The following is a 288,358-nucleotide window of genomic DNA, read 5'->3' as shown; positions in this document are numbered from 1 at the left end:
ATGCAAACCATGTGAGAAACGTCACACACAAGTCTCGAAATGTGGCTTATAGAAAGCATTCGCCATTCTTTAAATTGCTCGCTTTGATTGGTCAAAGTAATGAGCAAAGTGAAGATTAGTCAGTGATTTAGGTATTAATAGAAGGTTTCTGATGGATGATGGGAGGGTGGATGAAACCAAGTGGTTTTAAACTCAATGCTAAAATTTAGCTGACGAAACATAACTAAACTTCATTAAAAGTAAACAACTTAAATAGGTAACATTATATTTGAAGAGGTGTGCATAAGACTGACATAATGCTGTCATAAACATGATATAACACCTCTTATGAGCATGAAGGAGTCTTCATGAATGCTTATGACTTTCATTGGGTAAATAATGACACTTTTAATACAAAGTTGACACTTTTGATTGACTTTTAATGGAAGTTTTAATGGAACTTTACATTAAAAGTTTCATTATTTACCAACAAGTCATAAGCATTTCTGAACAGTCATTCATGTTCATGACAGGCGTTATGTCGTGTTTATGACAGTCTCATGTCAGTCTTATGCACACACTGTCAAATAAAGTGTTAACAAATTAATTTTAATTATCTTAGAAAATGATATCAACTGACTTCACACACATTATTCCTGAACAAATCCAACATGTTTCAAACTCAAATTATCTACATTTACAGTATAGACACAACAATTCTCCATAAATTTAATGAACACATTTCTATCAAGGTCAGAGATGCAGATTGGAGAAACAGATGAAGTAATAGATAGATAAATAGGGAGAGATGAATGGATAAACAAATGAGGAGCAATAAAATCTGAAAATATAAAATACTTTTCCATGCTTGTTCAGATCTGGGAAAGACTTAAAGGACTCTCATTTTTATAACGATACCATCTGGGCATTGAAAAGGGAACTACTGTAAGTGCCAAAACAGGTAAACCCTCCTTTCATCCAAATCCAGCATAAAGTTTTTCTCATTCAAAAGCTTTTCTATGGATCTAAAAGAAATTATGAAATAGTGTCCAACGTTTTTTCCCCAGGTTTTATTAATACTGTACACTTTTAAACAGTCTACTCTTTTTTTTTTTCACTTTCACTCTGTAAAATTTCACCCTGGATGCAAAGTAACTCCTATATTTGCGTAAAAAATGCAATTTTCTTGCTTTGACTGTTTATGCTCCTGTTTTCTGAACATGCGTGTGTATGTTTTTGTTTAGTCTCTAAAAACATTCCTGTCCTTTTCTGCATTCTGCACTTTCTTAAACTGCTCTGACAAAAGTGCAAGCCTTGTCTCAGCTATGTGAGAATCTAGAGTACTGTTTTATTTTACCAAACATCCTGCGAGAGCCGGCAGTGGCGAGCATAACACTTTCTTCCTTTTGGAGAGGTTTTCTCTCGCTGCGCTCGGCTATCCCTGGCCAACACGCCAATGGAAAGAACGAGGTGGATGAACTCTTGAGATTATCAGTGACTGTCAGCGCAAAAGGAAAAACATGCTGTTTTCTGTGTCTGTTTTAACATGGGTCCACTTACTGTCAGGAGAATTTTCTCTCTCTGTTTGATGAATTCAATGAGAACTGGTGAGTTTATTCTCAGGGATGGAGGCAGGCGCCTTACTGCTGCTACCTAAAGAGTTTTACTCACCCAGGGTGGAGTAGGCCACTATAATGACATTACAGCAGACTCAGACAGTACTCATCATTAACAATTTAGCAAATTGTAATGTTTAAGGACTTCGGCACTTAAATCTTGGTTTTCCTTTCCCTCTGGGCATAAAAAAATAATAATCTGCAAGCCTTAACTTAAACAATTAACCTTAAGCAAATGAACACACTTTGCAAAATACTTCTCCTTAACAGTCATTTCTTTGCAGTTGAATAAAACACATAACATAGCTTCACAAAGTGAGGAGGAAAACCAATCTGTTCCACAGTTTAACCTGGTGTCATGCCTTCAAGACAATACGCAGGGCAAACCTAACCCACCTCTACTGGTTTCCCGCCTGTCAGTCAAAGAGAAGGGCGAATTAACCCACGAGAGCGGCGGAGTGAAACGAGACTCTTTTTAAAAAACAAAACAAAACGTAAAAAACTGTTTATAAATCACATTATGACTCTTTCTCTAACATCCGCACAGCTTAGCAACATTTTTAGGGGACATTTATGAGTGTTTGTTTCCGAGATACACTTCTGTAAATTTGTTATTATTTCATACCCAGATTTGGACAGATTTTGAAATTGTTCAGGTTGCCCAGCGACACCCATGGACTTTATTTTGTCAGTCGGAAACAGCGAGATGAACTTTTATAACACTTAAAGGAAATGACCCACAAAAAAAAGATTTAAAATCTGTTAATGTCTTGTGTGCTTTCTGACCAAAACCAAAACCTGACGCTGACTGGAACCAGCTAGCGTGTTAGCATGCTGGAACCTTCAGATTTGAACGTTCGCCGAACGTGCGCGATGACGTCAAAATAAAAATCCAGTAAAAGTCTTTCAGTTGAACGTTCACTGTAGTCAAAATAAAATGCTGTATATGGTTCTGCCAGGCCTGTAGAAATGCTAATATGGCAGCAATTTTCATTGGAATGCAAAGTTTTCATGCAACAAATTGGAAAATTTATTACAACTACTTAAAACACTTGGCAAAGAATTTACTAATTTCTCAGTATTAACACTAAAGACTACCAAGACAAAATATGACAAAGTAAAGAGCCAGTTGTTAAATAAAAGAGATATTTACACCAGAAATGCACCAAATTAAGTTTTTTGGTTGAAGTCTCAGGGTTTAAATAGGATCGGCGTTTATGTTTGTTTCCAAATGTGCAAGTTCGGTTCATACCAGCATTTTATTTATTTAATGTAAATAAATGCAATTCTATAACTAGAATATCCTTTAAAAGAGATAAATATTCAAAATTGATTGATATCCTTGAAGAATAAAGGTATAAATTTTCATATTTCAGGTTATACAAAACAAAATGGAGCTTTGTATGTGATCAAATACAGGAAATGATTTGGCACCAGCCGTCCAGTGCAGCCCACAAACATGGACTTTACCCCCTGATGCTTCTGAGAAACCCTCAGTCATCATCCCAGCTTTATCTCCTGCTGCTTGGTTTAGATGTTGGGTGTGTGTCGCATGATAGATTTTAAGTTTGGTAGATTTCAGTGTGAAACTGCACAAACAGGAAAAGTTGGTTTCCTTCCAGATGGAGACGACAGGCACAGGAAGTCGTCGTTCACACTCTGACAGACGCTGTTTGTACATATTTGGTTTCTCAATTCAGCGTTTGATAAAAATAAAAAAAACTATTGTGCAGCCAAGAGAAAAACTGTAGAAAAACTGAAGGATCCTCCTTTGTTGTGGTCGGACTGTCGGCTCGTCGGCCTTCATGAGTGTGTGAAGTTAAACACTCCTTAATGTGGGAATCAAAATAGTGAAAACACTCTCATTGAAACTCAATTAGGGACAAAGTGTTGGGTTCAGATGTTCTGGAAATGAAGATTCAGTTGTGGTATTTTAGATAAATTAAGAGGAACTGAGTGATTATCATTAAACACTGATGGTTGACTAAACAAAAGTCTTGATGATAAAGGAGGAATGTTTGGGTTTTGTGCATGTTTATTACCAGATTCACACAGTTTATTGTGACGTCCAGTAGATTGGCTTCCTTTTCTTTTTATCTAAAATCTGCCAACTTAAGTATTGATTAAAATATGGATTATTTTGACTGCCTTACTGTTTTAAAATGACATTAGAAGTTTCATATCAATCGATAACAGATGTGTGCCTCCTTGGATAGAAAACAAAGCTCACTCATGACACATACTGCAGCTATTTTATGTGCGAATTTGTTTTATCACTTACCTGTGAACCTTTCCCCTCCAGCACCAGCCTATCCAAAATTAGGTTTAAGCCCACTTAACATCACAACACAATGTAATGTCTATATTAGTCTATGTCTATATTAGGAGGCAGGCAGCCAGTTTCAGCAGGTCCAGAAAACGGAGTGACAGCAGTAAATCCTAAAATAAAGATATTGTGTGATACTTTGCCACATTTTGCCAGCTGCTGAAAACCTGCCAGATGTAAGCTGACCAACCCAAAGCTGCTTTATAACTGGTTAAGACTTGAGCAAATGCCATATAAACTGCATTCATGGCTAATGAGAGCTTTCCATTTTCTAGGGTTCAAGCTTTTTGCAAACCCAAAGTGAGGCTGAAGTTTTCTGTGTTGATTTGTTGTGCAACAAATTTAACATTTAGGGGATGTGCTATCGACTGCCAGATGTAGATTGATCACAGGATAAATATTCTATAGTCTTCTTTGTTTCACCAAGAAGACAAAAAAAAAAAAGTATATGCTTTGAATTTGGTTTGAATTAAGGCTTGTGAAAGTACACTGTGTTTCTCAAGCCTTTAATAAGGTCATTAAAATATTAATGCTGCTTATAGATTACAGGAAGCATGTGCTAAGACGCTTCAAAGGCCCACGTGTGTTTCTAGCGAATCACCATTTAGCTCACCACACAACAATGAGACTTACCTTTTAGGTTTTTCTTTGGACATGTCAGTAATCAGTGCTGATGTGATAATTGTAAATAATTAGGATCTTAACATTGGAGGTTCTCACATTGGAACAAAAACCCTCCGTTACAAAACATGGGAGTTTGGAAAGCAGCAGCCAGGACAAGCGCCAGCAGGAACAATAGTTGCTGTGTTTCTTTCTTGGCTTTGAAAGCATCACTGGGTTTCTATGGTCGCCGTCTTGTTTGTGAGACATTCCTCGCATACTGCAAGTCTATAATTTACACGGTGGAAACTGATATTATGGACGTTTATTTTTTATTTAACTTTAAAACAACCAGCGGAAAGGTATAAGTGTTAAACGCTAACATTTTGATTTGGACTTTAAGGATTTCACCCAATTCTAAATTTAACTAGACAACTGCTGAAACCAAGAGAGGACAGTGCACTGTAAAACATTTGAACCACATTTAGTTGTGTCTGCTAGCAGCAGTGTCAAACTCATTTTTATTTTTTATTCAAATCCAAATCCTGAATGCTCTTAAAGGGCCGGTTGTGCCAGAATGCATTGATAAAACCTGTTCACAAACTGTTAAAATATCAATGAATAATTAAAATTAAACATTACAGAAAATTTTTTCAGTTCCTCCAGAATTTCATGGTTCTTTTTGTGATTTTTTGCAATAGAAATCAAAGTGTTTGTGGTACTAATCTGGAAATATTTGCGCTTATTTATGACGGTAAACGTGTCTTTTTATTCCTCGCTGTGTAGATCATGGACTATAGTCTGACGTTAATTAAAGCTGAGGCAGCTGTTTAGCACAAGTACAAAAGATTTTGACAATTTTTGAGAAAAATTTGCAATAAACTCCCAGTTTTGCATTAGTGGAGAAAAGTGCAGGGATTTGTTGATTTCCACAATAATTCTAAAGAAAACTTTGACACATCTGCTTTAGGTCAAATACATTTAGCCAGTTTTAGATTTCGAACCTAAATGTGTGAGTTTGTGAAAGATAAACTTAAAGCAGCAAGTTGTGTTAACTTTTTATTAATTGTTGAAGAAACTAGATTTTAGGTTCGCACTTATGAGTGGGAACCATTTCCCAGAATGCTTAGCGGTGTGTTTTTGTCTCCTGAGGTAGAATTGTGTTACGTTGATCTGACTCTTGTGTTTTATGGGTTTGAGGATAATGTTCTGTTCACACTAAATGTTTTTGAGCTGAATTTAATAAAATTCATTATCAGATCAGAAATTTTGTTCTTGCAATTTGAAACAAGAATTAAAATCATTCTAAAGGAAAATAAATAGTTATTTTAACTTGATAATGTGAGTGTAAGTAGAGAAATGTGGCTCTTTAACCAGGTGAGAGCGGTTTTGTTCTTTTTATTGTGAAATAATTATTTGGTTTAAATTGCACTGTTAAGTTAAAACTCACATTTCAAGATTAATAAATGTAAAACCAATGTTTAGACAACTTGTCTCTGTTGTTGAATCAACTTCATAAACTTTAATTTCTGAGTTAAAACCAAAACAATTTTCTTGTTGACTTTAATTGCATTTGAAAGCAGCTGGTGGACTTTTATTTTCAACTTAAACCAACTTCAGCTGTTTTACAGTGTAGTGTTTTTTTTTTTTTTTTTTTTTTTTTTTTTTTTTTTTTTTATTAGCAGTGACTTTCTATTGGATCTGAAACGGCGTGATTCAGAGAAAGGAAACAACCTCGTTTGACCTTCTGCAGGCACTATTAATGATCCTTTCTAAGCTTTTCCCCTCAATTAGAACTCAGAGTTCCAGGCTGTAAAACTCTTAACTCTGAATTATTTTGAGCCTGTTAAGTTCAACATTTAATCACCGTAAATTGAATTGTGAGACTTCAGTTTCGTAGGATTAGCCTGTTTTTAGATCTTTATGATCTGTATTCTGGTTCTCTCACTTTGGTTGTTGTTTTCATCAATTAGGAAAGGCAAATATATCAATCAGTGCATTCCATATCTGATCAATATCACATCTGAATATAGTTTGGATGCATATTTGATTGTTTTTAATCATTCTGAACGCTCATGTTTCATTTTATGAGTTTTATGTCACTGATGTGAAACATGCATCACCGTTTTTCACCACAGGAAACCAGATGCAGTAAATCTGGACGTAAACTAAAATTTAGAATTATAAAAATTCTGAACTTTCTGAAAAATATCTGTGTCTCTGAACCGCCACTCTTGGCTCTGACTGCATCCTAATAGACTTCCCTACTGAAGATGCAGTCGATGTTCCAGAAAATACCCTCGCTGTTAGTGTGCTTTCTTTTTATTAGCTTCCTTCGTGTTGTTATGAACTTGTGAAAATCATATCGGCTGCCATTGCTCAACGACTCCATCATTACGTCCGTAAACAATGTGCTGCTTTGAAGCCTTTGTTCCCCTGCACATGCAGGTCGCTTTGACATTGTAAACTGTTCACACAGAAATCTGATTGCGGTCACATTTAACAAGTTGTTTGAATAAACTTTGGGATTTTAGCAAAAAATAAAAAATCTAAACTGAGCAATAATAGCTGCTGTTTTGCTCTTTTTTCATTTGGTTTGGACTCTTACTTTTGTGCTTTTCAATTCCTAATGTATTGTTTCCAACATAATAAGGGCTGATCAGCACAAAAAGGAATAAGAATCGCTAACAGAAAAGTGACCATAAAGTGCAATGAGTCCTTCTCATTTATCAAAACACTGAATAAGCTGCAAAATAAAAATCACTAGCCTGATAAAGCTAAGTGAGGTCTAAATTTGACATATTTTTGTCTAAATGAGGAATCCAACTAAGTGAAACGGCTCAGTTTCTCTGTTGGATTCCTAATGAAACCACATGGTTGCTAAACGGCATTAAGAGAAGTGCTGACATGTTTGTTAGATAAGCAATGGAGCGTTTGTGCCTCTGACAGCTTCGTGTTTTTCATGCAGCTGTTGTGATATGGGGACATTATGCGTCATATCTGCAGGAAAATAAGAAGTTTGATACGTCGTTCTTATTTAAATGGACATTATCAGCATATCTGTGTGGAGGAAGGATATAATTTCTGTCTGTAACGTGACTGATGTCCGTATCTGGGCTCTGGCAGCTCTTAATTTGACAACGACGGTCTTCCAACAAACAAAACAAACTAAATATCTGAAAACCTTCATGTCTATATAAGGACAGAGCCAGTTGTTTTTTTTTTTTTTTAAAGTTTTTTCCCATGAATGTCTTTCAGCTGAGAGTGTTTGGCCTCATGGAAAGTATTAAGACATAAGTTACGATTTGCACAAGGATCTGAATTAGTTTATTGACAAATAATTGAATGATAAATTGTAAAAAGTGCAGCGAAAGCTCAGCCAATTAATCCAAGTTGTTGATTTTGCAGTAATCCAGACTCCTGAGCAAGCATGTGGGGACAGTAGAGAAGAACAACTCGCTTTTAACAAGAATCTGCAGATCGAGATATAAATACTTAAATACAAAAACAAGTGAAGCACTGAAGAACTGAGTCACGTCGTGCGGTAAATAAAAAACCTTTTTTGCTTTAGAAAAATTGTGATTTAAAAAATAATTTTGAGGAACAAGGATCTCTACAAGGATTTTTTTCCAACTTAAAAACAAAACATTCATTCATATAGACAAAGCTTATATTGAAGTAGTGTAACAAATGAATTTTTTATGAGTTTTTTAAAAGAAAACTAACTTTGTTTTATTCCAAAATGATATTTTGTTGATCCCTCCCAAGGCTAAACCGGCATAGTTAATACTTCCTTTATGTATTTATTATTTATTCTACACTAATCATATTGCATGCAGGACATACAGGACTTACTTCTGTTTAATAAATTAGATTATCACAACATACAGCTGCACTGAACCTCCTGGTTTTTCCACTAGATATTAATTTCTTAACTCTTCCTGAGTTAAAATATTAGTATTGTTGTTTCTGAATTAACATGAACTTGTTTTCTTTGCGTTATTCTGCATCTTTTTTGTTACTTTGACCATTTCTCATATTTTTGCAAATACATACTACATTTTTGCTTGTAATTTCAGAGACATGTTGTCAGTAGTTTACAGAATAAAAGAACAAAGTTAATTTTACTAAAACATAAACCTATGAAAACTAAAATGAGAGAAATGGATCATTTTAATTTCGTAATTTTGTTTGCAGTGTGCTTTCAGGTCGATTGGTTTCTGCTGAACCTGCGAGTGAAAATTCACCTTAGATAAAATTTAACCAAAGTGAGAAAACCTGTTTTCAGAGGAACCCCACACAGCGCTGACCCGTTTCTGCTCCTGCAGGGGATTACATTCCTAACAGATGATTCGGACGTAAAAATTTAATTCGTCATATTCACCGGCCGTATAACCAGCCCAGAAACGGTTACACTGATCGTTTGGGTTTCCATCTTTGCACACATGAATCACCTTGAGCAGCCGGTAAGCTACTTGATTCATGCTGGCATTTACACCAGTATCTGTGCAAACAAACGAGAGGCGTTTGATGCCTCGCCAAATCCAAAATAAATTTATGAAAGCCTAATTTTGAAGCTCATTTAATCGTGTTTATTTTTATTATATTGTGCCGATGTTTGAGCTGATTAGACATTAATCCCTATGAATTTCCCAGAATGGTGCTTTAATGAATTACTTTGAAGAGTTCACCTCATGATTTATCGTCGCCCTCAATAGAATAAATAATTAATAACTAGTTCAGCATGTTATTAGGAAGGCGTCAAATACATTCACAGAGTTTCTTTACAGACTGACACAGTATGGCAGGGGTGTCCAAAGTGCGGCACGGGGGCCATTTGTGGACCTTGGACTGATTTTGTGCGGCCCCAGACTAAAATTTAAAAAATGATAGAAATTTGGCCTTTAGATGCAGATGGAGACTTTTAATTTGTAATCAAGGTAAAAATTGTTGCCAACAGAATTTTGTTTGTGTTTTTGTAATCAAGCTTATCCAGAGACTTTTACTGAAAATCTAACGTTGCTGCTCCCAATACATTTTTGCCAAAAAGACTCATCTTAGAAAATTTATAGAAAAAAAACAGGGAAATTTATTAGGAAAAAAAAACAATCTAAGTGTTAGATTAATGTCTGAAATGTTCTATAAAAAAGTGGAAATTTCTGAATTTTGAATGTCAAAATTTTCTATTTGAAATTTGTCTAGAAAATGTACAAGTTTTCTAGACAAATTTCTGAGATTAATCGCAAAATTTCTGAGTTTTTGGAGGAAATTTACTCCTTTTTTTCTATCTACAACGGCCCTAATACATTGTCATAAAAAATCCCTTTCAAGTTTTGGATCTACAATAAATATCGAGCTGCTTTATTTCTCTTGATTTTGGGTTTGGTTTTCATGGCCCACGGCAACTTTGGAGTTTGAAGTTTACAATTTTGGCCCGTTTGGCAAAAGGTTTGGACACCCCTATCATATGGGATTTCAGAAAAGTATTTTCAGGAAAAAGAAGTCTTTGGGAAACAATAAAAAAAATCCTCTTATCTATTTTTAATCATCCATTCCTCTCTTTATTTCTTCTTCATTGGTTTTCATAGGTCATGTATTCAAAGTCTTACCATTTTGGCCGTATTTTTCCTTAAATTTCATAAAATTGATTATACTTTTTCTAGAAACCAACTGAATTTTAAACTGGAGAAGAATTGAGTTTTTACAAGATAATGTTTTGGAAGCATGTAATAGTCTTTCCCAGCTGTATTCACATCCAATCTCTGATTTAAAAGAATAGATCGACACCATTTCCAGTTGATTGTTGAATGATAAGAACAATTATATCGGCAGTTTAACAACACACAGCCGGGATCTGGAACCATCACATTTGTCAGTAACAATTTGCTCAAATGCAGCAACTGAGGGTAAAAAATGGATGAAAAAAAGCAAATAGGAAAACTGTGATGACCTCACTTTTACAAGTTGGTTCGTAAAATTCACAATTTCGCTACGGCTGCAACCAGAATCCTCTTTGTTTGCCCCAGAGGAAAAAGCCTTCAGAGGAAGATGAATATAAGATTTAAAATATTTTTTACTTGTAAAAAAAAAACAAAACCAAAAAAACTTGGAAATACTTAGCGGATCCTCCACTGAGTTTAGGTCAGTAAAATATGAGGATGATGCTCTTGTGAACGTCATGAACTCTTGGGAGTAGAAATATTTTTATGTTAATAAGCATACTTTGTTTAGACAAAGTTCAGAAAAAGTTTTCACATGAACCTTCTGCCAGGTGAAACCTAACCTAACCTATTTGACAAATGCCATGAGAACCACTAAATTTGTTCATTTTCATGCCAAGCTAATGACTTAATGGGACTTTTTGTGCTGCATATGATTGGCCAGTTGGCGACACTGAACTCCTCTCTTTAGGCAGTGAAAGAATAGTCACCAAAAATGTTTTCCTTAAAGATCTCATAGATGAATCAGGAAACTCCAATCAGTTCTTGCAGAAAAACTAGTGCAAGAAGGAGACTAGAAAACAAAGATCTCCAGTCATTTCTTTGTTTTTCTCAAAGAAAGCTCTTATAGATGGTTTATCTATGAGAGTTTTCTGTCTCCTTGCACTCTCACTTTTGAGGAAACAGATTTGAGGGCAAAAAGACAGAAAACTCTCCTAGATGAATCAGGAATCTGTTTAACGCCAATCAGTTCTTGTAGTAAGACTAGTCTTCCTGCAAGAAGTCTAGGAAACAAAAATTTGTTTTCTTTGAATGACTCAACTATGAGTGTTTTCTTGCACTCAGATCTTTGAGGAATAAAAAAATCTGAGTCCATGTTTTTGTTTTCCACAAAGATCTGAGTGCAGGGAGACAGAAAACCCTCGTAGATTAATTGGTTGTTTAACTCCAATCGGAGACTAGCCTTCCTGCAAAAAGAAAACTAGAAAACAAAGATCTGCGCTCTGATCTTTGTTTTCCTCAAAGAAACCTCTCATAAATGATGGATCTATGAGAGTTTTATGGCTCCTTGGACTCTCATTTTTGAGGAAAACAAAGCTCTGAGTGCAGATCTTTGTTTTCTCCTAGATAAATCATGAAACTCCAATTTGCAGGAAGACTAGGCTTCCTGCAAGAAGAAGAGTAGAAAACAAAGATCTGGACTCATTTCATTGTTTTCCTCTATGAGAGTTTTCTGTCTCCTTGCACTCAGATCTTTGTTTTCCTCAAAGATCTAAGTGCAAGGAGACAGAAAACTCTCCTAGATGAATCATGAAACTCCAATCGGTTCTTGGAGGAAGACCAGTCTTCTTGCAGAAGAAGACTAGAAAACAAAGATCTGTGCTCTGATCTTTGTTTTTCTCAAAGATCTGAGTGCAAGGAGACAGAAAACTCTCCTAGATGAATCATGAAACCCCAATCGGTTCTCGCAGTAAGACTAGTCTTCCTCCACGTCTTCCAAGGGCTCCAGCCTGATCCACTGTTGATGAGACAGTTGTGATGACACCCACTCATCCTCCTGCTGTTGTTTGATAGTAAAGTAAGGGCTTTCCTGGAGAATATCCCCAGGGACATCGCTCTGTCCTCGTCTTTGAACATGCAGCGGGTTTACATTAGGAAGACGTGAGAACAAAGGAGTCCAGGGGACGGTCCGCTCCGCTTTCTGAGGCCCACTTCTCGTGGTTTTGTTTTAAAATGAGGAGGGAAACAGCAAGGTGTTATTCAGGAGAGGCAGAAATAAAACAGATGCAGAAAATTCCTGAAGACTGGAGAAGTTTAGACTCCAACACGTGGGGAAGGATTTCATAAGTTTCTCTTTTCATTTCCTTTTTTCTTTGATTTTTTTTTTTTTTTTTTTTGTATTATAAAACATAAAGTCAACATTAGCGACTATTGGTTGGTCCTGAGCTGAACATTATTAGTACTGGAAGCTAAATTAGGAAGTGAAAACCTTAAAGTTTTTGTAAGTACATTTATTTTTCTGCTGCCATGAAATTCACACAGATTATGAACAACAAATACAATAAATAAAACAACAAATTGATCCCCCCAAAAATCGTTATGGGTAAAAGACTGGAATGGTACGGATCCCCCAAGGGGACATGGGGAAAAATGTTTCTTTTGCGTTTCCTTGCAGTAAGGAAATACACGCTGGTCTATTTTGTCTGCAGTCACGAATGTCAATCAAAAATTTCAAATATATACACATTTAAAAAACCTCAGTGAAGTGCAAAAAACTGACTGAAAATTTGTTCACTGCATGTCTGTTTGTGTAAGGTTGACCATTAGTAACCATTCAGACGACCAACACAAAAAGACAATCAAAACTGTCCGATGACTTTATTATCCTGTGAAAATAACTCAGAAATAGTCCAAATAGTTTGGATGTAATTGTTCTCTCTTTCTTTCCTTCTCACAGAAAGTTTCTGTTTATATAAGAAGTGATGGGAAGAGATGGAAAGCCCATGTTTGGCCTGTTTTGCTTTTGTGTTTTGCACATAGGCTTGTTGTGCATTTTTATCCTCAAGAAAATCATATAAAACTTCAGATATTTCATAAACGAGATGGAAAAAACTTACAGAAACCTAATATTATAGCAGAAAGTACAGTAGCCACCATAAGAAAGACTTTCAGTGTTTAATTATGCCGCATGAACTGATCACTACATTATTGCGAAAAATCACAACAGAAAAATAAATCCTCCGTTCCCTTAGGGGGCTCCATAGAAAGGCACGTGGGATACAAGATGATAAATATACATTTACCAAATCTTTTGTGGAAAAGCCTTATTTTTGGTGTTTTTCTAATCAAAAGAATGTTTTGGTTTCCTCTGACTAAACTTTATTCTCCCTGTATTTCACCGGCTTTTCCAAATCCTCTGAAGGGAACTTTAAACAGGCTTAAATATCAATTTTTCTTCATCAGTGGAGTCTTGTGCAGTGATTTTCTTGCCATTTTTATATCTTTGTGAAACTGTCTTATGGTGTATTCATGTTCTTTCTTCTTCTTTCTCACTGGAATTCCAGAAATACTGCTGTAACCATATGATGTTAGTAGGTTTTACTGCGGTTGTGCTTTGGTAATGAGAAACCCTCTTCATAGACCATCAGTTAATATTAAACCAGCTGATATTTATTTTAACAGCAGGGAAGCTTTCTAAACACAAACAGATTTACGGTTTAAAGGGTTTTTTTCCACACGCTTTTATTCAAATGTATTCCCTGTACCGTTCCAATTTATTACGCAATACGTGACACAGAGCTGATTTGTTTGATTAAATGCTTTAGGTCATAGTAGGAGTATTCACTTCCAAGTCCAAAGTCAAGAAACTTGCAGCAAAAGGTTGACAAGGAGTTACGGCGGTACGTATGGATAAGTAAACCTTTAATCAATTCATAAGTGTTTTCTTTAAACTAGAGATTATTCAAGAAAGGAAGCTTGTTTTCTGAACCAGGGGAAGACAAGAAATATAGTAGACAATCAGTAACATAGAGCTCTAACAGTGTGGCACCTTATAAAGATTAAAAAGCTTCAATACCAATTCAAAAAACAAAGATGGATGATCGGATGCAACGTTTTGGACAAATAAGAAAATAAATGGATTCTGAAAACACATATTTTTCCTTTTTCCACACTTATTTCCACCTCTATAATACTTAAATACTTAAATAATAACCATTAAAGTAGTTGTCTTATACAAAACCTTTTCTCCCAAAGGTTTTGTGTTTGGGAGAAACACAAAGGTTTTGTGTTTCTTTGATGGATGCAAAGAAACACTGCTGTCTGTCTGATATACAGACAGATATATGTCTACAGACATTCTCCTTCATTTGGCTCAGACATTGTGGAAAAAAGAAGCTAATTATCCTGAGTAAAAAGATGTAGAGGAAAAAATGATAAAATTACTGTGCTTTGACACAACTCCATAACAAAATAAAACAGATCTAAACACTCTAAGAATCTTTTATTAATTTAGAAATAAACCCAAATATCTTTTGTTTGCAGAGGACAGAGTTTTCCTCCTGCTTTTGCATTCTGCGTTTTTCATTAGCAGGTCTCCCAAGTGAAGATGCAGAAAGCTCTCCTGGACAGAAACCGCCTTCAGGACGACCACTCATACCAAAACACTGAGTGTGAGAATAAAAACAACTGCGAAGGCTGGCTTCACATGACAGAAGTTATCCACTGTTACTCTCACAGCAGCAATTGCCATCAATATGAAGCTCATAAATAGCATCCAGATGTTGAATTAAACATTCCCAGCCTTCCTTCTGAATTGCTTTCACATTCAACTTTTGCAACTGTTCAGCGTTCGCTTCTCACAGTCGTCTCTCAATAGCAACATCGTGTTCCTGCTTAGTCATAGCAGAAGATTGCATGATGTCACATGAAGGAGGCTGATAACAGATGTAGACTGAAGTCACTTTTAGATATCTGTCTACTGGTGCTTCTTGTAAAAGTGAGACAATCCTGTTTGTCCAGGTGAAACTTGTGTTCTGACACATCGATTTTTGTTTGCTTTTCTAATATTTTCAACTTCATATCCCAAACTGTCTGACCCAAATAACAAAACTGCAAGAAAAATCGTACAACATTTTTTCAGTGGCGTTGAGAGAGTCGGTCCTCGTTAACACTACACTGTAAAACATTTGAAAATTAAAGTCCACCTGCTGCCATGAAAATGCAATTTAAGTCAACAAAATTGTTTTGGTTTTAACTGAAACTAAAGTTCGTGAAGTTGATTTAACAAGAGACAAATTGTCTAAACGTTGTTTTTAAGTTTATTAATCTCGAATTGTGAGGATTAACTTAAACCAAATGATTATTTCACAATATGCAAGATAAAAAAAACTGTCCTCACTCGGTTAAAGAGCCACATTTCTCCATTATTTTCACTCACATTTTCAAGTTGAAATAATTTCTTATTTTACTTTAGAATGATTTAAATTCTTGTTTCAAATTGAATGAACAAAATTTCTGATCTGACAATGAAGTTTATCACCAGATTATTTGCGAACTAGAATTGCATTAGAATAAATATTTATTTAAAATAAAACACAAGAGTCAGGTCAATGTGTCACACTTACATCTCAGGATACAAAAAACAAGCCGCTAAGCATTCTGGGAAATAGTTCCCACTCCTGTCTTTTTCTTCCTTCAGTTAAGTGCTAACCTAAAAACTCCAGTTTATTCAACAAATAATAAAAAGTTAACACAAGTTACTGCTGTACGTTTATCTTTCACAAACTCACACATTTAGGTTCAAAATCTAAAACTGGATAAATTTATTTGACTTAAAGGGTAGAAGACGGTAAACACAACTGAATGTGGCTCAAATGTTTTACAGTGTACAGCTGTGATTGTGAGCGGCTGAGGGAAGTTGATGTTAGTTTATTTTGAATACTGTGATTATTTTATAGTGCTTTATATTAACAGAAAGGGGTTTTTGTTTGTTTTAGATGCGATACAAACAGCAGGGAGGTGTCAAAGTTGTCTTGAGTTTTTAAAAGGAATCCCTGTATTTTCTTCATAGTGCTAACCTAAAAACTCTAGTTTATTCAACTTTTGAAGGCTTGGCAAAATTAATAAAAAGTTAACACAACTTACTGCTGTGGGAGAGAGAACGTGAGATATTTCCCAGTCCTTCCCCCTCCAAGCTCCACCTCTACGGTTCCTGGTAATTTTGAAAGCATTACTCAGGTAATCTGTTTTTACCCTGGTAGATTCACTGAATCAGAGGTTTAATAATAGCTCAAGAAAACTACCCTGCTTCCTGAAAATACTTCCTGAAGTAAAAAAGCGGCCAGCGGCTCTATTCCACTCTAGGAAACACTTATATGTGCCTGTTTTAGTCAGCATTAGCACCATCTGCTTATCCGTTCCTTTTCCATACTTGCACAAAGCCAGAGGAACGCATAAATAAAATCTTTAACATAATATGTGTGCTTAAATATTATAGTGTCAATCAAATGAAAAGCATTTTGCAATTCCATGATCATGGAACATAAACGCTTTTTTACGATAATGCTTAAATTGTGAGTTTATTGCAAATTTTCCACCAACATGGTCAGAAACATTGTGTTTTATGTGATGCAGACTCCCGCCTGCAGGTGGCAGTATTTCTAACTTCTACTGCACTTCTTCAGCTTTACTTGTCAAGCAATCATCGAATAAATTTACCATCATATATATGTGCAAATATTGCAAAATATTTTCCAGGTATTTCTAAGTTAGCTCCACAAATCGGTGATTTTGATTGCAAAAAAAAAATTTAAAATTACTAACTGAGCAGAGGGATTGATCAGTTTCAAAACATGTCCAATATTATTTCATTTTGAGAAGTTCTTATCGGGTGCAGACACAGCTTTTTATTAATATTTCAACAATTTAAAGGGTTTTTAACAGTACATTCTGGTCCTTTAAGAACATCCACGATATTGATGAGGCCCAAAATTATCTGTGGCATCAAGTGACCGAAAGATCCTAAAGATGGTGAAGAACCACCGACTCCAATTAGTGTCCAGGTTTACATTTACAGTAAGCTCTGAAGGAGCTATGGTGCTTTATGGATCTGCGCTGCTGAGTCATCCATTTACAGTTTACTTGTGCAACCGCGAACGTTGATTTATTGCAATTTACTGGACTCTGAAGCGTTCAGTTTCATATTTAGCATCCTGCCGATAAAGACAAGCTGGTCACTGTGAGATGTGAACCCTGTTTTATGTTCCTGGCTGAAAATAAATGTTGACTTAAAGCTGCAGAAGGTTAGTTAAATACTTTCTCTGAGCATCAAAGGGGAAACCCTGTGAATCCAAGATGGAGTAAGTCTGGGAATTTGGGCTGTGTGGGATGATAACAGGATTATAGAGCATGAATAAACCCGCTGCTGAGTTATATCTTACAAATATCTCCATCCTGTCTTAAATCCTAATATGCAACAAGGTTTTTACTGTATGTACATTCCTGAATGCTCTATTTATTCCTGGTAAATGGGAATATTTGCTTTTTAAGTACTTCAATGAATGAATATTACATCTAGTTTATCTGGCGCAGAGTGACACCAGAGATTACCTTCTATAAATAGTCTGAAAAATGCACAGAGTGAATCACTTTTTCAAAAATAATGCGTGCTGTGAGACATTTTGAATGTGGAAAACAAACTTTCTTTTCTTCCAGAAGATTATCCTTAATATAAAAGGAGAAGCTGGCAACATAATGTTAGGCAAAAACCCTAAACATAATGGTTTGGAGCTAAAATGGTCAACACAAAGCGAAGTCATGTGCTGCTAGGATGGTCCAGTCAAAGCCCAGACCTAAATAACACTGAAGACCAACTTGAAAATAACTGTTCCTGATCCAGTCTTTTGAAGCATGCATGTAGTTTATGTTGTATATCCCGGGACTAATAACACTTTATACAAAGTCTATGAGCGCCACCAAGTGGTGAAATAAATATTAGGTGAATTATTCAGAAAAAAGGCCTGACAACAACAAGCGTTTGCCATGATGAGGTGAGTGAACGTTCTGGAATACACTTAAATATTTTTGTTCCATAATAAATTAACCAATATGCTTGATTGTTTTCGCTTTTCTCAAAACACAAAAACAGTTTCCAAACATGCCTTAAAACGTTGTGTGTGTGTTTGCCGAGATGCTACTGCAAACACTTATAAATTGGTAGCTTATGGTCTTTAAATTGAGGCACATTTCAGGGAAAACTATTTAAATTTATGGGAGTTCAAGGTTTGGTGTCAGGATGAAAGTAAAACATGAACAGGTCATAAAAGAACCATAAAGGAAGATACATTATGTCCGCTGTCTGTCCAGATCGTAGATTCCTTTTTGTGTCTGCCAACCCCAGTATTTTAAACTTTACAGTTAATAAAACTTTCGTTCTCTTTCACACACACAGACATGCTTGTTAGGATCAATCGGTGCCATTTCCCTCTCTGTGTCCAGTAAAAGGCCAGTTTCTCTGTGATATTAAACACAACCTTTCCGTGTTCTGGTATTTTTTGTGGGTTTTTTTGGCTTGGCGGTACCAGCTCTGTGCCCACTTCCTGTTGGATCTTTCTGCTGCCAGTACACCGGCACATCATATGTGCTGTAGGTCCAGACCTCAAGTTTGGACATGGAAACTTCACGATGTCAACTGTGAGCCAGGAAGGTTTCAAACATGGCCTTAAATCACCCAGAACTGAATCAGAACATGTTTAAATGTGAGATTTCTAACAGTGGAGGAATTAAAACTTATCACAGATGATTTTGTTCAGCACTGAATGCATTGAAAGAATATTGCTAGAGATTTGAAAGATCAGAAATACATAATTTTCCTAATATCCTATAAAATAAAAATGTGAAAAGTGTGCTGTGTATTTGTGTTGAGGGCCCTGAATTAATACAGTTAAAACCATAAATTTACTTGCATCAAATTTACCTTTTTTCCTTCTCCCTAGAGTTAAATCCTAACAAACTTCTCTTGTATAGAATTACCCAAATTATTTCTATTTGCAAAGTGTCACAACAATGAAATTAATTTATAAATGTCAAATCAAATCAAAATCAAATCAAATGTGTTCTCTAGATCTGGCTGAGACATTAGTCCTTTAATCCTGGAAATGTTCTTCAGGTGATAGAAGGCCGTCTTTGTGACTGTCTTTACGTGGCTCTGAATGTCATCAAAACCAGAAGATTTAGTGCCTTTGTTCTGTTTAAATCAGGTCAAATTCTTTGAAATCTTATCACAATATCTTGCTGGAGTTCTCTGAAAGTGAAAGTGGGTTAATGCAGTGCATTGTGGGATTAGTAGTTCCTATACCCATCTATTTCTTTCCTGTATGAAGTTCAATCCTTAACGCCTGGAGGCAAAACATGAAATGATGGAATATGTATTGTGGGATTTTGTAATCTTTAAATCAAATTAAAGTAATTTTAAAACCTGATTAAGATTAGATGGTGTTTCAATGTTAAAGTTGACAAAGGATGGACTTTAAAACTACTTTTATAGAAGACATCTAAATCAAAAATAAGGGGAAATTAAATTTTGTCCAGTTCAGTGTCAATCATTTGGGTTTATATTTGGAGAAAAATAACTTTATAAATTACATTTTCAAACAGCCTGCATGTGTTTAAATACCAAAAGTAATTTACAATCAGTATAAGTTCAAATATCATCCATCCATCCATTTTCTGTTTATCCTTTGTCCCTAATGGAGTCGGGAGGGTTGCTGGTTCCTCTCCAGCTACGTTCCGGGCGAGAGGCGGGGTTCACCCTGGACAGGTCACCAGTCTGTCGCAGGGCAACACAAAGACATACAAGACAAACAACACACTCACACACACACTCACACCTATGGAGAATTTAGAGAAACCAATTAACCTGACAGTCATGTTTTTGGACTGTGGGAGGAAGCCGGAGAACCCGGAGAGAACCCACCATGCACAGGGAGAACATGCAAACTCCATGCAGAAAGACCCCGGGCCGGGAATCGAACCCAGGACCTTCTTGCTGCAAGGCAACAACTCTACCAACTGCGCCACTGTGCAGCCCAAGTTCAAATATATGGCATTAAATCTCAAAACATAACTGAGATGTAAAAATTTGAGCCAATTGATGTATTTTCGGGTGGTTTTGCAACAAAGCCCACCAACATGAAGCTCCTGTTTCAGTACAACATAAAAATCCCTCCCAGAATACAAAGTCTTACAGCTTTTACTACACGTTTGATGAATCTACGATAGCAATCAACAATCCTATAAATTTTCATCTTCTCACATTGGCTTATGAAGTTCTGAAACTATGTTCTCCTTCAAACAATGCAGACTATCGGTCTTGAGATCACAGAAACCCAAGGGTGATAAAAAACAGAAGTTAATCTCTTTGAGATGTGCAGCTAAAATACAAAATAAAGATAAATTATTAACCAGGAAAAAAGAAATGACCTCATGCAACTGTAATGTTGATGAAGACGCATTGATCTCTGGGGAAAGATTTGAGGAGTGCCGAGAGTTTAGTAGACAGGTCTAATTTGTCTCGGTCTGTGTGATAAATTTAAAATGTCATCACTGTTAAAAAAAAAAAAAGAAAGCCTTAATTCACTGTTGGCACTCAGCAAAACGGGTCCCATGAAATAAAAAGTAGACAGTAGTATGTCTCAGTGACTAACAAACAGAGGTGGCCTCTGCTAGCCTGCTCATTTTTTGGCTAAGGTATAAATTATAGTATCTTACCTGGCAAAATGGATGCTAATCCGCTATCTGGTTCTTTTTTTCTGAGTTGAGCCCTGATGTAGCCAAACTCCGTCAAGTGCTTGTTTTTTGAAATGCCGTATCAGATTTGTTGTGTCGATGCATTTTGACGTGCTTCACCCCCGAGGTAATTTTCCATCGCAACACCAAACGTCCCCGATTCACTCTCAGCGCTGCTATAGCTTCACACGACAGGGTTTGTTGCCGCGCAGTGTGAAGGAAAGAGGAGATCAGTTCCACATTCAGGCTGCGAAGTGAGATAAATCTGATCGGTTTCGGTGATCGGCGATCACCGATCATACACGTTTTCACGGAAATCGGCCGATTATAATCGGTGGCTGATTGATCAGCTCACCTCTAATATTTTTATTTATTTCCATATTATTGGATGCCTGTTGCTTGGTGTGGTGCATACTTTTGCATTGTGTGTATTGTTAAAGACCCACATTGTAGATGACGTCTACTGAAGGCCCTGACTGGAACCCCACCTCACTGCTCTCAAATATGAGACTGCCCCTTTCGTGAACTATTCAAACAGTGCCACTTTACTGCATATTGTCTAACAAAAAACAGCTTCTTTGCACAGTAGGTCTCCCTGCATTACTTGAAGAACAGTGTCTCCTCCTGCAGGTGTGTATCAGCCTCATAAAGAGATGTCTGTCTGCGTCATGTTTGCCCTCTGCCCATATCATCATTAATGAAGTGGGATGAGAAAATAAGCGCTGAGGGGGGAAAAGCAACCAGGAGCCGGCCGTCTCAGCTTACCAATTTATGAAGCAGCTTTCATGAACACACAGGGGCCCCTGCTGCAGTCCCCGCCGAACACACGGCTTTCTGTTTGCGAAGGGAGCTCTCGCGGTCTGCCTCTTCTGGCATGCAGCCCTGCATCCGTGCACTCCTCCTTTGCAAACCCTCGTACATACCACCAACTGCACTTTCCACCTTTTAACCATTCATACCTCTCCACAGCCCTGCAGCCTCTTTGATTCCCCCTCATTCTTAATCCGTTGCTTGGCTTCGCCCTCGCCTGGAATGTTTTTTCCACAGAGGAAAAAAATATACCGCCATGCATCAACACCAGACACCGAAAATCTCCTCGATTTAGAGTGTGCCAGAGGTGAACAAGAGAGGCAAGTGCACAGAGGTTTACATGCAGTTGTAAGTCGATCCGCCTTGGAAATGTTTACCTGAAAATCCCGTGTCATTTTTTCCTTCAGGGCTGCTGTTCCTCTTTCAGTCTCTGCAGAATGGGCCTTTGTAAGCGAGAGGTCAGCGCCTTCCTGGATACTCCGCTACTTTCTATAGCAAGTGCCTCATCAAATCACCTCCACAACTGGAATGGCTCTTACCTGCAGGCCCTCTAAAATCCAAACGAAGGCCACCGTTCCCATATTAATGTGTCACACACACACTGTAAAACATTTGAAGGTGGTTTAAGTTGAAAATGAAAGTCCACCTGCTGCCTTAAAAATGCAATTAAAGTCAACAAGAAAATTATTTTGGTTTGAACTCAGAAATTAAAGTTTATGAAGTTGATTTGACAAGAAGAGACAAGTTGTCTAAACTTTATTAATCTTGAATTGTGAGTTTTAACTTAATGCTGCGATTTAAAACAAATAATTATTTCAAAATATGCAAGAAAACAAAAGCTGTCCTCACCTGGTTAAAGAACCACATTTCACTATTATTTCACTCATATTATCAAGTTAAAATAACTATTTTAGAATAATTTAAATTCTTGTTTCAAATTGCAAGAACAACATTTCTGATCTTATAATGAATTTTATTACCAGATTATTTAATTTGCAAACTGAGAATTGCTTTAAAATAAATATTTACCTTAATAAAACACAGGAGTCAGGTCAATGTAACGCACTTCCATCTCAGGATATAAAAACACACCGCCAAGCATTCTGGGAAATACTTCCCACTCCTGTATTTTAATTCCTTCAGTTGTTTTAAGTGCAAACCTAAAAACTCGTTTATTCAACCCTTACAAAAAAATCCCACGAAAATCACATGTGATCACATGTGGATCACACAAATTTTACATGTGAATCATGTGAATCACATGTGAAAGCACATGAATACGTGTGATTTTGTAACGTTTCGTGGTAAAATCACATGTGGAAATGTGTGATTCACATGTGATCACGTGTGATTTTCGTGGGATTTTTTTGTAAGGGAACTCTTGGAGGTTTGACAAAACTAATAAAACGTTAACACAACTTACTGCTGTAAGTTTATCTTTCACAAACTCACACATTTAGATGTGTGTTAGGTGTGATAAAGCTCATGAGAGCATTGACTGCCTGAGCCGGTCTGCGTCCTGAGGGACTTTTAGTGGTACAGACTGTCCCCAGGACCAGGGGCAGGTTAGGTAAGTTTACCACGCAGCAGCACTGCTAGAGCCCATCAGATAAAATGTCCCAGGACATTTCTGAGTGCCCAGCCGGAGCAGGAATTCCCGCAGAAAGCAGGAATGGACTGGACTGATCCACCGGAGGATTATGTTAAAGCTGGTGTAGCCGAACCAGACGGAAAGGAAACACTGCAGCTAATATCTGCGAGATTAATTATCCTCATCTGCATTAACATACCATAAAATGTTCTGTGTTGTTTATTTCAAAAGATCGGACTTGGAGATTCGACAGACATGATCCAATTAACCTTATATAACTATATATTATACAAATCTGAGAAAAGAGTAGAATATTTTTTACTTTTGTGTAATAATCTAGTAATCTTCAACTGTCAAGTACAAGATACAGCTTAAACCACGTGTCAAACTCAAGGCCCAGGGGCCAAATCTGGCCCGCCGAACCTTTTTATGTGGTCCTCTCGACTCCAAATTACGTCAATAAGTTTCTCCAGTTTTTCACAAATCTACATAATTCACACAAAATCAACAAATCTCCATATTTTTTTATGATTTATATCGCAGATTTCTTTCAAAATTGGTCAAAAGCATTGAGTTTAAGTGATTACTGCCTAACTTGATGTCAAGTTATAGTCTGTAATTGATACGATGAGTAATAAAAAGTCACATTTAACATCATTCATCAGTGCAAATATTGTAAAAATGTCTTACAAATATTTATAAATTTAGATTCCAAAAAAACCCACACAATCACAAAATCCTGGAGGAACAGTTATTTATCAATATTGGTTTAATTGGTTTTAGCAATACAACCGGCCCCTTGAGAACTTTTGGGGTTTTTGATTAAATGAATTTGATACCCCTGGTTTAAAGAACTGGATGACATTGATAACTCGGTTAACTGGCAAACTTCTCATCATTAAAATTGTCAAACTAAAACCTTGCTATAGGAATGGTGGGATTGTGTTGTGATGCGCTTCAGTGGAGCAAACTTCCTTCATAATTTGCGATTAGAATTTTTTTCAGCCATTGTTTATGTCCTGCAGGATAACGATGCTGGTCAATGATGTTTTGTAATGACTTGTTGCATGAACAAACTTATTTATGAGTGATTTTAATTACATTTCTTGTTTAACTGAAACACCGCAATTGAAAAATTGTGGGTTTTTTGACAATAATGGATTATTGACAAAGTTTTGCACACAGACAGCGATAACCAACACCATCACTTCAGCGATGGCTAGCCTTGAGAACTCGTGTGGTGTCCATCCAATCCCCTTTCTTTTATTTTTATTTTTTTAGCTGCATTCCTCTTTCAAGCTGCTCTCAGAAACACTTTTAGGTGAAGGAAAGAATGAATATGATCTGCTGTCTTTAAAACGTTCAGACGGAGACCAGAGAAAGTGCCAAAAATCTGAACTGCCAAAATACTTGAACAGTGTCATCAGCCATTCATATGTTAGAGTGTGAAACTTCACTTCTAAGAAATGCTAATAAATATTTTAAAATCAAACTCTTCCCACAACGCTCTGCAAGGAAATGGGCAAGCAGTTATGGATAGCAAGCAATTACTTTTATGGGACATTTTTCACATTGATGCGAACGATACAGAGAGCTTGTACTTAAAACTTGAAGGAAGTTTTGCAGATGGCACCAAAAGTAGAATATTAACATCAGTACCTGCAGCCTCTACTTTGATATTTTATCTAAAAAAACATCAATTTGTAAAAGAAAACAGAACTCTTCCTTCTCTTCAGCGTGCGCCAGCAGCGCTTGGTCCTCAAGCATCAACAGCACCATTGTTTGTGAGTCATGTAGCTGAACTGCCTTTTTGATTTGGACTGTATCCTTTGCAGTTGCTCCTGCGCCACAGCTAGAGTAAACATAGTTGGTGTGAGGTAGTTTTAGCAGGGCCTCAGTGTATTCTGCTGAAGGTCAAAGTGTCTGTGAACAAGCCGTTCCCACTGTGAGACAGCAGTGGTTCGTGGCGTTGTGACAAGGCAGGATTTGGGTCTGAACCTCGAACAGAAGACAGCAGAAACTCTCCTATTTGTGTATTTGGCAGCTAAGCTCACTGCTGATTTATCTCAACTTGGGCTACAATTACCAGTCAATAAACTATAAATTCATATGAAAATTGAACCTAAATTTGACCCATTTAATTGATTTTCATGTCTCAACAAATAAAAGTTGTAGATCAATACATAAACTGAATATAAAGTGAAGTAAAACCACTGCTTGTACAAATTTGATTATTTTCCCCCCAGTTTTGATTTTGTTATTTTCTATATTCTGTTTGAATTTTTTATAATTGGTATTACAAACCAAGCACGATATTTAACCCTAAAAAGGACCTCATCACAGGGTAACTGTAGATAATTTAACTAATAAATAAAAAATAAGCTGAATGTTTTTGGGACTGTGCAGCACCTATTTATTAGGAAGTAATGTTTCTAGAACAACATAAAATATCAAACTATAACCGTAACATGATTCATGCTCATGATGTCTTGTACCTTGATGGGCCTGATTGAAAAAATGTTCTTGTTTTTATTTTGTATTTCTTGAATTGACGTTTTGTTCAGTCTGGATCAGAACCGGGCTTTGAGAAACCCTAATATGGACGTTCTTTATTCAAATGTAATCATGTGTTTGTAGTTTGACTTTAACACACCTTGTTGTGGTAATTGTCTGCCCTCTAAGTTGCTATTCTACTAAAATCTTTTAATTTCCAAATAATGTCAGTTATAGTTGATGGTCAAATATTGGTAATTCATCGTCCTTTACAAAAAAATCCCATGAAAATCACATGTGATCACATGTGGATCACACAAATTTTACATGTGAATCATGTGAATCACATGTGAAAGCACATGTGAAAGCACATGAATACGTGTGATTTTGGAACGTTTTGTGGTAAAATCACATGTGATTCACATGTGAATCACACATTTCACACATGTGATTTTCACACGTGATTTTCACATGTGAAAATCACACCAAAAAATCACAGGTGATCACATGATTTTCATGTGGAAATGTGTGATTGTGTGTGGGATTTTTTTGTAAGGGGTGTTACAACAAGTTTGACTGAAACTTGAATTCAACAGTTACAGTTTTTTGATGCTACATAACAAAAAAAAAAATTCTTCTTCTTTGAGTCAGCTTCTATCTGTATGTTTTCCATCGATTTAATCAACAGAATTTGGTAACATTACCATGATTGTTAACGTTTGCTCAACAAGGCCTTCGTGGTTACAGTTAAACATGACAGCTACTGAAGCAATTTCTATTAAATGACTCTCATCTGGATGCAGACATTATACACTAATATGATTAGTCAACAGATGTGCAGAAACGGCCACACGTGTCATGTTCTATAACCAAAGATGGCCGCCCTGATTAAAGGCTGACCCACACCAAGGCTGCTGAAATCAAAATGAATACAGTGTGTTCTTCGGTTGAAGGGATTGTTATTGTTATAATCAGTGAAATACAGTCATTTTTTTTTATCTCCTTGCCAAACTGAAGACCCTCATTTAGCTTGATTTCTGTCGGGTTTGAACAGACAGTCACATGTTCGTGGTGTGGCTTCACCCCCAGTTCCGCCTACATCTGCTTCCTGTGGATGGTGTGAACAGAATATGAATTAGATTCTTCTACTTGTGAGGAATTCTGTTTGAGATTTGGTTCAGCAGCGACTGTACTGCAGCTCATGTCACTTCAACAAATTTGCTTTCTGGTGCAGAGCCAGGACATCCACCCACAATGCACTCCTGTTCTGCAGTCTCCACCTCCATGTTTGCAATACCAATACGACAGTCTCAGATGCATGGGAAGTTTCTAACAGTACATATTTTGTTGGTATTTTATGTAAAACAAAAAAGACTGCACATAATCATAAGGGGCATCTGAATTATTTTAATAAGGAAAAATGTGAAACGGTGGTCTGTATTTTGCATTCATCTTTGGTAAAACTAAGCCTGAAGATTTGGTGTCTGATTTGTTTCTTCTCTGCAAAGTAGCTCAAGCTCAGTTAGATTGCTGTAAACATAACATTTACACATCTTACTAAATATTATAAATTGTATTTACTTCTTTTTTCTTTTCTTTTTTTTTAACTTAATGTGTAGGTGTCAGGATCTTTCGCTGTTCATGTTTGTTTTGGTTTATGCTTATTCCTTATTAGCCTTGGTTTCTGTCTTTACATTCGGTCACTTTTTTTAGTAGTTGTTGTTTATTTAGGTTAGATCTGTTGTTCATTCCCTGTGTTTAGGTATTCTTTGTTGTTGTTAGATTTATGTTTTCCCAGCCACTACTCGTCTCTCTCTCTCTCAGTCTGCCTTCTTCTCCACCCTCACAGCTGCACTCAGTTAGTAATTAGTCTTCATCCATCGTTCCATCAATCTCACTTCCAGCATTTAACCACCTCTCCTCACCGTTTCCTTACATTTGCTTCATGTTTCCTTACATTGAATGACAAATTAAGATGGACAGCCATATGTTGGTAGGTTCCCAGCTGTTCCATACTCTCTCTGTTTTAGATAATGACTTGAAAATTAATTTAAGATATTTTTGGATAACCTAGCCCTATTTAAAACTTCTCCAGCCTATCTGTGTCAATATTGCTTTTCATTCTCTAACAAACCAATCCAGCCATGACAGAACCATTTTATTTAGAGGTGTCTGTGTAAACGTGGATCACATTGCAAAATTTCATTTGTAAAAAATCAATCCCCTTTTGTTGGTCTGTCACATAAAATCCCACTACAGTTTGTTTATTGTAGTTAGAATATGATAAAATAAACTGAAAAGGTTTAAGTGGTGAGGATTTTTTCAAAGTTCTGCATGACACAAAAATTAAGAAATATTTTTTTTTTTTTAGGAAGTCTGTTTTGCTGACCACTTAAAGCAATTTCTAATGTTTTTTAGTGTGGCAGAAGAATCTAATTATTTGAACAATGTGGTAAAACAGGCTTCAATAAAACAGACAGGTTTATTTTCACCAACTTATTGAGTAAATAAAAATGCCAACTTCATAAACCACTAATAAAAACCACAAGGAAAGCATCTGCAATGGTTATATCACCCATTCACAGATCCATTTATTTTCTCACTTCCTTGCTAGAGTTGCTGGGCAAATGTTCCTCTGCTGGGTGACAACCACAGGTCTGTCTCACAGCTTCACCTACTGACTTCCTCCGCCTCCTTCCCCTCAACGCATTGAGTTTTCCTTCTTCTGGATTGGAATAAAAGAGACCAAGCAGCCTCCAAAAGCTTCAGTGTGGCGGGTTAAAGGCTGGCCTCTGTTCCCTGAACCTTCACCTCTTGTACCAGGAAGTGATGGAGTTTCATTTAAAATAAATTTATGGTATTGAAATGAGTGAAGCAAATGCTGTAACTGTAAAAGGACAGCTTTTTCCATTAGATTTATGAGTTATAGCTTATTTTAAACTAATATTTGTGGTCATTACAATGTGACTCCTTTTATTCCAACAGCTAATTAAGCAGAACTACAGTGATAAAATGAAACTGGTTTAAATACATGCATCATGAGGATCAATGTCATTGATTTGAGGCATTAATGATTGATCCAAGTTTGAGTTTACATTTAATTTTCTTTATTACATGGGGTGCAGCTGCTATCCATTGCCCTCGTATCTTTCCTCATGAAAAGTTACAAAATAAAATTACAAGTTTGTCTGTTTGTGCAGCATCCTATGACCATTTCTAAAGGGAAATTAATTAAATAGAAGCAATATTAGGTTACAGATGTCTCTTTTTAGACTAGCTTCATAGGAGTACATTAGTTTTGACATCCGTCATGGCCGAGTGGGCAGGGTTCTGGATAGTGTGACGTCAAAGGGTCAATAGGTCTGTTGTGGAGACAACAATGTGTTCTGCCATCATCTGTTAAGGTAGCAGTGGCAGCTAACATTTCTGAACAGAATTATCTTTGTATCTTCATACAACTGTACACAACTCTGGATAGGCCAAAACGGTAAACTCTCATGCTGGTTGCCACATATGCTTGCAATAATATGCCACTTTATTGGTGTTCTGGGATGTCTTTGCTGAGCTTACCAAAGAGTTTCTCAAATTCACAGAGGCAGGTGTGCCAATGCTAGTACACTCCTCATTCATCTTCTGCACAGCACTGCTCTGTCTGAGGTCCCCAAACCGCAGCTTTATTAACGGTTACATAACAGCTCAACAGATGCTCAGTGTGACGGTCCTTTGACCGAGCACTGACGCCTCTGTAATAGACACTGATGTATGACCCTGAAACAGCCAGGCCCCAAAATCGTTTTCCATCAAGCACATGTGGGAAATTTGTCCAAGACTGCATCAGCGTCTCCAAGAAAATAGAGCCTTACTCGTACAGTTTCAATAACTTCAAGCTGTACTTAAAGCAACATTATGGACTAAAAATACACAGAACTCTTGGTAGCGTTGCTGTGTCATGACCTGACCACTGCTGCATTTTCGAACATTAAAGGCGTTTGATAAAAGACGGCGGGAGCAGCCGCTCTATTTGCTGCACTATGATTTAGAGGTGACTTACGTTTTCTCGTCATTTTTAATTGAATAAACATAACCACATATAATAAACACATATAATAATGACCTTTACAGATGGTAATAAACATTTCCACATATCATCTCTGATGTTCACCGAACTCTCAGTTGCCATGTCAACTGTTTGGGATTCCCCTCGGTTCTTACGTCACCGCGCTTTCTGATTGGCTACCTGTCACATTCCACAGGCTGAGACAATCGGGCCAAGACCATGTTGAATATACCTAATTTTAGATCTGGCATATTCAACACACCACCATGTAACACACCACACACTAGAGGACGTTGTAAGATTGTCGTAAAGAGAAAATCAGGGGCTGGGGCTTTAGCAGGAACACCAACATGCAGAAGTATTATCTTCTGCATGTTGATTCTAACAGCTAATTAGAATAAACATGCAGGGTAGGCTTGGTAGGCTCACCACCTCCTTACTGTCATATGGTATTCAGCACAGCCGTAGACTGAGATCTCCATGCATGTGGCTATGTATTGTAGCAGTGTTCAAAAACTAATGTTCTGAATCTCACCCTGAGAAACTTTCCACCGGCATCTTCGAGCTTGTCTGACTGCCACACACAGTAGAATACAGGTTAATAATGTTCCTTCTTGGAAGGATGTTCCAAAGTAACAAAATGTATTTGTTTTGCTACAAAACAAACGTTACAAAACATTTGTTACAAATGTAACAAATGTTACAAAACATTTGTTGCAAATGTTACAAATGTTTTGTTAACATTTGTAACATTTGTAACATTTGTTACATTTGTAACATAGGAAAGCAGACTTTAGGGAAGCAGACATAGGAAAGCAGGCTTTCCTGTCTGTTTCCCAAACATAGGAAAGGTAGATTTGATCACAAGGTCATCAGACGGAGTTAAGCTTGGAAGGTAAAATATGTTGAATCCTGGGCCTCTCTGTTTCTATAGCCTCAGGGCGTATCTGAAGAGTTATGCGAGCAATATCAAACCTTGCCAAGCAGCCCAGACAGAGAGGATCATTGTAAAACTACCTGACTCAAGTCCTAAAGGGTCACAGCATCCGACACCCTCCAGGATCACCATGTTCTACTGTAGCCCAACCAAGATAACCCTTAATTCACTATTCAGTAAACTGAAAAATGAGGCTTTGCTTAAAGCATATTTGGTTTTTGTTTGTCTCCCTTTATTCTCTTTGAGCCCTTGTCAGTTACTCTAAAAGTATCCATGATAACAATATCCTTTATTTGAGAAATATTTATTTTAGACGTAAAAACAATACAGTATTAATGCTGTAATTTGTTTAGTTTTTATAAATTTTAATAAGATATTGTCACACGAACGTTGCCATGTTGTTTATGCCGCAATGCATTCTGGGTAAATGATGTCTAAAGGTCCGACTGCTCTATCTCCGTCCTCTGTTAGCATTTAAAGAGCTTCCAGTGCGGTCTGCCTGTTTTTCCTCCCAGGGTTTTTCACTGTGGCGGCAGCGGGGTTTAGGTGCTTTGTGGATAAAAACTGGTACGCCATTTATTTCTAGCTTGTTAATGAAACTATCACCTGTTGGAGCCTTCATCAGTTTTGCTCGTACAAATGGCTCAAAGTCTACTGGAGAGAAATGTTGAGATCACAAATGTAGGTCCTTTGCAAATTGTGTTCGGCTCTTGCTCTCTCCCACTGTTCTGTTTGTTTTTTCCTGTCACAAAGAGCTATTTTTTTTAGTTAATGGGAAAATTACAACACAACCTCAAATAAGCCACTTTTTTCTCAAAACACTGATCTGACTTTGCGGTACTGATAAAACTGTAAGCGATCACTTTCATTTGAAATGAAAGAAGGTGAAAGAGAGTTGGTCATAGCTTAATGTGACTCAGAAAGCCGGTGTCAGGATGAACTTTGACCCATGGAAATAAAACGTAATGAACTTCTGCAGTCTGTTTCACGGCTCCTGCTTGCAGATTTTATGTACAGAAGCTGCACCTCCAAATGATGCAAAAGGGTGACTGCAAGCCATCGACAAAACGCTCTGGCTGATCTCTAACAGATTGCCTCACATCACCCGAGAATCTGTGAAGCAGCTTGTGATTTTCAGGGAATCAAAAATAGGCTAGTAAAAATTTCATTGCAGAAGCTCTGACGCATGAGGTCGGCCTTCTTGGTATCAATCATTTGATTCCACCATGTGTTGAATTTATCACATAAATTTGGCTTTTTGATGTCTGTTTCCAACTAAATATTTGCTTCTGGAAGTCTTCATAAAAAAGGACAAAAGAGAAATTCAAACTGGAAAACAATTAATCTAATCTATTCACATCTGCATCAAATTAAAATACATCCTTTCTAACATTTAATGCAAATCACTTCCTCATTACCGAGGTAGGAGCAGAGTTGTATAGTAACTTTACTTGAGTAACTTTTAAAAAAATTACTTTTAGCAGTACTTTTACTACGCTTTACTCTTTACTTTTAATTGAGTAATTTTATTGTAAAGTTTCTTTATAATTTTATTATAAAGTATAATACTTTATTGCAAAGTATTATAAAGTTATTATAAAGTGTAAAAGTTCTGGATTTTCTAACCACTGAATAAAAAAACAAATATATTTTAACCAAAAATGTACCAGACAGACACACACCTGCAGTTTTGTTAAAGTTCCATAAGATTTTTATTTTAAAAAATTGATTTGGAAAATTTTTCTTTTGCCTGATTTTAATTTTTTGTTACTTATATGAATTGTTGTCATTTTGGTTCTTAAAATACAGAAATTTCCACTTAACTTTATAATCTGGTCCATCTGTTTATGTAATTTTTAATATTAACTTATTTGGTAAACTTTTGTAATGTATTTGTAATGTAATGTATTTGGTAAACTACCAAATACATTTTGTTAAATAAATTAATTATTATTTATATTATTTATTTATACTTTTTACTTGAGTAAAAATGTGTTGAAGTAGTGCTGCTCTTACTTGAGTACTATTTTTGTTTACGCCGCCGACCTCTGCCTAGAAGAGAAATTTTAGTTTCAACCTACGTAACAGGTATTAACTATAATACAAAGTTTTTTTCTCAGCTAGCTTTGTTAAAGTTTACAAAAGCCAAAACAGATGATGTTGATCTGTGGGGTTGTGGTAGATGCATTTAACGGGAAAATAGGCTGTCGTAAAGTTTTCTTCAGGATTTTCTTTTCACTTATTATCTCACCTGAGCATTTTTAAACTACTTGAGCATCTGCAAGCTTCATTGTAAAAATAGTAGCAAGATCTAAAGCAATAAGCTTTTTTTGTATCCAGTTTGTTTTGCCTGTTTCAGTAAGTTTCGCCCCTAATTTCTTCCATACTTTGTGCCTAAATTGAGATTTCTTTCTGGTTGGACATGCTTGTAATACCTCATCTGGAAGCTGTCTGCATGGAATCTCAACAATCTTAATTGCGTCAGACAGAAACAAGCAGCAGCTCTGCAGCCATGTCTGCTCCTCACTACATCTCAAAGGGTTAGGCCAGACACCCTTGAGAAAAGGCTCATTTTAATGGGTCTTATCTGCAAAATTGTTTTTTCAGTTGCAGCCTACAGTTTGTCACCAATGACTGGCAAAAAAAAAATATTTGTTATCCTTATAGTAGCAACTTTATAGTTTTTTGTAAGTTTTAGATTAACACCAATTTAGAGTCTCAGAAAGTGAACACCTTATTTGTTTAGCATTTAAATTTATTTTACACAACAATCCTCCCTTGTTATTTGACCTGGATGTTTTAGAGCACTGGCTCTCAAACACGTAGCAACTCAATAAATCTGTTTTTACATGTACCATTATTCTGATCCGCAGTTAAAATTGTTGTGCAAAAGAACTTGGACTTTCCCAAGCTTCTTATGTAGAGTGGTAAAGGAAGTGCTCTTCTTATGTAGAAAAATAAAAAACTGGTCAATGAAAACCTCATTGTATAAAAAAGACAAAAAAGAGTTTACTCACTAATTTTCATGTTTTCCTTAAAATATCAACACCTGTGCCTCAATCTTATTCAATTTTCTAGTGAGTCCTACTAATTCATGGTGTCATCATCAGAAATTTCCCAAGTTTAAAGGGAACGTAATGTTAGTTTGTCCACTTTTGACCTGGAAGAAAGTATAGAAAAATCCTGATTATTTTGGCATTAAGCAAATAAAAATGTTAGTTATCCTGTCTGACCTACAGGAAAATCTTAGTCTCATTTAACGTCAGAACATGAGGAATAAAGTCTTTTCATACAGTGTACGTAAATGTCTGGGTTCAACTTTGTACGTATGTATTGAAACCTACATATGTACAGTAGGACTGATTGCAAGTCAGTTCATGTTTGTCTTCCTAGTTGTGCCTAAGCTAACATGGCAACAAAAAAAGTGTGCCGCTTTCAGTACATCCTTCTTTAACCTTATGAATGAACACAGTCAGTGCAGAGTCACGCAAACCACTGAAGAAGAATGTTTACACAAGAAAAAAACATTTTAAAAAACTGTCAGGTCTGTTTGATCATCTCGCAGTTTTAGGTGATTCTTTGATGAGCGGGTTGTGCAGGTTTTTGCTGAAGCATGCTGAATCTCCACTGTAAAGTACACAGCCTGAACTGGGACATAAGCGAAGCTTTGAGTCGATTCAGGAGCAGACAGTGAAGATTAGACGTGCAGACAGATGAGGGTGAGGCAGGGAGGTCTTTTCAAAGTGGTTCCCTCATGGGAAAGGAGACACAATATTGTGCAGGTACACTGTAAAAAAAATTCCGTTGTTTTTACAATAAAAAACTGGCAGCTGTGGTTGCCAGAATAATTCAGTAAAAAACACAGTGAACATGTAAACTGTTTTACTGACCAAACAGTAATTACTACAGTTTTAAATTGTGAAATAAACAGATTGTCCCACAGTTTTGCACAAATTTTAACTGTGATTTGAACAGGGTTATTTTGTTAATAAAACAGTTTTATCAAGTAATTTTAACCAACTTTTTCTGATGAATTATCATAATAATGCTGTTATTTTAAAAAAATTTTCCAGTAAGATTTACCCAGTTTTTGTTTGTTGTACAAAAAACTTCAGTTAGTCCTACTGATAAAATACCTTTGAATAACAGATTAAAACTGTTAAAATGTCAATTTAAAACATTTTTTATTACTTTCTGAAAAACTGAAATTTGCTTTAATTTTTTTTTCTTTTTACTAATAATTATATTTTTAAATATCCATAAGCATCACATTTCAACAAACATTTCCCACTTAAAGGAAACTTTAAAACACAAGGAAGCCCAATATAAATTGTATCTATGATAATCTTAAAAAAATAAACATACACTTGCATGCCTTTGAAATATTTATTTTCAATGAAGTTCTGAACATCTTTTCTGAACATCATGAAGCACATGAAGCAAATGCACCTGCTGAATAGATATAAATTTCTTCAACCTTTTTAATTTTATCAGAAACAGTATGAGAACCAACTTTCACCCCGTTTTTTGGAGGGGGGGGCTTGAAGATTATAACATACAATAAATTTCTATTTCCAGTATACATTTCAATAATAATGTTTGTTTGCTTCAAAAGTTTTTCTTATTTTAGAAACAATTCTATTTTCAAATATCTATAAACATCAAATTTCAACAAACATTTACCAGTTAAATGCAAATTAAAAACACAAGGAAGCCCAATATAAACTGTATCTATAATAATAATTCAATTTTTTTTTAAACAAATAAACATTTTAATTGAAAACATATTTTCAATGAAATTATCATTTGTCCTTTCTGACATGGAGCAAAATTCAGCCACTGAACAAATATAAATATGTCTTTTCAACCTTTTTAACTTCACCAGACACGGTGTGAGATGCAACATACATTTACAAATCTATTCAGCTCTGTTAAGATTAAACACTGTCCTGATAACTCACTGACTTTAGTCCTTTCTCAAACATCACGCCACTCATAATCCGAAAGTTCCTGGATCAAGGTGAGTACACGGGGGTTCACATGCAGTCTGGGTTTACGGGTTTCTTCCACCTTACTGCCCTTGTCTGGGTTGATTGAGAAGAAACACCTTAAGATAAAGAGGACAAACAAAACTACATCAAAATGTGCCTCACACAGAAATAAACATTTTATTCAAGATATAAAAGTGGTCAAAAGTCAAATTTAACTCCCTCCAATTTATAAAAAAGAACAAACAAAAATAAAACTCATACCTCTGCAGAAACTCCAGTGTAGACGCCAGCCCCGATGGATAATGTATGTTAAAACAATAATAGCTCCCAAACATCATGCAGAGGGCAGAAATAAAACAGGAGATGTTGTTGTTTCCAATCTGTTGATCCACACTCAGCATGAATCGTTTAGCATGGAAGCAGGATTGACCTAAGGAGAAAGAACAAATAAATTTAGACTCCTGATACAACAAAACAATGACATTTATATAAAACATAACAAATCAAGTGAAAAGTATGAAAAAAAATTAGTATAGTAGAAGGATAAGAAAAGAATTGAAAAAAAACCCCAATATTAAACAAAATGCCAGATGGACAAAAGGGCAAAGAAAGGGGACAAGACAACAAAAAAGACAACAGTTCAAAGAAACTGGAAAACAAAAATGAACTCACCACACACAATGATAGTGGGAGTCAAGGAGACATTCTCCATCTGTACTTCTTCAGCTAGGCATGTGTCCTCCACACAGAAGAACATTGCTTCTTCATTTTCATTGAAGTAGCAGAGAAGTAGGAGCATCAGCTCTTTAACATTTTCAGAGTAACCGTCCAGTTCTCCCTTTAACATCGTCAACTTTGTCTGAGCCTGGAAAAACCTTTTGTTTTTGTTCACACAAACAGTGTTCATGTAGTTCAGCAGTCTTTTCCCCTTCATATCCATGTTCCTCATGAAGGTTTCCTTCAATCCAAGTCCAGTAAGTTCCTTGTAGTGTACAGCCATCCCAATGTCATGAAATAAAACAGGCCAGGCTTCCAAAACATCTTGAATGCTTTTCCCCTGGTTAATATCTTTGCGCTGTGAGTAGAAAGTTGTCCTCAGTAATTGTTTCATCTCCTCAGGATTGGCCTCCTTCTGCAGAGACATCATCTTGAGCTTGTCCTTCTTCTGTTGCTGACTTTCAGCAGTTTCTCCAAGAGGAAGGAATTTTACATTCCAGTTGATACACCCATAGGTGTCCTGAATTGCAGCTCTCTGTTCCTGAGGAATTTCATCTGTGTCAGAGTTTTCAGAGCAGCGCTTTCGCGTTCTTATTTTAGGCATTGTAGATCGCTTCACGTTCTCAATTCGATATTGAAGTTGTTTGACGAGTGAATGATAGCCAGGGCCAATGACATCTCCATCGATAACATCTTGTAGAGATTTTGGATATTTTGCCACCATCTTCTTTGCAACCTCTGTAGAACACCTTTTACCCAAGTAAGAACTTTTTCGCATCATTTCAGACACCACAATCCTGACCATCTCCTTCCTCATTTTTGGACTTGGCCGTTTACCTCTCTCTAATGCCTGCATCAGTTCTTCTGAGAACTTTTCCCATGGTATCTCAAAGGTGTCCACCCAGTCTGCTGCAGATGACTGGTTGCTGCTGGAGGAGTTTGATGACACACTTAGTGGGGACAAAGACGGCTGTGATGGAGGAGTATCTGGTGACGCATTACTTGAGGACCTGCTGGTTTCAGGGGTCCGGCCTTCAAAAATACAAAAAAACAAATAAGTTATCAGAACAGAATATGAATATTAGTGTTTAATGATTGATTTTTGCTTTTCTAGAATTTTACTTACATCTGAATTTCCAAGCAGCAAGTGCCTTTCTGGCTTGAATTGGTCTTAATGCTGACAGCAAGTCTTCCTCAACAATGAACTGGAAGTCATCATACGTTTCTACTCCAATTGACTGTAAAGTCTCCTCAAGAATGTCTTTTGAAGCCTCTGTAAGATCGGGCAACACTTCACTGATAGCGTAAAAATGTTTGCTCAGCCATTTCTGGAATAAAATCAGACAAAATAAGGGTAAAATAACTAGATCTCCAAAAGATAACATGGATGCTACTATGTACAAATTAAAGAGACTCATACTTAGTGTCAAACAAAATATTGTGCCCAATTCACACTTTTTAGTCATGTACTTCCTTAAATTTCTAGTCAAACTTCTCTCCCTGTTTTTTCTTTATTATTTTTGTTCACATCAACCTATCTGTTTTAAGTGGACTTTCCATCATGGTATATAAAGACATTTTTATTTTGAAAACGAACAACTTGTTGTCCATTTACCTGATAAGAGGTCAAAGGGTAAAAGTCAACCAAGTCATTTATGTTAATACACAAAGTGCTTGAAGTCTGTTTTGTCACTGAATACAGATGGTAATCAGGATGATAGACAGCTGTTTGTACATCCATAACACAATACACATCAGTTTCATTTTGAATCAGAATTAAAACCAGCTCTCCAAACTCCATATACTCATCATTCTTTGAAACCAAGAAATGCCCCTTTTTATACACTGTTCCCTTATATTGTATCTCTGTGGAAATACTTGTGTCTTTTTCAGAAAATCCCAGGTATTTTACTGCATGTTTTATTTCATCACTGTAGAGGCTTGAGTAAAAAACACAACTGTCCTTGACCAGCAGCAGTTGATTGCATCTAGGGCCAGCTGAGATGTAAGCCTGAAACATCTGGTGTCTTTCTGATAGTGTCAAGCATATGTTTAAAATTTTTGAAATGCCTTGCACATCTTTTAAAGTAGACATGTTTACTCTCAAAACGCATTGTCCACAACCTAATCAAAGGTCCAAATTTCAAAATTAGGGCTGGATAGTGCCGCAAGAAATGATGTTTTGGTTTAAGTGAAGTTTCAGGAAATAAAGATTTTCTTGATTCCAAATATTCTTGGATTATTATTTCAAGAAAGGCAACCTGTGGCAAAGAAATTTGTTGTGCACAAATCAAATCCACAATGTCTTTGAGCTGGTGCCCACACAATGAAATGGTGCATTTCAATTTAACAACAATGGCTTTGGCTGATTCGGGTTGTGAAGACACGTTGTGAACTCGGTAAAAAATGAGTTTTAAACGCTGCATATGTACAAAATGTCCGCTTACATTCTGTGCTGAGGCATTTGAATACACAACTGGGCTCGTTTCTGTGCACTCTGCAATGCAACACATAGCCCCTCAATGATTCTAGTGTTTTACAGCAAAACCTACATGTAATCATGTTTAAACAATTTCAACCTACCCAACAAGTTACACGTGTTGCAGGTGTAGCAAAAAATGATTCTACTGCATATTGTTCCAAGAAGCAATATGACGCCTTAAAAACAAAATTTAATCTCCCGAGAAACACAAATTACCGTGCCTTTTACGTTTGAAGAAAATAAAGTTTAACTTACATTTGCTGAAAGCTGACGAGGTCCAAACAGCGTTCTTTTCTTTGTCGAGGTTTGAGCACAATTCAGCTTCTTCTGAGATGAGAACCGTTGTACGAACTTGTTCAAATTTCCGGCGCCAGGTAAGCGGACCAATTAGAGAGCAGAACAGAAGCTCATGAGAAAGGGAGAACTTGAGCACAAAGCGGTGATCTCTGTCTTTCTTGCAATAGCCGAACTTTGAGCTTATAATGGCAACGGTGAAGGTAAAAAATCCAGTGTTAGCAAAAATAAATAAATAAAAATAAAATACATGTACCAATAAGCAAGTACGGTATATGACTTCCTTGTTGATTCAGGTGTTTCCTCCACGTTAGTCGTGAAATATGAAGAAATGATCCAATCAAAATTGACAAAGAAAAGTAAATGAATTAAAGAGGAAATGACGATCTAAAGAAGTGGGAAAACACAAGTGAATATAAATAGATAACTAGTAAACAAAATTGGAAGTAAACAATGTGGAATCATAATTACTTAATTCCACATTAATTTCCAAATCTATTAATTTATTCATTTATTTCATTGTCCATCCATCCATCTTACTTATCTGAAGTTGGGTCACAGGGACAAACAGGGAAGCCCAAACTTACTTCTCCCTAGCAAAAAAAGGGTAAGCTAGCTTCCAATTCATTTGGATTTAATAATCACAGAATGCAAATGTTAGTTTTACACTGCTGAAATGTTAAAATGTTGTGAAGGGTGCAACTTTTTCCATTAAAAATACAAAATGTGTATTTTCCACAACAAAATACAGTATTATTTGCAATTTTATATTTTAAAATTTACAATAATTTTCGGTTCTACATTATACGACATAATACTGGTTAATTAACAAAATATCATTGTGTTTTGCTTTACAAAATTTTTCTGTCATGATTTAACAGAATTTTACTGTTTATTTTACAAACTTTTTTTACAGTGTAGCCTTAAAACAACCCAAGTTGTACTTCTTTTTTTTTTCAATACCACATTTAGCTAAAATTTAAAGAAGTTACATCAGATGACAAGATAAAACTTCAAATATACAATTGAAAGAAGAAATGTAAATACACTGTCTAAAATTATTTTTTCCCGCTGTCTGAAGTCAAATCTGACCAAATATTTCTTGTTTTAGTTTACCATGTTTTCCAGATTATAGAGCTCACCTTACTATGAGCTGCATTTACAAACTTTCTTTAAAAAACTGGAAACGTACATATATAAGCCACGCTGGGCTATATATATATATATATATATATATATATATATATATATATATATATATATATATATATATATATATATATATATATATATATATATATATATATATATATATATATATATATATATATATATACGCTGATATCTCCGGCGCTCTTGGTTTTTCACATCAACACCGAACCATGGATTCGTTCACTCCGAGCTTACATGCAGCGGTTATCGGTCTGTACTGCCAGATCGATCGTCTACAATTTAAAAGATGCATCATATGAACTTCTTCGTGTTGTTTCCATGATGAGGGAGTTTGAAAACATTTCTTCATCGTGCCTGCTGCTAGCATGTGCTTTTTCTACGCGAAAATTTGCGCTTTCTTCTTTGATTTCCAATTCTGACTTCCAATAATTCATTTCCTGTTAAAGAGCCTCGTGGTGGTTGAAGAAAAATCCACATAAAAGTTGCACCAGGCTACAAGCCGCACGGTTCAAAGCGTGGGGAAAAAAGTAGCAGCTTATAATTCGAAAAATACGGTAGTTAGAATTACTAAAATTATTTCTATTTGCAAAATGCCAGAGTACCTAGTGAGAACATATGTAGAGATCTTTTTTTTTAACTTTCTTTTAATTCAGAAGTTTACACATTCAGTCAATATCAGGGATAATTGTGTTTCAAATTGTATGACTTGGGTCAAACCATTTGGGTTAGTTTCCTTCAGTTTGCTGGAGTTCTGGCCCATTCCTCCTGACAGAATTGGTATAACTGAGTCCTTTCTTTCCGTTTCTACCCTCTACTACTCTGTACTGGTTATTGCTATCTTCAAGATTCAAAAGTCTTTAAGAAATTAATTAAAATGCAGGAAAACCAAAACAAGTGAGAACCAATAAACCTGACTGATAATCTGAAGATGAGTTAAACTGAGGAACCATATCTGCACTGAGCAGTTCAAACTGAAAATATAAAAGAAATTGGTTGGTGCTGATATATCAAACAGCAAAAAAAAACAAAAAAACTGGGAAAAAAAAATCAAAAAACTCCTCCATACAACCTCTGAAGACTAAGAAAAAACAAAACTTTCAAATGTCTGTATTTTACTGCTGGACATAAACCATAATCCAAAGAAAATTTCAGTGTTTGTGTTGTCTCTGTAAAAGGGAAGAGAAAATTACTTATCACAATATTTGGAATTATGTATCAATTTCAATGATTTTAAATCTTTATTTTTAGGTCTTTTCAGCATCTGATCATCTATGAAGTTCTGTATGGACTTAAAATGTGATAGAAAACAAACATTGTCCCTCCTTTTGGACGACGTTCAACAATATGGCCATTTTAACTGAATATTCCTGAAAATCAGAAAAGGTTGGCACAATACTATGTTTTATCCATCCATTGATTCATTAATTGATCCATTCATTATTTTTCTTTTAATCTAATATTGAATGGAGACATCCCAGAGGAGGAAGCAGACTTACTTTTCCCAACAACCATCCTCAAATGGTTCTGGTGTCCCAGTCCTGAAGGCACTTTGTCTTTTTGGTGGGATGTACCTGAAAAATATCTGAAATGAAATAATCTGATTCCTATTTAAATAATAGTAGCAGACTAAACTATACTCATAAAGTTTGCTTCTGTAACTTTGACTTTTTATTGAATTTCTTTTGAAATCAAATTAATCAGGAGCTGCCATTGCTCGTTTCACCAACATTTTCTGTCTTCTCTTGAATCCGGCAGCTGGATTTGATATCTGAAAAGCACTTTTGAAATGCAGTTGATGCAACTTATGAGACACTTTGTGTTTATTCAATTTCTAATAGTGCCTGTGATTTGCGCATGCCACCAGACTTTGTTGATGTTTGTTCAGTTTTGTAGCTGGAATTACTAGATGTTGGTGAGAAATATTTGTCTGTTTTTGTTTTTGCTATCAAGCGTGCACATGTGAGTCCATAATTTTACAAAATCCTCCAAGAATGTGATTTTCTGTCCTTTGTATTCAGTAAGCTAAACATCGGGCTCATACTGGCTGATTGTTGTTAAGATTTCAGGCTTATTTCACTTTGTTGTGCCCTAACCAGTGGTATTTGATGTGGAAGGCTGTTGACCAAAGTTCTTGTGTTTCCTCTTGATCAAAGAAGCATCCAGAAACTATTTGGGTTTATTTATCCTGAAAGTCAACAAGGAGCTACTTCTACATCTGTGTTGATCCCATGTTTGCATGTTGCTGTGTTCATACCAAGAGTTTCATGTTGAGAAACACTTTCCTGTGAAGATGGAATGTCACGTTAGAACGCAGTAGTTTAGTTTTCCCAGATTTGTGCTTCATCACGTTGTCTCCAGAGAGGAGCTGTTATCAGTTTCATCGTGTTTATACCTCAAAAAAGGTCAGCCTCTCAACAGGTTCTGGTAGTGAGCTGATAACATGTACAGTATACGCCACATTCCTCCTGGCCTGACGTGGGTAATGTGATCTTCTATGAATGTCATTGATTAAGAGTTTTTTGCAGCTTAAAATGCCCAGATTTGGTGAAAGTAATATGAGATCTGCCTTTCTGAAAACTACTAAAGGAATACTTTGATGTTTTATTTGTAGGTTGTTGCGTTTCAAAACTAAATTTTATCCCATACTGTCATGTTCTGCAGTGTAAATGTGCTGGTATTTTCCGTCTACTTCTTCATTGACTGGTGTGGAGCAGTAATGCTGCTGCTCAGGTTCTCACTAAAACCAGGAAGATGAAGCTCATCACCTCAGTTCTACAGTCTTCAATCCAGCACCCTGTAACTCAGAGAATAGACTTTACCCTGTGTTACCTTAAAAATCACTGAAAAACACTAAAAACACTAAATCTTACCAAGTATTGTTGTCCTTGTTTCTAGTCCAAATATTTTAGGAGACTTGAAATAAGACAAAACTAACTTTCAAATAACTTTTTAGCAAGAAACATGGGCTTGTTTTAAGTGTGTAAATCCATAATATTGGTGAACAAATACAAATTCCATTGGCAGATTATTTCACTGTATCATGGGGAAAATATCTTGTTATAAGTGAATTTATCTGCCAATGGAACAGGTATATTTTTCACCAATATTAAGGAATTTTTGATTGAATATAAGCTCTTATATTTCCTCAAAAAGTTACTTGTAAGTTAGTTTTGTCGTACTTCAAGTGTGCCAACATATTTGGACTAGAAACTAAATAAGATATACTTGGTAGGATTTCTAGCTTAATAGGATTTTGTTTTGTTTTTTAACTTTCCAAACCTCTCAGGTCTTCTGGTTCTGCTCTGCATCCCCAGAACCAGAACCAAACATATAGAAGCAGCAATCTGGAACGAACTTCCATAAAACTACCAAACAGCCGAAACACTGAGTTCCTTTCAATCAAGGCTAAAACCCCCACATGTTTAGCAATGCCTTTGATTTAAAAACATAGAACATTAATTAATGTATTCATTCAGTATTTGATTAATATTCTTGATGAGTTTGATGGTGGCGTTTGACAAAATATAATGTTTATTGCGCTTTTGGTTACAGTATCATGTATTTATCATGTGAACTGCTTTGTTGCTGAAATGTGCTTTAAAAATAAACCTGCCTTTATCTGATAACGATCTAATCTTCTGTCTGAGTTCATAAGATCGACCTTACTGGTAGAAATCAAAGCCATTACTCATTTCTCTCCTTCGAGTCTTGCGAGATCAGTCCAGGTGACCTTGCAATCCCTGGATCCTCGAGTTCAGTGGAACAACATAGTGCAATTTGGGGACCACTAAAAGCATAAAATCCTAGATGAAGTGAAGATTTTCATGAAAAGAGAGATTCATTTTTGATCTAAGGTTTGCATTTCAGTTGAAACAAAACTACAACCCCTTAGACAGAAAAAATATATATATTAAATGTTTCTATATTATGAAACCACTAATTCATAGGTTGGTTATGAAGTATTTATGGATTTCTCTGCTAAATGAATTCACAGATAGTTTAAGCAACCACACAGCATCCACCCTGCTCTATCAAGGTTTGAGCTGCATATAATTTAATAACAGGCTGGGAACCACTGAACGGTAACTGCAGCCTTTCGACAAGCCCACGTCTGGACACCCATTCTTGTCATGCCTGGAATCGCTCAGTAACTCACACTATTAACAGACAAAACCTGGCAAGCAGGACGTCGGGGTCCAGATGCCAGGCATTTGCTGGTGTTAAAGTCTTATGACCTCAGATACTCCAGGAATAAAACATTGACAAGCTTTGAGAGCAATCACAGCCGGCAAGTGGTGTGTGTGCTGTTAATCTGTTCTTAAAAGTTTGCAAAATACTGTTTGACTTTGCTACTTTGGCCTGTTTGGGATTGGTATCATTTTGAGATTTCGTAAGTCTTTTCTCACCTCTGATTTTTGTTTTCGTGCCAATAAAACAGTCAGGTATTTAGTTAAATTAGTTATGCTTACTTGCAGATAAGCTATTGACTTCTTACAGGCTCTTCCTAGAACCACATTTGAACAAATCTGAAACTTCAAAATCTGGCTTTCCAAAATATGTAATTCTTAATGCTGTGCATTCTAACAACACTCCCTGAACCTTTGAAACAGAAATGAGCCCGCAGCATCACCATCTCTCCACACCTGAGTGAAGTTGGTCCCCCGCCTTCTTCAAATTAGACAAAATTGGTGTGGCATGTTTGTGCTGCGTTCGTGCAGCAAAATATTTTGTTTGCGCTGCTATCATTTTAAGAAATGTGTCCAGAGGTCATGAAAGGTCAACCGTCCCTCCCTCCTTTTTCAAACCAGATAAAATTGGTGTCAATCATTTTGACTGCATCTGTGCAGCAAAATTTTTGGTTTGTGCTGCATTGGCTTTAAAGATATTAATGAAAGTTTCAAGGTTATTTAGATTTAGTAAAAGTGTGGGGCTGGTTGACCTTTTGACCTTTAAACTTTCATTAAGACCAGAACAAACTTAGCCGAGTTGATTGACATCCCTTTTTTGTCTGATTTGTACAATGTGAAGGGGCTGGTTGACCTTTCATGACTTTTGGAAACATTTCTTATAATGTTTAAAATGACAGCAGCACAACTGAAGATTTTTGCTGCACAAACGTAGCACAAACATTTGATTTGTCTGATTTGAACAGCAACTTCACTCAGGTGCTCTTCCACCATACTTTTTCTTTTTAATGCCTTCCTGTAGTTTAAAAAAAAGAAAACAAAAAACAAAAACACTCAGTAGAAACTTTTAAAACACTTTAATAGAAATCGTTAGAAGTGTAATTTTTTCTACAACAGTATGTGAGTAGTTGTTTTAATAGCTGTGATATTATTCACACAATAAAAACATACCTATTATTTCTCTGATTTCCTTTTTCTGTCTTGAGTGACTTTGGATGTTTATTATTTCATGCTTGGTCACAAGTTGCGTGACAGCCCGCCCTGGAACATGATGCAGACTTCAACGTTATGTACATAATGTTGTTGTTTTTTTCCACTGGGTCATTAATTTTCTGTTTGTGATTTTTAGTTCTTTAACTTTCTCACCAGCCTGCATACATTTCCTGTGGAAAATCGGCAATATAATCGATTTTCCATTTATGTTATGGCAGTTTGTTTGCCGTCGTAATTCTTATTTTAAATGTTTCGAAGTAAGAGCACAAGTTCAAACGTGCAGCTGAAAAACTGGGTCTGAAAAAGTGAAAAGAAAAGAAAGTCTGAGTGTGGTGTTTTTGTAGCAGGACTGAACCTTCTTGTTTAGACTCTATTCTAAAGACAAATACTCGTGCAAACACATTTAATAACCTTTAGTCTTTTTTCTTCAGCTTTTAATACACAAATGACAGCTTTGACCTCCAACCTTTTTCTTGTATTCCTCAAAACTGAGACTGTGCCTCCTCTTATGTCAATCAGATGAAGATTTAAAGGAGAAAAATAAAAGTATTTTCATAGTTTCTAAACTCACAAGAGTTATCAGCTGATTTGACCACAAACCCAACATAAACTTTACATTGCATTCATAGAAAGATAAAATAACCCCAGTGGGTTGAGTTGGTGGTCTTGTCTGCTGGATGGACACATGCTTTTCTTTCAAACACTCTAATGGTTCAACACATCCTCAGGCTCAAGGCTCATTGACAGAGGTGTTTACCTCTCCATGGATTGTGGAGGAGAATGTGTCCCCTCAGTTCCTTTTAGCTCTGCATATTTGATCCAAAGAGTGGTTGGATATTTTTTTGGTGAAGTGATCCGTGATACATGCCAGGTGTGCCTCATTACTACTCAAGTGGGAATTGAAGGGTGAGTGAGGGAGCAGTTGGGGCAGGATGGTGCACTTTTGAGCACCTGTGTGGAAAAAGAACTGGAAGAAATAGAAATCACTGAGATAAGGACATGTTGACGAACCTAGTACATTCACCCTCCAGGTTTATCTGCAGCTCAGGGAAAGATGTATAGCAAAAAAAAAAACCATAAGAAATGACAAATTCTCATTAGTTAATGTAGCACCCTCAAGGAATCATGCACAATATAGAATCAAAAAAACAGGGTGTAGACAACCCGTGAGAACTGTTCTCGAAAGAAAACAACGAACGAAACGATAACATATCAAAACTGATTCTTATACTTTGTATCTAAGGGTTAGCAATAATTAATTACAGAAATAAACATATAAATTGAACAAACCTCGTAAGCTAAAAAATAATTAATAGTCGTGTTCTCTTGTCTTCTATTGCTTCTCTTGTGTATTTCTAATATCTATCTTCAGTTTTTACATTTCTTTTTTTCTGAGTGCCATCTCACTGCTGGCATATAAACAAAATTAGCTTCTATAATTTACTACTAGGTGGTGCGAAAGTTGGGATGGAACATTAAAAGTAAAAATACTGTTACAGGTTATCATATTTTGTCTGAAACCGAATAACTTATTTACCAATTAGCATATTGATAATGTTAGCACCAAGCACAAGAGATTTTTATTTTTTTTCTCGCCCACCAGGGGGTCTTTTTGTGGGCTCTAGTGTCCCTTATATGACAGTAGGCTGACAGGAAAGGGGGGAAAACATGTGGCAAATGTCGCCGGGTGTGGGAATCGAACCCGCGACGGCCGCGTCAAGGACCCAAGGCCTCCAAATGTGGGTTGCGCTATCCCCTACGCCACCACAGCACGGCCCAGCACAAGACATTTTTGGCAGGAAACTTGTCTGAAGACACAACATGACATTTCAAAAAGAGAATCATCAAGTTTCAAGAATGTATTTGTTTTAAGTTAAAAATAAAGAACCACTGTTTTATACCTAATGCTACGTTTTAGAACCAGACATTTCTTACAAAAAGTGAATTGTGATGTTTTACAGTCCCAACACTCAAACAAGTCTATTTCTGGCCACATCAAGACTTTTTATTGACTTCCAGTTAGTTTAGTTTCTAATTTCTTCTGGGTAAATCTAATGTTTGACCATTAAAATCAGCTTTAGAATCCCAACTTTAACCTGGAGCTTATTAAAATCATAGCCTTAACTCCCAACTCCAACAAATGAGAATTTGCCACATTGGATTTATTGCTGGGATTCCAGCCTTACCTGTTACTCTCATTCATCCATCCACATCCTGTTGATGTCCGGATTCCAAAATTAAAGATTATTTTTTGTTGTCAGCGATGCAAATCCTAAAAGTTTATTCATCTGTACCTACACTCTACTGTTTACTGACTTCATTCCTGGATGCTGGAAATGGCACAATGAGCATCCTGTGCTGGGTCACTCTTGCATGTCTTCTTTTGGCTTCTTTCAGGCAAGCATCCTTGATTTCTGCGCTTACCAAAACACAGCAGGAAAGAAGCAAAAAAAAAAGTCTTGAGGTGGAAAATAAATGTTCTTGTCTGTCATCAAAGAATCTAAAGGGGTTGGTTCTTTTTTGATGAAAGGAAGTTTCTTATTTGGACGGGTCGTGTGAGTGGGGCAGTGTGGTTACAGCTTTAACAGGGTGGACTGTGTCTTACCTGGAAAATGCTGCTCCTGTGATGAATAAATCCAGCTTTTTAGGTCCTCTGAATGTGTGAAACTCTTGTTTTCTAATATTTCTAACATTATGACTGCCTTCTGTATCCTCATTTGTTGGTTGAGCTTCTACCAATATTGTGCTCAAAAACAGAAACTCCAAAGCAAAGGCAATTAGGATAATCAAATCTGTTTCTCAAATTATTCTTTTTTTATTTTTTGTGAAACATAAAACTTCCTTCTTTATCTCATGATAATTTATTTTGTTGTGATATTGCTCTTTGTAGGTCACTATCCCAGACTAAGAAATATTTTTTGGAGATAACAGATACACGTTTTTTGTTTTTTTTGTTTTGATTTTTTTACCTAGAGATGGCAAAAACTAATTTAAATTTGGCAATCAAGTGAAAAAATATTCACTCATGCAACTGGTTCAAACTGATTTTTTTTTTTTTTTTTTTTCATTTATCAACTATAATAAAGAGCTGTTGCCTTGCAGCAAGAAGGTCCTGGGTTCGATTCCCGGCCCGGGGTCTTTCTGCATGGAGTTTGCATGTTCTCCCTGTGCATGGTGGGTTCTCTCCGGGTTCTCCGGCTTCCTCCCACAGTCCAAAAACATGACTGTCAGGTTAATTGGTTTCTCTAAATTCTCCCTAGGTGTGAGTGTGTGTGTGTGAATGGTTGTTTGTCTTGTATGTCTCTGTGTTGCCCTGCGACAGACTGGCGACCTGTCCAGGGTGAACCCGCCTCTCGCCCGGGACGCAGCTGGAGAGGAACCAGCAACCCTCCCGACCCCATTTAGGGAAGAAGGGTGTAAAGAAAATGGATGGATGGATGAATGGATGGATGAACTATAATAAATTTTGCTGTGTTATATGAATTTTACCAACAATGCTGGCTTGTTTTGATCAGTTTCAGCTGTAAATCAGCATAAACACTCTGAACCTTATCTGCTCAGAGTCTAAATGCCCTGCTTGCACATTAAAAACACAAGGTTTTCCCAGGTCATGTGTGTCAAACTCAAGGCCCATGGGCCAAATCTGGCCCGCCAAAACTTCTGTGTGTTTAAATATTATGTTATCAATCAAATCAATGCAATTTTTATCTCTTTACTGCCAAATTACATCAATCAGTCCTTTCAGTTTCTTGAGAATTATAATGGAAATTCACACAAAATCAACAAATCTCTGCAATTTGTTGCGCTAATAATTGGGAGTTTATTGCAGATTTTTCTCAAAAATTTTCAAAACAGCTGCCTCAGCTGTAATTGATATTAGATTATAGTCCATGATCTAAACAGCGAAGACTAAAAAGTCGCATTTATTGTCATAAATAAATGCAAATATTTCCAAATTAGTACAACAAACATTATTGCAAAAAATCACAAAAACAATCATGAAATTCTGGAAGGACTGAAAAGAGAATTCAATGATATTTTAACAGTTTGTGAACAGGTTTTAGCGATATATTCTGGCACAACTGGCCCTTTTAGAGCATTCATAATCTTGATTTGGCCCAAAAGTTAACAGGCCTATGTGACCTGTTAACTTGTAAAACCTCTGAGAGAAACAAGCCCAAATCTAAGGGTGCATTCAGACCGGATTAAAAAAAATTAAAAATTAAAAAAATTAAAGGAGGTCTGAACAGCTGGATCTACCAGCTTTAATCAGTTGCAGACAAACGCTGCCATCTAGTGCTGGAATGTGCATTTAACAATCTCTCAGTGTCTATTATTCTCATCTGTTTGCTGTGATGGGCCACCTACTGTGAGATTCATCTCATCAGACTGTCAAAAGGAGATTCTGTGCTCCATTTTGATGGTCTGAAAAAGCTTAAACGTTGATACAGAAGGTTCAAATATTCTTGAACTTTGTGTTTTCTCTTTTTGTCAAGTTATAACCTGTATTTTATTTAGATTTGACATGGTTAAATAGCTTTCCAATATGAGATCAAAGAAAATGACACATGGTGATGGTATAAAAATTAGCCATGTTACTCTGATGCCCCGAAATTAAATTACAGAAGTCTCTAGTTCGTAAATATGCCAAGCATTTCATATTTTTATTTGTAAAATTTACGATTTTCTCTCCATTTTTGTGTCAGACACAAAAACACAATAAAATATACTGAAGTTTTAGGTTAGTTACATGTCAAAATTTTAAAAACGGTGAAAAGATTCAAGGGGTGTGAATAGTTTTATTAACTCTTGTTGTTGTGTTATTTATCTACAGATTGTAAAAGGCTTCCCTATACAGAAAAAAATAATTATTCTAATTTAAACCTCATAATTTTGACTTTAATCTCAGAATTCTGACTTTTTTGTCATAATTCTAATTTAATCCAAAAGTTCTGACTTTAATCTCAGAATTCTGACTTTTCCTCAGAATTCAATATTTTTTTGTCAGAATTCTAACTTTAATCCAAGATTAGAATAATACAAATTTTTAAAATTATAATTATTATTTTCTCAGAATGCTGACTTTAATATTCGGAAATCAAAAGTTTGAATTTTTTGTTTTTTTCCAGTGGCCCTAATCCTCTTCCATATTCTTTTAGAATTATGGCACTTATTATTCCCACTCAAAGGCATAGTTAAAGTCCAGTCCTGTTTTTTTTAGTTATAGTTACACACAGAGCCTGGTTCTGTTTAGGAGAAAAATCTGAGATACAGATTAACTTTCTGAACAGTGTAAATATTCCCACGCTGACTCATCCAGCTGGTGGCTTTTATTTCAGGGAAATTGCATCAGTGTGTCTCCTGCTGGCTTTCTGATGATGCTCTCTAGCTGCCAGATGAGAAGAAGAGCTCCACCAAACACAGGATCTGTGGGGAATAATGGAAATATATACTTCAACTGAGGTTGGGCTAAGAGGGAATTTTATGTTTTTGGAGCATCTACATGAGCACCAACGCTCTTTGTCTGCTTTGAGATATTCACCCAGGAATGTTGAAATCTACCTCTGCTGCTCTCTTGATGTCTTTGTCATCTTTTTCATTTAATGTGGTTTTGCACTTTGCAAACAAGAAGCCTTTTGTTTCTGCACTGAGCTGACTGGACAACAGAGACGCTGTTGTTTCAAAAAATATTTCCAAATTATGTCAGTGCAATTATTTACTGTATATGAAGCTCTGGATGCAAGGACAGCAGATCAAAAAACATTTCTAATCCCAGAAGAGACATTGTGACATGGAAAATGTCATGCAGGCGATGTTTCTTTTTATTTAACAATATATAAAAAAACAAATAAGAGAAATACGAAAGAGGATTAGGGCCACTGACTTTAATCTCAGTCAGTAGCCCTGACTTTAATCAGACTTTTTCCTCATAATTCTGAGATTAAATTTGAAATTCAAATTTTTTTCAGTATTGACTGTTTTGAGAATTCTGAAATTAAAGTCAGAATTCTGACTTTAATTTCAGAATTCTGAGAAAAACGTCGGAATTCAGAGAATAAAGTCAGAATTCTATTTTTATCCAGTGGCCCCAACACCAAGCACTCTGTAGTAATCTGCAGATTGAGAGTTTTTTCTTCTTCCTTTTTTGATGAAAGAAATCTGATCTGCATCATTTCAAGATTTTCCACTTTTAGACCTGAAATGTCCTCCTGTTTCATGAATCTTTGACAAAAATGTCATGTTTTCTCTGCTTATTGTAATATTCTTACCTGTGAAAGCAAAACACAAAGCAGGAAAGGTAATCACTTAGATTTCCAGAGGTTTTGTCAAATAAACGGGTCAATTTTAGTTAATTATTACATAAGTGCTACAGAATTATTGGTCATGTTTTTCAGAAAGTTGTAGTTGATTTCTTTGAGCATCGTTTAAATAACAGTTTCTTTCACTCAGAGCCGGAAGAGATTTTTTCTGCTCTCGCAAACGTCCTGCTTAGCAGTAAGCACATCCTGCTAAAAGAGACTAAACACCCTTTCACAAGTATGGAGGGGATTTTCTGCACCTCAGCCAAGTTCCAGCTTAAATTTCAAACAGCCACAGACTCCAGCAAACACTTTGCTTTTATCTGGGTGAAACCTTGTAATGCAAATCCTTCCTTGCTGATGTAAATCTGATAATGCTCTCAGTCTCTTTGTGGGTGGTTGTTTTTATCTGAGAAGATCAGACATTGAAATCTTTCCAAGTTATTACTTAAAATGTTCCCAATAAGACTAAAGGGAGTTGGAATAAACAAGGTTTGTTGTGATATAATTAATTTCAGAACTGCAAAAGAATGGCCAGAAAATGTTGAAAGATTTTTTTACAACCTTATAAAATTATTGATTTAGGTTCTACTTTTTTATTTGAGCCCATTCACAACCTGCTTTTACCTAATCTCATCAAAAGTCATCAGTAAAAATGCCTGAAATCTTGAAAAAGCTCCAGTTACCCTTTCAGATCCCGTCACTGTCATCTGCAGGACCCTCTGGTTTGCTATTTTTCAGTGTAATCAATAACTTTTGATGTTTTGCTGTTATTTGTTACAAAACTCCCACTGAAATAAAACAAGCACCTCTTATTCTAAATAACTTACAGTTAAAAATGTCACTAAAAATGCTTAGAGAAGTAGAGTTGTTCTAAATATCTTCCATTATTGGTCTCAGACAAAATGGAAATCAAACGACTTGGACTCTTAGTGCACCACAGATTAAGCTAAGAAAAACTATAATCAAATATAGACATTTGTTTTGGAATATTGATCAGTTTGTCTCAAAAGAGAAACTCATAATTTGGTGTTTTTGTGTCTGTATATGCAGCTGGATGCTGATCACGATCAGCTACAGATTACCAGAAATGTTCATTTTTGTGGTTGTCTGGAGACAGAAACGTCCGCATTTTAAATGTGCAAGTTTCTCCAAAACAAAGCCTTGTCTGTGTGCGTTGCTTTATTTTCAATTCTTCCAGTATATGTTGGCTGGACTTTACATGTGTTACCATAATTAATGAACCGTTAAACCTTCCAAAGAAAATTAGGTCACTGGTTTGTTATTGTTCCTATTGTCTTTGAATTAAGAGAATCAAAATGTCTGGCATCCAGATCATGAATAAAATAAGAATATGATCTATTCTGGGGAGAATTTCAGATATTTCTATGCTAATACTTAGAAGGAGGAGCAAGGAGCTTCTTTGTAGGACATTGAAGGTAAGTATCTTTAGCTTATAGAGTTATGTTTTGAAGATACCCATTAGTTTAATAGAAAATGCATAAGTTATCTAAGGTAACATTAGTTGCTGAAAGATTATTATATAACGTTTCATAGTCTAATTTTTCATGGCCCTCGGTCTAGCTTACATCCTTTTATATCAGCATTAATAATAAAACAATAAAAATAAATACACAAAATGTGTTGGAAGACTGTTTGGCGGCTGACTGAGAACATGAGAAAGTTGGAGAAGGACTGATTCTCTGTCATTACAAACAAAACAGAAAACTGTAAGAAGAAACCCACACAAGACCAGGTTTATTTATTTTTTTATTTTAGAATTTTGTAACTATTGTTTTATCAACAGCTGTCGATTAAACTGAAAGTTACAACTTTGACATTATCATGAGTCGTTTTATTTAGAAATCGCTCTACCTTTACGAAGCTGCAGTGCAGACTACCTACCACATGATGGCGCCATAGCGTGGCGTTACAAATGCTTGTTTGTCAACGTCCACCAGTTGTCGCTAAAACTACCCAAACTCCATTCCTTTCTTTGCCAAAATCAATCCCACAATCCCGCACACCGGTGGTGTATTCATTTGAATGGTTAAACCGTGAGGCGTTAACATCGAGGTGGAGTTTTCGGTCTGAGTTTAACCAGTTTTTCACTTTTATTTTTGGATTTGCGCATCTGAGGAGCCCTTACTACACTCTACAAAATGAGTTGGTTGGTATTCAATCCCCCGATGTAAATGGTGAAAACAGTAGCTTGTCGGAATTACCATTTGTTTTTATGTGAAGCCATATGTTCCCTGAAGGTGGCGAGGCTAACCTGTTAGCTAGCTAGCTCGTAGCAGCGGCCCAGCTCGTCACTTTTAACGTCTCCGTGTTTTCTTCGCAGTTGAGCTAAATGCTAAAAGTTAAAGCCACTTGTAACGTCAGTTGGGTAGTATTAAATTGCCGTTTTATCAGTTAATGTTCACTTCCTTACATGGCCTGTTTTCATGTATATGAAAGCTAGAAATGTATTCTGAACTTTAATTTCGACTTTTGTTGCAGCTTAACGAGTCTATATCGGGAAACGCCTATTTAATTAAAACATTTACACTTGGATTTATCTTTTAAAACATTCTTAGTTGATGCTGTGTTAAAAGATAGCCTTAATGTTGGTTGCCAGCTCCGGATATACGAGTTTATACTACCAATGATTATGTTTGTTCAACAGTGTCCCTTATTATGGCAGCTGGCAACCATTGTAAGCATCGGGAAGTCTTTAAGGTCATCTGCAATAAATCCAATGGCTTTCTGCGGTCCTGCCTGTATGTTTCTACTGAAAAGAACATGAAGCAGGTATGAATACCAAGAACTCTGGTTTAATGCATGAAATACAGTAAATTTGTGTGTTAAGTCCTGGTGAAGTGAAGTGTAGATCAGTGGTTTCTAGTAGTGGTAGTGCCCTCATCCCCTATCCTTTTGTTTTAGGTGGATTTTATTAATAAGGAAGAATTAGATAAGGACAGGTGAGTCTCTAATTTCACATCCGTGGGGTTTATCCAAATATAATCATTCTCTCACCATCCCACAGATTAGTCCCTCTTCGCCCTGGAATATTACAGGTAGACCTCAAGAAATTAGAATATCATCAAATTTTTAAGTGATTGAAATAAAAAAATGTAGCATTCATATGTTTCATAATCTTTAAATGTGGAATTGAATAGTTCAAGATAATTTCTATTATTGATTTCACCTTATCAAAACACAACATTCAGTATTTAAAAAATTTGGTGTACATTTTTGATTTGCTATATCCAAGTCTATTCATTCAAATTATGTGGAAGGAAATTGGTAGAAAAAGATGTAGAAGCAACAGGGACCGCTAGAAATTTGAGAATATTTTTGAAGTTAAGTCCATTCAAATGGGTAGATTCATAAGACATGGATTGTGACTGACTTGAGTCCATTGTAAACATAAACTCTAGATAAAAATCCATTCGGTTACTGGAAAATAATTACATGTATTTTGATCCAAACAACACAGTTTTGTGGAAAAGTTACAACTGGATCCATTTGAAGTTTAGGAAAAGAAATAACTTCAATGTAATCTTTTAATGAGTTTACAAGAGTAACATTTTTTGAGACAATCTCAACACGCATCAACACATATATTACTGACAAAGTACTGAATACTAGGGTTTTCCTACTGAATTATAAGCCTGGCGGGCCACCAGGCCCCCACCAGGCGTAGCATTGTTAATTTATATTAGGTTTTTTACATTTTTTGCCTTTTTTAAGACTTTATAGTTGGTGTCTAGGTATGAATCTTCCAGTTGTCCAAAAATGCACAACTATCAATTAATAGTTTCAAATTTCCTGTCAACTTTAAATATTTTTTAACTCAAAAACATGACGGCCAGCTGGACAGCTGCCCTAGCGCCCTGAGCACCGGGCTAAGTAAGTTTTCTGGGGGAAAACCTGTACAGGCATACATTTGAAAAGGCTGACATTTCTGTATATATTAAAAAAAAAATTTTCTTTTTCTGCAACCTTTTGTTAAATAAAACCCATTTAGAACCATCAATTTTATGGGCTTTTAAATTTTGAGAACCAATTTCCTGTAGTAGATATTTGTCATTTTTAAACAGTCCCCATTTTATTTCTGTTTCTAGACTCCAACATAAGGACAAACATTAAACTTTTGCCAAAAACTAATGGGTAAAAATTTCTTCTTTGGAAATGATAAAATATACCTCAAAATCTTGAACTCACAAGAAAAATAGATCCCCATAAAAATATGCGAACAAACATGAAAAAAATTCCACGAACAAACAGCTAAAACTTAATATTTAAATCTTTATTTTAAAAAGATTCACATATTAAGTCTTAATAATGGTTTGGCCATTTTTAGTCAAAGTTCTTAAGAAGGTCTGAATTGCAGCAGATTGAAGATTCCTGGTTTTGGGTGGGCTAATAAAGCTGAATTTTGTGTTTTCATTAGTCATTGGTCATAATCTAGAATTAATATAGTTAATTTTCAGTGATATTCTAATTGATTGAGATGCACCTGTAAGTCATCTTCCCATTCCATCAACACAAAATGTTTGTGGCTTTGAATCTCACTTCCTGATTGAACCACCGCTGCTTTGGCCCATCTTGGTGTTTCTCCCCTCAGATTCCAGGTGCATCACAGAGTGCAGAGTCCAGGCAAAACACAGCGCCCGTTGCCTTGCAAGAGGAGGAGTTGTTCATCGGTGGAGGTGGGCGCAAAGCTGCTCCGAAGGTCATCAAATGTAGGCCGTCTCCGTGGCCCCGGCATGGCCAACAAGGAAAATGAGGTGACATGCTCCGATGACGTGCGGGGCGTTCACTCCGGGCCGCCGCTGAACCCTACTGAAGCTTCCAAGATGGCAGGGGCCAGCTCCAAGTACGCGGACTTTACCGAGGTGAGAAACAGACTTTTAAAAGAACGTTCACAGTCTTGGTTTTTCTCTTACACGCAATTGTTTTTTATCTTTCACAAGTTATCAAAGGACCATGAGGCTATGACCCACATTCTCTTTGGAAGAGATCTCCGACTTAAAGTAGCTCTGACACTATGGCGAAGAAATGCCAGCGAGCTGGTGTCCTACCTTATAAGGTAAATTATATCGTATTATTTGGTGTTTTGGGCTTTTTCTCAAACCATGTGACTCATTTTTAGTTGTTTTTGCTCCTCAGAATACAAGACACAGGAGTGCTGCTTGACTGCTTGCCTGTTTTAACTAACAAGTGAGTTACATTTCATTTTTATTGCCCAGCTGTTAAATTTGTAAGTTTTTTTGTTTTTGTTTTTTTCGCAACTGGTGGTTTTAAAACGTAACATGTCAGTGATAGGATTATACAGCTGAAGCCATAAGTTTACATACAGAAAATAAAGATGCATACACAATTTTTTTCTCACTTTCTGAAGCTAAATTAGACCAAATTTTTTTCTGGTTTTGTCAGTCAGAATTGCTAAAATAATTTCTATTTGGTAAATGTTAGAAAACTTATTGAGATTTCTTTTGTGTGACTATTTTTGAATATATTACATATCAGGGAAATTTCTTTTAAACTTCTGGTTTCAACTGTACCTTGTCAGTATATATTATAACTATGTTAATACAAATAAAAACATGTAAATATCAATAAATACCACTATAAGTGACAAAAATCAATGTAATTTTTAGTGATCTCAACTTTTTTTTCTTTATTTTATTTAAATATCAGTTGTATTGTATTATTTTATGGCTGAACTGAATGTATAATGTAAATAGTTGCTGAAGAGAGTCTACTTCTTTACTGAAATAAAGTATTTTACTTTTCTGCCTCTCCTACAGAAAATTAAAGTGTACAATCATTAATTCCCCTTCAGTCAACTGTGAATCATTATCCATCATCCATCCATTCATTATTTATGCTTCTTTTTTTCTGATTTTTATTAGCCTTCAAACTGAAGCACCATGTTTGTCACTTGGCTGCTGTGTTGACCTGCTGCCCCAAGTCAAAGTCATTCTTTCCAGCAAATATGAAGAGTAAGTTCCTCTGATATCGTCATTATTGTATCACCACATCCATCCAAGAAGTTTTAGTAGTTGTGATTTCTACCCTTGCTTCTCCCTCCTAACCATGTTGCAATAGAAATACTAGTTTTTGTGAAAAGGAGGAAGGTGACAATCTTGGACATATTTGGTCACTTTATTTTGTATCTTGGAGCATAAACTGAGAAAAATATTTTAATATAAGGGTGAAAATTTCTTAAGGACTTCAGAGACTGTTTTTCCTTCCATATCTGAGGAAACGCTGAAGCAGAAATTCCTTTCATTATAGTTTTTCAGTTCCACTTAAGAGAGTATGACAACATAAACTGCTGTATTAAAACACTTATTCAGTGTTTTTAATACACCAACTCATTATGCATAGAATATGATGTTGTGCGCAAGTAAAAATATAAAACTGATGTCTTTTTAATGTTGCCAAAAATGATGACAGGCAGAGGATGACTAAAGTAAAGGAGTCATACTTTCTGTTCACCACAATGCTACCTGCTCTTTTCTAATTTGGTCCAGGAAAAAACTTAGTCCCTCCAGTGAAAACGCCACAATTATTTCCCTGAAAAATTTGTTTTTAGATCTGCCTTGAGCTAATTCTGCTTGCCGTTACAGAACCAGAGGGGGCGCTCTTCTTCTTACATTATACAAACCTGTTGTTTACATCCCAGTCATTCAAAAACCAGTCAGGCCTAACTACTGCAGTTATCTTTTCTTTTTCTTTTTTTTGACAGACACATAACAGTGGCTTTACGCTGGGTTCAGTCCGTCATCAGGAAATGGTGGCCTGAACTTTCCAAAGCCGAGAAGAGACTGCGGGACAGTTGTTCAGAGGACAGGTTGGTGTTGCATGCTGATTACCATCTTAAAGAATCTCCAAAGTTGAACCTTTGATCGTCTTGTGACGCTCATATTTCAGAATGAGCGAGGATTTCTTGTGGCCTTTAAGGTGGTTGGCTTTAATGTTGTTACCGATTAATGTTCAACTTAATATCTCAGATTTATCACAACTAAATCTACATTTAGCTTTGTTGACGACAGCAGCTGAGTGTAGAATAAAATGAAATGTGTTCAGCTGAAATTAGTGCTTTCCTTAGTCCATACTAAAAGACAGGGTCAAGACTTTGCTGTGTGCACTTTAAAAAAAAAAACTATCCAGATGTTTTTGGCAATACGTTTTTTTTGGTGTCTAGAAAATTTGTTGTTTCAAAAACCTCTGGAATGTATCGTCACATAAAGATTAACACCTGTCTTAACAACAAGCACTGCCCCTCACCTGGCAACCGCAGGAAAGCCCATCCTGTCGCCTAGCAACCAGAGCTGAGCTTCAGGATGTTTGGTCAGCAGATTAAACCACTGTACAATGGCTGCTGGAAAAGACAAGTGTTTTGTTGTTGACTTACCATCCCAAAATCACTGACTAAATTTTTGTTGGTGGTGCAGAAGGCTCTACTAATGCTTTTCAAAGATGTAGGATCGTATAACTGTGCATCTGTTTGCAGCCATTTTCACGTGTGAGTGTAAATGCTGATTTTTAGAGCAACGTACTTGGATTTAAAGTGATAAGAGGCCCAAAAACAGCTAATTCTGAAAGAAGCTTAATAGTATATGGAAATCTGATTGTCTAAGAATTATTCTGTGTAAAAAAATTATTAAACATGTTTTGCAGGCCTATTCTAACCCTATTAAAGGAGGCATAATGGGTCGTCTTCCAAGGTTTCTCTCAGAAAACTTGCTAAGCCTGGTGGTTGAGCTCTAGGGCAGTCATTCACCCAGCAGCTTGTTGTGTTTTTGAGTTAAAAAATGTTTAAAGTAAATGGGAAATTTGTAAATATCACTTGATAATTATGTATTATTAAAAGTGGAAGATTATTACCTGTCTTAAAAAATGCAAACATTTTAAAAAGACTTTAAAAAAGCAATGCTTAGCCTGGTGGGGGCGCAAGTAAAGCCTGGTGGCCTGCCAGACTTATAATACATCAGGGAAAACCATGCCTTTAAGTTTGTAAGTTCTGGTAGTTTTCCAAGTCCTAGTTAAAGTATTGGTTGGTGTTGGCAGTTGTCAGCCTGTATGAACCACTAGATAACGCTTTAGTGTTTGTTTCAGGAATGTCGATGTCATGAAGCAGCGACTAAAGGACTTGTGGAAGGAAGGATCTCGATTATGTTTGGTTTCAGGATCAGTGGGAGAGCTGGCGAACGTAAGTTTCTTCAACTGCCGTCTCTGGATATTTTTATTCAGTTTTAATATTGTTTAATGATTTTTTTTTTTAAATAGAGTTTAATTAATTATCATACTCTCTCTCATTTGTATTCCAGACCATAGACTCTCATCTCTCTCAACTGCCCTGACAGTTAATAAATGTAGCACTCTGAAGCATGTGACCACTACTGCTGATCATGGCTCTATTTTGAACTGACAATGTTTGCTAGAGAAATGGACTGGTTCACTCTGCGGACACTCCAACCTCTTAATTGGGACTGAACTTGATCATTCAGACAAATCTCCTCAGCTAGAGCTGGGGACTCCTCTGGAGGAGGGCAGCAAGCCTGCACAGAAAATGACTGCTTCACATTGAAGTGGATCGTCTTGTGAAGGGGCATGTTTAGTGGACCTCATAAGACCTGCTGTTAAGATGCTCTATGAAGTGCCAATGTCTTTGTCTCTCACTAAACCACTTGTCTTTTAAATGCCCTGTTTTCTTCTTCTTCTGTGTGCCTGGTTTCTTTGGAATCAGGAACTTGAATCTCCAAGAGTCTTTAAGTTATTAGTTGTCTTGCCTCTTCATGTTTTGTTTGACCAACAAATGTCCAAATAAGTGATTCTTTTAATTTTCTTTTAAATAAATTTCCTAAAAAAATACAGTATTGCTTTTCTTCTCACAATGGTTTGTCTACTCATTTTTGTTGAACCAGTCTTCTGTGACATTCAACAGCAGTTTTCATCATATTGGATATCTCCTCTCTTGTCAAGTATGATTGTAACGCTAGAAAAAAACTGATTGGTCCGCCTTGAGAAAAAGAAAACGTGCAGTTTGTGGTGACAGTTTTGGACAAATCAGCAAAAATATTCTCAAAGACAAGTTATAGACAGAGTAAATGCAATTTTAAATCTCTAAACTTAAACTAGAACAATTATTACGGAATGTTTACACTTTAGTAGGTGGAAGTGCAATGAAAGGATATTATATTGTCTCCACCAATCCTGGGCAATTAGACACATTTTACATGTCTAACATAACAATCATCAATGATGGATTAATAAAAAATAATAATTCTGAAATTCTTGCTTTTTTTCTTCAGTCAGGGGCTACCCCTAGCCGCTTAATCCTGACCGCTACAGGAGATCTTTCTTGCCAACAGCATTTACCACTCTAAGGGAAATTATTTAATGTGAGTTACAATACAACTTGAATTTATCTCTGTGATTATAAAATTATTTTTTAATTGAATGTAGTTATTATAGTAAGGGCAATAAATAAAACGGTGATTTAAAAAAAAAAAAAAAGCATTGGTACCAAAATTTGCATATCGCTTTTCCGGATGTGACGTCACTTCCCCGCAGAGACAGCTGATGTTAAAATAATCGCTTCTCCCACAACCTGCCATCATATACATGTCACTGCGAAGTTTATTTGAGTTCGCTTTAGTTTAACAACAACGGACAGCATGTCGCAGAGGGGAAGCATGCCGCTGTTGTGGATTTTCATTCAGGCCAGCCTCGTCCTGGTTAGCTGTTTCACCGACATGGAAACGGGGCCTGGTGCAGGCGTATCGACGCAACCGAACGGAGATAAGTTCAAAATCGAGGGAAGAGCGATTGTTCCTGGCGTGAAAACGCAAGACTGGGTCTCTACGGCCAGAGTCTTGGTAGAGGGCGAGGAGTATGTGGGGTTTTTAAGGTAAGAAATCACCAAAGACGCTCCAGCGGTTAGCTTGTTTGCTAAGTGTTTAGCGTTAGCATTGCTGGTTAGCATCTCAAGATCAGCTGATCGCACGGTTGATGCCGAACACAAATAATGGCTTAAAACTGGTAGAGTACTTACAGATTAATACACCTGGATGTAGCTATATTAACCATGTACAAGAATTTGGTTAATTTCGACATAAAGTGCACCTAAGGGCCGTATGCTAAATGCTAAGTGTGGGCCTCTTGAGAGTCGAGTCTGTTAACATAGTAACAGTTCAGCAATGTTTTATACAAAACATGACGGGTAATGGCTTCTTATTATACAAAAAAATTCTCTGAAAAGTTGTTTTCAAATATTGGAGTTAATGAGAATAACATGTTCACAGTTCATAACAATACAGTCCTTTCAATTTCTTTTTTTTATGGATATAAACCAAACACTCGTTTCCAGGTGTAGTTCTGTTTAGATTACTGCAGTTTCTCCTCATCCCATGGGAAGGAACACTGATTTTTCTAAAAATAATTTTCCCATATGTCACAACTCAAAATGACGTTATAGTCAGTTATAATTGAACACAACTATTAAATGTGCAATTAAATATTTACTGTCATACGTGCATGTCACCCCAGATACTACAACTGTCACTCTTGTACAGGCGGTTGGTGTCTTTCAGAAAGGTGTGTGTTCACACTACCCTTCAGTGTTATTTCACTCAACTATTTAGCATGTCTCCAACAAAAACACAATTTTGATGCTATATCTTTTTATTGCTTTAATATTGAGGATAAGCTGTGTTGTGGTTGCAGAATGTGTGATTTAAATCTGTTTTCAATAATATAGAAATCTTAAAAAATTACTGTATTACTTGCAAAAATGTTGCCCTTTTGTTCTTACAGAACTGATGGGAGTTTTGCAGTGAATGACATCCCTTCAGGATCTTATGTTGTGGAGGTTGTTACCCCTACATATAGATTTGAACCGGTTCGTGTTGATATCACTTCCAAGGGGAAAATGAGGTAAGGATTTACCATAATTTAAGCTAAGAAATACATTATTTACAACTGTAACCCATACTGAGGCCATGTCTCCTCCACAGGGCACGTCTTGTGAACTACATTAAGACTTCAGAGGTGATTCGTCAGCCTTACCCACTTCAGATCAGAGCCAGTGGTCCTCACAGTTACTTCATGAAGAGAGAAACTTGGGGCTGGACAGATTTCCTCATGAACCCGATGGTAATAAAACTAATTAGTGGCTCACTTAGAAATCTCAATATCTGGAAAGCAATACTAGATCTCAGGGCACATAAAAGGAATATTAAACTTGTTTACATTTCCTGTAAAATGAATTGTCACTACTTGTGATTTAGATCTTGTCATCTGCAGTTTACATATGAACCTGTTTAGACTTTCGTCAACACTGAATTGAGCTCCAGGTGAATTCCTCATTTAAATGTTTGTTGCTTATGCAGGTGATGATGATGGTTTTACCTCTGCTCATAATTGTTCTGCTGCCCAAAGTTGTCAACACCAACGACCCAGAGATGAGGAAGGTAAGGAACACTTTCAGGTCTCCGGTAGGGTGTTTATAATAAACAGCCTTTCTAACTGGTGTAAAAGGCATTGTGATGTTTAAATGTCGACCACATTATACTGAGTTGTAATGGAATAACTTTCTCTTAGAGAACTTTAAGGAATAAAATCCAGAAAAGATTGCAGGGTTTTTGAGTTTTTTATCTGATTCAGGTCAACAGTCAATTTCTTGTTTAACATTTATTTATTTTGCTTTGGAGGATAGGAGGAAGGCGTGATAACAGCAAAGAGAGAAAAGGGAAAGCAACAGTGCAGAACTGGCAGTAGGGACTTTGAATGTTAAAACCAGGACGGGTAAAGTTAGAGAGTTGGGCATGAAGCAGAGAAGAAGGGTGGCATAAGATCTGTCAGGAGACCAAATAGAAAGGTAGCAAGGCTAGAAGATGAGGAGCAGAGCTCTCATGGTTCTGCTTCAGTGTAGATGAAATGAGGAGTTTATTCAGAACTTTCTGGTTGTGAAAAGAGTTTCAGATAGACTGATGAACCTGAAGCTCAAAATTTTAAATAATCATGATCAGTATTCAGAGCACCTTATTTGACTTATTTTGCATAAATCTGACATGTGACTGACATAACACCTGCTATGAACTTGAATGACTCTTCATAAATGTTTACAACTGTTGTCATGAAGTGTCATTCAGTAAATAATGACCCATTTAATGCAAAGGTTCACTAAAACTGTGCATTGTTCACTAAATGACACTTTTAATGCAAAGTTAAATTAAAACCTGGATTAAAAGTAAATTAAAAGTGTCATTACAACACTTCATGACTTCAGTCATAAGTGCTCATGAAGACTCCTTCATGTTCATAACAGGTGTTTTGTTTATGACAGTCTTGTACACACGCCTTCAAACAAACGTTACCTCAGTGGGAAGCTACAGACGACTGAAGGATGTTAGTCTGTAGTTTCTTAAATCCCTTCCATGTTTGCAGGAAATGGAGCAGTCCATGAACATGCTGAACCCCAACCCTGAGCTTCCAGACGTCTCTGAGCTCATGACCAAGCTCTTCTCCGGCTCCAAGGGCTCCAGCAAGGCCGGCGGCAGCAGCGGCGGCAGCAAGGGCAGCAGGCCCGCAGCCAAACGGAGGTAGTACCGGACCAACCTGCTGGAACTGACTCACTACGTCAAACCAAGATTTTTCCAAGTGTCATTTCTCCCCTCCCCATTCACCTGGGTCTGTTGTACAGTTTTCTCCATCTGTAAATGTTCTGAGCACACCGTGGTTTCCAATATACTGTCTGAAACGGAGTTAAGTGTTTTTGGTTTCAAGCTGCACTGTGGAAAATGTTTGCTATAGCTATTATTCCTACTTCCTGTTTGTCTGTCCTACTTGTGTTGTTTTCCCACTGCTGCTAAATTCATCTAAAAAAAAAAAAGAGCCTATATACATATTCAGAGTTTTTCTTTTCCTGGAAAGTTTTGGTAATCCGACTGTGAATGAAATTGAAATTTAAGATGAGTTCTTATTTAAAATTATAGATAAATAAATTAAAATGCTATATAACCTTTTTATTTGAGAAGATCTGACTTGTTTGGGAGTAAACACATGACCTCATTCTATGAATTATTATAGTGCACTGTATGCTTACATACTGTACATGATGTGCCTGAGGTGTATAAATTAAAGCGACGGTGGTTGACAGGTTAGAGAGTAAAGGAGCTGTGGCTGGTTTTCCAGATCTGCAGAGTGTTGCTGGTTTTGCTTTTTAATAAAGTGGGAAGTAAAGTCAATATTAAAATCATTAACTCAGTCGTTTGTGTAAAATGTCCTTATTTCCTTTCTTCATATTTAAGATTTTCACATCATAATCTGATGTGAAAATCAGATATGATTTCTACTGAGGCGTAACCCACGTAACTTAATTTTGAAACATTCAATTCCTTTTTTTTAAAATCAGAAACTAAACATCGTGTTGCCCAAAATGCAACAGCATAGCATTTCTTTAACATACACTTGATTATTTGTAGCAAAACATGCATCTGCTGCTTTAAAAAATACTTTCAATACTGTGTTTAATTGATTAATAATTGAATAGCAATTACAGAATTTGAACCAAGTGAAGCAAACACTTTTACTTGAGGAGTACTAGGTAAAATATATTCACAAAGGTTCTTTTTTTATTTATTAAAAATGCAAAACCTATATCATTGTTTTATTTAAGTACAAAAAACATAGTTGGTGGTTAAATGTCTCATACACAAGTGGCTAGGGCTAGGCAATATGGCTGAAAAATGTATCACAATATTGGCATTCCTATCAGTCGACATTGATAATTATTGATTAGATTTTTGTATCAAATATCCAAAATACTGCTAAACTAGTGATGTGACCTTTCCTCTTTTATCTGCAATTTCTTCATGAGTTCTCATTTTCTCCATTCACCCCCATTTGCTTTATTTTTAAGCAGTTATGGGTATTTTGGGTATTTTAAACACAAACTAATCAGTAATTTTTTATATGAACTGAAATAAAATACACCCTGTCTCCCCTGTTTTTGTCTGTTTATTGTCTTCTCGGTATGGGGTGTACTGAAATAAATTTTGTTGTGATTTGGTACATTATCAAAAAAGCATTCATTAATTTTATCTTGATAAATTTTTTGGGTCATATTGCCCAGCCTTAGAGAAGATTATAAATATTTTTGACATTCTATTTCAATTAAAAATGTAATTAATAGAACATTGTTTTTCAAAAATTTTACTATTTTATCCTATATTTTTAATGATGCCCGACTTATTTAGTTATTGGTTGAATAAAACTGACTTGAAATCTAAATCTGCCTGGGTACAAATAATTTTGCCCCCAACCGTAATATTTTCCTACCTGGAAAAAAAAATTGCAGAAATAATGAACATGACATTCACGCTGTTGGGTCTTTATGAACGTCTGTCTGACTTTGTTTCTTTCTGCATTTATTTGGATTGTAAATGAAAAAGATCAGAGCAGCACAGATTCAGTCACAAATATATAAACGACAAAAAGCACAGAGTTTATAACTGCAAATTCAACAGTGACAGATTTACAGTTGGAGCAGTATCGACCCTTTGAGTGTGACGTCACTGCGTTCAGAACTCTTCCAGCTCCGCCATGATGGACGTCAAAACCACCAATGCGCTCCTTCAAAGCCGATCAAAAAAGCGCACATCTGGTAGCCTGATATCACTTTTATTAAGTCGATTTCGCAGTAAAAATGGTCACGGGTTGCTCCGCATTCGGCTGCACAAACAGACAAGGGTGAAAACCAAACTTGTCTTTTTATTTTGTAACTTTTAATGAGGAAAGATGCAGCGGCGATGAACAGCAGCCGTTAACCATAATGACTGTCAGCCCTCGGTGTAACCGCGGATTTGTAGTGAACACTATTTACAAGGTAAGCAGATTAACTTTTACAAACTTCACATGTAAGTATGATTAGAAAGATGATTATTATGTACGTGTGACCATTGGTAACCATGGAGACAGTGCCGCACCATCATGTAGCCTAGCAAGTATGGAAATAAGTGGTTAGCATCTAGTCTTTTCTACCTTTTTAAGGCTTCCTCTGTGTAAAGGGGAATCGTCGTTTATGACATAATCACATAAATTATGTGGTGTGAATCCAGGCAAAGTCGGTAATTTGATCAACACGTCAGGATGGAGGAGATATGTGTCGGTTTCTAAGCTAGCTGCTTCCAACTTTTGTAAATACCTCCGTCTATGATCCCCAACAAGACGTGTTACATTCACAGATAAATTATCTGAACTTGAACAAGTAGAAGCCATGAATAAACTGGCAAAAACAACTTTGGAAAACAATTTCAGTAGCTCTGTTTAACACTCCCGTCCCTCACTTCCGCCGTCCATCATGGCGCCTTGAACGATTTAGTGACGTAGTTGCAAAGGGTCAATATAAAATCACCATTCAAACAAATAAAGTCTTTTTTACATGATGGATACTAGTAGGGCTGTTATCATTAAATAATCTCACATGTACATTACTGTTCAACTACTGCTTTTTAAAATTAACAAAATGCACAAGTTAGCCCTTAAACATAAGATAAGTTCTCAAAAGCCAGAAACAGAACAGAAGAAAACATCACCAAACCCAGTGTACAAAATTTACATTTAATATTCACCGGTGTGAAACTTAAAATATTCTGGTAAATATAATCTTTATACATAATAAATCAGATTAATTGTTATTTACTGTATTTTCGGTTGAGGAATGGAGCAATTCTCTAAAACTTAGCAACAGTCATTTTGAATGCATATGAAAAGTTTAACATTAAAACCAATGTGCATCTGTACAAAAACCTTACAGAACAGTATAAAATAAAACTTCAGATTGGGAAATTTAAACATTTAAGTATATAAATTATAAATAAACAGTAACAATGGCTATTTTTCAAATTCAGTCTCCCTGTTTTAACAATCTAATTGATGAAACTGCAGAATAAACAAACACTACTGCCATCTATAGTTTGTACATTTATAAACACAAGTCCATATTGCTGCTCACTAAAGTCAAATTGTTACAGATCACTGTTTTTATATTCTAATTTTAATTCAAAGACATTCTTGATCTTGATGTGGCCTGAAATGAAAATGAGACTCATATAATGAGTCTAATAATTCATCACTCTGAGAAAGTTTTCTTAGTCATCCAGAATATTCTCCAAAATTACTTAAAAGACAAGAAACAGTGAAGAAGCTGAATGAATTTCTGTCTTCTTTATTCTCTACATCAGGAGTGTCGAACTCATTTTGGTTTTGGGCCAAATCCAGATCATGAATGCTCTTAAAGGGCCGGTTGAGCCAGAATGTATTTATAAAACATGTTAACAAACTGTTAAAATATCCGTGAATCCTTAAAATTAAATATTATTATTGAACATCTTTTCAATCCCTCCAGGATTTTCTGATTCTTTTTGTGATTTTTTGCAATAAAAAAATCAAATTGTTTGTGGTACTAATTTGGAAATATTTGAAATATTATATTTATTTATGATGGTAAATGCGACTTTTTATAACTCGCTGTATACATCATGGACTATAATCTGACATCAGTTAATGCTGAGGCAACTGTTTAGAAGAAGTAAAAAAGGTTTTGACAATTTTTGGAGAAAAATCTGCAATAAACTCCCAATTATTAGTGCAAAAAAAGTGCAGGGATTTGTTGACTTTATGTGAATTTCCATAATAATTCTCAAGAAACTGGAGGAACTGATTGATATAATTTGGCAGTAAACAGATACAAACTGCATTGATTTGATTGATAACATTATATTTAAGCATGATGGGCCGGATTTGGCCCACAGGCCTCGAGTTTGACACCTGTGCTCTACATGTCTGGATTTATGAATAGGATTCCATGGTAAAATCTTTTTTATTTTAAAGACACATCCAGGCTTGAATAAAATCTCCTAAAACTAGATGGAAGAATGTTTTCTGGTCTGATGAAACCAGAAAATAAACACCTGGGCCACAAATTGAAAAGGTACACAAATTAGGAACAAAACAGACACAGTGAAGCATGGTGGTGGCAGCGTCATGCTCTGGGGTTGCCTTTATTAATACTTAAAAAAATGTTTTGTTGTGCATAAAATTAACAGCTGGAATAAGAGTTTTTTTAGGATCAGTGGATGCCACTTTCATTTTTTAAATATTAAGTTACTTTAAAGTTAAATTGTACAGAATTTTTTAAATATAAAATAAAGTCAAAAAAGCTTTATTTTGGTTTCATATCACAAAAACCTGGCTGGTTTTTGCACACCTTTGAGAACTATAGTGTAATTATTTGCAATTTTTGACATTTAAATACACAAAGTTTATTTTCTTCTATCTTAATTTGAGAAAAAGTGACTGAACTCCTTTTTTTTTTAAAGTCACAGTCACAGATACCTCACATCCCCCTTGTTGATAAAGTCATATTTAGAATTTTATTCAGAAGACATAACTAACAGCTGAGTTGTCAGTCTCAAAACAAAATACTTTTCCAGATAAAACACATCAAGAACCAGCAAGAAAAGAAATACTGGAAATGCAAGTAGCATTAGCAGCAATAAGCAAGTGAATGAAGGGTAATCTCGTAATAAGAAAGCACAAATTAATGTGGCCGGATGAAGAATAAGGAAATTTTTCAGATGCGTCACAATAAAAATTACATCTTCTCAAATCAACCTGTGTATCTGAATCTGCATGGGAAAAGATCAGTACAATGCAACAAATACAATGACATTAACAGCTGTCATAAACTAGCACTTCAAGCTTTTTGCACTTTTGTAGCTTTTGCTGGACCCAGAAACACAGATTGAAAACAACACCTAGAAAAGATACACTGAATTATTTTAATTTAATCAGCTTTTCTTGCTGTGAATAGTGGCGGCATCATTAACCACCATGGTACACAAATGACAAATTCTTCATTCTGAGATTTGGAGGCATCATCATCTGAAGCCATATGTTTCAAGAAACATTTTGGTTCCTTGATGCGTTCACATCGGCTCTTTTATACAAAAGTGTTTGAAAATCCGAGGTATGTTCATTCAGGGTAACTTTTGTAAAGCCTTTAACTCCTTCTAAATACACACATATACTGGAAAAAAATGTGCAAAAAGCCTTAAAATAAATCCATCTTTTACTGCAGTAGTATACTCACACAATTAAAAATTGAGAAGGAGAAGAAATGTATAGGTCTGGAAAAAATGCACTGACCCCCATTGAAAACCTCCTGGTTATTCCTCCAAATATGAATTTCTAAACTCTTTCTGAGTTAAAACATTAGTATTGTTGTTTCTAAATTAATATGAGCTTGTTTTTATTTTATTATTTGAGGTCTGAAAGCACTGTGTATTTTTCATTATTTTGACCATTTCTCATATTCTGCAAATAAATACTAAATTTTTGCTTGAATTTCTGAAACATTTTGTTAGTGGTAGGACTAAATCAGATGTGCTATACTTGTAAGCACTCCAACAATTTAAAGTGGCGGAGGCTTGTTTCTCTTATACCTTGATGCAAGGCAGGCCATCTTGACATATTTGAAATTACCAGATTTTTTAAAGCTAAAACATGTAGTCTCTATCAGAAAAAAAATTTAAATAGTTTAGAAGCAGATTAATAATCGAAATCATCCATGGCAGAATTGGTGGAAAAAAAAGTTCATGAGACACAAAATCAACCTCAACCTCCAGACCTAAATTAAGAGACTAAACTGATTAGATTTTCCTCTTTTTCCTCTTGAACTTTGTGAAATTCTCAATGCAAATTCTCAGTGTTTGCTACTGCTATAAAAGATAGTTTTTTTTACACATCTTTCTCTTTGTAGGGTGCTTATCTACTTTAATATGCTGAGTAAACTTTCCTTCCGGTCATTTTGACTTTTTCTCATTTACTACCAACATATATTAAATACAAAGACCACCACACTGCAAATGAATACTAGCAAATATCAACACTCCGTCATGTGGGGATAAAAAGCATTAACCACCACATCAGTTCATTTTGTTGTTGCCTCGCCTCCTCTTCCTCCACTGGCAGAGCAGGAGCATGCGGAAGGTCTTCTGGAAGGTCTTGTTGCACAGAGCGTAGCACATCGGGTTGACGGTGCTGTTGACGTAGCACAGCCAGTAGCCCAAGTGCCAAAGGGACGTAGGGATGCACTTGGAGCAGAACGCGGAGATGAGAACCATGATGTTGTACGGCGTCCATGTGAGAATGAAGGCCAGGAGGATGGCGCTGAGGGTTTGGGCTGCCTTCTTCTCCTTCACAAGCACCATCCTCTTTCTCTTGGTGATCCTGTTCTTCATGGCGGAGTCTATGGGCTTAGAAGCCATGGAGGATGAAGAGATAGACGGCTTTTTGACCGGCTGCTCTGGGTCTGGAGGGCACGGTTTTGGACTTGGTGGATTGTAATTTTTACCCTTTGAGCAACCTTTGAACTTGTAAGAAATTAAGCTTTTATGTCTCTTCTTCTGAGGAGTGGAACAACACTCTTCCTCTGGATTATCTGGAACCTCCCCGTTCTTGTTACTCTGTCCCGTCTGCTGCTCTTTGAATGATCCTTGTGGGGTTTCCATTGAAACCCGATGCTCCTCCTCTGATGATGATGTATAGCTGTTGAAAGAAGTGATCTGATCTGCTTTCACCCATGCTTCATCTGACCTACTGGTCATTTTAGTTACGTTACTTTGAGTAGACGAAGACCAGGAGGCCTGACTCTGGTCTCTTCTCTCTCTGGGGAAATGAAAACAAGACCGAATCATTGTCTTCTGTGGTTTATTCGCCTCTGGGACATTCCCAGTTGTGAGTCCTTGAAGCTCTGCAAGGTCTTTTGTCCGTTTTTGCGTCTCCTTGTAGATCCTCCAGTAGAGGATGGTCATAATTGACACTGGGATGTAGAAAGCAGCAATTGCCGTTCCAAACGTGATCACGGGCTCGGTTAAAAACTGGATTTCGCACTCGTCATGAGGAACAGTTCTCCTTCCTACAAAGTACTGCCAGCATAGAATGGGTGGCGCCCAAAGGACAAAAGAGACCAGCCAAGCTAGCCCAATCATAATGGCGGCTCTCTTCGGTGTCCTCTTTGCCCTGTAAGTCAGTGGCCTTGTGATGGAGAAGTATCTGTCAAAGCTGATCACTAGCAAGTTCATGACTGAGGCATTGCTGGCCACATAATCCACTGCCAGCCAGAGGTCACAGGCAATGTTCCCCAAGGGCCATTTGTCCATCAGTATGTACATGGTGTACAAGTTCATGGACAGCACTCCTATGATGAGGTCAGCAAAGGCCAAACTAAGCAGGTAGTAGTTGTTCACGGTCTTAAGCTGGCTATTTACTTTGAATGAGAGCAACACCAGTATGTTTCCGACTATAGTTATCAGACTGACGATGGCTGACACTGTAGCGATGGCTATGACCTCCAAGAGGCTGTAGGGAACTGTGTTATTGCTTGAAGTGCTGTTATGGACATCCATTGTCTTCTGTTATTAGTTTTTCCTTAATAGTAGTCAGTCTTCTCTTTGTGTCCCCATCAAGACGAGGTGGCAGCCTAAAATAAAACAAAAACAACAATGTTGAGACATTAACATAGAAATATATGATAAAACGCTTAATTAATCATCAAGAACTTTTTTTAAAATTACTTTTTAGTGATTTTAGAGATAAAAGTAGCTCATTTTTAAACCGATTCAGATTTTTAAACTGTGTTTTTGTGTTCAGAAAAGTCTAGTTGGGGTTGCATTTAAGGTGGAAAGCGTTCAACCGCAGTCTTACTCTGACTATCCTCAAGCCATAAAAGTACTAGTATTGTGATTTTTCATGTGCGAAATCAATTAACATATTGAACACATTACCAACTTTTGTTGTTTTCAAAGTTGCTATAATAAAAACACTTTACTTTTTTAAAAACAATTTTATAGTTTGTTTTCGCAATATCCATTTTATTTTTACTTCTTAATAAGCTTCTTATTAAACTTTATATATATATATATTTATGTATTTAACTCTGAAGAGAATATTCATTGCAATAATAATAATTAAAAAAAAACCTCAACCGGAGACATTTTTACGGGACATATTTTGCGGCAGTACCTCTTAGGCGGTGCCACCCGCTAAAGTGTCCGACACTCGGTAAACAACAACTGTTATGGAAGGTAGAGTCATGCGAGGCAGGGGATGCGGCTGGAGGAGAGGCGGCCGGGGTGGACACGACGGCGACGGCCATAACAGTGAGCACAGAGGCCGGGGGAGAGGCGGCCAACACCGCGGCAGAGGCAGGCGAGACCACCGGGGACGCGGGCGCGGCGGACGCTACCACGCTGCAGCAGACTTTCCCCAGGAGGTGAGAACCGCTACACCAAACTTCGTTGAAAAATATTAAAACTCTTATTTTTTGTCAATGAGCCAACAAACTCTGTCCTAGATAACAGTTTAAGCTTAAAAATAAGGTTGTCTTCAATTCGGCATAGATTGGAGTTTAGTTGCTTAAGTCCTGCATGTTTTAGATGTTCCCTTGTTCAACACACATGAATTGAATGAATGTTTCATTACGAGGCCACTGCACAAGTTCAAACATGTCGAACTTGCTGTTCAGACAGCTGTATTGGAGCATGGACACATCTAAAATATGCAGGACACGGACTTTTGAGAACTGTTGCCTTTAAATAATTTTAATGTTAATGTGCGACACTGTAAACACTTTTACTGCCTTTTACAAGGAACGTGCAGAACCTTAGCCTTTGAAATTACACCTAACTTCCTCCAAGATGTTGAGTCATGTGACGTTTCTAACAGAATTAGAGGAGACACAATAGGGGCCCCTTGATTGCAATCATAGAAATAAGTTTTGTTACTTGGGGCTTCTTGATTGCAATCATAAAAATCTCCCTGGTGCATCCATGCCTGCCGTGTGGTGTTTAATGACATGGCTGGGGGCGAGAATGGGCATCCTTTAGCTTGACTTAAAAGAAAGAAGGAAAATTGACTTTCACTTGTTTCCAGAGAATCATTAGTGGAATAACTCTGCAGACGAACAGGAAGAGTCCTGACTCCAACAAATTTAATGAGTCCACTGTTGACATTGCATGCTGTTCATCTTTTAACAGTAAGCATTGCTTACAGTTGTGAATTACAGGAAGTACTTGCAGTCAAAAGTGTGGTTTATTATAAAAGAATGATTTGAACAGATAAAATTTGATTAGTATCTTAATTTCTGTCTTAAAACCATAAACATTTCTCATTTGATTAAACGAAAAAAATGTTCAAAAATATAATCGGTTCAAGTTTCATGATTGTTTTGAAGGAACACTACAATAATAATTCCTTTTTTTTCCATTTGTCTTTTATTTTAGGTATTTTTTCCATATGATCTCACTTCTGATTTGTTTTCCGTTAGCACCAAGACGAGGGGGAGAACCTTGACGATGAAAACAACAGGACGGCGGTGTTCTCCAGAAGAAAACTGGAGTCCAACTGGGACCGTTACGAGGCGTCGGAGAGGATGGAGGAAGACGACGGCACGCCGTCTCAGAGAGGAACCGACTTCCATGTGCTGCTGGAGTCAGCGGGTAAGAGCAGATCCACTTTTGTTTTACTTTCTACTCTTTCTGCTCCAATATCTCAGACTGTTCACTGATGTTGCCGCTGATTACTTTGAGAAAATCTGTTGTTGAATATCCCTGATAGTCTTTGTTTTCTAATTGGCTATGTTGTGTTGCTCTGTGTGGGTTCTCGTGTCGGCTATGCTGCCTAGACGACTGCTTTGTTTTGTTTGGACCCCCTGGACTCTTTGATTTTGTTAATTATTTACTGCAAATGATAAAAAAAAAATGTACAGTGCTTGTTCATTGAAATCGAGCTAACAATGGTGGTGCCATTATTCTTACAGTGGGAGGAAATAATTACTATATTTGTTTTTGATTTTGTTGCAGAAATTCTCTAAATCTGTCATGTTGCCACTTGAAATGTCAAAGCTTCAGCTTCCTTCACAGATTTTCTCTGCAGGCTGGTTGGATCACTCCACAAACTAAATGTGTTTTTTAAAAATACTTTTAAAAATGAATTAAGTAAAGGGCCATATTAAATATATAAAACAAATATTTGAAAATCTCTTGTCTGTACAGTTGGTACAGAAAGTATTCAGATCTCTTTAAAATTTTCACAGTTTGTTTCATTGTAGCCATTTGCTAAAACAAAAAAAGTTCAGATTATTTTTCATGAACGTACATTCAGCATCCCACCTCGACAGAAAAATACAGAAATGTAGAAATTTTAGCAAATTTATAAAAAGAGAAACACTGAAATATCACACCTACAATGTCAAATAACTCTCAGGTCAATCAGAGCCCTAAAGCGTAAAAGGAAAAGCCAAATCTAACAAGTCATAACATCTAGGTAAAATATAGTACCATAAATCACTAGTTACTGGTATTTAAGTGAGTTTATCAGTTTATCTTCTGAAATTTGTTCATATTATCTATACAACTAGATCTATACAACTAGATAAATAAATTTCTGTGTTTTTGGACCCACTGATACTGGGGTCCAAGGAAAACACTAACTTTTTACCTTCTTCACTCAGTAATGCCATCCACACTCAAGATGTTTGTTAGTAGTTTGACCTAGTTGTGCTCTCACTGATGGGGGGGAAAAACTGCCTATTTTTCCACCTGCAACCAAATCAAGCAAATTCCTGCTTCTTCAGATCAGCTGCTTGAAAAGGAAACTTTTAATTAAAACTGTTTTTCTATTAATTTGTTTTAGAATTAATCTGCTAATTAAAACAGTTGTTTAATTGTGTCCTAGATTAATATTATCTTTATTTAGATTAAAATGAAAGTATCATAAAAACTGGAGACTGTTATTTTAATCAGCAGGTAATTATTAATGATTATCCATAATCCATGTGTCAAACTCAAGGCCCGAGGGCCGAATCAGGCCCGCCATAGCTTTTTATGTGGTCCTCTACATTCTAGACTAAACACTAAGTGAGCTTAAATGTTATGTTATCAATCACATCAGTGCAGTTTTCATCTGTTTACTGTTAAATTATGTAAATCGGCATCTCCAGTGTCTTGAGAATTATTGTGGAAATTCATGCAAAATCAACAAATCTCTGCCCTTTTTTGCACTAATTTGGAGTTTATTGCAGATTTTTCTCAAAAATTGTCAAAAACTTTTTACTTGTACTAAACAGCTGCCTCAGCTTGAATTGATGTCAGATTGTAGTCCATGATCTGGACAGACACTTGCCATCATAAATAAGGACAAACATGGCAAATATTTCCCAATTAGTACCGCAAACATTTTTGTAAGAAAATTATAAAAAGAATCACAAAATCCTGGAGGGACTGAAAAGATGTTCAATAATATTATTTAATTTAAAGAAGTCATTGATGTTTTAACAGTTTAACAGGTTTTTATCGATACATTCTGGCACAACCAGCCCTTTAAGAACATTCATGATCTGGATTTGGCCCAAAACCAAGATGAGTTTGGTATCCCTCCCATCGTCCTTCCATATCTGAGTCACGTTTATCTTGTAGAAAATTCCAGAATCAGTATAGAAGGACCGATTACTTCTCTTCTTCTTGGTCTGCACGCTAGGTTGAAGGCCGTGACCTTCAACCTCTGCCTGCTTTCATACTTTCATTTTGTGCTTCTCATTTTCACGGATGCAATTTTGTTGCATTTTTCTGATGTTTTGCACTTGGAAGCCCGAAACGGTTTTCTCGCTTTCAGGCTGGATCTTTACTGTTTGTGTCATCTCCGACAGAACTACTGACGATTTCTCTGCCTCAGAAATCCCAATCAGTGGGGCCTGTGGGAGCTGCCATCGGTTTGCTCGAGTTGTTTGTGTTTTCTCTTTGGCATGTGGAAGATTTTTTTTGACTGCTAAAAGTCTAATCATTTAATTTTTAGTAATGCTGGTTGACTTATTTTGCAGCGTTTCCAGTCAAATCTTACAGTGAGATGAAAGATTTAAATGCATCAGAAGTTGATGCTAAATAGTGATTTTTAGTAATTGCAAGGGGGGAAAAAACACTTTTTAAGCATTTCAACAGAAACTCAAAATTGTGAATTAAATCTAAACAATTCATTTGTCTAAAATATCATCATATGATGTCCCTACCAAGCTTTTGTTTTTTCTTTCCAACAGCCGAATAATTTTTCATGATGGATTAAAATTAAACAGCCTGTTTCATAATCCATTTAGCCTTCTTGTTGTCTCGCTCTCCAAGCAGCCAACGGCTTCTCTTATGAGTAATTCTGATATTTGCAAAACAATTTCCACACCTCTGTTTGCTTAGCACACATCTTTATGTGCTGCAGTCTTTCTTTTCTCTCTGTCAACATCAAAATATCTCCAGAGGACACAGAGAGCTAACAGACTGCCTGCCTGTCTGTTCTGGCAACTGGCTCACTTCATAAAAATGAGATGAAACAATTTGCAGCAAACACTTTTTGAAGTACAGACTTCTAAACATAATTAACTTACTTGTGCTGGTTTCTTTAAACAGCAGTTTAATAAGAGGCTTCTGATCTTACAGCATTGGATTATATTTATATCTGCTTCTTAAAATGAATTGGAAAAACTTCTCATGGTGTTTCCTGCAACATGCAGCATTATAATAAATGTCCAAAAGACCTTAAAGACCAATTTGCGTAAGATTAAACCTTTCAGAATGAAATGCTTTGACAAATAAAAGTCTATAGGCACTTTAGGTAAATAAACTAACCATCCAATTGGTAGTTTAAAGCATTGGTGTATCAGCATCTTTCTGGCTGTTGCAATGTAAATGTAAAGTTGCTCTTTTAAGTTTTTTTGACTCATCTTCCTTGCCTCTGTGTTTTGTTGGATTAGTCATGGCACATACAGCAAGAGGCTGCTGCTCTCTAGAGGAGACATAATTGTACGTGGGCGGTAATGCTTTCACAAGTTGTTTTCTTTTATTTCGCCATATGATATGACCAAAAATAACCAAAAAAAACAAAAACTGGAATCTACAAAACACCTTTCCACTGTCACCTATTGGCTGGAGCTACTATAGATTACATATTATGCTTCTACTTTCTGCTGTAAAGTAAAATCTGGCGAGAATGTAACAGAAGTATTTGGAGACTTTCTGTATTTCGGGAGAGGAATGGCCTGCGGGAATGTTTCTCACCATTTTGTAATATATCTCATAAGGCTTGCGAATTTTAAAAATCTCAGGGCAGAAAGGTTGAAAGCAGAGCTCTGCTGACGGCGATGGTGGAGGCGTTGGAAAGGAGTTTCATTATAGGAAGCTTTTTCAACATTTTAATCAACAAGCTGAAGTATTTTATCGTTTGTTGCTCAGCAGAATGCCAAATTCTGCAAAATGAGAGCTTTAGAGATTCAGTTGAAATTCAGTTTTTTTGACAAGAGTCTTACACCTAACTCATATTTCTAGGATCAGTTTATTACATTTTATCAACTCTGAACGGAATACATAAGGACCGGATGTCGCCATTCCTCTTTTCAGATGACTCTTATGCAACCCGTTCTTGAGGTTTGCTGTTGCTGAATATTTAAATCTTTGATAACGTATCAAGATCAGCACTCCCTGCCTGTTTTTAAAGACATTATTAATGCAAATTAGCCACAAGGTATTCCAGGTTATGCAAAAGTAGCAACAGTGTATTACAGGTCTCCCTTGTGAAAAAGGTAAAATATCTCAATGGGACTAACCTGATTAAATAAATAAAATATAATTTTGATTTCATAAAAAAATTATGGCAGTTTTAAGTTGGACATATGGAGTTTTAATATGTTGCATATGAACAATGTGGCTCCTGGAAACTATTGTGGTCATATTTTAAGAACGATTCTTTTGTTTTATTGGAAGGACACAAAGTCATGTTGACTCCACAGAGATGTTCAGTCGCCGTTTTTATTCTCAGTCAAGTTTTTTATTCCAAGTCTGAGCCAATCATCCACTTTGAAAATATAACTGTTCACATTATTGAAACATAAACAGACTGATAAATGAGATTTTGGTTCAATTTTACTTTTCATGCTTCTGTTAGACAACATGATGGGTAAAAGAGTCCAAAAAGTGTCACAAAATTTCCCAGTCTATAGAACACGTCTGTCAAACTCGAGGTCCGTGGGCCAAATTTGGCCCGCTACAGCTTTTTATGTGGCCCTCCAGAGTCTAGACTAAACACTAAGTGAGCTTAAATATTATGCTATCAATGAACTCAATGCAGTTTTTATCTGTTTACTACCAAATTATATCAATCAGTTCCTCCAGTTTCTTGAGAAAATCAACAAATCCCCGCACTTTTTGCGTTAATACATAATTGGGAGTTTATTGCAGATTATTCTCAAAAATTGTCAAGAACTTACTTGTACTAAACAGGTGCCTCAGCTTTTATTGATGTCAGATTATAGTCCATGATCTATTCAGCGAGTAATAAAAAGTCTTTGATTTCTGTTGCAAAAGAATCACAAGATCCTGAAGTGTCTGAAAAGATGTTCAGTAATATTATTTAATTTTAAGGATTCATTGATATCTTAACAGTTTTTGAACAGGTTTTATCTACACATTCTGGCAAAACCAGCCCTTTAAGAGCATTCATGATCTGGATTTGGCCCAAAATGAAAATTATTTTAACACCGCTGCTATAGAAATTGAGCTCATGTTGGAGTAGCTCTGCTTCGTTACTTTTAATTTGTTCTTTTTAAATACTTTTGATTCTTGTTTTTGTTTTGTTTTTTTGTTCAAGCGTTGTTTTTTCTTCTGGTTTGGATGCTGTGCAGCTGAAAGGATTTTACTTTCAGGCAGTTGTTAAGATGTGTAACCATGGCAACAATGCGTTTTTTCCTACTCTTTTTTTTTTTTTTTTTTTTTTTTTTTATACAAGTGAGAGCTTCTGATTAGCATCTCAAAAATTCAAATGACACCTGAACTAGAACCTCAATTCCCTGAGGAGTTGAAACTGGAGCTTCATGAATGTAGAGCAGGGAGAGAAAGAGGAAGTTCAAACCATCTTATGGAGGTGGGTTAGCAGTGCTTTCCAACTACTGATGATGTCAGAGGCTTCTTCAGAATTGTTGTGACACTGACTGCTACTGGAGAGCCTCCTTTAATGAATTACGACAACTTTTAATCTCCATTTTCTAATATATAAAGTAGTTTTGAATTTGATTGAATTAAAACAAAGCTATTAACATTTATTAGTCGGCAAAAGGTTACAAAGCCAGTTAAGGTTCATGATTCCACAATAAATAAGAGACTCTACAAAAACTGCATCTGTGAGAGTTTGAAGGAAAAAATTAAAATTAAAAATACATTTTCAGAGAAGTAAAAGCTTAAAGCTTCTCATGTATTGAGTCTGTTATAGCTGATCTTAGCAGTTTAAAACAACTTGTACTTTTTCAGTCGACTAGGATAATTATACTTCCTGTTAGTCAAGTCTACAATCTTACCTTTGTTAATTTGGCACAATTTTTTTCAGCCGTACATCTGTACGTTTGTGTAGATCTACTATTTATCTAAAAAGATTACGAGAGCTAGGAGATCTAGAAAATAGGGGAACATAATGTCTTTGATACTAATTGTTGCGCAATTGACGCAAGGTTCAAATGTTCACTTTTGCTCGAAGTTACTCCAAATAAAAACCTAATGATCGGCTGAAAAAACAGAACCAATCACAACTGTTTTGTGAAATTAAGACACCTCCCAGTGTGGTCTTTCCCTTTTATATGAGCATTTGAGGTTAGCTATTAGCATTTACCACTCACTACATTTTCAAAGAGCTTTGTGCTGTCACCTGTAACTTCTGTCAACAGCCAAAACATTTTCTGGGGGTTTTCAACAGTTTTAGGGCAATTTTGACGTGCTGAATCCAAAAATCATGTTGGTTTTGCTCCATCAGGTCAAAACTTTCTGAACTATGGAGCAACATGAGCATCAAAATGATTGACTGGTTCTCACATATGGATCGGTGTCCTGAGAATCTGGGATCAATGTTCAGGAATTATTTACTTAGAATAAGCATCTATATATTACTAAAAGTTAATTTTAAGTTAGCATTGTCTTATTTCAGGTTTACTTAGATATTTGCACTAGAAACTAGACCAAAAATACTTGTTAAGATCTTTTTGCACTGAAGCTACATATTATAGTTCCAGTATTTTTCTAACCACTATTACCGTAAAATCTGCATTTTACTGTGTGGCATTGGGAAAAATGACATAAAATTATGTAAGCAAACTGTTTGCTTTAAATTCAAGGTCAGGTGCATTTCAGATTTTAAGACCTCATTGAATGCTTTCATGCATCATCGATGTGTTTTTTAAAACCCATCCCGGCTGGATTTAGTGAACGTTTTGTGTCCTCCGTGGAACAAGGCAAAGGATATTTTTCAAGGTTGAAAACTTGATTAAATATTTCCAGGAAGATTTTCATCACCTGGTTAATTTTGGTTTGCACCGTTTTTTTTATTTTTTATTCATGACGTTCTGTTTGTTTGTCATCAGTGTTCCTGCGATGCTGGGGGTTGATTGTGTCGTCGCTGAAATCGGTGCACATGGTGCCATCCCGATATTATGAGTCTGTAAGACTTGGGGAAATTGCTGCCCAGTTATTTTCATCCTGACGCTGTAATCCATCCGCACACATTAACTCGAGGATCAATTCTCCTCCCCCGCAGCCGTAGTTTACCGAGGCCGCTAATGGGCACCTATCAAGGCTCAATCATAATGAAACAAAAGGAAATCGCATTACGGCGTCACTGATTTGGCCAACTGGATCGTCAAACACAAGGACGATTTCCTAACTGAGACAAATATTCCCAATCATGTTGTTAATTAAGGTTTTCCAGTTTGGTTAAGGATACGACTGAACAGGTTGGGCTCAAAGCGGAGGAATGATTGCAGTCGTTCAATTAGAGGTTGGACGAAAATAGGAAGTGAATCATTGCAGGTGTTTGGTCCGTTTGTCTCCAAGTACTGACATGTGGAACAACCCGCTGAACAATCTGTGGAGTTGTTTAAAAATAGTCACCATTTTGAGAGGAAGTCATTTTTTTTACAAAACCCAGAAAAAATCCAAACCTGATTTGAATTCATAGCTGTTGCCTTTAGATCAGCGATGTCCTGAATGCTCTTAACGGGCCGGTTGTGCCAGAATGTATCAATAAAACCTGTTCACAAACTGTTAAAATATCAATGAATAATTGAAATGAAATATTATTGAACATCTTTTCAGTTCCTCCAGGATTTTGTGATTCGTTTAGTGATTTTTTTGGAATAAAAATCACTAAAAGTGTTTCTGGCAGTAATTTGAAAATATTTGCAATATTTGCACTTATTTATGACTGTAAATGTGACTTTTTATTACTCGCTGTACAGATCATGGATTATAATCTGACACCAATTAAAGATGAGGCAGCTGCTTAGTACAAGTAAAAAAGATTTTGACAATTTTTGACAAAAATCTGCAATAAACTCAAGATTGTTAGCTCAAGTTGTTGATTTTGCATGAATTTTCATGATAATTCTCAAGAATCTGGAGGGACTGATTGATATAATTTGGCAGTAAATTGATAAAAACTACATTGGTTTGATTGCTAAAATAATATTTAAGCACACTTAGTATTTAGTCTAGAATCTAGAGGACCACATAAAAAATTTGGCGGGCCGGATTTGGCCCACGGGCCTCGAGTTTGACACCTGTGCTTTGAATGTTTTTGATTGAGAAAGTGTAGCAGAAAAAAGTAGTAGTAGTGAAAGTTAATGTTTGATCTTACTATTAGTTCTATAGTAAATCTTGTGGATTTATTAGTTTTAAATATGATAGTTAACAATTAGCTTGTATAAATCTAGTATTTTTAACAGATTTCCTGTTTAAAGGGAGTTGTTTCTCTCCACTGTTTCCATATGCACAACAAGATGAAGTTGATTTCACCAGGATTGTTTTATGTGTTTAAGGTGGATTTGTTAGTTTTGTTGGTAATTATACATATATTTAATAAAAAATATAAATCAAGGTCAAAGCCACCTACTCTGATTAGGATCCTATAATTCTTTTATTTTTTTGTATTTAAAAGTCATCCCTCTATTAAAGAAGAGGGATGGCATTTTTTTCCTCTTAGACATTTACAAAAAAATAAAATATTGGTATGTTGGAGCAAGAAAAACCGGAGCTGTCATTAGTCTGCAAAAACTGTATCGGTTCATTTACAAAACTATCAGGGTAAATATTAGATCTTTAAAAATATATATATGCAGATTTTGAACAGTTTCTAAGAGCTGAAGGGAATCTTTAGGTTTTGTATGTTGAGTCAGAAAAGCAGCTCATTTTTAATTTTAAATCCAAGTGTAAAGTGAGCTGCGAATTTTATTAAAAATAATCAGTTTAAGGAAATCTGGGTTTCTTCAGGAGTATAATTTTATTCATTTATTCACAAAACGTACTGCAATTTAGAAAAATTATCTAGTATCATAATTTGATATAAATTTTTATTTTTGTGCAACAACATTTCATAATGAGCAGAATATTTTTTCCTCTTCCTTTCCCCTGAAAGTCTAATTTTGGGGGTCTTAAACATGTTCTGCTTTTAGTTTAAGGAACTGTTCATTCTTGAATTATCTCAAATTTATTCTGTACGTAATATTATTCAGCAGTTTGGGTAAGTTAAGCATTGATTAAATAACCTTTTGTTGCATGAGAAAATGCAGTTTCCCTTCCAAGTTGAATGAAAGTTCACATATTTTATATGCATTTACGATACAGCAATTAAAAGTGAATGCTGTTGGAAGTCTGCTCCTTCAGACGCTGCTCTCATATTCATCACTTCAAATAGAACATGTACTCACCACGGCGCTCCAGAACAAAATGGGCGTTTGACCAAGTCTTAATTTTCTTTCCCTCCCTCCTCCTTCTGTCTGGCAGCGATCACTCAGTCTCTTCTCCCCGCGGTGCGAGTCATTTCTCCTCTCAAAGCGTTCGCCTCGTACCTTTCCTGGCTGACTCTCCCCTCCCCTGCTCACTCCTGCACACTTTTTCCCTCTGCGCTCTCCTCTCCAACGAGGTGAAAAACACACTTATCAAATACAGGTAGGTCGCCACGCCATCTCTCATCCTCACCAGTTGCTAAGAACAGAGCACTTTAATGCAAACAAGTTTGTCAGGATCGTACGAGTTCTGCATCCTGTAGCTTTTTTTTTTTTTCCTCTTTAAGTCGAGGTGGCAGAAGCAACAGCTGTTGAGTATCTGCGTGACAAAACCAGCCGTGGTTTTTCGAAGCCCCTGCCCAGATCTCGCGCCCGAAAACGCAAATTACCAAGAAGGACTTCTGGTTCCTGGGAGCAATAGTCACAGTTCACCGACCGAGCCCTCTCCAGATCTGCGTTTTGGAGAATCGGCCGTAGTTTGCGTAAAGTTTCTCCAGCTGGAATTAAAGTGAAGACAAAGTGTTAATCCTCAAGGCTGCACAGGATGAATCGCTTTTTGTCACCTCACTGCTGCTTGGATGCCGATTCAGCCGTGAGCTGCTGTTGCATGACATTCCCTTGTAGATGGACCTCTCATGCTGCTTCAGAGCCCCGAGCAACACGCGAAAGAGGAGGAGGTGGTGGAGGAGTAGGATGAAACGGAGAGGGGAGGAGCTGATGTGGGTGTCTGTCGTGCTTCAGGAAAATCTGAATGTTGATGCAATGAAGGAGCAGCAATTCTTTATGCTCTCATATGCTCTCCTTCAATTTAACTTTCTTTAGAAGGATGGCAGTTATTGTTTTATGTTAAAACCATAATTATTTAAAATGATTCCTTAGAAAGTTTTGGTGCGGTTTGGACAAGAACGTTAAATTTATTTTACCTTCCTGATGAAGCTAGCAGTTAAATTAACTAAAATGTAAGCTGTTTTATAAAAAATAACCTAAAATCTGCAATTATTTGTGCTTTAACAAACACTGTGTAACAAAATACAAAATTTATGACACTATAAAACATAAGAAACTCAGGCTGCAACTAACAATTATTTTAGTAAAAGATTATTCTGCAATGCAAAAACACATAAAAATAATTTACTTATTTTAAGTAAATAATTTCTTAATATTGATTAAGAAGTTCTTGTTCCATTGGCAGATTATTTTACTTGTAACAAGGTATTTTTTCCATGTTATAGGTTAATTTCTCTGCCAATGGAACAAGTACTTTATTAATAAAAAAATTATTTACTGAAACAAGTGCGTTTATCTTGCTGAAAAGTTTTATGTTCACTGGTTCACAAAGATTTTCTGGCCCTATGGACCACCATAAAATCCCCCCTAAAAACACACAAAAAAATCAACTGGGTACCCACATCGTTCAACCAGACATAAAGCTAAACACATATTTTGTTTTCAAACTCCACTGAAGTTTATTACACACTTCAGGTTGCAACAAAACAAATTACAAACCATCTTTACAGTGAAAAACACTTTTGTATAACTGGTTTTATTTTATTTTTATTTTTCATTCACTCCCCAAACCCCTGCGCCCCACACTTTGGGAACCACTGCATTACAGGGATGTTTCTTCATCCCTGTAAGAAACACAGCAAGTGATTTATTGTGTTGCAGACAGAATATCATATTTTGAGCGTTTGTCTTTTAATCGTCTGCGTCTCTGAAGCGAACATGTTCCCACATAAATAAACAGACTAGCTTATTTATTTACTAAAACCTGCAATGCCTCCTCTGCTCTTTCTGGTGCTGATTCTTTGAAATGCAACCGCATAACGGTCAGAGTTTTAGAGCTGTGAAAACCTGCATTAGTTGGAATAATGCAACGCAATGCTGTGATGCAGAGTTGAACACGCCAGCAAATAGATCATATATACTTTTTTTTTTCCCCAAAAAAAATATTGGTCAATCAATAAAAATATACAGGACAGTTGGTGTCCAATCACTCTGGGCAAATTATTGATCTGCAGATTCTGAAATTTTGATACTTGAAATATAATAACCCAGTAAATATTACACTCACTGATATTGATATATTTGTGCAGCTCAGAGAGGAAAAATTTAGGAAAGCAAACGCTTAGTCATGCAGATTCATCTATTAAATTATATTACGTTTTCAGCTGCAAACTGCTGTCATTGCTGCACAAAAAGTTTTGCAACTTGACATTTTTATGGCAGTAATAAATCTGTTCAACATTCAGAAAACATTACAAAATTAATGTTTATTAGTAACCCATATTTTACTCACTTACACATGCATTTATGTTTCTGATATTTGTATTGTTTTTTTCCAGTTTTTCCACATCCTGTTGAAGGATTTACTTGGTCATAGTTTAAGTAATGTACATAATAAGGCTGGACAAATAGGCTTAACCAGCCAGGCTGTCAGATGGTTGAAAAATGTTTCAGCGAATACAAATGGCCCGATCATGGTCACCAAGTCTCTGAATAACTAAGGGTGTTCCCCAGGGCTCAATGTTTGGACCACTTTTATTCAATATTTGTTCAGTAATGATGTCTGCAAAGATTTATTACGAGCTACCTATCATTTTTATGCAGATGATCATTTACAGCACTTGCAATTCTTTTGTGCAGACTTTTAAAACTCTTCAGTCGGCTTTTATTCAGGTTCAGTGGCATCAGATTCAGCTTAAGCTGGTTTTAAATGGAAACTAATCATTACCCGTAGTTATTCCAACAATGAAGACTATCAATAGGCCAGGAATTGAGATGGTCAACTCTTTTTGAGTACCTGGTTGTGACCATAGATGATACATTTTCCTTTAAGGAGCTCACTATTGTTTCTAAATTAAAGTTGAAATTGAGTTACGTTTTCAGAAACAAGACCTGTTTTACTCAAGTCTGAAATCTCATGAGATTCTCTTTTGGACTTTGGTGAATTGTTTATGAATTAACCTGAACAATATCTGAAGAAACTGGACTATCTGGTTAAATAAAGGAAGTTATTACTAAATACATGTCCTTATGAATCATTGTGAATCAAAAATACTCAGAGGTTGTTTGAATTCAGGAAGCATTTTCCACTCTATAGAGAAACCCTTAGGGACTTTTGTTAATGCCGTTAGCACTCACTAAATATATAAATACAAGAAATGACATCATACTTCACAGCAGCAAAGAAGATGAATAGGTAGTTGATGTTATTTTCGTCTTATATTTGGGTTCATAGATATTTATAGGCATCACGCTTTTTCTTTGTGGACTGTCTTGGTTCTCTGTCTGGGAAATGGAGTCAGTCCTTGTGGTTTTCCCACATGTACTTCCCTTAAGGTCAATAAAATCATAACTAATTATGATTAGGCGTCAGATTGTTTTAGTTTTTAGAAAGTATTCCAGTAGGCATGTGGGCTGCATTTGTCTGATAGGTCATTAGGACTTGCATATAAGCTCTAATTGTTGGATTTTGTAAATTGGGCATCTGTAAAGTAGCAGGATGTGTCTGAAAAACGGTTATTTAATCGGGTACATGTCACTTTCACTGACCTGGTCCTCATTTGCCTTCTGAACAACTTTAATTCTTTTGTGGCATAGATTCAGGTGACCAAGTTCCTCGAATGTTGGTCTGTTTTGACCACAACCCAAAAATAATCCAAGAATTTTCAGTCTGAAGCAGGATTCTACGTCTTTCTTCTCAAAATGTGTAATGATTGTACTCAAAACTTCTCCTCCCGCTCACACTTAGTCTTAGAAAATCTTTTCTTGCAAAACTTTCTCCTCGCTTGTTGGTGGAATTTGAGATAAAAAATAATTGTACTTAAAAATATGCAGTTTCTGAGTATTTCAGAAACTTTTGACCTTCTGAGACAATCTTGTGTGGACAAAAAACCCTTATTGATGGAAGACGTTAGAGTGCAACAAGCAAACAGGTTCAAGACAACAGTAAGGCAACAACAGCTCAAACTTGAAGCAGAAAGGCTGCAGCAGCAGAAAAAATAAGTTGAAGGAGATACAGTTGAAATTTCATTGTTCAGAAACAAAGCTTTGTTTGAAACAAAGCTGAATACTGAATACTCGGACTATAGTTTCTTTCGCCAGTAGATTGTACGCAATTATATCAGAGCAATGCTTTGTAATACCGTTTAATCTTCAAAACCTGAGCCAGTTATTTAAAAAAAAACTAAACGGTACGTTTCATACAATAAAAAAGCTCAACAAATTAGTCATTTAATGATGCGCTTCCCAGCCTCAATTAACGATAATTGCTTTGTGTACTTCACACCTCCCACACTGCTTGTCTTCTGGTAAGTAACAATAGCAGCACCGATAATTGCGACGCATAAACCTTTCCACCAGCAGCGCGGTCTCAGCCGTCTCTCCAAATATTTTTAGCTTTTTATCAACTCAGGCTTCTCATTAGCTGTGGCCAACCAAACGTAAAATTCCTCATCAGTCAGACAAACATCAAACAGTCTGCAGACAACTTTCTGCAAACGGACAATCGTGTCATTAGTTACCCGGGACGTCAAGCACCGTCTCAAGGAGCTGTAGCTACTTTGGGATACTTTCATGATAATCTGTCTGATGTGGGGAATACATTATTAACTCGATTGATTGGATTGTCTTTTAGACGTAATCTGGAATATGAAAGTAAGTCTGAAGCAAACTAGATGAATGGCAGCTATTAAGGCTTAAGAAGAAGGAGATTAAATTATTTGTTTTTCAGTTTTATCATTTGAAAACCCAGATTTATAGAAAAACACTGAGGGAAAGATGGAAGTATGAGCGGGCTGTTTGGGATAATTGCTGTTGACTTGATGACCCGGGCCTTCTGACCCGCATCTGACAGCATGACCCATCTGGGTGGGCAGACAAGGATTTTAAATTACATGGAAACATTGCTCTTTCTCATGCTTCATTAAAAAATCTCAAACTTACATCTTCTACTCTTGAAGAATAGACTCTGAATCCCTTGTCTGCTTATATTAGTCTCTTAAGTTTTGTAATGCTGGGATTTGAAAACGCCTCTTCCCTGCGAATTTACGATCTCAACTTGATTTTCTTGATGCAACTAAACGGTGGTTGCTGTTTTTAGCTGCAGCATGACATTGAAATATGCAGAGCCAAGATCGTCATTGTTTGAGTTGGAAATGTAATTTTTACACAGACACTCAGCTGTCAGCAATTTGCCGTGATTCCCTGCTTGTATAAACTTGTTTGACCTGGCAAGTGAACCAACGCAGAAGGTGGAGGTAAAGGACACGAAAACCAAACAGGACGGAGGAGCAGAGCCAGCTGTTGGCACAGATACTCTGTTCATTTTACTGAGAATCAAATCAAATTTTATTTGAATATCACATTTCAGCAACAAGGCTTTATATCATAAAATACACAGTCAACATCTGAACATTACTGAACAATTAAAAATCATGCAGTGTAGTGTGAACTATTGCATCAGGTATTCGATGTGCCATCTTCTCTGTTTAAATCTAATGATTACTGAAGGGCAATATGGTAAACAGATTTCATAATCTGCACTCTTTTGGTTGAATGCAGTATTTATTTACACTTTGGTGTTTTTATTCAAGTACATTTTTTGTCAATGGAGACTGAAAATCCAATTTATTTTTGTTTTTGGTTGTTTTATTTATTTTTAATTTTTCCCATTTTTTAATTTTTCCCAGAGTTTTTGCGGCGCTAGTGGCTCGTATTTTTTGCGACAGTAGGCAGACAGGAAAGAGGGTGAGGAGAGGTGGAAGACATGCGGCAAAAGTCGCTGGGACCGGGAGTCGAACCCGTGACGTCCGCGTCGAGCACCAAGGCCTCAAGGGGGCGTGCTAACCCCCTGAGCCACCACAGCACGCCCCTGTTTTGTTTATTTTATCAGTTCTGGTGTTAAGTGTTCTTTTGAAAATAAAGTGTATCTATCTTTGGAAGGAAATCAGATGCATTATTATGTCATTTCCATTAAATCAGTGTAAAAAAAGTCTTCAAACAATATTATCGTTTATCACAATAATTTTTGAGACAATTAATCGCTCAGCAAAATTTGTTATTGTGACAGGCCTAGTTTAGATAATCCTGATCTCCTCCAGCTTCTCCCTGAGCTACTATTGCTGCCTGAAGAAATGCAACGCTCCCGACCAAAAACAACAGGGTCTTAGCGCTGCCAATCACCTTATGTACTCGCTTCTAAATGTGCCATTGACGGAGAAACAACTTATGGTGCATTCACACCAAATCGCAGCTATCGCTTCGCGATTTGAAGCGTTTAAGCGTTTGAGGCGCGGCTGACGCTGTAGTCAAAAAAAGCCAAACTTTCGCCGCTCAATGCGGAGCGTCAACCAATCAGTAGTGGTGCATTTGCCAGTATGATCTCAGAAAAAAAAACAACTGGAGGATAATGGTCGCTGTTTGCTCTTGTCCTATAATCTTGACCAATCAAGTTATGACTACAGAGACAGGAATAGCAAGGACCTTGCTTGGAAAAAAATCAGTGAGGAAGTTGGAGTAAATATTTTTCCGTATTTGAGCTACCCAAATCCGTCCAGCTAAAACATTGACTCATATCGAGCCATGTTGAGCCACATTAAATAGATGTTAAATAAACGTTAAAGGTGTTTACTTAGACAAAATATGCAGGAGACGGTGGAAGAGTTTGAGGGACATGTAAGCCAAGGAGTTTCCTCTCCAGGCCCGACTAGCGCGATTTTGACGCGTCTACAGCAAAATGCTAACGTCTGACTTCAAAATGCACATGCATCAAACTTTAAGCATCTGACATGTTTTTGACATGCAAAACGCGTTTGTTGTGAACGCAGCATCACTGTTAAAGGAAAACAGTTTATCTGCTGTTAGTGGTCAACAGCAGAGGACATGATTGACAGCGCTAAGACCCTCCTCCTAGCTCTGATTGGTTGTTCTGTCTCATACTGTCACAACACATGGATAGTTTTACCAAATACGTAAAAAGAATATATCTTTATAAAAGTTACATACTGCAGCTTTAAGTCCAAAGTTGTGTTGCCGTTCATGTTTTGCAGAGGTAAAATTCAGTTCCATAAATTATAAGAATTTCCCTAAAATTTGTAGAATCTTAGGATTCTTTGAGGAAATGGGCCGTGATGGGTGCATCTGTATTATCATTCCAGACAGGAAGAAAACATCACTTGAAGAACCTGCCTAGCAAGTGGCGGGTTTTTTCAGCGGAAAAAACATCCTTGGATTGCGTGTTTGCGTATCTGGGAAGACGGTGAACGATCCTATATGTCCTGTAGGCGTGCCTTTACAGAGTTTAACTGTGTAGCGTTTGGTTTGACTCAGCCAGACCGCAGCATCACGCTCACTCAGGAGAAGTGTCGGTGTCTCTTAGTTCAGGGAAACGGTGAAGACACCAACCTGTGTGACCGGTCTGGATGTGGTGCTTAAACTTCTGACTCTTCGTGTTTGTCACGTTCCATCCAGACACTCTTTGTTTGAATTTGGTACTTATTTAAGGCGGACCTCAGATCTTCATTTAAATGCCTGAAAGCGTTTTCTACTCATCTTCCTCTGTCCTTTTGTGTCCATATTTGTTTTTGAAGGTAGACATGAGTAACATTTATATTTAAATATTTCACCTTATAATCAGGTATATTCCCAAATCAGTCACATAGACGCTGGTAAAATAGATGAAAAACTTTAACATTGTCTGGGCTTTGTATCGGATCAGGACTTTCTATTTTTAACATCTTCCTGAAAGTGCATTTATGTTTTGTATCACTGTCATGTTCCAGTTTAAAATTCTGCTTCAGCTTAATTATTATTTTTTTAATAGATTATGTAGGATTTTCTCAAACACCCTCTGATACACTGTAAAATTCACAGTTGACTCTGTTACCTGGTTTCATTTCATTTAATTAACTTATTTCAAACAGGTTTTTGAAAACAAGAAAACAAGTAATCAGTAAGACAAGAAAAACCAGGAACAAAATAATTAGCGTACCACTACTTTTGTGTTTGAAAGGCATAGGAAGGAGTGAACACTTATTTAGTCCTACCCCGTATCTCAGTTTAATGAAGTATGAGGAGCTATGCAGCAAACATGAAGTTTTATTTATACAGTTCTATGTCAAAGATTTTTAGCTCTTACATTTACTAAATAAAAAAACAAGACTTTCATTTTCACACTGATTGAAAATAAAGAAAGAGTCAAATGTTTTTTTGATGCATGCCCCATTCCTTTGTCAGTTTCCTTCTCTACGCTGAGTTTGAAGTGTAGCCAAAAAATTATTTTGCTGTCCAACTGTAGAGCAGCGATGTCAAACTAATTTTCTTTTGGGCCAAATCCAGCTCATGAATGCTCTTAAAGGGCCGGTTGGCTGTGCCACAGTGTGTTGGCCGTGCAGCAGACATGCAGACCTCGCTGCCTGACGCTTCCTGGAGGTGAATCTCTGAGTCACTGGGAGTCAATTGCTGCTGATCAACTATGTGATCAAAGCCTTTCGGTCACTCTGATTGTTTTGTCTGCGGATCTTTTCGATGGAAGAATGGAGACGGTTTTGCGTTGAGTGCAACAGAACAGTTCAAATTTCTCCTATCGCGTGTCTGCATGGAGCCTTTCTTTCAATATCGTCATGGTTTTCATACATTGGCTTCATTTCTTATTAAATATTTTGTGGCATTATCCTGAATTTGTTTAACAGAAGTCATTTAATGGGGCATTGATTGTGCAGAAAAATGTTAGATTCTCAGATACAGAGTAACATATTAATATAGAAATAATCAATTCAGAGGATATATAGTGGTACAGTAACTTAACCTGCTAACCAGCGGCACCAAAATCACCAAAACGCCTGAAATAAGCAGACCAGAATCAAAACATCTGCTGCACTTAAACCCTTTGGAGCGAAAGCAAAAGTTTGGACTCTGTGAAGATATCATTCTAAATTTGTAATCTTTGCTGTCAAAGATACAAAAAGTAAATAATTTTTTAGTTTGTGACACATAAGATTAATGTTTTGAGCTGGAAAACAAATGAAAATGTAGATTGATGTTTTGTCTACTTGTAGTAAGTTTTCTGGGCGTGTTTTTGTACGTTGGTGTGCAGAATAATCAAAACTGGCAGACATACAACTCCTCTATGCTTCAACATACACCAGTGATGATTCAGAAGTCAGAGGGATTGTCAGTTATATGCAAATTCACTGATAGTATGACTGAAACTCGGTTATTGACAAATAAACCCAATGGAATAGTGATTACACCATTGTGCATTGCAAACATAAAACCTGAGAAATGCTGATGTGCAAAATGAGTTGTGAATGTGAAAGTTATTTTAAAAACAAAAGCACTCTGCTCCCCCCTCAACACGTTGTTACAGCAGGCAGGTAAGAATGACGTATTAGAGCAGATACTACAGTGCAGTGAAAGCTCCAGTCCTACTATTTAACACCTTCCCTTCTCCCAAACTAACCACAATACAGTATAAATCACCCAACAGTAGTAACCACTGCCAGACACTATCACGGTGTTATTTCTATGTAGTTGAGCATGTGAAGCGCACTTATCCGAGCGGCATATAAACAAAGACGAGCTGAGAATGAAAATCCGCGCTTACTTGCAGATGAGATTATTTCCTTCTGTCAGCAGCTGCTGTTCATTCCTGGGATTCTGCCGCCATAAATCCAGTGGAATCAGTGAAGTCCTCTAATGAATTACAACCCACTCTGGTGAGGCATTTTACCACTTCATTGAGGAAATATGTCCTGCTTTACTTGTTCTGAGACGCTTTCGCTGGGAAAACCTTCTCTGAAGACTAATGAAGAGTCTTAAGTTGTTTTATAGACTCTGACTTCCTGGAGGACTGACTCATTACGCATCAGCTTGTGGTGTCATGTCACAACAAACCAGAAATAGTTTAACTATACAACTCTAGCTTTGTATTTAGTGTCGGAGTTGACCGGCCTGAAAGATTGGAGAAAATATCGGCATGTTGTTTCAAAGTAGGAGAGGCTTTGTGACGCTTTTGGTTTGGAAAAACCATCCAACTAACAGGGTTGTTTGAATGAGGTGTCGAACAAAATGTGTGGTTTTAAAACTGTTGTTCAGGGTTGAATACAGAATTATTTTGACGATAAAAGGCTGCAAATCTGTCTGTGTGCAGGGGAAAAGGCTAAGTTTAGTTAAAACTTTAAGGTACTTCTGTTCCCTCTTATTTATACAACCCATTACAGAATATAAACTTTATATCACAAAATGTGGCATTAGGGATAGTTTTTCTTTCCCCAATGATTATTTAAAGAGTATTTTTTCTTGTTTCTATGTAATCTTTTACTTATGGCTTATGTTTAATTTTGGTTGGTTGTCCTATTGCTGTTTTTCCTTTGGGAATGACATTTTAAGTAGTGGAGATACCATGGTAGTAAATATTAATAAGAGTAAACACATTTCAATATGCAGCATTCTTAAAGTTTAACATAACATATTTATAAAAAAAAAGACGATAAGAATATTTTCAGTTTTTCCTATCCAGCATCCTGAGGGTCTATGTCGGTACCACTTTTAATAAAGTTACAAATCAGTCAGTATAAAAAAAAAAATTTAATTATGAGCAAATAAAATAAACAAACCACAGATATGTCACAAATTTACAGAAAGTCTGAAACGGCAATCATGCAGGGTCTGTTGGTAACGGCATGATGTTTGTAGTCACAAATTATTACTAGTATTATTACTAACTAACATTTGTAATCGCATAATGTCCACATAAAGATGTGCAAAATATTATGTAATACAACATAATATTTTATGTTGGAAGATTGTCAGGAAAAAAACAATAAATATCTGCCCATAATTTTTTTGTAGAGCTCTTCAAATCTGACTTTATCTAACAAATTGAACTTGGATAAATTATAATGCATATTATTACTCAATAAATTCAAATATTATTGAAAAGTAAATTTATTTCTGTGACTCAGTTAACTGAGTGAAACGCATTAATTTCACACAAACTGTAATTTTATGACATTTAAAATTAGGTTTTACATCAGAGCAATAAAAAACATTTTCAGTACAGAAATATCGGCTTAATTAAAAGCACGTTTATTATCGGCTTTAATTTTATTTTTCAAAAAGTGATATTAATCTCAAAAGTAAGCTTCTTCCAAAGACATATTCTAATCTGTTGAATATTATTGCATTTGAATGGATTGAACAGGAATACATACTTCACTCAGTTTAGCAATTTTTAAATTTTTTGCCTCATCTACTTAAATATTGTAGTAAAATAGGGTTGTAAATATCTGTAGCTAGCAGCAGGACAAATCATCTTACTTTCATGTTTTTTGTTGTTTTTTTGACTCAAAGAATCAAATTATGTAAATGTACAAGTGCCAGACTGGCTCTTAACCAAGAATGTCCAGCAGAGAAGGTGGCAGAAATTTATTATGATTGATGAATTTTGAAGTAGGAAGTGGTTGAGCCTCTCGCCTCTAAACAAATACAAAACCTCACACGCCTAATGAGAGCAGAGCCTCGAGTGGATTGGCGCTCCACTGATATGACTTTGACACAAACAACCTCACCATTAAAAGTTAAGAGCAAAGACCTTCGCTCCTCTTCATCGCCTCGCCTGGTTTGCTCCGGATTTTAATTGCAATTAGCTCCGACAGTGATTTATCAACGCGTAGTGGGTTTCAGCGCCATGTCATGGCGGACTAATTGGTTTGGTTAAAAAGGCGTGACAGGGAGCACGCTGGAGGTGCTGCAGCTCTCAGCGGGAACATCAAATCTACAGGGAAGTTTACAACTTTCCCTTCATCTTCCTCTCTTTCTCACCTTTCAAATCAAATTTTATTTCTGTACAACGTTTCAGTAACGAGGCATTTCAAATACAAATTATATTTTGCTGTCGCTGCATATCAAAATATTGACTAATGTTTCATTGATTATGTTTCAAAATCAGCTCTAACCAGGTGGGTTTTTGTCCAGGTTTAAAGGAACTCAGTGTTTCAGCTGTTTTCCAGTTTTCTGTAAGTTTGTTCCAGATTTGTGCTGCCTAGAAGCTGAATGCTGCTTCTCCATGCTTGGTTTTGGTTCTGGGGTTGCTGACCAGAACCAGAAGACCTGAGAGGTCATGGAAGGTTGCTATGACAACAGAGGATCTTTATTATATTTTCTTACTAACCCGTTCAGTGATTTATAAACAGTATTTTAAAGTCTGTTCTCTGAGCGACAGGGAGCCAGCGGAAGGACTTTAGAACTGGGTGATATGCTCTAACTTCCTGGCTTTAGTCAGAACTCCAGCAGCAGTGTTCCGGATCAGCTGCAGCTCTTTGAGTAATTAATTGATGCGACTAAAGAGAAACTCATGGACAATTTTCTCTAGATTTAAGGTGTCGAACTCAAGGTCCGGGGGCCAAATCTGGCCCACGGTAGCTATTTATGTGGCCCTCTTGACTCCAAATTACATCAATAACTTCCTCCAGTTTTTCACAAACTCGCAAAATTCATACAAAATGAACAGATTCCCACATTTTTTCTGATTTTACTGGAAATTTTTCTCAAAATTTATCAAAACATTGAGTTTAAGTGACTAACCTACTTAATGTCAAGTTATAGTCTGTGATCAATACGCCGATTAATAAAAAGTCTCATTTAACATATTTCTAACTTAGCACCATAAAATTTGTAATTTTGAATGCAAAAACCACAAAAAAATCACAAAATCCTGGAGAGACTTGATCACTGTTCAATATTATTACATTTTAAGAAACACTTATTGAATGCTGAAACAAACAGCTATTTCTTAATATTTTAAAAGTTCAGTGGATTTTATCAACCAGCCCTTTAAGAACATTGAGATTTTTTTTATATGGCCCAAAATGAAAATGAATTTGACCCTGCTCTAGACTTTGCTGAGACATTAGTCCTCTAATCCTGTAAGTGTTCTTCAGGCGATAGAAGGCTGACTTTGTAACTGTGTTTATGTGGATCTCAATGTTCTGGTCATCTCCAGACCCAGGTTTCGGCTCTGATCGCTGGTTTTTAGTTGTAATAATTTAAGCTGTGCAGTTATTACAGATATTTCCATCCTCTTCACTTTCTCAGATCATCAAATCTGATTTGTCAGGCTTGTAATAGCATTCATTTGCTCCTAGTTTCATGAACGCTGCTTTGCTTGATCTCATCTGGTATCTTGTAAGTATTTGCTCACATTGTGTTTAAAAAGAGAAGAACTCGTTCTTTGATGTCGGACCGTTAATCTGCAGACAAGTGGAGCCGAAAGCAGGGGTAGGGGATGAGTTTTCCTCTTCCAGTCACACGAAATGTCAACATTTCATTACAAGTGTTATTGGAGACTGAGCAGTGGGAAGGTTTCACCTCCTGGTTCTGCTCAGTTACTGGCTGCTCCAGGTTCATGTGTTACGGTTGTGTGTTTAGGGAGTATCCTAACCGCTCAGAGTAAACCGCTGTGGTGTTTGCACTGCGTGACGGTGAGCAGTGACAAAGTTTGGATAACGTATTAGCAACCCTGTACACAACACAGCACAACCATGGAGACCCGAGGTGTGTTTAAGATTGTTTCTGATAAAGAAAAAAAAATAGCACAAGTTTATTTATTTTTCAGCAACAAGGTAGTTCAGAGTGCTTTCTTTATGTGATAAAAACATAATACAATAACCACTTATCAAACAACCAATAAACATTACATTTTGTCAAGTGCCAACATCAAAATTATCGATCTAATGTAACTATGTTTATATATTGTTTAAAAAATATTAATCAAAATCAAATAAAATATTAATTGTGTAGCTTGTTTCTGAATCATAAAAACAAATTGAAATATTAAAATTTTCCTTAATTACGGTACAAAAGCGACTCTAAACAGGCGGGTTTTTAATCTAAATTTGAAGGAGCTCAGTGTTTCGGCTGTTTTGTTGTTTTTTTTCTGGAAGTTTGTTCCACGTTTGGTTCTGGGGATGCATCTTATTGCATTTATTAAACTATTGCCACTCCATGTTGGAACTAAACACACTTTATTCGTAATTTAAATTTTTGTAAATTTTTCCCCAAACAAGCTAATAGGTTTAATTATCTTTAAAAAGCGGTTTTACTCAAGGATCTTTTTTTTTTATTTAATTTTTTACATCATATACAACTGGAATGCCTGTTTTCACAATGCGAGTGAGACGGAAATAAACACAATTTATCACAAACTCACCTCCTTTGACTTTAGAAAATACAGTTTCTGTACATTTTTAAGTTTAATGTTTGAGCCAAAAATTGGTGAGAGATTCAACACAGCACTGTTTTGAGAAACGTGTCGTTGCGTAGGTTTTCTTTTATCTCCTGCTTTAGTAGCAGAATCAATTCCTGGGAAGTAGTAAAATAAACTCGACGGCGAGGAAAATAAGCGTCATGAAAATAAAATAAAATAAAATAAAATAAAATAAAGCAAAGGTTTCATGAACCTCAAAGAATCTCTGTCCTGATTTCTCTGTCCCTAACAAAATCCCATTTTCTCTCCAAATGTGCTAATTTTTGAAGCTCTTGACTGAAGAGGTTTAGTACTTCAGTGAAGCAGCGGATGTGCAGAGTGTAAATTATTTTAACAACAAACCCACATATTGAATCTTCACAGTCTTGAACTCAGTCAGGATTATTTATCCTCTTCACAAAGTTATATTTTCATTACGGCACTGCTGAAAAGTTCAGGAGCAAAACGTTTTGTTGTCTTTTTAAATATCGGTCCAAATTACAAAAAATACAATCTGAAATCACTTAACAAAGCAGAAAAGTTCAATTTAAAAGATACAAATACAGTTAATATCAATCAAATGGAATTATCTTACTATGTTACTTTAATATTCAGAACAAAATAATCCTAATTCTAGAAGACTAGTTGGTATGAATTTTTTTTTTTTAAACAGCCATTTGCAAGAACTTTGACATTTCACAGCAACTTCTCAATTTGAGGATTTATTGGTTAATTTATGTTACAAATTAAAAAAAAAAATTCAGATAAGTAGTTGGAATCTAAGCATAGGATCATCTCAAAAATGTTAAAATTACTGAAAGCTTATTTTATTTCACTAACTCAGTTGATAAATTAAACACATTATATAAACTACACTTTTTTAAATCCTATATTTCAGTTATTACGATGTTGTTCCATTTAAGATTAAAATACTACACCAGACCATTTTTAAAACCCGACCGGAAACTTATTTTTACTCATTGGCCTTCAACCCAACTGAGACCTGATTTTACCATTTTTAAAAAAACTTTTTATCGTTATTGATTTTATCTTAACTGCTTTTTAATTATTTCTTTATTTTATTTGTTACTGATTTTTAACACTTTGTTTCAGCTGCAAATGGTTAAAAAAAAATGTTTGTACAAAAATGGGGGTTTAATGAAAAGTAATAGCTTCTCAAATGTTATTTCAAAAGTTTGTTTTAGACAAACAAATGAGCATCATCAGAATACAAATCCTAATTTCCTAAAATGTACCTGTAATTTGTCTATTTTGTTTACGTTCAACAGAAATTCCCAAAATTTTGACGATATTTTCTTAAGAAAATTCTCATTTGGGAACTTGGCGCGTATAGAGAAGTTAAAACGAACGCACCTTAAATCTCATCTGCATGATTTTGGCTTTCAACAGGTTAATTTGTGTAAGACAGAGAGAAAAGTTAGGATTTATAATTAAAGCTGTTAATAGAAAGTGATTCAGATCCAGGAGTCCTTATTTTTATGCCGAGCCTTGGTGCCTCAGCGCGGCGGGCGCACAGATGGGGCGAAGGTGAACAGCAGGCAGGTGAAAACATGGCGGCGCTGAGTGGAGCAGGAAAAGAGCCGACGCCAGCAAGGGCGAACAAAACAACCAAAATATAAAAAGTGAGTGGAGAACAGGTAACAAATAAAATAATAATCTGTTAGCACTGAGATATCAAGAGTTAAAATGGCTCTTTATGCTGACGTTATACAATATCCTAGAAAGATGCTTTAATTGAAAATCAGTTAAATGATTATTGAGTTTCTTTAAATATTGGTCTAAGGTATGTCTATTTACGATAATAAATCAATTAATCGTGCAGTAAATTAAAATGAGCTTGATAATTTCCATTGTGATAATTAAAAAAATTTTCAAAGAGAAATTTTGTTAACCAAGACTTCATAATCCATTTATTTTACGATTTCAGTTGTGTACTGTTTTTGTTTTTATTTCTTGTTTTTGGTGGTTTTATTTATTTCAGATATTATTGAGTTAAGTGCTCTTCACAAAATTAAAACAAATTTTTTTTTGAGATTATTAACTTTATCATTATTATTAGGATTGCATAATATGTTGGTATCAGTATCAGCCGATTTTTAACGTATCGGTATCGAACCAATAAAAAAAAATTATCTTAAAAAGAAACTGGGCCAATGTGAAGAACAGATACTTATTTTGATCTGTTTCTGGTTCTATTTTTTTCAAAGGTGTTGAAACAGTACTGAAATATATTGGTAAATATGGTAAATATTATTATTGGATATCAATATCAGCTCAAATTTTTGTATCATGCATCAATAATTATATTACTCAAAACGACAATATTATCGTTCATTGCAGTAATTTCTGGGACAATTTATGGTACCAGTTGTTATGGTAACAGGCCTGGTTTCAGGTTTTTCTTCACTAAAAGTATTTGTCACTAGTGATCTGTGGGCGCCCCCTAGTGGTCCTACAGGTACTGCATGTTAACCGTTTATTTGCCATGATGTCGGCTCAAAGTGCTACGCTACAGCTAGCTTACCAAAGGATTGTGTTTAAAACTAATAATTGATAAATAACTGAATGCAGAGTCACTAAAAAGAAAACCTGAAAGAACGTTTTTATTTTTGAACATTATTACAATATATATCATGCCACAGGAATGCAGATCTCGGTCTGTGACTTTGCTGAATGCGACATGATGGAGACAATGTGTGAACAGTGCTGCATCGTAACACTTAAAATGAAGTTATTGACATTGGGCTATCTACTCTCTGAAAGAAAATGTTTGTGCTTATTGTGTTTCTAAATTACAGACGACCCTAAAATGTTATTAATGCAAACAACACTTGGTAGTAAAAACCTTTTTGATTTCCATGTGTTTTCTATCATCTAAATAACTCAAAACACCACAGGTTGACTTGTTCATGGTTTTATTATGGTCAGTCACTTTTGTAAAACAGCGCCACCTTTTCACTTCAGGAGGAACAAAGAAAATGAGTTAAGTTCATTTCAGGCTGAATATATGTAGATGCTGTGTTACTTTGGGGTAATGTAAAGTTGGGCGGTTCATGAGTGTTTGGTAAACTGATCTAAACTTCCAAAATATCCACCTGAATATTGGAAACAGCATTTATTATAGTGCTTAAAACTTTAAATGTTGCATTCAGTTGACTCTCTTTCCTGGGTTTTTGAAATTTCACAGCCATTTTTCTTGTCTTGGTTGGCATCTGTTGCTATGGTTCCGTCGGTCCGACATGCGATGCTATTTCTATGGACACAGATCAGGAGGACACAGGCGGTGTAGGTGGGAGACATCAGCAGGTCTCTGCGTTAGACCGAACAAAGACGCTGAGGGAGGAAGAAGAGGAAGAGGAAGATTTTAAACAGAAAAGCAGGAGCCAGAAACAGATGGAATGCGAGAGTGAGAGACTGAAGTGTTTTCAAAGTGAGACAGTTTGGCTTTAATGCAAATTTACCTTTTAACACAGAAAGTTGGGATTTTTACTGCATCATATAATTATCTAAAAACCCGACATGGTGTGAATAAATAAAACAGAGTTGGGGATTTTGTGAAGAATTGACTGATGCCACTGTGGGTTGTAGATCCACACAGATCACTGCCATCAACAGGAAAACCAATGAGTCGAACCATTTGCATTAATTAATCCGTTAAATTGTGAAGAGGAGCCGGCGGATGGCGCTGACCTCGTTCAAACGTGGTCTGCGTCGCATATGGTGGCTTCTCTTTCAGCGGCCTGAACACAAATGTGCTCTGGACTTCATTCAGCCGTCGCCCACGCGTCAGCTGTGCCTCCGCTGACTAACCGGCAAAAGTTTTAGACAAGATTTGTCCAGAAACATTTTTTAAAAATGTGTGAAACAGAGTTTGAGTCAGTTACAGAATTTATTGGCTTTTCATTTAGTCGGCAGACCCTTTCGTCCAAACAAGATCGATTGCAGTTTTATTGTTTACAAAAATATATAAGTTCACAGGAGTTTTAAAACAAAATTTTGGTTAAATAATTTATTTAAATTTTATGCTACTCCCACCGTTTTGTCAAAAGCTGTTTTATTTTAGTATGTTGCAATCTAGGTGTGGCATTTATTTCATACCGCAAAAATATTATAAAACTCTAATGTAATTAAATAAATATGAAGATTTTATTTTGTCTTAGGTGTTTTTAAAAAGCCTGAATGTCAAATATAATCAGACAAGAAATAATCAAAAATAGAAATAGATTCGATTAACTTTTTAAAATCCCACGTAAACATACCGTGTATCTATTAACTGTACATATTATTTATTGGGTTATTTGATTATATTTTAAGTTGATAAAATAATCAAATTAGTTCATTGTTGTCCTAATTATGTTTCAGCGCAAAAAAGTGCAGGGATTTGTTGATATTGTGTGAATTTGCACAATAATTATGAAGAAACTGGAGGGACTGGTTGCTGCAATTTGTCAGTAAACAGAAAAAAACTGCATTGATTTTATTGATAACATAAAATATAATCACACATTTAGTCTAGAATCTAGAGGACCGCATAAAAAGCTACGGAGGGCCATATTTAGCCCACGGGCCACATGTTTGGCATGTGACGTAAAGTGCTGATGTTGATGTCATTGATTATGTTGACTGGTCTAAGCAGTATTATTAGTAAATTAAACCAATCAAAAACATCCGTAAACAAGATATTTAATTGTTCATGATTATTGGCACCTTTGGATTTCCATCATGTTGATTTTAATTCATGTAGCTGCTAATGAAATTCCTGCAACAGTAGTGAAGAAATACATCGTTAGCATATAAAGAAAAACATAAGGAGGGTCCTGATGTTGGAGATAATTTTTTCCCAAAGATCGTTTACAACGTCTCTGAATTTTATTCTCCTGTCTTCATATAAATGTGTTTCCAAAGTGAACAGAGGAAAATTTTATTTACATTTATTTGATCAGCAGTGCAGCTCTGGAATCAAATAACATCAGATCCTCATCATTTCACATCCTTAGCTTTTTATTACTATTCTCTCTTATATCATCTGTTACACAATGAAGCCAAGTTTGGAAGAATACAGTTATCAGGTGACTCATGTTCTGTCTCAAACTCAAGTCTCTGCCTATATCTGAACGTAAAATGAAACTTTGTAGAAACATAAACCTGCTGGAGAAGAAACATGAGTGTGAGCTGATGGTCGGACTTATTTCCAAATAAAAGAATATGAGATAAACGGTGCAAATTAATACCAGCTGTAATTTTAGCCGTTGTCCAAAGTTCACTGAATATTCAATCAAACTCATCATGCGACGTCATAGTTTTATGTTTTATAAATCCTTTAAGTGATTGTAGAGCACCTGTGTCAAAGTCGAGGCCCGTGGGGAAAATCCGGTACGCTGTAGATTTTTATGTGGCCCTCTACATTCTAAACACTAAGTGTGATAAAATATTATGTTATCTATCAAGTCAATGCAGTTTTTATCTGTTTACTGCCTAATTATATCAATAAGTTCCTCCGGTTTCTTGAGAATTATCGTGGAAATTCCTGCAAAATCAACAAATTGTGCTAAAAACTGGGAGTTTATTGGAGATTTATCTCAAAAATCTTCTTACTTTCTCACTAACAGCTGCCTCGGCTGTAATTAATATCTGATTATAGTCCATGACTTATACAAATAGTATTAAAAAGTCGCATTTACCACCATAAATAAGCGCAGATATTGGAAATATGTCCAGATTAGTGCCAACACACTTTGAATTTTATTGCAAAATTTCACAAAAAGAATCACAGAATCCTGGAAGGACTGAAAATATGTTCAATAATAATATTGAATTTTAAGAATTCATTGATATTTTAACAGTTATCAATACATTCTGCCACAACCGGCCCTTTGCTTTAAAAGTAATTTTTACCTGAATAATGCAAAGCTGGCCATTTTAATGTATTTTTAATGCAAGTTTTGGTGCAACTTTGCATTGAAAGTGTCATTATTTACCGAATGACACTTCATGACAACAGTCATGAAAACTCCTTCATGTTCACAACAGGTATTAAGTTCATGACAGTATTATGCACACCCTGTTACATGTTACTATTCAGTCTTCTGAAAACTGCTTTTTCTAGTTACTGATCATTTATTAGACCTGAAATAAGCGTAAAATTCTGACTCCAGCCTTTTGTAACCTCTAGGTTACATTATGTTAAAGTCTGATAACCAAGCATCGACGTTCTTTAGGTTCTAGTTGGTTCTGTTGCAAAGATCAACGACTGCTTTCATGTTATCACAGATCCCGCTTTTCACTAAATATTGTTATCTGTTGACGTCTGATCAGCTTAAGATACCATCTGGGGCTAAAATCGATGTCACTTCCACCCCAGGCAGGATTTATGTGGTAAGACCTGAAAAGATCAGCTATTATTGCTGATATCAATCACGCTCATGGCCGAACACAAAGCCATCCGTCGCTGAGCCTTCACTTCAAGCTGACATTCGCATTTCCTTCTCTTATCCATCTGCGTCACAGTCGCTGTGTTCTCCGTAACGCCAGCCGGACTCGGTCTGACAGACACAAAGCCCTCCTGTAGCTGCGGCGGGTTGACCTCGCTCGCTTTTCATACAGCCAAGATATCAAGGACAACTGCAGATGGTGCCGATGAAGGCCGAGTGTAAAGCAGGAGGGTAAAGTGAGCAGCAGCGACTGACGGCGTACATCGTCTCCCACTGACTGTCCGTCTGCGTATGACAGTATGGCAATTAAAAATAGACATTACTTTAATAAGAAGGAGACCTAGCAAAAATGAAACGAGCTTCCAGTCTGCTGGTCGTGCCCCGTATTTCCTCTGAAAACCAGAAACAGCATTTAACTGTTTGAGAAAACTAAAACTATGAAACTAAAACTACAGCTCAAAAATGGTGTGAATTTGATGCCAGTTAAAGATTCTGTCGTAGGTCATCATTTCTTGTAATTCTTTTTAGTGAATTCCTTGACAGTTAACATAATTGTCAAGGAATTCAATATATGTCTGTCTGTCTGTCTGTCTGTCTATATACGTGTAAATATGTGTGTATATATATATATATATGTTTTTGATAACTTTTAAACCCCCATGTCTTAACTGCATTCTGACCAAGAATGAAGCCGATCTCCAGGGATTCGTTGAATCCTCCTAGGGATTTAAAAAAATCCCTATCGTTAAAGTTCAACGTGAGTAAATGTGAAAAATGGCCTAAATTTGACCTTTGACCCAAAATGGCCTCCTCCCTGTGCATTTTAGAGGGTTCCTCCAAGAGACTTGATTCAGGGGGATCTACCTACCTACCGAGTTTCAGATCTCTACAGCCTACCGTTTCTCCCATCTCACATTAGGGGGCGCTGTAGAGAAGTTTGGCCACGCCCACTTGCGATTCCACTGGAATCCAAGGATATTCCTCGAGAGACAATTTGGGTCAAGTTTGGAGAGTCTTTGAATGATAAAGTCTCCAAAAGGCCACGTAAAGTGGAGCGGATTGGTTGTTGACGTCCGTCATGGCGGAGTGGGCCGAGTTTCTAAGAAAGTGACGTCACGTGCAAAGGATCAACTCTTAACCTTGTCATTTTTCTTACAGTTCTTCTGTTTTTTTCAGATTTGTTAGCGGTTGTTATTTCTTTGGACGTGTCCCAGTTTTGTTGTCTGTTTTCTTTAATAGCTAAAATGTTTCTCTTTTCCTTCTACCTCAAAGAAAGGGCCAACTTACTGTTACTTCTGTTTTGCATTTAAGAATTTATAGCTTGCTTTTTGAACAAAGGAAGCCTTTCATTGTGTTGTGTAAAAATACCCACAGGCGGCCTTTTATTCCATCCGAAGTGACATCCTTCTGCAGCGCTGCAGAGATAACCACATGCAGAGTGGTGCTTCACACCTGACACTGTGTCCTTGTTGTGCTGGATGTTGTGATTTAACTCTGAGCTTTCTGCTGCAGCATTGTGCCTCGTTCAACAACACAAGTTTTTTCTTTTATTTATTTATGAGTTTTAGCACCCTGATTCTGTTTATTAATAACATTCTCGGTGTCTGTGGAGTGTTGCACACCAGAGCTATTGCTGTTAATGCTGTGAAAAGTTGGTGCTGCTGTAGCTCTCCTACAGTTCACACAAAGATGCTGATTGACTACCAAAACATTTTCAGATGTTTTTGCAGCAAAGTGACGGATCAGTTGGAACTGAAGTTATTTCTGTTCGTCTTCCAGGGGATTCGTTCACTCAGTTCCGGTTTGCAGAAGAGAAGGACTGGGAGATGGATCCATTCGCAGCCAATCAGGTCAAACTCTGCTTTCACTTCCATTAACATAAATCAGGGGTGTTCAAACTGTGGCCCGGGGGCCATTTGTGGCACTTGGACGGATTTTGTGCGGCCCCCAGTTACAATTCAAAAATGCTACAAATTTGACCCATATTTGCAGATGGAGAGTTTCAAATTGTAAACGGGGTAAAATTATTACTAACATAATTTTCTTATAAAGTATTTGCCTTTTTATAATCGAGTTTTAAGAAAAAGTAAAACCACGTTTATCCAGAGACTTTGCTGCAACTCTTGCGTAAAATCAGATTTTCCTTTCAGAGGCGTTTGATTCTGATCATTTTCTCCGTTTTCTTTATTTTTAATCTTCAGGTGCCAGCTGTGTTTTTGGACCTTCCCGCTCTCGCCCAGAGTCTCCAACAAGTTCCTCTCCATCGGAGACTGAATCTAGAAGCTGAACTGGTTCAGGTCGGAGCTTTTTCTCACGACTCAGGTGCAATTGAAGTGGCTGAAATAAAGTTGTGGCGTAAAAGAAAATTAGGTTATCGCTGGAAGGTATTTCTGTCTTTTGGATTTTAAAACAAGTGTATAAAGAGAGTTATCTGGAAATAACCTTTAAGAAATGCTGCTGCTAAGAAGACGTTTTTCTTTTTTCTTAGCTATTGTTAGCGTAGCTCTGTAAGAACATGGTGTACGGTTACTATTTGTGTACGGTTACTATTTGCTTTTAACTGTGGCTGTAACTTTAGAAAGGTTGGAAATGACCTCCAGTTATCCTCATCTGTGTTTTAAAATATTTATTTTATTTATTTACTCTTAGGCTCTTCGTGTTTCAGGTCTCGACACCAGTAGAGCTGCCAGCTATGAGCCTCGCACCGAAACAGGAAGTACCCAAATTTCCTCCTCCGTCCGCTGCCTTTAAAGGCCTCAGCACCAGTCAGAAACCAGCAGTGGGTTTAAACTCCCAGGTTTCCTCTGTGGCCGTTAAGCCTGAGGAGGAGGAGGAGGAGGAGGAGGAGGAGGATGGTGATGAAGAGCTGGATGAGCTACTTGGTTTACAGAAACCCGGTTCAGATGATGCAGGACATCAGCTGACCTGCAGTCCAAACCAGGAGAGACGACCACCAGAGAAAGGCGAGTTTTATTCTCATCTGTTCTGCAGGTTGAGAAAAAATTAAAATCCTTTTAAAAAATTATTTACACCAATTTCAAAAAATGCCGATTTTGTGTTTTTCATGGTGGAGAGGGATTCTTAAGACTTACAGAAGAAGAGAGTATGTTTGCTAATCCTGTTCATATGCAATTGAAATATGTTGAGCAGAATTATCAACAAGTCGTATCAAAACAATAAATATGCTAATGCTAGCCTATTGCTTCAAATGGTAACATTATGAGACCTATTATTTTTAGAAAAATAAATGTTTATAAGGGAGAGCATTACAGCATAAAAATAAAGTCAGATTTTTATTTTACATAAAAGGAATTATGTAAAATATTTACAAAAATTGATGTTTATCTGAATCATCCCTTCTGTTAGGGCCGGACTACAAGACGTTTTTGTTTACAAGAAAAAAAGCGTTATTGTGGTTAATTCTTTGTAATAAACTCTGCTGTTTGCATAATTGATGATTTTTTTAGCATATCAACATAATTTGAAAAAAAAAATTATTTGTAAAAATTGATAAGATGAACATTCTTAATTTTATTTTTCTTTTGTGTTAGGGTTCTTTTATTCTCATGATTCAAAAAATAAAACTTAATTAGCCCTGTAGCGTAAACCTGAATTCAATGTCCAAATAATAATCAGATGAAAAACAAGATGGCGGCTCTGGGTGTGCGGATGTCAATCTGAACTATGAAAGAGTTTCACTTAAATATTCAAAAAACAAAAACAGATTTATCGCCCAGCCCTTTTTATGTAATAATGTAACTGAGATGCTTCAATCTTGTGTGGCTTCAAGCTTCTTTCTTTTACTTTTAAAGGATTTGAAGAAGCAGCATCAGGAGAAAAAGCTTTAGACGAGGATGTTGCCCCTCCAAAGCCTGCGGAGGGCAAAGAGTCGATGACTGAGGAGGACCTGGAGGACTGGCTGGACAGCATGATCTCCTGACCATGAAGAAGATGCACGATTTCAAGACCAGACCGGAGGTAAAACTGGACCATCTGCTGTGAAGTTTGCAGAAATGTGTTGCGTTTCCTTGGCATGTTTCCGAAGTCAGAGGGTGTAAAGAGAGGACAGCGCGTCCCAACCTTTGAAGCAATGTGTGTTCAGTACCGTACGTTTCGCTACTCCTCTGCCAGAGATTGATGGTCAAACAGGCTGCAGATGACACAATATATATTGTATTGCATCAGTTTATTATTTTCCTCCTACATACGTACAAATGGCCGCACAGTTTCAGTCAATAAATCATTGAACCAAGTTTCATAACTCTCCTCTGCTGTGGGGTTCGTCTACTGTGGAGAAGACGTGCAGGGTGGGCAGGACACCACAGTGTAGGAACACAACCAAACTAAGCAACATTTACACAAGAAATGTCTAGATTTTATACAACAATTTTTTTGTTTTTTGTTCATTTAAAAGCCAAAAAACCGATGTGATTAAGACCAGAACTAGAGCACTGCTTGTGTTAAGAGGAACAAAGATTCGTTTTTGCATAGTTAATTTTTCCAAAGGCACGTCGGTACTTGTTAAATACCTAACAGAGTCGTCTCTGGTCCAGAAGGAACCACGTTCGTTTCATTACACGCTTGAGCCAGCGTTGAAAAGGCAAATCATTTAACTCAATCAGCACTGATCCATTCCAGGAGCAAACGTCCACTCAGGTTCGTGGTGACGAGACATTGTGCATTTACGGACAGTCGTCATGCTGTAACCCTTAGTTGTGTTTCAGACGTCTAAACATGGTGGGTGTGAGCCAGTGGGAAAGGCAATGTGATTCAGAAACAAAACAAAGAGGTTTGCATAAATGAGCCGTCGTGGCAGGAAGTACAAGAAACTTGATGCACAAATCCGGAGCGTCCAGTGAGCGGTAGAATTCAAAATGCGTTCAGGTTCTGGCAACAGGGCGACGTCAAGTAGGGGAGGGGCGTTTGGGGAGGCGCCAGTGCTGGCCGCCCCCCTCCTAACCCAGCTGGTCCTCGTATTGTTTACGGAAGCAGTCTCCGGCAGGGAAGAAGTCCCAGCATCTCTCCTGGTACATCTTCCACACGTACGACTCCTGGAAGGGGAAACGGGAAACGTTAGTGATGGTGAATGAGACGTCATGAAGCGTTTCGACCCAAAACAAAACTGTATTGATACTGTGTCGCTGAATGCTGACACCTGCTGGACATTAAAAACCCCTACAGGCAGCGTAGTTGATTTGATGACCTAGTCTGTACAATAAGAGTTAAGTTATTGTATTTTATTGTATATTATATATTGTATTACGTCATGTCTTCAGTCAAAATATATTTGATATTCTTCGATACAGTCAATAAATAATCTGTACGTGTACCATAAAGTGAACGTGTTTGGAATGAGGATGGTTGTGGACTGGTTGTTTTTTGGGGGGGTTTTCCCACAAATTTTCATTCAAAAAAATACGTTTTTCCAACATTTTGAAATTTTGTTTGTTGTGCTTTTTTGACAACTTCTCCTGCTGTAGAAAAAAATGAAGTAAATCATACATTTATGTGAAATAATTCATAAAAAGCAGCTGAGTAATTTGTAGAATGGCTGTATACCTGAGTTTGTCCAGATGTATCCTTCATTCTGATTCCCTATAAAGCCTCAGCATTGAGGAGGAGGATTTATTTAAATAAGTACTGTACGTCAAACATATGCAACACTTAACCTGCAGAACATAATATGAAAGTAAACTAAGAGTCAGTTTCAGTTGAATTTGGATTCAGATAGATGAAGTAGAAACTGAAAAGAACCAGATGAAACAACAACGAAGTGATAACCGATAACTTATTTTCTGATGAAAGATCAAAATGGTCCCAAACTACGAAACCTCTCTCTCCATAGTTAACGCTGTACCGTAAAAGATCAAGATTTCTTTTGACAAATGCGTCCTGTTGACAGATTCGCTTCCTTATAAACACAGTTTGGCGCCAGTGTCATTCCGAAACAGTTCCTGTGTCGGTCACATGACTTGCTGAAAGCAATATGGCTGCCGACACGGGTTTTTCTGTAAGGGGTTGATGTATCAGTGTTACTGGACCCATCACTAGGAAACGTTCGCTTGGGATGAAAACTTCAGCAAGGCGAGAAACACGTCTGATCAGACCAGCAGTGTCCAAACGTTCACAAACGTTTATTGACTTTTTTATTTTATCTGATCAATACCATATTTTCTCTTTTATTTCTATTTATTTATTTTCGGTCAGGAAGCGTATCCATGGAGAAAAGCAGACTGATGTAAACCTTTTAAAACAACAACAAAAAATCCCCTAATTCTGCTGATTAAAATTCAAAAGTGCTGGCACGACCGTTTTCACACCGGATCACTTTCAGCACTGCTGTTAATAAAATGAACGCTCTCTACTATGGTGTCACCACAGACGGCGTGGAGGGATTTCTTTACTTAAACAGGTAAATTTTTCTGAGGGATACCCAGTGAGGTTATTGTGATTTTAGTCATTACATATTTATAAGAGCAATAGTCTGTTGTCCTACCATGGAAGCATTCAGACGAACATTAAAACACTTTTTAATATACGTTGCTGCTTTGACATGAGCACAGCTCTGCCAAAACATATGTACAAAAATCCTCAATAAAACATTAAATATTTGAAAGTGAGACACCAGAGAAGTGAATCTGTCTGGTGCAACGCTGAACTGCAGCCAGCAGCAGGAGAACGGAGCTGCAGCAAGAAGCCAACAGAAACTCTGAAGGGAAGAAGAGCTGCCATCGATGCAGTTGCAGCCAAGGATGTTTTATTGTTACACAAGACAGTTTTAGCAAGTTGCTCAAAGTCTAAAACTGCTCTTGTTGTGCATTTAAGGTGTGAAGATTACAGCTTAAATGCATCTCAACGCCCCCTCTTGTCCTCAGAACGCCCCGTTAAGGAACGCCAATCTGGTTTCTAGTGCTAATATCTGACTTCACTTGAAATAAGACAAAACTAACTTACAAGTAGCTTCGTAGAGGCTAGCTCCATTGGCAGATTATTTAACTTATAACAAGACATTTTTCCCAAAGGATGTCCAATAATAATATTTAGTTTTAATAATTCATTGATATTTTAACAGGTTTTATCAGGCACAAAAATGTCCAAACTGCATCCTGTTGCTGAGGGCCACAAATGGCCCCCAAACCACATTTTGGACTCTGGCTTAGACTGTCAGTAGCTGCTTTCCCATTGAATTTAAAATTGTACAAAATGGGATTATGAACATACAAAGAAACACTTATTTCTCAGGCCTGATCAACAAACCTGTAGATCTATTTTCTATAAACCTCTGAATTAGTTTCCTAGAAACTTCACATCAAATAAAAAAACTTAAATCTCAGGTGCACCGAAATTGTCAACGCCAGCCCACGCGTTGCTTCATTCCCCTGCAACATTTCAGCCCACTTGAAATGTTGCATAAGTGAAAATCTGAAAGCGGAGCTTCCTGTCCGTCCTTTGCTGTCTTATTGAGCAGAGGCACCAACAGACGCGGAGATTTTCACCTACCTGACCCGTGTGTTCAGTCTCATCCTTGTTGATTAGGTACATCAGGAAGAACCTGCACAAAGGAGGGCAGGAGTTATTTAAAATATTTAAAATATTCATGTTTCAGAGTTTAAGTGTGTTGCTGCACTTACAGGTAGTTGGCCAGGTTGTGCTCTTGTAGGGTGTGAGTTTCAAACCCGTGAGGCGTTCGATCAAAGTAGTCGTTCCCAATGCCGCAGATGAAGCATTTGGTCTGACGGAAATAATCAAGAATTACATATTTGGATTTTAGAAACTGTTTAGAAATTTAAAGTGCATTTATGTATATATTCTCTGTATCCCCACTTTTATTTTGAGAGTGCTGAGCAATAAATTAATCGCATGAGCATGCTAATTTCCATTACAATATTTTTCAAAATGCAGTTTTGCTTACTGAGATGTCGTGACCCATTTTAATCATGGTTTTGGTTGTAGGTGGTTTTTATTTCTTTTGTGTTTATTGTTTCATTTTGGGTTTCATTTTGGGTGTCCAGTACTAAGTGTTCTTAGCCATTATTACATTACGTGAAAATGGTCCCAAAACAGTATTTTTTGTTTATTGCAATAATTACCGGGACAATTTAACATCCAGAAACAAGAAATGGAAAATTATTCATCTAGATCAGGGGTGGGCATTCCTGGTCCTCGAGGGCCGGTGTCCTGCAACTTTTAGATGTTTCTCTACTTCAACATACCTGAGTCAAATAATGAGGTCATTAGCAGGACTCTGGAGAACCTGACTGCACTTGGGAGGTGATTCAGCTATTTGATTCAGGTGTGTTGGACCAGAGAGACATCTAAGAATTGCAGGACACCGGCCCTCGAGGACCAGGAGTGCCCACCGCTGATCTAGATCATACCCCAAATTTTTCTGTTTTATCTCTAATCAACAGTTTCCCCCAGAAAACTTGCAAAGCCTGAGGCGCTACGGCGGTCCTCCATCCAGCCAGCCGCCATGTTTTTGAGTTAAGTTGACAGGAAATGTGAAAATATCACTTGATTGCTTATTGGGAGACTGGAAAATTAATACCTTCTTTAAAAAGGCAATAATTAAAAAACAACTACAATAAATAAACAATGTTGAGCCTGGTGGCCCGCCAGGCTTATAACACTGTGGGAAAGTCTGTTTGTTTCTCAAACTGCATTTTTTCTCCCAAATATTTTAGAAATGCAGAACCAAAAACTTGTGAATGAGACTGTTATCAAAAATGGAAAAATCTGAAATCAGTTAAAATTATAGGCTTTTTATTTTTCAAAATAAAAAATCTAATAAACACAAATTCAGCTGTTTCTTTTGTTTGTTTGTTTTTTGTTTTTTTAAATAAAACTTTGCCTTGTCTAAACACCATAAAAATTCATAACTCCTAAACCTACACATTATTAGCTAACCCATTTTGCCCACCAGAAAATCCAGGAGTGTCATTAATTTTCTTCGGGCTCCCAAGAAACGAGGAAGACTGTAGATGCTAGCTGTCGTTTCACAGGTTAGACGTGAGTCTTACCTCCATGTCCTCCTTAACCTGCTCTTGCTGGTCTCTCAGCTCCCCAAAGGCGTCGATGATCAAACCTGTGGCAGGTTGGGGAGTTCTGAACAGTCAGGAAGTACTTCTGGATCTGCTCTGATTGGGAGTGAATATTTACCCTGGATGATGGCTAGCAGGATGACGATGACGAAGAAGAAGAAGGTGATGTCAAACAAGATGCGGTAGAGTTCGTAGGGATCTCCAGCCGGGTCCTCCAGCTCGTCTCCGATGCCCCCGCCGGCTCTCACGCCCACATACATGTGGAACAAGTAGCACTAAAACCATTTAAAGGACATAATCATTGAAACTTTCATTATTTTGTTGAAGACTGCTTTACGTTTATGTCATTAATAAATGTTAAGCGCGATTGCGTTGGAAACTGTCAAGGCCCTGAAGAATATTCTAAAGGAATTAAAAGCCTAAGAAACGTTCTTTCTGCTTAGTCTGGTAGTCGTGTCTTCGTGCCGCGATCAAGGCCAATAGGACTCGATCATCATCGGTTCAGAATAAAAGCCAAAGGAATCTCTTTCAGCTGCAAACAAAGTGAAGTTATTTTCCAATTTCATGCCTTTTCTTTGTTCTGAACAAACAGAGGTTAGACGTACCGTCATCATGTCGTCACACTTCATGTCGGGCTCGTCTTCGTCCTCGCTCTTATTGTAGAACTTTCTGAAGAAGTTGAAGGCCACCACAGTGTAGAGGTAGACGACCACGGCCAGCAGACCGACGGTCAGTACAAGCTGAGGGAAACGGAAACCATTAAGCTGCGATTTCCTGCCTTTACCTCCAGTCAGAGTTACAAATATCCTGTCCAGGAGTGACAGTGAAAAACTACTTCACACATTCAAGGCCGGACGACTGTAGCTGTTCACTAACAGGAAGTTCACAAAATTCGTTTAAGATTAAAAAGAGAGATCATAATTCTTCTGTTTTTGCTCCCCATCAAAACCAGAATACAATTTAAGATTCTGCCTTTTATCCACACATCGGCTAAGCCTTCATCGCAGTGGACTTCAATGAAGTCTTTTACCCACAATTCATTGCTGCATGTGACATTTTTAATTAAAATGTAAAGTATTTAAAGAATTTTTCCTTTCTTTGTATTTGACAAGTCAAAACAGAAGACATTTGAGCAGCCAAATATCTTTTGCAACAACGTTTGGGAAGCAAAATAAACCCAGACTGTCCGTTTAAAATCGAACTGCCTTCTGAAGCGACGCTAAGAGAGGAAATCTAAGAAATCCTGGGCATAACTTTAGTTTGTTCATTGCCCAATACTTGCTGAAGGACTCTGTAAAAGTGACACACACATGTTGAAGAGACTTCTGCTTCCAAGCAAGAAGGCGGTGCCCTCCACCCTGAAGCTTTTTATGAATATTATAAAATTATCCATGACATAGAGATGTGGATGTTTTCAATACGTCTCCAAAAGGAGGAAGAGGAGAGACTTTGGGAAAAATGGGATTGTTTTATAGCCAAAGACTTGCAGCAGTTAATTGTTGATTCCTGAAACTTTTTTCTCCTCCGGTTGACTTTTGTTCTTTTTCTGGGACTGACTGTTGCTTCCCTGGGTCCTCATGTTTTGGTCCGTTTTGCATAAAAATAAAGTTTAAAAAAGTAAATAAAGTCATACTGCCACCTTGTACACTTTATGTGCACTTTGAGTCCACACTTCACAGAGAGGTGTAGTCTGTGAAGCAGCCATCATGCCTCCTCTTAAGACTTTTCAAGAATAAACTGACCGATTCTCTCACTCTGCTATTTTTTCCTACTACTCTCCAATGTTTCACTTTCCATCCATGATTGCTGCAAGTCAACTCAACACAAACTGCTGGGTTTCCTCAGATTAAAAGCTTCTTAACCAAACTGAATTATAAACTGACTGTAATGTTTACTAACCGGGCTCAATTTGGGTTGCATTTAGTTAACCTTTATTTTTGAAACGTCGTGTTGTGAATTGACACTTTATAAATAAACAGAATTTGATGTGTCCTGTGTCACTGTTTTCAATATTTTCTCTACAGTTTATTATTCCTCAGGTGTGAATTTATGAACTCAGCTGATCAATTCATTTTAAGAATTTTATCTATGTAATATAGTTTATTTGTTCTTTATTTGCTCTTTAGCACAGGATATTGAACAGGCACAAGAACATTTAACATGGATTTATTAACACATTTTTGATAATTTGAGTCAGTAAGTAATATATTTCCTTAAATTGAGATAAGGGGTTGGATTGCGTGTTCACTTCTCCCTACTCCTTTTCAAACAAATTATTTTTGTTCCTTGTTCTGCATGCATGTTTTCTCCATCTTACTGATTGCTTGTTTTTAAAAACCAGTTTGAAGAACAGTCTGCATTTTATAATCCATCCAAATTCTGAAGTTTTTTTTTTCTCCAGTCGCTAATTTATCTAAACAACACACATGTTTGCATAAATTAATTTCAGTAAAGAGTTTGAGATGTTCCACTGTAAATGTTATGAAAACGCCTTTTTCTTAGTTTGAACCTGGATTAATAATAAAAGTAAATCGTATTTATTTCCATTAAGCTGCATTTTAGCGACATTCTTGATGCTCTACAAGTCTTAAATCTTCAATAAGTCAAATTTCTTCTTCTTAATCATGTCATTTTGTTCTTTTAGTTACGATCTTACTTTCTGAGTAAAACATTTAAAAACATTTGGCTCCCTCTAGTGGTTGGCGCACTCACCTGCTTGCCATTGTGAGTGACGGACGACAGGATGGTGCGAAGCGTCTTGAAGCCCATGGCGATGTCCAACAGATGAGCAGCGAAGAAGAAGTTGTTGAAGTGTCCAAAGATGGACATGGTGGTATACCAGATCAGATACAGGAAGTACTGGAGGACAGAGACGGACAGAAGCCTGTCTTTAGAGAAAAACATCATGGCCGCTGTGATGCGGGTAGAGATGTTATTTTACACAGATGAATAAACTCACATTGTCAGTCAAAACCACTCCCAGTTTCCAGATGTGGTACTTTGTGTCAATAGAGCTCAACCTGTTGGGGAGGAAAAGGTTCATTATAGAAATAATGAAAAAATAATATTTACAAACTGGAAAACCTGACAATATAATAATTTTTAAAAAATCACATAATAATTACTGAATACAACACATTGGACTTGAAAAATAGCAGTTTAAAAACTGCAGTTTTGTCAAAATATTTCCACAATGGTGGAGACATAACAGCATCTACTATCAGTCCAAATTAATTTTGAAGCTACTAAATAACTAGTATGTATTGGACATGGCTTATATGTTATAAATAATCCACGTTTCTGTATTTTTATTGGTCTGATATCTTTTATCCCATGGGTTCATTGGCTGTGAGCAGAAAATCTTCATAATTAGCAGAAATTAAGGCTGTAATTAAATCAACTCTGAATTGAGTTACTAAAATAAATTAGAATTTAATTATGATTCTAATTTATTGAACTGGTGCATAAAGAAGCGTTATCAAAGATCCTTCCTCCTGCAGCTGTGAGAACAAACTCAAAACTCAAGTTTTGACTCATTCCTGTCATTATCCATTCTTTTAATTTCTCATAGCGTGTTGTTTTTAAGCACAAATATATGTGCACATTTACGTTAGTTTTTATTTTTGTGTTAAACTGCATGCTTCCATTTTCCACTGAGGGACAATAAAGGAGATTTCTATTGTTTTCTAATATGACATGAGTCTGTTTTTTGCTTTTTCATTTCAAATCGGTCTAAAGTCGTCCTATAAGGTCTAACTGGTCTCACCAGGACAGCAGGGACGCTTCCTTCTCCACAGTCTCCACAGTGGGGTCAAAGTCCAGAGCGCTCTTATCCAGACCCAAAAGCTCAGCGATGCGCTCAGCTCCATACATGTCGCCATATTTGTTGATCACCTACATGCACAGAGGAAGTACAGAAGACATATTACTCGAATCAAGCTAAGGAAAGCAGGAAAAAATATTAATTGAAATATTTCCTGATGGCTTTAAATTTTTTGAACGCGCCAAGTTACAAATAAAATTACAGGAAAACAATAAATGTTCAAAGGTGTTGGTAGAAGTATAAAGTTATTAAAACCTAACCTTTCTCCAGTAACATCACAAAATCATCTCATCCTATTTAAAGGTAAACTTTCACTCTTCTTTCAGTTTCTTTCTTAATACAGTACGTTCAATGATGTACCAATAATAACTCCAATACAATAATATTGAAGCTAGCAGTGCTAACGTCATAATGTTTTGTTTACTTTGAATCAGAAGTTGTGTAATAGAGCCGTACTGCCACCTAGTGGACATTCAGTGCATTTGTCATTTGAGCTGAACTACTCTGGCTGTCCTTCAGATTCATTTGTCCCTTGGACATTACTGGTCTGTAAGCTCATTTTTATTAATGAGTTGAATATTGTGTAGAATAGAAAACCCTTTCTTCGTCTTCCAGCTAATCTCCAAGCTAAGCTACATCATTAGCTGAGGTCCAGTTGCCTTCCATATTTTTACGTACTTCATTTTGTGTTTTGTTACAGTTTCATAAAAGAACTTAATGTAAAAAGTAGCAAATAAAACCAGAAACCGTCAAGGACTGGGTTATTTTCCAACTCAGATGTTAGCTAGCCGTGTAGCTTTATTTAGCAACACATTGAGAGAGCGTCATAAATACTATGGAACAACAGAATACGTCAAGACTGTTCCACTACACAAATCAATATTTATGAGGAATTACATAAAACCTTTGATTCAGAGCTTTACATTTTGACAGAACCAAACTCATATCTAAACATTTAAATTGTAGTTTAAATGTTTTGAGACTTCTATGGGTCTCAACAGTTAAACACACGTCGGATGTTCATTGCCATTAACACATTAAAAACTTTTTAAACTACATTTTACGTTACATTTCACTGTATCTTTAACGAGCTCCCAAAATGTCTCTTAATAAAAGTCCCTGCTTTTAGATTATTCTAATCTAATAATAAAATGGAATTTCCAAAGTTTCACACCACAAAATGTGGTGTGTGCGTGTGTGTGTGCGTGGGTGTGTGTGTGCGTGTGCATGTACCAGGTTTTTATATCCTTATGGGAACCTATTTTTGTCTACAATGTGGGTCATGGGGACCACTGCTCCTTGTGGGGACATTTTCCTGGTCCCCATGAGGGGAATTATTGTTTTTGGATTAGTGGTTTAATTCTGTGATGGTTAAGGTTAGGGTAAGGGTTAGGATTAGGATTATGGTAAGGGTTAGGCTGTAGAAATTAATGGAAGTCAATGTGAAGTCCCCACAAGTGATGAAAACATGACTGTGTGTGTGTGTGTGTTTGAGTCGGACACTCACCTTGCGTTTAATAAACTTGTCCCAGTAGTTGTTGGGGAAAGATCTGAAATCCCAAAAAAATAACTATAACTCCGGAGCTAAAATCAGTGAAACGACAAACGTCTTGGTTGACTTACGGCGTGTTGATGACGAGTCGATCCCACTGGCCCTTGATGTCATCGTCGGACGGCTGCTCAGTGATGTACAAACCGTCGAACTCCAGCTTCCTGGCGATCTCCTTCTCCCTCTTGAACACCACCAGAGGAACCTGACAGCAAAACACAAAGAGTGCAATAACTATCACATCTAATCGAACCCAAACGGCTGGTTCTGCTGGTGGTTTGATGAAAATCTGCACCTTCAGGCAGTAGTAGCCGACCAGGCAGACCAGCGAGATGACGGTGTGGAACACGGCCAGGAAGCGCAGCGTCGGCAGCATGTACCCGGTGCTCTCCTGCAGCACAAACTCGTCCATGTCGAACAGCGTGTTCTCGTCATCCTCCTCCTCCCAAAGGTGCTCCTCGTCTTCCTCTTCTTCCTCAGCTTCACCAGTGACCTAAACGAGAAAATGCACAGAAGAGGCCAAAAAGCCATGAGTTTCATCTTAACTCCTCAATCTGCTGTGGAAATTAGCAGCATTTTACCATGCAGTTTTGTGAAAAATCCTGGAAAGATTTTTGAATTCATTACCTTGTAGAAGAGCAGGATGAAGTTGATGGCGAAGCAAACAAACAGAGCCAGGAAACGGAGGTTGTAGAAGTTACGAGCCAGGTAGTTCTGAAATGAAAACGTTAGTTATGAGTGAGAATGGCTGCTTTACAACAATCCTATAATGATACTCTTCAAGTTTTCCCTCACTGTCTTCTATTTTTATTCATATTAGAGGGGTTTTTTTTTGTAACGTCTTCATTATGGTCTTGAGTAGAAAACTAAGGTTTTCCTACTTTTCCCTCTATAAAGAAAATAAAACACAAGAGGAAAAATGATGCAGGATCTTGGAGAGAGATAGCAGTTTAGAATAAAACAGAAAAGATTATCCCATTTCAGCGTAAAAGAAAGAAATAAAACTTGAAAAAACTGCATCAAAGTGCTTTCTATGGTTCTCACCAATGCATTTACATACAGACCAAAAATACTTGGTAGGATTTAGTGTTTTTGCAGTGCAAAGAATAAGATCCTGCAGACAAGAGGTTGAAATGAGCTTCCCTGGTTTGAATATTAAAGCAAATTTAAAATTCTTTTCAGAAAACAACTCTTGATCTTTGTTTGCCAAACATTTCAGGTTTAGTTTTGCTCACCAGTATCTTATTCAGGTAGACGTCAAGAATGGCGAAGATGGTTGACATGAAGGCCGGAGACGCCTCTTTGGGCTGACTGGATCTGGATTTGGGTTTCTCCTCCACAGCTGGTTCCTTCGCCTCCTCCTCCTTTGGTTTGTCCTCCTTCTCCCGGGTCTCTGTGCTGTGGCAATAAATAAATGTGTGTAAATAGGAGACGTCATCTGTCAGGCAGCCGACTTCAGTTCAAGTTCACTCTTTTACTCACTCCGCCTTTTCTGTCTCGCTCTCAGAGGGCGCAGCTGTCTTGGCAGCGGCTTTCTGCAACGCATTTTATTAGACAACAGAAATTACTGTCTGAGCGGAACAGTAAAGCACAAGAGGATTGGGGCAACAGAGAAAAAATAATCTGTATTTTTTTCAGAATTACAACTTTTTTTTTCAGAATTGTTTTTTTTGTGATTTCAGATTTTTTATTTTCCCTCAGAATTCAAAACTTTTGTCAAATTTCCAACTTTTGTCTTAGAATTCAGATATTTTATCTTCTTTTTGTATTTTTTACTGAATTCATTTTTTTCAGAATTTCTTTTTTTTTTTTTTTTGAAAATTCTGAGTTATTTTCTCATAATTATGAGTTGTTGTTTTTTTTCAAAGTTCCTTAATTTCAGAATTCCAACTTTTTTCTCAGAATTCGGATTTTTTTTTAAAATTCTTTCACAAAATTCTAATTTTTTCTTAGAATTTCTATTTTTCTTTGGTCAGAATTCTGAAGGGTGCTTTTTTTCAAAATGTTGACTAATCGCAGTATTAGTATTGATATTTTTTGTCACAATATCAAGTTTTTCTCAGAATTTCACGTTTTTTCAGATTTTTGTTTTTTTTTCTCAGAAATGTTTTTATTCTTTTGCAGAATTCTGACTTTTTTTAGAATCAGGAATCTTAAAATTCTGACTCTAAGGTGAATTCTGAGACAAAAATTCTTTTAATTCTTTCCAATAAAAACTAGCTGGCTAGAAGAAGCTGAAGCACCTTTTTACTGTCTGCAGTGGAGGACTCCCCGCTCAGCTCTGACACGTCCCCCAGGCCGGGCTCCACGTGTTTTCCTCCTTCCTTTTTCGGCGTCAGCAACTCCAGCATCACGTCCACCTCTGTGGCGTCTCCTGCAGGAGCCATGGCTTTGTCCAAGCTGCCCGACGACTCCATGGCTTCCACTTTGTCTCCTTCTCCCACGTCCCCGTGGATGCCGAACTGCGTTGGGTCCGGCATGTTGCCCAGGATATCCGTCACCTTTATGTTCTTGGCTCCTTCAACAAGCCCTCCGCCGAACATGGACGACCAGATGACGTGAAAGAAACCGAAAACGAGGCTGAAAATCCCCTTAAAGAAGCCAATAAAGATCATCCACAAGAAGGAGAAGAAGCCGGTGATCAGTTCCTTGATGCTCAGCTTCTTGATTTTCTTGTACTGCTTGCGCGCGGTTTTAATGGTGAAAATCTGCCGGATTTCTGAAAGGTTCTTCTTGACCGAACGACAGGCGGTGGTGAACGCCGAGGCAGACTCCGGGGCGCCATCTTCTCCCCCAGCGAGCTCCTCCAGGATGCTGTGCCCCTCTTCCTCCTCCTCCTCCTCTGGCTGCTCCACGGCGTCCGGCTCAGAGATCTGCGAGGCCAGCTGCATCTCAAAGATGGTGTCCTCGCAGAAGTTCACAAACATCTCCATCTTCTCGCTCTCTCCTCCCTCGTTCACCACGTCGAAGATGAACTGGCGCTTCGACTCCTTCACCTGCGGCTTTTCCCACTGCTCGCGGCTCGACTCGCTGATCTCGAAGTAAACGCGTTCGATTCGCTTTGCGCTGCCTAAGATCTCGATGCGGCCCAGGTAAGGCTCGAAGTAGCTGAGGACGCTTTCGGCCAGGTCCAGGAAGGTGTTGAGCCGGGCGTCGTGGGGCATGTGTTCGGACAGGTTGGTCAGCAGCACGGCCACGTTGAAGCCGATGTCCTTGGCAGGCTCGTGGAATCGCTCCACAAACTCCTTGTAGTTGAACATGTCGTTCTCATCGGCCTCCGCGCACGACAGCAGGAATTCGATTTCTGACTGGTTGTACTGCTTCTGGCTCTCCATCGACTTCTGGAACTCCTTTTTGGAAATGATTCCTTTGAATTCCGGGTCGTACTCCCTAAAGTTGTCGGACGTCGTGAGGTCTTTTAGTTTGAGGAACATGTCGAAGAATTTTAGGATCATCTCCACGTTACTGGAGGACTCCACCAGGGTGTCGACCATCTGCTTCCCGATTGTCCCGTTCACCACGTTTCCTGAAGAGGCGCCAAACCACTCTGCTTACTTTATGACTTTAAAATGACACTAAATCAAATAAAGTAACATTTTTACCATCTTACCCTCAAGGAGAGACAGCAACATGACAACCATGTCCTTCTGTAAATCCATCAGTTCCTTCAACAACTCAATCTGACTGGCATCCTTAAAATTAGAACAAATATTTGGGATTTGTTTCTGTTTTTACAACAAAACAAAACCACTGAAATCAACCAGAAATTTGATGGAAGCAGACTTACTCACTGCAAAAACACAAAGTAGTTTTGGTCTAATTTCTAGAACATGTGTCAAACTCGAGGTCCGTGGGCCAAATCTGGCCCGCCGTAGCTTTCTATGTGGCCCTCTAGATTCTCGACTAAAGAAGCTTAAATATGATATTATCAATCAAATCAGTGCAGTTTTTACCTGTTTACTGCCAAATTATATGAATCAGTCCCTCCAGTTTCTTGAGAATTATTGTCAAAATTCACACAAAATCAACAAACTAAGCTAAACACTTTGAGTTTATTGCAAATTTTTCTCAAAAATTGTCAAAAACTTTCTTATTGCTACTGAGCAGCTGCCTGAGCCTTAATTGATGTCAGATTATAGTCCATAATCTAAACAGCGAGTAATAAAAAGTTACATTTACCGTCATAAATAAGCTCAAAAATGTCCAAATTAGAATCACAAACACTGATTTTTATTGCAAAGAATCACAAAATCCTGGAGGAAATTAAAAGATTTTCAATAATAATATTTAATTTTAAGAATTCATTGATACTTTAACAGTTTGTGAACAGGTTTTATCAATACATTCTGGCACAACCGGCCCTTTAAGAGCATTTTAATCCAAAACCATAATGAGTTTAACGTTCCTGATGTAGAGTAAATATCTCATTGCACTTAAAATAAGACAAAATTAACGTACAAGCAACATTTTAGCAAGAAATATGAGCTTGTTTTCAGTCAATAATTCCTTAATATTGGTGAAAAAGTTCTAGTTGTTGGCAGATTATTTCCCATATTTTTGGTGAAATAATTTCAATGAAACTAGAACTTTTTTACTTAAAACAAACTCCAATATCTTTCTGAGAAGCTACTTGTAAGTACGAAAACTTGAATTAAGAGAAAACTAAGATGTTTGCACTAGAAACTGGACCAAATATACTTTGTAAAATTGTGTTTTTGCAGTGCTTTAGCACATTTTTGTTGCCTTTTAAAAGGTTAATCGGAAATAAAATGTTTTCGAAAATGTGGAAGGAAGAAAATGGGATCAAAAAAATGTAAAACAGAGAAAAAAGGGTTTAAAAAATGAAAAAAATTCAACAAATGTTTTGTAAATGTCTCTCTGTTAGACTATTTAGACTTATGGATCTTTGCCACATGGCAGCTATTTAGGCAGATAATTGTAGTTTGTGGTTTAAGTAGCTTTAATTGGCTGTTTTTCAAATCATCCCTAAAATTAAAGTCCTGCAATTTTCAATCTGCTTCCTTTTTTCACATCCTACCAATTCAAACTAATTACTTGAAGTCAAATCTGAAAACTGTTTGGTTTTACAACACTTAGGCTTCAGGAACAATGTACGCATGAGGTTCTTTTTACAATTTGTGACGGAAATAAAACAGGAGTTCAGGTTAACAGGAGTTTAACCTGTGAAAGCTTCATTTGCATGTTTGCAAACACATGCAGGAAGCCAACGACTGCATCCCACAGTCTGCTGTGAGCTAAACTCTGCTGGTTTCCAATGCAAGGCCCCTGCAGGTGAGAGAGGGCAGAAAAAACACCATGAAATACCATAAAAACATCAATAAATGACTTTATTCAGGACATTCCTACCTGAATGTACTCAGTGAGCGAGTTAAATATCTGCTTGGCTACAGATAAAGCTTTGGAGAAGTTGTGCTTCCCAGTTTCATCAATCACATCTTTCCCAGAATAATACCAATAAAAATCACTGATTGATTCCTAAACGGGAGACGAAGAGTAGCAGATATGACCACAGCAACAAACAGAAATGATGAAGAGGAGGATGTGAGCGTGTGCGCCACCTGGAGGCGGAGCAGGTAGTCCACAGTGCTGATGATGATGTTCACTGTGGTCGTGTTCCCAGTTTGGGTTCTCAGGAAGTTTTGGAAATCTGACAGAAGAAAACGTTAAGTTTGAAAACGAATCGGTGCGTCAATGGATCCGTTTTTAAATCCGTTCCTCACCTCCGTTGTGGCCCTCACAGAGAAGTTGCAAAAAGCGGAACAGATCTTTGGTGAATTCGTCGTTCTGAAGCACCTTGGAGCCTTAAAAAAGATTTTTTCATAAATGTGGATCCAAAGTTTTGAATCATTTATTTAAAACAAGAAATTATTGTCCTTTGCAAAAGTTTTCAAACCCATTTTGTCACATTTCAGCCGCATGTTTGATTGGGATTTTATCTGATGGAGTAAAACGTTCAGTTCTTCTGTTCAGAAAAATAAACTTTTGTAACAAACATCCAAAACTCTTGGTGAAAACAATATCTTCATGATGGAGGGAGGTAAACGAAGCGTAATTCTGGAAGAAAATATTTTGGTGGCTGCAAAAAACTAGAAATACATCTCTGGAAAAAATTAAGAAACCACTTAAAATGTCCAGTTTCTCTCATTTTACTTTTTATAGGTTTATATTTTGTTCTTTTTCCCATGAAAGTTTCTGAGATTAGTTTTTTTTTTTTCTACCAAATTTTCCACTTTTCAAACTTCTTCCAGATAATTTCTGAGATTAATCTCAACATTTCCGGGTTTTTTTATTTTTATTTTTTCAACTTTTGGAGCTCAGAAATGTCTTTTTTCTAGAATATTTCTGAGATTCATCTAAAAATCTCAGTTCTTTGTTTAAAGCATATTTTCGACTTTTGGAGCTCAGAAATTTTATTGTTTTTTCTAAAAAATTTCAAACTAAAACTTCACATCTTGGTGAAAAAATATCTCCACGGTGAAAGGAAAGATGAATGTGTAGCTCAGAAAATCTTTTGGTGGCTGCAAAAGACTAAACATACAGCTCTGAAAAAAATTAAGAAACCACTTAGAATGATCAGTTTCTCTGATTTTACTTTTTATAGGTTTATGTTTGAGTGAAATGAACTCTGTGTTTTATTCTACGAACTACAGACAACATGCCTCTGAATTTTCAAGCAAAAATTTTGTTTTCATTTGCAGAAAATGAGAAAGTGAAAATAACTCAAAAAAATGCAAAGACAACAAGTTAACGTTCATTCAGAAACAGCAATACTGATGTTTTCACTCAGGAAGAGTTCAGAAATCAACATTTAATGGAACAACCAGGAGATTTTCAATGGGTTCAGTGGAGTTTTAGTTGTTTCCAGAGCTGTATATTCTGTTAGGGTGACCTAGTCAAAGTCCACACATAAATCCAATTGAGAATATATTAAAAAAAATATTTACAGTTTCCATCCAACCTGCCTGAGCTTAAACTATTTTACAAAGATGAAACGTGGCAGCTGACTGAAAAACCGCGAGCACAAATGCATAAAACGTTTTTCTGATTTTCGTTTGTAAATCTGTTTTGTTCTGATTTGTCACATAAATCAAATCAATGAAGTTTCCAGCAGTAATGAGACAAAATGTTAAGAAGTCTAAGAGGTATCAATACTTTTGCAAAGCACTGAGTCATATAAAAGGCAGGCCGGGCATTTCTTATGCTCAAGGGTTCTGAGCCTTTAGATTACAGGTGGAAAACTGAATTCAAAGAGCAGTTTTATAAACAAATATAAAATAAAAACACCAACGAAACACCAGGACATTTCCTCAAGCTGGAGGAAGCTGGAAAACTTTCACATGCAGGCCGTGAAGAGGCCCGATGAAAACAGCGGACAAACGGGTTTACAATTCATTTCAACCGGATAATCCAGTCAGAATAAATTAAATCAGGTGGATTCCAAATCTGAAAGCTACGATGGAAAAATAGGGCCGCTGCAGACAGAAGAAAAGAGAGTAGATTTGCTTGGAAGAAAAAATCTGAAATTTTCTAGGAAAAGCAAGAAAATTTACAGTCAAATATTTTCAAGAAAAAACTCAGAACTTTTGAGATTAATCCGTAAGAATTTCTAGAAAAACACAAAGAAATTTTAGAGTTTGAAAAGTCAAAAATTAGCTAAAAAAATCTTAAATTTTGAGATTAATCAGAATTATTGTTTTTTTTTTTTTTTTTAGAAAAAAGTGTAAATTCAGTTTTTTTCTAGCATATTTTCAACTTTTGGAAATCAGAAATTTTGTTCTTTTTTTCTAGAAAATGTCTGAGATTAACACATTTTTAACTTTTCAAACTCAGAAATTTCCTCATTTTCTTCAAGAATATTCTACAAATTTTTTTTTTTTTTTGTCTAGCATATTTTCAATTTTTGAAGCTCAGAAATGTTTGTTGTAGAATATTTCTGAAATTAATCTCAAAATGTCTGAGTTGTTTTGTTGTTCTTTCAACAAATTTTCAACTTTTCAAACTCAAATTTCAAACTTTCTTCTAAAACATTTCTGAAATTAATCTCAAAATTTCAGTTTTTTTTATTGTTTGTTTTTTGGGGCACATTTTTAACTTTAGAAGCTCATAAATTTCGCTCTTTTTTCTAGAATATTTCTGAGGTGTATCAAAAAATGTCTTAGCCTTTTCTAGCAAAGTTTTGACTTTTCAAACTTGTTTTTTCCCAAAGAAAGTCAGAGTTTCTTGGCAAAAGAAGTGGGAAAAATGTAATCTTTTTTGTTCTACCTACAGTAGCCCGACCACGCCGTCGTAGAAAGCAGCTTGTGACGCCATGTGAAAGTTGATAATTACAAAACAGAACCAGCTTTGTGGAATGGCCCCCAAATCCAAAGCAAGCCAAAGCTTTGCTTGAGCTGTGGAAGAGCCCACAGACCTATTTAGTCAAACCTGTTGGGAGTGGCACTGAAAGCCTTACAACATTTCTGAGCAGCACTAATCAGGACTGGCATTAGTAAATGTTAACATGGGAGGGAAACGTGAACAAAAAGCAGGATAAAACAGGAAACAGCCAGCGGATTGATTTTAATGGCCCACGTTGGGTGTTCTCCATCAGCATGCTCCCTGCAGACATCTATAGGAGGAGCTTCACAAATAAAAGCAGGGAGGATGGACCACATGTATGGAGGGAACATTCAGGGAGGAAGCAGAGCCATATCACGATGATCTAAATTTGCTATTTACCCCGCTGAGTGTGGACTGCCATCGATGGGTTTTTAAAATGACAGGAAGGAGACAAACGGCACACAAAGACATGAGCAAAAAGAGAGGACACCGAGTTACAATACAAAGAGATATGAATACATCAGCTACGAGTGGAAAAACAAAGACATGCTGCTTAGGACGAAGGGGGAAACCAGTGGTCTGGGTTGCATCTAACAAAACAGGAACTGAGTCATGGTGAAGGGTTTGAAACGGCTACAGAGACAACAGTAGTTACAGTGAATTGTTAAATCTCAGTGGAAATGATGATGAGGAGACAAACAGTTTGATGAGACGGGAGGTTTGTGGTGAAAGTTAGAGAGGTGAGAGCTTTGAGTGCTTAACCATATCTTCCTCATCTTCGCTCCAGTTCCGTCAGAATATTAACCTAAAGTGGGATTTTTCTTGTATCCCTACTTCCGTTACATTAAAAAAAAACATCACACCGAAAACTTCACTGACTCCAAGACGAGCAGCAAACTGAATCAAAATTCATCATTTTGATTCTTCAGAAGTCCAGGCACTGATCCAAACAGCTGCAAAGGTCCAGCTTTGCTCAACTTCAATGGAAAGTTTAAAAATGCGTCACAGGAGAAAGTCTTCAGACTTACTTGAGCCTTCTTCCGTCACCATGCCAAGTCCTTCTGCCTTGTTCTGCCTCTCAAATGCATTCAGGTCCAAGACACTGGGAGAATAAAGTAGGATAAAACATAGTTAGCTCCTCTTCAGGAGATAGACACACGCTGCTAGCTTATCCTGAACATTTCTTCTTGAAGATTTCATCAATCATGGTTGTTTCACATTTCTCACGTGAAGCCGTCATTGTTTTTATTATTCCCTTTTCAGGCATTATTAAAAACATTAATTCAAAACCTCTTTACGAACTAAATATTTGGTTAGCCAACCAAACATTTAATTAGCAAACCAAGTATTTAGTTTAAAGCTAACATTTAAGCTAGTTAGCAAGCAAAACACCTAGCTTCATAAATATAGTAAGTAAGCTAACTATTTAGCGCCAAACTAAATATCTAGTCCTAAGCTAGCTTAATTAAACTAGCCCCAAGCAAGCTAAACTCTAAGCTGGCTCTGAGCTAACTAAACATTTATCTCTGAGCTACCGTAGCTAAATATTAAGCTAACTATGAGCTAACAAAACATTAAGTAATTTCTTGTCAGAATATATTCAATTTCTTGCTTGCTATGCTAGCTTAAGGAGCAAACCAACGTGAATTTGGCAGCCAGTCAGAAAATTAGCAACAGAAATAACATTTAAATTAATTATTTTAACTTATATTTTATTTTAAATTAATTGAGTAACAGAAAACAAAAATTCTGATGAAAACTATATGATTTCTAGCCCCCTGGTGGCTCCCACTTTAAAAATACAACACAGTTTGCTACCATAAAAGCAACAGAGTTGGTAAGAAAACAACATTTCTGTCCGTCTCAAAGCTTTTTGCCCCAACAATCCCTACCTGCAAGACTGCATCAGTCCTGACAGACTCTTGAAAAAGCCTGCGTCTCTTTTGTCCGTCAAGTAACCAAGCATTTTCTGTGATAAAGGAAGATTATGAGATGATAAAACTCTATCATGCAGCTCATGGCAGGTTGTTGAACGGGAGCAGAGATCTGGATCAAGGTCACCTGTTGAACTTGCACGTTGCCTCCATTTAGGATGGAGATGCCCAGTTTGAGGGTGTAGGTCACCATGGTGCCCAGACGACCTGATGGTGGAGAGATAAAGATTGTAATCAGCCGCTTTTTATCCTGTTTCTCTAAAACAGTGGCGTCAAACTCATTTAATCAGGATTATAAATGCTCTTAAAGGGCCGGTTGTGCCAGAATGTATTGATAAAACCTGTTCAGAAACTGCTAAAATATCAATGAATCATTTAAATTGAATATTATAATTGAACATCTTTTCAGTCCCTCCAGGATTTAGTGATTCTTTTTGTGATGTTTTGCAATAAAAATCAAAGTGTTTGTGGTTCTAATTTGGAAATATTTGTGCTTATATGTGAAGGTAAATGACTTTTTATTACTGTATATGTACAGATCCAGGTCTATAATCTGACATCAATTCAAGCTGAGGCAGCTGTTTAGAGCAAGTAAGAAAGTTTTTGACAATTTTTGAGAAAAATCTGCAATAAACTCCCAATTACGTATTAGTGGAAAAAGTGCAGGGATTTGTTGATTTTGTGTGAATTTCCACAATAATTGTCAAGAAACTGAAGGAACTGATTGATGTAATTTGGCAGTAAACAGATCAAAACTGCAATGATTTCATTGAGAAGATAATATTTAATCACCCTTAGTGTTTAGTCTAGAATCTAGAGGACCACATAAAAAGCTGTGGTGGGCCAGATTTGGGCCTGCACAGTGGTGCAGTTGGTAGAGCTGCTGCCTTGCAGCAAGAAGGTCCTGGGTTCGGTTCCCGGCCCCGGGTCGTTAATCTCTACATTCTCCCTAGGTGTGAGTGTGTGTGCATGGTTGTGTGTCCTGTAGTGTTGGCCTGCGACAGATTGGCGACCTGTCCAGGGTGACCCCCACCTCTCGCTCGGAACGATAGCTGGACAGAGGCAGCAGCAGCACCTCCCGACCCGACTAGGGACCAAAGTGTTAGAAAATGGATGGACGGACCAGGTTTGGGCCCAGGGGCTCCGAGTTTGACATGTGATCTAAAAGCATCTCATGAAAACTCAGTCCAATGAAATACAAGGTTTCTACATAGCATGAAAAGTTTAGAATCTGATTTTAGTAATTTCCAGGTCTGGATAAAAATGGAGGAAAACAGGAAGTAGAATTTTCAGAGTTTATTCTCATTCCGATTGTTTAAAATTTGTGTTTTCTTCCACTCTGTCTTGTGTCACTCCTTTCTTTTCTCCAGGACTTCTTAACTTTTTAAAAACAAGTCTCACCATCTTTCTTTCTTCTTCCTTCTGTCTTTAATTCCTCAAGTCATTTTTGTACTTCATTTCTTCTGCCTTCCATCATTATTTCCTCCCTTTCTCTTAGTTTTTCTTTCCAGATTCGTGCCCTTCCTTCTTTGGAATTGTAAGTTTTGAATTTTGCAAGTTGTACAAAAAACGTGGCATGGATTCCAGATGAATCTTATAATTTTATATCTTAAAATTAATGTGAAGGGTTGAACACGTTTGAAATCAACATTCAACATAAAAAGATGAGAGATGAAAGCTTAGTTTTCCAAAATACATCCTAGCATGAAGTCAGATCCTTCCTGAATTATGTCTCCAGACGTTCAGATGATTACAAGCAGGCAGACGTTTTCCAGCCGGATCATTTTTACCTTTGCTGGCGCTGATCATCTGCAGCACCATTTCTGCAGCCCCACGAGCGTGCAGCCTCGCCTGCTGGTACAGGATCTTCTGCTTTTCCATCTCCTTTTCCTGAGGGCGAAAAGCGAAAACGTGCCTCACAAAAAGACATAAAAACAGTTTGAGAGCCGCTGCACCAAGCAGCAACGTCCAAGTACCTCGAATGTCTTTTCCCGCCCTTCTTCTTCCTCTTCCTCTTCATCCTCTGCACAGCTCTGACAAAATGCAGGGCCACAATTTAAAACATTTAATTAATAGAGTATGTTGCAGCTGTTCAAAAGGAAAATACCTTGGCCATCATGTCTGCATACGCGATGTATAAAGGATCTACTTCCAGGTGGCTGAAAAAGAGAAAAATCTCAATATTATGAAAAGGTATTACAACCACAGAGTATTTTAGAAACCGTCACTAAAGTAGCAGATAATTTAGAGCACAGGTGTCAAACTAGAGGCCCGTGGTCCAAATCCGGCCCGCCACAGCTTTTTATGTGGCCCCTAGATTCTAGAGACTAAGTGTGATTAAATATCATGTTATCAATCAAATCATTGCAGTTTTTATCGGTTTATTGTAAAATTATATCAATAAGTCCCTCAAGTTTATTGGGAATTATTGTGGAAATTCAAGCAAAATCAACAAATTATTAGTTTTGAAGATTTTTCTCAAAAATTGTCAAAAACTTTCTTACTTTGTATTAAACAGCTGCCTCAGCTTTAATGAATGTCAGATTATAGTCCAGAATCTGTACAGTGAGTAATAAAAAGAAATCACATTTACTGTCGTATAGAGGTGCAAATATTTCCAAATTAGTTGAATTTTATTGCAAAACATCACAAAAAGAATCACAAAATCCTGGAGGAACTGAAAAACTTTTCAGTAATATTTAATTTTAACAATTCATAGATAATTTTACACTTTGTTAACAGGTTTTATCAATACATTCTTTAAAATCTGAAAATTGTGATTGTCACTGCCTTTAACTTTGAAATCTCAAAATAAAATTTAGGTAATCTTCTAATAAGTATATAGAGTCCACCTGAGAAAACGTTTAAAATGATTTGAAAGTTGATTTTGTGAAGAAAAATTGGCAAACATTTCTGTCTCTAGACATATAAACCTAGAAAAGAATAAAAAACATAAAGTTGTGACAGTGGTTGAGATTGTTCTTCAAAGTATTTACTTCCCAATAAATCAATAACATTTGTAGTTTTAACATCACTAACAGACAAAGATTTAAAAGAAGACACAAATATTTGTACTGATTGACATTCGTGTTGCAGTTCTGAGGAGAGATTTCACCCTCTCACCTTCTCTCTGTCAGAGCGTTGTGGCTGAAGTGGAGGATGAGCTGGTGGAGCGGGTCCGGCTTGATCTCAGCCACCTCTTCCTCCTCTTCCTCCACGATCTTCATCGGGGTTTTCTACAGGAGTCAACAAGCTGCATCGTTATCATTCATCCTGCAGGAGATTTTCTCACTCGTTCTTCTTCCTCTCAAGCTTGAATATAATCAAAACTATTTAATTAAAGGGAACCTACTGTGCTTCTTTGAACAGGTTAGGATAAGTCTGTGGCCTAAACAAATCATGTTCTTTGCATTCCTTGCATCAGATGTTTGCCTGTTTTGAGCTCCTTCCAGAATGTTTTTGGGTCTCTGTCACTTTAAATCCAAATAAGCTGCTGCTGCTGGCCACGCCCCCCAACTCAACGTTTATGGCTGCAATCAGATGTGTAAGAATACAATCATACATCTTTGAAAAGCAAAATTGGAGCCTCCTGCACAACCAACATGAATTCACCAAAACACTTGTCTTTTCCAGCAGCCATTGTACAGTGGTAAAACCAGACATCCTGGTGCTCTGCTGGGGTTGCTAGGTAACGGGGGCAGTGCTTGGTTGTTTGTGGCGTTGTTTAAGCAGCTAATTTTTCAGAAACCAAAAAACGTCAACTTACTGGGTGTTTGTAGATTCAAAATGGAAGCACAAAAAAATTTGACTTTAGCACAACAGGTCCCGTTTAAAACACATGAACGAGTCGGTTACGTCTCACCAGCATGCAGGTTTTGTTCGACAGGTGATTGGAGGAGAGAATGAGGACATTTGCATTTTTAAAAGCATGCATGATGCAACAGGCACATGCAAGCACACTGCAAAAACACAAAATCTTACCAAGTATTTTTGGTCTGGTTTCTAGTGCAAATATCTTTAAAAAATAAGACAAAACTAACCTAAACGTGACTTATTACTAAGAATAAAAGGCTTGTTTTAAGCAATTAATTCATTAATATTGATGAAAAAGTTCTAGTTACTTTGGCAGATAAATTTACTTATAAACAGGAAAAATGTCTTGTTAGTTAAATAATTTGTCAATGGAACTAGAACTTTTCATCAATATTAAGAAATTATTTACTGAAAACAAGCCTCTTTTTCTTACTAATAAATCACTTTTATGTTAGTTTTGTCTTATTTCAAGTGTACTAAGAAACTTGCACTATAAACCAGACCAAAAACACGTGGTAAGATTTTGTATTTTTTGCTAACATGAAAAATGATCCTCGTCCAAAACGGCAATCTTCATAAACTCAAACTAACGTGACAGATTGAAAACTAGACCTAAACTTGCACTCGGTAGGAAAACGTTTTACAGTTTGACAGAGATAGAATACGACGTGTGATCTCCAACCAGCCGAGGCGAGCATGCCCACTGACGACACGGCCACAGAACCGCACTGCCACGCCACCGTCACACACTTCTTACAGAGTACAGCGAAAAGACAACTGATGGGTTGGATCCGCGTCCGACAGCCAAACAGCTACGACAGCCTCCTGCTGCGGGGTGAGAACCCTCCTTACCGCTGCCGTCAGAACGCCACAGCCTGCTTTTCTGGCCCTGCGCCTCCTGAGTTCGTCATGCAGCCTCTGACTCCTGACGGATCTCTGTCTGAAGGACTTAGCATGCCTGGAGCGCGGGCCGCCGGGCGCTTTGGGCGGCATCCCCGCCCGGGCTCGCTCCCAAGGCTCAACGGGCGCCAATCTAAGGAAGCATTCTGCAAACAGGACCGGCAGAGGGGTGCCAACGCAGGGCAGAGGCGGGGCGAGCCCCGTACTTACTGCCAGGTCCTGAACTAGCTTTTCCTCAAAGGAGTACTCTTCTGCCTCTATCCAAAGTCTCTCATAGGCCGGGATGAAGAAGTTGATAGCGCGATGCCTGGGGAGGGGGTTAGGGGAGATGGAGGGATGAAGAGGAGGTGGGAGGGAGGTAGAGTGGCATTAGGATGGATTCTGGTGAGGATTCTCTCCCTTTTTGTGAGGAGAAAGGAAAGAGGGATGTCAGGGAGGAGGAGAGGGTTTCAGGAGGAGCATTTCAGGCAGGGTTGTGATGTAGGATCCACTGGCTCTTCTGACTGGTCAAGTTTAGGCATTAAGACACATTAAGACTGCATCTTTCAATCAAAACAGGAGGAAACATGACTTAAGATTTACTGAATTCTTTAACTAAGAACTGGAAAACATTTCACACGCTGCAAAAACACAAAATTATACCAAGAGTTTTTATTCCAGTTTCTAAGTTGATAATTCCTTAATACAGGTTTTATAACAGCGGTGTCAGACTCATTTTTGTTTTGGGCCAAATCAGGATCATGAATGCTCTTACAGGGCTGGTTGTGCCAAAAAGCATTGATAAAACCTGTTCATAAACTGTTAAATCCTTAACATTAAATAATATTATTGAGCATCTTTTTGTCCCTCCAAGATTTAGTGATTCTTTTTGTGTTTTTTTGCAATAAAAATCAAAGTGTTTGTAGTTCTATTTTGGAAATATTTGCACTTATTTATGGCGGTAAATGTGACTTTTATTACTCGCTGTACAGATTATGGACTATAATCTGACACAAATTAAAGCTGAAGCAGCTGTTTAGGACAAGTAAGAAAGTTTTAGACAATTTTTGAGAAAAATCTGCAACAAACTCCCAGTTTTTAGCTCAATTTATTGATTTTGTGTGAATTTCCACAATACTTCCCAAGAACCTGGAGGGACTGGTTGATATAATTTGGCAGTAAACGGCTAAAAATGGCATTGATTTGATTGATAACATGATATTTAAGCTCATTTAGTGTTTAATCGAGAATCTAGAGGGCCACATAAAAAGTTATGGTGGGCCAGTGATTTATAACATGTGATTTATAATCTGCCAGTGAAACTAGTACTTTCTCATCAATATTATAAAATTATTGACCTAAAATAAGCAGCTATGAGTTAGCTTTGTTGTAAGTCTCAAGTGTACTAGAAAGCAGGCCAAAAATACTTTGTAAGATTTTGTGTTTTTGCAGTGCAAATAGCCTAAAACGTTTTTAATTACTGCCATTATATCAATTTGTCCAGGCTTGTTCTGGCCGACCAATCAGAATCAGCAGTTGGTTGCTAGGCAGCCACTGGTCCACAGCCTGGCGGATGAGAAGAAGGGGTTTGAAGGTGTGAAGCTTTTGCAACGTCACTTTACCGTCAGCAGGGAGAACAGGCGGTCAAAGCTGGAGGCTTTGAACGCCCTTTCCAGCCAAACCTCCCGATAGCCATTCAGGAAGTAATTATTATTTTTGTATCTGAGAGGAGGGAGGGTGAGGCAGTGTTAAAAAAACAAATAAAAAAAACAACACAGAGGAGAGAAGGTCAGCGGGAACGGGATGAAGGCTTAAGTAACAGACCCTACATCTAGGATGATGAGAAAAAGCTGTATTTCAAATTATTTTAAAGCCACTATTTAAATGTTGAAATTGACAGTTTAAAAAAATAAAGGATAAACGCTCACCTGGGTAAATTGTAGAGCGGAGCCATGCGGAAACAAGCGACGACGGCCCGCTTACGCTGCTTGGACAGCAGCTTCTGGACGATGCACTTCTTGTTCCTCAGAGGCTGTTCCACCTGGGAGGGAAGAAATATGTAACAAAACGGAAACGTTTGTCTTAAAAATCAGTTTAAAATCAGATAAAACACCGATCATCACATTAGAAATCTGTGATTGTGTTGACTTAGTTTGCTTAACTGTTGAATAAAAATATTAATAAAATATTAATAATTCATATTTATAAAAAATAATAATAATTATGTGACAGCTTGTTAAGTTGAATACAAATTATACAAGTTTAAAAATAAGTGTAAGAAAAAACTCTGAAAAGTGTGGCGTGCATTTATATTTGCCCCTTTTTTCAAAATCCCCCTACAAAAATAGAGTACAATAAATTACCTTCAGTAGTCATTTTACTAAGAGAGTCCACTTATGTGTAACTTCACATGCGTACAAATCCATGGCTGTGGCAGCATCATGCTGTGGGAATGTTTCACCATGAACAAATCCAGGCAACAGTTTTTAAAATAATTTCATTAGAATGAGTTAAAATTTGTTGAAAAAAGTGAAACGCTTTTAAGGCAGTGATGTGTGTATTTATATCCAAATGAAAAATGCTGTTTATTTAACACCAACACCATCGTAACGTGAATGTGACACCCGGGCCTGAGTGAAGGCAAACAAATGGTGTCAAATGCTACGTTTGTGCAGCAAAAATTTTCATTTGTGCAGCTATCATTTTAAAGGTATTAAGAAATGTTCCCAGAGGTCATGAAAGGTCAACCAGCCCCTCTCACTTTTACAAAATCAAAACGACCTTTAAAATTTCATTAATATCTTCAAAACCAAAGCAGCACAAACAAAACGTTTTGCTGCACACACCAGCACAAAAGTAGTTGAGTTGATTGATATAATTTTTTTGTCTGATTTGAAGAAGGTGGGAGGGCTGGTTGACCTTTCATGACCTCTGGAAACATTTCTTAATATCTTTAAAATGATAGCGGCACAAAAAAAACAACTGCACAAACGCAGCACAAACATTTAGACATTTTGTGTTAAATTAACACTTTTTAATTTAACACTGGTGTTTTTACTGCGTAGTTTTGCATTCTTGTATATGTGTATTCCTCATTTTGAATACATTTAAATTAATTTCTACCTGCTCCAAATTGAAGACTGCTGCAGAGATGCTCTGGATTCTCTCCACCGTGTGCTCCGAATCCGACGGCTCCTCCGATTTCACCACTACGTCTTTATAAAGGTTCAGCTGCCAGTGAACTGCTGGATCATCAGACTAGAATTACAAAAACAATCAATAATCAAGCAAATTGTGTTCGAGGGATTTCTGCTCTCTTCTGCTTGAGATGCTGAAGATGATTTCACCTTTTCCTGCAGGTGGAGGTTCTGACGCAAATACTCCTTCACCTCGTCGTCCGTGTCTTTCTGCAAAAAGACGGTTTGTTCAAAACACCATTAATAAACATTGGAATAATTGATTTATTGTTTTAGAAACTGAACCTTAAATATCTTTGATTAAAGAATGGCGAACCTCTGAAATTTGTCTTTATTTTGGACTCAACTCTTGGCTTAAATACAATCATCCATCACATGAAAAAACTTACGCTCAACGGATGTACTCAAGTAAAATTAAAAAGTAGCCATCTAAGAAATTAGTTGAGTAAAAATAAAATCAGTTAGTAAAATAATTGAGTAACTCATCAAATTAAAAATTACATCATCATATGGACGAAAATATAAAGTAAAGTAAAAATTTTGGAACCAAAAAAATTATGAAAAGTGAAATCAGGTAAAACTAAATTTTTCCCAAATCAGTTTCTTTCAATAAAAAACTTCTGACTTAAACTGCAGGTTTAAAGTAAATTTTTGGTTAAAACATGTTTGTTTTTTATTCAGTGGGTAGAAAATCCAGAAATTTTACTCAAGTAAGAGTAGAAATACTTCATAATAAAATTACTCAAGTTAAAGTAAAAAGTAAACATCTAAGAAATTACCCAAGAGTAAAAAGTATTTAGAGAAAAGTCTACTGAAGAACAGAGTAATTGATCAAATTATTGATCATTCAATATTTAAAAATAACACAAATGGACAAAAATATAAAGCTAAGTGAAAAAGTTGGAATTTTAAAGACCAAAATGACAATAATTTTTATAAGTAACAACAAAAAATTAAATCAGGAAAAAAATTTTTTTTCTTTCAATAAAAAACTTTAGAAACTTTAACAAAAACTGCAGGTGTGTGTTTGGTTTGTTCTTCATTCACTGAGTAGAGAATCCATTAATTGTACTTGAGTAAGAGTAGAGAGACTTCAGAATACAATTACTCAAGTGAAAGTAAAAAGTACAGCGTAGTAAAAATGCTCCTAAAAGTATTTTGTTCTTCAAAAACGTAAGTGTAATTGAGTAAGAGTAGCAATTTTTACCGCTCTATAAATAAAAGTAACTGCTTACTAAACTCTACAGCTGTGAGAGTTGAAGTTGCATTTCAAAGTTTAAAAGTCAAAGCAGCGGGTCCGTTTCTTACCAGGCTGTAGCGTATCTTTGCTAATGAGATGAGCTCCTGGTCTCCCGGTGTGCACATGTTCAGGCCGATAGGCAGCAGCTTCTTGAGTGCAGCTACGATCAGAGACGTCTGGATGGAGTAATATTCACCGCGGCGGCGTTTATGTTTCCGCTCCTGGTCCCCACCGGACTGCAGACAGGAAACAGAGTTAAAACTCTATGAGTAGAAGTGGTGAAACAACACATTTCTTTCTTTTTCTGTTTTTTACTGTTTAAAGAACCTTCTGCACTGTAGTGATGAAAATTACCTTGGACATCTTGGACTTGCCCTCCCCGGTTAGGAAGCCCAGATTGTTGATCTCGTTCTGAATCACAAAGTTTTGCTCCTCGCGCTTGAAGTTCTACATCGGAAGAGAAAAACAAAAGTCTGATCAGAAGCTGGAATACGAGGAGTTGACGTGACGGCCAGAGCAGAGGGACCTACGTTGGATTTGCACCACAGGATGAAAATCTCAGCCACCATCCTGAAGAGCTCAGTTGAGTCTGCATCTGGCTCCTTCAGCCACCTGGACCTGGAAGAACAGAGAGATACTTTAACTATACCATCCTGTGTCAACGACAGGCCTGTCATAGTGACTAATTTTATAATTATTGCAATAAGTGGTAATATTGTTGTTTTGAGTCCATTTTATTAAAAATATAGTTATAATCCAGAGCTGGGTAGTAACTCCATTACAGTTACTTGAGTAACTTTTTAGGAGTATTTTTACTAAAAAGTAAAAATTACTTGAGTAATTTTACTATAAAGTACCCACTGAATGAAAAACAAACATGTTTTAACCAAAAATTCACACACAAGTTTCATAAGTTTTATATTGAAAGAAACTGATTTGGAAAAATGTTCTTTTGCCTGATTTTGTTACTTTTTGTCATTTTGGTCCTTTAAAAGCCAAAATTTCCACTTAACTTTATATTTGATTATGTAGTTTATGCAAATATTAAATGACTATTAAATTAAGTAATTTCTAATATGGCTACTTTTTTAGTTTTATGAAGTATCTCTAATCTTATTTGAGTAAAATTTTGAGATTTTCTACCCACTGAATGAAAAACAAACATGTTTTAACCAAAAATTCACCAGACACACACACAGTTTTTATTAAAGCTTCACAAGTTTTATATATTTAGATTTTGTTATTTTCTACTATTTTGGTTCCAAAATTTCCACTTATCTTATTCCGTCTGATGATGTAGTTTTTAAATATTAAATGAATATTATGAGTTTTACTTGAGTAAAAATGTGTTAAAGTACAGTTACTCTTACTTGGATACCTTATAATGGCATATTAATGACATTTCATCCTCTCAAAAACAAATAATATTTCATTTGCATAAGAACTGGAAGATATTTTATATATCCAAATAAAACATGACAACCAAAAACAATAACTAATACAGAAATATAAAACCACACACAACTGAAACTACAAATAAAAGGAATTATAACGCCTCTACACAAAATTGCGCTTCCAAAAGCATTAAGAGGTGAAGTCTGTAGTTGTACCTGTTGTTGTCCACGTAGCGGATGAGCATGGGGTAGAAAGCGTAGAGGTCCCTGCAGAGCACAGCGAACTCATCCAGGATGAGCAGCTCTGCTTCCTGGTTGTCTCCTTTACCGTCGGCCTTCAGCAGCTCCTCCTCAGACACAACCTGCAGTCAAACAGAAATATGCTCATTCCCGATCGCACTTTAACGCATCACAAATCAAAATCAAATCAAATTTTATTTGCACAGCACATTGCAGCAGCAAGGCATTTCAAAGTGCTTTACATCATAACAAACACAGAAACACAATGCAACACAGAATCAACAATCAAAACATTACACTAACTCGTTAAATTCGTATTAGATTACAATTCTAATACAACTCTAAACAGGTGGGTTTTTAGTCGAGATTTAAAGGAAGTCAGTGTTTCAGCTGTTTTACAGTTTTCAGGAAGTTTGTTCCAGATTTGTGGTGCATAGAAGCTGAATGCTGCTTCTCCTGCAGCAGCAGATCTTTAATGTATTGTGATGCTAAACCGTTCAATGGCTTCTAAACTAGCAACAGCATTTTAAAGTCTATTTTCTGAGCTACAGGGAGCCAAAACTGGTGTTATGTGCTCTATCTTCCTGGTTTTAGTCAGGACTCCAGCAGCAGCGTTCTGGATCAGCTGCAGCTGTTTGATTTTTTTAGACAGACCTGTGAAGACACTATTGCAGTAATCAATGCAACTAAAGATAAACGCATGGATGAGTTTCTCTAGATTTCACTGAGACATTAGTCCTCTGATCACAAGAACATTTGGTTTCAAGACACTGAAGTTACTGAACTTAAACAAGCACTGTTTGAGAAAAATTGATTTTATCAATCAGTCTAGTTTGAAGATTTAATATTTGGAAAATCAAGAAATTTTTTCCCACCAATGAACGCAGTGTTTGGGTTTCCATAGTTCAGAGTGATGTCATCACACCCAGAGCCACCATCTTGTTTGAGAGACGTTTTTCACGGCTTCTACTTATATGGACTTTGAATTCAGGCACCAAACGAGAACATAGTCATAAAATTACAATAATAAAACTGTAATATTATCAGAATTAAGTTTTATTTTTTGGGAGATTTGGGCACGGAAAAAGTAATAAAAAATGAAAATGAGGAATGTTGAGCGTCTTGTGAAGTTTTACTTTTGCATACGTTCTACAGAAAATACTTCATATTGAAAGACAACTGTGTCTATTTCAAAGAAAGTATTGAAATTCAAATATACTTTATTAATCCCAAAGGGAAATTAAGTAATTCATTCATTAATTTCTTTAATGAAATAATTTAATTAAGTAAAAACTGACAAACTGAAGTGGTAACTTCACATCATAAGAAGTTTTTTTTCTTATTAATTAAATTTTTTTCTGTTAATTTTAAGACAACTGCATCTTTATTCTGCTAATATTGGCCTTAAAACTGTTGTACAACTAATAGGAGGGATGATTGAAATAAAAAACACATTATTCAAACTTAGATTCACATTCAAAAATACTTTATTAATCCCATAGGGAAGTGAAATAATATTTTAACAAATATAGTTTGTTATTTAGAAAAGAAAGTCCGAACAAATAAACTAAATTAAAATCAGAAATTGGCTCTGAAATGAAAAAAATCTGATATCATTTTTTAAGTGATACTGTTCATACTTCACACAACTTCAACTTTACAGAAGTGACTACTATACTTAGCAAAAATATATTTTAAGGATGTTTTTGGTTTACTAAGGAAGTAAAAAACAGTTTGCAGTGCATTTATGGTTCTTACCTTCACCGTCTTTTTCTTTAGTTTTTCCATTGTGGGCAGGAAGTGGGTTCTCAACAAATCAGCTCCAGCTTTGCAGATGATTGGCTGCGAGTAAACTGGAGACCAGAATGGTGCGTTTTAATTGGGAGAGACAGAAATAGAACTGGAAGCAGGAAGAATCTGCAGAAGAGACTTTTTCCCACCAAAATAAGCTTCATTAGCAGTAATGTTGTTTTAGAAGGAGTGGAAACAAAAACAGCTATTTTCTAGATTTTTATGCTTTTGTTAAAACAATCAGGCTTAAAAAGTTTTGTAAATGTATCTAACTAAAGGTATTTAGGCATTTAATTACTTATAGGCTGACAATGTGTTCCATTTACCGATGCCTCCCATTACATGTAGTCAGATTTATAGAAATACACAACTTGACTGGAGTTAAACGGCACTTTAAGTCCAGCTAAAAGGTGAAATCTTAGTGATTCACCTGCAATCCTCTTCATCCAGGGAGCGTCATCAATGCCCAGGTTGTTGTTGAGGATCTTCAGGATGTTTCCCAGAATGAGGCTCAGGTGTTCAGACGTCACCATGGTGCAGCAGTCGGTGTCCGGCGCCGAGTTCTCCGGGCCTTTCTCCCACCAGTAGGACAAGTAGTTGCACAGCATGGGGAGGACGACCTCAATGACCTGCAGGAAACGGCTGGAGGTCACACTTTGACACAAAGGTCAGGTCAAGTTGACAGGAAAAGTATAACGTCCAGAAATTACCAGGTAAAAGGTATGAAGATGAAATACAACTCCAGCAAATTTGGATCCAATTCATGTTTGTTCTGACTTTAATTTGAGATTTCTGACTTTTTTCTTAGAATTTTGAATTTAATCTGAGAATTCTGACATTATTTTCAGAATTCAAATTTTTTAATCTCAGAATTCTGAAATTTTTTTCTTAGAATTTTTTTAAATTTAATCTCAGAATTCATTTTTTTTTTTTAGATCTCAGAGATCTGACTTTTTTTCTTGGAATTTTGAATTTAATCTCAAAATTCTGAATTTCATTTCATAAAACTGACTTTTTTCTCAGAGCTTTGACTGTTTCCCCAGAATTCTGACATTATATTTCAGAAGATTAAAGTCAAATTTCTGAGAAAATGTTTTTATTTTTTTAGTTGCCCCAATCTTCTTCTTTATATGTTCCAGTGGGATCAAAAAAGATAAATAAATAGAGTCCTAATTAGTCCTATTTTTACATAATTTCTCAAAAGCAGCAGCTGTTTAGATGAAAAGCGGACCTGTGGCATGTCACTGTAGCGAGCGCCGGACTCCGACACGTCGTCGACGTCCTTGAGCAGCTTGTCGAGGCGAGGCATTTCCGGACACATCTCCTCCACCGTGTCGGGCATGCTCAGGACTGTAACGCAGAAACATCCGTCACTGTGAGCGAACACGAGCGCCGCAGCCTCAGCGAGGTCGACGAAAGTCAAAGGTGAGACGAGGCTCGGCTGGAAACTCACTGGCTCGCTCTCGGGGCGTCTTGGTGTTGAAAACTGAAAGTGGGTTGTGAGAGTTAAGATGAGGCTCCAGGAACGCCACCGGCATCGCTCCCACCAAGGTCGCCAGACTCTCCCCAATTGCTGGAAGATGCCTGAAAAACAGCAGATAAACTCAGACAATTGATCACATGTCAGGAAATATGACAAACTGATAAGAGAAAGCATTACCTAATGTTTGATTTACAGATTCCTAAGTGTGAAGGGATGGAAAATAAGAGCTAAATTGCAAAAGTAAATATTTCCTAAGCAAATTCTGAGCACAAAGCAAAAAAAATTATTTATAGTAAAAGCATGTTAGTTTAGGAAAAAAGATATTTTAACTCAAGAAGTTGGAAAAACATCTGAAAATTTCTCACTGGCTTTGGTTTGGAAGGTTATGTGGCTAAACACGTCTGTGCCCTTCAAACAAAAATAAAAACACACAAAACATCTGATTCGATTTTCTTTTCCCCCAACTTGTTCAATCATGGATAATTCTGAATACATAATATTATTTAAAGGAGAAATTATTTAGACAGTGATCAAAATCTCACATTTTCTCTCCAGTTTTCAGTTCAAAAAGGGCTAAATTGAACTTTCCCCCTGATTTTCTAATTGCATAAAAACTTAAAACAAAAACTGATTTGGACTCGTAGACACACCGAAACACAGATTGTGTTAGCTTAGAAAGCTTAAAAGATTTCTTTTAAGCTTCACAAAAATTTTATATTTATGACTTAATTAAAAAATATTTATTTTATTTCTGTTGAATTTGAGCTCCTTGTTTGCATTAAATCACTGGCTTACTGAAAAAAATAGCTGTAGTTCATGCAAGTAAAATTAAAATTAGCCAAAGCAATATCTTTCAGGTCAGCACATGAAGAAGAACATAAATCAGTGCCATTAAAGGTCTTGACCTCTCACCTCTCCACAAAGACATTCTTTCCGGTTCCCAGGCTGTAGAAACACATCAGGATTCGGTAGCAGGACAGCTGCACATCATCCACTAACGAATAAACACGGATAATAAGACATTAATGATTAAATCACTGAGTAAAACAGGACGAGAATCCAGGACGGAAATGGATTAGTTTCATTTGGCTCCACTGTCTTTTATCCAAACTAAACCCGTAGTTTAACACAACACAGTTCAACATGATTATGCCAAAAATAAAAATGGCTGAACGTGTTTTAAACATTTTGTCTGACTTGGGCTCTCAAATATTTTTGCTCAATGCGAAAACACAAAATCTTACCAAATATTTTTGGCCCAGTTTCTACTGCAAAAATCTTTCCAAACTTAAAATAAGACAAAATAACTAACAAGTAACTTCTTGGCAATACATGGAAACTTGTTTTAAGTAAATAATTCCTTAATATTGATGAAAACGTAATAGTTCAATTACCAGACACATTCAAAGTTGAATAAAGTCCCAGTAGAACTGAGCCGTACTAAGATATTTGCACTAGAAATTAGGCTAAAACTACCTGTTAAGATTGAGTGTTTTTGCAGAGCTCAAGCTGCTGGTTTTACCGAGCAGATCCACGTCAAACTCGTGGGTCCTGATGTGTTCAAACAGGGCAGTGAGGATGGGCAGCAGGGCCACAGTCACATAGTTGATGCTCTGAGTGACGCTCTTCATCTGCGCGCGCGACTGCATGAACTTCCCCAGCTTCAGCATCTCCACCAGCTTCTCCAAGTCCTCCGCCGCGTTCTCAAAGAAGGCCTTGAACCCGACTTTGACCAGCTCTGCGCCGGATTTCATCACTGTCCTGAGGGAAAGTTGGACGTTTTGATAACCGTGAGCCACATGACGACGCATTCCCAGAGCTTTGTTAGTGGAGACGGCGTGGAGGTTTGTGTACCTTGTGTCGAGTGAGTGGGACAGGATGTGAAGACAGCTCACCATGATCGCAGAGTCACTTCCTGTAACAGAAAGACGTTTTATTATTGTCTGCTGGAACAAATTCAAACTCCAGACAGAAACAACGGCAACCTTACCAAAGAGAGAAATCCTGTGTCTAACAAGAGCTGCCATCTTACAGAACAGGCTGGAAAAGGAGAGGAAATAAAGGCAGAACTGAAGAAAAGCTGACAGGAAAGAAAAGTGAAAGAATTAGAGGTGACCTATTATGTTGTGTCGGATCGTATGGCCTAAGCGAAACCATTCTTAGTAAATGAGATTTTAGTCTGCGCTCCGTTCTGCCTATTTTGAACTCCTAAATCTAAATAAACTACTACTGACCACGCCTCCACAACTCAAAGTTTACAAAATGGCTGTAAACAGATGAGCAATTATACGACCGTACATCTTTGAAAAGCAGAAGTGGAGCCTCCTGCACAATCAACTACAAAGCAGCAAACAGATTGTAAAGAAAAAAGAAAAAAAATCTTGTTCAGCGGATACAGCGGTAAAACCAGCTGACCAAACGTGCTGGAGCTTGGCTGTGGTTGCTAGGTAACGCTTGTGACTCAACATTTCTGAGGTTTTTGAAATGGCTCATTTTCCAGACACCAAAAAAAGCATCAACTTATTGCCAAAAAAAAACATCTTTGGTGTTTTCAGAATAAGTTGCGACCAAAATGGAAGAATAAAAACATTGAAAAATGAATTTTTCATAATAGATCCGCTTTAAGGAAAGGTTTTGGTAATATATAAAACTGCCAGACAACTCAACTCCACCAGTTTAAAGGAGAAAGAAACTTAAACAGGTCGTGACGTGTTTGTGGACATACCTGGTAACCATCTCCTTCTCCTTGTTGGAGGCGCAGCCACAGCTGCTCAGGTTCTTGCTGGGTGTGGACAGGAAGTAAAGGCAGTGGTTCTTAAATGTCTGATCAATCATTGGAAGTAAAACCTGAGGACAATAAAACAAAAACCTCAGTAAAAATAAAAACTTTCTAAAAAAAAATATACAAGTGGAGTAATTCCAAATCCTCATCCCAACCTTTGCAAAGAACTTGATCTCCTGTTCATGGGGGGACTTGTCAGTTTTCCCACTGGTAGCCATGGCCTCTGTAAACGGTTGGGTCAGTATTTTAGTTTCTACATCTTAGCGATTGATAATATTAGTATTAGTGCTGCAGACTCACCAAGATGGGCGATAAACTCCTGAGCAGAGTCGATATTCTTCAACAGCCTCTTTAGGAACTTGTAGGCAAAACGTTTTTCCATGGATGACGAGTCCTGCTCCATGTCCTTCAGACCTCTGAGGCCGAAAGACGAGCCGCAAAGAGATCAACTTCAACCAATTGGTTTTATTCATAACTTCAATGTTCCACACACAAGAAAATTAAACAAATTCCTAATCTTGCTTGTTTTTGTCACTCCAAATGAATCTGAGTTAAATTTAGCAATTATAGAACAAAAATAAAATAATCTATTTAAAAGATGCTCACCTTGTGATAGCATAGCCACTTATCTGCAGGAACTTGAAGAGCTCTTGGGCCTTTTCTTTGTCTCTGTACTTCTCTTTAGCAGTCAAGGTATCATAGGGAACAAGCAGCGGGTGAGCCAACCCTCCTCCTGTTCAGTCAAAGACAATTAATTAAAATTTTTATTAAAAAAAGCATATTTTTAGCAAAGCTTTGTAATTTCGACACCTTTACTCAGAAGTTCTGACTTCTTCTTCTTAGCCCAGATGTTGTGGTAATTTTCTGCAACCACTTCCACCATAGTCTGTGGAAATAAAAGAATAAACTTGAGCAGTGGAGAGTCTTTCCCCCCAAACTAACATGAGTTGAGACCTACCTGTAACTCTCGGGACAGAGTGACATTGTGCAGGTCCATCGGAGCAGGACTGAATCCGTTAGACTGCACAAATTAAACACAGAGGAAGCAAATAAGGCAGCAGATGCATATCCGCCTTTTTCAGACTAACCTGTTTTCAGTCAGAAACTCTATTAGACTCTACAACTCCATCTGGAATTTAAATAATCTCCGTCGTAAATAAGAAAGTTGTTGAATGCTGGATGGCAAGGAGAAGATTTGGGGAATCGACACAACAACAAAAAGAGACGACAATTGTTGCAATCTGATCATGTCAGAATCTGAAGGCGTTACCTGAGATTCTGAAAGCTTTCTCTGTTTTTCACTCTCTCGCTGCTGGAACATGGCTTCTCCTTCCTTGGTCCTCTCAATGTTCCAGTTCATCGCCAGCATGCTCTTCAGGGACTCTTTCACAGGCCAGCGGTAGGTCTCCCTCTCCTACAAATTACACACAAAACGCTGGACTCATTGTCCTCTGTAAGACTCTACATCAGCGGTGTCAAACTCATTTTGGTTTTGGGCCAAATCCAGATCATGAATGCTCTTAAAGGGCCGGTTGTGCCAAAATGTGTCGATAAAACCTGTTCACAAACAATTAAAATATCAATGAATTCTCAAAATTAAGTAATATTATTGAACACCTTTTCAGTCCCTCCAGGATTTTGTGATTTTTTGCAGTAAAAATCAAAGTGTTTGTGGTTCTAATTTGGAAATATTTGCGGTATTTGATCTTATTTATGACAGTAAATGCGACTTTTTACAACTGTATGGACTATAATTTGACATCAATTAAAGCTGAGACAGCTGCTTAGGACAAGTAAGAAAGTTTTTGACAATGTTTGAGAAAAATCTGCAATAAAATCCCAGTTATAATTTTAAAAAAGTGCGGTCATTTGTGAATTTTGAGTGAATTTCTACGATAACTCAAGAAACTGGAGGGACTGATTGATATAATTTGGCAGTAAACAGATAAAATCTGCATTGATTTGATAAATAACATAATATTTAATCACACTTAGTGTTTAGGATCTAGAGGGCCACATAAGAAGCTATGGCGGGCCAGATTTGGCCCATGGCCCTCAAGTTTGACATATGTGATCTACATCTTCACTAATAAGAAAAAAAATCTAAGTGTCTCCCATTTTTATCTATTTGACAGAAGATTAAAGTCAGAAAGACTCAACTCTGCAAGTATTTCAGATTTATTTCCATTTGCTGAGTGCTATCAGTGTAAAAATCATTCGGAGTGAAAACAATTCAAGCAACACATTCAGTTGTAAAATGAATGTTACTGATGCAATATACTTTGTTGCTGATCATATTTTCTGGTTTTAAACTACAACCAGAAATATTTCATCACGGATGACAGAATGAAGATCAGATCAAATTCTGCTCAGGGATTTAATACCAGCTCTGTTTTTGCAGGATTCTGATTCCTTCTGGTTGCTTTGACGGTGAGTTTTTGTTTGCATAATTACAGTTCTAAGTAACTGTAATTACTGAGAACTGTAATTAAAATAAAATAAGTAAAATAAAACAGAAAAGCAAATAAAAGTGTAACAACTATCACCTTAAGGGGATTCAAGTAATTTCTAAGCTTTGTGTCAATTTACTCCAATTTTTACACCCATTTCAGATCCGTGCAACCTGCTTCCATTTCTGTCAATATCCTAAACTATTTCATTTCTTTTCTCTCTACACTTTAGTATTTTATTAAATATGTATAATACACCAATGCAAGAATACTAAAATGTTGAGAATTAAAAAGAAAGGGTTTATCCTTCAGAAACTGTCTATTTAATATATCATTTACTTACTTATATACAGAAAAGTAACGTGTTTCCAAAATAATGCCCCCTTGTTCCATCTTTTTGTTTTGTTTTTGTAAATGGAAATGTAATGAGAGGGAATTTGGTATCTGATCACAGACTGAAATTGTGCTTTTGTAACATTCTCAATACCTCAAAAATAAAGAATTTATATATATATATATATATATATATATATATATATATATATGTAATATACAGATTGAATTGTAACATTCACAAATCTCCCTAAAATTTATTTGCATATATTTTTTCATCATGCCTTATTTCAGTTCTGAAGCATGTTTGGGTCAGTTAACGTGTATGAATTATTCCACTGGTGTATTATAAGCCTGGCGGGTCACCAGTCTTTACTTGTGCCCCCACCAGGCTAAGCAGTGTTTATTTAATATATATATTTTTAAGTGTTTGCATTTTTTAAGACGTTACAGTTGGTGTTCAGGTATTAATCTTCCAATCATTCAGTAACGCATAATTATCAAGTGATATCTTCATGTTTCCTGTCAACTTTAAACCCTTTTTTACTCAAAAAGACGGCGAGCCGCCGGATGAATGACTGTCCCAACCACCGGGCTCAGCAGGTTTTCTGGGAGAAACCTTCAATCAGAGCAACTATTAGTTGAAACTTTGTGGGACAGAACATCATAACATAAAAGAACATGTAGTGTATTTTTATTCATTGAGAACATTAACACATAATTACTTCTTTCCTGCAATTCTGATGAAGATATCAGCTTTTTGAAACAAACAAGTTGCTCTAAAGCACTGCAGAGCAGGAAAAATATCAGTAATCTCATAAGAAATCAACAGAACTTGAGTTTTTTTAAGTCATATTTGAATTGTTCTGACTTTGGAATAAAAACAGCAGAGCAAAATCAGACGAAAAATGGAGATTCTTTGTTTTTGCAGACAGTGCAGAGCCTCCATACCTTCTCACTTAAAGATTTATAAGGCTTCAGCAGTGGATGGGCTTTGGCCTGCTCGTCCAAACTGTCTCCGTGTTTCCAGCCAGCCGACATCTAAAGATGCAGGTTGTCAGAGTCATTACTGCGCTTCTGAAAAACACACACTGCATGGATAAAACATGCAGACATGTGGTACAAAAAGAGGAGGTTCTGACCTTCTCTGAAGCCCACTTGTCGTGGGAATGTTCTGCATACTTATTAGCAATGTAGTCAAGTTTTTCAGGAAGGGAGATGCTGGAAAAGAGGAATGATTGCTTAAATCTGTCATTAACCCAAAGACATTTGTTTTGCATGTGTTTTAAATAAATTCTTGCATAATATTGTGCACAAACACAGGTAAAATCACATACTTGGCAGTGTTGATGGGTTTGGGCTCAAAGTTTCCTTGTGCATCCACTGACTCCTGTTTCTCCACCGTCGCCCCTAAGCTGGTATCCACAAAGTCTGGAGGCAAAGCTCCAGCGATGGCGCACAGGCACAACTTGGCCATTTTAAACAGTTCAGAATCATATTTCTACAACACAAACGAAGGGCTTAGGAAGTTGGTTTTCTGCCTTTGTGAATGTTGTTACATTACAGCCATAAATGTCAATGCAGAATCTAACCTGAACTGCAAAAACACAAAATCCTACCAAGTATTTTTGGTCCAGTTTCTACTGCAAATATCTTATTACACTTGAAATAAGACAAAACTAACATAAAAGCAAATTTTCAGCAAATAGAGTAGGTATTTTTAGTCAATAATTCCAGAGGAACAAAATATTTTCCACATATTATAAGTTATTATGTGAGACTTTTAAATAATACTTTTTCCTCAATATTAAGGAATTATCAACTAGCTGAAAAGTTAGTTGTAAGTTTTTAATTGTAAGTAAAAGTAAAAAGAGGTTTTTTTAAAAGTGTGGCATGCAAATTTTTCTCAGCCCCCTTTACTCTGACAGTCAAAAATAAAATCCAGTGCAACCAAATTTTAGTAAACAGAGTAATTCAATCTCAGGCTTGCATGTATGTGAAGACCACAAATACTGATTCAGAGGGACTAAACATAAATGCAAGCCACACTTTTCAGATATTTGTAAAATATGTTGACCATTCAATCTTTTCTTTCACTTTATTTTATTCACAACTTGGTGCTCACCCTCAAAATACAGTATGGACAAAATATTTTCAATCTTCTATACGAGACACAAGATAAAAGACACTGTGAATAGTTTGGAGTTAAAGTGAAAGCTGAAGCAGACCCTGGCACAGACTGATAAATGATCAATCTGGGCTTTGCTTCAGCTGCACAGCTCATAGCACTTCATTATGCATTCAGTACAAAACCGTCTCTCTCAGGGACGCAAAGCTCGAGTGTCAAGAAGGGAAACACAAAAAGCCGACGAGAGCCTAATCACTGGAAGCATTTTATCTTTATAAAATATTGAGTTACTCCCACTTTTTAAAAGAAGCAGCAGCAAAATAAATGTATGTATTTGAAGATAATAGAAAGCTAACCTACCTTCTGAGAAAGAGAGTCAAAAATTCCCCAGAAGAGTTTCTTTGTGAGAAGCAGTTCTTCCTCAGAGGCCAAGCCAAAGCCGCCCATCCCAGACGGCAGGCAGTAGTACTTCCAGTTCTGCTCATAGTGGTTGGTCAGCAGCTGCAGAAAGATGCAAGGAGCAAAACTTAATCCAGTGAAATACTATAATGAAAATAAATTAGCTTGTGTACTGGGTTTTAACTCAAATTTGTAAAGATAAACAAGGCAACCAGAGAAGCATGAGTGCTGGATGTTCTGGAGGAGGGTGAAGGAAATCAAGTGTAAAATCTTCGATGTCGGCAAGAAGAAAACAGATGCGCTTCCTCACCCGGAGAGGCATCTTGCAGTATTCAGTGAGCAGAGGAACGTCGAAGACGAGGCGCCTGAGCAGCTGCTGCATCATGGATGGACGAAGATGCCTGCAGATAATCAGAGTTGCACATGAAAAATAAAAGAAATCTCAAAGCAGGCTGTGATGACAGCAATAATAACAAAAAACAGGAAGAAGAAGTCAAGGAACTACAGGGGAACTTCCTTAGTTATTACTTTAAATCCTAGTTTTACTTTTACAATTAATATTTGAATCTTGCAGGATGGATGATTGCTGTTCTATGAACTGCTCACATGTACAACAGCATATTATGGGTTTTTTAAATGAAGAAGGAAATCATTTCTGCCGATTTTTTTTTTTTAGGAATTTAAGTTAAAATTTCCTATCAAAAACTTCTCTCTTTTTTTTAGAGAAAACATTTCTACATTTCTGAGTTTAAGTCAAACATTTTTAAAGTTTGGGAAAGTTTTCAAAGAAATATTTCCCCAGAAATGTACACATTGTTTGGGAAATGTATTTCAAAAGTTGAACACTTTCAAATTTTGAAACTCAAATATTTCCATCCTTTTTTTCCTAGAAGATTTCTGAGATTAATCTCAAAATTTCAGTTTTCTCTCTGGCAAATTTTCAATTTATCAAACTCAGAAATCTCTGTTTTTTCTAAAAAAAAAAAAAAAAAAAAAAAAAATCTGCAATTAACTTAAAGATTTCTGAGTATTTTCTTGCAAATCTTTGACTTTTCAAAGTTAGAAATTTCCAAGTTTTCTAGGATATTTCTTAAATTAATCTCAAAATTTAAAACTTTTTCTTGCAAATTTTTCCAATTTTCCAAATTTTCGACCTATTATAGCTCAGAAATTTCCCTTTTTTATTGAGAAAATATCTAAAATTTACCTAAAGATTTCTGAATTTTTTCTCACAAATTTTCAGCTTTTAGAACTCAGAAATAAATTTCCTCATGTTTTCTAGATTTTTTTAGGGTTTTTGGTGTAAATTTGCTCCTTTTTTGATGTACAACGGCCCTAATACACCATCATACAGGAGTCTTCAGCTAAAAGTGCCGTAAATCTATTTCTCTCTCTGTTTTTGGGCCAAACCAAGTGAGCGCGTACTTGCAGATGGCCAGCAAACACTCCTCGATGGCATCCCGCTGGGCTTTAGTGAGCGAGCGACCTTTGGACAGCCGATAGATGGTCTCCAGCGTGGAGTCGACCAAATGCGCGTAGTGCTCCGTGTTGCCGAACAGAGCGGCGCAGCGGGTCAGCAGAGGAAGCAGAGCCGAACCGATGTAGCGATTCATGGCCAGCGCCGTCTCCGTGGTGCTCAGTACTTCCTGTGGAACGGAGAACCAACATCCAGTTTTCACACAGGGATGAACTAAAAAAGTGTTTTTATACCTGGTGCCTCATTGCAGAAAGAAAAGCAGAAGTTTTCTAAATAAAACTGGAGCTTAAAAATGAAAAGGTCAAAATTTACTGAAAGTATTTCCAGATATTTCTAATACAAAATAACTTATAGTGGCGATGCAGCTGGATTAGTTACTTGTTTGTTAGCAGATTGCAGCACTTTTTGGCTTATGATTAAAAAACAAATGAGACACAAATAAATCTGGAACATTGGACATTTTCAGACACAACATTCCCATGGTGCTCACACCTGCATATCAATCAATCAATCAATCAACCAATCAATCAATCAAACTTTATTTGTATAGCACATTTCAGCAGCAAGGCATTTCAAAGTGCTTTACATCAAATCAAACACAAAAAACACAATGCAACATAGAATCAACAATAAAAACAATATCAAGTCAGATTCCGTCAATAAATTTGCAATTGATTACGTTTCAAATAAAACTCTAAACATGTGGGTTTTTAGTTGAGATTTAAAGGAAATCAGTGTTTCAGCTGTTTTACAGTTTTCTGGTAGTTTGTTCTAGATTTTTGGTGCATAGATGCTAAATGCCGCTTCTCCTCATTTGGTTCTGGTTCTGGGGATGCAGAGCAGAACCAGAACCAGAAGACCTGAGAGTTCTGGAAGGTTGATACAACAGCAGCAAATCTTTAATGTATTGTGGTGCTAAACCATTCAGTGATTTATAAACTAACAACAGTATTTTAAAGTCTATTCTTTGAGCGACAGGGAGCCAGTGGAGGGACTTTAAAACTGATGTTATGTTCTCTATCTTCCTGGTTTTAGTTAGAACACGAGCAGCATATGATTAGACAAAAGTGACATCTCAAAATCATGATATGACACTGAGAAATCGGATGTCAGAGACGCTTTTGAGAACCTTTTTCTTCCCTTCAAGTGGCTTAAAGGCGTGGTTATTTTAGGTTAGAGTTGTGAATTAGACAAAGGTTCTTTTGGACTCACTGTGTCCAGAGACGCCGAGGCTTTGAGGTCCGGCAGGAACCCGACTTCCAGCATCTGCAGCAGGAAACTCTGGTCCTCAATGCCGTAAACTCTGTCCAGGAAAAGCACCATGGGGGCCTTGTGGTCCGGGCAGAAGCAGGCCGACATGTCAGGTTCTGTCACGGATCCGTCTGCAGGCCAGATTAAACAACTCAGATTAAGCACTGCATCTAATATTTTAAATTTCACAGTGTACTTTAGAAAGCTACAAAAGACTTTATGACGAGGGTAATAGTTTAAAACAATCCCAAATGATGCACATCCCAAAATAAAAAGGGGGAAAGTAAAAAAGTAGCAGTGCAAATATTTCAGAATTTATTGCTGCTGCCACATTTGTACATAATAATTTAGGTAAAAAGATGTATTCAGATTGCTACAGAAAAAGGAAAACTGTTGTTTCTTTAGTAGAAAAGGCTAAAAAAGCCCAAAACGTTGATGGATGTTTATGTAATATAATTTAAAAAGACTCTTTGGGATTCTTAGATGGAAAATTGATCAAATTATTTTAGTTTCCATTGGAATATTCCATTTTCTGAGATGTGATTTGTGGATAAAATGATTATAACTTTAAAGCTTCTGCCTTAAATAAAAAAATAAACACCATTTCATGCAGCAGCCGAAAGCTTTTTACTCTCACATCTCCAGAAATGACTTGAGCCACTAACATGTGCTGACCTTTATTAATCACAGGCATCTTGAGGGGGATGCTGATGATGCCCACCAGGTCTGATGTGGGAACCAGAGAGCGCAGGATGGCTCTGATACGCAATGCTTCACCTTTCCCTGCATTGATAAGCTGCAAAGGAAGGACATACACTGAAGACTGGGTCATGCAAAGTGCAAAAAAAGACCAAATTTAATTATGAAATACTAAGTAAAATCTATGTTAATTAGATACAGGTATCTGAATTCCAGACTATACAGCTTTCCTTTTCTTATTGCAGATTATTTTGTTTTCAAAATCAATCATGCATGGAAATATCTTCAGTAAACAGACTTGGAACTTTGGTGAAAAATGTGCCGGAACCCTGTTAATTGATTTACAATCAATTATTTACCAGCTAGCCATTAACTGAGGCGTAAGTGTAATTTAACCAACAGTTTCCCTCACATGCATCTCTGGAGCGCAGCGTCCCAGCAGGTCGATGAGGGCGGAGTAGAAGGACATGATGGCGTTGCCCATGTGGATAACTTCTCCTTCTTCTTCACCAGACCTGCAGCACAAAAACAGGAACCTGGGATCAACCTGCTGGCCTCCATCACAGCTTCTTTTTGCAGTTTTCTTGGAGTATAATTGAGCTCCTTCCTGCCCACTGCATTGTATATTCCACTGATTGTAGTTTCAAAATGCCCGGCTTCACCTCAGGCCATAATTACATTCAGCACTAAAGCTCCACTGTGTTTCAGCTTCTGCATAACAATGTGAACAAACACTGAAGAAAGCAGCTGCAGCGCCAGTAAATAGCAAAGCTACAACTACGTCTTTTGTTTTTCCTTAAATTATCTAATTAAATATGTAGCTTTGTAAAAATGTTGCTACAGAAGATCTGAAAAAAAAAAAAAAAAAACCTTCGGTCTGTCATACTGGGATTTTCTAGATAAACACAAAATAGTTAATAACTGGGAAGTGTACGAAGCCAACTGGGGGACATGGGGAAAAAACTTTTCTTTTTTGTTGCCTCCCAATAAGTAAATACACTGGTTAATACAGACACAAATGTCAATTAAAAATGTTAAATATATAAACATTTAAAGAGCCTCAGTGAAAACGTGTTTATTATAAAAACTGACTGAAAATTTATGTATTCTCTGCAGGTTTATGTCTGTTTGTGTAAGGTTGAGATGGATGAAAACGGCCTTTTATTCAGACGACCAACACAACAAAGTCACAATAAAAACTGTCAGATATAACTTTATTATCCGGTGAAAATAACTCAGAAATAGTCCAAATAGTTTGGATGTATTTTTTCTTTCCTATGGAAAGTTTCTGTTTGTATCTTAGGAGGGATGGAAAGAGACGAAAAGCCCATGTTTGGCATTTCTATGCTACAGAAAAAGATATAAAATTTTAGAAATCTCACAAACGAGACAGAAAAATTTTACGAAAACCTGATGTTATATCAGAAGAAAGACTTTCAGTGTTCAGTTATGCCGCATGAAATGATCAGTACATTATTGTGAGAAAACGTAAAAGAAAAAAAAAGAAAACTCCGTCGTCCGTAAAAGTGAAATGAAAAAGAAAACTTTTAAAATATTTCCTACAGTATTACATATTTTATAGCACCATCCACTTCTGCCATTCTTATCTCCACCAGCTTTTCACGTTACACTAAAATCTTTCTCCATTGTGAGTAAAAAAGCTCAGTCCGATTGGATTTTTGAGGAATATTTTCTAAGTTTTGACACAGATTATCAGTGAAATTCAAGTCTGGAGTTTGGATTGTAGACAATTCAGCAGTTCTCTGTGAGACCTCTGAAGCTTGAAATCATTTTTCAAAGCCTAATCTTGTTTTAAACTTCTTTGGAAAGTTATCCACAGTGTTCATTTGTTTTTCCTAAATATATGACATCTTTGCAATTTACTGCACTGGAATGTAAAGGGGTCTGAATTTACAAGCATGCCACACATTTCAGTTTCTTTTTAAGACTTTTTGTAAACCATGCATCATCCCTTAGACAACAGCGAAAAATAAAAAGGGTTTTCGGTAGATGAATATTTCTGTATTATAATGTTAAGTTATACATAATTTCAGTTTTAAAATGAGAAAGTTAAGACTTTTTCCAGTGGCTGGAGGACAATCAAGCTGCTTTGGCTCTTTAGCAACACAATAAACTCATAATTAAAATCAAAGACCTGGCCTATAAAACAGATCCAGCCTTGATTGCTGTGAAAAACTCAGTGAAGAACATCTGAGCTTCTGATTTCCTTTGGGTTTTTGAAAACAATCTGAGGTCGATGTAACTGATCAAGGAGCATCTCTCTTTTGATCAAAATAAAAGCTTCTCAACAGTATCTGATTTTCTTTCTTTTTTTTTTTGCTTTAAGCTGACCTTCAAAGCTTCACTCAGGAATGATACCTTTAAAGGTGAAATATTACGCTTCCTTGAACAGGATATGTTTATGTGCAATACAAAACGTATTCATAGCACTTTCTTTGCACAAAATAAAATCTAAAATTAAATCTAAATTTAAAGTGCCAACATTAACATTCGCACAAAAAAATGGCTGCCAACAGATGCACAATTACACAATCGTCCATCTTTGAAAAGAAGAAGTACAGCCTCCTGCACAACCAACAAGAATGCAGCAAGAGGTTTCTGGATATTAAATCAATAACAAAACACTTGACTTTTCCAGCAGTCATTGTACAGCGCATACAGTGATAAAACCAGCCGAGCAAACCGGCTGGAACTCAGCTGGGGTTGCTAGGTAACCGGCTGGAACTCAGCTGGGGTTGCTAGGTAACGGGCTGGAACTCAGCTGGGGTTGCTAGGTAACGACACAGAGCATGTGAGGCTCATTTTTCAGATACCAAGAAACATTAACTTGGGGCCACAACATTAACCAAAACAATGGCTGGGTGTTTCTTTTAAGAGCTTGGGTTGTTTTTAGTAGCAATATAGACCCAAATGGAAATATAAAAACGTGAATTTTGCAGAGTAGGTTCCCTTTTAGGAGCCAGTGAAACTGGAGATATTTCTACCCCGCGGTGGCTCCAGCCGGGCTCTTGGGCAGGTCCAGAGCGGGATCCTCAGAGATCTTGATGGCCTCCTTCATCGCAGCCAGCAGACCCTGTCCCCCCTCTCCTCTCAGGGCGGGGCCGAAGCACTCTGGACGTCGGATCAGCAGCTTCACCACCACGTTAGCATTTTCCTCCACGCTCTCACCTACAGCCAGAAGGAGCTCCACATTAATCTTCCGCGCACATTAACGATTCATATCACGCACAAAAGGAATGGACGCAGTCAGCTGGAGCACAGTTATTACTGGAAGTGTTGAAAAAGCTGACCAACATTTTTACTTCTTAGTCCTGACTACTCAGCAGCAGCTTGGCAGCCTTTCCTGGCAGATTTCTTTTAGTCACAGCATATCCTGTTCTCATTTCTATCAACATAATGCATTTTTCTATGGATATGTGTGCACAGTTCACATTTACCTACATAATCTATTCTAAATAATCCATTTTTAAACACAACCATGACTTTTCTAAGCTTCACAATTCAATTTTAAGGTAATCACTCCCTGATTGTCGGAGCAACGCTATTTAATTCACTGAAAGATTATCTCTGAGGGAATATTTGATATGAAAGTCAAAGTGAAATAGACCGACGTACCATTGCAGAAGACGACAAATCTCAGAAAAGAGAGGTAACGCTCTCCCTCTATGGGGTTCCAGCCCAGGTCTGGGTAACCCTTGGCAACCAGTATGGCACAGCTCTGCAGGCCGCATCCTGCCAGGTACATCACCACCTGAACACACACACGTCTGGGTAAGACTCCTGGGCATTTGGCCAAAGTTCTGTCATTTTACAACTAAATGTGTGAAAATATGGACTTGTGTGTTTCTAATCCCAAAATTATATCCAAAATGGAAACATTTGTCCTGAACCAATAATGTTTTTGTGCTCATTTTGTCAACTGAAGAATTTTACATATATTTATGTATTTTTAGGCAAAACATGACTAGAGCAAGCTGAATTATGCTACCAAAAATCACAATGTTTGCATTATGCAAGTTAAAAACAGTCGGCAGAAGGAAAATACAAAAATAGCAGCTTAGTTTGGTTCACCAAGATCACAGATGTTTTCGGAGAGCTTCAGGCTAGTAAGAGGTGACAAACATGCACACAGAAACCAAATACTTTTTATTCATGTATTATGTGAAATTCAAACTCTTCTTTTACTTTTTATAGGTCTATGTTTGAGTAAAATGAACATTGTTATTTTATTCTATGAACTACTGACAACATGTCTTTGAAATTACAAGCAAAACTTTTGTATTTATTTGCAGAAAATGAGAAATGCAGCGCTTTCAGAGCTCCAATAATGCAAAGGAAACAAATTCAGATTCATTTAGAAACAACAATACTAATGTTTTAACTCAGAAAGAGTTCAGAAATCAATATTTGGAGGAATAGGCAGGAGGTTTTCAATGGGTTCAGTGCTGTGGGCTCTTCATTTTTTATCAGTAAGTTAAAGAAATGAATGATTTCACTAATCAGCAACACTTTAATGAAACTCCATTAGTTAAAATTTGTTTTAATTTATTGAAATGCACCTGTAACTGTGTCATTTTCACTTATTTAAAATCTTATAACAGATTGATAAATTGAGGCTAACCTGGCATGTTTAGTTTTTTTTTTACTTTGTTATTTAGATAGAGATTTTCCAGGTTTGCCAAACCTTTTCCAGGTCAGGTTCCTCCAGAGCCAAAGCCAGACCGTTGTTGTCCATCACTGAAGATGCTGCAACATCCAGAGGAGTGGAGCCTCGCATCGCTTCAGACGCTAAACACAAACAAAAAATTTAATTTCAAATGAAACAATAAAAGGTGGTAACATATCACATCAGATTCAATGTTTTTGTTGTTACTACAAAGCCTTGAAAAAGTGCTCAAACCTTTCTTTTCCTGTAAAATGATCCATGGTCTTCAAATTATTTACAACCATCTGAAAGGTTTGGTTTTATCACGTTGAATCCACTTGTGTGTTATTTCATCTTAAAATAAGTGCAGCTGTCAGATCATGACAGGATAAATTACCCACAGTAGCAAGAAGGAGAAAGTAAAATATTTATACCTTAAGAGAACAGTCACAACCACTTAGCCACACTGCGGTCACAGCTATGAACCAGCCAAGAGAAAAACTCATCCTATTTTTAGCTACACATGTCACCTAGGCATGGGTTGCTTTTTTTATACTTTATTTAAAAATTCAATACTTTACCGAGGTTTTTGTTTTATTTAATTTACATGAGTTTTACAGTTCAGTTTCTAATAATTTCATACTCTGTTCACTGGAATATCATTGAATCATCTATTTTACTTACAAATTACAGTTTGTCTGTAAACCTCTCAAGTTCAGACATCTTACAGACAAAGTAAAAGTTCTATACATTTAAAAAAATAATTAGAATCAGCAAAAGAAAAACATTAACACAACCATATTTGATATTTCATGAATGTTCTTAAAATGTAATATTAAAAACTTTGGTCCTAGCACCGAACCCTGGGGGACTCCACAATTAATCTTCACTAAAAGATCTGGTCTTTTATTTTGTAATTGTACAAGCTGTTTCCTGTTTGCCAAATAATTACTTTACCAGTAGTAAAATGTCCCTTTTCTCCCATATTCATGTAATTTAAGAGTAATAAAGTGTGGTTAGCTGTACCAAATGCTTTCCCTTAAATACATTTGTTCCACTTGTACCAATAAATTTTCACAATATATTTTGTTTCTTTTCTATTGCTGCTCTAATTTAATAATGTTAATAGTGGACAGTAAATTGGGAATTTATCACATTTCTTATAATAAAAACATTTAAATGTCTTGGACTGGCATACAGTTTTGCCAAACTAAAAATCTGAATTTTAATTTAAAAAATGTAAAACGCAGACGATCAAATTAAGAGTGTTTTAGTTAGCTTAATTAGCTTATGCAAACATAAGAAGAAAATGTGTTTTCAAAAGAGCAAACTAATCAATCTGCCATTCAGGGAATAAAATTATCTTTCCAGATCGTCAACGTTTCATGACTTGTCACGATAAATTTTGCTGGACGATAAATTGTCCCAGAAGTTATTGCGATAAATGATAATATTGTTGTTTTTGAAAGACCATTTTCAGCTAATACAAAGAACACATAATCAAAAATCAATTACATTTAAATTCTAATGAACATTTAACACCGGAAGTGAAGGACATTTGAAATATTAAAAATGTATAAAACAACAGGAAAAATAAAATAAAATAAAATAAATTATGAAGTCTTTGTGAACAAAATTGGCTGGTTGGAACCAGTGAAGACTTTTGTCATCCAGTTTTTGTCTTGTTCTCCTATTGTTACATGATCTTATTTTGAAAGTCAAAAGGACATTATACAGACGATGCCCTCCAAGTATTTTCTCAAGAGGTCCAGATCAAATGATGCTTTTAAAGAGACTTGGCAAACATCTAAAGCAGGGAGTGTCCAGTTTCAGTCCTTGTGGGTCGGTGTGCGCCAAGTTTTAGGTGCTTCGCTCCAACGCAGCTGATTCAAATGACTAATTAACCTCCTCCTCAACATGTCTCTAGGTTCTCCAGTGGTGAACCAATCATTCAGGGGGACATCTAAAGCATGTATGACTTTGGAAACCTCTGATCTAATGTGTTATGTTGGACAACAACTGTTGTGTGCAATCATCAGTCCCACCCTGCATGTCTCGCCGTTTCGCCATCCTGGTCAGCCCACCAGCTGCCTTCCTCTTAACCTGATATCTTGGCTGCATTTGGAAACACAGCCTGTTTATGACTGAGTTTTAACACTGATTGGCTGAAAACTCTTTAAAACAACTTGGCATTTTATTACAAAAACATGTGGCATCAGTAAATTCATCGGTTCTCGTATTATTTTATTTAGAACCTTAAAATAGCAGTCAGATCTGGTTATCTGTCGGCGCCAAAAATTACAAAACAACCCAATGTTAATTTTCAGATTGTGGCCCCAAGCCATTTGGGGCCCTAAGCAGTTTACTAACATGTCAAAACCAGATACTTCATCATTCCCAGGCTACATTATGCATGTACAGAACCTACTATTATTAGCAAATACTGCAAAAACACAAAATATTACCAAGTATTTTTAGTCTAGTTTCTAGATAAATATCTTATTGCATTTGAAATAAGACAAAATTAGCTTACAAGCAACATTTTAGCAAGATAAAGGAGCTTGTTTTAAATCAGTAATTCTTTAATATTGATTAAATGTCCTTTGTAAGTGAGAGATTTTCTCACTTACAATATGAGGATATGTCGTCATATTATTTCCTCATATTAGTGGAACCAATATTTAGGAATATTAATCAGGATTAAGGAAATATTGACTGTAAACAAGCTCCTGTATCTTCTTGAAGAGCTACTTTTAAGTTAGTACACTTGAAATAAGACAAAACTAAGACATTTACACTAGGAACTAGACCAAAAATACTTTGTAAAACTTGTTATAGAGTGTCAATACGGTTCTTGATTATAATCTTACAGGAGTGGCAAACAAGCAAAGATGCTCTAATTAATTTGCATTTTGAAATGGAGAGTGGTATTTACTAGGGATGCTCCAATCAGATTTTTTGTTGCCAATTCCGATACTGATCATCCAGGAGGCCGATCTCTGCCGATTCACTGTTAGTTTAACAGTTTGTGAACAGGTTTTATCAATACATTCTGGTACAACCGGCCCTTTAAGAGCATTGATGATCCTGATTTAGCCCATCATGAAAAAGAGTTTGGCACCGCTGCCTTACCCAATCCAACGCTGCTGTTCTCCAGCAGGTAGCTCAGGTGGTCAAACATGGCCTTCTGGTTCTGGCGGCTGATGCGGCAGAAATAGCACAGAAATCGACAGCAGCTGGCCACCATCTTGGGAAAGGCAATCTCCTGCAGAAAACAGAGACACACGGTTTTAGCTTCACTTTAATACATCTGGAAGATACAGAGTAACTTTTTTTGCATATCAATTTGTCAACTGATCCCAGAATTGAGTTAAAATTACAAATGGTATTGACAAATGGTGAAAACTGCAAGTAAACTAATGTTTTACAGAAAATCTCATCAAGCAGCAGCATAACTTTCAATCACGTCAAATCCAACTTAAGTCATGAGCAGATTTTGACGTCGAAAGCAACTTCTCTGAATGTCCATCTATCGTAAAGCCTTTTTAGCTATTAGAATGTTATTCTTTTATCATCAAACATAAAGAACCCGATTGTATAAATAAAAGCTAATTAATGACGCAACCTAGATGGTCATAAAATACATATTACAACCCCCTGGAGCTTTATATGGACACAGTGAGAGGCATATCTAGTGTCGGACTGGAATTCGTCTCTGACTGATCCGATCGTCAGCGTCAGTCATCGGGTCTTAGAGCTTCCCGGAGGTCTGTCTGTCTGTCTGTCAGGCTGAGGCTCAATCCCTGTTTGGTTCTGGCATTTAATCCCAGCTGGCTCCTCCAGCTTCTGTCAGCAGGCTTTCAGAAGCCGGGTCCACTCCCTGCGCCGTCTCCGTTACTCCTGTGGTTTTTCAGGGTGTTAGGCTGTTACTTTAGGCTCCTCTTGCGTCTTAGGATAAAATTTGTTTTAAGTACAACCTAATATGAATTTAAATTTAGCCTTCGCTCATATTTCACGACAATACCTGATTTTATAGGAGATGCTATGACCAAATAATTAAAATATATTGAATAGCACCGTCTACAATTACCAGAGTAAAAAGTTTGCAAATATTTTTCTTTCTTTAATTTAATTTTATTTCTCACATTTTTTTCTGTACAGAAAATATCCAACATTAGGAAATATATTTCAAAAAATGCAGAAGTGCCACACAAATAAATATGTTTGCTGCAGTAAGCAATAAATCAAAAAATCAACAGTTTCACTACCATAAAACATATTGAGAAAAGATTTTGTCACTATGTTTTACGGCACTTAGCAAATAGAAATAATTTTGGTAATTCCAGCCAAGATAAAACAAGAAAAGTTTGGTTGATTTCACTACAGACAGTGAGAAAAAAATGTGTATATGACTTTTCATTTGGTGTATGTAGTGTTTAATATATTTATTGAAAGGTGTTTATTACAAATACACAAGCATACAAGAGCTATAAATGAGAAAAAGAAAATTATGATAAAAAATTCTCAAATTCTCACTGTCATTGAAGAGTGCAAAACAACATATACTGCTATACAATACTAGAACAATTACCAAAGAAATAATCTTTTTCTGAACCTGCGTTGAGGGTACATTAAAGTAAAGAAGATATTTCTTTTCTGATTACGCGTCTGATTGTGTCCAGTTTTAATTTGGATAATTCATCCCTAATCCAGTGTCATTCGGTATATGTAAATATCTGGTTTAAACTGTGTGTCTGTGTGTGTGTGTGTGTGCATGTACCAGGTTTTTATATCCTTATGGAAACCTATTTCTGTCTACAATGTGGGTCATGGGGACCATTGCTCCTTGTGGGGACATTTTCTTGGTCCCCATGAGGGAAACTGTTGTTTTTGGGTTAGTGGTTTAATTCTGTGATGGTTAAGGTTAGGGTGAAGGTCTGCACGGTCCTTCCTCCTCCAATCTCCATCCCACTGTGTGTGAGGTGGGGGACGTGCTTTTTCACGTCTCCTGGCATACCTCACTACCTGCCAGTTATTTTCTGGCCATATGTTTTTAAGATTTGTGCTTTATTACTTAAATAATAGTTGTTCAATAAATGTGTTTTGTTTATTATATATATATATATATATATATATATATATAGGGCTGCACAGTGGCGCAGTTGGTAGAGCTGTTGCCTTGCAGCAAGAAGGTTCTGGGTTCAATTCCATGCCTTTTTTCCTCATGGAGTTTGCATGTTCTCCCTGTGCAGGTGTGGGTTCTCTCCGGGTTCTCCGGCTTCCTCCCACAGTCCAAAAACATGACTGTCAGGTTAATTGGTTTCTCTAAATTCTCCCTAGGTGTGAGTGTGTGTGTGCATGGTTGTTTGTCTTGTATGTCTCTGTGCTGCCCTGCGACAGACTGGCGACCTGTCCAGGGTGAACCCCGCCTCTCGCCCGGGACGCAGCTGGAGATAGACACCAGCAACCCTCCCGACCCCATTAGGAAAGAAGGGTGTAAAGAAAATGGATGGATATATATATATATATATATATATATATATATATATAAAAAAAAATTCCCTTCTCACCCACCGCGGGTGGTGATTCTTCTTCCTCTTAGCTCGGGTCCTCTACCAGAGGCCTGGGAGCTTGAGGTTCTGCATGATATCTTGGCTGTGCCTAGGACTGCACATTTCTGGACTGAGATGTCTGATGTTGTTCCTGGGATCTGTTGTAGCCACTGTTCCAGTTTGGGGGTGACTGCCCCGAGGGTCCCGATGACCACAGGCACCACTGTGGTCTTCACCTTCCAGGCCCTCTCCAGTTCCTCCCTTAGGCCCTGGTATTTCTCTAGTTTTTCATGCTCCTTTTTCCTGATGTTGCAGTCACTTGGTATTGCCACATCCACCACAACGGCTTTCCTCTGTTGTTTATCCACCACGACTATGTCTGGTTGGTTCGCCCTCACCATTTTGTCTGTCTGGATCTGGAAGTCCCACAGGATCTTAGCTCGGTCATTCTCCACTACCTTCGGGGGTGTTTCCCACTTTGATCTTGGGGGTTCCAGTCCATATTCTGCACAGATGTTTCTGTACACTATGCCTGCCACTTGGTTGTGTCGTTCCATGTATTCTTTCCCTGCCAGTATCTTGCACCCTGCTGTTATGTGTTGGACTGTCTCAGGGGCCTCCTTGCACAACCTACACCTTGGGTCTTGTCTGGTGTGGTAGATCTGGGCCTCAATTGCTCTGGTGTTTAGGGCCTGTTCCTGGGCGGCCATGATGAGGGCCTCTGTGCTGTCCTTCAGTCCAGCTTTTTCCAGCCATTGGTAGGACTTTCTGATGTCAGCCACTTCGGTTATTTGCCGGTGGTACATCCCATGCAGGGGCTTGTCCTCCCATGATGGTTCCTCCGGCACCTCAGGTTCTGTTCCCCATTGTTTGAGACATTCACTCAGCACATTGTCTGTTGGGGCTTTGTCCCTGATGTATCTATGGATCTTGGATGTCTCGTCTTGGATAGTGGTTCTCACACTCACTAGTCCTCTGCCTCCTTCTTTGCGGTTCGTGTAGAGTCTCAGTGTGCTGGATTTGGGGTGGAACCCTCCATACATTGTTAGTAGTTTCCGGGTCTTAACATCTGTGGCCTGTATCTCCTCCTTTGGCCAGCTAATTATTCCTGCAGGGTATCTGATTACTGGTAGGGCATAGCTGTTTATTGCACGGATCTTGTTCTTGCCATTGAGCTGGCTTCTCAGGACTTGTCTTATTCGTTGGAGGTATTTGGTCGTGGCTCTTTTTCTTGTGATCTCATCAAGGTTGCCATTTACTTGTGATATTCCCAGGTATTTGTAACCTTCCTCTATGTCTGCTATTGTTCCTTCTGGGAGTGAGATCCCTTCTGTGCGGATGATCTTCCCTCTCTTTGTAACCATCCGATCACACTTCTCTAGTCCGAATGACATCCCAATGTCCGTGCTGTATATCCTGGTGGTGTGGATCAGTGAGTCTATGTCTCGCTCGCTCTTGGCATACAGCTTGATGTCATCCATGTAGAGGAGGTGGCTGATGTTGGCTCCATTCTTGAGTCGGTATCCGTAGCCAGTCTTGTTGATGATTTGGCTGAGGGGGTTCAGGCCTATGCAGAACAGTAGCGGGGACAGCGCATCTCCTTGGTATATGCCACATTTGATGGATACTTGTGCAAGTGGCTTGCAGTTGGCTTCAAGGGTGGTCTTCCACAGCCCCATTGAGTTTGCAATGAAGGTTCTCAAGGTTCTGTTGATGTTGTACATCTCTAAGCATTCGATGATCCAAGTGTGTGGCATTGAGTCATAGGCTTTCTTGTAATCAATCCAAGCCGTGCACAGGTTGGTGTGTCGGGTTTTGCAGTCTCTGGCAACTGTGTGGTCTACAAGGAGTTGGTGTTTGGCTCCTCTGCTATTTACCCCGATGCCCTTCTGTGTCGTGCTCATGTATTGATCCATGTGTTTGCTTATCTTAGCCGCTATGATGCCTGACATGAGCTTCCAGGTTGTGGAGAGACAGGTTATTGGTCGGTAGTTAGATGGGACCGGGCCCTTTGTTGGATCCTTCTGGATCAGGATTGTGCGCCCTTCAGTTAACCATTCAGGGTGGTTCCCGTTCTGTAGCAGCTGGTTCATTTGGTCTGCCAGTCGCTCATGTAGGGCAGTCAGTTTCTTTAGCCAGTAGGCATGGATCTTGTCTGGCCCTGGTGCTGTCCAGTTCTTCATACCTGAGACTCTTTCTTGGACATCTGCCACAGTGATGGTTACCGGATTTTGCTCAGGGAGTTTGCTGTGGTCATCTCGTAGAGAGATCAGCCACTTTGCATTGCTGTTGTGGGACGCCTCCCTTTCCCATATGTTGTTCCCTTATGGAGCTCTGATAGTTGGCTCACTTGATTTTACTCTCTAACCGTCTTTTCCATGGTGGGTATTTGTTATTGTCATTGTTATTCTTATAGCCAAGCAGCTCAAGGATCACTGATGCTGCGTTGTAAATCAGTTATGGTTGTATCTGCGTTGTATCTGTTATGGTATTGGTAGGGATTGTTCTCACTGCTGCATTCACATTCTCAATGAGACTTTCTGATGGTATTTCACTCAGCCGTTGTAATTGGCGCCGAGGAGGTCTGTCTGTCATTCCTGCCATGATTCTATTTCTCAGGTCTGTTGCAGCCTCGTTCAGCTCTGTTTCCATCATTGTGGCTGCATATTCCCTCTCTGGGCGGGGGCTTGTAGTTAAGCCCCGCCCTCTCTGACATCCAGGTTCCTCCTTTTCGCCGTAGCGTTTGTGTTGTAGTGCCGTCAATCTCAAGCTGTGATAGTAGCTGCTTATGGATGTTGGAACACTGAGCTACTAGCTGTTTAGCACTTAGTGTGGACTGGGGATGTCGAAGTAACCATTCCTCCCTCAGTCTTTGCATATAGCCCCTCCGATCGGGGCTACTTGAGTAGTAGCATTCCAACAGATCCAAGTTTTCATCTCTTGCCCATTTCCGCTTCGTTGTCCGCCTCGTTGTTCCAGTAGCCCATTTATCATCAAGGTGCTCTGGTTCCCCAGCACCTGACGCAGACCTTGTTTGGCCGGGCGACGCCTGAGCCGCATGTTTCCTTGCTTCTTTGTGTCTCTCATGTTATGAGGTAGGCTCGAAGGATCTTGCCTAAGGACCCAGACAGGATAGCGCCCTTTTTCCGGTTTCGACCTGGATTGAACCGGTCGACAGGGTGAAAACCCGCTGACTTATCTATTGAGCTATCCTGATATATATATATATATATATATATATATATATATATATATATATATATATATATATATATATATATATATATATATATATATATATATATATATATATATTATTTTTATATACTATTTAGTTATTATTTTTTTGTTTTTTAAAATTTTTTGAGAAAAAATAAAATAAAAAAATTAAAAATTAAAATAAAATTTTTTTAAATTAAAATAAAATTCCTGATAAAAATCAACTAAACGTGTGCCCCGTGCAACGTTTCGACTCCTTCTGAGTCTTCCTCAGGCAAGGCACACTAAAAAAATGTAAAATAGCTTGTGGCTTCGAGCTTGTGGCTTCACTGTGGTTAAGGTTAAGGTAAGGGTTAGGGTTAGGGTGAAGGTTAAGGTAAGGGTTAGGGTTAGGGTGAAGGTTAAGGTAAGGGTTAGGTATGTGATGGGTGGGGTTAGGGTAAGGATCAGGCTGTAGATATTAATGGAAGTCAATGTGAAGTCCCCATAAGTGATGAAAACACGACTGTGTGTGTGTGTTTGTGTGCGCGTGTGTGGATGGGTGTTTTACCTGGGACTTGTCTCCACCCAGGACATTTACCATGACCTCCATGACTGTCTCGTGCATTCCCAAAACTCTCATCAGATTGGGATGCTGGTAGAAAACCTTGTTGTTCATGATGTCCCTGTGACCACAAAAATAAAATAAATCTATGCGCTTCATCTCCATAACCATGTTCCCTTCTGTTCTCTTACCCGAGCCCATCGATCATGAGCTTTTCCTCCTCCTTGCCCATGCGCACAGAAAGCAGTGACCTGATTTGACCCAGAGAAACCAGCAGGTTGATGGCGTCCTGCACCGAGGCGGCGCTGATGGTGTACGACTTCTTCATGGCCCGCAGCAGTTCGCCGATGCCGTCATACTGCCTCCTCAACAGGCTGAACATGACTCTCACCAGCTCCGGGTCCTGGATGTGGGACTCCTGGGCCCAGCTGGTGATAGTCTGAGAAATCAGCTCCTTCAGGTTGGCTGGAAGAGGAAGGAAAACGCATCAATCTCCATCAATTCAGCCACACTGGAAGACTTTTAAACATGAATGATCGGTTTAAAGTCATGACTCTGCATCTCAATTTTTGACTGCACCACTAAAAACACCTTCATTTTGTTTTGGAGCCGTTTAGTAACAGACTTCCTGGTCTGATTTGGATCTGTCTTCAGATACTTGTACATCACGCTACCACCGCATGTTCAACTGCAGGTACGATGTCCTTTAATATTAGTGCTGCTCAATAAGAATGAGCCAATCTACGACGGAGCATTAGGGCTATTATAAACCGAAAAAAAGAAGGAAATCCCTAAGTTTCAAAAGTTGGAAATTTGCTAGAAAAAAATTTAATTCTCAGATTAATCTCAGATTATGATGAGAAAAAAAAAAAACAAGAGCATTTCAGAGTTTGAAAAGTCAAAAATTTGCAGGAAAAATTTGTTGGATTAATCTTGGAAATTTTCTTGAAAAATACAAGGAAATTTCTGTTTAACATTTACAAAAAGTTTAATTTTACTAGAAAAACTTAAATTGTTAGATTAATACCAGAAATTTCCTAGAAAAAAACCTAAAAACTTTTGAGACTTAAAAGTCCAAAATTTGCTAGAAAAACCTTAAATTCTCTGATTAAACTCAGAAATTGTCTAGAAAAAAATACAGAAATTTCCTGAGTTTGAATAGTCAAAACCTTGCTATAAAATAATTAAATTTCCCATGCGGCAAATGCGACATTTGCCGCATGTCTTCCCCCCTTTCCTTCCCCCTTTCCTGTCAGCCTACTGTGGTAAAAGGGACACTAGAGCCCACAAAAAGGACCCCCTGGTGGGGAAAAAAAAAAGCCAACATTTCTGAATTCTTGTAATTTGTACAGAACTAGACAGTTTTTCCAAATATTTCTGCAAGAAACACAGAAATATTTTCCATCCAAAACAATAGAACTCAAAAATATTCAAATATATTTCGTTTGACATTTGAAATTAAACTTTAAATATACTTCCAGAAGTGTTCAAATGAAACCTTAGGATATAATTTGGTTACTTTATTCACTTTAAAACACACCACAGAAAGGATAGCATTGCAGCTAATCTCACAAACCTGAAGTAACCACTCTTCACTCTTCTTAGATAAACGTTGTACAACTCTCTGTGATAACATCAGCACACCAAAGGCCTTGCTGAACTTTGAAAGTTTCAAAGCACAACATCTGTAGCAAACAAGGGGTCAGATTCCAGCAGAATCCTAATGAGGGACGAGGCAGGGAGCCGAATGCCCTAAAGGTGAAACTCTGACAGCTCCACAGCTGCTCTGTGTCTTCTACCCTTATTACACTTTTAACAAGGGAATTTAAACACAAAATAACCCACGCTTGCTGCATTTTCTCTATTACAAAAACCCTGAAAACTTTAAACTCACTCTATCATTATGGTGTATTACAACATCATCTCTGGAGCAAAGTTCAACAAACCTATTGACCTGACAAACTAAATCACTAACAAAACATTTTTCAAATTTCCTTGTTTGCCGATGAAATTTCTAAAAGTAGGGCCTAAATACTAAATTATGTTTCAGAATCATCTCGGTTATCATTTGTCACCTCTATGTAGCTCTTCAATTATGCAGGCTAGCTGGGCGAGAAAAGAGCACAGCATTAAAATTCATAGCCTCAAGCCTTACAGACTCTGCAGATTAGTCTTTCTATTATATGAACCTGGACAAAGCCACACATTCAGCAAAAGGAAGCAAGTGTAAAAACCACTGACCCCAGCCTGAACTGAAGCATCAGATAACAACAAGCATCTGAATAAAAACGGGGATAAAGAAATCTCCTCAGTTGGGGCTGCTGTGGTGGCGTAGGGGAGGCCTTGAGTCCTCGACGAGGCCGTCGCGGGTTCGATTCCCGGACACGGCGACATTTGCCGCATGTCTTCCCCCTTTTCTGTCAGCCTTCTTTCATATAAGGGACACTAGAGCCCACAAAAGACCCCCTGGTGGGGTGAAACAAAACAAAACAAAAAAACAAAGAAATCTCCTCAGTTTACCAGATTTCTCAGAATGTTATTTTGGAACCAAAGTAGACTTGATTTGATCCTGAACTGAAGTCGTTTGATGTGAAGCTGAATAAATATTGATGCAGGCAGATCCCGGACGATGGTTTGGTTCTTTTTCTAACATGAAACTGATCAGGTTTTCACAATCACAAATCCCTTTCCTTTTTCCAGTGTAAAGCAGGATGTGGGGGAGAGGAAAGAATCACCCTCATAATTTGCAGAGCTCCCAGAAACGACAGCTGTTGGATCACCAGAACATTTTTCTCATCAGTGTGTTATTCGCTCACTCGGGGCGGCCTGCTCCGTCTCTGTGGGCTCCTCTTCTGTCTTCTGAGGGGGGCCCTTGATCTTGTAGAGCAGAGCCAGGAGCCGACCTTTAATCGATGTGTCCTGCTCTGCCTCCTCCTCCTCCATGGGAATTCCTGCCGGGGCAAACACCTTTCTTTGAGTTTTAATGCGATTGCTCAGCTGCTCAAGCAGGGAAATTACATTTACAACAAAGCTGCTGCTAAATCAGGCGTAAATAATCTCCGTCAAGTCTTTAAAATAATGTAAAGACATTTACATCGTGTGTGAAAATACTGTTTAGTCCAGAGGTTTGCAACCTGTGGCTCTTTGGAACTTCGACAATTCCTCTTAACAACTTTGTTTAAAATGTTTTTTGTTGGAAAAATGTTAGCTCATTCTCTTTATTTTATGTTATCTAACAAGAATAAGTCACTGATTACATTGATTTAATTATAATTTGTTGATCTTACACTCTGATTTTGAATAACATATTGATGGTTAAAGGGAAACTTGCACATTGCAGCAAAATAGTGAAGTGCAGCCTAGCAAGTTTTTCTTCAGTATTTTTAGTACATTTCTTCAAAGAATGATGCTAAAAGTACCAGCAATATGATTTTCAATCTGTTTTTCTTGACATTAGGTTGCAAATCGTTTTCCATACCACAAATTAAAAATGACCCTTATGCTAAATCCTAAAAATAGAAATAAAATGGCTGTTATTTAAAAAAAAAAAATACATAGCATAGATGTTTATAAGTTGTCTTTTGTTGTAAAAATCACAACAGTTGCAGCTGTGAATGGATTGAGAGCAGAAACGTTATACCACTGGTTTAGTCACGATGGTCTAACTATGATCAACAGCTGAACTCTTACCACAATGCAGCCGTAATTCTTCATGGAAAGACGAGAGTTCATCCTGGACCTCCTCGGGACAAGGGCAGTCCTCCCCTGCACTGAAGTTCAGCAGAATATTGATCTGAAAGAAACAAGACGAGCTACAGAAGGTTAGAGGAACAATAAGTCGAGGGAAACCTGAGAGAATAAGAGTTAATTAGGATGAAATAAGCAAATTAAGATGCTTGTATAGAGACCTAATCAATGAAAATTTAATTTAAACCAGGAATAAGAGTGAAGAGCAAGTTATCTGAGACACAGTCACCTGAATAATCCCTCAGAAATGTTTCTCAATGACTTGGATTTTAAAACAACTAGAACTAGAGAATAACATGAGGAATAAAGAAAAGAAATTGCAGATCTGAGCTTAGATTAAGACAATGTTTCTGAACCAACATGAATAAATAATGATGCTGTATGATTATGAATCATAAACCAGTGTTAAATAAATCCAACCTTTCTATTTAAGAACAAAATAAACATAAAAATCCTTCATAAAGACTTATATTTACTATTAAAACATTAATACATTCTTCCTTAAAAATTATGGTTTTATCCATATTTCCATCAGCGACAGATTTATATAATGTGCTTAAAATCTTCCACAACACATTACGACCTTCAAACTTTAAATTGAAAACATTAAACACTTCACCACCATCATTTCATATTTTCCTGCTCTTAAAGGCCAGATGTTAGGCTCCACCGCACAGCCGATTCAATTTAGCTTCACATGCGGTCCAAGCTGCCCTTTGGGTTTTCCAACTGGAAATAAAGTTAGGAGACGCTGGAAACCGAAAGCATTTTGAGGACTACAAAACCATCTGTTAAGGCTCTGACTGAAGCTTTTTTAATAGGTTTTTCTCTGATGGAAAAAATTAAACAGGAAGATGTGAAAGGACGAGGGAATCGGGTGATTTAATGATTTACCAGGAGATCCAGCACATGAAGTTCACATTTTTCCCGCTAATTTGAACAATTTGGTATGCAGAGTGAAAAACAAGACAGACATGTATAAGAATATAAGTCGATGCTTCTTTAAAAAAAAATAATCCTAACATTAGCCTCACATATTGGCCTGCCTTCAACTTCGATTAATGAGAGAATATCTGTCAAATTCTCTTTCTCTAAAGCTCCACAAGCAAATGAAACAAAAATCTGTCCATCTCTTATTTGATTTTAATCATAAACTAATAATTTTTAATGCGTAAAGCCATTAAAGTGCGGCACCTGTTCGTGTGGCGGCGAGCGGAACTCCTTGGTCTTCTTGGCCGTGACGGCGGCGGACATGTTGAAAGCCTGCATCAGCTCGTTGTAGCGAAACTTCTGGTTGTACTGCAGTTTGGAAACGAAGCGGTCGGAGAAGGAGACGATGGCCTCGATGCGGTGCTGCAGCTCGCAGTCGCAGAAGTAGTGCAGCAGCTCGCACATCTGGAAACAGCAGAAATCTGATCAGATAAAGAACCTTTTTTATCTTTATCTGATGAGATAAAGGTAGTTTTGACTTAATTAGATCTTAAAGGTGACCTATTATGGTTCCTGGAACAGGTTAGGACAGGTCTATAGGCTAAACAGAACATGTTCATTACAAAATTATTCTTAGATTAATAATTTTAGGGGCTCTGTCAGTTAAAATCTAGATAAGTTGCTGCTGCCCATCCCTCCCAACTCAGCGTTTACACTCTCATGTGAAAATGGCTGTAAATATTTTCATGTGAAAAATGTGAAAATGTTGTTTAACCATACATCTTTGAAAAGTAGGAGTGGAGCCTCCTGCACAACCAACAAGGATGCAGAAAGTGGCTTCTAGGTGGCCACTCAATAACAGAACACTTGTCTTTTCCAGCAGCCATTGTACAGTGGTAAAACTAGCTGACCAAACATGCTGGAGCTAAGTTTGGGTTGCTAGGTAACAGGTAGAGTTCTGCGGTGGTTGCTAGGTAATGGCCAGAGCTCCATTAGGGTTGCTAATTTAGGCGAATTTCCTGCCATTCGAAAGGTTTTTGAAACAAACAGCAAAAATCATTAACTTACTGCTAAAAAAAAAAAATCAGCTGGTTGATTTTTTTTAAGCACTTGAGAAGCAGTAATAGCCAAATAGATTTCTAATAGATCCCCTAGCATTTAGCATTTAGAACTGTTTCACTGAAATTAAATATTTCATCACCTGGTGTTTGACAGACTCCGGCAGGGACTTCTCCAGCAGACCTTTGGCGGCCGGTTTGCTCTCCTTGGTCTCCTCCTCTCCCGCCTCCACAGCCTTCTCCTCGTTCTTGCTCACCTCCTCTTTCTCTCCCGCCACCACCACCTCGCCCCCACTCCCCTCTTCTCCCTCCTTGGCCTCCCCAAACACGTTGGGCTCGATGAGGAGGAGAATCAGCCTCACCTCGTCGCTGGTCAGGACTCCCATGATGAGCAGCGTTCCGATGAGCTTCAGGATGGGAACGAACTGGTACTCTAGGCTCCCGCCTACCGGGTCTCGGATGTGGGAGCCTCCTCCCTGCACGGCCTCCGTCAGCATGCTGATGGCTTTCTCCTTCAGGACTCCCAGGGGGATCTGGGGGCTGTAGAGGAACTGGTGGCGTTTGGTGCTGATGATGCCGACCGGGGCGAAGTTGACCCGAGGTTTGAGGGAAGTGCTCAGGCCGACTCCGGGAAGAGAATGCCGCTTGGATTCATCCGGGAACAGCTTGATGGACCGGGTCTCATCCGTCACAGGGATAATGAATTCGTTGTTCATCATTAGCCGTGCCTCTTTTGCCGTCTCAAGATGAATGCTGGGTGTTAAAAAAAAAACAGTAGTGGTGATTTTAAAGAATTTAGATCATCATAATTGATCCAATGCAACTGGCAGGATAACTTTTGTACACTAAACCCACGAGATAAAACATGCAGCTATGAATTTATATGAAGATGAAATCAGATCAAATTCAGTACGTACTGAAACACAACCTTTTTTAAAGTGACCTGTGATGCAAAATTTGTATTTTGTACATTTGTATGCTTCCTTTTGGTCTCCACTGCTTCTAAAACAACCCAAGTGCTTAAAAAAACAATACGTTAATGTTTTTTTGTGTCTGGAAAATGAGCTGTTTCAAAAACCTTACTACAGACAGGCACTGCATCGTTACCTAGCAACCTAAGCTGAGCACCAGCAGGTTTGGTCAGCCAATTTTACTGCTGTATGAGCTGTACAATGGTTACTGGAAAAGACAAGTGTTTTGTTGTTGACTTGCAGTTCAGAAACTACTTGCTGCATTCTTGTTGGTTGTGCAGGAGGCTCCACTTCTGCTTTTCAAAGCTGTGCGATTAGATAATTGCGCATCTGTTTGCAGATGTTTTCATGTGAGTGTAAACATTGAATTGGGGGCGTGGCCAGCAGCAGCTTATTCAAATTTAAAGGCCATAAAACAGCTCAATCTGAAAGGAACTCAAAAACTGAACACTAAAATTTTATTATCTAAGAATGATTTGGTGCAAACACTGTAATGAACATTTTTTTTGTACCTAAATCAAGCTGGTCATTGAAGTATAATAGGTCATATGTTACATATCTTCTATATGTAAATTGGACTAAAACTTTCTAGGTTTTGGTCATTTGGAATTACTAGAATTGTTAGTGCTAGAAATTTTTTTATTTTTTAAAAAACGTTTGAACACACTGCTTCTTTGTGTGACATGGTAGAAAAATGAAAAGAAACTAAAAAGTGAATCAAACTCCAATCCAAGCATGTCCTTGGAACATGCTGCTATCAACAAATTGCCAAAAAAGCTCATTTTTTTAGCCAACTCCTCTGTTATGCCATTGAGTTTGGGAGTCTCAGCCTGAATGAGTCATAAGTCACAGTTAAGTGGCTTAAATGACAGACATTTCTCTGAAAATGGTCAGATAATATTGTGAAAGTGAGTGTGAAATCACCCAAAAATAAATTTTAAAAAAGACTTCAAAAGAGCCTCAGAAAAATGGTGAACTTTACCTGGGATCACTTCAAAAGCTACAGGAAAACTCGGCTCATTAGAGACAAAATACACAGAACTGAGGGAAACTGAAGGCAGAGATGGATTCATAAAAGAAAGATATTCAGATGCAGGAAAAGTGAGCTGGTTATGTAAATATATCTCTTCCATTAATTTGATTTACTGAGTAATTATGATGCTGATTGTGTTTACCACTTCATCATGTTAGCACTTATTGGCACTAAAGCTGACACTGAAATAGCCAGACATCAGGATCATTTTTCTCTATCCGTTGCTGAGATGAAACCATGAGGCGGGTTTTATTTTTTAGAATCACCTAGAAGAAAAAGAAACAAATAAAAAAAGAAGGGTGGCTGTGGTGGCGCAGGGGCAAACCACAACACACATATGGTGGACTTTGTCCTCGTTGCGGTTGTCACAGGTTCGATTCCCGGCCTGGCAACATTTGCCGCACGTCTTCCCTCCTCTCTCATTACCATCTTTCCTGTCAGGCTACTTTCAAGTAAAGGCCACTAGAGCCAACAAAACCTTTAAAATAAATAAATGACCCACCTGATGAGGACGTCGTAGAAGCCTTCTCTGAGCATGCCCGACAGGTACTGGTTGTCGATGGTGTAGAGAAGCTGTGATTGGTCTAAGTGGCTGCAGAGGGCGTGAGCCACACGCGTGTTTCCCAGAGCACAGAGGGCACAGTACAACTTCAGAGTGTGGTAGTGAAACTTCCTCAGGTCTTCATGCTCTGACAACTCCATGATGTCCAAACACCTGCAGAACGACAGAAAAATATCAGCTTTTTAGTCCATTTGTTGATCCTTGATTTAGGGAAATGTTTCCACCATCTGTCTCTCGTTTGACTTGTAGGGTTCATCCTGGTTGGGGTTTATTTAAAAATGAAACTAATTTGGGGTTTCACTGTTCTGCAGGCATTTAAATGCATCTGTTGTTTTAGGTAATTATGACAAAATTATCTTAAAAACAGAATTTTGTTTTGCAAGATAATAAAATCTTACAAAACAAGATTTTATCTTACAAAAACCTTATAAAATAACAAGATTTGTTTATCTTTTGTAATCTTTTTATTTGTTATATTTGCTGTAAGATAATGTATTTTTTAGTTCTGCTTAAGAAATAAAAGTATTTTTTATTTAAAATATAAATACCATTTTTATCAAAAAAATTAAATAAAATTATGTTTTTTTATTTAAATAACATTTTTTAAATACATTTTAAATTTGATAAATTTAATTTAAATTTCATACATTTTTTGTCTTTTTATAAAATATGAAATTATATTTAAAAAAAATTAAATTTTTCTAAATTAAAAATTTACTAAAATATTTTTGTATTTTACAGAACTAAATAGAAAACATTACATTTGAACAATGCAATTCCTTAATCCATTTCAATAATGCTACTTTAAGTCATTCATTTCACTTTTGGCTTTAAACTTGACACAGTGGCGCTTTTTCCAGCTGAGGTTCCTCACTGGAATTAGGTCATACATTCAGTACAATATGTGATATTTCAGTTTTTCTTTTTTTACTAAATGTGTAAAAATATCTAAATTTGTTTTATTCTGGTAAGATGGCATCCTGATTGTACATTCATGAGAAATAATATGAACTTTTTTGATCTTAGAGAATGGCTACAATTAGCTAAAATTTAAAGGTATTTAAATACTTTCTGTACCCACTGCACATTTAAAGGATTTATAATCCATGTTTTTCACTAAATCTCACTTGGATTACTGTAAATCCCACTGTGCAGTTCCTGATAAAACCTCAATTCAATGCACGGTAAATTTGATCTGAGTATCATTGTGGTCCTCAGCTGCAGGATGGGCTGGCCTGAGACTAAAATAATAACCCTTGCATGATTATTTATATAATATGACAGGGCACACGGCGTACCGGAGGGTATATGCGCACATTTGTTTCAAAAATTAAAATAAAGCTCAGCAGCGTACAAGGAGGAGAGTAGCCATGCAAAAAATTGAAACGCTCTTTCTTTACTCTCAGAGACTTTTATTTTGGGAGAGACGGCCACAGTGTCACAATTCCCAGCTTGAAGTGAAAATGGATGTCAAAGAAACACTGCTAAATGTTTGAACTCAGTGACATTTAAACCGGTCTTTGAAGGCAAACATTAAACTTCCTGAATAGTCTTTTCATGTTCTTCATCTCTTAAAAGCTAAGAAGGCTCCAGTAAAACAAATCAACTACACCAATTCTTTTAACCCTCTTAGTGTTAAGTTTCAAATCTCTGCCTGAATGTTTTTGTTTATTAATTATACGCAGTTCTTTAAATGTCCTGTGAGTAAATATATTTGTCCATTTATCCATAACAACTGGAACTTCCAATATCTAGCAAGTTATTTTCACAATTTACCGTCTACTAAAAGAATATTTTATCAGATTAAACCAAGAAAATATATGCTCTGTGCTACGACGGGAGTGAAATTATCGTAATAACCCAATATAGGCTGGAAAGTGCAACATCTCAACTTTCAGAAATGGTTGGAGTTTTTCAGATAGCACAAAGTATTGCAGAATTATGGTACTGCAAATTTGGCTGCCATCGTTCAGTGTAGAAGGGTCAAGAAGAGCGGTGAAATATCCAGATCAAATTATAACAAGCAGAAATGGTATCTCTTCAACTTGCTAAGATTTATCTGAATATTATTTCTGTTAATAATTGAATTTTTTTCCAACTCCAAAAGAAAAGCAGCTCAAATGCGAGTAAACTCCATTAATTTCTACAATGGCTGCATGTAAACTTCTGAAAGGCAAAAAAACCTGAGGATCCAAAACTGCCCTGAGAAATACATTCGCTCAAATAAAATATATCCATCAGTCTTTTATCTGCTACCTGTTCTCTTCAGGTATGTGCACGGCAATCATCTGCAGAGGTTCCAGACACTGCACCACCCAGCCGTGCCGCTCGCTGACCCGAGCCGTCTCCACGTTCAGGAAGGTGTTTGGCATCCGGCTCCAGAGGACGGCCACGATGGTTTGCACATCTAGACGCGGCGGACACTGTGGAACCGGGTTCCGCTGCTCGCTTCTGAACATGGCTGACGACAGCGGCATGGCATCCTGGGATACGACAGGGAAGGCAGGGGAAACTATCTTTGGTTCCTTCAATTCATAAAAGTTTATCCTTAAGAAAGATTAACGTGAATATTTAGCTCCAACACGTTTTAACACTGTCTTTTAAAGCACACTCTTGCAAATGAAACCTAATGTCTAATGGAAGCAAATTGGGACAAACCTTTATTTTGACAAATTCAAACTGGAAGAGGTTGGAACTGGTGGGGCAGCAAAACACAGCCGGGAACAGCTTGGTGTTTGGCTCCACCTGGAAACAAACAAACCGCAAGTAATGACATGCATCACTAAATGAAGAGAGAAGAGGTTTCAAGTTTATTCCTCAAAATATTCAAACAGCAAAGCATCCCTGACATGTGGAAGATCAAAAATAATCTGAATGATGAACAATTCTGAGATCCAGTTGAAAAGATAATTAATAAATGCTAAAGGCAAAAACAAAAACTGAGATTTTTACTTTTTTAAACCATTTACAATACTGAAAAATGTAATATTAAGTAACCAAAACCAATCCGACAGAGACGGATTACGAGAGCTCCTCGGTATATAATTTCTGAAATTCAAGACCTATAACTTAAATATAAAATACTAACTTAAATAAAGTAAATTATACATCGAGATGTATTTTGCAAAAGATTTTCTTATTTTGAAATGGATCAAACTATATTGTTTTTGACAAAAAAGACAGAAAAAGTGGGAGTTTTATCAATTTAATGAACAAAGAAAAGATTCAAAATTTACTTTTAATGTTGAAACTTTAATGTTTAATCTTTTCATTATCTACCAAAACAACTTTGGAAAGTCTTTTAAAATTTATGCTGCAGAGATTTTGCCATCCACTGAAAAACAAAAAAAGATAAAAATGCATATTTATCCCAACTTATTTCTGTTTTGCCTTCAGGCTGAATTGGATGGACGTGCTGGGATAAATAAGCCTCACATCGAAGCGTATTCCCGTTGTCAGGACGATAGAGTCTTATTAACCTGATACGCTGTAGGCAGTTCTTTGCCGTTGGCGGTGAAGGAGACGAGGCCGGTGGCCAAGTCGACCAGACAGCCGATTTCCAGGTCGGTGTTTGAGCGGCTGGAGGAAGACGGGCCCAGTGCATCTGCTGCACACACCATGTAGCAGTTGCTCCTCTGAATACTGCAGCAAGAGGAACAACAGGAAGAGTTCAGAAACTTTGAAACCTCTGCAAAACACATGCCCAATAATTCAGATTGGATTTGTGTTTTGCAGAATAAAAAAACGACCATCGCAGGCAAAATTAAGGCTTTGGGTTTCAATGCCGATCTAGATAAAGAAATTAATACCTTTCTATAATAAGGGTCACGTAACTTCAATAACTTCTCTGTTGTTTGGGAGATAAAACTATATATTTTAAGCTACTGCAATGATTTCTGTTCTTCTGTTTGTAGAAACCATTTCTACGAGAGCAGATTTAGCTGCACATCAACACAATAATGAAAACATCTAATAATGGAAAATTCTAGATCCGGAGTGTCAAACTCATTTTCATTTTGGGCCAAATCCAGATCCTGAATGCTCTTAAAGGGCCGGTTGTGCCAGAATGTATTAATAAAACCTGTTCACAAACTTTTAAAATATCAATGAATTATTCAAATTAAATAATATCATTGAATATCTTTTCACTCCCTCCAGGATTTTCTGATTATTCTTGTGATTTTTTTTGTTTGTGGTACTAATTTGGAAATATTTGCAATATTTGCTCTTATTTATGGTAAATGTGACTTTTTATTACTGTTTTTATGATGGTCTATGTAATCAGATAATCAATTAAAGCTGAGGCAGCTGTTTAGCACGAGTAAGAAAATTTTTACTTACTTTTTGAGAAAACTCTGCAATAAACTCTCAATTATGTATTGGTGCAATTTGTTGATTTTGCATGAATTTCCACAATAATTCTCAAGAAACTGGAGGAACTGATTGACATAATTTGGCAGTAAAGATATAAAAACTGCATTCATTCGATTGATAACGTGATATTTAAGCACATTAAGTGTTTAGTCAAGAATCAAGAGGGCCACATAAAAAGCTACGGCGTCCCGGATTTGGCCCACGGGCCTAAAGTTTGACACGCCTTCTAGATGAACCTGCTGTATTTCCCATAATTCTTATACACTGTGACATTTTATTCTTCACGTTAGTTTTATTTCAGTTTCTAGGTCTGGTCAGAGGAATGACATTATAGAAGAGAATATCCTCTGAAACACACTGAGGAGTTCTGAACGTTGTTTACTCCCAGACTTCCTATAAACTGCAGATATTTAAGAACCAGCAGCTTGCCTCTCGTGGACCCGGCCCCGCTCGTCTCCCAGGGTGACGGTGACGGTTTGCGTCTTGCTGAGACTGAAGTTCTTGCTGTAGTAGTGATAGTCTGGGGTGACCCAGCCCATCCATACGGTGGCGGGGTCCTGTCCGGCAAACACTCTCACCGAATGGTAATACTGCAGGTTTAAAAATAAAAATAATTTAATGAAATGGGAAAGCATATTGTGAAGATCAAGAAGGGATATTTTATCAGTAAGTTTAAGAATTAATGGTGATTTACGGTTGTGATGCTTCCATAGTCAATACTTCCATCTTCTTTGGGAGTTTGGCTGACAAAACAAACAAACATGTTTAAATAAAAGGGTTCTGGAAGAAAGGAGACAGATGGGTGGATAAATAAACAAATGGATTAATAAAAAAGAAAACAGATGAATAAATAGATGGACGAATAAAAGGAAAGGAAATGGGTGGATGAACAAATAAACCAATGGATGAATAGATATACAAATGGTTATGAAGGAAAACAAAGATAAAAAGATTAATGGATAAAAAGAAAGGAAGAGGATAGATAAATATACAGATGGAAGAATGAAAGCTAGAAAAAGTTTTTCCATTCTCTATTTGCCAACCTCATCCAGTCCTGGAAAACATTTCAGTCCAACTCCATAGTTTTCCAAACCACAATGGAAACTTGAACAAAAGTAACCTTATATCTTGCATTGATTGTTTTACCATCTATTTAAAAGAAAAAAAATAAAGAACAGACTGAGGATGAAACCCTCAGTCTGAGTACAGACGCCTTACCTGAGTTTCAGTGACTCGTCCAGCAGCCTGTCTGCAGAGTAGAACTCCACCGGCATGCTCAGTCTGCAGTAAACCATGTCGCTGTTGCTGTTCTGGGTGCCAAACGTCTTGTGTGTGACCTTAAGACACGGGGGACTGTCCACTGTCCCGTCAATCCTGGTAACCTAAGAGGACGAGAAACAAATCCCAAAGAGAGTGAGAGTGTCCATCGACAGCAATCTGTGGCCATTTTTGCTGCGTTTACATTGACCAAAAAAATGTCACAAATTGGAATGAAAACCTGGAACTTAAAACTTTTATGAAAAATAGTTTTTTTTTTACATATTTGTTGAAACTGTCACTATGTCATCGCAGAGCAGTATGAGACAGATAATCTGTGAAACAAAATCAAGCTCCTCTGCCCTCTCCGAGTGCAATCTGGAAACAACCATACAGAGCCAGTAGGCGGGGCTTAGTGCTGACAATCAATCTCTGGCGCCCTGGTTTCTGCTACGCTACAGCTTCTTCTTGATAGCAGAGCCTGTGTGAATGTGCAGGCTAGTTAGAATAGCCATCAATGACAGCGAATAAATGGTTTTCCAGCATGTTCATGAGGGTGATTGTCAGCACTAAGACCCTCCCTTCCTGGCTCCTACTGGTTGTTTTTGACCTGGACAGCAATAATGCCACAGGCAGGACATGGAGGAACACAATCTTTCATGATATAGTGAAAGTTTTTAACTTTTTAAGTTTCAAATCTCCACCTAGATATTTTTTCTTATTTTAATTGTGCAAAGTTCTTTAAATTTCAACAAATTTCATCAGATTAAACAAAAGGAAAGAACGTGCTCCCTGCAACGGTGGGAGTAAAATTACCGTAATAACCCGGTATTGGCTGGAAAATGCAACGTCTCCCCTTGCAGAAACAGTTGGAGTTTATCAAATAGCACAAAGTATCGCAGAGTTACGGTACTGCAAATTTAGTTTGTAAAAATGTGGTGGGCGACACCTTTTGGCCAATAAGGGTTAAATATTATGCAAAAAACATCTGGGGAAAAAAAAAAAGGCTCACGCTTTGATAAAGTGCTTTTCAGCCACATCAAAACTGCAATGAAGACATGATTTTTAATCACTTATAAGGTCAACAAGCTCATTCACACCTGATTTTAACTGCATTTCTTAATTAATGGAAGCACTGCAATAGCGAAATTGTGTTTTTCATCATCAGCAGGGTAGATTTGAAATGGAAACGCGGCTCATGAATCCTGCGGATAATAAAGTATGGCGTTCTCTACCTCGATGTGCATGTGGTCGTGGGGAACGTTGAAAAAGGTGGGCAAGCGCTTGCTGAACCACATGGTTATCTCCCTGTTCATGTTGACAGCAAAAGGCTCAAAACCCTCCTGGAGACCACACATGGTGTAGTACTTAAACGTGCTGGCATCCTTGCCGAGGTTCATGCGGCCGATCTGAGACATCCCGAGACTGCACACCGGAATAAAACCTGCATTAAGACAAGAAGTTAGTGGACAATTAGTCCTTGTGTTATGTTTGCCATTTCTAAAACTAAATACTGAAAGAATCCATGAAGTTCTCACCATCCTCTGTTTCAAAGTCAGCAAAGCCGAGCTCAGAGCCCTTGCTGGTGATCAGGAGCTCTCCATTCAGAGTGAAAATCATGGATTTGTCCTCCATGTTGATCATGCAACCAACCACGTCGCCCTTCTTCCAAGGATGCCCAAAGTAACGGCTACCAGCATGCATCCGTCGACCCTGAAGAAAGTAAAGCATTACGAGAAGCAACACTAACAGAGATCTCTTGCTTGGATTTCATTGCAAACAACGAGCAGCTGTTTCAGGTTACCCTGTATCCATCAAAGACGTAGGCCTGGTCATCCGTTCCCAGCTCCACGTCGGGCCTGCAGCCCGGTCTGGCCCAGCCGACCCTCATGTCGCCTCCACTCAGGACCTCAAACTCAAAGTACCACTTCCCGGTCTTCACGGCGTACGTTTGCTCCACGCGGAAAAAGCGGATTGTCTCGATGCTCTGATCATCTATTGCATGCACAACTTTGGTCCAGAGAGAAAAAGAAGAGCCGTGTAATTTAAAAATGCAAATAATGATATATAATGATACTTCCAAACAGGGAGATCAATGAAATGTAGATGAGAAAAAAAATATTTATGATTCATGATATTTATGATTTATTTAACCTAATTTTAAAGGTTAAATAAAAAAAAAAATTCTGCACTGCACTGACAGCTCAGGTCATCCTGAGTCAAATTTGAAATTATCCAGCTATTGGTTAGACAACTTACACTTACTTAACAAATATTGCTCACTCTGAATGAAGTACAACTTTAGCTACTATTCATTTTGTGTTGATTTGGTTCAAAGCTTTGGTGTTCAGCTGCACTGCAAAATTTTATCAAGTATTTTTGGTTTAGTTTTCTAGTGCAAATATCTTACTACAACTTAAAATAAAACTTTTCAGTAAGAAATAGGAGCTTCTTGTAATTCCTTAATATCGATGTAAAATTATTAGTCACAGGTTAAACAATCTGGCAGTGGAAGAAAACATTAGTCTAGTTCCAGTTACTCAATAAAGCTGTTTGTGTTGCCCTGAAGTCTTTCCATGATTCTGCAATCGAGGAAATTCATGCAAAAAAAAATAAAAATAAATCAGCAGATCCCTGTGAGTTTATTGGTCAAAAACATTGTGTTTGAGTCACTTCTTCCTAACTGCTGCTTCAGCTTTAGTTGATGTCAAATTATAGTCCATCATCGATATGGTAAGTAATAAAAAAGTCACATTTATACATTTATCATCATACATCTGCGCAAATATCCCAACATTTCTTGCAAATACTTCTAAATTAGCACCAGAAAATCATTGTAAAAATCACAAAAACAATCCTGGAAATCCTGGAGGGACGTAACATAAAAAAGATGTTTAATATTATTTAATTTTATAAAGAACTTATTGAATTAATAATGGGTTTTATCAATGCATTTTGGGGACAATCGTCCCTTTAGGAACATTCATGACCCAAAGTGGAGATTAGCTTGACGTAGGCTAATCTCCATTAGCTTTAGATAACTCATCAGAATCTCACCCTCCTGGTCTGGAGGGTCGATATCATATCCGTATCCAACCATCGTCCGAATGGCCTCTCTCAGACTGTCTCTGTTAGACTTCTTTGTGCGTTCATCCAATAAAGCATATGGCACCAAGCGAGGATTACGTCTGCTCTTCACATCCTGCAACACAATTTAATTTATGAACTCTGCATCAACGTCTTAGTCTGCCTGAACATCACATGAGAACGGTTTATATTACCTGCTGGATGCCATAGGTCCATCCTTGTTTGATTCTGTCTTTGGCCCAAACATTGTGTGCGTTTTCGGCCAGTTTATCAACCAGAACCTCTTGACCTGGAGTCAGTTTCACGTCAGAAAGTTCCAGTGGCGCAGGCTTGTATCCATTAGACATCATGTAGCTGGAAGATTTATTAAGGTAGAATTATAAAATGTGGAAATTTGCACAAATAAGCCAAAAGCGATGGAAAATGTTGACCATACTCTTTTGGTAATTTGATTTTCTTCAGGTCTTCTTCAGCGTGAACATTAACCTGGGCAACATGGCAGCCGAGTGCCAACAGCGTTCTGCGGTAAATGAGAAAAATGACAAGTGTTAATCAAAACAATAACACTAAACTTCATTTAGCTTTTACTGTCTGAATAAATGGCTCTATAACAGGAAGTTCCTTTAATGAGGTGAGCCAAATGTCTTTACAGTAACACGACTCAGTTTTCAACTTGAAAAGCCTCTGGAGCCAATATTTCCTAGAAATCAATGCTGGAACTGCACCAGAAGACGAATGTCTTTACAAGTGCTGCTTTAATCTTATTCTTAATCTTGTGCTGCTAAGCATTATGCCGAAAACTGCTGCTGCAGTTGTAGGAATGGATAATTGGATTATTTAACGGCCTGAAACATACAACCCTTTTCTAGTGGCATACAATCTAAAAATCTTGCAAGCCTCAACAAACTGGATTGTTTGATTGCAAAAAGGAACATGCCAAATAAATGTATAGTTACTAATTATGGCAACAAGGGAAGGAGTGAGCAATCCAATTTTTCTCAAGGATTAAGAAAACAAAACAAAACTGAAGTTATTATCTTTGGACCTAAAGAGGAACAATCCAGAGTCAACGCACAGTTTCAGTTATTACAACAACAACAAAAAATTGCGAACGGGCCTGAAATCTGGGAGTAGTGATGGAGTCAGATCTTAGAGTCACATAAAGACTTTTACAAAGTCGGCCTTCTGTCACCTGAAGAACATTTCCAGGATTAAAGGACTAATGTCGCAGCCAGATCTAGAGAAACTTATCCATGTGTTTATCTTTAGTCGCATTGATTATTGCAACAGCGTCTTCTCAGGTCTGCCTAAAAAATCAATGAGACCAAAATGCTGTTGCTGATGTTCTGACTAAAAACCAGGAAGTTAGAGCACATCACCCAGTTTTAAAGTCCTTCACTGGGTCCCTGTAGCTCAGAGAATAGACTTTAAAATACTGTAGCTTGTTTATAAATTACTTAACGGCTCAGCACCACAATACATTAAACATCTGCTGTTGTCATAGCAACCTTCCAGTCCCCACAGGTCTTCTGGTTCTGATCTTCATTCCCAGAACCAAATGGAGAGAAGCAGCATTCAGTTTCTATGCACCACAAACTGCAAAACAGCCGAAACACCGAGACCTTTCTAGACCAAATGTAGTGGCGATGACACAGCAAAATTTGTGGTACCGTAACTCTGTGACACTTTGTGCTATCTGAAAAATTCCAACGGTTTCTGAAAGGGGAGACGTTGAGCTTTCTAGTCAATATCGGGTTATTACGGTAATTTTACTCCCACCTTTGCAGGAAGCATGTTTTTCTTTGGTTTAATCTCATGAAACACTCTTAATAGAGCAAAAATACCTGCTGAATATTGGAAGTCTCAGTTGTTGTCAATGAATGGGCAAATATATTTACTCACAGGACATTTAAAGAGCTTTGTACAATCAAAATAAGCAAAAATATCCAGGCGGAGATTTGAAACTTGGGACTCAGAGGCTAAAATCCACCTGTTTAGAGTTGCTTTTGAAACATAATAAATGAAATACTAATCAAAATTTTGATATGTAATGACAGCATTTGGAAAAAATGTTATACTTCAATAGTTGATTTTTTTTTTTATTGTTTTTATGATGTAAAGCACTTTGAATGGCTTTGTTTCTGAAATGTGCTATACAAATAAAATCTGATTCATTGATTCTGTACCCATTTTGATTCATGAAGTAGAAATGAATATTGTGATCTCTTGCTAAACTCTAAATGTAAAAATTCTAAAAACCATAAATTTTTCTACTTTGAGGGTCAGCCGCAGCCTTACTTGAGTGTTTCGCTTGACATCTGCACGTTGTAGTTCTTTTCAGTTTCAGGCAGCTTGCCGAAATCCACAAGACAAGGGTGCTGCCTCTTGTTGTCGTCACGAACCTGTGGAGAAAGAAAAAGTTTCGTCTCACATCGCCCTCGTCTTGTCTGAAAACCTTCCTTTCTGCTGCAGAAAAAGCCTGACTCTACATTCAAAGCCAGGAAGAAGTCAGATTTAACTGCTTTTAGTTCTATTCAAGTTTCTGAACTTTACGAGTTGCTTAGACTGAAGTGTTGCAGTAGATTATGTTTTAATTAGCGCCTTTACTGCCTGCAGGAGACCTGATTAAGAGAGATTTACTGCTATCATGACATCCACTAAGACTCACTGATAATACTCTCTGCTACAGAATTACACCAATTTTTTTTTTAAAGAGGACAGCAGCAACACAGAGTGCGAACCAAGCAAACAGATGTGATGGATAACACATTCCTGCTTGCCAAATATCCACAAAGAGGAACCTGACCTGGAATTATAGCAATGTCACTCTGGGCTCATTGAGCTTGTAACAGCACATTTTTTATGCCAGGCATCTGTTTGGACCTAAACGTAGGCCTTGATATTTTTGTTGACCTTTTATCCCTGTCTTAATTACTGTGGGTGTCACATTTTTGGAATGGCAAAGGGATTTATTAATATTGGCTGAATGGCCTCTGTGGGAGCAGCCTCAGAGGAATATTATCCTGTAACTACAACAGTAAAAAAAGAGCCTAACTGTGTGATCAGACTTCTGATGGCGCTTCTGCAGTGATGAGATGCAGAGAGAGAGAGAGAGAGAGAGTTACTGACGGTAAAATCAGGGAAGGAGCCCAGAGTGATGAAGATGTCTTTGGATAGTGAACACAGTAATTCACGTTAATGCAGTTTTAGCTCATTTGTATTACCTAGAGCATGTTAGCCGAAGCTCTAAAACGTTTACTGTATTTTTCAAAAGTACTTTTGAAGGACAGTCAAAAGTTTCCAAAACAATAGAAACCTGAAACAATTTCAACTAAAACAAATCAAACTATAAAGGGAAAATTAGCAACGCTACCCAGCAAAAAGTGTTTTTTTTTTCTAAAGATCCAGTATGTGTAATGTATCGACATATGCAGTCTACATAACAAATTCCAGTAAATACGTTCGATGTTGTGGAAATTCACAACAAAATCAAATTTCACGGCATTTGATCAGACAAATTAGACCAATTAGTATCCCATTAATGGATCTCTCAAAGTGAACACATTGCTGTTAACAGGTCATGTTTTGTGACATACAAAATTAGACCTTCATTACACAATGAAGGAGGACATTAATAACTGGATAAAATAAAGAGACATCATAAAATCTAGACGGTTATCAAAATACATGAAAACAAAAGCTGACAATTGAACAACACCAGCTGGGAATTTATATACAGATAAAACCAAAGGAAACATTCAACAAATAACTTTTTTTTCTGACTGTCTGAAGTTAAATCAGACCATTTATAAGTCAGCAAATAGAAATAATTTTTATAATTCTAAGTGACCTAAAACAAGAGAAGCTTAATCTGATTTAACTTCAGAAAGCAAAGGACAAAAAGGTGTGAAAATGAAACTAAATCCAAAAAGCTAAATCATATGAATTTGTGGATCATATGAATAGATTTTGAAATGTTTTAAATCAAAGAACTGGTTCAAGGTTGTCCACACTGACAGTTAAATTGTTTATTAGTTAGTGTTTATTATGTTTAATTTCCCCAAATGTAAATGATTTTCAGTTAAATTTTACATGGCCAATGTCACATCAGAGGTGAGGAATAATGGTCTTTACAAGGCATTAATTTGCTGCATCTACAGTGAATAACACCAACAGCTTTAATTAAAAACAGACCAACACTTAGACCAGGATTCTCCACCTGTACTGAATAAAAGAGCAGCAGCCATGTGGGAAGTTTTCTTTGTTCTGGAGCCACTAAAAAAAGCGTAATTAGTCCACTGGGACTAAACAAACAAGCATCTCTGATATGTAAAGCAGGCAAAGGCAATTACAGACCTTTAAGAGAGTTATCCTGCAGATTTCTCAGTTTTTACCAGCCATAAAGCATGAAATTTCTAGTTGTGTTTTTAACTCTAAGGTGAAATGACACTGGATGTAACATTAAGAGAAAAGCAAGAGGGATGCAGATCAGTAAACACTGTTTAAATCAGGATTAATCCATTCACTTTCTTCTTAGATGATGATATTATCTCCTTACTATTTGCCAAAATATTTTCGATAAATTATTTTTTTTTAATTTCTTGGATTTTAATTATTAAAGCAAAGAATTTTGCTTTGATTTATATTGTACATTTCACTTTGTGCCTTAATACTTCTTTAAAATAACATGCACTCCTAGGTCTTCTGCAATTTAAACTTCTTATAAGGAATAACTTTTACTTGATTTATCTCCCTGATCATGAAACGTTTCTGCATCTCCAAGCAATAAATCATTTTTCAGATGGGATGACATGGTGAAACATTTTCAGGCTACTGTCTGCAGCTCTGCATCATCAGTCATGAGTTTCAACAACCTTTTTTACAGCAGGTTTACCTTGCCATACGTCCAGCCCAGTTCGATCTTATTCATTCCCCAAAGTTCGTGGATGTTTTCTGCCAACTTGTCGCGGATGTTCTCCAGATGAGGGGGCAGAACAATCTGCAGAGAAAGAGAGAAAAAGGAAAAGAACCCTTTCATTAAAACATTAAGAAAGCATTTATTTATCTTATAAAAGGGGAGCTGAAGCAACATTAATTCATTCTCAGAAATACTAACCTTCCAAAAGTAGAATAAGCTTTTCAAAAGTCCTAAAAACTGTATTTATACTGTACAAACAAAACTAAAATTAGATGCTCTTTAAAGCAAGTTAAAGTGGCTAATAATGTTCATTGTTGCTTTGATATACATTCAACAGGCAGCCCAGTGAGTGGTTAGGCTCACCTGGCTGGTGTCAACCGGTGTGGGAATGAAGGAGGCCTGAGACAGGAACTGGGTGGTTCCCAGCAGGTCACGGACCCCGTCATGGTCCCGCTTGTAATCCTTCACAGGCTCCACATGCATCTTCTCCTTGGGCAGGAGCGCTTCGTAGCACGGAGAGTAACCGGCTGGCGGCAAGAACTTAAAGTCTCCGTGACGCCCACCAAGCAGGAAACGGGCTCTGAGAACAAAAGTCACACAAACTATTTATTACAGGACACGACAAACTGAAGATTCAGTAAGATTTTGCATCGTTTGGAAAATAGCCATTTTTATTGCTTTTTAATGGTCTTTTTGGGGCTTATTTCAGTTCTTTCAACTAATTCTTAAAAAACATTCCCATTTAAAATGGACTTCTCCAGGATTCCTCTGACTTAAAAAGTGTAATTTATATAACTAAACTGCCCACAGTTACTCCGGTTTAAGGGGAAATGCTGTTTGTGACATAAATCATGTGGTGTGAATTCAGGCAGAGTCTGTAATTTGGTCATCACGTCAGGAGGGAGGAGTTATGGGTCGGTTTCTAAGCTAGCTGCTTCCAATTTTTATGAATACCTCCGTCTATGAGCCCCAACCAGGTGTGTTACGTTCACAGACAAATTAGCTCGACTCTAACAAGTAGAAGCCATGAATAAACTGGCAAAAAAAACTTTGGAAAACAGTTTCCAATACTCCCGATTCTCACTTCTGACGTCCATCATGGAGCCTCGAATGATTAAGCAACGTGGCCAATACTGGGAATGATTGTCAGGGTTTCTCTGAGTATTATAAGCCTGGTGGGCCACCAGGCTTTACTTGTGCCCCCACCAGGCTTAGCACTACTTATTTATTTAAGTTTTTTTTTTTTTTCCATGTATGCATTTTTTAAGACTTTATAGTTGGTGTTCACATATTAATCTTCCAACCTTCCAATAACACATAATTATCAAGTGATATTTTAAAATTTCCTGTCAACTTTAAACATTTTTTAACTCAAAATCACAGCGGGCTGCTGGATGAATGACTGTCGAGCGGCCAATCACGGGGCTTAGCAGGTTTTCTGTGGGGAACCTTTATTGTAATGTTTGTTATTCCATCTTACTTCACTCCAGCAGAGAAGCTGACGACAGGGAAGAAGAATCCGTCGATGTTAAAGTCCTCAAACATGCCCTGCACCGGCTGCCCGTTGATCCTGAAGGACATGCTGGGAGCGCCCAAATCCAAGCAGCAACTGACCACATCATCCGAGTTCAGCAGGTGCTGGTTAATGGAGGCCACGGCTCTGGGGATCCGACCTGGGAGACGAGAGCGGATCTCAGTTACAGCAGGAAAGTCACAGCAAATGTAGGACAGAATGACATGTGAGGAGAAGAGACGGGGCAGAGATCCGATGAATGCTTTAACAGGAGTGACATAAAATGGATGAGTGGGGAGACGTAATGGATCTTTTAGATGCTTTGGAAGTGAAAAAATCATGAAGATGTGGAGCCGGTTTTCAGTCAGCTGGAACTTTTATGGCAGGATCTGCATCACGCTTGATGCAGGTCGTTTAATGACAGCCAGTGTGTTTACAACAGCTTATGTTTGTCCTTCACTGGAGAAGATTAAACGCGCCATTTTCAGTAGGAGTGAGCAATACGTTTTATTTAAATGTGATATATTATCAAGTCCTTTAGGTGTTTTTGTAGAATTATATTGTTAAAACCTGGGACAGAAGTTGAATAAAGTTTATAGATGTCTACAGAATACTTAAATACATTTTTGACATAAACAGAAACAATAAAAAATAAAAAAAAGTGTTTATTTTTCCTAAATAAAAAGGAAAACAATATAATTTAATTGCAAATCAAAAGTTCTTTAAATTTTTTTTGTTAGTTTGTCTTGAGAAACTACAGTAAAAAAAATAAAATAATTCAAGAGGAAATCTGAATCTTGATCTGATACTGACTTATAATAACATAAAACCTCCACCTTTATTTTTCAAAGGAAAACTTTAATGAAGTACTCAATTATGTTGAATAAAAAACCCAAAATGCAGTCATATTTAAAAATAAGTTACTGGTTGTCACATTACAGTTTAAGAAGGGAAAAAAAGCATTTTTCTTCTACAAACATGTGAAATAGTTTAAAGTTTAGTTGCTTTTCCACTCAAACCCACTTTATACAGATTTAATCAACAGTTATTAAAGAAAGCCCAGTTTCCAGTTTAACGGAGTTTCTCACCTGACCACAGATGAAGTCCATCAAAGCTGTAGGAGTAAAGGTCATCCCCAACGCCGTTTCCACCCCAGCCCTCTCCTCCGCCGGGATACGGAGCGTAGCCTTTGGTGTTGGCCCAGCCCACCCTCAGGTGGGTCGGCTCTCCGGTCACAAAGTGGTCCACCTGGTCGATGACCAACTCGTAGTACCACTTCTTATACTGAGCCGAACCTTCAGCGATGCCCAGGAAGATGTTGGGCCTGATACTGGAGTCAAAGAAGATAAGCAAGACTGTATATTAATACAAGACTGTATATTAGGGTGGAATGATGTAACAATGTCAGTGTGTCCAGTATTTATATGGAGTGCACCCACTTTATACAGATTTAATCAACAGATTAAATCTGTATAAAGTGTATAAATGTTTGTCAATATTCCAGGTGTTACGAACATGAATTTTCACATGCTAATGTAAAATAATTACCCTGAGGGAAAATCCCAAAGTAATGTCAGCAAAGCAAGTAAAGTGAATAAGTAAGTACTTACCTATTTACCTAAGTAAGTAAGTAAGGTAAATAGGTAAAATTAGTAATGTAAATAAGTAAAGTAAGATACATAGGTAAAGAAAGTAAGTAATGAAAGTAAGGTAAGTAAGTAAGGTATGAATTAGGTAAGTACAGCTAGGTAAATAAGTAAGTTAAATAAATAAGTAAAGTAGGGAAGGTATGTAAGGTCTGTCCATCCTTCTAACCAGGTCACAGAGTGATGGGAGCACAGAAGAGAAAGAGGAATTAAAAAATATGCATAAATCCCTATTAACATTGTCTTCACAATATTTACCAATATTATTGCATCAGCAAGATTTTCTAATATTGTGTAGCCCGTAATACCTGAACAACATATCTGATGTGTATTGATGATTTTAATGATGGCATTTGACAAAATGTAATGTTTGTTACAGTTTCACAATTGTTTTTTATGTTTTTAAGATGTTTTTATTTTTTTTATGATGTAAATCACTTTGAACTGCCTTATTGCTGAAATGTGCTATAAGAATAAACTTTGATTGATTGATATTGTATATGTCTCTCAAGGAATAATCAATAAGGAAAAAAAGTCTTATATAGTCTACCTCTTTTTCAAACGTCAGTGCGTTGTATCACTGTATAAACAACCCTACCAATAAATCTTTAGACATTAAACAGGCAATGTGTGTATATTGAAATAAAAACAACTTCTCAACATGCTTCTGCTTTTTTACCTTTGAACATCGTTGACTAGTCGGGTCTGGAGCAGCAGGTCCCTTTTTGGCAGCAGGTTGTCACAGATCAGATTCTGGTTGGTTCTCACTGCCACCCCGTTGCACACACACAGAGAGCACAGCACATCCAGAATCTAAAGAGCAAAAAGAAAGAAGAGGTATTTCCTGTTTTTATTCATGAAGAAATTGAAGAAATTAACAGTTCTGGATTTAGGTTTGTGCATAACGAAAAGAAAGCAACAGGTTTAGCAAACACATCAAGTACGAATATAAATTATTATTCTAGTGTTAATTTGGTAAGTTTTCTCTATTTGCAAAAATCTAAGAGCTCACTGCACTGAAAGCTTCCTGGTTATTCCACCAAACATTGGTTTCTGAACTCTTCCTGAGTTAAAACATTAGTACTATTGTTTCTAAATGAACATTAACTTGTTTTCTTTGCAGTATTTGAGATCTGAAAGCACTGCATTTTTTTGTTATTTTGACCATTTCTCATTTTCTGCAAATAAATACAACATTTTTTGCTTGTAATTCCAGACATGTTGTCAGCAGTTCATAGAGTAAAAGAACAATGTTCATTTTACTCAAACATAAACCTATAAAAAGTAAAATCAGAGAAACTGAGCATTTTATTTTAATGTGGAGGCAGAATATTTCAACCAAAACCTATAAAAACTGCATGACATAAAAGTTCAACAAGCCTACAAATACAGAACATTTCTGCATTGCAGTTGGCAAAAAAGTTTTGGAGTTATCGAGTTTAGTTTTTTTCTCCCAACATTTAAATAAAAATGCTATAAAGAATATAACACTTTTTATAGTTTACTAAGTAAGGACGCTTTTAAAATCAGCAGGAAAATCTATAATTTTAACTCAGTAAATGCTGTAAAGCGTGTTATAATTAAGTCTTGTTTTTGTTTAAACTCACAATAAATCTAGAATGATTTTTTGATAATGGTGAATGCAATTAAAGATGAAAACCGGACCAATTTTTCCAGCCCACCTTGTGGTTGCGTCCGTGCTTGTAGAGAAGAGAGATGATGGATTTAATGTGAGCTTTCTGAATGATGTTCAGGGCTTCTGGGCTTTCCACCAACACACAGTGGAGGACTTCTAAGATTCCTGCCAAACAAAATTAAAACAAGACATCCCTAAACATCCGTCATTCCATGTTTTATTAGTTAGTAGAAAAACAGAGAGACTTGCGATACCTGATGATGACTCCATTCTTTCCAGTTTGCTGACCAGCCAGTCCAAGTTTCGGGAGAACTGGGTGCAGTTTGTCCGGTTTCCACGAATCAGTGCAGCTGAACAAAAGACAAAGTTTGACTCAACACAGTAGGATTTTTTGAAGGTCTCACATCTGATAATAAACTGTTGGGTGGACATGAAGCCAAAAGCTTTTACAGTCTAAAATCACTTAGGGTTTATTTTGGGCTTTCTTTGCTACTTCGACATTTAGAAGCCTTGTTTCACACCATTTTGTTTCAGGGACACCCGGTTGACTAAATGCCAGTAAATGCACTTTCTGAATACTGATTCTGACCAACACTGGGTGTTAAGAAAGCTCTAATTTACCAATTATGTCAAAATAAATGACATGAAGGTAAATTTTTTAAAGAAAACCGGCAAATTGTGATTTCATTAGCAGTTTAATCATTGCTTGGACTGCCATGCAATCTTGTAATTTGTATGTACTCAACTTAATTCACACCAAATTTAAGTTTATTTTTACAGGTAATTTAATTTTTCCCATCATGTTTTTCTCTGTTAAAATGCCAGTGACAAAATGTAAAAATCTGGCAAGCAATAATAATAAGAATTTTATTACTGTAATGACTGCCAGAGATTAAAAAGAAACTTTTTATTAAAATGTCAATACAACCAAGATACACTTGTAACTTCTCCAAGAATCAAACTGCTTGGTTGAATGAAAATAACTTGAAATCAGAATCCTCCAGAGATTTGAATGATTTTAACACACAAATAGAGTTTGACACGTTTTAGAGCAGGAGTGTCAAACTGTGTTGTTTTGGGCCAAATCCAGATCTTGAGTGCTCTTAAAGGGCCGGTTGTGCCAGAATGTATTGATAAAACCTGTACACACACTGGTAAAATATCAATAATTCCTTAAAATTAAATAATAATGAACATCTTTTCAGTTCCTCCAGGATTTTCAGATTTCTTTGTTGCAGTAAAAATCAAAGTGTTTGTGGAACTAATTTGGAAATATTTACGCTTATTCATGATGGTAAATGTGACTTTATATTACTCGCTGTATAGATTATGGACTATAATCTGACAATTAAAGCTGAGGCAGCTGGTTAGTACAAGTAAGAAAGATTTTTGCAACTTTTGAGAAAGAGTTGAAATAAACTCCCAGTTTTTAGAGTAATTTGTTGATTTTGCGTGAATTTTCACAATAATTCTCAAGAAACTGGAGGGACTGATTGATATAATTTGGCAGTAAACAGATAAAAACTGCATTGATTTGATTCATAACATAATATTTAATCACACTTAGTGTTTACTCTAGAATCTAGAGGGCCACATGAAAAGCTACGGTGGGCCAGATTTGGCCCACGGGCCTTGAGTTTGACACATGTTTTAGAGGATCATCCCCCTCTTTTGGATGTGTAATTAATGTCAAATTATAAAATTGATGTTTAATGTACAACCTAAATAAATAACTTGGACTATTAAGCTTGTTTCCCCTTTGTACTTAAAGGAAAGGCAGAACAAGCAATCCATCATGAAAATCTGCTTCCTCAGAGGCAGCTCCACCGAGGGGGCAGCAATAATTTACGAAGAGCTGTGTGCTTGTGGGCTAAACCTGTGCACACATGTGAGCGGCTGCAGGACAGGGAATGATGAATATAAGGGTGGTCAAGGTGAGCATGACCCCTCTGGACGAATGCCAGCAACAGGAATACAAAACACCCACTGAGCTTTAAAAATAAAACTGTGGAAAATTTAGGATCCGGTATAGGCCATGTGACATATCATTTATTTATTTTCAGACAAATTCATCTGCAATAAGTAGTGAACTTTAAACATGCTCAACCGAATGTTAGCGAAGGATGAAATGAAGGACTGTTGCGTGATGAGAGAAGAGGAGTCCAAAGGGGAAAAAAGGGATTCAGTGAGGGACGATAAATACTTCATGCCCACTCAGACTGAGCAGGTGCTGACAGGAGATGGTTTCTGTGATCCATCACTCACCCAGGAGTTCATAGAGGAGGTTGAGGATGTCCTTCCACGCTGCACCAGCTTCCTCCCCGGCCATCTCTCCAAAGTGGGCCGCGCTGTCGTACAGGTTCATCCGGTCAATGCATTTGGAGAGCAGGGCCAGCATACCCTGACGGAAAATACATACATTATTATATATATAGTCGTGCAATTGCTAATTCTGAGGTGTGAAATTTGCTTTATGTTTATTATACACTTAGATTTTGTCATATTAAAAACCTTTTATGCAGCAAATCAACAAAAAGTATTGCTTATATTTGTGGAGGAAGTAAATTATTACAAGAATTCAAAATTTTTTGGCAGAAAATGAATATAATCTGGAGAGCACTGCATGAATAATGACAAAATAAAGCACTGTATTGAAATATGTAAGTATAAACATGAAAGTACAGTAGTTGCCATATTAATGATATTACCATAGAGATAGTTTGTTTATTGTTAGTCAAGACATTGCAACGTGTTATTTTGTTGTGGTTATCTCAATAATTCTGTTTTTAACTTTAATCTTTTTGCTTTTGTTGCATTTCTTTTTTAAAGAAGGTATTTAATTTTGTTTAATCAATTAATCGGGTTAGATTTACAAAAGCTAGCCCTCTGATTGGTCCTTGGGAAGGAAATGAAGCTTGAAAACAGAAAACTAAACTAAAATGAGAAAAGGTTGCAGTGCATCAAACTAAACCAATTCTGCAAAACGACTTATAAAACATATAATTCAGTTTTATAAGTAAAAATTGACTTATAAGTAACTTTTCATCAAGATATGATGGTTTCTGGCACTGAAAATATTTAAAAGCCTTCACTATTAGAAAAATTGTAAATTCTGGAGCATTATTTTGGAAACTGGATGTCCTTTGTTGAAAGCAATTTATGATATTTATAAATCATCACAAATTGATTTGGCTTCAGTCAAACTACAGCCATATTTATGGTTTTATACCTCAGGAGTATTTATGGACTCCACTTTATAAATTAGACAAACAGATTTACCCACAGTAAACAAAAGGTTATAGTTTTATATGAGATAATTAAAAACTATCCATCTATCCATCCATCCCTTTAAAATCCTTAAAATATAAAGTATTAGCTAAGATTATTTCCATATTTACATTATATTTTTTCTATTTTGATAACGAGTCAACACAAGATTTTTCCTCTGATTCTCCAAACTAAGGTTACTTTGAATTTTTCCAATAACTTGAAGATGCTGCCACATTCTTTAACTCCCATATAACATTATTTACCAAACAAAACGAAAACCCAGTCTCTGTGGACTGATTCAGTCGACTTACCTCCTCCTTGAAGAGGTCTTGTTGCTTGATGAGTGAGCGAAGCCTCGCCTGTTTTTCCTCGTGCTCTAGATCTACATCGGGCTGCTTGAAATATTCAATCAGATCGTTCAACGTCTGCAGCACCTCTTCAACATATCCGGCCACCGTATTCGTCTCTCCAGCTGCAGCGCTGTCCAGTGCCCTGAGAGTCAAAAGTCAGACTTTTGAACTTTAATTTGGAATCACATGCTGGCTCTCCTGTGTTTTTTACCCACTTTATGAAGTTTTTGAAGAGGAATGTGGTGTTTCGGATGATGCGAGCAGCCCGAGATTCCTCATGCTGGCAGCGCTGTAGGATGAGACCATCATCCATGTGGCCCTCAGAGTGAAGGCAGGCCTAGATCAGAAAAATGTGCATAATGTAAAAAAAAAACAAAAAAAATCTGATTGGAAAGACTGAAATATTACCTCAGATTCACAAAAAAAGAAAAAGCATTGAGAGAAAAAAACCTATGAAAGAACTCAGAGTCACTGGAAATCCAGCAGCTTGAGGACAAAACAGGGAGAGGAGAGATGGATTTGGTTGTAAACTGGCCGTCACCTTCAGCTTGTCAGGTGTTTGGCTAAAGCTCAAGCCTGCAGACGCTGCCTTGCATCATCACAAGGTATCATCTCTGCAGGGAGACTCGGCCTTGAGCAGCAGACAAGAGCCAAACTCATTTACTGTCCCAGCTCAAGTGCCCATCACTCCTAATGAGACAATTTCTGTGAAATTGCTGCCAGCCGAGTAAAAGTGAGGCCTGGTTTTTATTAGCAATATGAGCTGTATAACCAAGTTTGATGGACTGTGATTTGATTCTGCAAATGTCACTTTTGTCCTGGACTTTTCAGCCTTCCAGGACAATTTTAACCTGTGGCAAACAAAACCTTTTAAAAAACCTGTTCCCCTATTCGCCTGTGGTGGCGCTGCAACAAGAACTACCGAATTAAATGACATGAAAACCTCTGAAGAAGAAATTAGTGCAACTTTCTTCTTCACAAAATGTAAACAAAAATGGAGTTATGTCAGATTTTAGCGGTTGTGGGATTTCTCCGGAGCCATTTGACTGCAAAGACACACAATCTTACCAAGTATGTCTGTCTAGTTTTGTAGTGCAAATATCTTGGTCAGCTTGAATTGAGATAAAACTAACGTAAAAGTTACTTATCAGCAAGCTATAGCTTATTTCAGGAAAGTAATTCCTTGATAATGATTAAAAAGTACTGCTTCCATTGGCAGACTATTTCACTTATTATAATTCACTTAAAACAAGCCTTTATATCTTGCTGAAAAAATACTTGTAAGTTAGTTTTGTCTTATTTCAAGCATAATAAGATATTTGCACTAGAAACAAGAGTAAAACTATTTGGTAAAATTTGGGGTTTTTGCAGTGGATCCCACTAGCACTAGACTCTTGTGTTTGTTTTCATTACATTTATCCAGAATCCCCAGCACTTTAGTCCACTTCCCTGCTTTTGGAGCGGTCTCTGCATTCAAACCGCACCCGAGTTCAGTTCGACCAAAACGAGACTTAAGGTTTTAGGTCAGAGGTCGCTTTTTTGGTCCACATTAGAGTTCGAATGTTCATTCACAACTCCTCAAATTAGCTTACTTTTCTAAGCAAATGAACTATAGTTTGATTAAAGTGGACTAAACAGGGCTGGTGTGAATGCACCCTTAAATTCTGTCATTTCCAATCCCCTCCACTCTGTTAAAATACCAGTAACAGCATCATGCTACCACTCTGGTCTTCACTGGGTGCGTTGCCAAATCTTCCACAAATGTTTGTGGAAGGAGACTGCATGACTAGATTTTAGATTTCAATTTAGTGATTGTAGATATACACAATTACTTTCCACTACTGGGTTTATACTTTATCTACCTGGAGTCCAAACAGTGGTGTCCAAACATTTTGAAGTTGAGAGAACTCAAGGGCTTCATTTAAAAAAAATATTTTTATTAAAACTGGAAAGATTTATTTCTTAAGATATTGTCTTTATTGGCTCGATAATATACCAAATAGACAACATTTTAATAAAACAAAAGAGTATAATATTTTGTAGAAAAGGAATCTGTATGCATTGTGTTTCTGTTATTTTCAAAAACTTTATTGGGGTTTACTATCCTTTTATTTCCATTACGTTTGGCAACACGTTGCGCAGCGTAAAGTGCAATCAATGAAAGCAGAAACACAGTTAATAAAAGAAAAAAAATTTTTGCTTGTAGCTAAATGAATAAAGGAAGAGTTTATTTGTAAAAATATCTAATTAATCAAAAAGTCACTCTATTCTTGTATTGTGGACCAATGGGCCAAACAAAATCATCCAGATGGATGCAAATGGCCCTCGAGCCACACTTTGGACATCCCTGATTTAAGTAAAATGTACTAGATAAAGTCATGTCTTTATAAATTGCCTAAATAAAGGCAGACCAAAAGATGAGTGAAATATTTATTCCCACTGCCTGCAAACAAAATATTTACCCTTCTTTTCAGGGGACCAAGACGAGACGATTTGGCATCAGGCGCCAGGTAGGACAGCCACAGTCCAGTTGCCACGTGCATGACAAAACAGACAGAGTCACCATACTTTATCTCGGGTACTCCCATCCCGTCAATATCCCTCTTCATGCCAGAGTCGCCTTTTTCCTGATTTATTCAGAATGAAAAGGAAAACAAGGATTAGCAAAAAACAAAGAAGAAAGACCTAATTCACTCACATGGCTGGAAATATGACACAAAGTCCAACAAACACGATGAAAAATCGGCATTAGATGATAATCACAGGTTGAGGACATCAATTTCATTGGAGGCTCGGGCAGGGATCAATAGCTTGTCAGACAGAGATGGAGTGATTCAATTGATTAATGTCAGCAGCAAGTTGGGAGGAACATATTTATGCAATGTTGAGCACGACAAGGAGCTGACCTTCCTCGATAAAGGAGCCGATGGGCACAGGCTGATGTGGGTAGAAAAGATGGAGGGATTGGCTAAAAATAGAGTACAAAAAGACCAACTCTGATTCCTGAGTAATAACTCTAGGAGGAGTGGTTATTTCGCAGCAGGGTCATTACTCTCTGTTGTCAGGAGTTTTATGACTTTAGATAAAAAGGTTCTGAAGGTGACTCATGCAGCACATTTCTGGAAGGTTTTACTAAGGAAATCAAGCAGGGATTGCTTGCATAATAAAACAAAGAGTCATACCAGATAAAAAGAAAAACAAATTGATTTTGTACTACATTCCAACACTTGGAAAGCTCTCTAGAGCACTTACCCTGTAAACCTGTAAATATGAACATCGTTTCACTAATTACATTGTTTTCCACACATTTTTCAAAGTCATACACTTTCAGTTGTTAAATGTGAATTTAAATAAATCTTGATGCGTTGATACGTTTCTCCTCACATTACCAACACTGTGAAAAGTGGCCTGAATCAGAACTGGCTTGGACAACATGAATGTTTGCTCTAATATGTCAACAGTGCAGTTTGTTCTGCAGCAGAGAAAAGGTCAGATTATGATGGTGACACAGTTTCTCATTAGAGGCTCCCTGAAACAGTCCTAGCTACAACACAAAAGCATGCTTATGGAGTAAAAACAAGGTCTAGTTAAAGTCTGAGAATATGAGTAACCTTGGATGGCTTAAAGCAAAAAGCAGTGGCTTTGGTGTGACACTTCTCTCTGTCCTCCAAGACCAAACCACGGTCTTCAGTCAAGGCCAGATAGTGACCAGTGGAGAGATGGCGCAGACGGAAAGACTGGCCCCATCGAATGTGGCTGCCGCTCCAGCTAAGCACACAGAACAGATGTTAAAACTCTGAAATATAACATTTTTACATAATAAAATTAGTTAATTCATGTTTTTGCTTAGCTATACTGAATTTCTTCCAATCAAAACGTCTTTTTTGGGGGGACAAATTTCAATTGTAAATACTGCATTTTATTTCATATGATCTCAAGTTACCAACACTTGTTTGGTAAATATTTCTAAGTTTTCTCAAAAGGGATTTTATGATTATGTGACATTTGAAAGTTTTCAAACCTGCGCTCTGTTCAAGTCAGCGGTGTCAAACTCATTTTTGCTTTGGGCCAAATCCAGATCATCAATGCTCTTAAAGTGCCGGTTGTGCCAGAATGTATTGATAAAACCTGTTCACAAACTGTTAAAATATCAATGAATCCTTAAAATTAAACTGTTTTTTGTCCCGCCAGGATTTTGTGATTTTTTTTTAGTGATTTTTTGCAATAAAAATCAAAGTGTTTTGAGCTTATTTATTACGGTAAATGTGACTTTTTATTCCTCGCTGTACAGATCATGGACTACAATCTGACATCAATTAAAACTGAGGCAGATGTTTAGCACAAATAAAACAGTTTTTGAGAAAAATCTGCAATACACTCACAATTTTTAGCTCAATTTGTTGATTTTGTGTGAATTTCCACAATAATTCTAAGGAAACTGGAGAGACTGGTTGATATAATTTGGCAGTAAACAGATAAAAACTGCATTGATTTGATTGAAAATATAATATTTAAGCTCACTTAGTGTTTAGTCTAGAACCCAGAGGGCCACATAAAAAGCTACAGGTCCCTTTTTTAAATTTTAAGAAGACGAGTTCATATTTGACTTGAATGTCCATCCTGCACATAGGAACATTTATTTTTCTGGAATTATAATGATTCAAAAAGGGTATTATATTTGTTGAGTTATTTAGGCAACAAATCTCAGTTAGCTCAATCACATAGGGAGAAACAGTTGATATGAAAGTCACAGTAAAGATCTGAGTTTTCTCAGAGATAAACTTTACTGTCCACATAATGAGGAAATATCAGTAAGTGCAGTCTTCGTTTTTAAACGACATGAAGTTAATTAAGAAATTCATTAGAAATGTAGTTATACAAACATTATTTTATAGAGGATTTTCCCACAGACAGTTGATTTAAGCTATCTGGCAGCACTGTCTAATTTTAACAATCCTGTTTTCTATCATGCTTTGACAAAAACATAAAAAACCCAGAAATGTCAGGCAGGACTTCAGGACTTAGCCAGCTAACTGGCAGTAACACCTAAGGACAGAGGCAGGGGAGTTTTAAATACAGTCTACAGTTCTTGACACATTCAAGAAAGGTGAGCAGTGAAATGTACCAAGCTTGAAAAAGTGTGTGTGTGACAGATCCTGGTTTCATTCAGCCATTTTGTTTCGTCTTACCTGATCCTGAGAGGCTCCAGTCTCCACAGGGAGCGGGCTCTTGATGCTCCCTTCCCCGCCTCGTAGTTCACTATTCTGTCCAAACAACAACAAATAGGGCTTTTCATAATTCTGATTACACAAATCATATAAACTGAAGAGGTGGAAGAGAAAACACCAGTCACACAAAATGGAATACTTTTTAAAATTAAAGAAATGGTATAAAATTAAAGCAGCAATATTTTCCAATATATATCTGTGTATATGTTTATGCCATCGGAGGGCTTCAAATTGTTTTTTATGTATATTTATAGAAATAAAAGATAATATTATATGATATAACAAAATATAAATAGATAATATACATGTATTTATTTTATTTATAAAATTTTCTGCTGAATTTTTGTACTTAATCTTAAACTTCCTGTGTTTAGATAAAATTGAAACCAGATGCACTGCTCAAAAACCCCATTAAAATTGCTTACTTAAATATTAAATTAGGATAAAACATTTCCTGTTGTATGTCAAGTAGGATTACCAAAATATGTTTATCTACTAAATGCCAGAATAATAACACTTTATACATTTACTTTTGTAATGTTTTAAAATTCATAATTGAAAACTCATACATTTATGGAGTATTTGGTAGGTTGGTAAATTGAGTATTATTCAACAAGTTTCTGACAATATCTTGCTGTAATTTCCTCCTGATAGAGCTGGTGTAACTGAGTCAGGTTTTCTAGGTTACTTTCCTCTCACACACCTTTTATTCTCTGAATACTTACATGTTACTGGGATCAACACAAAGCACTGTTTTTGTTTCTCTTAAGCCACTTTGTAAATAATATATTGGTATATTTAGGGTACTTTTCAATTTGTAGAATTCATTTAAACCCAGCCTTTTAATTTCAAGGCTCATATAGTCCCATTCAGCAACTAAAGACCCCATCTTTATACGTATAACCCCTTTCTCAAAGCATATTTTCTCAGGATGAACTAAGTGCGTTCTAGATTTAAATCTCTTCAGCAGTTCATTACAAACCTTTGCTCCTCTTCACTCTTATCTGCTCCAGGGATGGTCAAGCTCTCGTCGTGACCATGACAGAGACGCATCACATGCCCGCCAATCAAATACCCTTAGAAAACAGAAACAGAACTGAGTTAAACGGTGAACGGAGTGAATTTACTTCATGCTCTTTTAGTGATACAGAAGCTCTTTACTCCAGAGCCACTGCTTTTCCCACTGTGCGACAGTTACCTGACATAATAACATGACAATTTTAAAAGTAACCTATAATTCTCTTGTTGAATATGTTAGGATAGGCGCATAAAGCGGTAAAAGTAACTGACCAAACATTCTAGAACTAGTTTGGGTTGCTAGGTGACGTGCTGGGCTTCCGTGAGGTTGCTAGGTAACGGGCTGGGTTTCTCTGGGGTTGCCAGGTGAGGAGCCGTTCCTGCTGATTTGTAATGTTACATTCTGGAGGTTTTTGAAACAGCTCATTTTCAAGACACTGAAAAACATTAACTTATTACTTATAACTTATTACTACTTATTGCTTATTATTTAAGCGGTTGGTCTGTTTTTAGAAGCAGTAGAAACCCAAATGAAAATAAAATGCTAAATTTTCAGAATACATCCCACTTCATTTTTTTAAAATTCTGAAAGAAAATGATGTAAACATTTGTCTATGGCTACATTCACACTGCAGCTGGAAGTGACCCAATTCTGATTTTTTTTGTCAAATCTGATTTTTTATTTTTATTTTTTTTTTGTGAAATCTGATTTCTTTGGTGTGGTTGTTCACACTTCCAAAATATATCCGACTTGTATGTGATCTCTAGTGGGAACTGTAAACAACCTGAAAGTGTCCCTCATGCGCAGTAACGTTACATGCTCAGTGTTTTGCCAACCGCCAGAAAAAAGAAAGGCTACATGTTTATGGAAGTAAACGTGGATGCTAACGGTTGAGCACAGCTTATGATTTTGAAGTTGTTGTCTGAAGTTGTTAATCCTTAATTCAGGATTAACAACTTAATCCTCATTACAGTCCGCCATGGTTGTTGTTTTTCTTCCCGCCTGTGCCTATCGGCACGCAGAATAGTGACATTTGTGGAGTATCAGTGACGTTCAGGTCGGATGAATGCAACCTGGAAATTAGTTCACATTTGGATCTGATGCGTATCGGATATCCAAGTGGTCTGGGTTGCATTTGAAAAGAATCCGACCTTTGTTGTTCAGACACATGAAAAGATCAGATACATGTCGCATTACGTCAAAAAAAAAAGAAAAAAGAAAAAAAAACGGAATTGGGTCACTTCAGGCTGCAGTGTGAATGCAGCCTAAGACTCCTGCTGTCATTGATGGAGGATGAAGGACCCACCTACAGCCATGCTGCCTGACGAACACGTAGGCTGGACGTTCCAGAGGGTCTGCATGAAGGAGGCGTCTACCTGAATGTTGCCGTTACAGTTCGAGAGATGCTGAAACAGAAAAGCAGGTTACGCGGGACTTCAGATAGAACGGAGGACTACTGCTGCAGACAAAACAATCGATTACATCTAGCTTTATTTATGCATTATTCATAGCAATATTGAAATCATTGAGGTCCTGAAGCAGTAAAGCAGCATCATCACACTTCCACCAAGTTTTACTGTCAGTCTGATCAGAAATGCTCTATACCAGATTTAACAGAAAATTTCACAGAAAATTTTCCCAGAGGTGTTTAGGACGTCACCAGAAAAGTATCTGCATCTCTGTTGTCGGGGTTTAGCCATGGAATAGTTTGTGGAAAATCTAAAACTAAGTAAAAACATAAGATTCAAAAGGGAATAAAAACATAGAATGATTGAAAGTTACACTGCAAAAAGAAAATCTAGTTTCAGTACAAATATCTTTGTACACTTAGAAATAACTTTTCTGAAAGAAAGAAAGAAGCCCACAAAAGATCCCCTGGAGGGGTACATATATATTAAAATATAAGTGACTGGATCAAGTGTGCAAACCAGTAAAAATCTGTAGGTTATATGCTAGCATAGATCTCAGTCAACCAAGAAATGCAAATCCTAAGTGCTTAAGGAGAAAACCACTAGATTTCTCTGGATTTCTCAAAATTTACAGAAAAGAAAAACATTTACAGAGTAATTTACCTTGATGAAGCAAATCAGAATAATTTGGATTCCAAAAAACGTCTTGAAATAATTGCATTTTTGGAAGTCGGTTTTGAAGTTCCTGAACTGACTGATTATGTCCGTGCAGAAGAGATAAAAGTCTGGATTTTTGCCTGTTTAGCTATAATTCAGTACCTTCATCACTGGAGGTGGTTAGAGCACCCAGAATAAAGTATTTTTTAAAAAAAAAGTTTTATATGCTTAGCACATCACAGTGGCTCCCTTTAGGCAATTTCACTCTCTGCCTCCAGCTCTCCCTCCTGAAATCCCTCTCTCCCCTTTCACAGAGCAAGTTAATTGGGGTCAGGTGTGGAGCTGAGCTTAGGAGACAGCATTAACTTTAAACCCATCTGTCAGATGAGTACGTACATCACAAATAGTTTTTAATATGCATAGAGGTGTTTTACAGGTAATCTGGTTTCCAGCTCAGGTAGCAGAGCAAAGGTATGCTGCTTTCAACTTAAATAGTCTTGTCACTCTGATGTTAGCTGGAGCTGGACTGATCAGAGCTTCATAGCTAATCAGAGAACCAGGGTGTGCATGTATATGTAAAAAGTAGCCACTTTATAAGGTACACCAACCGGGTTGGACCACCTTCTGCCTTAATCCTTTGTGGCATAGATTCAACAAGGTACCGGAAACATTCAGCAGAAAGTCTGGTCCATATTGACATGACAGCATCATGCAGTTGCTGCAGATTTGTCGGCTGCATATTCATGATGCGAATCTCTTGTTCCACCACATGGCAAAGCTGCTCTATTGGATTGAGATCTGGTGACTGTACAGGCCCTTCGAGTTCATTGTTCAAAATTGGCGCTTTAGGACACGACACGTTATCCTGCTGGAAGTAGCCATCAGAAGATGGGTACACTGTAGTCATAAAGGGATGGACATGGTCAGCAACAATACTCAGGTTGTGGCATTAACATGACGCTCCATTGGCACTAAAGGGCTCAATGTGTGGCAGGAAAATATCCCCCACACCACTGCACCACCACCACCAGCCTGAACCTTTGATACAAGCCAGGATGGACCCATGCTTTCATGTCATTGACGTCAAATTCTGACCCCAGCATCTGAATGTTGCAGCAGAAATCGAGACTCATCAGATCAAGCAACTTTTTCCAATCTTCTATTGTCCACCAACAACCATGCCATGTTCAAAATCACCTTTCTTCCCCATTCTCAAGCTCAGTTTGAACAACAGCATATCGTCTTGGCCGTGTCTACATGCCTAAATGCATTGAGTGACTGCTCTGTGATTAGCTGATTCGACATTTGAGTTAATGATCAGTTGGACAGGTGTACCTAATAAAATGGCCGGTGAGAGCATATGTGTGTGTGTGTGTGTATATATATGTCTGTCTGTGTGTGGGTGTGTGTCTGTATGGGTAAAATTAGCTTGAAAACTACCCCCCCCCCTGCCCCCCCTTCCCCATCTTTGTATTGTTGAGTTTTCCTGAAGAGTCAGAAAAAAAAAATGAATTCAGTGTAACAAGCTTTTAGAACGCATAAAGTTGTATAAAGAAAAAAATATTTGGGTTAGCCTGGATTATGGAGAATAATGGCTGATGTAATCAGAACTATAATGAACCTACCACAGAGACTAAATTCCCCATGAAGATGACTATAATTCTATTAATTTATTTAGATATCATCAAAAAAACAGAAACATGTGCACCTCTTGTTTTACCAACTGTATTTAAAGCTTTATAGTCTTTCCTCAGGTGAGTTTTAAGATGTGACTTGCCAGATATCTCTCAGTGGACACGCTGACGAGAATCAGATCATCTCCAATGCGGACTTTCTCTCCTTCCGATCTCTGCTTGGACGCCGGATGAATCGTCCACCAGCAGGCTTCTCCTAAAGGCACAAAGACAGAAATACGTTGATCAGGTGGAACCTTTTGACATCTCTCATTCAAAGACATCAGAGAGGGTAAGATATGCAGATGTTTCACAGCACATACAGAGTTATATTTCAATCATATCAGGTACTTACTTAATCTCAAGGTTAATTCAAACTGGTTCATACTGGTTGAGTGTCCATTAGTCATACTGTACCTACTGAATCTTCTTGCAGTCCGACATCAAATGACAGCTTGTCTGTCAGAGACCTTGATGTCTTCAAACAGGTCAAGTACTGGTGAGTGAAAAATGAATTAGTGTTGGGTCAAAGGAAATGGAGCTCTGATGCAAATTGGAAAAATATTAATGTTTTAGAAGAAGGAATGTGGAGTTTTAGTGCTTAATAATAAGTGTATTAATTTATTAGTCAATTAAATCAACTCAGTAACCAGGTTTCTCAATAAGAACAGGACTATAGGAAAAACTGACATGTTCTTGTATAGTTTTTGCAAACTTTCTCATAATCTTTTAAAGTCAACTGGATCAACCAAACCTGCAAACAGTTCTTATATCCTATCATTTTCTGCAGTATTTGTATCCAAACTGACAAGTGTGCTTAAAAATGAATAAAGTACATACAACGAAAGAAACAGATATATAAAAGGGTTTCCACTGCAGATGTGGAGGGTCAAAATTTGATTTATTTTTATCAGAGGGGAAAAAATCCAGCAAACACCTGGATCTACTTTACACCAGTTTGCAGGAAACACTAAACTGGTTATAAAAATAGTTTCTTTTGAAAATTATCATGGAGAAAAAAAATGAGTAAAAAGCTACAAAATCTGAAGGAAAACTTTTAAAACTTTCCGATTGTCAAAGGAAATATTTCAAGATCATTTTAACAGATTAGAATAAAGGCTGACTTTCTTGTAATCCTGAATACAAAACAAAGAAATACGAAATGTCTCAAGAACTGTATTACTTAATGCAATAGATCTGAATTGTTTGCATTGACTCTTTACAACTACGTCACTTAATCATTCGAGGCGTCATGATGGACGTCGTAAGTGAGGATCAGAAGTATTGAACAGAGCGACAGAAATTGTTCTCCAATGTTGTTTTTGTCAGTTTATTTATGGCTTCCATTTGTTAAGAGTCGAGCTAATTTGTCTGTGAAAGTAACACACCTGGATGAGGCTCATAGACAGAGGTCTTTATAAACGTTGGACGTAGCTAGCTTAGAAATGACCTATACCTCATCCATTCTGACGTTTTGACCAAATGTTCGACTCTGCCTGAATTCACGCCACATGATTTATGTCACTATGTCATAAACACCGTTTCCCTTTACACCGGAGCAGCATCAAAAACGTGTAAAAGAGGATATGCTGACCAGTTGTTTTTTTTTTCAAACATGCTAGGCTACATGACGGTGCGGCACCGTCTTCATGGTTACTACATGGAGTCTACATGGTGACTTGGACCTTCTCCATAACGCGATATGTCATATCTTTCTAATCATGCTTACTTAAAGTATATGACCGTTAATCTTCTTGCCTTGTAAAAATTGTTCACTGCAAATCCACGGTTATACCGAGGGCTGACAGTCGTTATGATTAACATCTGCTAGCCATCGCAGCAGTATCTTTCCTCATTAAAAGTTATACAATAAAATGACAAGTTTGGTTTTCACCCTCGTCTTTCTCTGCATCCTGTGACCATTTTTACTGTGAAATCAACTTAATAAAAGCGATATTAGGCTACCAGATCTGTGTTTTTTGGAGGGCATAATTTGTTTTGACGTCCGTCATGGGGGAGCGGACCGAGTTTCAAAGAAAGTCAATATTTAATTAAAAAAAAAATAAAAATAGCAGCTCCACAACCTCGGTAACAGAATGTCTAACAATTACTATCAAAGTACAATTTATCTCCATTTTAGTAATTGGAGTGTAAATACTCACCATGTCACTGAAGGAGTGACGTAAGAGGATGGCGTGACCGTAGAGCAGGGTCCGGTGTCCGCCTCCCTGACCCGCCTGCCAACAAACAGATCCATAACATCACTGCGCGACCCAAAATCAACATCCTGTTGATGAAGAAGAGGGGGAACGGGAAGCTGGCTGTAGAGCTGCACAATATTATAGTTGGTCAAGGTGGCGACAACGACATAACGAGTGATAAAGTGAAATAACGGAAAAGTGTTAAAGTTACGAACACAGACCCTAAATAATGACGAACACGAATTTATTTTAAAACTTCCTCTGCTGTTTTGGCGTTACATCAACTTAGCCGAAGTTTTTTTTAACGACTTTGCATTAAATAAAGATTGTTACTAAATAACTGGAACAAAGTTCCAAATTATTTGTGGAAAATCCACCCAGTTTTGGATTTGTTCGTGGATGATATCTAGCTAGAAGCTGAAATATTCAAGCACAATGCTACTTGACGTGCCATTGGAAAGCAGCCAATCCAGAAGGGGCATTTATTTTCATTGCTACTGATTGGCTGAACCCCAGTATGCAATATAAAGAAGAACATGAATGCAGCATAGCCAAGATGGCGTCCACTGTGGGTTTTGGGTATAATTGGTGTTGAACTATTCAAATATGCCGATATAAATGACTCTAGAGGGGATGTAAAGAAATCAGTGTAAATGATATGGCTCCACTGTATTATAATTTATGTGTGTGTGCTCCGGCGATGACATTTTATTGCCAATTTCACTGATGTATCTTTGTGCATCAATAAAATAAGTCTATGTACAGTGATATTGCAATAATAACTTTGTGATATATTGTGCAGCCCTACTTGATTCTCTACTGTTTTTGCATTTTGCTCACAAACAACAATAGTCTCAAATTTCCAGGATATTTTAATGTTGAGACAGAATATGAAGCAAAAATAAAAAATAAAAAAACAACACATTACATGTAGTTAAATTTGTAACTTACATTTTGTTGAGTTAAATTAATATTTGACTCTCTACCACTGGCAGACATCTGCTCACACAATTAATTTCTTCCATTTCTACCTTTTCACTACCATCAGCAAGACCAAACAGGGCATCAAGAACAAGATGTCACAACCTTGAGATAATGGTGTAATCAATCTAAAAATGCAAGAAAAATAAAATAACAATTGATAGTCTGCTATCGGTAGATTCATAAAGTATTTTTTTCTCATAGTGGAATGCTTAGTATGACCCAAAAACACCATCCTTACAGCCAACCATTGAGGTGGAAACATTCAGATTTTTCAAATGAATCTGTCTAACCTTTCTTTCTCAGCCAGAAAGAAATGATTGGTGAAAGAAGAATCATTTTTAGGTATTTCATTAGTCTTCACCTCAATCCTACACATAATCTGTGATGTGATAAGTAGCCAAAAATAAAGGATTGCCCACCAAATCCTTCCTAAGGTGTATGAAAACCTTCTGGACACCTGCAGAAAATGTTTTAGCTCTACAGCCGATGAAGATTTCAATACACACTTCCTCCAGTGACATGAAAACTCATCCTCAACTCATGCAATGTGTATTAACTTGATTTTTGATTCCATCTTTATCAAAATCAAGCTACCATAAAGATTAGAAACTTATATTCTCGTCAAGTGAGCAAACATACAAAATCTGCAGAGTCTCTCAGCTTATCCTCCCCACTGTAACATTTACACTGCAAGTTAATATCTTCCACTTCACCTTTGTGTGAGATATTAAATCCGAGTTGCCATTACTTTACGTCTTTTGAGTAAAGTCTGTGAAACTCGAGGGGTTATATTTTTGGTATTTGGTTCAAAGTGCAAGCAACAGAGAGAGGAACTAACAAGAATTATGCTCACAATTAAGGATGGAAACAAACACATGATCACACTTAATGCCAACACTTACTCAACAACAGAGAAATTTGTTCTTTTACCCGAACAACAAACAGTTTCTGGCCTAAATATTTCATACTTCACAGGAGTGCAGAACTCCTGGGAAGTTTTCACAGGTTTCTCCCACCAGTGGTACCGCCGAACAGGTTCAGACACCACAGAAGAAAAAAAAGCTATACCCAGAATTATGCATCAAGAAAAGACGGCAAAACCCAAAGCTGCAAAAACAAAATATCATTTAGATCAGGGGTGTCAAACTCATTTTGATTTTGGGCCAAATCAAGGTCTTGAATGCTGTGCTGGAAAGTACTGATTAAACCTGTTCACAAAGTGTTAAAATGTCAATGAATCCTTAAAATTAAACAATATTATTGAACATCTTTTCAGTCCCTCCAGGATTCTCTGATTCTTTTTGCTATAAAAAACAAAGTGTTTGGAAATATTTGCGATATTTGAGCTTATTTATGATGGTAAATGTGACTTTTTATTCCTCGCTGTACAAATCAGGGACTATAATCTGACATCAATTAAAGCTGAGGCAGCTGTTTAGTACAACTAAGAAAGCTTTTGACAATTTTTGGGAAGAATCTGCAATAAACTCCCAGTTTTTGGAGCAATTTGTTGATTTATTGTGAATTTGCACAATAATTCTCAAGAAACTGGAGGGACTGATGGATACAATTTGGAAGTAAACAGAAAAAAAACAGCATTAGTTTGATTGATAACATAATATTTAAACACACTTAGTGTCTAGGGCCACATAAAAAACTGTGGCGGGCCGGATTTGGCCCTCGGGCCGTGAGTTTGACACCTGTGAGTTAGTTCTTGTATCTCTGGGAGAAAGAGCAAATTTCTCTGTTCTTGCTGTGCACAGGCCTTCAGACGGATCATTCTTGTGATGAACAAGAATAAGTAGGATATCCACTTGCCAGACACCTGAGGAAACGTGGAGGAAGGTTATGCAAGAAGAAACGAAGTGGGTTTTCTGTCATCACCAAACACAAATAGGAGCACCTACATTTCCAATTAACCTCTAGCAGCAGGGGGAGAGGCACAAAATTAAACCAGTGGAGCTCCTGAGAAGTTTCTAACACTTTGCTTCTTCTGTTATTTGATATTTTTTTCCAAGCTTCTCATATAAACGGCATCTAATTTCTTTGAAAGCAATCAAATGTAATTTATTTGAAGTTTAGGTCTTATTGGTTTATATAGAGAAACTGCTGGTGTACTTATTGTTATTCTGCCAACCCAGAAAAAGAAATAAAACCTATTAGTTAGAGCAAACTTTGGATCCAGAAAGACCTGTTTAGTTTATCTAGAGCAGGGATGTCAAACCTATTTTCATTTTGGGCCAAATAAAAAACCTGATTGTTCTTAAAGGGCCGGTTGTGCCAGAATCTGTTGATAAAAGCCATTACACAGTTAAAATATTAACAAATAATTTAACTGTTCCTCCAGGGGTTTGTGATTGCTTTTGTGTTTTATTTGCTAATTTACGAACATTTGTAAGGAATTTTAATGATATTTGAGCTAATGTATGATGTTACATGTGACTTTTTATTGCTTGACATCAAGTAAAGCTGAGGGGACAGTCGCTTAAACTCAATGTTTTTGACCAATTTTGACAAACATTTGCAGTAAGATCAGAAAAAATGTGAGGATGTCACTTGGGGGGCAGTTTACTTTTGTGTGGTTCTAATATTTTGTTGGTTTTATTCTTTTAATCTCTCCGATCCTTATTCAATTGATTCCTAATTTCCAGGATTACTAAGTCAAATATTCCTGAATTGCTTCCTCAACTACACCAAATACATTTCTTTCCTACATAATTAATTAAATCTTTTTTCATACCATTCAAGTTACATTTAGTTCTTACTGTTTTCTGTTAAAAATGTTTTCTGAAAACTAGAACAATTAGAAACAAGACTACATAAACTTTGTTTTCAATCCCTGAATTCAGAATAGATTTCAGAACATTTCCTCTTGTCAACGTTTTAGATTTTTAGTTAAAAGATCAAACTCAGAGAAAACAGAGCAACACTCACAGACAGCAAACTGATGTCTCTGCCAGTTTTGAAGTTTGTTTGATTACATTTGCAGGTTTTGTTTGACTACATCTCCACAATCTTCTCTTAAAAATGCAGCTAAAATAATAATAAAAAAATAGGAATAAGAAACAAACCTTCCATTTGAAATGCTTGGACATTTGCACACTGAAGGGGTCAGGCCACACATTCACTCATGTAAACAAAACAAATGCATCTATTTCAAGATTGCCATATTTTGAATTTTATTGGCTTTTAAAAGTTTACAGAATAGCTAATGTGAGGAGAATGTTTTTCTGGAGAGTTTATTCAACACTCCAGCGCATCGATTGGATGATTTCCCTTCGTCAAATGCAGCTATGACAGTCGAGAAATAAGCATCACATTGAGTGAAAGTGCCTGAAGTTCGGCCCCTTGAATTAGCGGTCGGTCATGCACACTGGCAACATGATGGATGAACAAACTGATGAACCTACCCATTTTTCATGGTCGGCTTTCTAGTAACAAACAAATACAAGTGAGAAGAATGTGTTACAGTCGATTACACCAGTCTGAGCAACAAAGGGGTAGAAATGGGGCCGTACAGTGGAAACTGGGATTTATTAGCCTCGCTATCAGAGAGTTTGTATTCCAGCCAACATCATGTTGTCTCGCCAAACAAGGCCAGCCAACAATGTTGCACTGTGGAGCACAAAACAAATCTGCTACCCAGGCTAATAACAATGCAGGCCTAAGTCCTGGGCGAAGCGCTGTACAAAACAGGATACTTAAAGAACTGTCTGTGCCAGAGGGCGATGTTGTGCATGAAAGGACAAATGTGGTTACTGTAACCCAGAGCAGCCTGCAACTTTTCTTTTCTTTTCTTTTTTTTGTGTGTGTGAAAATATTGCAGGGTTGTTTTTGTTTTTGTACCCAATTACAGTGCTATACTGTCCACATCTGTGTTTCACAACAACGTTTCTGATTTGGCCCATTTATTCCTAGAATACCAGTGGTCTCGTTAAAATATCCAATAACAATTTTGGGTTATTTGGGGGGATTGCTTTATAAATTGAATCAGACCACGTGTATCCACTAGGAAATGTGATTTCTTTTTTTTTCTTCAAGCAGTACCAAGCAACTTATTCCAAATAATATCAGCTCGTATGAGAAGTAAGCATTGTTTTCTCTTTGTTTTTAAATTTAAAAGAAAGAGATTACCAAACTAAGTCCCATCTCATGATTTCAGCCTTCATTTCAATCATTCATGTTCTATTTAGAGATTTTATTTTAGTTTTTTTTTTTTTACTATAGCTCTGGAGAAAATGAAGAGCCCACTGCAGTGAACCCCAATGAAAACCTTCTGGTTATTCCACAAAATATTAATTTCTGAACTCTTCCTGAGTTAAAACATTAGTGTTGTTGCTTTTAAATGAATATAAACTTCTTTTCTTTGCATTATTTGAGATCTGAAAGCGCTGCATCTTTTTTATCTTCTACTAATAAATATTTTTTTCATTTTTTTTTGGAATTTCAGAGACTTGTTGTCAGTAGATCATAGAATAAAGCAACAATATTCATTTTACTCAAACATAAACCTATAAAAAGTAAAATCAGAGAAACTGATCATTTTAATGGCCTCTTAATTTTTTTCCAGAGCTGTATATGAGCCTCCCCCTGCCCCACCTGTTTCTGTGCAAAGTAGCATATTATCCTTTCATTTTATCTACAAGAAAGAGCAATTTGGCTGATTGGAAATATTTGTGGTTGTGAAAATAAAGCAGTCTATTCATCAAACTCAAAGCAAACTCGTTTAATCTAAAAGAGTAAAGCAGCAACTAATTAATCGGATAATATGGGTGTTTTTATACAACTGTTTAGCATTTTACAAAAGGTGTAATGTATTACTGACTTATACTGATTTTCACTGAATTTTTCTAAGCAAGTAGAACTTTCACACAACATATTTAACAGTAGGAAGCTCATTGTTTTCAATCGCACTTCTGTGGGAAGAGCAGAGAATCCACAGGATCCATGAGAAACGAGTCTGGCTTTTCAGTTTAAACTAAGGATGCAGAGGGCGCAACAGTGGACCCAAAACAATATTTCCCTCATTTATTTTGAACTTAGTGAATTTTAATTTATCAAAACCTTTTTAAACTGCTTTGGGAAGCCTTGAATAGAAAATGTGGAAAGGTTAAAGGTCACTGAACGCTGCGCATAAAGCAGAGGTTTGAAGATCGTACTCACCGCTTCGCTGCTCGCTCCAGTGTTAGCCAGCATCTCCTGCAGGGCGCGGACCGACAGCGACTGCTCCAGCACAAAGTTACAAATGCACATGTCTGGAGGAACATACTGCAGGGCAGAGGGGCAGAAAGGCAAACGGAGGGCAAATCAAATCACACATTCATTCTATGAGCAACGAAAAACATCATGGCTCCACGGTTAAGTAGAAACAGAGTTTTATGTTTCTTGAATTTCTTCTTGTGTTACGTTTGGGGCTGCAGAAGGAAAACAGCAGCTTCTCACCTTTCTCCTCTATCAAATATAAAAGTGGTTGGTTAAACCTGAGACCCAATACTTTAGAGTAAAACTATTTTAGAAACACTTTTATGATTTAAAATAAGAAATTTATGCGGGTGGTACCTGATATGCAGGGAGTGGCCTAGATAGAAAACATCGTCTGTGAATAACAAAAACTAAAAACTGGTTAAAAGCTACTAAATTTATGATCAACAAACAGGGTTTGGTGATTTATTAAAACATAATTATACACGTATAAATAATAATAGATTATACTGGTCAAAATGCAACAACATTTTATCACAGTATAAATTATTTATTCTGTAGACAGATCAATTTAAAAAGGTTTAAAATGAGCAATGCAACCAGATTTCCTTAGACTATGATTAGAAAAATGACAGTGCTGCATTAAGGTAAATTTGGCTTTCACAACTTTATGTAATATGGTTGAAAAACAATGCATTATTTTCCCAAAGCCTTGCAATATTTTACATTACAAGTTAAAGTTAATTGAGTAATTGTAAATAATATTAATATGGGTTATTTTAGTTGGTGCGAACATCATAAAAAACAATATTTAATTCAAAAATATCAGAACGATCCAGATTTTTCTGCTGCATTAATTAACTCAGATTTCCTACATGCTGTGATAGAAACGTCAGAACAAATGCATATTTTAGTTTTTTCTGCACCGCCAACAAAGAAAAAAATATCTTTAAAAAAATGTTTGGAATGCAATTTGTCACATTTGAGTTTTTATAGCAGCATTTCTTCTAAAATGTTCACTAAACTTATAAGACAGCAGCTCTAGCTCTAGATCAAATGTGTCAAACTCAAGGCCCGTGGGCCAAATCCGGCCCGCTGTAGCTTTTTATGTGGCCCTCTAGATTCTAAACACTAAATGAGCTTGAATATCACGTTATCAATCAAGTCAATGCAGTTTTTATCTCTTTACTGCCAAATTACATCAACCAGTCCCTCCAGGTTCTTGGGAATTATTGTGGAAATTCACACAAAATCAACAAATTGAGCTAAAACTGGGAGTTTATTGCAGATTTACCTCAAAAATTGTCAAAAACTTTCTTACTTGTACTTACAACTGCCTCAGCTTTAATTGGTGTCAGATTATAGTCCATAATCTATACAGCAAGTAATAAAAAATAACCACATTTAAAGTCATAAATAAGTGCAAATATTTCCAAATTATTAGCATAAACACTTTGATTTTTATTCCCAAAAAAAAAATTACAAAAAGAATCACAAAATCCTGGAGGAACTGAAAAGATGCTGAATAATATTTAATTTTAAGGATTCATAGATATTTTAACAGTTTGTGAACAGGTTTTATAAATACATTCTGGCACAACCGGCACTTTAAGAGCATTCAGGATCTGGATTTGGCCCAAAACAAAAATGAGTTTGACGCCGTTGAACTAGATAAAGACGTCATATGATCAATCTGACTGCCTACAATTACATTTTTCTATACCAGTCACCCTGGTCTGCACATTCCTGACGTTTTTCTTCTCTTACATATTTATTTTAAAAGGGAATTAACATCAAAAAAGCTCCATCAGTTCAAAAGGTCAAACTAGTCACACAGCTGTATGAAGGAAACATGAAGATCAAGAAACTCAGAGGGAAGCAAGTGTCTAGAAGTTAAACTCAGAAAAAGGAGAACAACTTTTAACAAAAGGCAAGTGTGATGGTATTTATAGAGCTATAAGCTCAGAAATTAGAGAAAAAAGAATAATAAACTTTGACAGTATGACAAAGAAAGAGCTTAAAATAAACATTCAGTGATGAATGTAGAGTTACAGCACTTCCAAATCACCAAAACTAAACTTGATAGTGCAAAAAAAAAGGAATGTATTAACGTATCCAATTAGCTGAGGTATTTTGGTATAGAGGTACTATAGAAGAGATGTGAATTTTACGTTTTAAAGTTTTAATATTGGTAAATATTTCCCTGCTATGCAAAGTCTTCATGCAAGTCAGATTTTAAAAACTATCGTATATAAACCGTCTAGTAAAACACTTTCATTAGGTGGAATAGCAACCTAAATATGACACAATATTTTAAAAAATATATGAAAAAAAAATTAAGAAAGTAAAATCCAGTAAACATAAATGACTCACTAGAAGAAAAACAGATCAGGAAACCTGACAAACTGATAGGAGAGAAGCTAACAAGTAACAAGACACAATTGTAAACAATTAAACTGAACAAGCAGGACAGCGAGGAAGTGACACGCAGACAAATTTACTTTCAAAATAAAACACAACAATTAAAAGAAAACTAAGTCTCTGCAGAAAGTCATTTTAACCTTTTGGAGATTCAGAAGGATCTCCACTTAAATCCATTAGCTTCAGCATAATTTAATTAATTTCATATTTGCATACTTGCGTTGCAGCAATCAGCATTAAATCTGGCCAGATTGTGCATTTTGGAAATTTATGCCTTTCAAAATAAGATACAGCAATATACTAGTAACATTTCTCTAGCGATATCTAAGCATTTTTGTGACCAAAAGACGCACATGTAGCACAAAAAACAACAAGAAAAACCCAAAGGTCCAAGACGCTTCAGTTTTCCTCAACGTGTTTTCAGGTTTCTAAATCAATTTAAAAAATACATTCAAAACCCACTTAGAGCTCCTTTTGTTCTGTGGCGCCTCTAAATCCTGCCGAACGTGTCGGAGTGCACACAGCTCATAAAGAGCGTGTTGGTGGCGGAGAGTTTTACGATCGTGAGATTATCACCCCGACATGTAAAGACTGTGTGCAAAGATTCCTGCTGGACAGTAAACATGCCGTCGTAGAAATGCAACACAAACGTCTCCGCAGAGGGATTGTTATGGAGCTAAATTGGTGCCACAAAGTTTGATTGAAAGAAGAAAAAAAGTTCGAAACTGAAAAGAAGATGAGTAACCTTATGGGTTTGATTTTGGTTTTTGTTCTTTGTTGTTTCTGCTGTAATATTTACTGTGTTATGGTGAAGATTTCAGAAAAAAATCAGCAATTATTGGAGAGAGAGAGAGAAGAGTGTCAAGTGCTAATAATGTTCAGATAGAAACCAAGAATTTAGAAAAGTATGACAACTACTTAATCTTGCATTTCATGTACGACGATGTATATTTGGGTGATTGTAGATAGAAAAAATAAAAAGTAGGATTAAATTCCTGCCAAAACATTCAGAAATTTTGAGATTAATCTCACACTTGACTTAATTTCTCACTTTCAAAACTCACAAATCTGCCAGAAAAAACTTGGATATTTTCAAATTAATTTCACAAATCCTCTAGAAAAAATTAGGAAACTTCTGAGTTTCAAAAGTCAAAAATGTTCAACTTTTTAAGCGATTTTTTTCTTCTTTTTTTTCTTTCTGTGAAGGCTTCAAAAGAAAAAAAGAGTTAATTATCAGAAATAAAACCCCTATGATTTCCATTATAGCATGACATTTTTACTTTAATAATTAATTGCATAACATTTTTGTTTTACTTTAGAACAAACTATGCCCCCAATTTAGCTCCATACTATCTCCTGATCTACATTTAAATACCAACTTTGTGAAACTGCATTGACGAAAACTGACGTTCTCAGATTCTGTGTTGAATTTTTCAAAGTGAAACTCTACTACTGCAATAAAACAGGATCCTCACACATTTTCTCCAGCCGTCTCAGCTTCTATTGACAACATTTCTCTATAAAATCATCAAAGTTTACACAAAGCTGCGCGCCGTTCCCACCTTGGCTTCAGAGGTGGGTTCCAAGTAACACAGGCGGTTTCCGAGTCCCTCTGCGGCCAGGCAGAACTTGCGATGCTCCTTCTGGATGGTGGCCACGCTCTGGAGCACCACCTCATCATCCTGCCAGGGAGAGACGGGAGAGTTAATGCCAATAATGTTCTGATAGCGACAGAACGGATATAAACAACATGCCTCCCTGACCGAGAAGTTAGAGAAGTATGACTGCTAGAGAAGTAGTACGTTTCCAGCAAAACACTCAAAGATTTTGAGATTAATCTCTCAAATTTTCTAGAAAAGACTTGGAAAATTCTGAGTTTCAAAACCTAAAAATGTGCTAGAAACAAATTGGGAATTTTAGATTAATCTCTGAAATTTACTAGGAAAAACTTGGACATTTCTGACTTTCAAAAGTCAAAAATGTTCAACTTTTTTGTTTTTTTCCCCACCAGGGGGTCTTTTTGTGGGCTCTAGTGTCCCTTATATGACAGTAGGATGACAGGAAAGAGGGAAGTCATGCAGCAAATGTTGTCAGGTCCGGGAATCAAACCCGCGACAGCCACGTCGAGGACTCAAGGCCTCCAAGTGTGGGTTGCGCTACCCTCTACGCAACCGCAGCACGCCCCAAAAATGTTCAACTTTTTAAAGGATTTTCTTCTCCTTTCTTTCTGTCTACATCGGCAATGAAGGTTTTGAAAGAAATCCTTCAAAACTTGAAAATTCGTTTGAAACAACTTGGAAATTTTTGTGTTAGCCTAAAAAAAAAAATCAAGAAAAAGTTGGCAATTTCTGACTTTCAAAACTTGAAAATTTGCTAGAAACAACTTGGAAATTTTTAGATTAATATTAAACATTTTCTAGAAAAAAATTGGAAATTTTTGGCTTTCAAAAGTCAAAAATTTGGTACTTTTTAAGTGATTTTCTCCTTTTTTCTGCCTAAACAGCCCCAGTCCACCATCATGTTTACTAATGTGTGGTGAGAAGAAAAAAAGAGACAATTATTGGAAAGAAAGCTCCTTTGATTTGCATTATTTGTGGGGTGAGAACCACAAATCTGTAAACACATTCGTAGCAACAAATGCACTGGTGGGAAAGACGTGTAACTAAGTCACACATCTAATCAATAGCAGAATATTATTTCTAAGAAAAAAGAAAAAAGCCTCGACTCAATCAGTCCAGCCAACAATAGAACATCTGTTTCTGTCAGGCTGCAGCGGGTCAACCAACACACACACTTATTGATTTTCTTCGTGTGTGTGTGTGTGTGCGTGTGTGCGCGTGTGTGTGTGTGTGTGTGTGTGTGTGTGTGTGTGTCTCCAGCCAACTTACATCCCACACTAATCTCAGTTAAGGGTTGCCATGGTTCCACCTTACCTTCTCCACAGCGTTATTAATTCAACCGATTTAGAGAGAAACGGCGATAAATGCTCCTGAAAATGTTTATAACAGCAGCTGACTGGTTCTAAAGGTAGAAAATTAGAAGTGAACGCAAAGATGGAAATATTTTGGTTTCCATCCATCCATCCATCTTCTTCCGCTTATCCGGGGTCGGGTCGGGTCGCGGGGGTAGCAGCTTCAGAAGGGAGACCCAGACTTCCCTCCCCCCAGCCTTTTCTTCCAGCTCCTCCGGAGGAATCCCAAGGCGTTCCCAGGCCAGCCGAGAGACATCGTCCCTCCAGCGTGTCCTGGATCTTCCCCGGGGCCTCCTCCCGGTGGGATGTGCCCGGAACACCTCACCAGGGAGGCGTCCAGGAGGCATCCTGACCAGATGCCCGAGCCACCTCAACTGGCCCCTCTCGACGTGAAGGAGCAGCGGCTCTACTCTGAGTCCCTCCTGGATGACTGAGCTTCTCACCCTATCTCTAAGGGAGAGCCCAGCCACCCTGCGGAGAAAACCCATTTCGGCCGCTTGTATCCGCGATCTCGTTCTTTCGGTCATGACCCAAAGTTCATGACCATAGATGAGGGTGGGAACGTAGATCGACCGGTAAATTGAGAGCTTCGCTTTTTGGCTCAGCTTTCTCTTCACCACGACGGACCGGTACAGCGCCCGCTTGACGGCAGACGCTGCACCAATCCGCCTGTCGATCTCCCGCTCCCTTCTTCCCCCATTCGTGAACAAGATCACAAGATACTTGAACTCCTCCACTTGGGGCAGGACACCCCCCGACCCGGAGAAGGCACTCTATTTTGGTTTGATTTAGAAAATCTAAAAATTACAAACGGGAAGTCAAAAAGTGTCCAGAACCGGTTTGTTGTTTCAGGATGCAGAAACTTAATCCAGTCAGCTGAGAGACCAAAGGCTTCACACGTCATTAAAATCAAGTAAATAAATCTCTTTCTATTTGGCTGTTTGACATTCTGGAGGCCTTATGACCCAGCAGGACCTGGCATCGTTACTCAACAAACTATCTTTATGCCTGCATGTGAACCGGCTCCAGGTTTTTACATATAAAGACATGAGACAGGCCGTTTGGCTTTTAAATAGTTTTAAAGTTACAGAATAAAATGTCACATAATTCATCTGAAAACCTTCCAGTTTTCTTTCTCACTTGTTTTTATGTTTCAATATTTGCTGTTTATTTTTCAAACCCGACTGAGAATGTAATTGCAAATCCTATTTTCAATTCAAATTTAGTAATTTTGGACATACAAAGATCGAAACACCTTGTACAGATCAGAAGTAGGACTTGGATCAGGGGTGTACAAACTTTCTGTTGAGTTAAAAGTGCTAAGAAAAAAGCCAAAATAAAAAGATAAATAAATAAAATCAAGCAAATTCAGTAATCTGATTTTGTTTTTGTAGAAAATAGATGTTATTCATAAAGCATTAAAAAAATTGGTACATTAAAAAACAAATGTATACAGCATTTCTGTGGCTTCAAATTTATAATTACAGAATTTGGGTCACTTTCTTTCAAAATGGTTGCTATGCTCAGCCAAGTTAAAGAAACAAAATAAAAGCTGGTTTGAAAAAATCTCTGGATATATGTGACGAGTACTTTGTGTTGTGTTGTGATTATGTGAGTAACAATTTCACCCTGATTAAAAACAAAAAAGTTTGATAAACAAATCTGTGTGATTCTTGAACTGCAGTTGGGGCCCAAAACAAATCAGTCCAAGACCTCAAAATGGCCCCCGGGCCGCACTTTGAACCCCCCTGATAATAGAACATGATTTTAAAGTATCTATAAAACTTAAAATTTTTCACTGGACTACAACACAACAGTTTAAGCTCAAAGTATATTTGTGCAATATAATGGTCTAATCAAAGTCTAGATCTAAATCCAATTGAGAATCTGTGGCAAGAATTGAAGATTAAGGTTCACAGACACTCTTCATGAAATCTGAAACTATTTTGCAAAAAATTAAAGACATTTTTCAGTATTTTTTTTGTGCAAAACTTTAAGTGATAAAACTTTGAAGTTCAGCTGTGATAAATTCTGTTTCGTTTTGGGCCAAATCCAAATCATCAGTGCTCTTAAAGGGCCGGTTGTGTCAGAATGTATTGATAAATCCTGCTCACAAACTGTTCAAATATCAATGAATTCTTAAAATTAAATATTATTGAACATCTTTTCAGTACCTCCAGAATTTTGTGATTCTTTTAATGATTTTTTGCAATAAAAATCAAAGTGTTTGTGGTTCTATTTGGAAATATTTTACCTTATTTATGACGGTAAATGTGACTTTTTATAACTTGTTGCACAGATCATGGACTATAATCTGACATCAATAGTACAAGTATGAAAGTTTTTGACAATTTATGAGAAAAATCTACAAAACTAATTCAATTTGCTTATTTTGTATGAATTTCCATAATAATTCTCAAGAAACTGGAGGGACTGATTGATATCATTTGGCAGTAAACAGATAAAAACTGCATTCATTTGATTGATTAAATAATATTTAAGCTCACTTAGTGTTTAGTCTAGAAACTAGAGGGCCACATAAAACGCTATAGCGGCCCGAATTTGGCCCACGGACCTTGAGTTTGACATCTGTGTTCTAGAAAGTAATGACTGACAAACATTTTGAGTATAAAAACCATAAATTATTTTTATTCCTCTTCACAGTTTAGCTTAAATTTTTGTAGATCCCCAATCCTTTTTTTTTGTAAACTGCTGTTCAAGAAAACAAAACTTCTTTCATATCTTCTACTTCCAGGCACAACGCTTTCCAAACAAGATGGCAACATTTTTTTAGACCAGTATAACTCCAGTGATTTATCCAGAAGAACTGAAATGTTTAAACTCAGCAACAGCAGAAAAACTTAGTTTCTGAATTATTTTGTTGATTTTCTCAACAAAAGCTGTTCATGTCTAAATATTGGAGCAAAACAGAGACAGTGAATCCTGGGGTTCAGAGAGAATATTGCCGCGCTCCAGTCTTCACCCCAGAGAAACAAAATGAACACCGCCTGAGGTCAGAGGTCACTGAGCAGCTCAAACTTCAATATCAGAAGCAGAGGAAATTGCAAGTATGAATTGTTTATTGGCACTTTTGGCATTTTCCACCTCATTAAAACATAGTTATGCACAACCTCTGTTTGTCAGCATGTTCCTGTAAAACAGCAGCGGTTGAAACAAGCTGGTTTAAAATGTTACAACTAAACCTTAAAGCTCCAACAGAAAAATCTAATGCATCTTATGTGTAAATAAATTATAACGTGGTTTCTTTTCAACCAAAACAAATCTTGGCAGCTAGCATTTCTGTGGCTTCAGTATACCGTCTGATCTACAGGTGTCAAACTCGAGGCCCGCGGGCCAGATCCGGCCCGCCGTAGCTTTTTATGTGGCCCTCTAGATTCTCAACTAAACACTTAGTGAGCTTAAATATTATGTTGTCAATCAAATCAAAGTTTTATCTGTTTATTGTAAAATTATATCAATCAGTCCCTCCAGTTTCTTGAGAATTATCATGGAAATTCACACAAAATCAACAAACTGAGCTAAAAACTGCGAGTTTATTGCAGATTTTTCTCAAAAATTGTGAAACATTTTCTTACTTGTACTAAATACCTGGATCAGTTTTGACTGATGTCAGATAATAGTCCATGATCTGTACAGCGAGGAATAAAAAAAAGTCACATTTACCGTCATAAATAAGCTCAAATATCGCAAATATTTCCAAACACTTTTATTTTTATAGCAAAAAGAATCTGAGAATCTTGGAGGAACTGAAAAGATGTTCCATAATAATATTTAATTTTAAGGATTCATTGATATTTTAACAGTTTGTGAACAGGTTTAATCAATACTTTCTGGCACAACCGGCCCTTTAAGAGCATTCAGGATCTGGATTTGGCCCAAAACAAAAATGAGTTTAACAACACTGATCTATAAGATAAAGAAACACTGAAAACACTTTAAAATGTTCAGTTTCTCTACCTGTGTTTCCGTTGTCCTTAAAATTGCACGAATTTGAATTACTAAAATAAATTTGCTTAATGAAAACATAATAATTTTGAAAACCATGTTTTTGATCAAAAGTTATTAGTGCTAGCATGAGTGCTAGCATGAGTGCTAGCATTTTTAGACATATCTCAGCACTAATTTCTTAATAACCAGCTTATTCACACATAAGTTCAATTGCATTTGTTATTTAATGGAAACATAGCAATTGAAAAATTAGTATTTTTTTAACATTAGCAGAATATTGACCGAGTTTTGCGTACATTTATAATATAAACCTCAAGCAGAAGTGTTCAGTCTGACTCCAAACGCTTTACTTTGACTTAAACTCCCGGCTTTGGATGCTAACTTCAGACTCAACTAAGATGTATCTTGCAACATCTACAAGACAAAAACCCTAGAAACTTTTTAAATTTTGTCTATAGGTTTAGACCGAACGCTGTCTAGACGGAAAGAGGACGAGTAAGCAGAAACGGCCGATACAGTGGCCAATAAATAGAATCATATTTGACAGATTTTTCACAGGTCTTATCACCAATAAAAAAAGGTTCAGGTTCTAATGAAGCTGCCATGTGTGGCTGACATTTTGAGACAGTTTCTGCCTCTGCACTCCTGACTTGGTTACAAGCCAGAGAATCCAGAGACGCTGGGGCACAGCGATCTTTGCGACAGCAGTGACCATCTGCTAGACAGCTAGACAGATAAGAAGCAGCTTCATTACTATGTATAGGGCTCTGGTAGGAGGAGGTAAGTGAGGGTTGGGTGGATGTGTGCAGCGGGGGGAACTTGACCCTGGCCTCTCCCACCCGTCTTCAACATATCTGCACCAATATCAGTGTTATAACACAGCGAGAACAGGAAAATACGCTGGTTTCTTTCGCAACCGTTTGGTTTCTCTTGGCGCTTTTGGGTGTGTTGACCCTCCAGAATAAACCACGAGTATTTCTCATCCTGTTTGTTCTTCCTGTTTGTCTTTGTGCTAGATAACCGGAATGTGTGTGACAGCAGCAGGTGTGTGTGTGTGTGAGTGTGTGTGTGGGTGTGTGTGTGTGTGTGTGTGTGTGCGTGGGTGTGTGTGTGTGTGAGACCTGATGCATCCACCGAACGAAACCCGAGATCTCTCCCAATGCTCCTGCGTGCCAAATAAACTCCTATAATTCACCCGCCGCTGCCACCAATGTGAACTTGAGAAAAGTTGAATCTGTTGCTGCTATTTTGACGCACTTGCTTCTCGATATACTTGAGAGGGCAACGCTTGTTGAGTCTTTTTGAAAGACAGAAGACATGTTTGAAATCCAAATTAATTAGAAGAATTCCAGAAAATGTGTCTCCTTGTTCACACCGTCTTCGAGTGCAGTCTGTTTAAACTGGTCTGGCTTGACGGGAGTCAAGTTTCTCATAAATGTCAGGCGGGGTGCTAAGTATACGGCCTGAGCTGGGTGTTTTTAGTGAAGCTTTGCTAACAACATTTAGAGAGAAGCAGATACTGTGTAGATGTGTGAAAACAAGAGCCTGATAATCTGCATTAGAGCCGCAAATTTTGTCATAGAAAGAATTTTTTCTGCTTGAGGTGAAAAATCAACTTAAGTTGGAAAAAATTAGTACTTGTACTAGTTAAACTAGTTAAAAAATAACATGTTATTGACATAGTATTGCTAACCCTGGAAGTTCTGAGGTCTAATTTTGAATTTATTCTTATATTTTTGCCTTACCTATTTAGCTTGCCTTTTTTGGTGTTGTTATTTTCAGCACAACCTCAGCTTTATGATTTTACAGTGTCTGCTTCATTTTTACAAAATGCATTATCACAGTAGACCAAAAAAAAACCCATAAAAAAAAATCAACTTAGGTTTGAAAAAAAATAAATATTTAAACAAATTAAGCTTAAAAAATAACACATTCCTGCTGCATTATTGTGAAATTGTTTGAGATTTTCAGTTCAAACTCAGTCAGACTGAATGGACAGAATCTGAATATCAATTTTTAAATCAATTGAAATCAATTGGATTTGGATTTGACTAGGCCGCTCTAAAACATGAATATTCTGTAAACTGTGTCTGCAAGCTTTACAATCCCAAAAGCCACTTTTGCTTTCAGTTCAGCTGAAACTTAAGAATTTTTTTTTTAAAGAAACAACATATATATTCCTACAGTGGGAAATATATTGTAATTTATTGTTGTTCAACATAATGACAAGAAAAATTAAGATTATAAAATACTACCGGTATTTTCAGTCTCATTCTATTTTGTGCATTTAATCCAATTAAGCCATAAAATACTAAAAAATTGCTACAACTTGCATTTGTTTTGTATTTTTATTTAAAGATATGGAATGGTTCCTTGTTATTTTATTCAAAAAGCCACTTGCAGCGCTGCAGCTGCAGACCCTTGATATAAATCATTCAGTCTGTCTTGTGCAACGTCTTGCAGGTACTGAACATTTCTGAGTACAAGTTAAAGGAATGTGAAACCTTTTCTAGCATTTAAAAAGTCAAATTGTCACAAAAGACTGAACATACAACTGGAAAAAATTAAGAGACCACTTAAAAAGTTCAGTTCTGCTGATTTAATTTTTATAGGCATATGTTTTGTTCTTTTTCCTAGAAAATTTCTGCGATTAGTCTTAAAATTTCAGTTCTTTTTTTGAAGCATATTTTCAATTTTTGGAGCTCAGAAATGTTATTGCTTTTTCTAAAAAATTTCTAACTAAAACTTCACATCTTGGTGAAAAAAATATTTCCATGGTGGATGGAAAGATTAATGTGTAGCTCATAAAATCTTTTGGTGGCTGCAAAACACTGAACATACAGCTCTGGAAAAAATTAAGAAACCACTTAGAATGATCATTTTCTCTGATTTAACTTTTTATAGGTCTTTGTTTGAGCAAAATTAACTCTGTTCTTTTATTATATGAACTACTGACAACATGTCTGAATTTACAAGCAAAAATTTAGTTTTTATTTGCAGAAAATGAGAAATGGTTAAAGATTTCTCCTTTTCTTTTGGCTTATCACCTGTTTCTTACAATAAATATGTATTCTCTTACAATGGCTAATAAAGTATTTTCTCAGTAAAATGTTCAGAGAAAACGGTAACTTTTCATTTCTAACAGAATAATGTTGGTTCCGATCGGCAGAGCTGTCATCCTGCGGTGTGCTTCAGTCTGCTGCTTTAAAAAAAAATTATGCTTTTCAAAAATGATCAGCACTTATTGACAAAGTATCATGCCACTCTCAACAAAATGGGCAAAATCAATCCACAAAAACCAAACCCGACCGCAGAGAAAAGCAAACTTCATTATTTTTGAGATCCAGAAAATCAAACAAGTCTTCACAGCAAAACAAACAAAAAACAGAAATAAATCCCCACAAGTCTTTACAGTGTTTACAAAGCAGGTAAATGATTTCAAAATAAATTTTCCCACAAATATCGGCTTTGTGGAGTCTCTCTAGGACCCAAATGAGTAAGAATCAGCAGAGCACAACTGTTCTCTACAGGAAAGACTTTCTATATATGAATTATATCACTGGCAACACAAAAAAAAAGATAATAAAAAAAGCTTTATTACTTTTTAAAAGTAAAGAAGCTCACTTTATCTTTTTTTTTCCAAACAGTTTCTGCTCCAGGATTGAGAAACAAAACATCCTTTAGGTAACAGATAGCATTATTTAATCTGTCTTTTCAAATGTTCCTCCAACATGTTTCACCCACAGTATTTTTGCAAAATCCCTGCACAACAGATTGAAAGCCAATATTTTCCCATTATAACCGGGGCAACATATAATTTTACAGTAAAATTATATGGTGAAAATTAGCAACTGTAAATTAATTTTTTATCATAGGTATTTAGTTTTTTACATCAATGCAGTGCAGTATCATATCAGGTAAAACAGATTATGTGTGAAAAAAATGAGACTTTCAGCTGCTTCCATTCACTGCTGCTATGTTTTACGCAACCACTGCACATTTCAGAAAAAACAAAAACATATTTGGGGCCACAGTTGTTTGGAAGAAACGGACTGCTGAGTCAGTGTAACAATGCAGGTCAGAATTGGAGCACATTATATAATCTGCAGCTGCTTTCTGCAAGGATTTCAATTTTCCAAATTATGAATTTTGTCACAACAGACCAACAGACTTTTAAATTTCTTATTTCTTCTTGGCTGGACATTTTTTATTAGCTGCTGGTTGGTTTTCTGTATTTAACGTCATCAAACGCAGCAAGCTCAGGCTATATTCTCAACGGCTTTTCGATTGCTTTCACTTCTTTAGACGTTTTCCTTACATATTTCTAAACTTTAAACAGGGAAATTAATATTTAAATGAAAAGGAAAAGTTTTATAAATGACATTATATGAGCTTTAAGCAAATCATGTGTCATATTAAAGTTGTTTTACACTAAAATTAGATGACCAAAGAATAGAATGTTAAAACAAGCTAAAAATACAACCAAAATTTAACAATTCAAAAAAAAAATTTGTAGCTCCTTCTACAAACAGGTCACTTCTGCTTCTCTATTTATATAAAAAAAAATGTTATTTCAAACTGATCTCCAGCTTTAACCAACCATTTCCTTTATATCAGTACGTGTGCAGCAGAGCTTTGTATCATTTTTAAATCATACATCACATTTTCATACAGTAAGCCAACAAAGCCATTTTTCTCTGCCCTGCTTATCTATCATACCTTGGGCAACTAATGGATGGATGCATCTAATATACGGCCAGAGTCATCCTTTATGCACAAACATGTAAGCATAAATTATCTGTGTAGGTGTATGTATAAGTACAAGTGCATAAATGCACAGGTCAAACTGAATAATGCATTACACATTAGGCTACATGTTAGAAAGCATCAATTATATTCCGCTGTCAGGCTACCTACTATGTGGAGTCCTCCTAACTAATTGGATTTTCTGGGCTTACTTTGCATGCATATTGCCTCTAAATAATGAAAGCCTCCATGCATGCAGGAGCAACTCATCCAGCTAACCAGAAAGAAACAATTGAGTGAGTTTCTGTTTCATCGTTCATCACCTCAGGCCAGCAGAAATGCTGCGTGAAGAGACTCGACGAGTTGTTTATGTGTGAGAGGCGAAAAAGAGCCGAGATCAGGAGAAGTTAAGGCATCGACCGGCGTAGAGCCAAACAGCTAACCGTTTTAAAGCGCTGTTTGTGTTTCAAACTTTATGTGCTACAAAATTACCTCCTCAGAAAATACATCACTTAGTACGCAGGTGTCAAACTCAAGGCCCGTGGGCCAGATCTGGCCCGCTGTAGCTTTTTATGTGGCCCACTAGATTCTAAACTAAACACTAAGTGTGACCCGGTCACATATTTTGCTGGTCGACAAATTATTCCAGCAGTTATTGCGATAAACAGTAATATTGTCGTTTTGAGACTATTTTTAAATAATATAGTGGCAATGGCAAAATAATAATGCAAGAACACATTCTAAAAGATCAGTAAACTTTAAATTCTAACAAACATTTAAACACTGGAACCGGAAGACATTTGAAATATCCAAAATGAATAAACGAAACAACAAATAAAATGAATCCTAAACAAAACCGTGCTTCACAAAACGGGCTAGTTGAGACCAAAGCACTAAACTAAAAACTTTAATCCTCCAGTTTTTGGTAGAAAGAAAGAAAAAGAGATAAACGATAAATCATGCTAATGGAAATTATAGTTTGTTTTAATTTATCATGCAATTAATTGATTTATTGATTATTGTGCCTTACTAAGTTAGTTTAAATATCATGTTATCAATCAAATCAATGCAGTTTTTATCTGTTTACTGCCAAATTATATCAAACAATTCCTCCAGGTTCTTGAGAATTATTGTGGAAATTCACACAAAATCAACAAATTTCTCAAAAATTGTCAAAAACTTTCTTAATTGTACTAAACAGCTGGCTCAGCTTTAATTAATGTCAGGTTATTGTCCATGATATATACAGGAATAAAAAAAAAATCACATTTACCGTCATAAATGAGCTCAAATATTTACAAATTAGAACCACACTTTGATTTTTATTGCAAAAAAAATCCCAAAAGGAATCACAAAATCCTGGAGGGACTGAAAAAATGTTAAGTTACTATTCATTGATAGTAACTTAGTAAATAAAGAAAAGACGCAGGATAAAATGTAACGCTTCTGAAGGGTTTGCAGTAAAATTGTCAGTGAAAAAGCTAAAAGACTTGCTAATGATTTGTGGGTTTATTCAGGAGAACAAGATGTCTCATCTGGATTACAGCAACTGTAATCTAGATGTAATCTATAGCTGGATACTCAGATCTAACAGAAGCTACTCTGTTCAAAGTTACATTGTACCCCTTTGGTTTAACATATTGATACTCACGGACGAAAAATTGATACCTAACTAGGTTGGAAAAAAAAGATAAATACTGTAGAATTGATATAATTACACAACCCTAGTTGTTGTATGTATTATTTATTAGCAGTCAGTGTCTTACTCACATAAAGAAACAGATTGTGTTAATTTATGGTTTGGAGAATAAACGGGAAATACTCATTTGAGTAAAACTAACTTATATTCCATCTGAAATAGTAATTTACTGATACAAATTTAAGTGTTTCCTGCCTCAAAGTGTTTTTAAATGATTTATATTGGAGTCAAAGCTAACCTGGTCAGCCATTTTGCAAAAATCCCTACTGTTTTCAAGTGCATGGCTGGCAAACCTTATGTATTATATCGTCAATCTTACAAATATGTGTTTGTAGCAAGCAGCTAGCACCCCAGTATAGATGCACAGAGTTGAAACAGTAGTCAGTAAATATTTCTGCAAGGTCAGAAACAGGAAAATAACCTTTTATTTTTGTTCACTCTGTACAAAACTGCAATGAAACACATGGGACCCAAATTATCAATAAGTCATATAAAAACAGAAATGAAACATGATAACATTAGCCTAGCATTTTTGAGTTAGATGAAAACATAACTACCAGGAGCCAGAGTAGAGATTGCTGTAGCTGTCTGTGTTGAGTAGAGGTCAAAACCGCTTTCTTAACCAAATTAGCCCATTTTGAAGCAGCGCATTGAGACTATTGACCAAAAACTCAACATGTGACAAAATATTTGAATTAAACACGAATGCACCATCTGCTGACTCATGAGTGGGTGTCAGAAGTACTACAGGGCTTCTGTTTTTTAACTACTGCAGGTAGCATACTGACTGTTCATAACTACTCCACACAGCCCCTCTTCGAGCCAATGAAGCAATCCAAAAGCAGGAGGAAAAAAAATAAAGACAAATAAAAATCAATTCAGTCCAACAAAGCTCTAAGCTCTCTGGGGATCCTGCCAATTAATTTCAGGAGATTATGCAAATGTATGAAAAATTACTAACAACTCAAAGTTTTAAAATAAAAACCACTGATCAATAATGAAAATCAACCAAAAAAAAAAACCCCAACAGTTGCATTTATTTTTACTCTCTACTGATTACTCAAGGAAGCCCATCCACTGACTTTCTTGTTACCTGCTAATTTTATATTTGATAACTGTAAAAATACAAAACATAACAAGTTTACAGTCAATAACTCAGGCAGTGTGTCGTATTGGAAGCGCTAAGCGTGTCATAAAAGGTCATGTTGTCACTAATTAGCTCTTCCTGCATCATTTGAACGGAAACTGAAAAGAGAAAAATGTCATCATACCTCCTTCCTGTTTTATAGGCAGATAGTTACATCACTGAAATCCAAATATCCCATGATGCAAACGTAAGTCACCCCTTTTCCAGCGGGGAAATGCTAAGCTAACACAATTCTATGCAGTCCTGCATAATTTAAACGATCAATTAATGGGATCTGCCCCATTACACCTCTGACATTTCATTTACAAATTAAATTAAAAGTTGTTGCGTTGGACCCAGCTAGAGTTAAATCATGTGTTTCTGTGACTGATGGCGCCGGCAGCCGCCTCCCTGTCCTTCATTACAGATGACTGAGAGCACACACTGGTCCTCTGCCAGCCAGCCCTGCTAAATCAATACAGAGGAAATCCTTCACATTTCATTTGGGTCCAGCTGGGAGAGCTTCACCTGATGGTTTAGGACACATCCACAAGAGAGGCAAACTTTGCAAGGACATCAGCGAGTGACGCGAAGGAAATGCAGCGTACTGGAATAGTGATGCAGTGACTCACACAGGATGTTTCCTTTTCTTTCCACTTTTTCTAAAAAGTCTGCTGTCCATTCAAGATCCTTTCTTATATCTAAAAGTGTCTTTCCACACTTACAGATAAAATAATCTGTCAATATTCTATAAGATAATAATAATTTCTAATGTTTATTATATAGCAGTGGTGTAAAACTAAATTTTGTTTTGGGCCAAATCCAGATCATGAATGAACATTTCTAGGAAATTATGCCATGAACTGAATTATTAAACAACTTTTGAAGCAGATAATGTTTAAAAACACGGCACTATAATTTAAGCAAGTTATCCAACTCATTATTTATTTTATTTCTTGTTCCATAAATCATGCAGAATAAAATAAATAATCTCTTGAAGCCACACTACCAATCCTGAAATACTAAGAGTTAGTTTTACTTCTTTATTTTTCTCAGCATTTCAAGCTTTTAAAGGAATGCAGTGAGTATAACGTGGGTTCATTTTCCTACGATGGATTTTATTGTAAGGAGCATTTTATAAGTTGAAAAGCACTTAAATCTGAATACAACTATCACTTCTAATTTAAAATCCACCGAACATCTGTCAACTTTTTAACCCTGCCTATTACCAGACACACTAAGCTCCAGAAAATTTCATATATTACTCAGTGGTTACGTTTAAATGCTACTTCATCCCCATAAAAATGGTGTTTAAGTGTTTCGAGTCTTGTGCTGTCATTGCTAAAGCAGTTCCCCTTGGTGTGGTTTAGTGCCAGGCCAGCAGAGCTGTATGTGCTTGGGAAGCATCGTCTTAAAAAAGGCTAAATTTAAACCCCCAGAGTCTCTGGCCTGGTATGCACAAGGCTTCCAGAACAACATAAACTCCAAATAAGCCCAGCAGAGAAGCTGCTGCTGCTGCTGCCATACAAGCGTCAATCACCTGCGTTTGAGAAAAGGTGCAACTCACCTGCCCTGATACAGGCAAAAAGGACTTTCAGTCGTCTTATGTATTGTTACAAAATAAACCTAGAAATAAAATCAACTTGGCTGAGAAAGAGAACATGAGTCAGGTTTTTCTGGCGTGTGACTTTTGCAGAATACAAAAAAAGATGATAAATATTTCCCCAGTTGAAATGTATTAACTGTTAACAGTTTTCTCCAGTCAGTTCAATCACCTTGATGCCAAAAGCCTCAGGAATTAAACTGTGTTACGTTTGAACTTCTAAATCTTCCAAAAAGAAACAAGCCTGTGTCTAAACCGGTTTAGATTAGATGGCAGTGAAAGTTATGCTTGTTTGTTCCTCTTGTGGTTGGCGGTATTACTCAAAAGAAGAGCTGAGGCATGAACCAAGTGAGACGTTTGGGTTTCAGTCTGGATCTGGATCAAGATCTGAATCAGTTCAGACACAGACTCGATTCTCGTCTTTACTTATCCACTGTTGTCGAAGATAAAAGATTGACAAAATACAGATAGTTCTGATAAACAACTCAGATGACAAATTTACCAGCATTGTCTTGGCATCAGTTATTTAGAAATTTACTGTCAGAAAAAAACAAAATATTTGCAAATCCAACCTCGTTTTTAACTAGTAAAACAGAGTGAAATTGTCTCTACGGCTGTAAACAAAACAAACAAAAACAATAATAAACTGATGAGTTGGTTTCCAGAGCATTCTTCTTTAGGGTTTCCTGTAAAATCCCATTTCTCTCAGCTCTAAGAAGCTCAGGGAAAGACCGCCCTCCCCCTCTGACTCCGCCGCTCTCAAATCGCTGTTGTCATCAGATGAGCAGGATGCCAGTGTGACAGTAGAATCTGAGAGGCGTGGGTCAGCATATCACTGGCATCACAAATAGTAGGAGCTGTTAAGAACAAGGTCCCAATCTGCTTCCGACAGCTCAGCCCGGCCTTCAGGCTGCTTACTGCACATGTGTCAAACTCAAGGCGCGTGGGCCAAATCTGGACCGCTGTAGCTTGTTATGTGGCCCTCTAGATTCTTGACTAAACACTAAGTGAGCTTAAATATTGTTATCAATCAAATCAATGCAGTTTTTATCTGTTTACTGCCAAAATATATCAATCAGTTCCTCCAGTTTCTTGAGGATTACCATGGATAACAATAAATCCCCACAGATTTTAGCACTAATAGATAATTGGGAATTTATTGCAGATTTTTCTCAAAAATTGTCAAAAACTTTGGGTAACACTTTATTTGAAGGGGTGTGCGTAAAGCTAACGTGACACTGTAATAAACATGACATAACACCAGTTATAAACATGAATCAGTCTTCATGAGTATTTATGACTCTTGTCATTAACCCTCTGAGGTCGACGCCCACCCTGTGGCGGGCATGACGTCATGCATTTAAAAGACTTCTGTATAAAGAAAATTTAAAATGTGCATTTCATTTCTGTTGGACATTGGAGAATTCATAATGTGTAAAAGTAGTGGTTTTGTATTGATTTTGTTTTATATTTAATTCCAAATAAAACCAGGAATATGATCGATCATGTTAGCCATAGCATAGTCGCATTTACGCGTTGAGTGCAATGCGAGTTGTTTTCGACCAAAAACTGAGCGAATGCAACACGAAAGCCATTTTTTCGAGTCCGTAAGTAAAATCGCACTATGCTATGGCTAACATGATCGATCTCTACTAGTAAATAAAACAAATAATGCACTACTTGAAAGCGTCTTTTTTCAAGGCATTTTAAATGCATATATATGCATACAGAAGTGACGACTTCAAAGGGTTAACATTCGGTTAATAATTACACCTTTAATGCAACAAGCCTTACCACAGTTAGCCGGTAGACTACAGCTCTCTATTGTAGGCCAAATTTCTACCGTATATACTGCGCATTCCTATTCATAAGTCACACAAATGAAGTACAGGTTGTTGCTCAGGATGCAGCCCCAAATGTCTGGAGCCAAAAGAGGCACAAATGGCAACACCTAAGTGAATCTTCATCAGCGCAGACAAAGCATCTGCATAGCATAGCATATATGTTGAACTTATATGAATTATGTAACAGTAGCAACTCTTTGAGATGTATATATAAGCAAATATGAGTCGCAATGCTCATGTAACAGAATATAAAGAAGTAATGGCTTAGCTAGAGATCACATCATGTTATTGGCTTAAATCTGAATATTCATGGCAACACAAAAATGATCCAGTAAGATGTCTGAATTTTACAGTTTCTTATCACCAGTTTGATGATTGGTTGTTTCAATCTGGGAAGCTGTCAGTGTTCACCAGGCAGGTCCAATGTTTGATGGCACTACACTGAATATCTAAAAAAAATCTAAAACATTCAAAACAAAAATGATCAATGCCTTCAAATGCTATTTCCAAGCAACGTCAGCAAATGTCAATCAACTACTTGAATGGCAAAGTACATCAAGAAAATCGGTACAACTGCAAAAGAGCACAAAAAAACTGAGTTGAACAAAGAGTGAAACTTATTTTCTGTTCTAAAGGTTCAAGCAGCATCGCATAAACAAACCACAAATTCTGGGAAAATGCCTCAACTGAGTATCTTGACATGACCAAGATACTTTCCAATCATAATATTAGTCCTTTCACAGTAACAATCGATATGTGACTAAGGTAGTTAGCATCTTAGCATATCTTAGCTACTGCAGAAAGAAAATTTATTTAATTATTTTACTTCATGGTAACATTTTGGTAACAACAACCATTTATCTAAGCTCAGTTTTATTTCCCAAATACCAAAAATGCTTTAAAGTTTGGCATTTCTTATGACTTGTATACAAAATAAAGTCTCCAAATGATTAAAAATGCATGTATTTCTGGGTATGAAAAAATTGATTGAACAGTTTATAAAAATTAGCTACAACTTTCTAGATTTCTATGGCTGTTCAATCAATCATTTTTGTCACTTTTGGTGTTTCAGATGCTTACAATTAATATCGTTTTTGAATTAGTTCAATGAAGCTAAACTTAAAGATCTAGATAGTGTGAACATTTGTACTGCATCATTTTTAACAAACCAAAAAGCAAACTAGTGCACCCTTTGGATCGGAGATATTAAAACTGGACTAAATGCACATGATTTCCAACTAAATATCAAGACTATCTGCTGACGCCTGACAATATCGCTCTTCATGCAGCACCAAAATAATAACGTTTTATGAACCAAGCGAGAATAATATGTGCTCTGCCAGGGCACCACTATATCTGTTCCCACCACACCAACACACAAGCTGTCATATCATTTACAATACCGCACAGAGAGAGGGACGCTGTAATCAATCTGCGCCAAACAACTAAAATAGTCACCGCGGAGGGCGGTTTGCGTGTAAGGACAACTTAGGTCTGAAACTCCTCTCCCCGAGGACGTGAATGCGTCCATAAAAGTCAAAGCAGCGACGATAAACCTGACATACTACTCAATCCACCTGGTTGTGGATTTTTAACGCGATCAGGTTGATTATTTCGCCCTTGCACCTGCGGATTGGATCGTCCCGAACATCATGAGCGCTGCCGACAGGTGCGCCGTGACCGCGGGGGCGCAGCGTGCAACCTGCGGCAACTTCCACACTCATCAATTGTGCAGACGCACCAGCGACACTGACGACGCAATTCAATAACTTCCGCAGAAATACACTTTGGATGATTTGTAGTGTTGATGGGACTCGGAAACGATTCAGTCTGCTTGAAACGATGAAATATTAATTATTTCTCTCGCTCTCTCTTTTTATTATTTTACTTACAGTTCTCAAGAACTGGATCTCATCCTCCCCTTCTCCGCCCTCAGCCATGGCTGTGAAGGAGCCTCCTCAGACTCTGGAAGCCACCGCTGACTGCCGGCAGAAACGCAAGCTGAGCCTTTCAAGCCGATATTAGCATAGAGCTCATCCACAGCCATATAGGGCAGCCCGAGCGAGCCCCTCCTCTCCTTTTACAACCCCACACTCCTCTACCAGCCTTATACCCCCTCCTTTTCCTCGCTGCACCCAGCAGCAGTGCGCGGTGAGCCGGGGAAGCAGGGGACGAGTTACAGAGGGAGGGTGATGCTGCTGCTGCTGGAGCTGATGGTTGCTGTGATTAAATGTTTGCAGCTTTTTTTATCAAACAATGACGCATTCTGTTGAGTAGCAGCAGCGGGTGAAGTTATGAATGGAGGGTTTGCAGGGAAATGCGTTAACAGGTGCCTCCTAATGTATTAGAACATAATTAAAAAGGTTTATATCTGTAATTCCATTACAAATGAGCGCTAAACTTTGTCAATATTCCAGTTTTTTTAATGTTTCCATTAAATAAGAGTCGCAATTAAAATCTGGCGTGATTAAGTTTGTTCATTAAAAACACATCTTCTTATGACTTCCTGTCGTTTTGTTCGTTTCTTCCGCCAGTAGCAACATCCGGTTGTTGATCATATTTAGATAATTCTAAATGTACTTGCAGGAGTAGTTTTACTTTTACATTAGTAATATTTTATAAAGTATCGCTTCTCTTGAGTAGAAAAAAATGACATAGGGCCACACCCACAGTTTAAGTTGAAGTGAGACTTCCTGTTTGTTCACAAGCTTTGTTTTTCTAATATTTTCTACCGGCTGTGGCACCGGAAGTACTTCACCCGGTTCTATTTGTTTTAGTTTCTTAGTTTTTTATGATTTGTAAAAGAGTTGTGTGAATCGTGCATTTTTCTTTTAATTTTGTCTTTCAAATACCAGAATTTCAGCGTAGCTTTACGGTTTTTGTCTGTCTGATTACATAATTTGTAAATATTACATCAGATAGCCTACTTTTTTTTTTACTTTTACTTGAGTAATTTCTTTAAGGAGTACTAAACTTAATAGAGTGCAACTTTTGGGAACTCTGCCAACTTCTGATTAGCCTAAACAGAACGACTGAGAACGACCGATTATCTGGTTGTCCAGCAGAAAGTCACTGAAAGCATCTAAAGGAAGAATAAACCCCCAAAAGTTGGATTTTAGAGAAAGCCATTACATTAATTGAAAGTTAAGTGGAAGGAAAAAGGCACAGATAACATTACTGTCAGTCCATATCAAGCTGAAAGTCACGGCAACCGTGAACCAATTAACCGTAGAGCTTTTCATTTTTACCTTTGTTGACAAGCTCAGACTTCCAGAAGTAACAATGCCTGTTTTTATGACCGTAATATTTTATTTATTAATAGTTCTGTTATTAACCGTCCTCAATGAAACCCCACAGAGAATCTGCTAAGAATTTGTCAAGAGGAAGATGATTCAACATTAAATCTGCTTTTGAAACCAGTTTTCTTGACTTATCAGCAGCTACTATGCATTTATTGCTGCAGTAATTCATCTAAAAGGCGTGTTACATTCACATTTAATAAATATTCTGGTTGTTTCTAATGGCTGCAGAGCTGGAAGTGCCACCAAGAGAAATGCAGACAACTAAATGATCACTTCCTGTTGCTGAAATGTAGTCAAATATTTTAATAATTTGATATTATCAAACATGTCGCTCTGATTCTGAAAAGGACACAAATCCTTTGAATTTTCTGCTTTAGAGATATATTTTTTCTCATTAGTTTTCTGTTGAATCTACATTCAGTTACACATATATCTGTTATTTTGCTGCATTAGAAAAATCTGATTGTGGCCACTTTCCTTGGATTAGGATTTATTTTAACCCTACAGACATTCCTGTTGTGGATGCTGGTAGGATGCTGTTTTGGGTAAGCCATGTATATCCAGCCTAATATTGTCCAAAAATAATGTATTTATTTCAAATTTGTAGTGAAACAATGGTCACCAGAGATGTATCTTGATGTATAACAGATTACTGTGGTTAACTTTGAATTTTATCAGTTTTTTTATGGCTGTAAATTACTGTAATTAAAAGATTCTGCATACATAATATTAAATAAAACATAAAAATATAGTATTTATTGTCCTCAGAGACTGGCCAGTCATTGGCCAGGTGACTCTGGGAAAGGAAACTGCCTTCAAATCATGTTTCTGTCGATACATGACTGCCACCTAGTGGCCGCGCGGCGCATTTCAGGTGAAAATAAACGATCTCATGGACTGTTGTGTATTTTCATGAAAGCAGAATTAATCTATGTCCTTACAGCTTCATTGCTGCACAAAAATATGAAGCAAAAGTTATGTTTATATTTTCAGTTCATATTTATCTAAAGTTACTTGTGTCCAAATTGATCCAAGTGATAGAAGATTTATGAAAACTAACAATTCTACAGTGTTTTTTTTAGCATTTCTTTTTTCATCTAAATCCTTCATTTTCTCCTCTAACGCCTCTGAAGTTCTGGTTGTTGCATTAGGACACATGAGCAGTTGTTTGTTTGGTTTAAATGACAGCGATCGCGCTGAGGCAGCTGGTCTGTGGTCAGATTAGCTTTCTGTGCAGCACAGCATGGTGCACAGCTGACCTTAATAGAGCCAATGGTCAGTGAGCTTCAGCCAAACAAATGTGACTTACAGCCAAACCGTTAGCCGATACCCTTTTCTCAAAGTTTGCTCCTGAAAGCAAACTTTATGGAGGCTTTATGCAAGATTAACTTTATGGCTTCTAGTAGAATAGACATTGACCGACTTATAACTAAGGCACTGATTGAAGTCCAGAAGATTACACTAATTAGAGCAAATCCCCTCCGTCTGTTTCTTTTCTCCCCTCTGGGGGGATTAGCTTCCAGCGAGCTTTGGGAGACGAACCAATGGGAGATGTTTGAGTTTACATCCTGAGTTGGTGATTGGCTGAAAGCTTCCCAACAGAAGGTGGACACACGTCCTCGGTCACCGGAGCATCACAGCAGGTACAACAAAGGAGTGACCTGCTTCTGCAAGTAGGGATGCTATTTGCCTGAAGGTAAGATGTGTTACTATTATTTAAATTATTTTGTAAATGAATTAGGGAGAAACTTCTTTGTAAACTGATGATTCAGGGTAACTACATCGGTTTGATTTAATAAGAACCTGGACAACCAAGACTGGGAGCCTTGCAACTTTTTACTCTTGCATTGCAAAAAACAAAATCTTACCAAGTATTTTTGGTCTACTTTCTATTGCAAATATCTTAGTACACTTGGAATAAGACAAACTAACTGAAAATAAACTTTTCAGCAAGATATACACACTTGTTTTAAGTCAGTAATTCCTTAATATTGATGAAAAGGTGCCAGTGCTATTGGCAGATCAATTAACTTAAAACATGGGGAAATGTCTTGTTGTAAGAGAATTAATCTGCCAATGGAACAAGTACTAGTTCATCAAAATTTAATTAAAACAAGCTGGCTACAAAGTTACTTTTAAGGTAGTTTTGTTTTATTTCAAGTGAACTATGCATTCACACTGCAGCCTGAAGTGACCCAATTCCGATTTTTTGTTCAATCGGATTTTTTATTTTTAGTGGTTGTTCAGACTTCCATATATATGCGATTTGTATGTGATGTTCAGTGTGAATTGCAATCGACCTGAAAATGACCCGCATGCGCAGTACAGGTTGAATAACATCACACATAGGGAGTGTTTTCACAACTGCCATAAAAAAGAAGGAGGAGGAGGAGGAGGAGGAGGAGGAGGAGGAGGAGGAGGAGGAGGAGGAGGAGGAGGAGGAGGAGGAGGAGGAGGAGGAGGAGGAGGAGGAGGAGGAGGAGGAGGAAGAGGAGGAGGAGGAGGAGGAGGAGGAGGAGGAGGACTCAGTGTTTGCGGAAGTAAACATGGATGCCAACGGTGGAGCATATCTTACGATGTTAAAGTTGTTATCCAAACAAAGTCAGCATATTAAAAACTTAATCCTCATTATGATCCGCCATGATTGTTGTTTTTCTTCATGTTTGTACGCATCAGGACCCAGAATGGTGACGTTTGTTGAGTATCGGTGACGTTCAGGTCGGATGAACGCGACCTGACCGTTCAGATTCAGATCACGCTTGAAAAGATCAGAAAGTATCGGATATCTAAGTGCCCTGGGTCACATTCTAAATAAATCCGACCTCAGTTGTTCAGACTGTCATGAAAAGATTAGATTCAGGTCGCAATAAGGCAAAAAATCAATAAATAAAAGTCAGAATTGGGTCACTTCAGGCTGCAGTGTGAACACAGTCTAAAATATTTGGCTGTGTTGAATAAACTGAAACTGAAACAAACTGCACTTGAAACTAGACCAAACATACTTGACAAGATTTTGTGTTTTTGCACTAACAAGAAATTAAATCAACAGCTAAAAAAGTGTGCAAAAATATAAGTTTTATTTTTTTATTTCAGGTCTAACAATCGTCACCTACAAACACCAGCATGGAGAGCACCTATTCTTCCTTAAGCTTTTACAAACTTCTAAAAGAGAAGATCTGTCGGAGTTCATCTACCGTCTCTGATGCTCATTCATGCACCCAACAAATGCCAACCTCTCAGTGTGAAGAGGAGGGTTCAGCTGAACCAGCGAAGCACAATCAGGCCGATAAATTCAGCCTTGCAGACTTCAGGGAAACCCTAAATGCCTTAGATGAATCGTTGGGGGACTACTGGCTAAAATCCTGCTCCGAGTGCCAGGCCTTTATGAGGATGGGCAACCAACAAGCAACAAACCTGAAGCCAAATTACTACACAGAGAGCTGGGATGCCTTACAAACATCACCTGGAGTCCAAGTTCCCCGTAAAAGAAGGCGGAGAGTAGAAGAGGCGTCGACGTATAACTTCAGAGCGACGCCAAGCCAAGCAACATGGAGAAAGTGCCAAATAGTTGATCAGGAAGCAACAGAAAGAAGATGCAGAGCAACAGGAGGAGAAATGAAGCACATAAGGACTTCTTCCTCTGAGCTGCTGAAGCCGGTTTGGGGAGTGAAGCTGCCAGCTGCTTCTGCTGGACGTTCCCAGAGGTGGGAGGTTTTCTGCACAAACCAGGCCGACTCTGACACCGAGCTTTCCGAATACGATAATGAGATGTTAAGTCCTGGCAGTAAAACTGCAAACCAGAAACACGAGAAAGAGGGAACTGAAGTTGTAGCCGCGGCAGAGAGAGTGGTGGGAAAGATCAGGGAGGTGGAGGGGATTCTGCGCCGCGTCAGTCTGACCAGTTCAGACTGGATCAGAGAAACAAGCGAGGAGGAAGATGGCAGCAATGTGGTAACTTCAGATGCTGTGCAACAGGTTGCAAACTGGCTGGAAGATCAGAACAGAGTATCTAAAATTTTAGGAAAACCAGAAAATCCGACTGAGATGAATCCAACGTCACATTCTCATCACTTCACCTTTCCTTTCCAGTCACACAGTCTACCAGGTAGAGAGGACATCTCGCCAATCCCCTCTGCATCCAGCAGCTCAGGAAGTTTGTCCCCCATCCTGTCTTCTCCTCTCACATTAAGCCTGACCGATGTGACAGACTGGCAAGACTCTGAGAAGAAGAAACCTTGGATCAATTCAGAAAAAGGTTCGCTGGACGCTTTGGGTAGTGGCTGCAAAAGGGTCACCACAAACCCAGGAGGAGCAAAAAAGGATGAGAAGCTAATGTGGTCGACTCTTCAGCTGAAGGAAGATTATCTGTTATCTTCTGGTAAAAATGCCTCCAATACTTTTACAAGTTAACAACTCCATGAGAAATTTACCTTTAAGATTAATTAATGTTAATCCAAAAAGTTAATCTATGGTTTGTACAGCAGTGTACTTATCTGTGAAACACCAAATTTCACATTGACTTAATTAAAAATATCAAAATATAAAATTTTTAGTTAAAATTTTTAACACAAAAAAGTTGGGTTTAATGTTGCTTAGCAATTTTAGAAGCCAAAAACTTTCAACTCATGTTTAGCATAATTATTCATCTTATTTTTAAATGTTGCAGATATCTGCTTGTGCCAGAGTGTGTTAAAAGAACCCATTAACAAAATGTTAAAATATTTACAAATAGTGATTTCTGCATTTGATAAGTTCTCTTAAATATTAAATAATACTGAAAATCTTTTCACACTGATAATCCATCTAGAATATCACTTTTTTATTTTTTGCAATCAAAATCACAGATTGATGGGAACTAATTTAGAAAGATTTCCAAGAAATTTTACTTTTGAGCTTCGATCACTGACTATAAATAAGGAGAGGAAGCAGTGTAGAAGTACGAAACAGTGCCACCTGCAGGTGAGGCTGAGGTACCATCACTTAACCGATGCTAACTCAGAGGTTCAGTTGGCATCGATTAAGTGATGCTAACTCGGTTAGCATCACTTAACCGATGCTGATTTTATGACATTTTATGGGGAAAAATTAGCAATAAACTCACAATTATGTATTAGTGCGAAACTTGTAGGAACTGATTCATGTAAATTGGCAGTATATGGATAAAAACTGCTTAGTTTTGACAGATATAATATTTGAGCACAGGACTCTCAACGGTTCAGTTTACGCAAAAAGCTACTGTGGGCCGGATTTTTGACCTAAATGAAACGAGAAGGAAGCCTTTATTTTTCAAAGTCACATATACATAATGATTCCCACGTTACTCATCCTGAATAAGAGTACAGTAAAGAAGCAAATAGAGGAAACCAAATATTTTAAAAAGTCTTACATGGTGGAACAGAGTGGGGGAAACAACGTGACTTTGACTTTTAATGGTTAAGCACTTGAGTGAACATCAGAGGAAAGCGCAGCACCACGCTGAGCCCTGACTGTCAGATTTACACATCGATTTAAAACACGCTGCCTTTAAAGCTCTGACGGAAGCCTGGTTATCTGCTGCAGTCTCCTCTGGGTCGCTGAAAGCGCTTACCGGAGGATGTGTAGCAGTCTGAGAATAATCACCCCTTACTGTTTGACATCTCTATTAAAGTGAGAGTTGAATGACCTCTTTGGTCGTGATATGAAAACTCATGTAGGTTTGGTTTGGATTTCGCCTGGATCAGACGAAAAGAAAGTTGCTGTTTGCATTTTTTAAGTTTTATGCCTCAGGAGTGATTGAACATTTTGGCTTGGGCTTTACTTTGGGGATAAATAATGGGTTCAAGCATCACTTTGATGGTTTAGGGTCAAGTTAATTGCATACTCACATGAGGTGAAGGACACCCGTAATGAAAATTAATCAGTGAGCTCTAATGGAGTGGAATAAATGTAACCTGCTCCTAATTTTATTTCACTTTACTTTTGCCCAAACAGTAACAATACTGTTTAAACATACAAACGGTTTTTACTTACCATTAGTGATGGGCTATCTGAAGCCAGGCTTCGAGGCTTGTACCGAGTAATAAGGGGGCGTGTCAATGAAGCCCCGCTTCGAGGCTTGTGTCGTCTTGCTGAAAACCACGTGACTGGCAACAAACGAGGCCTCGCATTGCATGGGTCACGTGACTGCTTCATTTTGCGTGTCGGTTTTCAAAATAAAAGCCGTGATGAGCCGCTGCTTGATCGCATGAGTGGAGCATTTGTCTTCATAAGTGGCCGAAATAAAAGGAACCTTTTATAGTTCATGTGTATTAATGATTTTGATGATGACACTCATCAAAATGTAATGTTTGTTACCAGTTTTCTCAATGGTTTATTGTGGCATATTTTATGACTTTATATTTATGTGTTTTTATTAAGTAAAACATTTTGACACTGCATCGTTGCTGAAATGTGCTACACAAATAAACTTGATTGAAATGGAGCCAGCAAGAAGAAAAAATCTGACATCAGGGAATACTTTGAGATGATTCACTCACAATATTCTTAAATAACAATAATTAAACCCTTCACCTCTAAAATTTTCACCTTCTTGAAATTTTCACCATTTCTTTGTTCAGCAAAAATATATCAGTCTTGCACAGCAGAAACAGACTTAAAGCTGTTGGACGAGTAAAATTCTGGCTTATGAGTAAAAATACAAGGGATCAGATCAGAGAGCCAATAGAAGGTTTTTCAGGAGGCAAATCAAAACTCAAAGAAAACTGTCTGCCCCAACAAGCACTGGACTCCGAGTACACCAAAACAAATGTCTACTGTTAAATCAGTCAATGACAGAAGAAAACAGCCATTAGGATTGGCAACAAATAATTTTAATAACTAAAAAAGATTAGTTAAATAGGATTTAATTGACTCTCCTGTTACTAAACGTGAGTTTGACAAAAACTTTGTGACAATAGTGCATTTACTAATTGTTTTTAAATATGTCTGTCTGAGTAACAAGGCCACAGCTTCACCAGCAGGTGTCACTAGTGAGAAATGAATGAAGCATCGAGTAATGAACTTTTGGGCAAAGCAATGGGCCGGAAGCTTCATTGCTTCATGAGGCTTCATTTGCCCATCACTACTTACCATAGCTGCGTTTCCATTACAAATGTGTGCAAATATTGTGCCAATGTAAAAAAAAACACAACTTCACAATTGCGATGTTACTATTAAATAAGAAACACAATTAAAATCGCACATGAATAACTTTCTTCACGCAATAAATCATTAAAAACAGGTCGCGACAATATACCCCTGCCACTTCCTGTCGTCTTCTTCTTCGTGGATTACGCTAGAGGAGACATCCGGTTGTTGATCACGTGACGCGAAAAAAACGAAGTAATTTTGTTGCAGTTTTGCGAAATAAACCCTTTACTATACGGCCAAAAAACACACCTCATCCTAGGACCAAAACTATATTTTAAAAGATGAGAGTTTCTTTTAAATTGGTGTGTTTTCATTAAGCAACTTTATTTTGAAAATATCATATTGCACAATTATATGGTAAATGGAAACACAGCTGATTGCAATTTACAATCCTAAAATCAACATTGATTAACATAAAATTCTGAGGTTTGGTACAAACACAGAAAGCAATATCCATCAAAATAATATTGTGCAACATTTGTGCCTTATCCCCCTGAAAAATAAAATAGCTAATGAAAAATCTCTAAATTAATGACATTTAAAACGGTTTGCGTCTTGTTGCCTGCAGAGGAAGCCCTGCAGAGGCAGGAGGAGATCTGGCAGCAGGAAGTGGAGGAGTCTCTGTCCCGCTGCAGGTCTCTCTTTCATCCATCACGACCAAAACATGTCGACTTTCTGCGCATCACTGCTCCTGATGATGAATTTTCCCACCTGACGGTGAGTCAAATAAATAAAACTTATCACTTAAAAAAAAAAATCTTGTTTTTACAATGCTTTATTAGGAAGGAGAAAATATTTACATAAGTTGCAGGTTCAAAATGTGGACATCTTGTAGGGAATGAAAAAATTCTTAAATATCTTGAACCAAAATGCTTTCTACATTCCCCCTACATCTACTGAGCCAACAAACAAACCTCTGTGTTGCATTAGTCTCAGGATTTGATGAAAAATATTCCTTTACATTACATATTTACATCACATAATTCTCTTATTTTTCACTGTCTGATTAACTGGGAAAAAGGACAAATATATATGCAGCTCTGGAAAAAATTTCCATCCCATTGCACTGAATCTCGTTGAAAACCTCGAGGTTTTTCCACCAAATGTTGATTTCTGAACTTTTCCCGAGTTAAAACATTACTATTGTTGTTTCTAAATGAATATGAACTTTTCTCACTCTTTGAGGTCTGAAGGCACTGCATCTTTTTTGACCATTTCTCATTTTTTCTGCAAATAAATACTAAATCTTTACTTGTAATCTCAGAGACGTGTTGTCAGTAGTTCATAGAGTAAAAGAACAAAGTTCATTTTACTCAAACATAAACCAATAAAGAGTAAAATCAGAGAAACTGATCAATTTAAGTGGTTTCTTAATTTTTTCCAGAGCTGTATATGTATAAAAACATGTTGATATTTTCTGACATGAAGCTCCTTATGCGCTAAAACCCTAGAAACATGAGCCGAATACATTAAGTAGGATTTGTACTGCGCTGATTTATGATGTATTGTCAGAATGAAAAAGAAAATTAAATAATATATGTCTACAGTTTATTTCATACGATTCTGTTTGTGTTTGCTCATACCCTCATTTGACCCCCAGAGGGAAAACTGAGCAGATTCCTCAGTGGACCGCAGGCCTGTTGCCCAATGAGGACGGATCTTATTTACAAACTGAATGAATCCGACTTCTGTTTGTGAACCAATGTCTGTCTAAGCTCCACAATAACAGATTTCGAAACAAGATATTGAATTTAAATTATGATCACCATTTAAACAGCTTTCAGGTTTCCCCCAGAAAAGCCTGGTGGTTGAGACTCTCTGCAGCCATTCATCCAGAGGCCTGTTGGGTTTTTGAGTTTAAAAAATGTTTAAAGTTGATGGGAAATTTTTAAATATCACTTGGTAATTATGTGCTATTGGAAAATTAATACCCTGACACCAACTCTAAAGTCTTAAAAATGCATACATTTAAAAAACGTTTTTTAAATAAATAAGCAATGCTAAGCCTGTAAAGTAAAGTCTGGTGGCCCACCAGGCTTATAATAGAAACCCTGGCTTTCGTTCCTTTTTCATCCAACATTTTGTTTATTTTTCTTATTACCACCAACTGTCAGAAGACAATATTTATATTTTTAATTGAAATAAAAAATATACATATATATTTTACACTGAAAAAAATGCCTTAAAAAATTAGCTTTTTGCAGAAACATGACAGGTTATCATTCTTTTAGGACTTATATTAGGGCAACTGGTGCAAATTCAAGATAGAAATGATCAGATGAAGATCTGATATTCACATTTTAAACACATTTAAAACAAAAAAAAAAAACATTATGCAGGTTAATTTTCTCCAAATCCAAATCTGAAGTTAATTTTACAGAAGATAATTTTAAATTTTTCAATATAAATGTGTTCTATTACCTTTATATTGTCTTTTTAATCTGATAATTTGCATGCAATTCTGGTCAATTAAACTGATTGTTGCAAAATAAAGAAAAAGTGGACGTCTTATATTAACCTACAGCTTTTTTTTCACATAAACCTTTCGTGCTGCAGCACATCACTACTTTTCTTATGCTGGATGAAATGGAGGATCATATTCATGCATTCTTCTTGCATGAATTTACATAAACATCAAAGTTTAGATCCATTAGTTTTAGTAATCTGCAGCTCATTAAAGCTGCTCCCTTGTAGGGAAACGTAAACATTGAAATAAAATCCTCCATCTCTGTTATCAGTCCTCTGCCTCGAAGCTGCTGGCAAACAAAGGTGGAGCCTGAAAAGGAAGAATAATTCAAACAAAAGCTAGATACGAAAACAGAAGTTTACATTTCCAATTTGATGTTTTTATATTAATAAACAGTTTATTAAAGATTCTTTCAGGTGAGTAGAAAGTGGGAATCCTTTGCCTCTGTGTTACATTTTAGTACTTTCAAAACTTTTTTTTTCTTCCAATCATTTTATCAATTTCTGAGGATTTAAAAATAATTAATTTCCAATTATATTTTTTTTTTATTATTTGTGAATCAATTTTATATTAAGGCAATTAATTTTATAGAATTTTTTTAAATGTATTTGTTTTAATTTTGTTTCATTTGTAACCATTTTATTTATTTTAATCAGAACAACTTGAGTAAAATACAAAATCATTTAAGAAAAATAATTATATGTTTATTGTGTATTTATCTTGTTACTGTTTAAGATGGGTTTTTTTATTTGGCATTTAAAAATTATAATTCTGCTTATTTTTTTTTAGCTTTATTTGATTTATTTATCTTTTCTTGACATTTTTTGTTCAAAACATTTCTAAATGTTAGTATTTTTGAAACTGAATAAAAAAGTAAAGTGAAAGTTAGATATTCAGTTTAATTCAGAATGCAAAATGTAATTAATTAATTTTAAAACTTTTAATTGGAGCTTTGCACACCTAATCAGCTGCAGTTGCATTTGCATTTACATACCAAATGTTTAACAAGTTTCCAATTATTATTTGTGTAACTTTTACATGAAATCATTTTTAGAATTCTTTTTAAATGCATTTATTTTAATTTTGTCATTTGTAACTATTTTATATATTTTTTAATCAGTACAAGACGAGTGTAATACCAAATAATTTACTTTGTGTATTTACACCATGTATCTTACTGTTTAAGATGTTTATTTGTGTTTTGTTTGGCATTTGAAAATCACAATAGTTGTGATTTGTAGCTTTATTTGAATTATTTTTCTACTTTTCTTGTCTTTTTTGTGTAAAACCTCATTAAATGTTAGTGTTTCTTCAATGCTGAAGTGAAGTGAAAGTTAAATATTCAGTTCAATTCAGAACACAAGATGTAATTAATTAATTGTAAAACTTTTAATCGGGCCATTGCACACCCAGCCAGCTGCAGTTGGCATTTCATTTACATACCAAATGTTTAACAAGGGATCCCTGGCCGTCTTGTTTGCCCTCCTTCTGCTGTGGGTGTGGCGCTCCTCCATCTGGTCTGCGTGACTCCTTTTAGGATGTCAGGGTGTCGTAAGAGACGAGCTCATCTGGAGACACCACCTGTCAGAGCTCCGGTCTGCAGGGCGGCGTCCAGGAGGTAAACAGCCTCACCAGGTAGGGAGCAGCACTAAGGAGGAAACCAGCCAGGGATCAGAGGCTGAAACCGGGACTCGGATGGGATTTTAACGGCATGTGGCAGAGCTGAGTCACTCCAACCAGCAGCGCCATGGAAAAGGAGTTGGGAAATTTTCCATTCCTTCTGTGGATTTCTGCGGCTCATGTGAATCACTGAGAGCTGCTTCCACTTGTAGGAGGAACTTGTGGAAAGGATTCAATGGTTCACTTTCGCCAAACTGCAGGATGAGGCTGAAACAGTAAAGTGAAGTTTCCTTGCAAATCATCCTTCAAAGTTGCATGCTGGAAACAATGAAATAATTTAACAAATGACTAATAATCCTCTCTGAAATCTCAGATTGAATCAAATGGAAAAGCCAAGGACTTTAACTAGCCCAATGGAGGCAGAAAATGCAGATTTACTGACAAATAACAGCAAAATGAAGTCTGAAGACGCTTATAACCCGTTCAATGATTCTGAATGCTATTTCACAAAATCTTTGCAAAGTGATGCGTCTTTTACAGAAAAAGAAACAAGGAAACAGTACATCCTAGAGGAACAGAAAACTTGGGTTGAAAGCATTGAAATTGCTTCAGATACAGAGAATTGGATGCCAAATAACGATGAGATTAACTCTGCAGTTGAAGACAAAGTGAATGACTGCAAGGAAGTTGATCTGTCACTGGACAAATTTGGTATAACTGAAGCTATTTCCCCAAAATGTCCCCAAAACGATGAGCAGGATGACATAAAAAGGACTGAAAATAATGGTGCACATTTTCAGGAAGACGGTTTCTCACTTGTGCATTCTGCAGTGGAAACCAAACATCCTGTGATAATTGTAAAACGTTTGATTTATGCTGTTGAAGAACAGGAACCAGAGTTGGAGGACGCTGAAGGTAAAGAGAAGAGGAAATATTCTGAATATGAAGAAGAAGACGCCTCTGCACGTTTCCTTTCCAGCCCAAATGACTTTCCACTTCATATTAATAAACAAACTGTTAATCCTCCGATCGGGTCAACTCTGACAAGAGCTACTTTCTCTCCAGGATGCCCAACAGACAAAAAGGTCGCGTTCCCGGTTCTGTTCAGCGGCCTGCGGGGCTTAAGGAAGGGAATCGGTGGGCCTGAGAATGGCACATCCACTCAAACCAAACAGAGTCCTCCGTTTGCAAAAAGTCCAGTTTTCACAGAAAAACAGAGCGACACAAAGACCCAGAACGGATTTCTGGACCAGATCTCCCATATTCTGAATCAAGAAAAAGCTCCTGGTGATAAAAAGGATGAAGATTTGGTGACTGAAACACATCAGGATGAAATCGGAAACCAGTTGGATGGAAATGATGAACCTCCAGACAGTAAGAGGAGAGAACCTCAAGCAGAAGAAGATACAAAACCAGTCGAGCCGACCAGATCTCTGTCGAGCGCGGAAGCTGCTTTCGATGCCTTCAAGGCCTTTTTCACACCAAAACCTCTGAAGAAAGACTCAACAGAGCGGATCGACCTGGAGGCAGTGAGGAAGAAGATGAGAAACGATAAAGATGTGCTAAGAACAATTTTTGAAAGAACCTCCAAAAAAACACTAGAGAAGAACGATGCATGTGATGGAAAAGTAAGAACACATCACTTATAGTTTCATGCAGAAACTCTTGGTGAAAGCAAAACAGAATCCTTTTAGAATGATAAATGCATGCTTAAAAACTTTGCATAGCTTCTGATTATGGCTACAGGGAGCAGAGACTGTATTTTAGGAGTCAAAATAACTCTGTGGTTAACTTACAGTCAGAGACGCCCACAGCAGAAGGAGAGGAAAAAACTCCTGGTCGTCTGCAAGCCGTGTGGCCACCTCTCAAGGAAGAAAAGGTTGGCCTGAAGTATACAGAAGCAGGTACTAATCAGTTTATAACAAGATAAATCCGAGATTTATCTCGTTATAAATACAAGATTTTAGAACATCTTGGATGTTATAAAAATCCAAGAGATTTCTTGGATTTTCACTTGTCACTGTTAAAACTTAATTTGTTGTATTTTATAGGCATAAAAACTAAACTTTTACATTTTCCTTCATTAAACAAAATTTCCTCCAGTATATATTTGTGTTATAATGAATCAAAGAAAATCTAAAGTGTTGAAGGAAGTAACTTACTCCATTAATTTCATATTTTTCATGACTTGAGGGAATTTTTGAAATGTCTGAGCAATGGTGAAACTGAGCTTCACTGTACACACCCACATCTCTGCAAACAGTCAGAAAGACGACAGTAAATACACTTTGTAATTCACCTTTCAGTATTTCTAGTCATCCATTAGCAGATGAATGTTTACTTAAACTGTTTGCTCAAGTTGCAAGTGAGCGGTCATCTTTTTGCCGTGAGAAATTTTTCTTCTTGGATCTTTAGGCATGTGCAGCAATCATCTGGTCACATTATAGAGACGTTTGTTTGATAGTGATTTTTTTCCAATTATTTCTTTGGCTCCAGTGAAATGTTAACATTTTGAGAGGTCTTGTTCAGTTTTGTTTCTGGGATGCTAAAGCAGTATTTTGTTATTTCCTGGTAGAGCACCAGGCCGCTGTCCTGCAGCTGAAAAGGGAATGCAAACAGGAGCAGGAGAAGCTGCAGGTCAGTATAAAATACATAAAAATATCTAGTTTTAAGATTTTCTAAAAATTCTCAATTCTTAGTTTCAGACTTGCACACAAATGCAATCTAAAGACTCGATAGAAAATAAACATTTCCGATTTATAAAAGGTCCAAAGTCTGCGACAGTTTTTAGGCTTTTGCAGAAAGAAAAAAAAAGAAAAAGAAAATTTCTGCCAAAAAATTTCTCAGAAATTTTCTACAAAAAAAATCCAAGAAAACCTCTGAGTTTGAAAAGTTGAAAAATTTCTACTTTTGAAACTCAGAAATGTCCAAGTTTTTTCTAGAATATTTCTGAGATCAATCTATAATTTTCAGATTTTTTTAGATTTACTACTTATTTATGCAAGCGACAAAAGAATACGTTGTAAAAATATTTTCACATCAATAAAACCCTTTCTAATAGGCCAGGTTGGTTTATTACATTATTGCCAGAAGGAATATTAAAAATATAGCATAAGATCAAGAAAATGTCTGTGAATGTTAAAATAAGATTAATGACTACACTTAGGTCTTGTTTTACTTTATTATGTTGCTAACACAGATAATAAATAAACACTATTTGAAAATAAGCTGAGAAAATAACGTCCATTTTCTGTTTTAGAAATACTTATTGCAGCTCTTTGCAACAAAGTTCTCCCTTCTGACAGCTTTTCTAATTTCTGCCATCATCACTCTTTTTCTCATTAAGATTGTTTTCTCCAGAAAATTCAAAGAATTAAAAATAATAATAATAAAGTAATTAGGTAGTAGTTTGGGGACTCGGCTCAACAAAGTTTTTTATCCCACAACACAACAAGTTTTCAGCTTTTGGTCAAAGACAAAACAAATGTTAGATTGCCAAAGTGAGTGACCATGCTATTTTCTCCTTTTACTAACATTATTTTCAGGAGGATTATGAGCGTCAACTCTGCAAACTGAGGGACGAAAACAGAGACAATGTTGCTCGCCTGGAGTTGATGCTTGAGCAGCTACAAGCTAAAGTCTCACAGGTTTGGAGCCAACATCCCGATGGGCTCAAAGATGTTGCCGTTTCCACAACCGACGGCTTGAAGGACAACTCCTTCCGCAACGTTAGCATCCAAACTGACAGAGAAAACCTCATCACAAGTCCTGAAGATGGTGACATTACCACGACAACCTGCTCGGATCTTCAGCAGTCATTGGAAGCCTCCAAAAATCCAGACATGGTTTCCACAGGAGAAGTTTTGTCTTCTTCTTCTGTGGTTTCAACGTTACCTCAGAGTCATCCTCCTAGTTCTCAGAAACAACACAGTTTGTCTCCTCCTCCACCGCCTCCTCCGCCTCCACCACCAGGTGTCGCTCCTCCACCTCCTCCTCCACCACCACCAGGTGTCGCTCACCCACCACCTCCTCCATCAGCAGGGGGCGTCATTGCCGAAAAACCTCCACGGAAGCAGGCAGTGGAACCTTCCAGAGCCATGAAGCCGCTTTACTGGACCAGAATCCAGATCCAAGATGACAAGTAGGTTTGAGCATTTAAAACTAAATTGACTAGAAGTTTATTTTGCATATTCAATATTTATTTATCGAGACTGATGCCGTTGTTTCTCTCATTCTGCTGCATGTTGGCACGGATCCGGTATAGGATTTTCAAAATAAAAGCTCCTCCAGACTCAATACATAGAACGGACATATTTAATTATTTCTTGCGTGGCCCGATACCAATTGGTCCGCGGCCCGGTGGTTGGAGACCACTGATGTATAAGGGTTCACACAAAAAAGTTCTTAAAATGTTAGAAACAATGTATTAAAACAAAATTATTATTATTAATAATAATAATAATAATAATAATAATAATAATAATAATAATATTTTAGCTTTGGCATGTTGCAGTTTTTCCTCTAATAAATAACGGCATTCAAGAATATTTTCAGGTTGAGTCAAATAACATTCCAGCCGGCTAATACATGCAGCTTATTGGAAACTAATTTCTTCAGTTAATATTACTGATTTACTTTTCCATCTTTAGTAACCACTCGCTGTGGAACATGTTAGAGGAACCACACATAAACGCCAATGAGTTTGAGGATCTCTTTGCTAAAACAACTACGATGGAGAAAAGGAAGCCGCTGCTTCAGGCCTATGAGAAGAAAGCAAAAGCCAAAAAGGTACGAAGCATCCTTTAAACATAAAACACAACTCGGCTTCCAGAACCTGTTTTACTGAAGATATACTGTTTCTCCACTAGAGGGAGTCAATTCCAATACTTTTGGGAACCAATTTCTGAACGTCTCAGTTCTCATCAACAAAAGTTAGTTAAAATCATCGTGGTTTTAGGTTTTAATAACTGTAATTTATTAACTGGAATAGTTTTTCCAATGTATGATCTGAATAAAAACTCCAATTTCTTTGTTGTCTCTTTCAAACATTTAAAACATTGAGCTTCACCAACACATAATTAAAACTAAATTCATGATGTGAAATAGCAAAATATGACACTTTCAAGTAGAAGGAAACACTGTAACATGATCTGTATTATTTCAGGGCCGTCGTTACTAACGCCTCATTAATGGTTTCTGATGGCCAGGTTGTCATGGTAACCGTTTGGTTTTTTTTAGATCATTAAACTGCTGGACAGCAAACGCTCTCAGGCTGTGGGCATCCTCATATCCAGCCTCCATTTGGAGATGAAAGATATTCAGCAAGGTCGGTGGATTTTACTGATTTACACACCAATTTCATAAACTGGAAACATATAGATTTGAAGGTTTGAAAGCCCTTAATTTTGTTAATTGTGATTATTTTATTTTGTTTGCTACTTTTAAACCTTTTCTGTAATTTTTCATTCTTTCAGCTGTTCTGACTGTGGATCATTCTGTGGTGGACCTGGATGCTATCGAGGCACTTTATGAAAATGTTTGTACTACACACAAAGCTTTCTGAATGTTAAGCAAATATTCAGAGTTTTGTTTTAAAATGTGATTTTGCTGATAGAGAGCTCAACCGGATGAGTTGGAGAAGATCAGGAAACACTGCGAATCGTCTGAGGAAGATGATGTTAAACTGCTGGACAAGCCTGAGCAGTCAGTTTTTACATTAACTCGTTTTGTGGTCAACTATGCCAGAATCCAAGAGCACACATTTTCAGTTTGAAAGCAGGATTTCATGCCATTTGTTCTCAAAACTTTTAATACTTTCGCTTATATTTTCATTTTGAAAGAACGACTTCATGCCTTTCTTCTCAAAACTTGTAATGCTTGTACTCAAAACGTTGGCTCTCTTTGAAATATTCTCTGTGCTCTCTCCTTTCTCCTCTTCTCTGCTCAATTGGAACAGAAAAGTACCGTCGCCTAGCAACCTCTCAGCCAATAGAATGCAAGTATTCTACTGGGTGCGTTTGTTTCCTTCTAGTGGGTGTGCCTGTGTGGCTACTATCGGTTGTAGCAACCTGCGCCCTCTATCTATCTGTCCATCCATCCAGGCTTATAGATTATAGATATATATATACACGTTTGCTGTTAGTTGTTTTATATATATATATATATATATATATATATATATATATATATATTGCTCCAACCACAAGTACAAAATGATTCGCGAGCTTTTCAAGCGGCGGAGATTTGATCCAAGCAGAGACAAGTTTTGAGCATGAGGAGAATGAATATTTGAAAGAGAGCAGAAGTTTTGAGTAAAAGCATTGCAAGTTTTGAGAAGAAAGACATGAAGTCCTGCTTTCAGGCTGAAAATATGTGCTCTCAGATTATGGCAGAAAAACTTTCTCCATACTATGGTGACATGAAATGGACCAGAAGATAATTTTTGTGAATGTTCTCCAGGTTCCTGTATGAACTGTCTCAGATTCCAGACTTTCCTGGGAGAGCTTGCTGCATCATCTTCCAGTCGACTTTCACCGATGGGATTTCCTCAGTTAAACGCAAGCTGAGCTCCGTCTCATGTGTCTGCAAGGTGGCCATCAGAAAAAAGCCTTAACGGAGAACTCCAGTAAACATCAGCTCCCAGTCAAATGAGTGCATCTGGTTTACAGGTTCTGCTGGAGAGCAGCGGTGTCAGGGAAGTGATGGGACTGGTGCTGGCGCTGGGAAACCACATGAACGGAGGCAGCAGGATCAGAGGCCAGGCCGACGGATTTGGTCTGGAAATCCTCCCGAAACTTAAAGATGTCAAAAGCAGGGTGAGCGCCGATATATGCACATAAACAGGGACTCTTTTTCTGCATGCTTTACCTCAACTCATACGTTTTACAGTGAACAGTAAAGCAGAACGGTCTTTATTTGTAAACTTCTAATGCTGGTGGTATTAGAAGATCTAAAAACACAATTTTTAGGTCTTTTGAATACCTACTATAATATATAAACCAACACTTTTTACTTGATTTAGAATCACTTGAGAGGAAAACAAACATAATAGTTTGGTTTACAAAAGTGTAAATAAATTCAGTTGTTACATATTTATTACATTTCTCAACAAAAGCTTCTGGATTCAATTATGTTATATGTGTGCAATAATAAAAATGATTATTCGTATTTGATATGCAGTGATTTACATGCATTTCTAATTGTGTTTACAGAATAACAAACATAATTGCAATATAATGAAATATAAACACTGAATATTTCATATTAAATCACAAACCATAAGGTAGACTGACTGACAATAGTTGGCTACAAAAAAGATATTTAGACAACTTCTCAGATTACACTCAGATACATAACATATCTTTAAATTAGGTACATCATATGATAAAGAACAAATGTTTTATATAATATTTTTGATGTGGCTCCAACATTTTCCTCTCAGGACAACCGGATCAGCCTGTTGGACTACATAGTATCGTACTACCTGCACAACATGGACAAGGTATTGGAAATGAAACTTTTTTTAGTCATCTGTACAGGTTGCTTTAAATTAAGGATTTGTTTGTGGGTTTTTCTGTGGAAAATGGTCAAACTAAATAAGCTTCAAGTTTTTAAAAATGACGATTGACAGAGACCAGGTGGAGACTTAAACATGACAATTTACTAAGCTAAATGCTGTTCATTATTAGCTGAGCAGGAACGTTAAAGCTAATGTTTTGTTTGTGTTCCCACAGAACGCTGGAACAGAAAAGTCCATGTTTCCTCTCCCTGAGCCTCAGGACGTCTTCACGGCGGCTCAGGTCAAATTTGATGACCTTAACCGAGATCTGAGGCAGCTTGAACAAGACTTGACAAGTACGTGGCGCTAACATGTAAAATGTAAAAATATGACTTTAATCATGATATCTGAGGTTAAAACATGACTGACCAACAAACGCATCATGGCAGATGTTCCTGCACTGTAAAACATTTGAGCCGCAGTTTGTTGTGTTTACTGTCTTCTACATTTTAAGTCAAATAAATTGATCAAGTTTTGGATTTTGAACCTAAATATGCGAGTTTGTGAAAGACAAACTTGCAGTAGTAAGTTGTGATATATTTTTATTAATCGTTCAATAAACTAGAGTTTTTAGGTTCCCAGAATGCTTAGCGGCGTGTTTTTGTATGCTGAGATAGAAGTGTGTTACATTGAACTGACTCTTGTGTTTTATTTTAAATAAATAATTATTTCAATGTAGTTTGAGGATAATGTTCTGTTCACACTGAATGTTTTTGCGCTGAATTTAATAACATTCATTATGAGATCAGATTTTTTTTTCATGCAGTTTGAAACAAGAATTTAAATTATTCTAAAGTAAAATAAATAGTTATTGTAACTTGATGGTGTGAGTAAAATAATGGAGAAATGTGGCTCTTTAACCAGGTGAGGGAAATTTTTTTTACTTGCATATTGTGAAATAATTATTTGGTTTAAATTGCAGCATTAAGTTAAAAATCACAATTCGAGGTTAATGAACTTGAAAAACAATGTTTAGACAACTTGTTTCTTGTTGTTAAATCAACTTCATGAACTTTAATTTCCGAGTTAAAACCAAAACAATTTTCTTGTCGACTTTAATTGCATTTTCAAGGCAGCAGGTAGACTTCCATTTTCAACTTAAACCAAATTCAAATGTTTTACAGTGTGCCGACCAAACCTCTGTTCAGTGTGGTTTCCCACTGAGGATCTGTTTTTACTCTGGACTGAAAGTCTGCAAAGTCTGATGACAGAACAAAAGATTTCCTCTCCTCTTTCTTATCCCCCATGACGCCATCCTGCATGCCAGTCAGCCACTCTGAAGACAATGCTCACAATGCACGATTATGATTGACTGCTTTGTTGTGTCCCTGTGAGTTTCTGCGTTTCTGATATACTGGCCTGGCGCCTTCCAGATCCAGCTCCTAATCCCTCTGCCCATCAGATCTCCCATTGTTGTGCCTTTTGTGCCCATGTCGCCAGCGCAAGGAGACTGTTGCCTTCTGCTTATGTAATCTCCAGACCTTCAGTATCTGCAGCATCTCTGCAGAGAAGCATGCATCCTTAACCTGCGCCGTTGTTTCACCTGGGCACCCGTGTGGCCCTGAGATGTGCACAGCAGATAGTTTTCTCTTCCTCTCAACACGGCTTTGTCTCAACCCAAACTACCGAAGGATCTAGATCTGCAGTCGCAGCTTCCTTTGGTTCAGTCTGTTTGAACTGCCCTCATGCCTGGTTACCAGCTCCGCTTTTGTCTTTCTTCACTCTCCCTGTGAATGTTTGGAAACGGACGCTTTTATTGTGCTTTGGTTTCTCTTAAATCATTCATCTTGACCCCATTTTCTGACGAAAACACTCTCACATCAAGACATATACCGGCTTGATAAACCGTGTTTGAATTTCAGGCTTTGAAAACAACAAAAAAATTGGATAATGTTTTAGAATTTACAAACTGTTTCCACTTCTAATGTAAAATATTTCCTGTATAATTAAACTAAACTCAAGGCCCGGGGGCCGAATCTGCCACACCATAGCTTTAAATTTGGCACATATACACCAGAACCATAAAGATAACATATTATTTTTTCAATCAAATCAAAGCAGTTTTTTATCTATTTGCTGCCAAATTACAGCAATTAAATCCCTCCTTTTTTGTGGAAATCAATCCGAAATAATCACTTTTTCAAACTAATGTAAAATTATAGATTTTCTGTTCAAAAACATTGGGTTTAAATGACAAACTCCCACTTGTAGGTGGCAGTATGTCTAACTTCTACTGCACTGCTTCCTCAGCATTTACTTGATGTCAAGTTATATTCCGTGACCGATATCAAAAGTCAAAGTTACTGTCTTGCATAAGGGAAAGTAACGCAAAATTAACTGCAAATATTTTGACATTAGCACCAACAAATCTGCAATTTTAATTGTGAAAAAAATACAAAATAAATCACAAAATCTTGGACGACTGAACAAATGTGGAAAAATGTTCAATATTATTTAATTTTAAGAAGTTTTTATCAAACTTAGACACAGCTATTTATTAATATTTTAAGTGTGTTAATGGTTTTTATCAATACATTCTGGCTCTTGTGGCTAAAAATCTAAATGAGTTTTACATTCCTGATTTAGGGGGTAAAAAACAACCGAAACTTTACAGAAGCACCTTTTCATTCAGTTCCACTGCCAGATTATTTTACATGCAAGAAATCTTTTCCCATGTTGCAGATGAAATAATCTGCTAGTGGAACCAGTACTTTTCCATATTTGACTTTTATTGAGTAAAACAAGCTCCTATATCAGGATTAAAAGAACTGCAAACGACCTGAAAGTATCCCGCATGCGCACTAGAAGGCGCAATAATGTCGCACGAAAGCGAGCTCAGTGTTTTTCCAACAGCCACAAAAAGGAAGAAGTGTTCAGTGAAGTAAACATGGATGCTAACGGTGGAGCATAGCTTACAATTTTGAAGTTGTTGTCCGACTGGAACCAGCACAGTAACAACTTAATACCCATTATTGTCCGTCATGGTTGTTTTTCTTCCTGCTTGCACGAAACGGGACGCAGAATAGTGACTTTTGTCGAGTATCGATGACGTGCAGGACCTGGCCATTAGGATTCAAGTCACAATTGAAAATATCGGAAACTTATCAGATATCCAAGTGCCCTGGGACGCATTCGAAAAAAATCCGACCGGTGTTCAGACTGTCATGAAAAGATCAGATACGGGTCGCATTATGGCAAAAATTATACAAAAACTTGGAATTGGGTCACTTCGGGCTGCAGTGTGAATGCAGCCTAGAATTTGGGGTTAAGTGCGTTGCCTAGCAACCCACAACTTCCTCTGCTACTTTTCCCACCGAGCCACAGTTTGTGTAAATGCAGTCTCACATCAGACAACGCCCTTATTTTCATCATCCGTCTGTGTTTATGTGAAGTTTATGTGACCTCTTCAGTCTGACAGAAGAAAACTTTTTAGTCAGAACCAAAATTCAGACAAAAGGAAACGTGGAGATAGGCCGCCTTAACAGTTTACACAAATCCTAAATGAAAACACTATTCTCTTTTGTAACCTTATCTGGGAGATGCGGATCAAGCGTCAGGGCCGGGGAGCCCGGCTCCATTATGGCTGGCTCCGGAGACTGGCTCCACTGATCCACTGATTGGACCCAGACGGCTCAGAAACAGGGACAGAGTAATCAGAGCTGGGTAGTAACTAGTTACATTTACTCAGTTACATCTACTTTTTAGAAAAACAAATACTTTTTGTAGTATTATTACTAGCTTTACTTTTTACTTTTGTAATTTTATAATAAAGTATTTTTACTCTTACTTGGATTTTCTTCCCACTGAATGAACATTTTAACCAAAGGTTCACCAGACACAGACACACACCCTGCAGTTTTTGTTAAAGTTTTGTAAGTTTTTTATTGAAAGAAACTGATTTGGAAACATTTTCTTTCACCTGATTTTATTATTTTTGTTAGTTATATGAATTATTGTCATTTTGGTCCTTAAAATACCAACATTTACACTTAACTTTATTTTTTGATGTAATTTTTAAATGTTAAGTGATTGATAATTTAAATGATCAGTTACTCAGTACTTGAGTATACTTTTTACCAAATATTCCTTTGCTTTTGAGTAATTCCTTGGACAGCTACTTCTTACTTTTACTTAAGTAGTTTTATTATGAAGTATCGCTATTCTTACTTGAGTAAAATTTCTGGACTTCAAAAACGTCCTCATTTAAATCCAAAATATTAGCATTCAAAAGCTGATTTTGCCAAATCATAGTAAAATACATAGTTTTCCTTTGTAAGACAATCATTATTTTTGCCTTGCTGTTAATACATTAAATTAGACTAAATGTTTTCTGTTTAGGTTATTTTGGATAACAAAAATAATTCCTACTTGCTTAATAGACCAAAAATGAAAGACAATAGCTAAGAAGTTATAAGTTTGCATAAATTACTTTACTATTTGGTAGTATTGCTTTCTAAAAAATATGATTTTTTTTTTTGTTAAATGTTTTGAATGTTGTTCAGCCCAGAAGATTTTGTGATAGCCACTCAAAACCATCAACTTTATTATTCTTAAGCAACACACATGTTTAAATTTAATGTCAATCATTGTCAGTTTTGTAGTCAGGCATCTTGTTCAGATGGTTTAATGCAGCTGTTTCATCTATGATTTTTAATTTTGGTTTACTTTCATACAAGCTTCTGCACACTTATATCCAGTCTGGTGGAATCTGTCTTCCTTTGAAAAAATGGCGACAAAACGAAGCAAAAAAACGGCATCTTTACTCACGTTGTATTCCAACCACAAGGGTTCATCAAGCCAGCCTGAAACTTCTCTGTTCCACTCCCAATAAGCCTGACAGGTGTTTTTTGCAAGTGGTGGTGACCAACGTCCATCTTGAGGACTTCCGCTTAGCTCCGATAGCTGTCCGGTGCTAACACTGTTAGCATCCTCAGCAGCGGTGGAAGGATAGCTGCTGCACAGTTGATCTCCTTCATCCAGATTAATGTTTATTTGTTGGTCGGAGTCTGCTTAAAAAAAAAATCATCATTCTGTGATTCCATTTGAGGAACTTTTGGTTTAAAAAAAATTAAAAGATCCATATTCGTATAATGTATTCCGGAAGTGATAATGCGCATACGCAAAGTTCAAATCTTGTTGCGTCACGTGATTAATTTCTTTTTTAACTCAATATAGAATAATTAATTTTTTTCTTTGAAAATTGTATGTATTTTGAGAAACAGCCAAAATACATTAAATTTTTAATTTAATTTTAAAAAAATAATAATAAATTAGTTGAAAAAACGAAAAACTAAATCAAATATTTCCAGGGGTTTGCCATAGCGCCCCCTATTGCTCACCTGGCGCCGCCACTGTTTCTCTGCCTGTTTTTATACTCTAAGAAATTAAAATTGTTCTGGTATATTAAATTGTACTTTTTGTTTTTATTTTTACCTTAGGAGTCGAGAAAAATGTCCATAAAGTCTGTTCAGAGTCTTCTGAAGAACACCTGCAGCCATTTAAGGACAAGATGGAAGCTTTTGTTTTAACTGGTGAGAATATAAAATAAAATTATACTTTTATATGTGCATGTTAAAAAAGGTAGTTAAGGAATAAATGCTTCAGAATAAGGAAACCAAATAAGGAAATGTCAATTTAAATGTTTGTTTTGTCTAAGATAATCCGTTCACGTCTTTCTTATCTATTCATGTTTTCTCTCATTAGTTCTAGTCCTGAGCTCTTTTAAAATATTTAGTTTTTTCTCTTTGTAGATCTTTATGTCCGTGTCTCAGGTGTCTATGTAGAAAACAAGCACACATTTTGTATAAATTGGGTTGTTTGTGTCACATTTCTTACAGGAAACAATCATTTTTATCGCTATTATTAGCAAATTTTGCATCTGTTAATTTTATTTACTTCAAAATTAAGCCATTAAGGTTTTATTTCAATCAATTTTAGGTGCAGTATTTAATTCAGCTTTCTTCTTTTGCAGTCTTTTCTTGTCAGAATCAATCCAAACAATGTTTTGGCTTTGACTCGTTCAGACATTTTTCTGAGGTCTGCAGCAGACTGCCAGAACATTTAGTAAGAGACGGCCGCAGATAATAACTAGAATGACTTATTTTATCATAACAGTGCTGCAGTCTGAACAATGGCCTCACTGTTAGAGGACTGACTGCGTAATTAAAGTTTTTCAGAGGCTAAATGGTCGTCTGGATCTATTAGACACACTTTTCATCAGTACCTGTTCTCCTGCATGTATGTATGTAGGCTTGCAACAGGATACAGCCTGAAGAGGAGCATTGAATTAAATGTTTCTTTCTGTTTTTCTTTGCAGCTCGAAAGGAGCATGCAGAAGCTTCCTATCAGCTGATGACTGTGCAAAAAACGTGAGAAAATTAAACTATTCAATGGAATTCTTATTAAAGCAGTGTTTATGCAGACATTTTTAAAAAAAGAATCAAATTTTCTATTTGAATTTCAGTGTGCAAATACACAATTTTTTTTTTTCAACTTTTTTGTTAACAATATTTTTAAGTTTAAATTTACTTCTGGTTTGCTATATCTGCATTTTTTATGTAATTCTTTATATTTATATTTTATTTTTCTAATTTGGCAAACGTTTCTTATTTAGCAATAATAAAAAAGAAAATTCTTGCAGATCTATATGCAACTCAATGTAATACAGTTTATTATAACTTAATCTCAATATTTTAGGTGAACAAATTTATTAGAGAAATTATTCTCCGTTATAATATTCAGAATCACTTGATGACTAATTATTTTATTACTGCAGTCATTTTGTTCTAAATATATAGTTATTTAACTATAAAGTTTTGCAGCTGAGTGAATGAAATTTTTATTTTCTTTTAAACATTTTCTATGTTGTGAAAACCATCAAATATCTGCATTATCTTGGTTTAATTTAAAGAATGATAAAATAAAAAATAAAAAAAAGAAATATCTCCAGTGGAATTTTGTGGGGAAAAAAATCCTATAAATAATTAAACTAAAAGATGTGATTTTTCTACATTTCTCAGAGTGAGATCTGGCCAAATTTATTATAAAGTCTGTATCTTGTTGTTCTCTGTGTTCAGTTTCCAGGATGTTGCTCTGCACTTTGGACTCAAACCCAAACCCGGAGAGAAGGAGGTGACGACGGGTCACCTGTTCATGCTGTGGTTTGAGTTCAGCGCCGACTTCAAGGCCCGATGGAAGAGGGAGAACAAAACCATCTCAAAAGAAAGGTTTGTGTGTCTGAACGTGTAATTTTCACATTTAATTTCTGGATATTATTAAGTTATCCACTAACCTCAGAGGAAACATTTTGAAAACTCTCCAAAACTTCAGCGGCATCGCTGTGTTTACATTTTCTGAACGCTCCGGTTTTAATCCGACAGATTAAAAGAGGCTCAGCTGACAGTGAAGAGGATCACTGGAGAGAAGAAAGTGGAAACAAGGAAGATAAACCCCAACAGTCTGGTATGACATCAACTTTATGACATTTATTAATGTCTTCTTTGCTTGTTCTGACTTCTAATCCACATGTGTCAAACTGGAGGCCCGTGGGGCAAATCTGGCCCGCCATAGCTTGTTATGTGGCCCTCTAAATTCTAAACTAAACACTAAGTGAGTTTAAATATCATGTTATCAATCAAATAATGACATTTTTATCTATTTACTGCCAAATTATTTCAAACAGTCCCTCCAGTTTCTACAGAATTATAGCGTAAATTCAAGCAAAATCAACAAATTGAGCTAAAAACTGGGAGTTTATTGCAGATTTTATTTGCTGTGCAAGGCAGTGCAGTGAAATGCTAATGTTTGTGCTAATGTTAGCATTAGCCTTTTCCTCAAAGAAAGCTTTTACTTATTTTTCCAGGTTTAGTATAGTGAAAGGAGGAAGTCAATGACAGACAACATGCTACTTATGCCCCACATGCTACTGACAACATTCAGGCTAACATTAGCATTTTGGCTAATTTTAGCTTATGCATTAATTTTAACATACTGAATGGTGCAAGTCCATGTTAGTCAACATTCTTGTGAGTCTCCACATGCTATTTTGTAATTGTTAGCTAAGCTTAGCATTGATGCTAATTTTAGCATCAGAATGCTGGGTCCAAACCGACAGGCACACTTTGGCAGGCCCCAATTAAATTTCTCAAAAATTTTCAAAAACTGTCTTACTTGTTCTGAACAGCTGCCTCAGCTTAAATTGGTGTCAAATTATAAGATCAGATCTATAAACACAATATTGAAGTTTTGGTCGATATCCGATATACTCAAATTAATTTGGCCGATAACCAATACCAATATTGTTTTCCTACACCTAATTACTGAAACAACATGGCTTTCTCTACTGTGGATTAAAATACTGCAGTAACTACCCCGCTCCGCTACCAAATTTCAAATGCTAAGAAGTTAAAAAGCAGTCTGAAGTGTGACATTTTCAACTTGCATTTCGTTTAATGTCAAATGTATTCATGACATTCGCTCTCTAAGACAATGACAAAACTCAGAACAAATTTGGCGTTGTGCTGCAGGCATCATTGTCTTTTGTTTGCCATATAAAAACGTCTTTTATATCAGTGGGTTATTTTGACAGAATGGCCAATGTCTGATATTAAATTTTACAGCTAATATTGTCCGATACTGATACCATGCCGATAATATCATGCAGTCCTTAGCATTTACCATCATAAATAAGCAGAAATATTTCCAGAGTAGTACCACAAACACTTTGAATTTTATTACAATAAAATCACAAAATCCTGGAGGGACTGAAAGATGTTCAATAATATTATTTAATTTTAATGATTAATTTATATTTTAACAGTTTGTGAGCAGGTTTTATAAATACATTCTGGCACAACCGGCCCTTTAAGAGCATTCATGATCTGGATTTGGCCCAAAACCAAAATGAATTTGACACCGCTGGTCTAATCCAATATTTTGCTTCCAACAGAAGGAACGACTGCGCCAGAAAGAAGCTCAAGTTACTTCTCCTTAAAAATGTGAACTTTTTGGCTCCTGATATTTAAATAACCCCAGAAATCTGGAGCAGACTCAAAGAGGACCAGGACAGAAAATCTACATTTTCATCAGCCGACCAAAATATTTGTTCTTTAATGTAATTTAAATATTAAAAATGTGGTTAGTTCAGATCCAACTTTTAGACTTTTTAAAAATTTCTAATTACTTTCACAGAAATAAACAACTTGCATGTATTCTCACTGTATTTTTTTTCAAAAATAAAACAATATTATGACAAAGTCACGGTGTATTTTGTTTATTTAAGTAGATTAGAAAAATCGAGAAGCATCAGGAAAAAAGAAAAGGAGCATAGAAACAGCTCAATAAATTAGAATATAATTTTAAACTACTTTTTAGTTGACGGGCATAGAAATCAATTGCATTTTAAAAGGAGAGTGGTATTTACTATAAATGTTAGATGTTAATTCAACTATTGAAAGTAAAATTGAATTTACAGTAAACAAGTTAGCAAGTATAATGTTTTTTGTTTTTAAAATTTGGAACAGAAAGTGTAGACAGTGTAAAATGTGCAATTCATCACTACAAAATAAAATAAAATAATGCTCTTGGGGGGGCCCCTGGTGGTGTTGGGCCCCAAGAAGCCGCGTAACTTGGGCCGGCTTTGGACTCTCCAGCAGTTCAGTCAAGTTTCATCAAAGGTGTCCTCACTCTGGTACCCTGACGCCGTTTTCTTGATTATTTATTAACGGTCCGGTCATCCGGCTGTGGCTCTGTCCGTGTTGATATTTACGCAGCGGCACTGCTTCACGCGCTGGACCCGCTTCCTCCGCGTGCTGGGCGTCTGACCCGGACAAAACAGCGTGAGGGTGATGGTGCTGAACGTTTTCGGTCTGCAGGCGGAGCAGGCCTGGAACACGCCGCCGTCCTGGTAAGTGTGGCGCGGGATGTAGAAGGAGTTGCATTGTCCGTAGCAGAAGCGGTTGGTGATGGTGCGGCTCAGGCAGCCCTCCTCCTGGATGGTCTGCTTCAGCATCTGCGTCTTGCACCAGTCCGTCCGCAGGTAGCGGCGCTCCGTGACGAGCAGCGCTTCCTGGCTGGACTCCAGGATCTCATCTGTCGCGGCTGCGGACGCGGCGCCGCGGGAGAGAAGCGCGGAGAGAGGAGGCTGGACGCACCCGTCCGATTCGTTCGGGTTGACGGCTTGAAATGGGTCGGACTCGGCGCTGCTCGGCCTCGGGAGTAGAAGAGCCAGGACTGCTTTAAAGATCAGTCCCGAATGGGAATGCATCGCTGAAGCTGAAAGAAGAACAATGGAGAACATTTTACGCACAGCTTTTACGCTCAAACTACCCGTCAAGTCTCCCGTTTTGGCCGGGAAACAACCATATAGTACCCCTCTATCCCGCAAGTTTTCCCGTATCTTTTCCCAATTTTTAAATCCAAAACTTGACATAAAGCTCTGAAGAGCCCACTGCAGTGAACCCCGGTGAAAACCTGGGTTGTTCCTCCAAATATTGATTTTTGAACTTCTCCCGAGTTAAAACATCAGTGTTGTTGTTTCTAAATGAATATGAACTTGTTTTCTTTGCATTATTTGAGGTCTGAAAGCACTGCATCTTTTTAAATATTTTCTGCAAATAAATACTAACTTTTTGCTTGGAATTTCAGACATGTCAGTAGTTCATAGAATAAAAGAACAATGTTCATTTTACTAAGACATAATCCTATACAAAGTAAAATTAGAGAAATTGAGCATTTTAAGTGTTCTCTCAATTTTCTCCAGAGCTGTCCAAGCACTAATTCAGGATATAAAGTCTGTCAGTATATCTCCATTTACCTGCTGTGTTAAATCCCCCTAAAACAACTTTGCTCTGTCCACAAGATGTTTCTCTCTGCTAGTCCTGGCTTCTCTGAAGCAGCTTTAAGTTTCAGCAGAAGAACACACCTCCAGCCCCGATCCTCACTTTATCTTTCTGAAAACGGAGGAAAAAAAAAAAACAAACCCAAAACTTCCAGACTTTGTCAATGCAGATAAGTTGTTTATTTGACTTTACAGAACAAAAACAGAAGACAAACATTTTGACAAGATGCTGTAAACAAGATAAGAGTCGCTGCAGCCTGAAGAGAAAAAGCTCCAAATATTTGTCATGCCGGAGTGAAGATGTTCATAAGCAGATTTTAAATAAAAGGAGATTTATAGATGTTGAAGAGACACATGAATCATAACATTTTAACAAACTGAGTAAAACTGTTCTCTGTACTGCTGTGAATAAATAAGCTATAATTTAACCTCCAGATCTTTAATAAAACTTTACACATTCTGGATCGTATCTGTAATTATGAGATCTTATATTAGTGACAGCTTTAACAGCATCAATCTTAATCAGCTGAAGGATACTTGAATCACTTTTTTACCTTCTAAATTTAGTTTTAAATATTTACCAAAGCAGTTTTAACACGGACTCTATTTCCTGTTACCAAATTTCTAATGCAAAGTAGCACATAATTCTAGGATTATCTTCCCAAAAAATTCTGTTTTTATGCCCACTTGTTTATTTTTTAGCTTTAAGTCAGGGGTGTTGAACTCATTTTCATTTTGAGTCAAATCAAAAGTCTGAATGTTATTAAAGGGACTGAATGTATTAAAACCCCACTCAACTGTTAAAATGTCAATTAATACCCATTTGTTTCTTAAAATGTAATATTTAACATCTTTTCACACTGATCAATTCATCCAGGATTTTGAGATTGTTTTTGTGGTGCCAATTTAGAAATATTCGTAAGAAATTTATGATGCTAAATGTGAATTTTTATTAATCGTTGCATCGGTCCTGGACTTTAGCTCAACATCAAGCACCAGTTACTTAAACTCAATGTTTTTGGGCAATTTTGAGAAAACTTCACAGTAAAACTCAGAAAAAAATGTGAGAATCTGTAGATTTTGTATGAATTTAGCAGATTTGTGAAAAACTGGAGGGACTAATTGATGTAATTTGGAGTCTAGAGGGCCACATAAAAAGCTACAGCGGGTCAGATTGGGTCCCTGGGCCTCGAGTTTGACACATGTGCTTTAGGCGAATCACCAGATAGATCTTGGCAGATTTTTACGTTTAAGTCAATGAAAATGCAGCGCTTCTGCTGAAAACACTGTGCCAATGTCTATTGAAACAAATCCTGGAGTGTGCAGCCTACAAACATTTATCTGAGAGAAAAACATTTTCCAGGTTTTCCCAAATTTCAGATTGCAGGTTTGCTGGGAGCCGCAGTGGTCGATGTTTCTTCTTCTGAGAAATGGGGAACGGATTTCTTGGCAACCACATTGTCCAACCTTTGACCCTGTAAATAAGGGTTGATGCTCTGTGGAAACAGACATGAGGAATGTTTACGTAACTTCATAAATACTGGTTTCATATTGGTTTATAAGAAGGATTTATTTATTCAGGATGAACTGATTGAGATTATTGACACCAAAACTGTGAAAGTTTTGCAGTTCGCCTTAAATTGTCCTTTCTCTTCATTATTCCATCTACACTCTTGGAAGCACCAATGCATTTAAATGCTGCATGTGTGGTTTTAGAGCAAATCTACAAGAAATTAAATTTGCACACCCAATTTATTTATTTTTTTAAAATAAATTACTAAAGTTGTTTTGTTGTATAATCATTTCACCCTGAAAACAGATGGATCTATCCAAGTACCTGCCCTGAAGAGTATATTTATAAAATTAAGACATAAGCAAGTAAAAAAATATATATTTAAGTGGTAATTCTAACAAACCAGTGTAAAGTTTCCCTGAGAAAACTTGCTAACCCTGGTGGTTGGGCGCTTGGCAGTCATTTTTCTGTCGTGTTTTTGAGTTAAAAAATGTTTATAGTTGACAGAAAATTTGAAAATATCACTTGATAATTATGTGTTATTGAAAGTTTAACACCTGAATACCAACTATAAAGTCTTAAAAATGCAAACATTTAACAAAAACTTAAACAAGTAATGCTTAGCCTGATGGTGGCAAAAGTAAAGCCTGGTGGCCCGCCAGGCTTATGATACACTGTGGAAAACACAATAGTCAGAGTATCTAAAAGACAAGACATTTCTCAAACTTAATCCTACAAATTAAAAATGTCAAAGGAAAAAGTATTGTAAAAAACTAGAGGTGAGTATTTTACCCTTTTCCTTCTCTTTGGTTCTCCCTTCAGCTTTTGGTATAAAAGCTTTTTGTTCTGAAAGAAACCAAAAAACAATTTCTTTAATAAAACACAATGTTGTAGTTCACATGTCTTCAAATCAAAGACCAAATATATAATCACATTTTGCAGGAGATAAAATTTCCTGCAAAACAAGATGTCAATTTAAAATAAAATCTATGGTTTTCCCAAATGGAGGTAAAGAACCTAAAACAAAAAAACTGCAAAGATCCTAAATCATGGCCACATTTTAGACAAACCAGTCAGTTTGAAGCTTCTAATAAGAAACATTACATTGAACTATTTTTAAAAATAATTAAGAGTTTATGTGTCTGCTGATTCCCTCACCCACTTTCCCAGAGCGGGGTAGTCATGCTCTGGGTCGAAGAGGTGCTGATGTTTCTGAAACTCCCTGCTGAACTCAGCCGTGTCCGGAGCATTTTCCAAGCAACCATCTCCTGCTGTGAGTAAAAATTAAAAAAAAAAAGATACTTTTATGAAACAAAGTGCTGTCAGAAAATGTACATGTAATGCATTATTTGTGGTTATACCCTCCGATGTAAATCTAAGTAATTGTGACCATTATTTTCTCACCGACAGACTAAATCAAACGTTTCCTGTTTTAAGTCATTTCTACACAGTAAAAACACAAAATATTACCAAATATTTTTGATCTAGTTTATAGTAATTTATTTGTAATGTCTTGAAATAAGACAAAACTAACTCACAAGTAACTTTTTAGCAAGATACGGAGGCTTGTTTTAAGTAAATAGTTCCTTAATATTTAAGAAAAAGTACATGTACCATTGGCAGATTATAAAAACGTAAGACATTTTTCTCACCTTATAAAGGTAATTTATCTGTCAATGAAAGACACATTCATCCTCTTAAGTTGAATAAAGCAACAAAACCTAAACCTTCAGTTTGTCTTTATTTTGGCATTTGTTGCTTTTAAAAGTCGTTGTCTGCCTGTATATTTACATTGGTGGTTCCGAACATAAAAATGGAGGTTAAAGTTTCTACCCGTTTTTCCCAGGGGACAGGGGTTTGGAGGGTCTGGGTAGCTGTGGTCATCGCTAAAGTCTTTGGGAACATTGTCGCCTGTCAGCTCAGCCACGATGTTTGGGATGTTTCCGTAAGGACCGAGGTGCTGCAGGCCTTCATGAGCACCACCTGGTGGGCGGAAGAGACATTACAACCATCAACATTTTTCCTACAATAAAAAAAAAACCTTACTTCTTACACTGCAATATCTAAACACAATGTTAATGTAAGTGTTCATAATATTATGAGTTATTCCAGAAGAACAAACTGAGACTCAAGAAAAACGGGGAAAACATTTTTTTTTTATTTAAAAAAAGTTGTTTTGATTACCTTGTATGCTCTGAGGCCCGACGATGTTCGTGGCCTGATGTGCAGGGTACTCCACCCGGGGCCGAGCGATGCCCAGCTGCTCCATGACGCCGTGCAGCAGCCGCTGGATGTCGGCCTCGGACACCTGGTCAACCGCCGTGCGGGGAGTGCGAGCTGGAGCTCTGCCGAGCTGCAGGAACACCAGCAGTCCGAGCAGAGAGAGCCGCGCAGAGGATCCCATTTCTGTCATCTGCGGGGGTGAAGCGCACACGAAGCATCTTTGGACAAATGGCATATAACCACCAACAAACAGCTGTTTTTACTTAATCCGAAAATAATTAGCCTGAACTTTGACCCTTAACCATAACAGATTGAATGGAGCAAGCCGTTATCTAAACTGTAGCATATTATAAAATGGAGATACACATTTATGATGCGCCACTCTCTGTCAACAGCCCGTGAATAGCCAAAATGATCAGATTACACGTTAAACTCAACCACATGCTCTGTTCGTTTTAATAAGTTTCATTTTATGTACATTTGAAAAAGAAACGCACTAAAATGATGTTTTTCTTTACCTTGAATACGCAGACGGAGGAACCTGCCTACTCCATCAAGTAAGTCACCATGAAAAAATGAGTTCCGTTTTTCTTTCAAAAAATAAAATACATTACATTCCACATCCGTTAGTAACTCTCACAAAAGCGAATTCCTGGCCAGTTTAAATCGATGTTATACAGGAAATTGTAACTTTAAGTGTTACCGCTCAGGTTGCAACGATTGATACACCAACTCCTTGTTAAACTCAAATTTGTTGCAACCATCTATATAGCGGTCCTTTATTTTGAAAGACAATGTCACATTTCCGGTGGTGTGAAACCGCTTCACGGATCAGATGCAGTTGCTAGGAAACCAGAATTCCTATTTTCTCATTGGTGGCACACAGGTCCGTTAACATTTATGTCATTTAGTAAGTGTTCAACTTAGAAATAATGCAGAAATTCAAAATGCTGATATTTTAAAATAAAAAGCCTTAGTTAAATTGCTTTTATAAGACCTGATCAGGCCTTTAAACCCATATAATCTATTTATCCCATTCAAAAGAAAGTGTCATAATTCAAACTAAATTTAAATACTGGGGTTTTCTGAATGAGTGAAGTAACAACCAAAGGGAAACTACCAGGAAGAATGTTTAAGTTTCAACAATGTCTTAGGATTCAACAAAATCTTAGGATTTGAACATTTCAGAGCAATGTTCAATCCATTTGAAAGAGGAAATTATTAGCAACTTGAAACCTAGCAAGATTTTTTCCACTCTGAGGTGGATCTAAAAGCTGGTTTTTAGGGGAATGCATTACACGTTTCAGATTTGTTTAAAAGTTTTACTTCACAATAAGCTGCTTTGCATCAGTGCATCAAATGTACTGAAGTTTATTGATTAACATGACAAAATTTGTAACCCTAAGAAAGTCAAATCTTTGACTGACGAAGTACAGAAAAGTAACAGTCACATAAAAACGACATTTATTTAAAAGAGAAAAAAAAAAGTCTGATACAACAAAATCTGTTCAGATATTTTTCAGAGATGGACAAACATGGAACAAGTAGTAAAATTTAGATTGGTGAAGAACGTCTCCTCCAGGTTTTGTGCTGCAGTCTCTCCAACGCAGTAACAAAAGTTGTGTTTGCAGATCTGAAACTTTGATCTATAAACATGTGTATTAATTATTCTTTCCACAAGAACAGAAGCAATGTCCATTTTAAATATCACTTCTACCTTCATTGGGCATGCAGGTCCTGAACAGCTGGATGTTGGGGAAGGTTTCCAGACCAATGCTTCTCCTCAGCTTTGGGTCGCCTTTCGCTATGCAGACAAGAGTCGGGTCAGAAACTGCAGACCTGACCTTTGGCTTGCTCTGAATCCAGAGCCTGGTCTTCTCACATCGTTTTACTGAGGGAAAAAAAACCAACTTTAATATAGTAAAATTTAAATTTCTCAGGAGTAATTGTATTTTACCCTTTAAGCTCCGCATCTTTTGGTTTCTTTTCTTGAACACATCCTCCAGATGAACAAAGTTCATAAAAGATTTCATGCTGTCCATAACAGTTTTAGAAATCGCACCTAAAATATGATGCATTTAGAAGAAAGTCAGCCAAAGATATTTTAAAATGATAATGAACTAATATGATCAATTTATTACCAAAAACATGCGGAAACTCTATGAAAGTGCGCAGGACAAGAACTCGAAGTTTAAGTCGTTCTTCTGACATTTCGGTTTTGTTTGGCGGCGGTAAGAGGCATGGGACAAAAACTGTGGCCAGATTGGAGCTGGTCATCAAGTTGTCAGAGCATCTGAGAAAAGAAGAAAATCTTTTTATGATCACATGAAAATATGACACTCTTTGGTAAAATGAAACCTTCCATTTCAAGCCCCAAAAGTTGACTAGTTTCATTCTCTGAGAGCTGAACTGATTAAACAACATTGTCTTTTCACAAACTAACACTCTAAAATAAAGAATCAGGAAGTGATAAAATTGACTCAAAATGTTGCAGCATTTAAAAGTGACGGTAATAAATTTGTTCACAAGGCAAGTGATTTTAAAAAAGCGCTACACCAGCATCATCCTACCATTTCCTGTCACCTTTGTCTTTCCTGCAACATCCGGTTGTTGATCACATAACTCGTGATGCAAGTCATGTGATCAACACTAGCTTTAAATGCAGCCAAAAAACCCCATCCTACTGCAAAATACAGCTTTTTTAAATTGTGGTGTTTCAATTAAGCAAGTTTATTTTTGTAATTCCAATTTGTACAATGTTACGGTCAATGGAGACATAGCTAATGTTGATCTCACAGCATGCTGAATATCCAAGCAAATCCAGCTGAAAACAGTCCAACCGGGTTTCTGATTAGTTCTGATATCAATCATTTGCCCCCTTTGCTGCACTAATGAACCATAAGGGAAATTAATATAAAACAAATAATGTTTGTGAATGCTTTTAAAATTATATTTGCGCTCTTTAATTGTGTCACTATATGGGGTAAACTAGCCAGTTTTAAAGCCTGTGATGTCATTGTTCAAACACGTTTTAGAGAGAAATTGTTGCAAAATCCAGAAGAGTAAATTGTTAACTGATACTTTCATCCATTTTTCTTTCCTATAAATGTGTCTCAGTGGTGATACTTAGCAAAAACAACAACAACAAAAAACCCAACTATTTTCTGTGTCTACAGGTCCAATATTCTCCACTCTGTTAATCATTCATACCTCTGAGAAACTTTGTGAAGGAAGTCAAACAGATACTGCAGGCAGGATGAGTTTCTGGCTGGAAGCAAACAGGAGAGTAACTGAAGGGCAGCCATCTTGTCCTGCAGGTCGGGGAGGGCCTGCGCTTTCAGCAGGGCTGCATGAAGCTCAGAAGGGAACAGCTGTTCAGGAAGCTCCCTGCAAAACTGTTTGACGAGGGTAGCGATATCATAGGGGGAAGCAGTGGACAGGGCATCGTCCCCACGATTCAATTTCTCCTAAACCAGGCAAAAAAATAATAATATTAATTTTGATGCATGATAGCTATAAACATAGAAAACTGATTAAAAGTACTGCATATGACCATTTAATGTGGTTCAAATGGAGGATAAATCTTACCCTGAGGATCTTAACGCGAGGAAGGGAGCCTGGTTTTCTGAACAGGCCCACAGTACCAACACGGTCCAACAGAAAAGAGCAACCATCCACTAAAAAGCTAAGATAGAAACCAAAACACTAGATTCAATCAAGCTAATCAGTGTTTACTTTCTGCATTCACTTACCAGGGTACAAGACCAAATTCAGGAATGTATCGTCTGGGCAAATTTTCCAGAGGGACCCCAAACACCTTAGCTCCAGTGTACACCAATTTCCCTTTCTTCTTCGCAAAGTTCTTTACAGAAATCCCATAAAGAGCTTGGAGGTGAAATCGAATCACGTTACTGTCTGTAATCTTCATTTCAAAAACAAGAATCCAGAAGCATCCAACAGTTTTCAGTTGACCTGGGAAAATAACTAAGAAAATGAACCTGCAGACATAGAAGAAAGCTTTTATATGCTAGTTATACTGATTAGTTTCACCTGGGACACAGAAGAAAGCAAGTGTTGCATTCAGGTGACAAAGGGAAGATAGTTGACATGAGTTTTTATCTTGCTCAACATTTTACTCAACATTTTATACCCATTCTTCACTATTCCAATTGAAAAGAAAACAACAACTATTCTTCAACTAAGGGAGGGCATTGAGGATAAAAACTCCCCAGTTTTCACTCTCTCTACTAATGTTTTAAATATGTAAGGGGATATTTATTCGTAAACACAGAGAATGCACGCGCAACTTGACTGCAGGGAGCTGTCGGGAGGCAACTGGTTGCCATGGTTACCCGTATTAATTTTGTTTCAACATTAGCTAGTTTGTTGTCAGTCACTGTAGTACTACAACTGTTTATCACAGCGGGATAAAATAAGTTATTCTATCTAATTAACATAAATGAATGAGATGCGTCTTAACGGCTCGTAAGTATTAAGTGGGAGTGAGTCGATAAATGATGAGAGAAAATGCCACAAACGTCAAAAATTATTAAAACAATTTCCGCATGCGCAGTAGAGTGGCTGCTGATAATCCCTCTATATTTATTTTATGTAAGTGCTTTTCACCTCAACTAGAAGTTTTACTAAAATTGAACAAAATGTAATCAGGCTAAAAGCTTGATTACACATTATTGTTCAAGGAAGCTTAATTAGATATAACCAGAAGCTAGCACAAATTTGCTAGCTTCACCTCGAGAGCTAGCTAATCAGTTAAACTTGTTTTTTTGTTTTTTTACATTGTACTTCATATAGTTTTTGGAAAGAGAAACAGATTATATGACTTTGAGGAAATGATCTGTAAAACTGTTAAACCAAAGAAAACAGTGGAATTTATTAAAACAATTTCATTATTCGATTAATATTTGCAAAATGAACAATTTCAATTAAAATTACATTTTAAAAAAATATCATGTTTCTAAAGGCTTTCAATCAACATTTGTGTTTACGTTTTCTCCTAGTCTAATGCCATAATTGATTTAACTCATAAATTTCATTTTTACAGGTTTTTTTTTAACATTACTGCATTAAAATTTTTTTGAGAACCTCTGGAGGTTTTGTACTAACATGGCTTCAAACGAACAATTTTATGATGACAGAACTGTTTTCTTTTGACTCAAAACATAAATATATGATGCAGTAGTCTTATTAGTTATAATTTTTTGTTTTCAGGTGAAGGGGAAATATTTAGGAAGTTTAATTTTCTTTGGTTCCCAAAGTTTGATTTCACATAGTTTTGGGTTATTAGAGCATAACAGCTAAAACCATTTGGTCATCTATAAAATAATTTCCAAAGCTCAAACTAAATAATAATAATAATAAATGATTGCTGACAGTGTATTGTTATTGTGTTGGCTTGTGCTTTTAGTCTTTTTAAATGACTTGTTAGAAAAGAAATGGTTTGTTACCAAACCCACCAAATACTTAGAATAGCATTAAATGTAATTTTATCAAAACAACTCTCCAAACCCTTGAATTGCATTTTAAAAAACTATTTATTATTACAACAGCACATGTATATACACAGTAGAAATAAAGTTATGGAAAGTAAGCTAGTTTGGTTGTTGGTTTTGGTTCTGGTTTTGGTTCTGACTGGCGATTTAGAAGCACTTCCTGTGGACGATGGAGGGGCCAGCTTCATCATACTCCTGCTTGCTGATCCACATCTGCTGGAAAGTGGACAGAGAGGCCAAGATGGAGCCACCGATCCAAACAGAATATTTCCTCTCAGGAGGAGCAATGATCTGCAAGGAGAGAAGAGAGAAAGGGTTTTACAAAAAGGACATCAGAGCAACTTACAGCTTCCCATAAAGAGTCATGCTCACCTTGATTTTCATGGTGCTTGGGGCCAAGGCGGTTATTTCTTTCTGCATACGGTCGGCAATACCAGGGTACATGGTGGTTCCACCAGACAACACATTGTTGGCATAAAGGTCCTTACGAATGTCAATGTCACACTTCATGATGCTGTTGTAAGCGGTTTCATGGATGCCAGCAGACTCCATACCTGAGAAAGTTACACAACAAATGTTTTATGAATTTACAGTAAAATGTGAAGTTTAGAGAAAACATCTGAAATAAAATAATGTACAATAGCTCAAGACCTAAACAGCTAATATTCTTTCTTTTTGTTTTAAATATGAAATATTTCAGTCCAACAGAGGCCCTGAATTCTACTACGGCGTTTTAGTGCCATTGTACGCAGAATAAAAGGAGTACATTTCCACCAGAAAAATCTGAAATATTTAGATTAATCTCAGAAATATTCTAGAAAAAATTGTGGAAACTTCTTCGTTTGAAAAAATTTTAAATGGGATAGAAAAAAAGAAATTTTGAGATTCAGATAAGTTTGAAAAGTCAAAAATTTTCAATATTTAGAAATTATCTGAGTATGAAAAGTTTGATAAATTTGATAGAAAAAAACTGAAAAATTCTCCCAAAAACATGGACATTTCTGAGTTGAAAAGTACAAAATTTTTCATATTCTGTCTCAAAAGTTTAACTGTTTAACTTTTGAAAGTTTTAAAAGTCAGCAATTTTTGATATTTGGAAACTGAGTTTTGAAATTTGCAAATTTCCTATAAAAAATTTAACATTCTCAAGAAAAACACATGGAAATTTCTGAGCTAAAAAAGTCAAAAATATTAAATTTTAAAAGTTGAAATTTTTTAACTTTAGAAAATCAGAAATTTCAATGTTTTTTTTCTAGAAAATTTTAGTCTTTCTAGAAAATTGGCGACTTTTCAAACATCAGAGATTTCCAAGATTTTTCTATAAACTTTTGAGATCTCAAAATTTGTTGTTTTTTCTCTAGCACATTTTTGATTTTTCAAACTTAAAAACTTTTATATTTTTTCAAGAACATTTCAGAAATTGTTCTGACAGAAATGTACTCTTTTGTTCTCTATTCACAGTGGCGCTAATACATGACTTAGAATTCATATATACATAAAAACGAAAAATTACCACTGAAAACTTGCATGTATATGTAAAATAATGGTAGTAATCAAAATAATTATAGCAGATTGTGATTTCCTCCAAAACTATATTTTACCATGTCAGTAAAATAACTTAATTTTCCTCCTCATCAGTGTTTTTGTAAAAGGTTTCTGTTGTTTTGGTCTTTTTTGTTGTTGTTGCGGGTCATGGCTCACCGATGAAGGAAGGCTGGAACAGAGTCTCCGGGCAGCGGAAACGCTCGTTGCCGATGGTGATGACCTGCCCGTCGGGAAGCTCGTAGCTCTTCTCCAGGGAGGAGGAGGAGGCGGCGGTCGCCATCTCGTTCTCAAAGTCCAGTGCTACATAGCACAGCTTCTCCTTGATGTCTCGCACAATTTCACGCTCAGCTGGAGAGAAAAATTATCCGAGTCCAGTCAAAACGTATCACCAGACATTCAACATGTAAATCTCAGACGAACTAGATAATCACATGACAACTTAAAGATTGTTTCTCAAACAAATTAGCTATATCCATTAGCTTAGCACAAGTTTCCTAGAGATAGTTTATTCCAGTGGTTGTAAAAATACAATTATTTACTCACCAATCAATATTTAATCGTCTTAAGTAGAGGTTGTGTTTAAATTGAACAATTCTAATCAGACTTAATTTGTTTTTTATTGTTTTTCAAGCATACAGAATCAGTTATTACCATTAGCCTAGCACAGATTTGCTACCTTAATGTCGAGAGCTGGCTAATCATTAAAAACTGGTTTAATCCGGTGGTTGTAAATTTACAATTATTTAATCAGCAATAAACTTTTCATTATCTTGACTGGAGGTTGAATTTAAATTGAACAAATTGTAATCACACTTAACGATTCGTTATTTATTATTTTTCAAGCAAACCTAATCAGGCATTTCCATTAGCTTACCACAGATTTGCTAGCTTTATCTCGAGAGTCAACTACAAAGTCAACACTTGTTTTTTTTACATTGTAGTGCATATCTGTTTTGTAAACACTAATGTAAAAAGTGCTTTATATAAATTAACAATTTATTTTTTGGTATACTAAAGTGTTAAGAAAATAGTTTGGTAATGCTACATATGGTAGCAATAGCAAAACATCCATTTGTTTTCTTTTAAGTACATAATGTTTTTATCTTAAAAGTGTTGAATATGTTTAGTATAAAGTTTAGGCTAAGCTATATTAGTTTTTATTTCCAAGATATAAACTATACCTTTTGCTGAAATTTGTATTTTATACATCTTTTTTTAACTTTTCAAAACTATTTCTTAAGATTTATCATCTAATAGTCAATTTTTATCTAAACTAAGCGACTTGCTAATAGTAGATGCATTTTAGGGTAATATTTTAGTTTTACTTTTGTTATTGGTAACACTATAATACCTGTGGTGACAAAAGAGTAGCCACGCTCAGTCAGGATTTTCATCAGATAGTCAGTGAGGTCCCGACCAGCCAGATCAAGACGCATGATGGCGTGCGGAAGAGCGTACCCCTCATAGATTGGTACGTTGTGTGTCACACCATCCCCAGAGTCCAGTACAATACCTGTTGAGGAAAAAAAAACTAAATTTTCTTAACCAAAAAGTTTCTTCTACTGTGATATTGATATTGTGGCATAAACTATGGTAGAGTCTCACCAGTGGTACGTCCAGAGGCATAAAGGGACAGGACTGCCTGGATGGCAACATACATGGCAGGGACATTGAAGGTTTCAAACATGATCTGAGTCATCTTCTCTCTGTTGGCTTTTGGGTTTAGCGGGGCTTCAGTCAGCAGGGTGGGATGCTCCTCTGGAGCCACACGGAGCTCATTGTAGAAAGTGTGATGCCAGATCTAGAAACATTAAAAAGCGTCATGGATTGATTTTGATGTTTCGCCTCACATTTACTGCTGATTCGCTTCCATTTCTCACCTTCTCCATGTCATCCCAGTTGGTGATAATGCCATGCTCAATCGGGTACTTCAGAGTCAGGATACCCCTCTTGCTCTGGGCCTCATCTCCCACGTAGCTGTCCTTCTGACCCATACCCACCATCACACCCTGCCAGGGACACAAATTCATTTCAGATACTCAGGATGAAGATACAAAAAAAATCAGCTTTTTAGTTACTGACTCTTTGCACGTGACGTCACGCTCTTCAGAACTCCGCCATGATGGATGTCAAAATAACTAATGCGCTTCGTTAAAACTAGTCTAAAAACAGCGATATGTAAACTAATATTGCTTTAATCTAGTTGATTTCACTGTAGAAATGGGCGGCTGCACAAACAGACAAGGATGGAAACCAACCTTGTAATTTGTAACTTTAATGTTTAATGAGCAGCTGTCAATCATAATGACTGTCAGCCCTCAGTGTAATCACGATTTGCAGCAAACACTTTTTACAAAGTAAGAAGATTGATGTTGATTTACTTTATAAGTAATTATGATTAGAAAGATATCAAATCTTGCATTATGTAGAAGGTGCATCTAACCACCAATAACCATGGAAACAACGCCCCGCCGTCACGTAGCCTAGCATGTATGGTTAGCATCTTGTCTTTTGTAGGGCTGCACCAGTGCAAGAGGAAACGCTGTTAATGAAATGGTGATATAAATAATGTGATATGCATTCAGGAAAACTCTGTAATTTGATTAACACATCAGGGGGGAAAAGGTATGGGTCGGTTTCTAAGCTAGCAGTTTTCAACTTTTGTAAATCCTGCTGCCTATGAGCCCCAACCAGGTGTGTTTACAGACAAATTAGCTTGATTTGAACAAGTAGAAGCCATAAATAAACTGGCAAAAACAACTCTGGAAAACAACTTCCGTCGCTCTGTTCAATACCCTTGTTCCTCTCTTCCGTCATGGCACCTTGATTGATTAAGTTACGTCACGTGCAAAGGGTCATTAGTAGTTGCCTCACCTGGTGACGGGGGCGTCCAACAATGGATGGAAAGACGGCGCGGGGGGCATCGTCACCAGCAAACCCCGCCTTGACCAAACCAGAACCGTTGTCGCACACCAATGCGGTGGTCTCATCATCGTCACACATGTTTGGTCTGTTGTGTTGGCCTTCTGCAAAACCCAAAACATGGGAACATACTCAGAAACGGCTCGGTTCTGTGAAGCAATCTGGAGCTATTTTTGATATGCAGACACCCTTGAGTTGTTTAATCTCCTCTTTAAGCTCTTCCGCTTTGTGAAAAGCTAAAACTGGACTTGGCCCTGTCCACTCAAACAAACTAACACGTCTATTTTAAGCCTCAACAGCCCAACTCCTGCTCAGTGTCTCATTGTTAAGCCAGACCCAGTTAACAGCTGATGCAGTGAGTCTTTAGACAAGTGGCAGGAGGTCTGGGTCTCCTCTCAGCTGTCGTGAATAATAAACTCTTGTTTGGATCCAAAACATATGCTCAGATCTTTCTAGGATTTCTGGGACGCATCCAAAGTGCCAGCCCTTGTTTTAGACTACCAAATTACACAGAGCATCTTTTGACTGATGCTGGATGCTTGAAGCAAACCAAAACTTTTAAACTCCAAATGTGACTTTACTGCTTTTAACTTCAAGTTATTTTACATTCTTCTTGTCTAAAATCACTCCCTCTTTGTTATTTGGGATCAGTGACCCTTAAATGTTCAGTTATTCCTGTTCAGTTACCAAAATTTCCTTTGTTTTTAAAGTAATGTCAAATTTTTAGATGTATTTTATTTTTTGCAGCACAATTGACACTATAATTGTATAAAACTAAACATTCTCCTTGTAAATTTAAAAAATGTAAATTTATGTGAAATAATAACTGAAAAAGAAAGCCTAACAATGTTGGGGTTTAAAATAAAATTCACTGTCTTGCAAAATCTCCTTTTCAAGGAGATGTAGAGTTTTTTAAATGTATTTCATTTTATGCAACACAATTGACACTATAGTTGTATAAAACTAAACATTCTCCTTGTAAAGGTTGCTACATTAATTCACTGTTATGTGAAATAAATAACCAAAAAAGAAAACATAAAGTTGGGGTTTAATGTTGTATATAAAACTCACTCACTTGTTTTCAAAATTATAAAATCTTGATGATAGATTTTAATGAATGAGTGTCAGGAACGCTCTTTAAGTGAACAAATATAATAATGTCCACATTTCTGTTTGTCATTAAGTCAGTTTATAAGATGTTGTATCAACACACATCCTAAAACTGAATTACCATCCAAATATTTCTTCAGTTTCTTTCACAAACAATCTAATTCTACAAACAAAACCGGCAGCAAGAACATATAAATTCAGTATCTTCTGAGCCAGATTGTTGAAGATACTCACCAAGCTGTAAGCAGTGGGCTGGAGTTTCCTCTGGGATTCGGGGGCGAGGATGAGAGGGCCTCCTTAAATATGATTCAGCGTGCTGAGGCTGGGGGCCGGTGGGTGGGCTCAGGACTTCATGCAAGTCCAAATTAAGTGTTGCTCAGCAAAAAGGCAGCGTAAAGTGGATCCTGTGACAGGGATGCCTCCAGAATGGAGAGATATTTCCTTTGACAGTTTAAAGGTCCGGGGTGAGACATAACCAGCAGCCCTTTTTATGGTCCCAATAAACTGCTAAGTAGCAGCTTTTATGGTGTATGTGACAATAATTTATCATGACTAAATGGCAAATATATACTTTTAATGCAGGGGTCTGGTTTTTAAACATGTTTGGGTGTTAAAATTATTAGAATTATTTGGATTTATGAAATAAATATTATTGGTAACACTTTATTTGAAGGAGTGTGCATAAGACTGATATACTGTCATAAACATAACACGTTCTGAAGTGTCATTCAATAAATAACGACACTTGTAGTGCAATGTTTACAATTTTAATTGACTTTTAATGCAACTTTCGGTACAGCTTTTTATTAAAATTGTCATTATTTACCAAATAATGCAAAGTTGACACTTTTAATGTCATTTTTAACGCAAGATGTAATAGAACATTATATTAAAAGAGTCATTATTTACTAAATAATGATAAGCTAACACTTTCAATAGACTTTTAATGCAAGCTTTGGAACAACTTTGCATTAAAAGTTTCATTATTTACCAGATGAGGCAAAGTTGTCGATTTTAATGGACTTTTAATGCAAGTTTTAGTGCAACTTTGTTTTAAAGTGTCATTATTAGTAGTATTATTAGTGTACATTACTAAATATCACCTCATGACAACATTCATGCTTATAACAGATGTTATGTCATGTCAGTCTTCTGCACACCCCTTAAAATAAAGTGTTACCAAGACAATTGTTCAGTTTGTGCTGCTACTCAGATCCATGTGAATGAAGTAATATCGCTTTAATTGGGGATGTGGATGTTTGCAGGAAATGATTGTAATGTGAGAACATGTCTGAGTAATTCAGTTGCCAGACACAGTCTGCTTGTGCCATGTCACGGTATGTGTGTGCTGAGTGAGAGGGGACGGAGCGGTGGGGGCGGGGGGTTGCAGCCGAGCAGCTGAAACGCAGAGTTGAGAGACGGGGAGGGCGGCTGCAGACCTCCAGAGAGCCGAGGCGACATGTGGGGAGCGACGGCTGACGCTCCTCAGCTCTCATTGGCTCCAGCGTCTCCTTTTAGGGGAATGGAGTGTGGCCGGTGCCAGTAGCTGCACACACTGAAGGTAGAAAGATGGCAGCTCAGGACCCTTATTCGTCACCTTGTACCGCCTGCAGAGAGCCTGTGTTCTCCCCCTGAAGCCCTATGAGGCCACGGCGAGGGCAGCAGGAATGTAAATACCCCTCCACCTGCCTCCCCATTACTCTATGAGCGCCCTGAAGTGCTCCATTTGTAGACATGTGCTGCGATACGCGCAGGAAGAAACCCGTTTGAATGAAAACTCATCACCATCAGAAATGTTCTTAAAGGGACGACTGTGCCAGAATATATTGATAAAGCACATCAACAGCTGCTAAAATATTGATAACTCACTGAATTCAGTGAATAATTTCTAAAATTATATAATCAGTCCCTCCAGGATTTTGTGATTCTTTTGCAATTAAAACCACTGACAGTGTGTGGCTAACTATAGATATCTACAATAACTTTTGATATATTTGTGCTTATGGAAGTCGGTAAATGTGACTTATCGATCACTATGACAATATATAATAGGACCATTGGAGACAGAAAACAAAGCAGTAAGTTTTCACCAAAAAATTCTGAAATTTTCAGAAAAATGTCTGAGGTCCAAAAGTCGGATGTTTTGATTTTGAGTCAGCAGCGTCAAATTAATTTTGTTTTGGGCCAAATTCAGATCCTGAATGCTCTTAAAGGGCCGGTTGTGACAGAATGTATTTAAAAAACCTGTTCACAAACTTAAGATATCAATAAATCCTTAAAATTTAAATATAATATTGAGCATCTTTACAGTTCCTCCAGGATTTTATGTTTCTTTTTGTGATTTTTTGCAAAAAAAATCAAAGTGTTCTAATTTGGAAATATTTGCTCTTATTTATGACAGTAAATGTGACTTTTATTACTCACTGTACAGATCATGGACTATATAATCTGACATCAATTAAAACTGAGGCAGCTGTTTAGTACAAGTAAGAAAGTTTTTGACAATTTTTGAGAAAAATCTTCAATAACTCCCAATTATGTATTAGTGCAAAAAATGCAGGTATTTGTTGATTTTGCATAAATTTCCACGATAATTCTCAAGAAACTGGAGGGACTGATTGATATAATTTGGCAGCAAACAGATGA

The 288,358-nt window shown here is 36.9% G+C and overlaps 11 protein-coding genes and 1 long non-coding RNA gene across 18 annotated transcripts; 5 read left to right on the top strand and 7 right to left on the bottom strand.

Moving 5' to 3' along the window:
- Positions 1-34,866: 34,866 nt before the first annotated feature.
- On the bottom strand, positions 34,867-38,856 carry LOC122825854. Its single transcript, XM_044107436.1, has 5 exons — positions 38,791-38,856; positions 37,470-37,671; positions 36,299-37,375; positions 35,888-36,056; positions 34,867-35,742 (listed from the first exon to the last, which is right to left on the bottom strand). Exons 1-5 carry the CDS (start codon positions 38,854-38,856, stop codon positions 35,613-35,615), a joined length of 1,644 nt encoding a protein of 547 aa, XP_043963371.1. The 3' UTR covers positions 34,867-35,612.
- A 15,099-nt stretch (positions 38,857-53,955) lies between these two features.
- katnbl1 (katanin p80 subunit B-like 1) lies at positions 53,956-60,861 on the top strand. The gene is made up of 10 exons (XM_044105745.1): positions 53,956-54,160; positions 54,659-54,783; positions 54,916-54,953; positions 56,603-56,873; positions 56,952-57,067; positions 57,148-57,198; positions 57,894-57,983; positions 58,733-58,837; positions 60,106-60,199; positions 60,318-60,861. The coding sequence occupies exons 2-10, from the start codon at positions 54,670-54,672 to the stop codon at positions 60,348-60,350; spliced, it is 912 nt and encodes a 303-aa protein (XP_043961680.1). The 5' UTR covers positions 53,956-54,160; positions 54,659-54,669; the 3' UTR covers positions 60,351-60,861.
- Positions 60,862-61,519: 658 nt separating this feature from the next.
- emc7b (ER membrane protein complex subunit 7b) lies at positions 61,520-65,257 on the top strand. Its single transcript, XM_044105743.1, has 5 exons — positions 61,520-61,900; positions 62,806-62,925; positions 63,006-63,144; positions 63,381-63,461; positions 64,438-65,257. Exons 1-5 carry the CDS (start codon positions 61,668-61,670, stop codon positions 64,594-64,596), a joined length of 732 nt encoding a protein of 243 aa, XP_043961678.1. The 5' UTR covers positions 61,520-61,667; the 3' UTR covers positions 64,597-65,257.
- Positions 65,258-66,384: 1,127 nt separating this feature from the next.
- aven (apoptosis, caspase activation inhibitor) lies at positions 66,385-116,485 on the top strand. Of its 2 annotated transcripts, none has more exons than XM_044105742.1 (7): positions 66,385-66,877; positions 73,144-73,327; positions 74,381-74,552; positions 106,391-106,461; positions 106,813-106,908; positions 107,277-107,574; positions 108,424-108,628. In XM_044105742.1, exons 2-7 carry the CDS (start codon positions 73,148-73,150, stop codon positions 108,549-108,551), a joined length of 945 nt encoding a protein of 314 aa, XP_043961677.1. In that variant the 5' UTR covers positions 66,385-66,877; positions 73,144-73,147; the 3' UTR covers positions 108,552-108,628. The 2 variants fall into 2 exon arrangements, with proteins under 2 accessions (XP_043961677.1, XP_043961676.1); XM_044105741.1 differs by lacking the exon at positions 66,385-66,877 and adding an exon at positions 116,349-116,485 and having other exon boundaries at positions 73,021-73,327; positions 108,424-108,589.
- chrm5b (cholinergic receptor, muscarinic 5b) lies at positions 68,717-93,699 on the bottom strand. 3 transcript variants are annotated; one of them, XM_044105738.1, is made up of 2 exons: positions 93,519-93,699; positions 68,717-72,535 (listed from the first exon to the last, which is right to left on the bottom strand). In XM_044105738.1, exon 2 carries the CDS (start codon positions 72,459-72,461, stop codon positions 70,980-70,982), a length of 1,482 nt encoding a protein of 493 aa, XP_043961673.1. In that variant the 5' UTR covers positions 72,462-72,535; positions 93,519-93,699; the 3' UTR covers positions 68,717-70,979. The 3 variants fall into 3 exon arrangements, with proteins under 3 accessions (XP_043961673.1, XP_043961672.1, XP_043961675.1); XM_044105737.1 differs by lacking the exon at positions 93,519-93,699 and adding an exon at positions 83,834-84,559; XM_044105740.1 differs by lacking the exon at positions 93,519-93,699 and adding an exon at positions 73,078-73,157.
- ryr3 (ryanodine receptor 3) lies at positions 108,781-240,026 on the bottom strand. 4 transcript variants are annotated; one of them, XM_044105732.1, is made up of 107 exons: positions 239,831-240,026; positions 221,543-221,662; positions 217,521-217,625; positions 215,768-215,788; positions 211,335-211,409; positions 209,590-209,668; positions 209,277-209,389; positions 206,740-206,839; positions 205,398-205,491; positions 204,377-204,451; positions 202,799-202,955; positions 201,650-201,814; positions 199,403-199,524; positions 199,149-199,329; positions 197,833-197,968; positions 195,822-195,917; positions 195,614-195,732; positions 194,611-194,744; positions 193,374-193,615; positions 192,253-192,445; positions 191,136-191,352; positions 190,749-190,853; positions 188,153-188,256; positions 186,291-186,374; positions 186,049-186,208; positions 185,825-185,969; positions 184,572-184,777; positions 184,306-184,480; positions 184,003-184,211; positions 182,729-182,892; positions 182,205-182,253; positions 181,940-182,100; positions 180,616-180,778; positions 179,795-179,881; positions 179,393-179,619; positions 177,077-177,289; positions 174,714-175,323; positions 173,777-173,977; positions 172,526-172,628; positions 171,652-171,786; positions 169,027-169,300; positions 168,842-168,956; positions 162,653-162,785; positions 159,560-159,663; positions 158,491-158,626; positions 157,860-158,043; positions 155,267-155,369; positions 154,831-154,951; positions 154,117-154,286; positions 152,853-153,073; positions 151,738-151,828; positions 151,389-151,529; positions 150,238-150,401; positions 150,043-150,121; positions 149,852-149,941; positions 147,388-147,531; positions 147,076-147,138; positions 146,928-147,003; positions 146,724-146,850; positions 146,418-146,533; positions 146,273-146,340; positions 146,061-146,182; positions 145,326-145,375; positions 145,190-145,250; positions 144,858-145,096; positions 144,248-144,329; positions 143,306-143,436; positions 143,084-143,202; positions 142,283-142,481; positions 141,820-141,914; positions 140,038-140,183; positions 138,958-139,045; positions 138,782-138,874; positions 138,496-138,663; positions 137,338-137,397; positions 137,114-137,248; positions 135,919-136,031; positions 134,222-134,318; positions 132,422-132,534; positions 131,406-131,457; positions 131,275-131,331; positions 131,089-131,188; positions 129,426-129,505; positions 129,257-129,333; positions 128,393-128,466; positions 127,764-127,778; positions 124,766-124,846; positions 124,604-124,692; positions 124,392-124,520; positions 124,206-124,310; positions 122,635-122,716; positions 121,268-122,550; positions 120,507-120,559; positions 120,260-120,422; positions 119,652-119,738; positions 119,320-119,517; positions 119,099-119,229; positions 118,983-119,025; positions 117,419-117,546; positions 116,612-116,672; positions 116,365-116,511; positions 114,258-114,392; positions 113,771-113,927; positions 113,632-113,696; positions 112,243-112,343; positions 112,112-112,163; positions 108,781-109,662 (listed from the first exon to the last, which is right to left on the bottom strand). In XM_044105732.1, exons 1-107 carry the CDS (start codon positions 239,876-239,878, stop codon positions 109,567-109,569), a joined length of 14,565 nt encoding a protein of 4,854 aa, XP_043961667.1. In that variant the 5' UTR covers positions 239,879-240,026; the 3' UTR covers positions 108,781-109,566. The 4 variants fall into 4 exon arrangements, with proteins under 4 accessions (XP_043961667.1, XP_043961669.1, XP_043961670.1 ...); XM_044105734.1 differs by lacking the exon at positions 127,764-127,778; XM_044105735.1 differs by lacking the exon at positions 215,768-215,788 and having other exon boundaries at positions 239,831-240,025.
- A 2,747-nt stretch (positions 240,027-242,773) lies between these two features.
- LOC122825853 lies at positions 242,774-245,650 on the top strand. The gene is made up of 2 exons (XM_044107435.1): positions 242,774-242,936; positions 244,334-245,650. The coding sequence occupies exon 2, from the start codon at positions 244,364-244,366 to the stop codon at positions 245,648-245,650; it is 1,287 nt and encodes a 428-aa protein (XP_043963370.1). The 5' UTR covers positions 242,774-242,936; positions 244,334-244,363.
- A 3,058-nt stretch (positions 245,651-248,708) lies between these two features.
- LOC122824884 lies at positions 248,709-265,155 on the bottom strand. Its single transcript, XR_006369559.1, has 3 exons — positions 264,820-265,155; positions 252,318-252,522; positions 248,709-249,118 (listed from the first exon to the last, which is right to left on the bottom strand). It is a non-coding gene; the product is annotated as an uncharacterized LOC122824884 (long non-coding RNA).
- Positions 252,546-269,207, top strand: fmn1 (formin 1). The gene is made up of 17 exons (XM_044105729.1): positions 252,546-254,122; positions 254,293-254,398; positions 255,070-255,131; positions 256,040-256,635; positions 257,144-257,282; positions 257,733-257,820; positions 257,969-258,030; positions 258,109-258,197; positions 258,954-259,083; positions 259,163-259,309; positions 259,936-259,995; positions 260,228-260,348; positions 265,491-265,583; positions 266,369-266,420; positions 267,129-267,278; positions 267,432-267,513; positions 269,000-269,207. Exons 1-17 carry the CDS (start codon positions 252,878-252,880, stop codon positions 269,042-269,044), a joined length of 3,267 nt encoding a protein of 1,088 aa, XP_043961664.1. The 5' UTR covers positions 252,546-252,877; the 3' UTR covers positions 269,045-269,207.
- A 100-nt stretch (positions 269,208-269,307) lies between these two features.
- grem1a (gremlin 1a, DAN family BMP antagonist) lies at positions 269,308-270,999 on the bottom strand. Its single transcript, XM_044105731.1, has 2 exons — positions 270,866-270,999; positions 269,308-270,324 (listed from the first exon to the last, which is right to left on the bottom strand). Exon 2 carries the CDS (start codon positions 270,314-270,316, stop codon positions 269,783-269,785), a length of 534 nt encoding a protein of 177 aa, XP_043961666.1. The 5' UTR covers positions 270,317-270,324; positions 270,866-270,999; the 3' UTR covers positions 269,308-269,782.
- A 47-nt stretch (positions 271,000-271,046) lies between these two features.
- Positions 271,047-278,656, bottom strand: LOC122825852 (neuroendocrine protein 7B2). Its single transcript, XM_044107434.1, has 13 exons — positions 278,378-278,656; positions 278,214-278,310; positions 277,836-278,092; positions 276,767-276,918; positions 276,583-276,687; positions 276,343-276,516; positions 276,197-276,271; positions 276,026-276,047; positions 274,587-274,843; positions 274,236-274,385; positions 273,561-273,673; positions 273,195-273,248; positions 271,047-272,385 (listed from the first exon to the last, which is right to left on the bottom strand). The coding sequence occupies exons 1-13, from the start codon at positions 278,551-278,553 to the stop codon at positions 272,266-272,268; spliced, it is 1,752 nt and encodes a 583-aa protein (XP_043963369.1). The 5' UTR covers positions 278,554-278,656; the 3' UTR covers positions 271,047-272,265.
- A 1,502-nt stretch (positions 278,657-280,158) lies between these two features.
- On the bottom strand, positions 280,159-286,100 carry actc1a (actin alpha cardiac muscle 1a). Its single transcript, XM_044105730.1, has 8 exons — positions 285,947-286,100; positions 284,555-284,706; positions 283,561-283,689; positions 283,286-283,481; positions 283,032-283,193; positions 281,837-282,028; positions 280,508-280,689; positions 280,159-280,426 (listed from the first exon to the last, which is right to left on the bottom strand). The coding sequence occupies exons 2-8, from the start codon at positions 284,681-284,683 to the stop codon at positions 280,283-280,285; spliced, it is 1,134 nt and encodes a 377-aa protein (XP_043961665.1). The 5' UTR covers positions 284,684-284,706; positions 285,947-286,100; the 3' UTR covers positions 280,159-280,282.
- Between the last annotated feature and the right edge of the window lie 2,258 nt (positions 286,101-288,358).

The sequence above is a fragment of the Gambusia affinis genome, linkage group LG22 (genome assembly GCF_019740435.1).
Source record: "Gambusia affinis linkage group LG22, SWU_Gaff_1.0, whole genome shotgun sequence".
NCBI lineage: Eukaryota > Metazoa > Chordata > Actinopteri > Cyprinodontiformes > Poeciliidae > Gambusia > Gambusia affinis.
The sequence above is the reverse complement of the archived record's forward strand: the minus strand, read 5'-3'. Positions and strand labels throughout refer to the sequence as shown.

Bases quoted from the DNA above. Each gene is read 5' to 3' on its own strand.
- LOC122825854 (XM_044107436.1), bottom strand. From the start codon at position 38,856: ATGTGTTGCATTGCAGAGTGCACAGAAACGAGCCCAGTTGTGTATTCA. The intron at 37,672-38,790 runs GTAAGCGGACAT...ATTTTATTCCAG, and splicing joins CAAATGCCTCAGCACAGAAT to AAATGGCTGAGCAAACATTT. The intron at 36,057-36,298 runs GTGAGTTCATTT...CTTTCTCCTTAG, and splicing joins TCCCACTATCATTGTGTGTG to GTCAATCCTGCTTCCATGCT.
- katnbl1 (XM_044105745.1), top strand. From the start codon at position 54,670: ATGGCAGCTGGCAACCATTGTAAGCATCGGGAAGTCTTTAAGGTCATC. The intron at 57,068-57,147 runs GTAAATTATATC...TTTGCTCCTCAG, and splicing joins CTGGTGTCCTACCTTATAAG to AATACAAGACACAGGAGTGC. The intron at 58,838-60,105 runs GTTGGTGTTGCA...TGTTTGTTTCAG, and splicing joins GACAGTTGTTCAGAGGACAG to GAATGTCGATGTCATGAAGC.
- emc7b (XM_044105743.1), top strand. From the start codon at position 61,668: ATGTCGCAGAGGGGAAGCATGCCGCTGTTGTGGATTTTCATTCAGGCC. The intron at 62,926-63,005 runs GTAAGGATTTAC...TCTCCTCCACAG, and splicing joins ACTTCCAAGGGGAAAATGAG to GGCACGTCTTGTGAACTACA. The intron at 63,145-63,380 runs GTAATAAAACTA...TTGCTTATGCAG, and splicing joins ATTTCCTCATGAACCCGATG to GTGATGATGATGGTTTTACC.
- chrm5b (XM_044105738.1), bottom strand. From the start codon at position 72,461: ATGGATGTCCATAACAGCACTTCAAGCAATAACACAGTTCCCTACAGC.
- aven (XM_044105741.1), top strand. From the start codon at position 73,133: ATGGAAGGTAGAGTCATGCGAGGCAGGGGATGCGGCTGGAGGAGAGGC. The intron at 106,462-106,812 runs GTCAAACTCTGC...TTTAATCTTCAG, and splicing joins ATCCATTCGCAGCCAATCAG to GTGCCAGCTGTGTTTTTGGA. The intron at 107,575-108,423 runs GCGAGTTTTATT...TTACTTTTAAAG, and splicing joins GAGACGACCACCAGAGAAAG to GATTTGAAGAAGCAGCATCA.
- ryr3 (XM_044105732.1), bottom strand. From the start codon at position 239,878: ATGGCTGAGGGCGGAGAAGGGGAGGATGAGATCCAGTTCTTGAGAACT. The intron at 201,815-202,798 runs GTTACTCATATT...TGAATAAATCAG, and splicing joins TTTGCTTTAAGCCATCCAAG to GAAAAAGGCGACTCTGGCAT. The intron at 199,525-201,649 runs GTAAATATTTTG...TTTCTGATCTAG, and splicing joins TTGGTCCCCTGAAAAGAAGG to GCCTGCCTTCACTCTGAGGG.
- LOC122825853 (XM_044107435.1), top strand. From the start codon at position 244,364: ATGGAGAGCACCTATTCTTCCTTAAGCTTTTACAAACTTCTAAAAGAG.
- fmn1 (XM_044105729.1), top strand. From the start codon at position 252,878: ATGGAAAAGCCAAGGACTTTAACTAGCCCAATGGAGGCAGAAAATGCA. The intron at 254,123-254,292 runs GTAAGAACACAT...GTTAACTTACAG, and splicing joins ACGATGCATGTGATGGAAAA to TCAGAGACGCCCACAGCAGA. The intron at 257,283-257,732 runs GTACGAAGCATC...GGTTTTTTTTAG, and splicing joins AGAAAGCAAAAGCCAAAAAG to ATCATTAAACTGCTGGACAG.
- grem1a (XM_044105731.1), bottom strand. From the start codon at position 270,316: ATGCATTCCCATTCGGGACTGATCTTTAAAGCAGTCCTGGCTCTTCTA.
- LOC122825852 (XM_044107434.1), bottom strand. From the start codon at position 278,553: ATGAAGATTACAGACAGTAACGTGATTCGATTTCACCTCCAAGCTCTT. The intron at 278,311-278,377 runs GTAAGTGAATGC...TTTCTATCTTAG, and splicing joins GAATTTGGTCTTGTACCCTG to CTTTTTAGTGGATGGTTGCT. The intron at 274,386-274,586 runs GTAATCAAAACA...TCCGCCCACCAG, and splicing joins CGGGCCTCAGAGCATACAAG to GTGGTGCTCATGAAGGCCTG.
- actc1a (XM_044105730.1), bottom strand. From the start codon at position 284,683: ATGTGTGACGATGATGAGACCACCGCATTGGTGTGCGACAACGGTTCT. The intron at 283,690-284,554 runs GTGAGGCAACTA...TGTCCCTGGCAG, and splicing joins TTGGACGCCCCCGTCACCAG to GGTGTGATGGTGGGTATGGG. The intron at 283,194-283,285 runs GTGAGACTCTAC...TTTCCTCAACAG, and splicing joins TGCCTCTGGACGTACCACTG to GTATTGTACTGGACTCTGGG.